Source organism: Ochlerotatus camptorhynchus, unplaced genomic scaffold (assembly GCF_037179485.1).
Source record: "Ochlerotatus camptorhynchus isolate MF236.1 unplaced genomic scaffold, CSIRO-AGI_Acam_v1.1 ptg000096l, whole genome shotgun sequence".
NCBI classification, from domain to species: Eukaryota; Metazoa; Arthropoda; class Insecta; order Diptera; family Culicidae; genus Ochlerotatus; species Ochlerotatus camptorhynchus.
In genome coordinates, this window is record NW_027040586.1 from 2,487,082 (window position 1) to 2,768,678 (window position 281,597).

A 281,597-nucleotide genomic window follows, 5' to 3' on the forward strand; every position below is an offset into this window, starting at 1 on the left:
CTTGAATGAAAGCTGTGAAGAAGAAGAACAAAGCTCCGGAGGGGAAGAAACTACAGATGAAGCATAGACTAACTCATATACTCACTAGTAGCTTATTGAACGATAGTCATGAGAAAGTCGAATCTCTCGTTCCGTTTTTGACAACAACAAAAAGTGAGAGTGGGATGCAAAACTCAAAATTACAAAAAATTAAGTTAAAAAAGCTTAAATTTAGGGTATTTTTTTTCTCTGTGTAGAAAACATATTTGTCATTCTGGTTGCGCTGGTCGTAGCCAACAGCTGATATTAAAAAGGCGGTTTAGGTGTTTAGGTTTTTTAAAATGCTCGATTAGAAGAAATGCGCCAAGTTAAGTAGACCAAATTTTGATTGTAACACCCTTTAAGCAAGCATTTTATGTGTCACATTGTAGAACGACGCACACACTTGCCACGATTCTCTCCAAATCCCGTTCAACAGAAAAAAAACATACGAAATCGAGTATGAGCTTCTTATTCACTTTTGGCTTTTCCATATTCCATAGCATGGAAAAAGCACAGGTTGCAACGTTCGTCGTTCGAATCCAGTCGGCAACCTCTTTTTCTATTTTTTTTCGACATGATTCATTTCACTCACTAATACACTCTATATTTTTCTTTCTCCATTTTCTTGCATCGGACCGCAACTCGGTATATATCATCCTCCGTTCATACGGTCTCCACTAACAACCTGCGATGATGAATCCATCATTATTGAAAGCATGTATAAGAACGTAAACGCGATGATCAATTCTCTTCGTCAATTTTCTCTTTTGTTAATAACTCGTTTGGATTAGTTTCTCGGTGCGGTGCTGTTACACTTGATAGCCAATACAACCTTTTGCAACACTACATTGAACAAATTCCAGAAAATTGTTTCGCTTAGCTGTAGCAATGTAAAGAGAAAATCGATGAAGAGAATCGATCATCGCGTTGACGCCATTATGCATGCTCACTGTCGATATCTTATACCACAGACAGACATACAAATTAGTACAATTGTACTCCTTTAATCTAGTACCTCCAAAAGTACAATTTGTGGTACTAGCTTAAAGCAGTACAACGGTAGTACAACAGTGAACTTTGTATGTCTGTACAAGATATTACATCCTCTAGTTGGGTGTAGAACAATATATCTTGGGTTCACATTGATCGATTATCTTCATCAATTTTCTCTTGCAATAATAACTTAGGGACATAACCGTTTCATGTCGTGTTTGTCGTATCAGAAGCTAGATAATAGCTTCTTTCATCGATCTGTGTGCTGAAAATAGCTGGGAATGTCTGACAATGGCCGTGAGGATGTAAAGACAAAGTCGACGAAGTGAATCTGTCAATGTTAATTAGGAGCCAATGCATTGTTCAGCTTGAATTATGATAAACTGAATCTCATTTGAGTTTGTATTTAATCTGTGTGGTGTGTGTGTGTGTGTGTGTGTGTGTGTGTGTGTGTGTGTGTGTGTGTGTGTGTGTGTGTGTGTGTGTGTGTGTGTGTGTTTACAATCTAACCCCCACTGTCCGGCAGTGTTATTATGGAAGAAAACTGCTTTTTATTACCCTTAAATTAAAGCAGGTTTAGTCCGGGAGTTAGAAGGTGTTAGCTCTATTGCAGCTCCAGTGACCCATTTCAGAATGCCTGGTAATTCACGACCACTCCGAGGTCACTTTTACTTACAATAATAATAATTTACTCTACCTTTATCAAATGGATAATGGTATCCTAAACACACTTCCAGATTCAAAAAATATTATTTCCAAATCTGGCACGTATATAGTTTTGAAATTTGTTCAACTGTATTAAATCGATTTGAATGGACATTTCTTATCAATTTTGTTTCGAATACCTCTTGATTCATCTGCTGGCAGCACTTACTGGCCCTTACCGGCGACCAACGCGTCTGCCCGCTGAAGCAACAACTCCTAAATCTCAAAGCTCTCCGGACGTTCACTCGCAAATGCAATCGAGATATGTATAAGAACAATCTTCAACTGGAACGTACTCATCAAATCAATACATCCGGGAGCACATTCCCGATTGTTATTTTTCTCTCGCAAACCCGTCGTCGTCGAATGACAAAAAAAAGGGAACACGGTGAGCAATTCTGTGATACGGAATTTTCACTGAACATAAACCGCGAATTCACGAATTTTACCACACCCAACTGCGAAACACGTTAAGAAGCACTTTTGGTACACTTTCGTTCAATTTCTTTCGAAAACACAAAAATAAGTTACAAGCGAGCCAACATCAACACCGATTGTGCCGAGCTTATTCAAGCACCTTGCAGCGCGTAAATAATTTCTGGTCCAGGAGAAAATCAAACAACGCAAATTGCGACATCTCTTCTGATGCTTGCAAACATGTTGAATCACGTTTTCTTTCTCTATTCTGAAACGTCCTGGAAAGCGAGAAAACTACCAATCACACACGTATAAACGTCCGGGAGGTAGAGCGCCATCGCTAATCCGGCAAATGTAGCCGAAAACTATGAAAGCGAACGCACGCACAAAACAGAGAAAAATCTTAAAACACAACCGTATCCAAAGGCGCTCGAAACTGCACCGATTTGAGTTTGTATTTAATCTGTGTTCAAATACATTTATCAATTAGTGAAGGCTGTAATTTAATAAATTTAAAGTAAATTTAATTGTTTTTTTAATGATATTATGAACTTATCTATTTCGTTAACACAAGATATAGAGCTATATTTAAATTTATAAGCATTATGGCATCATTTTGATAACTTTTATTTTTTGTCCGCCTTGCTTGCGCTGATGTATGCCATGAAAGTTGTATATCGTATACTGACAAGTCAAGATGTTACAATGACAGTACGGTACATTTATGTAGTCTCCATTTCATGCAGTCCCAAAATGGTAAATGTAATAAAAGTTGAAGACAAACGCAAAATTGCAGTTGTGAGTTATTAAACTTTGAAAAAAATCGAATTAAACAATTATTATTTCATAGGACACTTACATCCCAGATGACCGAATTCTGAACTAAACTTTGCACCATCCATTAGGCCTTCTTCTTCTTCCTCGCATTTCAAGCTTATTGCATATCGCATATTAGCTTATTGCGTGCTCTCAACTTAGTGTTATAGATGCACTTCCACAGTTATTAATTGAGAGCTTTCGATGCCTGTACCATTTTTGCATTGGTATAATTGTGTGGCAAGTACAAACATACTTTATGCCCCAGGGAAGTCGAGAAATTTTCCAACCCGAAAAACTCCTAGACTGGACCGGGAATTGAACCCAGCCACCTCCAGCATGGTCTTGCTTTGTAGCTGCGCCTTTACCGACTGAGCTAAAGGAGGCCTTGTCTATCTGAATAACTTTGCCAAAAGTAGCAATCTTCTATCTAGTTCAGTTATCAAGTTAAAGCAAATAATCACTCCCGCCGTCTGGTGTGAAAATTCTGAACTGAGCTGTCCACTCTACAATAGGTCTTATTAATTTGAACAAACTGAAGACAACTACCTTCTATCTAGCCGGGATGTAAACTTAAGCAAGTCATTAGAATCTAAATTTAAAATTAAACTAATGGCACTAGTGTTGAGTGATGGTGAGGTCTTGTTATTCGGAAAAGCTTTACTGAGGACAGCAAACATCTATTTAGTCATACTGTCGAGTTAAAGCAAGCAATCTCGAAACAAACTTTTGCCAATAACTTTTCGAAAACATCATCAATTTTTGGGAATTTTCGGGGGAAAGTTTTGGCTCTAAAATACCTTCCAAACAAGTGTCAAAACATTGAGTTTTATGTTTCACAGGCTTCGAAAACCTTAAACGGCCTATTGCTTCACCGTACTCTAATATTTGGCTTAGAAAGTGTTTAATAGATAATAGTTGTAGTGCTCTCAAAGTCCTCCAGAAACTGGAGAGTGCAAATGTTATACCGAGTTGGAGCAGTCCTGTTAATTTACAAGTATTGACCATTTCTTTCGAAAATGTGAAACGTATTTCCTATCAAATTCACACCGCTCATTTGGCTATCTATATGTATATTTTCCAGTAGGAATAATAATCCAAGTTCTAATCCATCTGTAAATAGAACTACAATGTAGCTGAGCTGATCTGGTTACTGTTTGACTTGGACATTTGCATTGAAGACGTTTACGTCCTTAACAACCCTGCACTTCATAGATAAGTAACTAACTAAGTAATCATTACCAATGGACCGAAAACATGATCGGGATGCTTTCTGACAATAGGATGAATGCAAAATTTCCAGTCTACTTGCTGCAACTCATTCGCAAACGATAAGTAGAAGTGTTAACTTTGTTAGGACTTGTCATGATAAGAACTGTTCGATAGACATTGCTGGGAATCAATTATTCGATCAGTAACGCATATTTGTTTTGCAATAATAGACACTATAAAATGATGTGTAAATATTGACGCCCTAGTGACCCGAAAAAGTCATGTAATGAATCACTGTAATAGATACGAATCAGAGTATAACTAACAGGATTAATTATTACAGTAATTCAGTGACGTTTGAAGTCATTTCAATTCAAGATTCTGAAAACGACCGGAACAAATTTCGAGCTAAACCAACCGCAAAACATTACTTGCATCATCGAATTTTCGATTGGCTAACATTTATCAAGCCAATTGAAACACGCTTTACTGACCCGTACAAGAAATTCCACCGGTTCTAACAATCTGCTTCTTATCGTCTCACCATTCACAGATTTGAGAATAAATCTCCACACATACATACACTCATAGCGGCGAAGGAAGATTCTACCAAGGAAAGCGCAGTAAAACATAGATAAGAGTCCCCAGCATCATGACAATTAACACAGACGACCAGTATGCCGATAATGAAAGCAAAAGCAACATTACCACCAGAGTAAGTAGCAAGGATGGACTTTTTTTTCTGGTGATAGATTTATACTGCTGTCTCATTCAAAGCGAGAGGATTTGAAGTACACATAGGAAAAAAATAATAATTTCCTTTGATGAACCTATTATCAAACGAATGCCAAAACTTCCGTGAAGATTATATACGGACAGCAGACGAACAAAAAATGCATTTATGATTAGCGAGTTTCAAAGATTGTTTCTAGGTGAATTATTGAAGTGGCTATTATATTAGCAGAACACGCATTTCATTGACGAATTTGATTACATTGTATTTTGAAATACCAGATTTGTTCACAGGAAACCATTATTAGTAAGAGTTGGTTGGAAATGCTATCTAATACCAACATGAAGTTTTAGTGTGATAATTTAATAGCTAGATAAAGTTCTGAAGAGGGTAGGTTGATAGTTCCGTTAGAGTACGGTAGAGTAAAAATAGAATAAAAGTTGAAAATGAGCGTAGGGTCGTTAATGTGACAGTACTACTAAAGCTTCATGTTGATATTAGATAGCATTTGCAACCAACTCTGAAAATCGTAAACTTCAGGTATGAAGTAACAAAAAAACAGTTTGAACTTGATTAGTAATATTTTCCTATACATATATCTATTTAGGGATGTTCAAATTATCTATTTTGTTCCGGATAATCAAGTAACGAATGCGCCTGCTAATCCACCTTTTCAATTTAAAGGGGAGTATATCCACACCAAATAGTGAAAAAAAACGTCGAATCTTAGAATTCCATGAAATTTGCATAATTATTCGCTATGGGCAACCTTGGAGGGAGAAGCAGATAGCACACACGGAATTAATTTAATTGCTGTTCTTATTGTCATATAAATTAGTGCCATTGAAATCAAATCAAAATAAGCGTGCCAAAATAGCCTCTTTTGCCTTGAGTGTGTTTGAGATTATTCAGTGTGCAGAGAGAAAATGTACTTTTCTGTTCTGTATTTTATTATGCAACTAAATATTTTGACAAAAATATTTGTTAATGGTATCTTTCAATATTTGTATATTTAATTAATGAATTTAAAAAGGTGCCCATTAGACTGATGCAAGATTTTACTTTTTCGCTCCACAGTGCTTAAATGGTTTCAAATCGGGTCCTGATCAGCTACCCAAAGTTACAACTCATTTGGTTAGAAACAGACTTCGCACAAGTCATGTAAATTACTATGGGAAATCTCAACTTTTTGTTCATTGCCTTCTAGTTTTTTTCTTCATATTAAGCTGCAAAACAGTTCGATAGCCATTATTATAGAAAATTTTTCTCAGCTACAACTTTGCTGAAGATCGTTTCTGTGTAAAACGAGACAGGAAAAAGTTATTAATTATTTAAGAGATTGGTAAACTTATGACATGATCAAGCAGCTGCTCTGTAGGCAACACTGTATTTTGCAGTGTGGCATAGTAGCCATGATTTTTGTGTCCTATAGACCTTTTTGACGTTCAATCGTCTTTCTCTATCTAGCACACATAAATGAATGGACGGTTTGTTTTCCCACTAATCTGTTTCCCTCTTGCCCGTACTCGTTCGATTTAAATAGTGCAGTAGTGTGCGCCGATTAAACGTCAAAAAGCTCTATTCAACGCCCCAGAAACACCAATGTTGCCTGCTGAGCAGTTGATTGAGCATGATCAGAAGACATCAGCGCATTGAACCATTGATAACTTTCGATCCTTGCATTTAATCAAAAAGTGGTCTTCAGCAAAGTTGTAGCTGGCAAAATTTCCTACAGTTGAAAGCTTTTGAAGCAGACAGATATGGTGAATTATTAGATAGACATGAACAAAAATCTTGGTTTTACCATAGTAATTCCCATACAAACTTCAAATAGTTTGTGCCATCTCAGTTTCTCACCAAATGGGTTCAAATTTTGAGAGGTTAGTCAGGATCCGATTTGGAATCGTTTGAGTATTGTGGAGCGAAAATTTCAAATTTTGCATCACTCTAGTGCCCATTGAATAAGATAGTTTGAAACGACATTTTGTAATACATTACTTTACGCAAGATTTCAATACAGCCTTGTGTATTCGGGTTCAACTGTAAGAAAGGTATCACCAAACTACTTGTTTCCTAATGACAGTCCGTGAAAGCTTAATTCGGGCTCCGTTTGACGTTCATATTTGTCGAGTCTGCTTCTCCCTCCCAGTGGGCTATTTTGATTTGCGCCTAATTTTTCGAAATAGTTTATTCGATATCATAGCACAAAAACGGCTCATCTAATCGCAATAACGTCGGAGACAAAGTTAATTGAATCTGGTTTCAGGAAAAAAATACACACTGTAAACATCTTGGTCAAAAAATTTAAAACAAATTTCTAGGGGGCGACTCTGGTGTAGTGGTTCGAATCCATACCTCTCACGCCAAAGTCACGAGTTCAAATCTCACCCCCAGACAAGTCACGAATAACCCAAGTGACTATATGTTATAATAATAATAAAAAAAATTAACGTATTTAAACTTATGTTTATGTTTATAAGCTTTTTAAAAAAATGCTTAAGTTTCTGATACTGGACACAATGGACACTTTAAAATTTATGGACATCAATTTTAGTAAATGTTTTGAAATTTGTTTCCCTCTATTTTTTTTTCCGGAAACTGAGTAGAATTTTCCTCACTTTTGTTCATTCGAGCAGATTTATGCTCGAATATGAGTGACATTTACATCATCATATTCGAGGAAATTTTTACTAAAACTATGGGAAGATGCACAAAAGCCGTAGTATTTTAGCGAAGACAACATATCAAGAAGACTGGCAACTCTTCCATTTTCTCAAACGACCGGCATGAGACAGGTACAATCGCGTCATCTGCCGCTCAAAGACAAATGCTCCGAACGAATTGACCACTTTGTCATGCAGTTTTGGCGTGACTTTCTACCAGCGATTTCACAAAACTGGACCAACTAATTTCTATTTTTTTATGAAACGCACAAATGTTGGCTACTTTTAGGTTCAAGAAGAAAAAAATCTTAAAATAATGTTTTATTTCAAAGTTCGAGTGGTAGTAAACGTTATTTTAACTGCTCGAATGAAGTGGTTAATTGGATAGCAAAGGTTCCATCCTCAGAAGAAGGGTTTGTGCATTTGCTCATTTTTCTATGCGTTGCTTCCACCTTCGCTCGAGCACAGCGCTAGTCACTAGTCTTCTTTATATGTTGTCTTCGATTTTAGGGTGAACAGCCAAAGGACAGGTCAAAAGTTGGTGCTTCATCAAACTTAAATAAACGTTTATCGTTTGTTTATGTTTCATGAAGCACCAAGTTTGTAACACCGACGAACCGACATGCCACAGGATCATTTCGTTTGTCCGCAATTCGATTTGTCAAATGAGCGATTAGATCTGTCAAACGGGTGATCAGATCTGTCAAACGAGGGGAGACGCAAACCAAGACAATATAAATTTTACATGTGTTCGTGTCCTTGCTCACGATATGACGCGATCGGATGAGTAGATGGCGGTAGTGTTTAATGAATTTTAAATATGGCGTCTTGGGCAAGAATTTGAATGCAGCTTCTATGTAGCTGTCACGTCCGTCGGTGTTTGTATCCCCTTCCGAGACCGTATTTTGCTTCATGTATGGTCACCCTAAAATGCTACGTCTTTTATGCATCTTACTGATGGTGGTTTTTTAGTAAACGGCAATACTCCTGGCAATTCGGCTTTTGTCTGTATGGGGTTGACGGACGGCTATCTTGTTTTCCGTGCTGAGCACCAATGCTACCGACGCAAGGGTGGCAGCTCTCATACCTGGGCCCTACCTATCGACCCATCAACTCATGAACCGGGGACCAACGGCTTTACTTCCTTTCCGAAGAAAGGCGTGATCAGAGATGTTATGCCTCAGAACATCCCGGCGGCACCGACTAGGAGTGAACCCAGGCTGGGGTGTTCTGAAAACTTCTGTTAAGTACTCCATTCTGCATATTTCTCTGAAGACCTTCGGACGTCCCTGAAGTTTTGTTTCTTTTTTTTTCCTTTGGTTTGTTTTTTCCGTCGATCTTGTTTTCCGTGCTGAGCACCAATGCTACCGACGTACCAGGAAGGCAGCTCCCACACCTGGACCCTACCTATCGACCCATCAACTCATGAACCGGGGACTAACGGCTTTACTTCCCACCCGAAGGAAGGCGTGATCAGAGATGTTATGCCTCAGAACATCCCGGTGGCGCCGACTGGGATTGAACCCAGGCGTGCTGGGGTGAGAGGTAATCACGCTTACCACTACACCACCGGCGCCGTTGAGTTTTGTATATGTTCTCTCATAAAATATCTATAAAGATCAACAAACTTTCCTGAAGATCTGCAAATTTTTCGGTAGTTCTGCGGATTTCTTTGAAGTTCTGTGTGTTCTTCAGAAGTCCTGCAAATTTTTCTAAAAATCTACAACGTTCCTGAATCCCTGCAGATTTAAGATCCTTGAAGATCAATAATTATCTCTGATGTTCACTAAATTTCTTCTCAAAAGTTCTGTAATTTTCTCTGTAGATTTTCATGATTCAATGAATGTCTGCAAATATCTCTGATCATCTACACAATTCCCTAAAGTATTAAAAGTTTATCTAGAAATTTTTGAGCTTCCCGGATGTTTGAGGAAGCTCTCATAAGATCTACTAATTTTTCTGAAGTTGTGCAAATATCTTTAAAGATCAGCGATCTTCCCTGAAGTTCTGGAAATTTCTCTTAAAATCCAAGAATCGCAATAAAATTCTGAATACAAAGCGGAACCGGTGGTGTAGTGGTAAGCGTGATTACCTGTCACCCTAACAAGCCTGGGTTCAATCCCAGCCGGCGCCGCCGGGATGTTCTGAGACATAACATCTCTGATCACGGGTTTCTTCTGAAGGGAAGTAAAGCCGTTGGTCCCCGGTTCATGAGTTGATGGGTCGATAGATAGGGTCCAGGTGTGGGAGCTGCCTCCCTGGCGTCGGTAGCATTGGTGCTCAGCACGGAAAACAAATCCTGGAAAAAAAAAACACTAAATTCTAGGATTTTTAATTTATAATTTTCAATATTTCTGTCATATTTCAAGGTAATGTGAACATAGAAAAATACATTTCAAAAATAGGAAAAAGTTCAAAATATATGTTTATGAACAATTCTTAAACTTCAAAAAATCAAATTAATTTTTTTTTTAGATCCCAAGATTTAAGATTTTTTATCTGAAAAATAGATATCTGCATCCTCACGGCGTCACGGTCACGTTATATCAAGCTTCTAATACGACAAACACGTCAAAAAAAGGTTCTGTACCCGAGTTATTAACGAAAGAGAAAGTCGATCCAGAGAATCTATCAATATTACTTAGGACCTAATGCATTGTTCAGCTTAAAACGTAAATAAAAGATCTCGAAATTTGATCAATTCTCACGTAACATTTGAAAAGGGCCTATCAACGTTTGTAAATAAAACTTGATAGGGCCTATATCCACGAACTGAAGTACGCCCATGCAAACCAACAACACCATCGGGTAGCGGAGAATTTCTCCTACCCGATGATGTTGTTGGCTTGCGAGGGCGTACTTCGGTTCGCGCGTATAGGGCCAAGTTTTGTTTACAAACGTTGAAAGGCCCGTTTCAAATGTTACGCGAGAATTACCATAATTTTAAGACTAAGATTAAATTGTAGATCCATAGTTAAATTCTAGTAAAAAAAAATAAGGATTTTAATAATCTATATATAAAAATGAATTTCTGTCTGTCTGTCTGTCTATCTGACCCTTATAGACTCGGAAACTACTGAACCAATCGGCGTGAAAATTTGTATGCAGGGGTTTTTGGGGCAGATAAAGGTTCTTATGGTTCGAGATCTCTCCCCCTCTGTAAAGGGGGGCTCCCATACAAATGAAACAGAAAGTTCTGCATAACTCGAGAACTAATCAAGCAAATGGAACCAAATTTGGCATGTGGAGGTCATAGGGGGTAGCCCCTTAGATAAGAGGAGGAGGGGGGGGGGCTACGTACAATATAGCATGTTTTTTTTTAAATTGGCGCATAAACTCAAGCTTATATTGAATCCCGAGCAAGGCCGGACACACTCAGCTAGTTGTACTATAAATATGCCTGAAAAATATTCAACAATTTTTTTTTTAATATTGAAAAATATCAAATGACCAAAAGTTTCGGGCTCATGGACTAGCTTTGAATCTTCCGGACTTCAAAATAAAATCGTTATTAAAGATCTTGGAAAACTTACCTACATTCTAAGACAGACATAACTTTTCGAGAGTTAAATTCTTCGAGATAAAAATAACAACAAAATTAAGATTTTAAAACTTCGAAAAACCTTCAATCTCAGTTATAAAAAAATCACGAAAAATCAGAAAATAATTTAAAGTTCTTTAGATTTTTAAGATATCTACCGGATTTCAAATGTCCAGATTCTAATGAATTAATAAAAAATTAAAATTACAAAGCATTTATCTAGATTTTTTTTCGATACATCAAACTAAAACGCTGTCCAGACTGGAGAGTTATAACATGTTATAACGGTTGTCAAATAATTGCAACACAGAAAACACCATCAAGATAGCGCTATAACATGTTATAACTCGTAGTCTGAACGTACTATAACAAACTTTCAAGATCACGAAGTAAGATATAAAATTAAGTTTAAAGATACTATTTAAATTTCTTTCATCAATTCGTACGATTCTTTCAATTAAACATTTCCGAAAAGGATCGTTGTTCCATTGCACCACAAGTATCGTTCATTTTTTAAACAGTCCCGACCGAACTCTAATACGTTTTAATGCGAGTTTTCCACAATTTACGAGTTTCAGGCCAACCGAGTACGGTGCTGACTGTGCGGAAGGCTGACTGTTAAATACAGTACCAGATACATCCAATCTAACTTCTGAATCGACGCCATGCTCGACTTGAATCACAGTCAAGAGCGGAACCGCCTTACTATAAATTGAATTCGATTATTCACAGTGCACTGGAGGAAAGCTTCGTCCCAATTCAATGCACTCGTCTTGACGTTGCAGCGGAACCAAAGTTGAAGGGACCGGGTAGTTTTCCTTTCCGAGGGAACGTCAATAATGAAAGATCATATTACCTACTAACTTCTTCGAAATTGATACGAGTTTTCTTCTTGTTTAGTTTACGGCCGATGACGCTCGGTAGTACGGAAAGTTACAAGTAGAATAGTCTGTGCGTGCGTTATGTTGGTATGTTGATGCAATCGACACCGTGGGGGGCTGCCTACCAATATGGATATACGTTTTCGTTATACATGCCTTTTGTCGGCAAGCGCGTGCCTCAATATTAAAAAGTGGTCCTTCCTATCCTTCATTCATATTTACTTCCATTTGGAAGTTGGCCAGTGTCTATAGGTGGATTCACAACAGGAAAGTTTGGAAATCACGACGGTTAGTGAGAAATGTGAATTAGAGCATTTATTATCCATTCCACCTTAAATGGAACATGTTTATAGACTGATGTAAGTTTTTAAAATTTTGCTGCTCAGCCAAATAAAAAATATTGTAGAAATATAGTACAGCTTATTATTACAATCTAATTAAACCAATTGTTCACATTATAAAGCCAATGGTTATTTAAAATATGGTTTTGCACAACATAATTTATGGTAAATAATAATTTTATAATAATAATTTCTATGCATCATTTAGCATATTACGATCTGGCTGATACCATTTGATTTATTGTTTGTGTTTTTTTGTAAAGTAAGGAAGGCTTCAAAAGCCCGGCCTGTCACTGTGTTGCGTGTGTGTTCTCCTTCTGGCACAGTGTGGGACTCTTAACCACTAAAACCTTACTCGCCTCTAGCCACTATCCCCCCTTAACTCCCCTAGGGTATTTCGTCGGGGGGGAGGGGGAGAGAGGGGGGGGGGCTGTTCTTAAGCACAGCTCAGCTAGCCGGCGTTGCTAACTCACTGATCATCTCTCCATTTTCGCTACAACTCAGACAAAATTTGCGTCACTGCCCTGCTGACGACGCTCCACGTCCTCTCATCCCGGCACATTTCACTGACGACATTTCCCGCGCTAAGGGGCGGCATCTCCACTCGCACTGCCTCAAATCTTGGGCAGTCGAAAACTACGTGCTCAGGCGTTTCGTCCACGTTGCCACACTCCGGACAGAGGGGTGACGTTGCGTGTCCGAAACGATGCAGGTACTTCCGTATGAGGCGGAACGTACTGTTCAATTTTTTTTGGTTCTTCTTTGTTTTCAGCGCTATCTGCAGCTTCTCTCCTTGCATCTAGTTGGAACCGTGTCGATCGCCTCGGTTGCCAACATTTCCACCTCTTCCAACGTCTCGCCTACTACCGCCAAGACGACGTCGCCCGCAAATCCTACAATCTCGACTTCTTTGGGCAGCTTCATCGTTAGCACGCCGTTGTACATCGCGTTCCAGAGCGTTGGGCCAAGGATGGAGTCTTGTGGCACACCCACCGTGATCCGGATTGATTTCTCGCCCATGTCCGTCTCGTAGACTAGAACCCGGTTCTGGAAGTAACTCCTTATAATGCTACACAGGCAATCAGGAACCCTCATTCCATGCAGTGCTTTGACGATGGCCTCCCAACTGGCGCTGTTGAATGCGTTCTTCACGTCGATCGTTATCACGGCGCAATATCGATCTCCTCTTCGCTTCTGTTTGGACGCTTTCTCGGCACCCTCGACCACTGTCCGAATTGCATTCACCGTTGATCTCCCTTTCCGGAATCCGAACTGCTTCACCGACAATCCGTGCTCACTTTCCGTGCATTTCGTTAGCCTGTTGAAGATGATCTTCTCCAATAGCTTTCCAACTGTATCCAGCAAGCATATAGGCCTATACGATGCTGGATCCCCCGGCGGTTTTCCGGGCTTCGGTAGCAGCACTAGCTTCTGTATCTTCCATCGGTCCGGGAAGTGACCTTCATCCAGACACTTCTGCAGCACTATCCTGAACAAGTCCGGGAACGCCACGTTGGGGATTCCATCCGGACCGGGAGTTTTCTTCGTCTTCAGCCCTTTCGCCACTGTTACGAGTTCCTCGTTGGAGACTTGTCTACCTTCGGTGTTGTCTGCCTCTACTTTGCCGTACGGTGTAGGTGGCCAGGTCATTTGGTCGTGCTTCGGGAAAAATCCCTCCACGATGACTTTCAGCTTGTCTGGGCACATTTCAACGGGCGTCGTTGGACCTCTAATCTTCGCCATCGCGACTCGGTATGTGTCACCCCAGGGGTTGGCATCAGCGTCTAGGCACAGCTCATTGAAGCAGTTTGACTTGCTCAGCTTTATCTTCCGTTTTTGAGCGGCCCTGGCTGCTCGAAACACCACCCTTCGCTCTGCCTGTCTGCATCAGTTCTTGCTCTCTGAACTCGCCTTCTGGTTCGGAGACAACTAGCGCGAAGGGTGCTAAGTGCCTCGTTCCACCAGTAAGCTGGGCGCCGTCTGTTCCTTGGCTCCGATTTCCTCAGCATGGTTGTGTCGCATGCCCTCGTTAACGATTCGGTCAACTCGTCCGCGCTTTGGTCTGGGACGCTGCTGTCTACCCGGAGAGCTTCTACAAAGAGGTCCTTGTCGAATGCCTTCGTCTTCCACCTCCGCTTGCTTACTTCCGTTTTCCACATTTCCGTAGGTATCCGTTGGCCGAAGCTGTACCTAATCGCCTGATGGTCACTATGAGTGTACTCCTCACACACTCTCCATCCAGTTCATACTTGCCACAAACGACGGACTGCAGAAAGTGACAGTTTTATTATGGAAGAACTCTCTCTACAATGTCGCACTTATGGTCATTGTAAACAGCTTAAGTCCGGGAGTTCGAAGGAGATTTTTTCAAACCTGCCATGTATTTAGTTTAATTTTGATATTTAATTTTTTTTTTATAATTGGAAAGCTCTCACCATATTCTGGTCTTCCGTAGTCGTTAATTGCTTCTTTTGGAATCCCTTGGAATTTTTCTCTAACGCTTCGTATTTCATTCCGGCAATTTCCTTCCGTAGATCGTCTTTGGTTGGTTCTAATATAATTCCGCCTTTTTTTGTCGGTTTCATGTTCACCATTTGTCATTAAATTTTCATGGTGATCTGGGACGAGGCTTACGTTCAAAGTCGCTGGTCCACCGAGCTCCGTGTGCGAAAAGAGAATGAAAGGAAAACGAAAGCAAAGTAAGAATACAGCAAGCTATATTGCGACTATATGGTTACTTGGGTACTCGTATGGCCGCAGAATGGTTCGTCGGTTGCGAAGTGAAGTATTTCTGAAAGTGATGGGTTATATTTCTCAATGTTTTGATTTTATCCTAACGTTACCTCAATATTATATCACAGACAAGCAGACACAACACATTGAACATTTATCATCGTAAACCCTATCGCCATCTGTCGTATATTGATGGGCAATACACTCAACAGATGGTGTGTAAACGTCAAAGCGTGTAAACGTCAAAGGGAATTGATTATGTGCACCACAAGTGGCGGTACTACCAACTAAGAAACATTTAAATTGACCGTTAAAAACGATTTAGATGAACGTTTTACGAGTGTTATGTCTGCTTGTCGGTGATCATACCTTCACTATCGCAACTTCGGGTAATCTGCGAAAGTACTTGCATTTTTCTCAGGCACTTTTGATCTAACTGCAATTACTCTCTCATACTCGAAATGTGCCACGACCAAATTGGCACAACGACGCCCTATACGCTCTCTGACCGAAGCGCATTCGATTGAGTGGAGTGGAGCAAAATTTATATTTTGAACCACCCTTATGGATATCGATTCCAATGATGCAATGATTGGGGCTCGTAGCGCCAATGAAGAATGCGACATAGGATACACCTTCATATGACCTGTGATTTAAAAAAGGATTATTCACCGTTATTTATTGACTCAACTGGAGTGTTGATTCATTTGACACCACCCTAATTCGTACAAAAAGAAGCTTCAGTAGAAATAAGAGATAACTTACTGTAGATACTACCCGTGAATTGACATGCATCAACGATAAGAAAACATGTAAAATGACACACTACCGACTTTTGTGCAAAGTAAATTCCACATCATAACATGTGGGGTGTATTAGGGCTGACGTGCCAATGCGGTTATTGGACACTTTCCCATCCTTCACTTTGTGCGTACGGTTAGTTACGCGTCGGAGACTATGCGATACATAAATATAGGTATGTGTAGTCATATTTCCTTCACACCGCACTCAAATCACTGATTCATTATGCTGCATATTTGCGGTTGCAACGTGACAACGCAAATAGGCCAGTTGGTTAATAATTCAGAACGGATCAAATTTAGAAAAAATTGAAGTTAATTAATGAAATGGCAAATTCAGCGAGGACATTGCTTTGTTACTTTATTTTAAGGAACCTTTCAATCATGATGCGGGTACATTGAATAGATTGATAAAACATATTAATTTAACAAAAAAACCACAACATTTATTTATTCGTAGTTTGTAGCTGTATCGAGAATATTATTTTTCGAACTTCACTAAAGCCCGTATCTCACAAACCATTTGTTTTTCTTCTTCTTTTTTGCACACATTTGAAACATTAGCGAAACACCTATCAGTGTATCTGGCGTTTAAGCTGCGAGTCCAGGAATTATGATTTCCCACCTACTTCATACGTAAATCAAAGCATTTCTAATATTAATCCATTCTTCCTACTTTGCTCTTCTATCTGTCTACTTTCGCTCTGGAAAACCCAACCTATACGCTATTAATCGGAACCATTTGCATTTTCAACCTTGCAGCGCTACAGCACCAGCAGCTACCAGGATGTAGATGACGGTATCAACCATTCGATGAGCAACAATGACAAATCCACGCTGATTCAGGTGTGGAAGCCCAAAAGCTACGGTGCCGTGAAGGGACAGATTCCACAGCACGATCGGCTCACGTACACGTGGAAGGAAATCGATGTGTTTGGCGAGCTGCCAGGAGATGCCAAAAAGGAACCCCTGTGCAGCAGATTGTGTTCGTGTTTTTCAAGTCAGAAGAAAGATATCAATCCACGCAAACACCTGCTCAAGAATGTCACCGGAATGGCAAAAAGCGGAGAACTGTTGGCAGTGATGGGCAGTTCCGGGGCAGGAAAAACGACTTTGCTAAACGCATTGTCATTCAGGTCACCACCGGGGGTGAAAATCGCTCCTACATCGGTTCGTGCATTGAATGGAATACCGGTCAATGCGGAACAGCTGCGTGCTCGTTGTGCCTACGTACAACAGGATGATCTATTCATTGCTGCGCTCACTACTCGGGAACACCTCATCTTCCACGCAATGCTACGTATGGGCAAAGATGTGCCCAAGAGCGTCAAAATGAACCGCGTCAACGAAGTACTTCAGGAGCTTTCGTTGTCCAAGTGCGCGGATACGATCATTGGAGCTCCCGGTCGAATGAAAGGCCTATCCGGTGGCGAAAGGAAACGGTTAGCATTTGCATCGGAAACGCTGACCGATCCTCACTTGTTGCTCTGCGATGAACCCACTTCCGGTTTGGATTCGTTTATGGCCCACAGTGTACTTCAGGTGCTGAAGGGAATGGCTCTAAAAGGAAAGACGATAATATTGACCATACACCAACCGTCATCGGAATTGTACTGCCTGTTCGATAAGGTCCTGCTGGTGGCCGAAGGACGGGTTGCTTTCCTGGGGTCTCCCTACCAAGCGGCGGAGTTCTTTTCACAGTAAGTAAATTCTGTCATTTACATCCAAATTTCGCACTTTGCAGACACTTTGCGTGAAGTTTCCTCACCATCCCTTATCAATGGATGAGTTTGGTAAAGAGAATGCTCTAATCGGATCGAGCATTCTCTTTACCAAACTTATCCGTTGAGAGTCCCAGAAGAGTTTTCCAAACAAATTATGAAGAGAAACCTAAGGAATTAGCGACGAGAAATGCAAACGACTGTGAGTAGAATTCCAAGGGAAGAAGTGAGTTTCAAAAAGAAACCGAAAATGAATTCCATGAATATTCTGAGAATCTTTCCAAAGGGCTTCTCTCTGAGGAGAATCTCAAGGTAATTCCGAGCAAATTCAAAGAAAATTAAATTCGGAGGATAGTTTCAACGAAATTTTGTTGAATATTTCAATGCAATTGCGAGAAGAATTTTAGGTATATTCTGATGATATTTGAAGAGAATTCAGAGAAGCGTTCCAAGCGATTTTCTAGAATAATTCCATGAGTATTTTCTAATTTCTAATTTCTAATATAATATATGTGTTTCGTAGAACATTAGGAAAGATTGATAAAAATGGAGCTGACAAAATCGGGTCATTACTGTATTCTGAGGTTTTCAGAACTACTTGAAAGTTCCCACAATTTCCCTAAATTTAATGAAGTTCTTTTGTAGTTTGAGAAACTAGTCGGATGGTCACAATAGTTCATACTACATCAAATTTTCATAAATAAAGTTTTAACACTTCGCTCAAGTTCTAGAAACTTCTTTAACATATATGTAATTTCTTTAATGTTAACGGAACTGCTCTGAGGATTTCTGTGCTTTCCTGAAGTACTCGAGACTTCTCTTAAGTTTTTGCAGTTCTCATGAATCTCATGAAGCTTTAATTGAACTAACTGCCCTGAACTTTTGAATTTATGTGAAAACCTCAATAGTTTTCTTAACATATGTGAAGTTATCTGAAAATCTGGGAATTTCCTAAAACTTCCCACTCATTTTTTGATCCTAACCAACTCTTCCTGAAATTGCCCCTATTTTTGGAGCTTGCTAAACTTCTTTGATATGCTCCTGCAATTTACTAATGTTCATGAAAGTTCCTGAAGTTCAAGACCAACAATTGAAATGGCCTTAACTCCATTTTGTAAACAAACCTTGTAAGGCCATTTTCTCGCGAACCGAAACCTTCATTCGCAAACCTAAACCACAAACGGGTAGAGGAGAATTTCCCCTACCTGTTCATTATGTTGGTTTGCCTTTGCGGACTTTGGTTCGCGAGAAAATGGCCTTACAAGGTTTGTTTACAAAATGGAGTTAAGGCCATTTCAATTGTTGGTCTTGAGTTCTCGGATCTTTCCTTAATTTTTTAAAATGTTTCTGAGGATCTCAGCACTTCTATGAATTTTCGAGGTTTTTCTGAAGTTTCTGGAACTTTTTTAAGCTGCCGCAATTTTCATAGAATCAAAACAAAATAATAGCTCTATGATTTTCACTGAAATTCTCAGGATATTTCTGACGTTCATGGAATTGCCCTTAAATTATTGACACTAATTCATAACTTCTTCAATAGTCTAGGCTTTCCTTAGATTTTTTAATTTCCTTAAAGATCTCTAGACTGCTCTGAATTTCTCAGTATTCTGTTAAGAACCCGCAATTTTACTGAAGTTAATTGAATTGCCTTGAAGTTTCCACAATTTTTCATATGTTTTATAAACTTTATAAACATTCACGGAACTTTGCCTTAAATAACTCATTTACCTGAACTTATCTGGACATCCCTGAGGTTCGCTAAATTTGTTTAATGTTTCGGATAATTTTCTGCTATAGATATTCATAATTCCCTGACGCTTTTAAAGTGTTCGGGTCAATGATAGATTTCTCGGAATATCCCATAATTCCACAGGACTCCTAGTAAGTCACTGCAAATTTCTTAAAGTTAATGGGATTGTTCTGAAGTTATCTGATCGCCCTCAAAGTACTAGGAACTTCGTTGAATATCGTAAAAGTATCGAAAAATATCTAAATTTTTTAGTACTTCCCTGGAATTTCTTGAAGATATCGGTGGTTGCTAAAAGTACTTGCATTGTTTTTTAATTAATGGAACTTCGTTGATGTTCTCTAATCAACGTAGCTAAATATTTACTTCTTTTGAAGTTCTTGAAATTTGCATGAACCCTTAAAATACTTTCCAGAATTCAAGTTACAGTTGTACTTGTTGGATCGCATTATTTTTCTCTGATATAACAAAACATGCTTCATTGAATCCAACTTGAAAAAAAAACATGGGAATTGCACTTTGTAACTTCAACTGCCATTTTCTCAATGCCTACTTTTTCCATATTTAACTGATATGGGATTATAGACAGTATACCTCACCGTGCAACATTTTGAAATCATCATCACTTTCATAGTCCTTCTATTCTCCACGGGGCCAACTTTGATTTGCCAATAGAAAAAACACAGTCTCAGAAAAAGCAGGATAGAGATAGAGGGAGAGAGAGAGAGAAAGATACTGTATAGCTAAGAAGAAGAGGAGACAATACGGGGGCGAAAATGAACCACTTTTCTGTAAAACGCGAACCAGCTCGTGATTGGCCGATTTGAAGTGCGTAAGATAGAGATAGAAATTAAAGATTAAGAAGCCAGTTGTCTCCACTTCCTCTTAGCGTTACAGTAGAAATACTCAGAGGGAGAGATGGGCGGAGAGAATGTTTTAAGCCAAGTGCCAGTTAGTTAGGATTTCTTATTCTTACTAGATTAAATTTGAGAGTATTGCAATCGAACAGAAATTCAATCACCTTTATGTTCCGTGTGCTTCTCAAATTCAACTAATTTTTGGAATAAAAAGCAATATTCTAACTCTATTGATTAATTAATTAATTATTAGTTAATTAATGGCACCAAGACATGTGCAAAATATTGCGATGCAAACAATTTTTTTTTGCACGTAAATCGAATCAAAAATAAAAGTAATGTGAAATACTAGCTTCTAGCAAGGGTTGCAAGATAATTTAGGTACAAATCCCTGCTGCCGAATTGTATTTTGTTATCTCCGCCCATCTCTCCCTCTGAGTATTTCTACTTTACATCATTGGATTGGTTGCTCTCCAGCAAAAAAAAATGAAATGTACTGCACATTTCAAAATGCTCTTTCACGTTTTGGTTAAAAATGAAAGTGCGGTCTCCTAAGACCCCGTGTTTTGCTCGCAGAAATTTCAGTAGCACCCGATCCCTGAATGTAGGACTCTTCAATGTGATTGAAAACGTTTATGAAGTTATTCAGTTCTTTCCAGAGTGATTCAGTACTTTCTGAAATTATGCAGTACTTTCCGAAATTTTATGAGGCGATTCAGTCCTTTTTAGAAGCGATCCCGAACTTTCCTGAAGTTCAGTATTTTCCTAATTGAGTCATATTCTATCTTTGGTAGACATTTGATATCGCTACCTTCAAACCATACCGTGATATTGAGTTCTATTTGATTCTACTCGAGCAGTGTTGCCATTGGCTGGCTAAATTTCAAACATTCACGGCAAGCCTGGCTGGCTCTTGACTCATACTCTAACTTTGCTGAACATTCGAAGTCACCACCTCGAAAAGATACCGAGATAGTGTGCTTTATCTGGATTTACTCTATTTGTGATGCCATATCAGAATATAGAATCAATGACGGCAACCCTGATTGGCTCTTGACTCGTACTTCAACCATAGAGGTAACTCTAAGACCAGAAGGTCCCGAAGAAACGTGCTCAACTTTTCGACTCAGCTCTGGTACTATCTTCGGTCTCAAGCTAATCGTTGCACCCCTCGAAACATAGGAAAAGCTACGAACCCCTCATTTTATCTGTCAAACTGTTCATAGCGAATCAAAACAAACATAGTATAGTACTAGAATTTCGATTAGAATGAGGTACGTTAATCGATTTGCTTGGGACCAATAGACTAGTCAAGTAGTGAGCCAATTTTAAATCGTTAGTTTCCACCGGTTGCTTTAACTTTACATAACATTCGCAGTCACTATATAGAAAATATACCGAGCTATTGAGCTTCATTAGATACTACCCGAGCTGTGTTGCCATCAAACGGCAGAATTTGTAGCCATTCGAAGTCTCCATTTCGAACGATACCGAGCTAACCCACTGACGATTTATTTTTCAACATCAACAGACTCAAAGATGGACAACTTAAAATTAAAAATCAAGGTCACAAATTAACAACAAAACATAATTTAAACACTGATATACAAAATCATCCACGGTTCACATAGACAGAAAAAATGAAGAGTAACATCTCCGTAGCATCTGTCGTGGTAAATTGAAATCAAATATCGAAGAGGTTCGATTGCCATAGTTTGTGCGAGGAAGTGGCAATATTAGCATACCGTTGTTACGCAGCGCTTGGGGTTGAACGTTGATGTTAACTAGCTCCAAGATTGCAGTGCAATCAATTCTGCCCAGTAATGTGTCCGTGATGAGCAGGGCTCTTGATTTATCTCTTCTAGTTCGTAGAGGCTCCAGACCTCCAGATCGATCAAGTTGCAGCGACTCCAATAGCTAGGCAAGTGAACCGGGTCTCTCCAAGGTAGCTTCCTCAGAGCGAACATTATTCCAGAATGGATCGCACCAGGGAACAGCACAGCACGTTCGATCATTGTGCCCCGAAGATCATAGTCACCGTCACCAGTTCTTTCTTTCGAGTGAAAGTAATCGCTGAACACTTCGTTGGGTTAACCGTCATTCGTCTAAAATTACACCAACTGGCAAAGGCTTCAAACTGACGTTGAAGGCAGTGACAGTCATCAATCAAGCCGATCCGCAAGTAGATTTTACGATCATCTGCATACGATAGTCGGTGACCTTCGATAACCAAATTCACGTCATTGAAGTAGAGTAAGAAGATCATTGGTCCCATGCTATTCCTGACGTGACTAGAAAAATATCAGACCGGCAGGCACTCAAGGGCCACCACTAACTGTCGATCAGTTAGATAAGAGCAAAACCATTTCTAAAGGTTACCGCAAACCGCAAGCCTATGCAACTTGGAAATCGCGATGGCATGATTTAGATTATCGAAGGCTGCTGACAAGTCGGTGTAAATGACATCTGTTCGAGCCCTCTCAATCGTGCTATCCGTGACATATCAAGCTGAACATCCTAAGTAACATTGATCGATTCTCTTCGTCGACTTTCTCTTTCGTTAATAACTTGAGCACATAACCGTTTAATTTTGTGTTTGTCATATTAGCTGCTAGATAAAAGCTTCGTTTATCGATGTGTGTGCTTAAAATACCTGGGTATGGCTTTACATGGCCGTGAGGATGCAAAGCGAAAGTCGACGAAGAGAATCTGTCAATGTTACTTAGGACCTAATGCAATGTTCAGCTTGATAAGATGTCAGACACAACAGATTAGTGGTAGTAGAACGACCGGAAGTGAAACCTTGTTTATCACCGCTTAGGCACTGCTTACAATGGGAGAGTAGAGACTCCATGATGACTGATTCCACGATAATGTATGTGCAAGATGGACATTTGAAATGCATGATGATGCAACGGTATCAGTAAGCTGGCGATATGTTTCTTTAGAAAAACTGAAGGAACATCGTCCGGTTCTGGCTTGAAGGGCGACTTGAGTTTTAGTGCGGGTAACGTGCACGGCGAATGAGAACGACCCAAATTTGAGTTTAGTTCACTCATAATCGCCAAAAGTGCAGGAACTCAGCGATGAGTGAATTTGTTTCATAGTTTCCTGTGGAAAACCTAAAAAATCTGCCGGAAAATGAGGAAATTGACGAAAATTTTATTCAGTCTAGGAGTAGTACCAATAGACTGAGTGAATCCAATCTTTACTTTTCTCAAATTCGGGATTTTTTCCCTGGAAAATCCTGGAAAAACCTGGGAAAACATGAGACAAATTTTACTCATCGCGGAGTTCCTGAACTTTTGGCGATTATGAGTATATAGTACGCCCGACTGTCATTTACGTTCTTCCAGAAAGGCTTCGATTGCGTCTTGAATTTGCTCTGACTCCCTTCTTGATAAAGCAAGTAGCAACGACGACTAACTCGCTTGAACTCATAGTTGAGCATAACGTAGTGATGTTTCAGCGACAGTGTGCGAAATTTAGTGAATTTACTCAATGCTGCATTCTTGGTCGATTTCAGCTTCCTCAATTTGTTCGTCTGCCGAGGAAGGTGTGACATTTTCCGATGAACACTTTTTGGAACGTACCTGTCACTGAAATATGCCAAGACGTGTGAAAAGTTTGTACAGCGGTTTCAACCTTGTCGGGATCGAGGATACTTTCCCAATCTATGCTTGACAGCACGTCAACGATGATCGGCTTTCCGGCTAGTGTGATTTATTTGAATTTACTTTATCTGTGATGCCATATCAGAATAAAGAATTATTGACGACAATCCTGACTGGCTCTTGACTCATACTTCAACTTTAATGAACATTCGAAGTCGCTATCTTGAAACGATACCGAGATATTGAGCTTTAATTGATTCTACCCGTACAGTTTGCCATCAAATTCGAGTTTCGAGTCATTCATGTTAATCCTGGATGACCCTTGGCACATACTCAAACTTTGCTGAGCATTCGAAGTCACTATCTTGAGATGTTGAGCTTTATTTGATTGTATGGAGCAGTGTGGCCATATCACAGCATAATTCAGAGCCATTTATGGAAAACCGTGGATGGCTCTTGACACGTATGTATTCTAACTTTGGTACACTGAGGCAAAAGAACGCACAAATTCCATAAGAACCACTTATGCATTTTAGCCACAAGAAATCGGTATGAATTTAATTGATTTGCCTTGTGAAAATTAATGTTGAAAAACAAATAATACAACGGAGCAAACTGGAACCGAATCATGCACGTTGAGATTACGGAGATCGTGTGATGACCACTCGTCTTTCAACGCTTGGGAAAATGAAATGGTTAAAGACACGTATAAGGGCTACCTCATGTGTGTGTGTATTCCCTCTAACCTCCACTGGCCGGCAGTGTTATTATGGAAGAACTCTCTCATTTCTCGCGCCACTTTTCAAAAGGTCCTAAGTAACAAATGTAAACAAATCGAGTTAAGCGATACAAACCTAGGGCTGTACTCAGAGTTAATATTTTAACAGCGAGTAAATTTGAGTAACTAATATTTACTCAAAAGTGATCAAAGCAGTCTCATATTCATCCATAAATTAAAAATTAAATCAGTATAAACATACATTATCTGTCAGAGTGTCGGAGTGATCCTATCCGTATTTTATTTTGTATTCTTGCATCAAATAGGGGAAAAGTTGGCTTCGGCAATACCTTAACCTATTATCGTCAGGGGGCAAACAACGTCCTTGAGAGCTCAATTTTGGCATGTGGATACATTGTGTTTCAGAGCAACTATTGGCCAAATTTGAGTGCTCTAGGACTTTGTTTACCCCCTGACGATAATAGGTTAAGATATTGCCGAAGCCAACTTTTCCCCTACTCATTAATCCGTGTGTATTTCTTTTCAGTGTGAATTTTTACTCTTACTTACTCGTGGTCTCTACTATGGTGGGACAATAAAGTTGAAAGTCGTAAAAAGATATTTCTGATATGATCTCGAGAAACGAACCCGTTATTTGGCGTGATTTACGATGGGTTGCCAAGGATGTATTATTTCAATTGTTAATTTCAGCATCTTATATATATATATAAGTTAAAATGAGTTGCGAATTCAAGTTTTAATTGTTCTGATAGAGTAGTAAATTTGTATATGTGACTAGACAATGACCTTTCCATCAACCCAGGGAAAATTACAACTCACAGTCGCGAGTAAAACGCAATGCGAAGGAATACAAAAAGTACTACCATCAAAAACTTCGGTTTTAATTCGTGGGCAATACAGTTCTGGAATCACAAAGTCGTAGTCTTTGATGCCACGTGAAGCGAAACTTTTATGGGGCAATGAAACATTTTGAATCTTGTTGGTGGGTATGCAATCTGCCAAAATGTTCACAATTGAATGCCTACCATGTGCATCAAGACGTTTAATTATGGTACAACTCCATGTTCACTTGAAAATCCAATTATAATCGTCAACCAATAATAAGCATTCACAGATTTACCAGTATGTAATGTTGTTGAATCATGGACGTCGATTTTCCTCGTCAAACGTCTTTACTTGACAATCGTGGAATACAAACAAAACAAACAGGTTGCTATGTCACCGTGCATTGAATATTGAGCAACTCGAGTTACTCAGAGTTACTCAAAATTTACTCCAGTATGACTCATTATCAAAAGCTGTCTTACCCCTAGATACAAACTATTGCTCTTCTATCATTGTATGTGATACAAAAACATCCATGCAAATTTACTTTCATTTATTTAAGATAATCATTGATCAAAAATTGTCCAATGTACAGTTTGAAATGATGGGTACATGATTGTTATTTCGGTCATTCGGACTGCCTAACATGATTGGTGCTCATTTTCCAAAGGAGGGGCCAATCTAAAGTTAGGAATTCTACTCTGAAATCTGTGAAAGGGAATCTAGTATCATGTAGACAAAACGTCCAATGTAACACTCATTGATTATGCCATTGAGAAAAAATCGCCAATGTAACATGTCCGATGTACAACTCGACTTGTCAAAACGTCCTATGTGGTTTTTTCTATGTTGAAGTAAAATTGTGATTTTACCGTTTCTTCTGAATTTTCAACATTAGTATACACTGACTTCATTAAAAATAGTATTGCAAAATGTATTGTTTTTAAACAGTTAAATTAATAATCTGTCGAACTTCAACTTCGATTTTCTCAAAATGGTGGATATGTTACATTGGTCTATTTAAAAAGTGACGCGAGATTTATGGTAGTTGAAGACAGCTTTAGTCCGGGAGTTAGAAGGTGATAGCTCTATTGCAGATCCAGCAACCCATTTCAGAATGGCTGGAGAGTCACGCCCATTCCGAGGTTACTTTCACTTACAATAATTCCCGCATGTATGCATTACCTATATCAAATGAATATTAGTATTACAAACACTCACTTCCAGTTTCGAAATGTTCTTTTAAATCCTGGCACGTTTTAGTTCATTTTTTTATTAAATCGTAAAAAAGTATTTGGACAGGTCTCACCATGTCAATTTGATCCTCCAATCCATGGGTTCCATAGTGTTATTTTTCTCTGCGCTTTGCATCTCATTTCGTGATTCACCGGAATGATCTGTAGAAAGCCTGATTTCGCTTGCACTTGCTCATACATATCCTCCTTAGCACACAATGGATCCTCCTCTTCCGGTTATTTAAAAACACTCTCGAAAACACTTTCGCGTATATCTAGATATAGCTGGAATAAGGGTGTAAACGCTTTTGTAAACAATGACTTCTCTCGATGATTTCTAGGAATTCAAGGCACGCCCACGCAAAACAATATTACCGTCGGGTAGGGGAAGTCTTACCCTACCTGATGGTGATTGTTGATTTGCGTGGGCGAGCCTTGACTTTCAAGACATCATCGAAAGAAGTCATTGTTGACAAAAGCTGTCACGCCCTAATTCCAGCTCTATCTTGATATACTACTGAACACAGAATATGGTGGTAGCACACGACATTATTGGAAACTTTTACTTAAATTCAACGCCCCTAAGGGAAAATTCTAACCGAAGCATCGAAAATCAACCACTCTCGAGCAGAGTCTACTGCGATCTCAGTGCGTTTTGTCGTCGATAAATGACACAACAGATATCCATCCCAGGCTGGTGGGTCGATTTGGTCGCATACGTCCGAGTGAATCCGCTCGCTTTTCTCGGGTACGTGTCGCTTTTCTCGGGTACGTGTTCCATCGAATCGAGACCCTGACACTGTATGCCTTGAGCAGAGGCATCGCAGAACCGATCTTGTCTAGGCTTGAAATCCACACCCGTGGCCAGCTGAACGATTTTGGCCATTCTACCTTGGCCAAGATGCCCCAAGTGGCGATGTAAAAGTTCGTTGCAATCCAGCTGGCAAACGATAGCGACTGGATCACATACCTTAATATCGAGCTCGTATAAGTTCCCCTTCATTGGCGCCATCACCATCCTTTTTCAGTACAGCTTTATTCTTGAGAAACAGCACTTCGACACCGACGGCCGCCATTTTCTTTACTGACAACAGGTTTTCGTGGAGATCCGGCACGTAGAGAACTTTCCTCGCTTTCAGAAGCACGTTGGAGTTACTTTAGCCATTGATTTGCTACTACTATGTTTTCACCATCCTTCGCCACATTGATCACCACCGGGGTCGGCAGCCTTTCAGTCGATTCGAAAAACGTGTTTACATTGACCAACTCATTGTTGACTCGCCCCAGAGCCGATTTTGTTGACTCGTCGCGGTTCGCCATAAAACTAATGGCTTTTTAATTGCAGAATACACTTCCTTCTTTGGGTTCAGGTAGTCCATCTTTATGTGGTCCGGTTTGCCCCAGTTGTGGCATTTATTCTTGTATTTGCCACCGCGTCGATTCTGCTGATGTCCTGCGAAAGCCGCTGGTCTGTCCTTAAAGGGCCACCCACATTAGATCCGTTTCCGTTGCGTTGAGGTAAATTTGACAGTTAGACAATAGATTTAGCTGCTACTTTGCCGCAACGCTTCAAATCCGGATCTAATGTGGGTGGGCCGTAACAGTTTCGCCCATCCGATCAGCACGTTTTTGCTCTTCCGCCAGGAGCCGTTGCTTGACCAAATCCACGTTCAAGTCTTCTTCCTTGATGTTTTCTAGCGCTGTGACGAGAGGATCGCACGAGTCCGACAAGCTAAGGAATAGCTGAGACACGAGATCTCCATCCTCCAGTTTCGCACCAACCGTGTTGAGTTGCCTCACGAGATCATCGAACGCCAAAAGGTGAAACCGCATCGAAGCTCCCTCCTTCATCCGTAAGCGTCCATGCTGCTTTCGCAGAAGCGTTCGACTGGCCACAGACTTCTTGGTGAAAACTTCGCTCAAGCTTGACCACATCTCCTTCGCGCTGCTTTTGTCCCGGACTACTTCCAGAACTTCATCTGTCAAGAATCCGACGATGTAGCTCTTCACTTTCCGATCATCTTCTTCAAACTAGCTTGAAACGATAGCATGATATTTGGTTTTGCACCGTCGGGGTTAACCTCAATCTGATGACAGTTCAGTGGTACTGTTTACGTGGAGTTAGTCGATTGTTTCTTGGGTAAATTTTCTCGATAATTTTTCAGACTGCAGTGAGATGTTAACAGCATTTCTGTAATGTTCACGAGCAACATCCTTGCAACGCGCTGTTCCTCGACAATTTTCAAGTTAAAATTCAAAAAATTAAGAAAATTTTTTTCGAAAAAACGACTAAGTGCTTGTAAACAGTACCACTGAACTGTCAAAAAGGTTCAGCCTATTAACACTGAGTTCATTTGTGACGTCACGTTGCAGAACCTAATTGAGTTCAATTTGATTCTACTCGAGCAGTGATGCCATCTACCGGCCGAATTGCAAATTATTCATGGCAACTCTGGATAGCTCTTGACTCATACCCCGAGTTTAATGAACATTCGAAGTCACTACCTAGGATTTGTAGCCATTCATGGTCATCAAGAATAGCCCTTGACTCGACCTACAAATTTGCAGAATTTTTTAAGTGGATATCGTGAAATAATACCGAGACATTGAGCAATTCAATAGTGGATGTTAAAAATGTCGTTAATGTTCAACTACAATTCTTTTAGTTCATACTTAGCTTTAATAGAACCTTCGAATATCAAATAGTTCATAACTATTGCACAGAAGACCCATTTTCAACAAACTTGTTTTCCACAGTAGTTCGTCCAATTAAAATCTTAGGAATGGGCCTTATTGAGCTGGACAAGCAAAATAATGTTTTCTATCCTTTTCCTATAGACTTTCCTTAGTAACTTGACATAATTTAGGGGGCCTCAATACAAATAGAAAGAGCAGTGAGGAGTCGGGTCGGGAGTTATGAAGTTGGCCCATCCTTACTGACTTACCGATTAGTGTCCTTAGTATACCAGCGGACTATTTAGCGAAACATCAATTTAGAGAAAGATAAAAAAGCAATAATGGTTTTAGAAATTAGTGAAAGCGATAACGGAAATGTCAGCTCAGCTAATCAGCTGTTATCGTATTAGCGAAATTGTAGTTTCTGAAATCCGTGCCACTAACTATTCGAAGTGGCAAGGCAAATTTCCCATAACAACGAGCATTTGTGGATTCAATCAACCTAGCTTCACTTAGCTGTGCCTAAAGATGAAAAATTTTGCCGAAGAAAATGACTAAAACGTGATTTTAAATACAAATTAATCCCATTTGACTTTCCAGACTGGGAATACCCTGCCCGCCGAACTACAATCCAGCCGATTTCTACGTCCAAATGTTGGCCATAGCACCAAACAAGGAGACCGAGTGCCGGGACACAATCAAGAAAATTTGCGACTCTTTTGCCGTTAGTCCGATTGCTCGGGAGGTAATGGAAGTGGCCAACACCGGAAAGAACGTCGAAGAACACTATTTCCTGCAGCCCATGGAAGGAGTAAGCCGAACGGGATACCGATCGACTTGGTGGACCCAGTTCTACTATGTTTTGTGGCGTTCATGGTTAACGGTGCTCAAGGATCCGATGCTGGTTAAAGTTCGACTGCTACAAACGGCGGTAGGAATTTGCGTGACTACGATTGGACGTTGGATTCAAGATGAACTAATGTGTATTGTGTGTTTACAGATGGTGGCTTCGCTGATAGGATCGATTTACTTTGGCCAAAGGCTAGACCAGGATGGAGTTATGAACATTAACGGAGCGCTGTTTCTGTTTCTTACGAATATGACATTCCAGAATGTGTTTGCAGTGATTAACGTATTTTCCGCTGAACTACCAGTGTTTCTACGGGAGAAACGGTCACGGCTGTTCCGTGTCGATACATATTTTCTGGGTAAAACAATTGCCGAGGTGCCACTATTTCTTGCCGTTCCGTTTGTGTTTACTTCGATAACCTACCCGATGATTGGTCTTAAAAGCGGCGCGGTGCACTACCTGACGGCTCTTATGATTGTGGTTTTGGTCGCAAACGTGGCGACATCTTTCGGTAAGTGACTTCCCTTGAAACAGACGTTGATAAGGAAATATTATAAAATTGAACTGTTTTAGGCTATCTAATCTCCTGCGCCAGTTCATCAATCTCAATGGCTCTATCCGTCGGTCCACCGGTCATTATTCCGTTCCTGATTTTCGGAGGCTTTTTCCTGAATTCGGCATCGGTTCCATCTTACTTCGAGTACTTATCCTACTTATCATGGTTCCGCTATGCAAACGAGGCACTGCTGATCAACCAATGGAGCACGGTCGAGGAGGGGGATATAGCCTGTACCCGAACGAACGTGACCTGCCCGAGTTCCGGTCAGATCATCCTCGAGACGTTCAATTTTAAGGTGGAAGACTTCGGATTCGATATTACCTGTTTATGTGTATTGATTGTAGTTTTCCGCGTTGGAGCACTGTTTTGTCTGTGGCTGCGCTCACGAAGTAAGGAGTAAAACTCTGGTAGATTTAATCGTATACGTAAAGTGAAAATCAAGGATGTCATCACAAGAATCTAGTTTAGTCATACCTTCCGCGTAGCATTTAGTTCGACCAAACTTCTATGTAATGTGAGATTGTTTGTTTCTGGTAGTAGCGCAATTTGGCTCGAATATTTTTTTATTACATTAAAAAAAATATTCAAATAATACACTTTTTTTAAAATATAAAGCAAATTCAACTAACCTGTTCTATTGATGACCCTGGGTTCGGTTCGCACTTCAAACAGATCGCAGACCAACGATTTGATAAGCAAGTAAACGAATGCGGCAGAAAGCAGCAGCATGAATCCGTAGCTCGGTGCGTTGAACAACAAATATCCGAGCAGAAACGAGCAGAATATCACAAACGACGATTTGTATGAGGCGAGCACCCTCAGACATAACCGGGGGCCAAGATGGTCCTGTTTTAGCATACAAACCCCTTGCGATTTATCGAAGGTTTGGGCAACCATCGGAGGGCTCAGTACTTGACGGCTCAGTTTACCCCACAGGTCGTTTCTATTCCACAGGTCATTCATCTCTCCTCCGAACATTAGGTTCACTTTACTCGACAGTTGGTGGAGGAAGCGAACCAAAAAGGTGAATTCGGTACTAGCTATTGGGAGCAGGGCTGGGTCACCGGTGTAGCGAAGCGTGTTTTTTCGTAGCTTCATTTGTTGAGGTGTCAGCGAAAACGATTGACCGGAGAGAGTGGAATTCATCGACGAGTTCCAGGAGGCGTTGACGGTGTTTTCGGCTATAAAAGATGGATCTATTTGCATACTTTCACCTTCGAAGAACTCCTCGGTAAGGGGGATCTGCAAGTGAAAACGTAGATCGTAGATTGAATTAGATACTTTTGGAAATTGAACAGAAGCTCATTAGGGGATTTTCAGCAAACGCACCATAGACAGTTTTTCTTAAAAAAAAAAATCCCGAGAGGTTTCGAAGATTTCTGTATTTGTTTCGGATGTGAAAACACGTTCTGAAACACATCGTTTTACGTGATACTTGGCGTAGCTTGGACTTCTTTTGAATTTGCCGAATTTTCAGGAACAAAATCCAAACGATCCCATATCTCTATAATATCCGGTTGTTTCTGTTGAAGATCGAAGTAATCAGGAGCTCTACCCTAGGAACATGTTTGTTTGAAGATATCAACAAGTGCAAACTTTATTCATTCGTTATCAAACTCTCGTCCTGTACCGACTCAAAATATAGTTCTTCCTTAATTCAAACCACTGTTATAAATTAATGAGGTTATGGGCGATATACACAGAGAATTGATCAACGAGATCCCGCAGTTCTCCGGTACCGGATTCGAGAATTGGACTCCTGAAGTAGGCGGGATAGCTGGATACGGTAAAGAAAGACGCACCAACAGTAGCGGCTGAAGCAGCGAAGTTTCAAGAGTTAGATGGAAAGACAACGAATGTGATCATCTCCTTCATCGACGATGATTTACTGGATGTGATTCGTTAAAAAGAAACGGCCAAAGAAATTTGGAAATATGCACTATGGAAGGAATCTACGCCAAGAAGTCGGTTTCATCGCAAACGCTTATTCGAAAGCAACTCGCAAAGCTGAGAAAAACCGAAGATACATCAATCAAGGACCATTTGACGACTTTCGACGAGACTTTTTTTTCCTCTGTTCGGGACATAAAACTACTGCGACCAGTAATTTGATCTATTGTAGTATATTCCGTGTCCTTAGTTTAGTGCATGTCGTATTACTTCATCACTATTGAGAAATTATGAAGTATTCGGTTTTGATACAGTTGTCATTCTTGCCTTCATGGCAAGGAATCGATTCTAATTGAAAGGTCCCGCTATTTATACCCTTCGGAGTGTTGAAACACCCTCGAAAGGCGCGCCCCTTTGTTAGTCAAAATTGGGTTCCTTAGCAACTAAATTAAAGAATGACACCGATAGTGACCATGCATCAGAACCCTAGTCTTAACCACTTCAAACTAGGGAACAACGATTAGAAGATTAGGAATCACATAGATGAAGTCTAACTCATTTTGTCCTTGTTTCAAGATCATCCTCGGTCCAGGCAACACGAGGACTTATCACTATCAACAAGGCATATAAAGTAACAAGGACTAAGATGTGTTCCTTTGATTACTGAAAAATCCTGTTCCCCTAGTTTGAAGTAGTCTAGACTAGGAATCGGTGGTAGATCTTACATCCCGTAACGTACCACGAAAAGGTGATCGACGAGATTATTCGGATACTGAAGTTAGCAGGAGCAAAACTAGAAGAAAGTAATCTGATTTCGCAGCTGTTCGTAGCCCTCCCGGAATGCTACGTCACAGCGTTGGAGAACCGTGATGAAGACAAGTTGACCCTTGATGCTGTTCGAGAGAGATTGTTGGCAGAAGAAATGAAGGAATTTGACCAAATGACCGATGAGCACAAAGAGAAGCCATCCCTGTTTGTTGGAACCAAACAGAAACCACGGAAGTTCACAGGTAAATGCAAGCGCTGTCACAATAAAGTACATATGGCTAAGGACTGCAGAAGTAAGATTCATGCGGAAGCGAATGCAGCAAGTGGTGGAAAGGCTGTTGCGTTCATGCGTGGTGAGCTAGTGATCACCTAATGAAGCAGAAGGGATATTACGAATCTCTTGACAGGATGAAGAATCCCGTCATTATATGTGTTGCAAAAGACGACTAGTCAATAACAACTTGGCACAAAGGAAAAATCGTCAAAATCAACAGTCTCGGTATTCAGTGTACCATCATAGACAACGTTTTCTATGCACCGAAATGCGAGCGATTCTTCTATCGACGAAAAAGGTGTCAAGCTGTCGTTTGGAGATAAATCAGCTGAGATGAACCTCAATGGTGAGATTGTAGGATTTCTACAAGCTAGACGTTTTCCTGGAGCATTGTGGCACCGCAGGCTAGGTCACTTCGGGGTACAAAATCGGTGTAAACTAACGGCAATGGTATCATGTATGACAAGGTTAACTTGATTTTTGTGATAATTGTGTTCTCGGGTGGCAGTGCCGAGAACCATTCAACGGCACACGAGTAAGATCTGAAAGACTATTAGAACGCGTGCACTCCGATGTTTGTGGACCGATTACGCCAAAAGCTTGGGATGGTTCTCGGTACATCGTTTCTTTCATTGATGATTTCACACACATCGCAGTAATTTTCACAATACAAAAGAAGTCAGAGGTATTCGAGAAGATTCGAAACGATGGTTTCAGCTGCAACGGGCCACCGAATCTCGAAGTTACCGTGGATCAGGACAGAGAATAATGCTCAAAGGACCAGGCACGATTCTATGCAGCAGCATGGAGTCGCCGAGAGATCCTATCGGACGTTAACCGCGAAAGTTCGTATGATGCTGATCGAATCCAAGGCACCGAAACGTATGTGGAATGAAGCTGCACTAGCTGGGGTCTATCTCATGAACCGAAGTCCGACCAATGCTGTTTCGGAAAGCAAAACTTCTATCGAGATGTGGACGAATCAGAAGCCTGATATGACGAAGCTCAGAGTGTTTGGCTGCAAGGCATACGCATGGGTTCCCACTCAGCTGCGGAAAAAGCTAGATTCGAACAGTCAGTTGTCAGTAATGATCAGCTACGCACCTTAAGGGTACAGGCTGTGGAGTATGAACATAGAGGTAACTCTAAGACCACTGAGTCCCGAAGAAAATCATTATTATTTTTGGCTCACTCAGTACCAGAACAACGGTCCCAAGCAGTCCCAAGCTATTTCACTCACCCCTGCATGTTCTGCATGAATCCACACACCCCTGATGTTATCTGTCAAACTTTCATAGCGAATCAAAACAAACATAGTGTAGTAATAGAATTTCAACTAGAATAGGGTACGTTAATCGTTTGCTTGGGACCAATAGGCTACTAAAGTGGTGAGCCAATTAAAAATCGTTAGTTTCGTATTGATTGTTGGTATGAAGACCCAGAGCTTGTTTGTAGCACGAGACGTAAAATTTGACGAAGACAATTTTCCGTTTATGTCCAAGATGAACGCAGACCCCGAGCCCACCTTTTTTGTGGCTTCTTACGATAACACAGAAGCAGCGGATGCTGGTGTTGCAGCAAATCTATCAGACACTAGAAGATTCGAGCAAGAGGGGGAAGAATCAAATGAAGATGTCGAATCAGATGGTCTAGAGGATGTCGACCCAGATACTGCTTCCAACACACCGGCCGCGCTCCATTCGCATCTAGATCCTGGTCATAACCATGACACGGCGACCACGAGCCACCGCGAACGGAAGCGCAAGCTCCCTGGTAAGTTAAGGGATTTTTAGTTAAAGGATTATTTTCTACGTATACATGCCCTGCAGACCACAAGAAGATGACACTTAGTGAAGCTTCAAAAACTGCGCTCCCTTCGTGCTTTGAATGTAGATCAAGTTCCGTTTAAACTTCTACGAGATCTTGCGAACGGGAGCGCCCGATACGATGTTAGCTGGAACAGAAACGGTTTCTGCTGCCCAATCTCCCTAATAGATGTTCCAACTACGTTCGATGAGATCTCCGGTCGAGCTGACAAGACATTATGTTTGAAAGCTGTGAATGATGAACTGGATTTCTTGCACTACAATAACGTTTGACGACAGTAGACGAATTAGGCAACACTATTCACTACAAAGCTCGCTTGGTCGCTAAAGGATTCCTACTGAAGGCTGGCGTGTACTATGCTGAAACGTATGGTCCAGTAGCAAAGCTGAGCACCACAGCAGGACAGCACTTGCAGTGTCGGTTCAGAAGAAGTTACACGTCCATCAACTTGATGTCAAAACTGCTTTCCTATATGGTGAACTAAGAGAGGATGTGTAGAGCAGTGCTGAGATTTGTCATTGCCATTGACAGACTTTAGCACGATATTGACAAAATTGTTCTTCATATAGTCACTGACAGACTTGATCTTCAAAAAACCTTCGTCAAAATCTCATTCATTTTTTCGTCAATGATAAAGATTCAGCTGGTAAACAAAACGTACATCGTACGGGTTAGGCAAAAATGTGCGTCTATCTTGAAAAACTGTCGCTTTAATGGCCCTTCGCTAATTTTCAACTTCTATTCAATTTTCATACTGCCGTACTCTAACGGAACCATCCACCTACCCTCTTCTAAAGATCATTCTCTAGCTAATAAATCATCACACTAAAGCTTCATGTTAGCATTTCCAACCAACTCTGAAAATCGTTAACTTCGCGTATGAAGTAACATAAAAACACTTTGAATCAAACAAAAAGTGTTATTTCGTGTATTCTGTTGTCCAAGCAGTTCAGGACGTAGATGGTTGTGTGCATTATGACCTTAAGCAAAGTCCTCGATGCTGGAACAAGAAGTTGAACTTCGTCCGTTCCAAGCACGACTACTGTTTGTACACCAGGGTGAGCCGAGACGAAATACTCTACGTGATTGTGTACATGGATGATCTACTCCTTATGGGAGACAACATTGCTATGATGGATCAACTGAAGCAAACATTGTCGCTGAAATTCAAGATGTCAGATTGCGGAGAAGTTAGGCATTTCCTTGGCATTCAAATTGGCTATGATCGAGAAAAAGGATTTATTTGGACGAAATTTGGAATGGAAAAGTGCAACCCTGTGAAAATTCTGATGGAGAAGGGCCTTGCATTTTCCGAATTGAGCTGTGGTACTGATCAACCCTACCGCGAGCTGCTTGGCAGTATGATGTACCTTATGCTACTGGCAAGCTCTGGAAAAGATTGTTAGATACTTAAAGGGAACCAAGTCATCGAGATTGTTGTTTCGCCGCGAGCATGACGCATCAGTGTTGACCGGATATGCAGGTGCAGATTGCAGATTCAATAAGCGGATACCTTTTCAAAGTCTACGGCTGTACCGTCAGTTGGGCAAGCAGAAAACAGCAAACTGTGGCCATGTCATCAAGAGAGGCTGAGTACGTGGCACTAAGCGCTACAACATTCGAAGGAATCTGGCTGAAGGGAGGACTTAGGTGTACTGCAAGCAGAAGAACCATTCACAATATACGAAGACAAGTAATACTGAATGTAAACCTTCTAAGTACATTGATATCAAGCACACCTTTTTTGCGGGACCATGTAAAGGGTGTCCACGATGAAATTGCCACACACAAAATTGATTCGCAAAATTCGAGTTTTCATCCGATTGCCATCAAATTTTCAGGGATTGAGAAATAACTATTAAACTTCATTTTAACATTTTACTCGTATTTTATTTACAGTCCATACGCAAATGCCCGCACCTTGGCCTTAACCCCGGCCATAAGATTCTGCACAACCTGTGAATCAACCGTTTTTTGTATGTAAACCCATACTCTCTTCAGCTCCTCGACTGTCTTCACTACCTTAGGTCGTTTAAGAAGGTGCTGCTTCATAATCGCCCAGTACTTCTCGATGGGGCGGAGCTCCGGAGTGTTGGGAGGGTTGAACATTTTCGGCACGAAATTGACCTTATTGTCCGCATACCACTTCAGCACGTCCTTGGAGTAGTGGCATGAGGCCAAATCCGGCCAGAAGATTGTTGGGACGTTGTGGGCCTTCAGGAGAGGAAGCAGCCGCTTCTGGAGGCACTCTTTTATGTACACCTGTCCGTTCATCGTGTCCTGGGTCACGAAAGGTGCACTCCGCTTCCCGCACGTGCAGATGGCTTGCCAAACCAGGAATTTCTACGCAAATTTGGACATCTTCTGAGTGCGGACATGCTCCGGAACGCTGAACTTATCCTTGGCCGTGAAAAACAGGTTGCCGGGGATCTGTTTGAAGTCGGCCTTCACATATGTTTCGTCGTCCATGATGCAGCATTCAACTTTCGTCAGCATGTTGAGGTACAACTTCCTGGCACGGGTTTTGGCGGACTTGTTCTGCTTCTCGTCGCGATTAGGGGCCTTTTGTACCTTGAACGTTCGAAGCCCAGCCTTAGTTTTGGCCTTCTGGACAAAACTTCTGCTTAGGTGCAGCTTCTTAGCCACATCCCTAACGGAGGCGTTCGGATTTCGGTTGAAGGCCCCAACTACGCGGTTGTGATTTTTGGTGTTGTACGGAATACTTTTTCCTTCACTTCTGGGCTTCCGATCGGTGGTCAACCGTTCCTCGAACCGCTTAATCACTCGCGACACCGTGGAATTCGCGATTCCCAACGTTTTAGCGATGGAACGATGCGAGAGATCCTTGTTCTCGTGATGAATGCGCAAGATTTTATCACGCACGAGCTGTTTTTTCGACTCCATTTCCGCGAGTTTTGATCACAGGACTTTAAAACTTGCAGGATGTAAATAATGCACTATGAACTAAATCCACCCAAATTTTCATTAAATTCTACCCAACGGTTAAAAAGTTAGAGCAATTTCATAGTGTGGCAATTTCATCGTGGACACCCTTTAATGGCTGGAACGTTTCGTGTGGAACCAATTGGAACTAATGGACAGTTAGCAGATACATTCACAAAGGCACTCGAAGCTGGGCGAAATGAGGTCGCTAATGGGCTTGGATGATTAAGAGGGGGTGTTGAGGATCGAAGTAATCAGGATACACTACCCTAGTAACCCGTTTGTTTGAAGATATCAACAAGTGCAAACTTTATTCATTCGTTATCAAACTCTCGTCCTGTACAGTCTCAAAATAAAGTTCTTCCTTAATTCAAACCACTATTATAAATTCAAGCGTTTCCCAGACAGCCAGAATGCATGTATATTCAAAGTTGTTTTCGTGATATACAAACATATATACAAGCAAACAATTCGTATATAATGCAAAGAAATGGCTTATACGTACAAAAGTGGAGGCCATATACGTGCATATTTTAATTTTATTTTAAACGAGTTGATTTAACATCATATACGATTCAATCTGTAATAACAAATTCATTTTGAAAAGTCTTACGATGTAATCCGATTTAATTTGTGATACAGTACGATGGAAAAATGAGTCATCGCATATCGGTCGGAAATTTGCATTCTATACGATTTAACTTATACATAATGCGAGGTATGCCATTCGTATATGCGATTTTGACTAAAACTGTAGCAATTTACGATACTGTCTGTACATTATTATACGACTTCTGGTTGTCTGGGTTCAGATTAAGGTTGTTGATCGATAACCGTCAATAACGTCTGCAATGCAAACCCACCATTACAGACGTTAACGCCGTCGTTATGTACGGTTTTCGATTAACAACACTGTTTCGAATGATCCGAATCGTTGATACTACACGATAGACAAGAACCAGCAAAATAGCACATAGATCCGAATGATGGGGCTTGGGATGAGATTAACATTTTTTGTGTAAATATTCCGTAGGTTCATTACTTTGTATGGTCAATAAATGCTAATGCTGCTCACCACGTCCTTATGGTCATAGGGAAGGGAAAGGATTGTTATTTCGCCATACACTGTTATTTTCGTTTATGTACGTCGTAGGAAGGTCGTAGGAAAAAAAAACACTGTCCATAATGCACCACGGTAGAGATAGAGATTTGAAATCACAAAATAATAACCACAGGGGTCAAATGAATTCTGCTTTAAAATGCCGATAGTAAAGATAATGGGCCTTATTACGGGTGTCACTACACGGTGATAAGCAAGTGATACTCAGAATAAGAGCCGTGATTACCGTACAAATCAAATGGGAATCACTTCACCGTGACGACAAGTGACAACTTTTTACCGTGATGTGACACCCGTAATAAGCCCCAATGTGTATTGTTTACACTCTGTGAGTTGATTTCATCAGGTGCGCAAAAGTTTTCAAAATGGCGACGAAAGAACAGTACGTGCGCGAAAAAGTTTTACACGAGTACTTTGAGAATAAGGATCTGTCGCATCGTGCCATCGGAAAAAAATTGGCGAATTCCACGGTATCTGGTATCATAAAACGGTTTGAAGAACGTTGACTGTTGATTGGAAGCAAAGAGACAAAAAAAGCGTGGTTGGGGCCTGTAAACGGAAACCGAACGCCTCAGTTCGAAATGGCTAAAACGTTGCATGTGAGCAAGACTTTCATGCAGATTACCAAAACTCGAGCTGGACTACGTACGTTTAAGGTTCAGAAGTCCCCAAATCGTAACGAGAAACAGAATACGGTCGCAAAAAGCCGTGCCCGGAAGTTGTACGACCAGAAGTTACCGAAACCACACTGCTGGATGATGAGACATATGTGAAGGAGGACTTCAACCAAATTCCAGGAAACCTGTATGTGACTGCTAAGGATAAGTGTGATGTTCCCGAGAACCTCCGGATACAGACACGCGATTTGTACGTGCGAAAGGCGGAGTACACCTTTCGTTACCGCAAGCACCATGAATGGTGTATTTGGAAGAGTGTCTTCAAAAGCGGCTTCTCCCTCTCCTGAAGGCTCACGACGGTCTGACGAGCTTCTGACCGGATTTGGCATCAGGACGTGCTAGAGCGGTATAAGACGAATGATGTCGATTTCGTGCCGCAAGATCTGAACCCCCCAAACACTCCGGAACTGCGCCCAATAGAAAAATACTGGGCCATTGCACCTTCTAAAACTACCTAAAGTGGTGAAGAATGTAGAAGAAATGAAAAAGCATGGGTTAATATGCAAAAAACTATCGGTTCTGAGGTCGTGCAGAACCTTATGGCTATGGGTTGGTCCTGAATTTGTTTGATATCCTGTTCTAAGTAATTCTATTCCTTCTCCTTAGTCCATTGAAATCACGTTATTTCTTTGAGTTCCAGCTCCATATGATTCGTCATTCATAAAGATAATGGGTTAAAAGGGAATAAAGCATACATAAAGTTAGATTAGTATTGTTGTTGTTGTTGTTGTTTATTGAAGAATTCAACTGACAATTACTGTCTAAATGAATAAAACTTTAACTAAATAGTTACGATCAACGGTACGGAAAAGGCCAAGCTGACGAAACACGTCAGCTGATACATTTAAGTCGAACATATAAAAAAAGTTGTTGATTGGTTCAATTTTTCGGTGATATGAAATAATGTTACATTTTTCTATGCTTAGACTCTCATCAAATTTCTTGAGCACCAGTCAGCAAAAATACCTAACATATTCTGGAGATCCCAGCAGTCCGAGAGGCTTTTAATAATTTTGTAGATTTTCGTATCGTCTGCATAGAAAACGCGGCATCCTGATGGTATCAGCAAGGCGACATCGTTTAAAAAGATCGAAAATAGTAGCGGTCCTAGGTTACTGCCTTGCGGGACTCCCGAGTTGTTTGAGAAAACATCCGATTCCGACGCGCCAATCTTGACATGTACATAGCGATTCACCAAGTAAGATCTGAACCAATCCACAGCAGTTGACGAGATGCCAAGCATTTCCAGCTTGGCCAGCAAGATATTATGGTCCACCGTGTCAAATACAGCTTTTAGATCCATATACGCAGTATCGACTTGCCATCCTGAATCCATGCATCGCAGACAGTTAGAAGCGAACTGCACCAGGTTCGTGGACACGGAGCGCTTCGGGTAGAAACCGTGTTGTTCTGTATCGATATAATTTTTGCAGCGTGCGAACAGAGCACCGTTTATGATAATCTCGAACAGTTTTGAGCAGGCACACAGGTAGGTGATTCCACGATAATTTATGACATTCCGTTTATCTCCTTTTTTGTGCACTGGGAACAGATAAGAAAGTGTCCAGCGGCAGGGGAACTCACATTGCTGTGCCGAGAGATTGAATAGCCTCGCAAGTGGAAGGCAGAGATTGGCTACACAACGTTTTAGAACTGATGACGGAATGCCGTCAGGTCCGGAGGCAAACGATAGCTTCAGTCTTCAGTTGCGGCTATCACCATGTCTTCTGAAATGCGCGGAATAACGAAACTAAACACATCACGAGGCATCCCAACAGCAGCATCCAGCACTTGTGTTGGCGAAGCGGAGAAATCGTTGAACACTTGCTTGAAATGACGAGCAAACAAGTCGCATTTTTCTCTTTCACTATTAGCCGAGAAACATGGAACAAGGCAACCCGGATTCCTTCCGTTTTGAGTTGACAAACGACCAAAAACTTTTCGGATTCGTGCGAAGGTTCGCTTCCGTGCGTCTCACGTGTCGATTATAGAGAAAACGATTGTAATTTCGATAACTACGACTCGCAAAATTGAACAGTCGTTTGTAGTACGGCGAGCGAGAGTTACAATACTTTCGGAGGGCGGCAGAGTGTTGACGTTTTAGCACGCGTAGGCGTGGGTTAGACCATGCAGGCTTTAGCGGTGGTCGTCGAGCTGGGACAATGCGGAAAATAGCATCTTTCAGTGCAGCACTGAAAAAATCCACTGCATCATTCACGCTAGCGGCAGTTTCGATAAATTGCCAATCAATTTCCGCAAGCGCATTGTTCAATGCAACATAATCGGCCCGGCGAAAGTCCAAAGAGTAGCACTCAGATGACGGCGTAAAAAAAATCGGCGCAGGTGAACTAAATGACACGACGAGAGCGGGATGATTGGCATCTAGATCAATCAGTGGCTCGACCGGCAAGGAAACAGAAGTGCCCGGTAGTGCGGAATCATTTGCCAGGACAAGATCTAGCAAACGTCCATTTCGGTTCGGAAAAGTATTCACTTCTGTGAACCCGTAAAAGTTAAAACCGTCCAAAAGAGCACAGCAAGCAACCGGCATATGCGAAAGCAGTGGATCAATTAATGGTGTGCCACTGTCTGTATTAGTTGTACTTGATCCAAACAATAGACAGAAGCATAGATAAATCAGTAGGAAAATAAAACTAATATATAACTACACACAGAGAAATGGTTTTTAAATTCAAATGAATATATTTTTGACTCAGGGCCTAATATATTTGTGATATTGTTTCAAATATGTTATTCGGTTAATTCAACGAAAAATATTTTTGAATCAACAAACCGGTTGTAGAGTCAATAATCTGCTTGTTGATTCTAAAAACTATTTTGTTGAAATAGTGATACAATATTTTTGAATCAATAACAAAATACATTAGGCTCTGAAACAAAAATCCATTTTTCTGCGTGTAAAAGTGCAATGGATCAGTGTTAGTTCCGGGATCATTTTAGTGTTAAGAGTTATGTTAGTTTTGATCCGTATTCAGCTCTGCCGGTCCCTTCAGCACTATTTGCAGCAATTGTGATTAGATTATGCGACACTGTTACTACTACTATGTTAGATGTATGACTTGTCAATTTTCGGTAGAGAAGAATACTGTTTTCTAACGCAACGCAATGTTTCAATTAAGGTGTCTTTCAATAAATCACTCAATCAATTTGATTTTTGAAAATTGGCTCAAAAGGGTTTAGTTGACACATCATACCTTACCGAAAACTAAAGCACAACAATCCTAATTCTTATTTCAAACCTATCAACATATTTAACACATCTTTCCTAGAACTTCACTTATTCGTAAGCGCCTGATTGAAGATATGACTGCTATTGACATTGCCTGTAATTAACAAGTATACTAAATAGAAAGATTTATTATACAACTCTAAAGGCTAGTTGCCTCCCTAAGCGGACCCCCCGCGTCCTACCTCTTATGTTAATTGACTTTCTGAATTCTCTTATTGAAGTTCATTTGATGATTATTTAGTCTTATTTAATAAATAACTGAAATCTCTAATCTACCTACACAATCATAACCCATGCTATTAAACTAAAATTTAACGTGTTTCAAGTACTTCTGGCTTTGACATATACTAATTATATCTTTGTTCGTCCCAGGTGACACCTGCAAGAGACTAAAATGCTTCACTTTGAAGTTAGTTTCCTAGCTAATTTTAAATTGTAAGGGTAAATGTTCCTATTACGCTCTCACGTTTCCACTATGTCGCACCACAAAAATACGTATGGGTATGTCACAATAGAAGCACACCACAGTGGAAATCCCGAGCCATAGTTCAAACGCTTATCCCAAATCAAAATGAAGCACATATAAGATAAGACATATAAGGCACAGTTCCCAGAAAATAATTTCCCCGAATGTACCGTTTCCCCGAATCTGCGCGTCTTCGCTGGTTAACTACTTGTATCGAACAATACCACAATAAACATATTAATGTGCGTCGAATAAAGACAATAGTTTGACTTTCGTTAAAACAAAATGTAAAGGTCAAGCTCCTGAAATCGGTGTAATCCTATTTCACCAGGTTTTGACCTTTCCATGTAGTTTTAACGAAAGTCAAACTTTTGTCTTTATTCAACACATATTGATTTCTTCGTGCTCCATACAATTTTAGATTCACCCTATAAGGAGTCGCCATGTGACTAATATGTATGGCATGGGGACGCATGATATCTTTTCTTTGTTTGTATGGAGTTTTTTTTAACGGTCGTACCTATCAAACAAACACACACATTGTATGCAATTAGCTCCATGGATCATACCATATTATACGTCAAAGAATGAACTATGATTCAAAGAAGGAAAATTTCTTGCGACAAGCAAAATTTTCCCTTCTTTGTATCACAGCTCGTTCTTTAACGTTTTGAAGAATAAATATCTTACTAATTTATCAAAGCGATATCTCATTGTAATAAAATTGAAGAACGAGCCGTGATACAAAGAAAGGAAAATGATATCTCTTTGATAAAACCAATTAGATACCCTAATAAAAAATTACCATAAACGAACGATAACCCAAATGTGTGAACTATTCCACAAATGGTTTGGATGATACCCAGAACATGTCGTTAAGCAAATTAACCATAACATTTTTATTAGGGTAGATATTATGCGATACGTTAAGAAACGAGCTGTGCTACAAAGAAGGAACATTTCTTGAAACAAACAACGATTTTTCTTCTTTGTATAAGGGGTGATGTACAAATTATGTCACGCCCTAAGGAGGGAGGTGTAGAAATCTGTGATTGATTAATTTTGCCTCAATTTCGCGTGACATAATTAATGTATGGCCCCTAACGGCGCGTTTTTTTAATATGATTACGATTAGATATCAGTTTTATAAATTAGTAAGATATTTATTCTTCAAAACGTTAAAGAACGAGCTGTGATACAAAGAAGGGAAAATTTTGTTTGTTGCAAGAATTTTTCCTTCTTTTTATCTTAGTTGATTATTTGACGTATAACTTGGTATGTTCCATGGAGCTAATTGCATACAATGTATGTGTGTGTGTGTTGGATACACGCAGAGAAATGGTTTTTAAATCCAAATGGATATATTTTTGACTCAGGGCCTAATATATTTTTAATATTGTTTCAAATATATTATTCGGTTAATCCTAAGAAAAATATTTTTGAATCAACAAACCGGTTGTAGAGTCAATAATCTGTTTGTTGATTCTAAAAACCATTTTGTTGATTCAAAAATATGTTTTGTTGAAATAGTGATACAATATGTTTGAATCAATAACAAAATACATTAGGCCCTGAAACAAAAATCAATTTTTCTGTGTGTAGGTACAAACGTTAAAAAACTCCATACTAATAAATAAAAGATACCATGCGTCCCCATGCAATACATGCTATAGTCACTTTGCGACTCCTTATAGGCCGAATCCAAAATTGTATGGAGCAAGAAGAAAACACCATACACCGATTTCAGAATATTCGGTAAAAAATTACAGGAAATCTGTGAAAAATCACCGAACTGTTTAACGAACGTTCAGCTGTTGAGATTTCGGTAAAATTTCACAGATTTCGGTGAAATAATCTTAGTGTGTGACCTTTACATGTAGTTTTAACGAAAGTCAAACTATTGTCTTAAGCGAACCCCACACGGTAAGAAATATTGTCAATACTTAAAAGTATTGACAATAATATTGATGATGTGAATACAGATATATTGTCAATACCGATGTATTGACGTCAATAAAAAATGCATTGACAATACGATTATTGTCAATACAAACAGTCGTGTAGAGTCCACTTTAATTCGACACACATTGATATGTGTATTCTCGCGTCACTTTTCAAATAGACCAATGTAACATATCCACCATTTTGAGAAAATCGAAGTTGAAGTTCGACAGATTATTAATTTAACTGTTCAAAAACAATACATTTTGCAATACTATTTTTAATGTAGCCAGTGTATAATAAAGTTGAAAATTCAGAAGAAACGGTAAAATCATAATTTTACTTTGAATTTCATGCTACAACATAGAAAAAACCACATAGGACGTTTTGACAACTAGAGTTGTACATCGGACATGTTACATTGGACGATTTTTCTCAATGACATAATCAATGAGTGTTACATTGGACGTTTTGTCTACATGATACTAGATTCCCTTTCACAGATTTCAGAGTATAGTACCTAACTTTAGATTGGCCCCGCCTTTGAAAAATGAGCACCAATCATGTTAGGCAGTCCGAATGACCGAAGTAACAATCATGTACCCATCATTTCAAACTGTACATAGGACAATTTTTTACCTATGATTATCTTAAATAAATGAAAGTGAATTTGGATGGATGTTTTTGTATGACATACAATGAAAGAAGAGCAACAGTTTGTATCGCTTAACTCGGTTTGTTTACATTTGTTACATTGGTCGATTTGAAAAGTGACGCGAGTATTGTGGTATTGTTCGATACAAGTAGTTAACCAGCGAAAGATTTGATGAAACTGACACAATTTTCCCTTCTTTATATCAAAGCTCAGTCTTTATGCTCATTACAATCAGATATCAATTTGATAAACCGCCAAATGTCATAACAAGTCATAACCACAAACTTTATCTAGGGTGTTGAACGACTTTGTTCTGTTTATCAATATTCAGCAAAGATATTTTTCTCAATTTCATATAGATAAGTTGTAACAAGCCCAAGGATCATGTTTAAATAGATCGCACAGTGTAAATTGTATCTTTCGGGGAACTAGTTCTTTCGGGGAAATAGTTTTCGGGAAAACGTTCCTTTCGGGGAACTGGTTCATTCGGGGAATCGTATTTCGGGGATAAAACTATCGAGGAAAGTGTTTTCGGGGAACTGGTTTTCGGGGAAAAGTCGTACAATCGCAAAAACTAGCCAAGGGAAGGGAAAAGACTAGGAAATGTTCTTAAATACATAATATTGAAAAAATAAAATAAAAACTTGCTAAGCTAGCAAGTTTAATTGGGAACTACCCCTCTAGAGGCGCTTCACTATCATTTTACTTATCACGTGCGCTATATTGGATATAAACCAATCCTCCGGAATCTTCTTTGAACCACTTGCTCGGATTATGATTGAAATTATCGGGAGTTGCTTTGATCAGCGACAAGGTTATGCTTATGTAATGACCCGTATTCCGTTTTTGGCAGGGAATTTCTAACAGTGTGTCTTTGCAACGTTTTTTTTTCATCAGTCCGGTATTAGAAATAATTGATTTTCTTTGCAGAAGCTTGCACTAATTAGCGTACCTACAGGTACATATATCCCCCACAACACAAACAACCCAATAACCTCCCGGAAACTCACCTGGAACATCCTGGCCAGTGACTGCAGGGCAACGTCCAAAATATCGGGGATCTTCTGCCGATCGTTCAGCATGGCGGCGTAAATCGGATCGTGATCAAAGTATCCAATCACCATATACACATACTTGAGCACTCCCTGGTAGCGATTAGCCTTCTCCTGTTGAACCTGGCGCAAGTTTTCCCTTGCAACAGACATGGAAACGTAAATTTTCTTCAGCAACTCTTCGATCGCCAGCGCAAAGAGCTCGCCGAAGATAAACACATAGCTATCGTCTGCCGGCTCCCCGGTTGATCGATTTCCCGGCGTACCAGGTCTACCGGGCGCCCCCGTTGCAACACCACTGGAATTGAAAGAACGATTCAGTCCACCGGTGCTGGCATTTCCTACACTTCGATTGGATGCACCGGAGTGGTTTCCCGGCGAGTTTGAAACATTGAACGTGGAATTGTTTAGCGATACGTTGTTATTGGATGACATGATGGCCTCATTCTGGCAAAGCAGCTCGACCAAATTGTTTTGATTGAATACTTTTAACAGCCGAAACAGCATCAGAACGTTTCTCAGGGTAGTTAGGTCCATCCGCTCGAACCGTGGGATGAGTTGTACAAATATTTGAGTGTACACAATCAAATTCTCAGCTATGAAGCTTTCGTGACGTGGTGTTATGGGCATTTCAGTGCTGTTGCTCAAGTCCCTGTTGAACGTATAACGCCATGGCTGAATGTAGCTCAGCCACAGTTCCAGAACGTCCGAAAATGAACTATCTAGAGGCCAGCGGGCCATCAGCGATTTCAGAAAACCATACATCCGAACGTTCATTAGTGGTTGAGCCGATTGCCTTAAAAGCGCCATGGAGCTATTATCTAGCTCCGCACTGTTTCCAAATGCATGCAACTGTTTAACGAGAATTCTTACACATCGAATAAATTCATTGCTTGGGAGTTCACGGGCATCATCTACGTCCAATCGTAGCCAACAATCGACAAATATATAAAGAACGCTCTCGGACCGCCAGCAATATGCTCGGGAAGCTTCGATCGAGCTGCTATTTGTTGAACGCTGATGTGACGTGGATGCTGCTGCTGGAGGGTGATGATGAATGGCCGAGAGGACCAAATATTTCGGCGACTTGGTTGGCCTAGAACGATGAAGCGAAAAGTATAGATAAGAAGCAACCTCAGTGCCGATACAAGTCGTAATACTCACGTCATCACAGGTATAGTAGCCGGTGAAGCTACCTTTATTGTTCCACCTACAATTTGTGGCAGGATAATGGAGTCTGGATGGCTTGGCAAAAAGGTACACAAATATTCAGCCGTTAAAATAAGGTAAAGCGTTTTAGCCTTCTCGTTTCCCAAAGTCAGCGCTGCCGGATAAAGAAGTTGCAGTGGCACGGTTCCATGCAGGGCAAAATGGAACATAAAGTAATCGAAAGCATCTGTAAGTTGAATTAATAGATAATTTCCCTAAAGCAAATTCAAATTCAAAAACCTTACTCAACGACAGGGACACAGCTTGTCTTCTAAACGGGTCAATGTTAACAATGTCACTATAAAAAGCCGAATATCGTCCGCTTTCAATGACTTGCTGCATTTTTGGCTAAAACCAAAATAGCATGGTTAATTTTCAAGAATCATTAAACCTTTGTCGACCACCTGAGTACTCACCGGTAGATACGAAATTGGAAGCTCGTATTTCAGGGAATCGTTGAGTAAACGATAGCACATCCTAAACATTGGACCCCCAATAGGAATAAAGAAATTATACAGCACATCGAAGTCATGTGGATGGGTGTCACGCGTCATGACCCGTAGTCCCCAACCGGTACCGCCGTTCAGACCGAAAACCGAATTGATTAACGTTGGATAAATGTCCTGCAGCTCTTTCAGACTGAAACGAAACTTACATCTTCTTCTGATTTTCTCGATTGGAGAAATTTCATACTATTTACCTGGCACGATCGATCAGCAGTCCCAATTCCGGACATCGCATCATCGGCGGCAGACTAAGGATTTCCAGGACTCGAGTCTGAACAGGAATAAATGCCTACACATAGGAGAAAACGTAAACAAAATGGGAACAGTGGTTATGATTCTAACTTGAAACATTATGTACTTACGCCGGTGGAATCCATTGTCGTGTGAAATGAACTGTGGTATTCCGGGATAAAATATGATCTTCAAGTATATTTTGCAACTGAATTTCACTGAATTTCATCGAAAATCTCAGGAAAAATTAACATCTGCTGTGTTTTCCGTTTCCCGGCTTGCCGCTTTGCTTTCGTTTTTGACAGTTGTCGTCTAGTGAAAAATAGCAGAGCTGCTGCTGAGGGGTGAGCCGATGTGGAAAATCGAGGGAAAATATCGAGCATCGCTCCCATTTTTTCAGATTTTCTTCTTTTTAATATCTAAATTCGATTTTCAATAACTAAATAATAAAGTATACCTGAAACGACTAAAATCATAAAATTTACATAGAATAATTGATGAATCAAAGCAGAGCCAAAACTGGTCATGATGAGATATTCATTTTTGGTGACTTCAATCTGCCAGCCCTAATAAAAATGTTATGGTTAATTTGCTTAACGACGTGTTCGGGGTATCATCCAAACCATTTTTGGAATAGTTCAAACATTAGGGTTATCGTTCGTGTATGGTCATTTTTTATTAGGGAGGCGTTTCGTGGAGTCCATCTCATAGCGGATTCCTGTATCCAGATCCTGATAGCTCTATACATTTCACGCAGGAGCTATTAGCCTTCTCGACAACTACAGGGCAGCGACGCTTTCTCAAATTAACCATGTAGTTAATGGAAATGGTCGTAGTTTGGAGCTCTGCTTCGTGAGCACATAGGACAGGGCTTCATCAATTTCCTCGGCTCCTTGTGCACTAACTAAGCTAGTTCCACATCACCCTCCTCTAATTGTCACTGTTGAGGACAAACTCGTGCGTGATTTTGGCGACTATACTGCTACGGTTTCTTATGACTTCCGTAAAGCTGGCCACCTTAGCATCATAGATGTATTGTCTAGCATGGTATGGGAGAACATCCTTGATCCAGATGACGTTGAGGCTGCAGCGCAAACCTTTTCACATGTCTTGGCATATGTCATTGACAGACACGTCCCGAAAAGAACTCACCACAAAGTGTCTCACCCTCCCTGGCAGACGAGAGAGCTACGTAGGTTGAAGTCAATCAAGAGAGCAGCATTGAGAAGATTTACGAAGTATCGCACGCTTCCTCTGAAACTACATTATGTGAGGCTGAATCACATGTACCAGCGAGTCAGTCGTGAATGCTTTTCAAATTTCCAACGAGGCATCCAGCGCAAACTTAAGCTACACCCGAATTCCTTTTGGAACTACGTGAACGAGCAACGCAGGGAACCCGGTCTCCCATCGTCTATGGAATTCAACGGAGAAGTTGCTGCCACTGTTCAGGATATATGCCACCTTTTTTCCGAAAAGTTTTCCAGTGTATTCACTAATGAGACACTAACTGACGACCATATTAACCTGGCTGCCAGGAACGTTTCAGTAAACGATCAAACGCTGGGTGCAATTGATGTTAATGCAGAAATGATTTCTAAGGCCGCGACTCTGCTCAAGTCATCCTTCAATCCTGGACCTGATGGAGTTCCATCTGTATTTTTGAAGAGACATATTGCTAGCTTGTTAATTCCGCTTCTTCGCCTGTTCCGAATGTCTCTCTCAGGTGGCATATTTCCATCTTGCTGGAAATTTGCGCACATGTTTCCCGTCCACAAAAAAGGAAGGAAACGAGCTGTGGATAACTATCGATGAATTACATCGTTAAGTGCCGTTTCGAAGCTATTCGAGCTAGTGATTATGGAACCGTTGCTGTCCCATTGCAAGCAGTATTTGAGTGCTGATTAACATGGGTTTACTGTCGGCCGCTCTACAACTACCAATCTGCTGTGTCTCACATCTTATATAACCGGAAGCATGTCGGATCGGGTTCAAACGGACGTTATTTATTCAGACCTATCCGCAGCATTCGACAAGTTGAACCATGCTATTGCGATTGCTAAACTCGGCAGGCTCGGTGTATGCGGTAATCTTCTGAGTTGGTTTCGATCATATCTTACCGGTCGGCAACTAAAAGTTGCCATAGGAGATTGCAGATCAGCTAGCTTCTTCGCCACATCAGGTATACCTCAGGGAAGCCACATGGGACCGTTAATTTTTATACTGTACTTCAACGACGTGCATCTGGTCATCGAAGCTCCTCGGTTATCATATACAGATGACCTCAAAATCTTCCTACGAATCTGCTCCATTGCTGACTGTCACTTTCTTCAACGTCAACTGAATGTATTCGCTAGTTGATGCAGGTTAAACAGAATGGTAGTGAACCCAGCCAAATGCTCCGCTATTACGTTCTCACGAAAACAACAACCGATAATATTTAGCTATGACCTGCTTGGCTCGACAATCGAACGCGTGAATCAGGTGAAAGACTTGGGTGTGATCTTGGATTCGCAGCTTTCATTCAAGCAACACATTGCATATGTTGTTGATAAGGCGTTAAGAACTTTAGGGTTCATTTTTAGGATAGCTAAAAACTTCACTGATATCTACTGTCTAAAATCTCTCTATTGTTCGCTTGTTCGATCGACGCTTGAGTATTGTTCAGTGGTTTGGAACCCAAACTACAACAACGGTGCCGAGAGAATTGAATCTGTTCAACGTCGCTTTCTTCGTTTTGCGTTGCGTAGATTGCCTTGGAACGATCCGTTTCGATTACCAAGTTACGAAAGCCGTTGTCAACTTATCGACCTAGAACTTCTCCGGACTAGAGAGACACAAACAGAGCCCTAACTGTGGCCGATATCCTACAAGGAAGGACAGATTGTGAGGCTATCCTGAGGCAAATTGACCTGAATGTTCAACCCCGACCGCTTCGTAATAACCTTATGCTAAGACTGCCTCTACGTCGCACAAATTATGGAGCGTACGGTGCGATTTGCGCACTGCAGAGAACATTCAACAGAGTTGCATCTGTTTTCGACTTTCATCTCTCCCGTGATGCGCTTCGTCGAAAGTTTTCTTCTGTTTTTCGCCGGCAGGAGTTAAGATATTGACCAAGGTTGCAAAGACTCATTTCAGCTAAAACAATGTTTTTCTAAATTATGAAATAATTAGATGCCATGATCAAATTTTGAATTGGTAGGATACAAGAAGAGGTTGCAAAGAATGTGTTTGACATATTAAACCTGTTTATTTCACTTCATGAGAGTCACAATCAGCGATTTTTCACAAACTCACTCACTCACTCACTCACTCACTCAGCGATCAGTAAATCGCTGATTGTGACTCATAGAAAGCAAAATTTACAGGTTTTATGTTTCCAACGCATACTTTGTAACCTCTTCTTGTAAGTTACAAGTAAAACATGCCCTCATACCATCTTTTGGTTTTATTATTCCGAAAAACATTATTTTAGCTGAAATGAGTCTTTGTAACCTTGATATTGACTATAAGATATACGTTTTTTAAGGTTTTTTTTATGTTATGACCATGCTTGAATGTATTTTTTTTACCATAGTTGATAAGGTTTAAATCATTGGGGCTTCATCCAGCCTGTTGATGTAAAATAACAATAAATAACAATGACACCTATAGGGTAAATACATATTCGTTATCTGCATTAAAAATGGAATCCATACCCAAAATTTCATCAATTTTGGTACACTGGAACTATTTTAAATAAGAACGATTAAATTTGCAAAAATCACCTTATCAGCGCCCCTCGGTGTCACTTTGTATGGGAGCGAGCTGTCAGTTTGTCAGTTTAGTGGCAAACAGTGAAGTTATTATTTTGCTTTAAATCTTGATTTAAAAATCGAGATGAAAGTGTGTGGGTTCGAAAAAAATATTGCTGTGCTCAGAAAACGGAGCTTGTTCAGATGATATATAAAAACAGATATATTTTTCAAAATTAAAGAACCCAATTCAAAAGTTTTCCGGCCATTAATTTTAAGAGTTTAAACTTTCAAAACGAATTATACTACTGTCAAATGAAAAGCCAGACCAACCGGTGAACACTCGTGTTTATTTCAGTTACCGTGGGGACGTAATTTGTGATTAGTCCCGGTCCCTTTCAAATTGTTTCATTATTTATGTACGGTCCTTATATTTGAAATGACGTTTCACATTCATCTAGTGATGGCACAATTAAATAACAGTAAATTACAGGCAACCAATTCGCGATATATTCCACATAAAGTTGATCGATGTTACAAAACCATTCGTGGACCTTACTGACTACCATAACCATTACCATTAATGTTCTCAAACCATAAGTTAAAAGGTTCTAATATAGTTCTCTTTCCGAAAATTTATGGAGAAAACAAGAATTTGGAACGGTAATGGTTCTTAACAACCCATTATTTGTAAGGTCCAGTTCCAAAAAACCATAATACATAAGGTTGAAACTTTATCATTAAACGTTCATGTAAAGTTCCATAACCATTTCAGTTAAAGTTTAGCTGGGATTATAAACAATTTTTAACCATTTTAGGTAAGGTCAATTTATGGTTCGCGTTTATGCGGGAAGCTCTCCCTAATAAAAATTGTATGGTTAATTTGCTTAACGACGTGTTCTGGGTATCATCCAAACCATTTATGGAATAGTTCAATGATTTGGGTTATCGTTCGTTTATGGTTATTTTTTATTAGGGCTATCAGATGATGTAATGTATAAAAATCGGTGTATTCTTCAAAGCCCAGTTTGAGGTAATTTTTGATTACCGATCACCCCTCGTATCTTACAGCTAACAAAAACTTCCATCTCTCACCAACACAAACAAATCGCACCAATTGACTTCTCGACGCAAGATCTCACTAATCCAACCTAGCGAGCGTAGCCGTGTAAAATCGATTTGTTTATTATTTTCAACCACGAAATTAACTGTCAAAGTGTTCGACTTGACAGCGGTTTGTTTTTTATTTTCAACCAGTAAAATGCATGTATAAGTGAAACTTCTCAATAATACTAACGGTGATAGAGAACTCTATATGAACACGTCTGGAGAGGACTATTACACTCAAATATAAATTAAATCAAAAAAGCTTAAAAAGTATGCAGATTCCCCCCGAATAGAAATTTACATTAGCCCAACGTTTGATTTTGATGTCTACATCAGCATCGAAATCAAATGTATGCCTGATGTCAAACATTAGAAAACATTATAATTTAGTTGTATTTAAGCAACGTAACATAGTGTATACATCAGAAATTTTGGAACAAAATTTTGCCATTCTAATGTCGGTCTGACGTCAAAAATTTCAATCTCTTGACATTAGAACCAAACGTTTTAAGGATGTTTTCTGATGTACATTACGTTAGAACTAAACGTTGTTCGGATGTTTTTATATGTAAACGTTTTCTGATGTTTTCTAATGTAGATGTTTCCCGATGTTAGAACTAAACGTTTTCGGATGTTCTCGGATGTAAAAAACGTTACAACTAAACGTTGTTTAAATGTTTTTATATGTAAATGTTTTCTGATGTTTTTTAATGTAGAAGTTTCCTGATGTTAGAACCAAACGTTTTTGGATGTTTTCGGATGTAAAAAACGTTAGAACTAAACGTTGTTCGGATGTTTTTATATGTAAATGTATTCTAATGTTTTCTTATGTAGATGTTTCCCGATGCTAGAACCAAACGTTTTTTGGATGTTTTCGGATGTACACAACGTTAGCACTACCCGTAAAAAAAAGAACGATATAGATACAATGAAATGTATTGTAACAATACAATAGAATTTATTGTACTTAAAATAAATTTTATCGTCCACAACTATAAAATAACCATAGAATTTATTGTTTGCACAATATAATCTATGGTAAATGGGAAATCTACAATAGAACAAGGGGGTTGTTATGTATCTTAACCGTACAAAAAATCACTTTTTCCCGAACAAACTCAAGCCATTTACCATTCATTTTATTGTTTTTCTATTGTTGAAAATTCATACTATGTGGGACGTATTGTACATCTAATGTAATAACAATATGTTAAAATTTCTTGTCCAATATACGCACAATAAGATCGAGTGTTGGCAATAGATTTAGATGTAATTGTATTTTATTTTATGGTAATTGTATGGTTATTTTTTTCCGGGTAAACATTGTTCGGATGTTTTCAATTGTACTTCCTGTTTGTTGTTCTCTGATGTTTTCAGATGTACAAAACGTTTAAAGTAAACGTTGTTTGAATGTTTTCAAATGTAGATGTTTACTTATGTTTTAAGAAGTACAAACACTAGAATCTTACTTTTCAAATGCTTTCAATTATATTTACAACACATTAGAATTAAAAACATGATCGTGTAAACACTACACACGATTGTTGTTAGATTACATCATAAAAATGCGTACATAACAGTCAATGCTGAAGCTCCCGTTTCCCACCAGTCAGTTAACTGACCTTAGCTAACCTAATGTCATTGCGGCAACTCTCTATGCGGCAGGGGAACTATGCCATTAGCGCGCTAAGAGTTATTAGACCACTGACATAGGCGCCAATTTGTAGGTGACGAGGCACTTGGTGACATTACAGCGAGCTTGACGATTGTTGCAGCATTTTTTAATCAAACTAACAGTTAAGGTGTGTAGTGTTTACAAGATCATGTTTCTAGCTCTAATGCTTTGTACAATTGAAAGCATTGGAAAAGTTAATTCTCATGTTTTGCATAACCGAAACCATCAGAAAACATAAAAAAGTACAAAAAAAAATCATCCATTCTGGTAGACTATCTCCTAAATGCATACAGAATAGCCATTGCTTAAGCTCCCGTTTCCCACCAGTCAGTTAACTGACCTTAGCTAACCTAATATCATTGTGGCAACTCTCTATGCGGCAGGGGAACTATGCCATTAGCGCGCTAAGAGTTGTTAGACCACTGACATAGGCGCCTATTCGTGGGTGACGAGGCACTTGGTGACATTACAGCGAGCTTGGCGATTGTTATAGCATTTTTGAGCGAGGGGGACGACTCTATCTACGATGCAGAAAAGATTGTGTTTTGCTGTGGCTAGCTGTACGCACGCTGAGTAGATAGAAGGAAGATTTATGCCGATTTTGAAGATTTCCTGGTTAAAGATGACGCACGATGCAAGTAGATGCGAGAAATGAAAGATGATTCCACAGATGATCCACGGAAAGTTTTGGGCTGCCAGTCTTCTACCTTATTGACGAACTGCAAAAATATAATAAACAAAATTATTGTGCATGAAAAATATGACAATGGACAATGCTCGAGGAGCACTGGGAGTTTTCGAACGACGCGTGCTTAGGACCATCTTTGGCAGGGTATATGAAAATGGTGTATGGAGGAGAAGAACCGCGAACTGGCGTAACTTTATGGTGAGCCCAATATCCAGAAAGTCGCTAAAGGTGGAAGGGTACAATGGGCGGGACACGTTGTAAGAATGCCGGACAACAATCCCGCAAAAATGGTGTTTTCCTCAAATCCGGCCGGTACAAGACGCAGAGAAGCACAGCGTGCTAAGTGGTTAGACCAAGTGGAGCAAGATGTAGGAAGTGTGGGACGCTCGAGAAATTGGAGACAAGCAGCCAGGGACCGAGTTAGTTGGTGCAACTTTGTTAAACAGGTTAGGTTCCGAGGGACGTCGGACCAGCAAAAGTAAAGTAAGTATCTTATACGTTGGTTAAATTGTTATCCAAACTGCCTAAAAGTTCGAAGAAATAGTTATTAGATAGTACAGAATTCTAAATTGGCATTATTTATGAAAAATTTACATTAGAATTCTTAAATCTCAGTCTTTCCCTGATTGCGAACCACACTTTAAATTTTATATAAACTTGTGACCCATCTTGTGTACCATCATAAGGCTTGATGAAACTTATTCCGCCCGCCCTAATAAAAATTGTATGGTTAATTTGCTTAACGACGTGTTCTGGGTATCATCCAAACCATTTATGGAATAGTTCAATGATTTGGGTTATCGTTCGTTTATGGTTATTTTTTATTAGGGCGGAAACATGTTTTTTCGGAATTATGAAGTATTATAGGTTATGATGACATTTTGTATTTTTAAGTTACAAGAGGACGTTGCAAAGGATGAGTTGGACGTATGAAACCTGTGCATTTAGTTTTCAGAGAGTCGCAATCAGCGAATTCATTAAATCACTTATGGCTGTTAGCTCCAATCGGTATTATCCTCGGATTAAATCCCGATCAAGAATATCCGGCTGCTTTGATGTCGACATCAGAGTTATTCAACACGATGCTATGTAAACACATCGCAGATCATCCAAACAGGGACGGTATTAAAAGTTAATCCGAGTTGGAGCTTACAGCCATTATTGCGGCTCTCTGAATCCAATATTAATAGGTTGAAAAAATGGTTTTCAAATGGAACCTAAATCCAAAATTTCATAAATTTTGGTTCACATGAACTATGATAAATCAGTGCGATTACATTTGTAAACATGAAATATTATGTTGTTAATTAATACAGAATATTTATTTATATTAAAAATTAAAAATTATTTAAACATACATATAATTTTTTTTATTTTTACGGCGCTTTAGATTAGCGATGGCGGTTTATTCTGTTGTGGGAGGGCTTGGGTTCAAACCTATGATTTTCTGCTCGGTAAGCCAAAACGATCCCTCCAGGGTCATCGAGCATCTTAAAACCACAACATTCCACGACAATATATGATTATTTTTTAACTTGGCATGTAATGAACAACAGAGATACGCGATAATTCGTATAGTTTCTGCGATTGATGGTTAATTAATTTACGACGTGTTCGGGGTATCATCCAAACCATTTGTGGGATAGTTTACCCATCCGGGATACAGTTCGTTTATGGTATTTGTTTATTAGGGACTGGCAACAGCGACAACAGTGAATTTGGAACTTACCATTTGTCTATGATATAACAGCTTAACTGGATCGTCATGTTCACCATCTGTCACTGTCTGCAAAAATATTTAATAGCAATTACCTGTGTTGTGATACTTCCTCCAATGAAAACAAATTTTCTTGCATTGCCATGGTCATCTGGGATGAGGGTGGTCCACTGATCATTCGGAATGAGCTCTCCGCACATCATTGAATCAATTTAGATATCAATGTACATACATGGTGTCATATACAAAGTGCGAAAAGAGAATGAAGGAAATACATACGAAAAAGATTAGCTTCAAGAAGTGACAGTTTCATCGGATTAGTCACCAAGTCTCCCCCACCACTGCTATCTGCAGCCCTATGTAAGCATGTAAGCTCACACTTAAATTTTTTCGCCGAGATTCCAACAGCCAAGTAGTTCTGTAATTTATTTTGCTGAAATTCAGTAAAACAATTGCCGAGACTCAGCAAACAAATATGATTTTGCTGAGATATCAGCTAACAAACAGATATTTTGCAGAGATGTCAGCAAAAGTAAATGCCGAGGTAATCGGCTGTTGGAGATTTTACCGAGCTATATTAAGTGTGTATGTAAGCATATGTATACTTTCCAAAAATTTCAAAATTTTAATTAATCTTATGAAGTTTTTAAATTTTTTTCTCGATGTTTTCAACCAGTATCTATTCGAAATTAAACAAATTTCCCCCATGCAATGTATGCTTATCGACACAAATAATAATGCAGGGTATATTCTGATATAATCAAACCCAACTCAAGCTGATACCAGTGAGAAGCTATAATATCCCCCTACCAGATACAGATAGTTGCATAACAATCCGAACTCCCACTATACACAATCAAAAAGTTTCTGTTCAGCCTCATCCTATCATTACTTATTGAGTTTTCTTTCTTCCCTAAAATTCACTTGTAAGCAAACATCGAAGATCTGATTTATATCTGTATTAGTTGAAATAACAACTTCCAATATTACCTATAGCTACAAATAAACTAAATGGGGACCTGTATTCGGTTTTCCCATCAGGATACGTATTCGGTTTCCCCATCGGGATCCGTATTCGGTTTCCCCATCAGGATACGTATTCGGTTTCTCCATCGGGATCCGGATTCGGTTTCCCCATCGGGATCCGTATTCTGTTTCCCCATCAGGATACGTATTCGGTTTCCCCATCGGGATCCGTATTCGGTTTCCCCATCAGGATACGTATTCGGTTTCCCCATCGGGATACGTATTCGGTTTCCTCATCGGGATCCGTATTCTGTTTCCCCATCAGGATACGTATTCGGTTTCCCCATCGGGATCCAGATTCGGTTTCCCCATCGGGATCCGTATTCTGTTTCCCCATCGGGATCCGTCTACGGAATCCCCATCGGGATCCGTATTCGGTTTCCCCATTGGGACCCGTATTCGGTTTCCCCATCGGGATCCGTATTCGGTTTCCCCATCAAGACCCGTATTCGGTTTCTCCATCGGGATCCGTATTCGGGTTCCCCATCGGGATTCGTATTCGGTTTCTCCATCGGGAGGATCCGTATTCAGTTTTCCCATCGGGATCCTTTTACGGAATCCCAATCGGGACTCGTATTCGGTTTTCCCATCGGGATCCATGTTCGGTTTCCCCATCGGGATGTCTATGGAACCCGTCATCGGGATCCGTCTACGGAACCCGTTATCGGGATCCGCCTACGGAACCCGTCATCGGGATCCGCCTACGGAACCCGTCATCGGGATCCGTCAATGGAATCCGTCATCGGATTTCCATCGTGGTCACTTCCACTTTATTTTAGCTATTATTAAACGCCGAATAACGCGAGTCATTGACAGGTCAACATCAGTGGTTTGTAATGGAACGTTCATCTGACACGTACACCCTGAATAATTTTAGTATACGCTAATGCAGCAGCGATGTATAGAGCTTTACTTCAAAAATGAGAACGACATTGACCTTTCTGTCGTTCATAACACGCACACTTGCGCAATCCCATTTTCAAGTGCGAAGTTTGTTATCCTCACTTTCGCTTCAGCCAGATATGCTGGTTTGTTATTGTTATCCTCACATTCGCACCATCAATACTCGAGCGCATAGAATGGACTATAACCATATGCATGCAGGGTGGCCAGATGGTTTTCTTCGTTTGCCTTGGAATTAATATTATCGTTTCAAATGAAAACCTCGTTGAAAACGTTCTGTATATACGTTAAACATAACGTCGGACATAGTGTGCTGTATTCGTACACGGATGCGGTATACAGCACACTATGGCCGACGTTATGTTTAACGTACAGAACAAGAGTAAAATCGGTTTTCAATTGAAACGATAATAATCAATTAAAACACTAATTAACTCTTGCACTGTAACGTCACCAGGGCATTGTTTTACATACAAATAAACATTGCCCACAGGGCATACCAAAACTTCTTTCAGTGATTTGAGGCTATGTCAGCCGTGCAAGAGTTAATGGTGGTAAGCTCTACCTTGTAATCGCAATGTGCTATTTTATATGATTGCGTCGAGGATCGCGCATTGGGCACATTTATGAGATTAGGAATGCGGAAACACTAATAAAAGTGCGGTTTTACATTAAATTGTTGTTGTGTCTTCATCGCACTTATTCCTTGGTGAATGAAGAATAAGTGCGCAGAAGGCGTCAAGACGATACAACGTCTAAGTGCACTTTTATTAGCGTTTCCACTCTTCTAAAGAGTTCAATTTTATTTGCAATTGATAATGTCACAAAACTATGCATAGGAGGCATCACTGCACTGCAAGCCACTTTTTATTGTTGTGTCATAGGATGTATTCTAATGTTTTATGCGTGCAACAATTTACATCGTGATGAAGTTTGATTCTAATGTATCGTTTGGTTCTGTTGTCATTGGATGTATTCTGATGTTTTATGCGTGCAACAAATTACATCGTGATGAAGTTTGATTCTAATGTAACGTTAGGTTCTGATGTCATTGGATGTATTCTGATGTTTTATGCGTGCAACAAATTACATCGTGATGAAGTTTGATTCTAATGTAACGTTAGGTTCTGATGTCATTGGATGTATTCTGATGTTTTATGCGTGCAACAAATTACATCGTAATGAAGTTTGATTCTAATGTAACGTTAGGTTCTGTTGTCATTGGATGTATTCTGATGTTTTATGCGTGCAACAAATTACATCGTGATGAAGTTTGATTCTAATGTAACGTTAGGTTCTGTTGTCGTTGGATGTATTCTGATGTCAAATTTTACATCGTCAAGACGTTTGATTCTGATGTAACGTTTGAGGCTAATGTATTTTTATGTACTTGGACGTCACACTGAAGTCTGAATACATTAAGGGTACAGCAATATACGTTAAAATTTAATGTATTGAAGATGTCTGCTGATGTTTCCTACATTACAATTTCTATTCGGCCGCTTCACTTTATTGAGTCCGAGCCATGATTACTTCGGCAGTATATTCATGCATGATTAAATTAAAATTTATTCTTTTTCAATACTGATATATAATCAGAAACGATTTAAATTCAATTTTAAGCAAATTATTAAAATAGAATCAAAAATGATTATAATATATTCAAAAAATATCTTCAATCTAATCAACCATGATTAAACTGGGATTAATATCAGATGGTTAATTTTTAATCTTTCGATTTGAATAAACTGAGTTTAAGCGAGGTTTAATGTCAAATAGATTAAATTTCAAGCAAAATGGGAATAGTTTAATTTATCAGTGTAGATTTTGTTTACATCAACACTGCATATCACCCTGTCACGCTCCGCTGGAGCAGATTGTCTCCATTCATTTTACACTGGGACGTTAAATTTGACATTTTATAATGTTTTGATTTCATTACTCTTTCGCGTTCGCGTGCTTTTTACGGATGCATTCGGGAAATTCGGAATGTTTTTCGTAGAAAATTAATTCTGGAAATCAGGAAAGTGGCAAGATTTAAGTGAAAACGTGAAAGTTCGATGCGAAAATCTGCGACTGAAAAGGATTATTGATTTTTTTGACTGAGATACTCCGGTTGTAAGTAGACATGTTTCTTCCCCGTCTTGATGGTTTATCACGTGTTTTGCTGCTTGCATTTTTGACTTCGATCCTTCAGCGATTAGTTTCAAATTCCTTTTCATCTTAGCGCCATGGCAGTTGAAACTGAAGGTGATGTACAGAATCAGCAGCGTCGTCACAAGATTCCGGTTCCCACTAACTACCGGACGGCGTCGAAAATCCTGCGGCGTGTAGTGGAGGAGCGATGCAACGTCAAATCTCTTATCCTCGAGGATAAGCACCTCCGGAAAGGCAAAGGCCTTGCCATGATGGATTTGATCCTTGTACATTTAAAACCGATCGATGAACTGCTTAAGCGAACCGACCTACTGACAAAGGAGCCCCGCCTGAATCCGTGGCTGGCTAAAGTCTTGATAGCGGAATTGCTATTCGGTCGGGGAGAGTTGAATGGCGAGTCGCTTCCGGTTCAGTGCATCAAGCGATACAAGGATGAACTGCAGCAAGCACTCGGCGAGCTGGATCTAGCTCCGGCTAAACTGTTGGGTTTCAAAGGTAATTGTCGCGTTTCGATTGTCCTAAGGGGAGTCTTTTCTCTTTCGTTTCCAGGGTACGATGGGAAAGAAAAATAAGAGTAAAGCGGCTCTAAACTCGTCGGGAGATGCTGCGGAAGGTGAACAGATAATGACTAAAAAGGGTTTGGATCAATCGACGGAACCTGTCAGCCCGCAGCCAGATGCTTCCACCGACCCTTACGAGATACCTTTCTACTCAAAGCAGTCAGCATTTGCAATGCTGTGGCTGTTGGTGTTCAGTTTCGGGATGTTCACTCTTCCGTTTTGCGCGTTTTACGGAACGAGGTACATTTTGACGCACTACTTCAATATAGAAGGATTTGCCAACACTTGCGGATCGGTTCTGGCGGCGGTGCTGGTGGTGAACGTGATCATCATGCTATACGCACTAAAAGGATTCCAGGAAGCGGAGGAAGACGAGCAGGAGAAGAAACGGCAAGAAGGTGCCTCCGCAGTTAAAGCCAAAGAAGATTTGAAGAAATCGAAATGATTTTCGTGTTTGGGTTTATTGTGAAATTTTTTAGTATTCTTAACCTGTGAGGTAGATTTTTGTTGGACGAATAAAGTAAGCGATAAGACTCCCCTTTTAGAACTTTTAATGATTATGAATTTAATTTATCATGGCTTTGGTAAGGTTATTATATTTTTTTTCAGCGATCAAATAAGAAAATCAATAATAGCTGTTGATTTTATTCCAAACAGAACCTCGCTACGTTCGCATCAATACAAATGTGTTGGCTCAGCCGGGTGCCATTAGACTGCTGCAGGATGAAGGATGGGTGTTGTTGGACGAGGAATTCGAAAAGTATGCCGATTTCCTGGAGCGTGTGAAGAATCTGGGCGAATCGGAATTTCTCGTTGATTTTCACTTCAAAGAAGTGCTGATATTCCCCAACAGTGCCAAGAATTATTGGGCACGTGCCACGGAACTGAAACAGAAGTTCATTCTGCAAAACAAGGTGAGTCATCTAGGTTTGTTCGTTGAGTCAACTTTTGCTAATTCTAATTCTCATTCATTCAGGCTTGTGTCCTTGCAACCTACTTGCTGAACCCACCGAAGAAGAGTGTGGTGCTGGATATGTGCGCAGCACCTGGACTAAAAACCACTCACTTGGCCAATCTGATGAAGAACAAGGGTCGTATTTACGCTGTCGAACGGGACGCCACTCGGTACAAGATTCTGTGCGATTATGCGGCTGATTTCGGTGTTATCAAGACTATCAACGACGATTGTTTGTTGGTGGGTGACGAGCAGGCACCGGGTGTCGAGTACATCTTACTGGATCCCAGCTGTTCCGGTTCGGGAATGGTGAGCCGGTTGAAGCTGAACGAAGAGTATGACAAGCAACGGCTGTACCGGCTAGGCGGCCTGCAGTACAAGTTACTGTGCCACGCGATGAATGCTTTTCCAGCTGCGAAACGTATCGTCTACTCGACGTGTTCCATTTTTCCGGAGGAAAATGAGGTTATCGTACAGGGAGCTCTTAAGCATAACGGCCACTTCAAGCTGATGGATGCCAAGGAATTACTGGGCAAAGAATGGTTGAATTTCGGATCGCCAGATTATCCGGGAATTGGGGAAAAGTGCCTGTATGCAAGATCGGAGACTGATCTAACCATCGGAATGTTTGTTGCCGTTTTCGAACGCTGCGCAGAAGATGAGTACAATGACGTGTACTTGGCTCACGAAAAGCAAAAGGAAAGCTACGATAAGCTCTCTAAGATGGGTCACGGAGATTATGGCCGTGGGAAACAGGAGAAGGGGAAAAAGAGGAAAAAGTATCAGTCTAACGACGAGGAGCAAGATTTGGTTCAGGAAGAAAGTAATGTTCATTCAGATCCCGTTCCGGAGATAGTAACAGAAGTAGCTGGCGACGTGGAAGATCCTCCAAAGAAAAAGAAGAAGAAGTCGAAGCATATCGAAGTTGAACCAGAAGAACAACCTGCTGAACAACCTGCTGAACAACTTGCTGAACAACTTGCTGAACAAGTGGAAGCAATAGAAGTTGTTGACACCGAAGGTACAAAAAAGAAGAAGAAAAAGAAATCAAAGGAAGTGGCAGAGGATAAAGAGCTTACATGTGAGGAAGCTAGTCCGGTGGAAGAAAATGGGCCGAGTAAGAAAAAAAAGAAACGAAAGCATAAAGATGCAGAGGAAGCGACTGCTGCAGAATCGCAAGAGCAGGTAGAGAACGTCGAGCAGGATGTTGTAGAGGTTTCCAAGAAGAAGAAGAAAAAGAAGAAGAGGGAGGAGCAAGCAGAAAAAGAGTAACTGATTTGTTGAATCGATGATAAAATGACTAAAATAAAATCAATCAAACATATATTTTGCATTGTTTCTACACGCGAAAATACTTACCGATCCTGATAGGGTGGAGGCATATGGGACCCAATTCCGTCATACGCGTCAAAAGCAATGAAGATAAACCAGTTACATCCAACATTCATGCATCAAATTCTTTGCTCACGAATGCTTTAAAAACATTGTACGGAGCTGTCGAAAGACTGATTTAAGAGGGATGTGCCGAAGTGAAGTAAGGTATTCCAAAATGGCGTGGAACCCTATTCTATTCTATTCCCTATCTGCCCGTCATTGTTTTTAACCTTTACGTTCACTGGTACCTAGGGGGAGACACCTTGGGTATAGATTTGGATCCACTTTTAGAGCCAGTTGCTGATTGCTTGATTTTCAAGTTTAAGATTGTTTTTTTAACCGTTCATAAGGCAGTGGGAACTATATTGTACTAAACGTATTTTACGTATTATTATATTGAAACCAAATGTTGTGATCGAAGTAGGCAGCGCTGCGAAAATGACGTGTTTTGTTTTGCTGCGTCGTTTTCGTTCTTGTGAAAATGTGGAAAATTTACAATTTCAGTGTTAAAAAGTGTTAATTGAATGTACAGAAGTTGTGTTGAAAAGTGCATAAGTGAAAATCATCAAATCCTTCCCTTTCCATTGCATGAGGTGCCCTCCGTTCCGAATAAAGCGCAGCAACGTTCAGCTAAGTTTATTTGCCTTTTAGTTCCTCTTTCCTCTATAACAGCACTTCCCAGCGTGCGGCCTGCGGCCCGGAAATATTCAAAGATGCAGCCATTTAAAAATACAAGATTAGGAAGATTGGACAGGACTTATCCCTCTAAATTGAGACGATCATTTAAATTACTAAATACCCGTCAATCTTTTATCTAGAGGCTATTTGAGCTACGGTCTAACTCCCGGGTCCAAGCTTCTTGCGTTCATAAGAACTTATTTCATACATAATGCCACTGCCAGACAGTGGGAGTTAGATTGTAAACAAACACACGTGGCATGGCAGCCGTTTGAAATGTCATTGACCAATTCAAACGGGGAAATATTCCGCCAGAATTAAGGAGCGAGCTTTTCCATGATTTCTTGGATTCTCAGGACTATCCCGCACGGCCAATGAGATCAACTTAAATTTGAATTCAGTTTGCTCATAATCGCAAAGAGTGCAGAAACTCAGCGATGAGTAAATTTGCCTCATGTTTTCCGTTGGAAAAACTAAAAAAAAAAATGGCAAAGTTTTTCTTAGTCTATGAAGACTGAGAGAATCCAATCTTTACTTTTCTCATATTCGGGAATTTTTTTTTCCTGGAAATCCTGCAAAAACATGAGCAAATTTATTCATCGCTGAGTTCCTGAACTATTTCCGATTTATGAGTAAACTGCACAACCGTTTAAGCAAACTCAAAATTCGCTTCTTCTCGTATACAGGTAGATTTTATACATAATACCACTGCCAGACCACTGCCAGACACGAGTGTGATTGTAGATACATACAGTACATACAATAAATGAACGAATGAAAAATTGCATCAGTCAAATGTGTCAAAATTAGTCTGTTTTTTTTTTATAAAATCTTTATTCTAATCCTAACATATAAACATGTCTTACAAGCTAAGCTATTCTAAACTAATTACAGGCATTTATTTCTAAGAAGAATTTGAAGCTAGGCAAGGAGATCATATGTCATTCTGTTTCCAAAATATATTGACTAAACTGAACAAATTTTCTTAGAATCATAATTTTGTCATCCCTGCTAAACTCTTCTAAGGTTGGAGCTATCAAACTGGAAAAGGTTAAGAAGCGCATTAAACGAGGATCAAATCTGTTTAGTAAATGTCTAATAAAATAGTTCCATGACTGATTGACCGAAAAACGTTTACAAAATATATGCTCAAGATCTTCGAGGAATCCGCATGATAAGCAATTAGGGTTGTCAGCAATACCTATGTGATACAAATGAGCTCTGTGATCAATTTTCCTATTATAAAGTAAATTAGGAATAGATTTTTCATTTGAGTTCAGGTTCTTTAAGTTAATATTATTCCAGACACGTGGCCAATTGTTTTGTTCTTTAGTTTCAATAGTTGGTCTAGGCAATGATCCAATTTTATCAGAATATAGTTTTGTCATAGAAAAAGGTTGTGTTAGATCATGTTCGTAAAACAAATTCATGAAAGAAGGATACATATGTGGTAATATAGTAACAGGTTTCCTAATGACTACTGACTACTGATATTAGGCAGAATATAATTTTTCAACAAACACGTGTCGGTCGAATTAGGATTTATCCCAGGCTACTATTCTAGAAAAACGTAATTGATAGATATTGGGCGGAACGCGTCGGAATGTTTAGAAAAATAGGGCGCACGCTTGATCCGGTTTAAGATACATTGTTGACTGCTTTCGGGAACATGATTTCATTTTAATAACTTGTTTACTTGTTTAACCAGGGCTTAAGCAATCGTCACGTCGGTCATAGCTTGTTATGATAGCCTGAACAATGCGTAAAGAGCAAACCGCGAAACATTGAACGTCGCGTGAAAGTGGAACTTAATGAAGGCCTAAGTGCTTTTTCGTAACTTTTAGTTTTCGGATTAGAAAAATCATCGGTTGCAGGACAGTGTTACCGATTTATATTGGATAATCCAAAGCTATGTTGATCATTATAACATTAAATTTTGAATAACAAATGATAAGACAATCTTATTCAAATGTCGTAATAATACCTCTGACCAAGGAAAAATGATTTATATAGTTTTCATAAAAGTTGACGATACAAATACTAATGAGGAAAGGAATTCCGCATTTCCTTTTCCCAAGTCCTTTTCCTCTCCTTCCCTTCCCTTCTTCTCTTTTCAGAAAGCGAGTAATGGCGCTATAACCATATGCCATATAGGGCTAGGACAAGAGTTAGTGCTCAGGTCCCAACCGCTAGAAGAAAATGGTAGCGAGCAAGGGCGCTATAACCTAGGCGAATACAGCATTCCCTCCGTATAGGTTACGTTCGCACACCGCTCTCTGTTGTCCTTCGACTGAGGTCGGCTGGATCGATTGAGGGATGGCAGTGGGTTGGCGGTGCCGTCCACGCTTGTACGGAGGGAGGACTGTACGCTCGAACACAAGGGGTAAATACCTGTGTTCCATCCCAGGAGATCGGACAACCAAGGAGTGTACATTAACTTTCTTAGCTCTGTCACTCCCAACGATTTATATAGCCTATTTTCAAATCCTGCATACGGAGCGGTTGGTACGGTATGTCCCCGCTCTTTGATTACCTGTGGATTAATTGTTAACCACTGTCTATACTTATTAAGTAGACATGGTAAACATTCACTTCCACAAAAATTAACTAAACGCTACACAGTAGGCCTGGCCGCTTTATTGTTTGTTTCACATCCTTGATGTGCAGCAGGCATTAATAATGACAAGAAAAATGATAGATGTATCATTTTCCAGGATTCTTTCAAGTACTGGCTGTGTATGTGTGTAGACTAGACTAGACTATTATATTGAAACCAAATGTTGTTCTTAAAAATATAGCAGTTTGAAAAAGGTTCTCAAATATGAAGAGATATGAGTTGGCTGACTGGTCACTTTTCCAGGAGACTATTAGAGTTACTTTTACCAACTCGACACCGGACAATATCCAGGATTTCATCAACTCTGTCTACCAAGTGGCAACCACATCAATCCCGCGGACAAGTCCCAATCCGGAAACCAGGTCGTTACCATGGTGGTCTCCTGAGACAAAAGCTGCTGTTAAGGCCAGAAGGAAGGCTTTAAGGACAGCTAAACGACTGCCCGCGGACCACCCCATTGATGGAAGCGGCTCAAACTGCATACAAAGCTAAACGGAACGAGTGTAGACAGACCATCCGTACCGCCAAAAGCTTGAGCTGGGAGAATTTCCTCGACGGTATTAACGCCGGACAGACGGCTTCTGACCTATGGGGTAAAGTCAATGCGTTGAGCGGTAAGCGAAAGTACCGTGGCATGGCTATTCGAATAGACGGTTTAATAACCAGAGACCCCGACAAAATTGCACATGCTATGGGGGAGTACTTTGCAACTCTTTCGGCTCTTGAAGGATATGATGACCACTTCCGTCGCACAAAAAATGCGACAACGCATTCGCTGGATAATTTCCACATCCCGGAGGACGGTCTACCACTGGAAATTAACCAACCTTTCGGGCCAAGAGAGCTTTACGTAGCCTTGTCCAAGGCTCACGGCAACTCAGCTGGCCCGGATGATACCATCTGTTAAAAAATCTACCACTGGAAAGCAAACGTACCCTTCTCAGCCTCCTCAACAGCGAGTGGCTAGGAAATACTATTCCGGAAGCATGGAGGCACAGTCTAGTTGTCCCAATTCCTAAGCAAGGAGCTGCGAGTCGCGAACCAAAGGATTTCAGACCAATCTCTTTGACATGGTGTGTCAGTAAGCTGCTGGAGCGGATGGTCAATCGTAGACTCGTGTTCTACTTGGAGAGTAACGGCTACATTGACCATCGCCACACTTAATCAGGTACTTCGGGACGCGAGGGATGCCGACCAGCACGTACAGCTAGTCACTTTAGACATCGATAAGGCATACAATCGGTAATGGACGCCTGACATCCTTGTCCAACTTGCGGAATGGGGTCTGTCCGGTCACATTATTCATTTTCTGAAAAATTTTCTCCAACATCGTACTTTTCAAGTATGTATTGGTAACCATAGATCCAGAGGTTTCCCGGAGGAGACTGGCGTCCAACAAGGTTCTGTGATCGCAGTCACGTTGTTTTTAATACGGATGAACGGAGTTTTCAACAATCTTCCCAATCAAGTTGGCAGAACCGTGAAGGCTATCCGCAGAAAATTAAAAGCCGCCACGAACGCTGTCTTACGGTGGACTAAATCCGTTGGATTTCACATTTCGGTGGAAAATGTGCTTATACTCACATCTGTTCGATGAACCACCATGTACTCCGCTCTTCAATCAGCATTGATGAAAGAATCATGCCCTTCAAGAGGTCTATCCGCATCCTCGGCCTACGACTCGATAGACATCTAAACTTTGTTGACCACTTTAATGAGGTGAAAAAGAGCTGCCAAACCAGGATTGATTTACTTCGAACACTGGCCAAAAGACACTTAATCAACCGTGCTATTCGTATGCGTGTAGCAAAAGCAGTAGTTGATTCCAGACTGACCTACGGTTAAGAATTGACTTGCCTGGCTGCTGATAGGTTGATTTCCAAACTGGCTCCAGTGTATTATCAGGCCATTAGGGTCACATCAGGTCTCCTCCCATCCACCCCCAGGTTGGCAGCCTGCGTGGAGAGTGGAAGGCTGCCTTTTGAAAAGAACATAGTTGCATCTGTTTGCAAGAAAGCGATTGGCTTTGCAGAAAAGACTACAGGGACAAGTGACGGAGCGTCCCTCCTCATGGAGGCGAACGATCTCCAGAATAATACCGCCAACCTGGAGCTCCCCCCTGTAGCCAGGGTCCACTGGTGTGGAGCCAGAGGTTGGAACTCACCTGGTCTGTTCATCGATCCGGTGATAAAGAACAGCTTCCGGGCGGGAACCAACTCCCCTGCACTAGTGAGAACAATCATCAAGTACGATACACCGACGGATCCTGAAGTGGCGGTAGAGTTGGTATTGGAAATGCCGATCCGGAGCTGTGCACCTTTTACCGACTACCAGACCCCTGCAGCGTTTTCACTGCTGAAGCAGTCGCCATTATCGTAGCTGCCACCCTACCCTACAACAAACCGATCGTCATATTTTCCGATTCTGCCAGTGTTTTAGCAGCTCTTCCTTGGATCCAGGATATCCAGCAGTTTGCTCCTAAGGAAACAACCTTTATCTGAGCCCCCGGACACTGTGGGATCAGAGGTAATGACGAAGCCGACCACCTGGCGGCATCCGGAAGACAGTTCAACTTTTACACTAGATAGGTCCCGGCCCAGGACATAAAGCGGTGGATCACAATCACTATATGGAACTGCTGGACTAACGAATGGATACGATCTCGAGACTAATTTATCCGGAAGGTAAAAAGGGATACCAGTAAATGGGAGGATCCACTTGAACACCGACTTCAAGTTATTCTATCCCGGTTGAGAACCGGCCATACCAAAGTCTCCCACAACATGGGAAGCGGAGGCAGTTTCAGACTACAGTGCGATAAGTGCAATGCTCCAATTACAGTGGAGCATTTCTTATGCGAATTCCCCCAGTACCGCGGTCCGCGTTCCCTTTACGGGATCTCAGGCAGCATCAGGGATGACCTATCCAGCATCGCTGCACTTTTCTGCTTCCTTCAGGAGGCAGGTCTGATTAACCAAATTTGATCGATGAACACCTAAGCAACGACAACGGACAATGATCCGGACCAATATATGGACTCAAAACTATAGATCAGTGCACGGTCCCTAACCTCACTTTTTGCTCCCTATCATTTTGCTTCTGAGTAAAAGAGATAGCAACGAATGGGAGCCAAAACAAACCACCCAAAACTGTCAAAACTTACGGGTGAGAGAAGAGTGCGGCAAATCTTCGTGAACTGATCAATACCTCGGCAACAAATACTGACTCGGACACGGATGAACACACAGAGTTTAGATTACCGAAGTCGGTAATATTTTACTGGGTTTTTAAACAGCTGAGTTTTCAGTAATCAACTCAGTAGTTTTTTCTTTAACTGAAAACTCGGTAAATGGAAAAATCCCTGAAATGTCAAAAAATACCGTTTTAGTCAGTAAAATAATTGCTGACTTTTTCAGTACATTATTGTTATTTGTTTACTTTTTTTTGCTGAGTTTTTCAGTATTTTATTGAATAAATATTAATGAGTAATAAATAAAATATTTCGGATTTTTTACAATTTAGGGGAGTTTGTTTAGAGGTGGAATAGCAATAATACTGTTTAAACTAATCCTGAGCTATAGTCCAGCTTGAGTGCTGAACGTTTCCTCGTGGTTCGGCCAGCTGGTTGCTTTTTTTAGTGCCAGATTGTCTGCCTTATAGTCTGAGGCTCACAATTGAAAATGTTTGCTTCAAAGTCAATGGAACATCCGGAAGTCGATGCAGGAGTGCAGAAACTGTCCAATTCCGAGGTGGAACGGAGGAGGATGACGTAAAGGAATCCAATTTACTGGTGTGATCAGTAATTTTGGAATTTCATTTGATAACTGTTTCAGTAAAACATAATGAGTACTGAAAACTCGGTTTTCTATTTTACTGAGTTTTAGTAATTTTCCGTAAATCTGTTATTTTACGGTCAATTCAGTACTTACTATTACCAACAATCAATACGAAACTAACGATTTTAAATTGGCTCACCACTTTAGTAGCCTATTGGTCCCAAGCAAACGATTAACGTACCCTATTCTAGTCGAAATTCTAGTACTACGCAATGTTTGTTTTGATTCGCTATGAAAGTTTGACAGATAAAATGAGGGGGTATTGGTTTTTCCTATGTTTCGAGGGGTGATTCGACAAGCTTGGGACCGAAGATAGTACCAGAGGTGAGCCAAAAAGTTGAGCACGTTTCTTCGTGACCTACTTGTCTTAGAGTTACCTCTATGCTATTACCGCATTCAGTAGTTTCTCGCAAAAACTACTGAACATCAGTAGTTTGGTTGAGAATAGCTGAATGTTCAGTAGTTTTTGTGATTTACAGTTATAAACCTGTAAAAAAAATTACCGAACAAGGAATCCGTGATTAAGTGTGAACGAAGATATCGAACCAAGCAAAGCACGTACAAGGACACGGAAATGGATGAATGACGGCACTAAAATTAAACACAGCGACTACAAAGAAACAGGACACGGAACTTGACCACTTGACCACGATTATTCAAAAGGAAAGTAACATCGGTAGCATTAAAGGAAAATTCCCAACTCTGAAATATTAAAACTCTGTTATTATGGGGACTCCCTTCTGGAGCTCCCACCCATCCCCTAACACCGAATCCTCGGGGGGTCTCTTCTGGAACCTCACCTCCCCTTCCTATTAGCTCTGTAATTAGGGGGGCTCCCGTCTGAAGTCCCCACCCCTAGTTTTTAAGAGATGAACCAGCCCAAGGCTAAAAATTTCTCTAATAATGCAAAAAAAGGAAGAGATTTACTAAAATTGCTCAAGCTGCCGACAAACCCAATCGATCAAGCCCAAAATTGTACAGATAAACCTTGAATATTTGTTCAAACAGTAGTCAAAATTTCAGGAATACACTCTCAGAAAAAAATCTGAAATTTTTACCAAATGCGTTCATGCATATTTTAGGGGTCGTCCATTAATTATGTCACACAATTAGGGGGGAAGGGGGTTTTGAAAACTGTGACGATCCATACTAAAAAAAAAATTAAGGTTTATACAAAAAATGTGACAAAGGGGGCAGGGGGGAGAGGGTTGGAAAATGAGCCAAATTTGCATGACATAATTAATGGACCATCCCTTATGAGTTATTTTATTCAAAATTAAATTGTTTTTGATCATTACACCACGTGAACTTTATCTTACGACTTTATCGTACGAGTTGATTGCATGCTTGGTTCGCTCGGCCTTATAAAGCCTTAAATATGTACAAAATTACTGTCAGAACCTAGGGGCATCCCACTCTAAAATATTTATTTCTCACGTCCAGCGATTTGATAAAGTTGGTTATTTCTTCTCACAGGTTTTAGACTGCCGTTTGGATACGAAAAACCCAGTGTTTTTTATTTCGCAAAGATCACTGATCGAGTGGCAAGCAAAGAACAAATCTAGATAAACATTTCAAAAGGTCCTATCTGCATTGATCGATTCTCTTCATCGACTTTCCCTTTCGTCAATAACTCAGCTGCAAAACCTTTCCCTGTTGTATTTGACATTTTGGACGTTAGATAAGAACCACCTTTATCAAACTATGTGGTAGAATTAGCGCGAAATTTCCTTTTTTTTTTTCCTTTGGTTTGTTTTCCGTGCTGAGCACCAATGGTACCGACGTGCCAGGAAGGCAGCTCCCACACCTGGACCCTACCTATCGACCCATCAAACTCATGAACCGGGGACCAACGGCTTTACTTCCCATCCGAAGGAAGGCGTGATCAGAGATGTTATGCCTCAGAACATCCCGGCGGCACCGACTGGGATTGAACCCAGGCCTGCTGGGGTGAGAGGTAATCACGCTTACCACTACACCACCGGCGCCGTTGCGAAATTTGCTTGCATAGCAGCGGTAATCGATCAAAGCAGATAGGACCATTTGTAATGTTCATTGAGAAATGCACCAAACGAATACCGTGATCGAGTAAACAACTGTCGATAAAGCGATCGACACCGAGAGAAACAAGTCGACAGTGAGCATGCCCAGTTTGCTTACTGCTGTGGACTCAGAAACACTTCGACAGGGAGCATGCATAAGGGCGTAAACGCGATGATCGATTCTCTTCGTCGATTTTCTCTTTTGTTAATAACTCGCTCGAATTAACGTTTCTTTGTGCGTTTCTATTGCTTTTGATAGCCAATACAACCAGTTATATCTTTGCATTGAACAAATTCTAGAAAATTGGTTCGTTCTGTTGTAGAAATCCAAAGAGAAAATCGATCATCGCGCATACGCCCTTATGCATGCTCCCTGTCGAAGTATTTCTGAGTCCACAGCAGTAAGCAAACTGGGTTAATTGATTTCGAAGCCGATACCCTTCTGATATGATCAGCAAGGGGGCGACACATCTAAATCTCAATTTTAGATGCTCAAAAAATCTAACACTAGCGAATCAATCTTCGAAAAATCTTCTTGCATTTCTCGCATATACTTGCATCGCGCATCATATTTTTGCAGGAAATCTTCAGAATCATCATCAATCTTCTTTCTATCTACTCAGCGTGCGAGCAGCTAGCCACAGCACAACACAATATTTTCTGCAGCGTAGATAGAGTCGTCCCCCTCGATGATCAGGGCAACACTTGTAATTATGACATAGTAGCCTGTATGTGTTGGCCTATTATTCGTGCCAAGTACACCAATGTTGCCTGCTAAGCAGTTTATGGAGCATGTCAGAAAAGTATCTTCCTAATTAATTAATAACTAATTATCCTGACATTCAATTCGAATGCGGTGTTGAGTAAAGTTTCAGATGAGAAAATTTCACATTAGTACAGATAGCAAAATTTTTCATAGATCATTACAGAACTATGAGAACAAAAGGTTCGTTTTTCCCATATCAACTTCAAAGGGCCAGTGAAGTCTGGGTTCGCATCCAGAGGAGAATTACCAGGACCTGATTTGAAATCGATTAAGCCCTGGTGGAGTAAAATAGATATATTGAACCACTCTAATGATGATATTTAGGTTGCGTACATGTAGGACTACTTCGTGCGATATTATTGGTAGAAGTATACATTTAGGAGGATGCATTTAATACACATTTATAATGTTTTCACTTTCTACACGCTATTTCAAAACTACCCAAATTTGGGTAGGATCTACCCAGATCTGTCAAAACTGAACCTACCCGAAAATGGGTAAACTGTGTTGGGAGTGACAAGTTGACAAATGAACAACATTGACATCAATCCGATCGACGTTGTTCATTTGTCAACTTGTCACTCCCAACACAGTTTACCCATTTTTGGGTAGGTTCAGTTTTGACGGATATGGGTGGATTCTACCCAAATTTGGCAGTCATTCCGTTCAAGCAGTTTCATAAGTTTTGTAATAAATCGAATCATTGATATAACTGCATGTGGGGCAAAAGTACGCAGCAGGCGCGGGGCAAAAGTACGCTCAGGATGTCGCATTGAAATGGTTATGTTTTCGTACAGGAACTACAAGCGCAAAACCAGTCGGCAGAAATGCACTTCCCAGATGCTCGAAACAGCTCAGCAAAGAGTCCGGGATGGCATTACCCGTTTTGCATGGAACCTTAATATGTTTTATATGAACTTTTATGGAAACCAACAAACTACAACTCTCATCACCCTCCCTCCCTCACGCTTCTGCCCCTAAAAAGAAAACGTAGTTTTTGGATGCTCCCTAATCCTGGTTGACCAGAGGGGAGGTACAGTACTTAAGAAACTATTTGTTACAACCATTATTGCCCCCCCCCCCCTACGGGGCAAAAGTACGCATTTGACTATTTTTAAAAACTGTTTCAGTTCTCATATTACACAAATATTTTGGTAATTTCCAATACTACGTTTGAAAGGTAAGACATTAAGGCAATACGTGGTAACTTGGTCGCATGGTATTTGCCTTTCGTTCAATAGTTAACTTACTAAAAAAGTTAAATGCGTACTTTTGTCCCGCATTACTCTAATTGAAAAATGTTTATTGATCCAAATATCTTGAATATACAGAAAATGCTGACTAGAATATGTTTCTTGAACTCCTGGAGTAAAGTGTAGATAACATTAACCAGTTGTTTTATTTAAATGGTGGTGTAAAGTTAAGTGTCATAAATATTAGTAAAAACACGTTTCCAAAAACGTCCACAGGCAACCAAAAGTTTGAACACACTTGTGGATGTGGATAGACGAGGGTTACACGCGATCTTTACCCATACATACCAAGTGATCGTAAACAAGTGCACTCCTAATAGCTACGTTACATTTACATATTTAAAGTATGTTTTGGCTTAATGTCACCCCATAAGGTTTAGTCTTTGTTTTTTAAATTCAATTTTAGTAAAACGAGATTTCAATTTCAATCAACCATTTCCATGACAGTCTTTTTTTTTTTTTAATCCTTTATTTGAGAGATTTTTAGCCATAGGCTAGTTCATCTCTTTTCCATGACAGTCGTATATATGTCATTGATGAATATACAGTCAACTTTCCATGACTCCTCTTCTTCTTCTTCTTCGTCTTCTTCTTCTTCTTTTCCTTTATTATAGAGACTTTCAGCCCTTAGCTGGTTCGTCTCTTTAAAAGGAAGGGATTCCTGAGGGGGTCTCCGGAAAAAAAAATTACATAGTGTTTGTTACAAAGTTTAAGGTATCAGAGTTCTTTGTCGACTGTTGTAAGAGTAAGGTAAGTGAACGAAGTTGTGAAAATTTTTCGATTGAGGGTCAATGTCCGCAGCCAACGGGGTCGTCGTCGTCATTCTTCCGTTTGTCATGTCATTTAGAGAGCTGATGTTGGTCAAGTGCCGTCGTTCGTCCATTGTCGTGTCATTGTTCGTTGCGGGGTTCTAGGGTTGGTAATAGCCGGTGTCTTTAAGGAAGTCGAGAAGTGATCTTTCCCTGTCTGGGTCTTGATATGCAGGAAAATTTATAATAAGATGCTCAACTGACATTTTGGTTAAGTACCCAACACATTGTTTGTGGAATCCATCACGGGATCCGAGATCGTGTGAAAATCTCTCTGGTCTTTCCAGTTTTTGGTGTCAGACCAGCATTTCGTCTTTCGTTTTATTTTGCGTAAGAGAGGGTCTTGGGTATTAGCCCATTCAGTGTCCCATGCCGAAGCGATGATCGTTTTGATCCAGATTTTTAAATCAGCTGCAGGTACTTCCAGTTCCGTTTTCAATCTGCCGGTCGCTGCCAGCTTGTCCGCAGCCTCGTTTCCACTGATACCGCAGTGGCTGGGAACCCAGACATATACGGTGTTACCATAGAGGTAACTCTAAGACCAGAAGGTCCCGAAGAAACGTGCTCAACTTTTCGGCTTAGCTCTGGTACTCTCTTTGGTCCTAAGCTAATCGATGCACCCCTCGAAACATGGTAAAATCCGAGGGGGCGACACATCTAAATCTCAATTATAGATGCTCAACAAATCTCACACTAGCAAACCAATCTTCGAACAAATCTTCTTTCATTTCTCGCATCTACTTGCATCGCGCATCATCTTTTTGCAGGAAATTTTCAGAATCATCATCAATCTTCTGTCTTTCTACTCAGCGTGCGCGCAGCTAATCACAGCAAAACACAATTTTTCCTGCATCGTAGATAGAGTCTCCCCCCTTGGTAAAATCCACGAACCCCTCATTTTATCTGTCAAACTTTCATAACGAATCAAAACAAACATAGTGTAGTATTAGAATTTCGACTAGAATGGGGTAAGTTAATCGATTTGCTTGGGACCAATATGCTAGTCAAGTAGTAAGTCAATTTAAAATCGTTAGTTTCCACCGGTTGGTGTTACTTTTTGAAGCCATTCTAATTGCTTGCACCAACGGGTGTCGGTTCTTCGGACCCTCACGAGCCTTCAGCACACTGGCCGAATCGGTAATGGTGACCTTCCAGGTAAAGCTGGACTCCGTAACGGCCGAGAAGATGGCAGCTGCCTCCTCGGCTGCCTCAGCCGAGAAGATCAATGTAGGCTTAGAAACGCCTCTGCTGGGGCCGAATACACCATAGCCGACTTCGTTTACTGTTTTCGAACCATCCGTATAGATGAGCTCGTAGCCACTCAGTATTGTTCTAATGAGCTCGTTGAAGCGCGTGACCACAGTGTGGGGGTTCAGCTATTTGTTAGGTTTAGTTAATGCCCATATGATCTTAGGTGGAGAGTAGTCCCATAGAGGTAACTCTAAGACCACTGGGTCCCGAAGAAAATCATTATTATTTTTGGCTCACTCAGTACCAGAACAACGGTCCCAAGCAGTCCCAAGCTATTTCACTCACCCCTGCATGTTCTGCATGAATCCACACACCCCTGATGTTATCTGTCAAACTTTCATAGCGAATCAAAACAAACATAGTGTAGTAATAGAATTTCAACTAGAATAGGGTACGTTAATCGTTTGCTTGGGACCAATAGGCTACTAAAGTGGTGAGCCAATTTAAAATCGTTAGTTTCGTATTGATTGTTGGTAGTCCCACGCTTCGTCTCCGACCCAGTGGACTCTGGACACTGGGGGGAGGTTCTGGTGGGTGAAATCTTGAAGGAGCTTGTTTGACTCTTTGAGGAGGAACCATCCCTCGTCGTCTCCAGGAAACTGGTGGCTTTGGAACATACGGCTTTTTTGAATATATATCGGAAGGGTAGAATTCCAGCCTCAACACACGTGACTGCTGCAGGATTGCAAGGGAGAAGCCCGGACACATTGCTGTTGAATCGGTTGAAAGTTGGTGCGAGTTTATCGGTTACAATATCAAAATTTCTACACAGTAGCTCGGCACCGTAGAGCAGTTTGCTACAAATGATTGCCTTCGTGCTCCAACGTCACGGTTGTTGTTGGTGTGCTTGCTGGTGATAATACGTAAGAGTTTCAATAGACTTTCGCATTGCTTTTTTGTCCAGTCACAGTGAAGCTCAAAACTCAGGTGACGGTCTAGAAATATACTCCGAGAACGCGGATCGTGGCCTCGAAAAGTATATCTTCTCCACCGATTTTGGGGGGATTCCTTTTAGCTCGGTGTTTTCCTAAGTCCAGGTGGAAAAATTGACTCTTGGATGGCGATAGTTCGAATCCGATCGATGATGTCCAAGCATGCACTGCCTCGATGGCACTTTGGAGTTTCCTACGGATCAGAGTGCGTCTATGTCCTGTGGTGAACACAAAAATAAAGACTCTTTTTGGTAAGCATTTGAAAGGGAGTTCACTATGTCCAAATTCGGTTGTAATTTTGCAGCAGAATCCTACTACCGATGGGTGGAAGGTGGCGAAGTAATGGATACCCGACGTCATCAAGACCAACTGATTTTCCGTTTCCACTGGCTATTGCGAAGACGCGTGTAATCGTGGCTGTAACCACTCCACTCCGAGCGTTGAGTTTAGCGAAGAAACTTCCAAAGATGTTCGCAATTTCCTTCGGGTCCCTAGTGATGCCACTTCATGTGTTGATAGCAATACCGTTGGTCCTGCGTTTCCCTTGACAAGGCGTTCGGAAGTTGGGCTGTCGCCGCTTATTCTGTTCAGGAAGTCAAACCATGTTTTACGCTTGGCGGAATGGATTGTGTCCCGGTTTTAACCTGTAGTCTGCAGCTACTGCCTCTTCGTCAGGGTTGTTTTTTAGAGTCTCCATAACTCAACATGGTCCCTTCACATCGAGTTATAAAACTGATGCAGTATTACCTAGGAATTCCCCAGAGATATCGCCGAAAACTTCACAAAGGAGTTCTGCTCAGCTTTCACGTTGTATTCCTTTTTAGTTTTGCTCACGACTCTGATAAATTCTTAGAAACGCTCCTCACAATTCTATTGGAACACTCATTTGAATTCCCTAAAAATTAACACCGGAACATGATTATAATCATAGAGGTAACTCTAAGACTAGAAGGTTCTGAAATAACGAGCTCAACTTTTTGGCTCAGCTCTGGTACTCTCTTTGGTCCTAAGCTAATCAATTCACCCCTCGAAAAATAGGAAAAACCAATAACACCTCATTTTACCTGTCCAACTTTCATAGCCAATCAAAACAAACATTGCGTAGTACTAGAATTCCGACTAGAATGGGGTACGTTAATCGTTTGCTTGGGACCAATGGGCTAGTCAAGTAGTGAGCCAATTTAAAATCGTTAGTTTCGTATTGATTGTTGTTATAATTCCTTTGCAATTCAAAGTGTTTTTGTGTTACTTCATACGCGAAGTTAACGATTTTCAGAGTTGGTTGGAAATGCTAACATGAAGCTTTAGTGTGATGATTTATTAGCTAGAGAATGATCTTTAGAAGAGGGCTTCAATTCCCACGGAAGTTTCTCCGAAAATTCTTTGGAATTATTATCATAATTTTCAATGATTTCAGTTCAAACTGCCTTTTGAATTTACTCCTTCCCTTGGAATTCTACTTACTATTAAAATGTCCTTAGAAATTCGCTTGCAGTGAGCGTGCACTTGTTTTATTGCTTTACAATTTAAATTAAGGATACAATTTTGAGTGTTGATCCTAATACTTTATCTTTCAAACGAATCTGTTTAAGGCACTTAAGCCTTGGTGCCCGATTTCGAGTGACTCCGCACCATGTAGATGCATATGTATATTTGTTTAAACTTTATTTTTGAGGTATTTAACCGTAGGCTAGTTCATCTCGATGGTGCAAATGCAAATATAACAGATTTCACATCGTTTCATAAATCAGGATGCTTTAAATTACAGTTCAGTTTCTATTTGATAAAAAAGAAAACTACATTTGCTTACTAACTAGTGCCTAAACTGGCTCGCCTACCCTATTACGAAACCTACAAATACAGGAAAAATAATAATGTGTTATACAATAAATTATAAATTCAATGATTTTCGTTTCGAGCGTGCAGGATCGCATCGCGACATGCTTGCTCCGGTGAAGCCATGATGTAAACAAATGGACTTATCCTGAAAACCAATGCCTACTGTGATTACATACACTCTTAGCTTGATCCAGTGAAATTTTGAAAAATTTTACCCAAGAAATGCCTTAATGGCAGTTTTTTAATGTATCCGGATTTTGTCGTGTTCAACCTTTACTTGGGCCAGTGGGGGAAGAAGGGGTATAGTGAGCTTGCTGTGCTTTAACCTTGGATTTATTATGGTTCGGCAAAAATGAAGTGGTCATGAATCATTGCGATGGTGGTATTTGTCTTTTTAATTAATTTGTTTCGAATAATTAGAGGTTCATGACTAGAGGGCGGCATGCTCATTATGTCCCACCTGTTCACTACGCCCCTCTTACCTCTACTTTTAATTTGAAATTTTAATCACTTGGCGTTGCAGTGCATTAATTGTGTCTCCGGCGACCACATTACAGAATCTGTTCATGTCGCGAAACATTGTAAATTCTGCATAATTTCCATTCAAATCTTTAATAGAATCTTACATTTCTCGGTTAGATGTACCAGTAGTTTTTTTTCCAGTACATAAATGAGAGGGGAAGTGCCGCACTTTTTAGAATAATCAATTCAAATAGCCTAGTCAGTAAAACCAACCGATGGAAACTAACGATTTTAAAGTGACTCTCTACTTGACTAGCCTATTGGTCCCAAGCAAATCGATTAACGTACCCCATTCTAGTTGAATTTCTAGTACTAAATTATGTTTGTTTTGATTCGCTATGAAAGTTTGACAGATAAAATTAGGGGTTCGTGGATTTTCCTATGTTTCGAGGGGTGCAGCGATTAGCTTGGGACCGAAGAGAGTACCAGAGCCGAACCAAAAAGTTGAGCACGTTTCTTCGAGACCTTCTGGTCTTAGAGTTACCTCTATGGTTGAGAGCAGGTGGAAGCTCGTTTAGGAGCGTCAAAGCCATGTAGAAGAATATGGGGTAAATAAATCAACCCGACGGTTGCAATAAATTTAAAACATGACTATTAGATTCATGACGTAAATTGCCTTTAACAGCTAATTCAAACATGGAAAAGTATCCTATCGATCATTCCGTTTCACTCTCTCCGTTGGGACTTTTTCGAATATCTTCTAATCCCATTCCGAATTTTCCACCATATTTCCCTAGCTGTCAATTTTCGTAGCCGTCCTTCCTTATGGGTCCACGGTTATTATGCTCAGTCAGCAAGTGAGTCATTCTCTCGCGGACTACGGAACGGATCGGATCGCAACATTCTTGGCCGGTGTTCGTCTCCTTTCGATTTGAACAGAACGGAAGAGGAAGAGAGTGTGTGTAATTCGGTTAATCTGTCTGTGTAATTTTCCCCCTTGTATTCGCGTTTTCCATTCGTGATGTGATGAATAATCGGGAAACTTTCGATTAAATTTTCGATTCGATTTTTCCAGCGAAAAGCTAGCACCCAAAGTCATACGGGTTTCGGTTTTTCCTTTTCGTGCGATTTTGATTTTGCTTTGATTTTTTCCGTTCTCCCACCCCATGAACTCGAGCAGTGTGACATGCAAAATTTCGTGGTGAAAATTGTGATGAAGTAGAAGAAAAAGCAACGCGCAGAAGACAAAATAAAAGTATTAGAGATTTGTAAGTGGTTACATTATTGGAAGAGGCAAGCAAAGGTGAAAACATGGGAAAATATTGTGTGTGAAAGTTTCGCAATCTGGAAAGCAGTGTAAAAATGAAGAACACCAATTAGGGGTTTTCTTCTTGATGGCCCTCTTCACTTGATTCCCCGTACTTTTGTGCAGTGTGTTACTGAAAGTTGAAAGCAGCAGCAGCACGGGAGAGGGAGGAGGCCAGGATCAGTCGGGTGATGTGATGATGGGAGGGTTGTGAAAAGTACGTAGTAAAAAGGAGCAAACGCAAGAGAATGAGAATCGGATGAAGAGAGTAACTCAAAGCATAGGAGCTCGTGGTGGTGCCGACTGATGTACTCTGTTCGGGAGAGTGAGGGTGGTGGGTGGTTAGCATATATTATGGCCCGTACCTACAGGAGAGGGAGAGAATGACACTTGGGGGCTTATCCGGTGTGAGCGAACAGTGATGCCAGTTGCAAAGTGTTTTATTTTAACTACACATTTAGAAATACCTAATCTTACACGTGACGGAATCCATCTTTGACATAAAGGATGAGACGTAATTCATCGTTTTAAAAAAAATTCAGTTATTTCTATGTCTAGTAGGAGTTGGGACGAATACTCCCGGTTTACCCAAGGTTAGAGGGGTACAATTTCTGCACTGTACTTTTCGATCAATGACAGAAATTTATGAAAAGCTCCCATCTAGAGTTATGTACTTTAGCTATTTTGTTTGTATTACTTCTGCGTGAAGTAAACGATTTACATAGTTGAAGATGCTAATTTCAAATAAAAGGCTAAAGTGGTCATTTTTATATGATAGATGAGGAGATGAAAGTATATAGTTGAGTACGGCAGTGTGGAAATTGTACATAGCATTTGACCTTTAATTCGGTCATTTTGAATTTTGCTAAAAACTACGTATTAAATAACCCTCTTCAGACCTTTCTCTAGCTAAAAAAATATCACACAGTAACATAAAACAGAATGAAATAAATCAATTAAATCAAATGTTGGAAGGCTAATCAGGACCAGATTTGAGACCTTCTGAGCACTGTGGAGCAAAATTTTCAAATTTTGCTTCACTCTACTGCCTAGTCTAATCGTAGCTTTACAGCTAAAAATTTGTTTCAATGTGATAAAATATATTATTTGTACCAAGGGGTCATCCACAAATTATACATAGGAATAAGGGGGAGGGAGGTCTCGTTATTTCTTACAGTTTCTTATGATGAGGGGAAGGGGGTTTCATTGTTTTCTTTTTCATAATATTTAATAGTAGAAAATAATTTGATCTTTACCGTTTTTAAGCCAAATATCAGATAAGCGGTGTAGTGGTAAGCGTGATTACCTCTCACCCCAGCAGGCCCGGGTTCAATCCCAGTCGGCGCCGCCGGGATGATCTGAGGCATAACATCTCTGATCACGCCTTCCTTCGTTGTTCCCTGGTTCATGAGTTGATGGGTCGATAGGTAGGGTCCAGGTGTGGGAGCTGCCTCCCTGGCGTCGGTAGCATAAGATGATCCAAGAGACGTTTCTCAGTGGAACTGACAGCTAGAAATCTAGAGTGTGTGAGTGATCTGGTGTTAATGGTGCTGAATGTAAACATACACAAAGCAGAAATTCATATGAGAATAAACTGCGAGTTCTACTGTGATCGGTCAAAAGATCTTGGCAAACAAAAAAGTCAGCTGATCGCAACTGTCTCGTGGACAGCCTTATAGACTTCTCTGACGTTTGTGAAATGCACAAGTATTAGTGCAGAACTCGGAGTAAGTTATAAGTATTAGTTCAAGAAACCCTTTGAATTTACCCAAAGTTCTGCACTATTACTTGTGCAATTCACAAACGTCAGAGAAGTCTATTGGTGCTTAGCATGGAAAACAACATCGACGGAAATCAAATCAAGAAAAAAAAAGTATTTATGGGAAAAAGATCAGTTTTTATAAACTCAAAATTCAGCGATTTTCTCGAGGGGGGGCGACACATCTAAATCTCAATTTAAGATGCTAAAAAATCTCACACTACCCAACTAGCAATTTTCACAATGTAAACGCTTTACTCATTTCATTTATACAGCCTCAAGCTGTATTCAAACGTTATATGATATGAGGAAACCTTTATTTAACCTCTATACAAGCAAATCTGGCGAAATTAGTCAGCTAATTATGGTTGTTGGGACGGTTGGGACAACCTCTTATTGCATATCCATTAACGCTTCTATACAGCTGTTATCCTGCTGTTTAGTTGTGTGTCAACTTGAAAGGCGCTTATTTAACCTTTTCCCGGTTATTCAATAATCACTACACATCTTTCTCTTGAAGCCGGGTTAAATACTGTTTACGTTTTTTTGTTATGGAGGAATTTATTGAGTTTATTTAGCTGTGAATCAAAAATTAATCGAAATTAGTTACACAAGTCATCACCAAATTATTTACCCTGCACCGGAACCTGGAATCGAACTCGAGACGACCGCATTGGCAAACCTTGACACTACCAACTGTGCTACACCAACACTTTGAACTGATGTAAACAAATCAACATGCCCTTCTACAACAAAATCGCTGAGTAGAGGCTATATAATAGTGCACATGAATCACTTTTCTCGACTAGTTACTTCATTTTTGTAAAGGAGCAGAGCAAAAGCTGTAAAACTGCACACGTCTAAAAATAAACCTAGTTGATTGTGAAAATGCTTCCAAAGTAGCTCTAACACAGTTTATTAGCTGAGTACAGGATGTTAAGTTGTTGAAAAAGCACTTTTGATGTTTATGTTATTCAGCAAGAGTGGTTGGTTGTGTAGAGGCCATCAAATGAGTAATATATTCACTTGATTAGCTTTCTTTTGCAGTAACAAGTTGAAAGTTGATTAGTATGTGTATAAAAGAGACATTAGCGTTTTTTGGCTGTTGTTATTCAGTGCGACTGACATTGGTTGAATAATGGATGTTAAACAGTTGAGTAAACGCTCTCTAAAACTATTTTGCTAGCTTCTGCTTATAGCTGTATCTGCAGCTTGTTTTCAGCTACTTTACAGCACAACGCTGGAAAAGTTGGCTTATAAAGCTGAAAATGTTAGTTGGGATCTTCGAAAAATCTTCTTGCATTTCTCGCATCTACATACATCGCGCATCATCTTTTTGCAGGAAATCTTCAGAATCGTCATCAATCTTCTTTCTATCTACTCAGCGTGCGAACAGCTAGCCACAGCACAACACAATCTTTCCTTCAAAATACTTTCGTAAAGTTTGTAAACTTTTGCCCAAGTCACAGTGGTCCAGAAGGGTAAATTTCAGGAAAAAAAATATATAAAGTGCATGAAGATGAAGTTTCATCAATTTGGTGTCTTGGGAGAAGTTTTCAGTGGAAAGAAGGCGCATCTAATGAATGGATTGTCCATAAATTATACTCATTGGGACACAAATTCATTTTTTTTACTTTAATGATAATGTGCAAGATGATGTATATAGAAAATTGTTTACTTTGACATGTTGCTACTAATTTAATAATTTAATCTAGTTGCACCATATTTAATTTTTTACTATAGAAATACACATGCATTGAAGCGTTTGCCGTTTTAAGTAGATTGTACAATTGATAATAGGTTATTGATTGTTTGAAATATCAGCAATCATTACAGTATTTGAAAATTTTCGTGAGTGTTCATGAAAGCATGCTGCTGAAGACCAATAAAAGCACCAATATATAATGATTAAATTTTTTTGACTAGTGCCCTCCACGATCATCTAACATTATTACTTTGTTTCTAACTGGATGTAATATTTAATTAAAAATGAAAGTGTCCGAAATTTGAATCGTCCGAAATTTGAATCGGAACGGTACCTATGTAGAAATTGAATCAAATGTATTTAAAACAATCTCGAGGCTGAAGAGATTTGAGTGTGTTGATTTATTTCCTCTAAATTCCGTTATAATTGCTTATCTTTTGACAGATACGCGTATTTTTTCTACTACTTGCAGACTTCATCAGTGCCAAGTACTCAACAACACTGAAGAATCCATATTTTATCTACGAGTTATATACTAATCAATAGGTACTAAAAATCAGCAGGTATCCACTGCCATGTCACTTCAAACATACAATGTCTCAAAAAAAAGAGCTCAAATGGATGTGTTACTGAAGAAGTACCGATTTGAAAGATTACCTCAAAGGCAATAATTAATAATTGTCCTTAAAAATTTTTTTAATAGAAATTTTCATCAAAATATGCAGAATCTCAAAACGGGTTTGAAAATATTTAACTCATTTTGACACTCAACTTACATCGTTTACATAATTTTTTGAAGAAATTAACCCATGCATCTTTTAAGGATTACTAGATAACGTATTGATGTTTTTTACAAAAGTTGTGTTTTTTTTAAATAAAAAAAAAAAAACTTTTCTTAAAATAATGTGTCTTGTAAAATTGTTAACATTGTCAAGACATCAAATGGATTAAACTTCATTTTCATGCACTTTTTTTTAAAATTTTTTCTTGAAATTTGCGCTTCCGGACCAGTAGTGGGACATGGCTATTTGCGACGAAACTACAGCGTGTAGCATTTTGATGTCTTGTAGATTGTTTCTTCATTTTTTTAGTACTTTATGTGAGTATTGGACATTTTTGATTAAGGGAGGTACTGTACACCCAGATAAAAAAGTTTTATGTATTGCTAAAATTGATGAAAATCTATGTAAACGTTGTAGCTGAAGTCATTTTCAGAAACAGTGCTCAACTTTTTGACTCAGCTCTAGTACTATCTTCGGTCCCAAGCTAACCGATGCACCCCTCAAAAAATTGGAAAATCCACGAACCCCTCATTTTATCTGTCAAACTTTCATAGCGAATCAAAACAAACATAGTGTAGTACTAGAATTTCGACTAGAATGGAGTACGTTAATCGATTTGATTGGGACCAATAGGCTAGTCAAGTAGTGAGTCAATTTTAAATCGTTAGTTTTACCCGGTTGGTAATACTATATATAAGCTTGGTTTACGTATCTTTATTCCACTCTATTTCTTCACCAAATCCAAATGCCAAAACATTCTTTTTAATTCCACCCATAAGGTTTTGTGTATTTCACCTTAAAAAAAATTAAATCACCAACAGTTGTACACACGACTGTCTTCCACAACAATAGTTTACAGTTGTTGTGGAAGACAGTCATGTGCACAATCTTCGAAAAATCTTCTTTCATTTCTCGCATGTACTTGCATCGCATATCATCTTTTTGCAGGAAATCTTCAGAATCGTCATCAATCTTCTTTCTATCTATTCAGCATGCGTACAGCTAACCACAGCAAAACACAATTTTTACTGCATCGTAGATAGAGTCGCTCCCCTCGACTTTCTGCTCCGTTGTGACAACTTTAGGATGCTTACGAAGTTCGTGCTTCATTATAACCCAGTATCTTTCGATCGACCGCAACTCCGGTGTGTTTGGGGGATTGAGATCCTCAGCACGAAATTGACCCCATTCATTGTGTGATTTGAGAAACGAAAGGCACTCTGAAACATAGAACTTGTCTTTCGCAGTCACATACTGGTTTGAAGTCCGCTTTTACACATGTTTTATCATCCATGATACATGGTTTTGCCAACATTTGTGTGTACAGTTTGGGCACATCCATCGGCATACCTTCGGCATACCTTCGGCATACCTTCGGCATACCTTCGGCATACCTTCGGCATACCTTCGGCATACCTTCGGCACACCTTCGGCATACCTTCGGAACAATCTCGTAGCCGTTGGATTGTTGTAAATACCATGGGAGCACTGCTGGACAACTGTCATTGAAGGTGTTCACAACATTACGTGCTGTTTGACTGTATATTCAGGAACATCCTCTAATTAAATAAAAAGGGTGTACCGTTTAAAATCCATAAAAAAAATTCATTCGCAAAATTCGTTTACCAAATTTTAAGGGAGGAAAAAGAAGTTAGTTTTGGCATCATTCATTAAATTTATTTAGCCTTTATATCCGAATGCGTGAACCTTGGCCTTAACAACAGCCATAAGGCTCTGCACGACCTCAGAATCGACAGTTTTTTGCATATTACCCCTGCTTTCTTCAATTCTTCTACATTCTTCACCAGTTTAGGTCGTTTTAGAAGGTGCTCCTTCATTCATCCAGTATTTTTCTATTGGGCGCAGTTCCGGAGTGTTTGGGGGTTCAGATCTTTCGGCACGAAATCGACATCATTCGCCTAGTACGACTCTAGCACGTCCTTCGTGTAGTGGCATGATGCCGAATCCGGCCAGAAGATCGTTGGATGTTCGTTCGATGAGCCTTCAGGAGAGGGAGAAGGAAGCCGCTTTTGGAGACACTCTTCCAAATACACCTGTCCATTCATGGTGCTTACGGTAACGAAAGGTGTACTCAGCTTTCCGCAAATACAAAGGCGTTTTCACAATTTGTATGTGGTGAGAATCTAAGATTCCGATAGTTCGGGGTTGAGATAATATGGAGCAACCAAGTGCATGGCAACCTACGGAGCATTTCGCAATAATGCAGCTCTTGAATCACGAATCATTGACGTCGGTGAAGATTGTAATCTGCATTGGACTGTTTTCTATAATGTTTACGTTCGGTGAATGTTTGAACTAATGCCGCGGATACACTTGGATGACAAACTATGTGCATTGGCATTATTTGTATAATAATTATCAGCACTATACAACTATACAAAAACTATACAAGTGTGACTAGGGAGGTGGTGATGTTCGTAATTTGTCATACAAGTGTATCAGCGGCATAAGTGTTTGTGTTTTTTTTCCAATGCACTATGACCAACAATCAATACGAAACTAACGATTTTAAATTGGCTCACCACTTTAGTAGCCTATTGGTCCCAAGCAAACGATTAACGTACCCTATTCTAGTCGAAATTCTAGTACTACGCAATGTTTGTTTTGATTCGCTATGAAAGTTTGACAGATAAAATGAGGGGTTATTGGTTTATCCTATGTTTCGAGGGGTGAATCGATTAGCTTGGGACCGAAGAGAGTACCAGAGCTGAGCCAAAAAGTTGAGCACGTTATTTCGGGACCTTCTAGTCTTAGAGTTACCTCTATGCTATGACCATAGAGGTAACTCTAAGACTAGTAGGTCCCGAAGAAACGTTCTCTACTTTTTGGCTCAGCTCTGGTACTATCTTCGGTCCCATGCTAATGGATTCACCCCTCGAAACATAGGAAAATCCACTAACCCCTCATTTTATCTGTCAAACTTTCATAGCGAATCAAAACAAACATTGTGTAGTACTAGAATTTTGACTAGAATGGGGTACGTTAATCGTTTGCTTGGGACCAATGGGCTAGTCTAATAGTGAGCCAATTTAAAATCGATAGTTTCGTATTGATTGTTGCTATGACTATAAAGTCATCTCGTTTGTTATTAGTAGGCTAGAATTGAAAACCAGAAGAAGATGATTTTTACAAACTAATTATTTACATATAGACTGAACCCAAGTAGTATTACAAGTTTTATCAAGGTTTTAAAGCATTCTATATGTCCAAATCATGGACAACAAGGCTGTGATAAAACCAAAATTGCTATTTTTTAGAAATTGGTTTGCCCAAATGAGGTAATAATCATCAGGATATTTATTTCAATGATGATCACTAACTGCTCAAGATAGATTTAAATTAGTGAAAAATAAATTGAGCGATGCTATGAACCAGGTTGCTGATCGTGAAGCAAGGGGTATTCAACTCTGCACACCCTAATCTGTGGTGCAAGATTTAGTTGTGCCGTAAGCTATGCCAAGCGCTGTACCGAACGTGCCGAAATAGGCCGAAGTGTACCAAGGTGTCAATATCCCATGAGTTTGGCAACCCTGAAGTTATGACTTTTGTGATTGTGTTTTCATTAAAAATTTCTTATAGTTTCTGACAAACATTAAGCTGCATTCTAATTTGAACGTGAGCGAAGCGGACAGTGCAAGAGAAACTCGATGCCATCCAACCTATACGGTGTTCCAGCAAATTCGACCCTTCCAAAAGAAATGTGTGCAGAAACGAAGGTGTAACCTGATTGATGGTGGACGAAATTTCCTCCAGATGCCGGTTAAATGCTTCCCGACAAAATCAAGACCAGAACGGGCGAACGTTTAATCCCACTCCAGAAACAACATCCTCGAACCAGGTCATCTGATCGACTCAAAAATACGTTACCTCAAAGATAAGCATATCGTGTCGCTCATTGTCTTCCACAATGTACTACCAATGAAAAACAATGGCCAATGTACCACCGATGAAAACCATCAAATATCCTTCCACTCCAGATCAGTCATACTTCGGAAATGGTTTGTGATCCAGATAAGCTTCGGATCTGCAGTTCTTCTGCACGCAGGACCAGTTCTACTGCAAGCAGGTTGTTGTTGCTCATCTCCATGGGCATGGGCACTTGCCACACAGCAAGTTACATAGTGTCGTTATGCGGGAACCGGTGACCATACCGAAAGCCCCTCTGGCACGAATCAAATTTTAGGATTGAGCAAGGCCTTACTGACCTTACAAGCACTGATCGGTAGGCCACCTCTTGAGACAAACTAGTTCAAAAGAAGGATGATGACAGAGGTCCATCTGCATTATGACCAGATCGTTGATGATGGGAATGTGCCTGATGTCGGACTCAATTGCAATTGCATTGATCTGTTGCTTTTAGCCCTATTCTATTGCACTAAGAGAACTGTACATAGGTCCAGATTTGATGGAATATTTGAGGTTAACGTATCAACATCACCCATAAGTAAAGGGACTTCTATGGACATCCCTATAAAGTCCTGTGGTTTTTCCATCAATACCAACAAACAAAGTAGTCAACCTTAGCAAAGATTGGCAAAACGTCAACATTCGACAGTGATGCCGTTTTATACTATAATTTGTATGTCCTACTTGTCAACGACCAACGTGTGCTCTAGCGTGCCAAACAGTGTCCATGCTGTGTTTCGGCACAGTGTGCAGAGTTGATTACACCTTGTCGTGAATATTGATAACGAAATATTGATGCAAATTGATATCAACACTTCTTGACAAGGGTCTTATTGAACCCTGGGAAATATTGGCCACTTCTCCCAGTCAGATATTACATTTCATAAGGAATTGATTACCTGATTGAGATAATTGCCGACAACAGTAGGGGGCTGTCCATAAACTACGTAGACAGGTTAGGTTAGGGAGGGGGGGGGTAGGAATAATCCACGGCCCATACAAATTGAAAAAAAAATATTTATGGACAATTGTCTACGCAGGGGGGGGGGGGGTCAATAATCCCAAAAAAACTGTCTACGTAGTTAATGAACAGCCCCTAGTGGTGGCTACTCACATAAAGAGTGGCTTACCACTACGGCATGGCATAAACTAAAAAGAGGATACATCACAATAGATCAAAGTAATGGTCACGGTAATAATATGTCCCCAACAAAGAAAAAAATTACAAGTATGAGGAGGCATAAACAGATTTAGTTTATTCAGTTTAATGTGTTAAAATAAAAGAAAGTTTGAAAAAAAAAATTACCAAGAAATGATTGCTGCAATACAAAATTAAATAAAAAAGAATTCAACTCCAGGAGACACATACAAGAAGATATGCCAGATTTTTTAATCAGAAGTCTGCGAAAAATGTCTGTGAATTTCAGAAATGTCTGTAATTGGGCTGTATAAATTTAGCAGAAAATTTGCGTGTGACGAAAGGGGACGGGGGATCATAAAATAGATGCGAAATTTGAAATGTCTGTGAAAGTCATGTTCGAACAAAAATGACCTGCTTTTATCTAATTGAACTTCATTGGAGTTGGGAATGCATCCATTTACGCCGTATACATTAAAAGCAATTAATAAAAAGATAAACTACGATTACAAGACAAATGAGGTCGACTCAAATATGAGATTAGTTCACTCATATTCTTGAAAACGTAGTTAACTCATAGACTGAGAAAAACTTCCCGAGCTTTGACAGGAATTTGTTTTCTAATATGAGCAACATCTCGGTGTAAATATGAAATTAGTACACGGAAAAAAGTTTTCATGTAGTTTCTATTGGGAATGCACATAATATTTTTCCATTAACAAAACCAATGATATCTATCTGAATCTCACATAACATTCATGTGAGTTCTGTATGATAAATCACTTAAATTTTATTTGACACATAAGGTTCATGTGATTTTTTTGATGCAATTCCCAATTATGATATCACACGAAAATGATATGAAATTCTAATGAATATTTTCCATTGGATATGTGATTTATTCTTTGAATGTATACTTCTAAAATGAATAAATTTTTCGTCGATTTTTGTCATAAAGATTTATGAGAGTCTAGAATAAATTAAACTTAAATTTGAGTCGATCTTATATGCTATGTAGTGTGGAAATCCGTTAGTTACTTAGTACTGGTCCTTTTGCACGCCAGCAGTGAAATGCATCGTGTGATACCTCAAATCCCATGGAACTCAACATAATGATTCGTGCAAGTATTTGTATTGATTTTCCTCAACTTATAGCTTACCTGAAAAAGTTCGTTATGAATTTTTCTCTCGGGTTTCCTTTGATTTTTCTCGTTTTTTCCATATTTTTACGACTCTTATTCAGAGGTACAAAACGACGAAAATGGCTGCTTCGTTCAGCACTAAAAGCATAGAGGTATCTCTAAGACTAGAAGGTCCCGAAATAACGTGCTCAACTTTTTGGCTCAGCTCTGGTACTCTCTTTGGCCCCAAGCTAATCGATTCACCCCTCGAAACATAGGAAAAACCAATAACCCCTCATTTTATCTGTCAAACTTTCATAGTGAATCAAAACAAACATTGCGTAGTACTAGAATTTCGACTAGAATAGGGTACGTTAATCATTTGCTTGGGAACAATACACTCAAAAAATTTATCACATATCTAATGGATGAAAACCATGTGAATTTCACATAGCTTTCATGTGATCACATAGCTAGAAATCCCACCACAAAATCACATGAATATTATGAGGCCGATGAAATTCATATAAAAAATCATATAAAATTAACGTGATCGCATAAATGTTATGTGAAATCCAGATGAATTATATTAATTTTGTTTATGGATGAAAATCATTTGCGTTTCCAATGGAAGCTACATGAAAACTATTTTCATGTAAGCTACTAAAGTGGTGAGCCAATTTAAAATCGTTAGTTTCGTATTGATTGTTGCTAAAACTGCATCCGGGGCGAGGGGGGGCGACACATCTAAATCTCAATTCTAGATGCTCGAAAAATCTCACACTAGCGAATCAATCTTCTAAAAATCTTCTTTCATTTCTCGCATCTACTTACATCGCGCATCATCTTTTTGCAGGAAAGCTTCAGAATCGTCATCAATCCTCTTTCTATCTACTCAGCGTACGCGCAGCTAGCCATAGCAAACCACAATCTTTCCTGCATCGTAGATAGAGTTGTCCCCCTCGATCCTGGGTTGGGTGTTCTCGAATAAAAAGATGGAATAGGATGGAAATACACTGTCCGTTTCATTAAAGGGAGACGACAGTAATCTGCTTCACATTTCATACAATGGATTTCTATAAAATATGCTTAAAAATTTCGATTTTTTAAGATAATCTCGAGTCGTAATGAATAATAACAAGTACCTGCCGATATTATCCGATTTCATTCACTATTCATCGATAATCTTGGATGTGGTAGAATTATCGAGCATTATGCTGATGTTGTTTTTACTGTGTTTTGTGATTTGAACTGTCACTTTCTTGAGCACCTGATTTTGTGATTGTTGCATGTTCAAACTCTGGAAGCAACGATATTTGCCCGGAGATTTGACCAAACGTGACCAAACGATAGGTGCCATCGATGCTGATCGTCACCGGATGCCTGATATTGGGGAAGTCTGTTGAGTTAGTGATGGAAATCAGTAATGACCATGGAGATATCGGAGAATTCCCATTCGTGACATATGCGTTTCCGCACTTCCTATAATGCGTGTAATGCGCTAAATTTAACAACCAACAATACTAAAGAGTGGATCAGCAAACTTGTAATGACCTTATCTAGCAAACTAACTATCTGGCACGCTTACGCAAACCAATTCCACAATCGGATAGGAGAGAATTTTCCCTAGCGGACGGTGTTTTTGATATGGTGATTTGCGAAAAAGGATCATTACAAGATTTGATTACAAAAGCTGATCTGCCTTTTTGAATTGTTGGTTGAGATTTCACGACGTTCCTTTCTTATAAACAAACGGCTTTCATCGCTACCTGTCATGATACTCATAGAGATGCGACCCGATATAAGTGATGTATCTGATAAAATGGATTTATCCAACTATAAATCCATAAATCAAACTTTAGAGTAATTTTGGGCGAATTTTGAATAAATCTGGGACTTTCGTCCCCCTCGGTTTTATTCACTTTTTCGGTGACAGTGACTATAGACAGTCAAATTATAGACCGGCCAACGTGAGTTGACGTATCCAAACAAACCATCAAATCGTATGGAAAATGTTCGTTTTGGATACAACATGGCAACAACATTGACAGGTCTATAACTATATGACCGTCTATAACAGTTACATCAACCGGTGAACACTCGTATTTATTTCAGTTACCGTGGGGACGTTATTTGTGATTAGCCCCGGTCCCTTTCAAATTGTATCATTATTTATGAACGGTCCTTATATTTGAAATGACGTTTCACATTCATCTAGTGATGGCCGATTTTCATTCGAATAATCGTTTAATCGATTAACGAACCGAAAAGTAAACTATTTGTAATCGATTATAACATTCCGATATAAGCATTAACATCTCCACAGGATCATCACTGATCGTTTCAAACATGTGCTGCACTCTAATTGGTGAAAAAATGGCAGCACAGCGAACAAAAAAAAAATCGATTAGTTGTTAATCGAGTTACTAAAAAATGGGACATCCTTGATTTTGGTGTGATTGTTTTGATAAAAATGAGCGCAAAACTTCATCTCTTCCGAGGGGGCAGGAAAACCACAAAATTACCTTGAATACGGGGGGTATTCATTGGATGAAAGGGACCGTGAAAGAGGACACTAAAATAGGAAGTTTTTCTTCCGACAGTTTCATCTTAGTATTCATCTTTGGTTACATCTCGTTCGTGTGGTGGATTTGAAAACGCACGAATTTCTAATGCGTGTTGTAAAATGCATCGCACGTGTAATTTGATTAAAGATGTAAAACAGTGTAACCAAATAAGTTTTAAAATTTTCCCTTTGTTATAAAAGTCTGTAAATATCTGTGAAAAAAGGCTGTAAATGTCTGTAACGAAAAAAATATCTGGCATCTCTGCATATAAGTGCTACACTCTAAAGTTTCGTCGTAAATAGCCATGTCTCACTTTTAATAATTTTATTCCACTGTGAAGCAGTAAATGTAACCAGTTCGTTTTTTTGCTAACCTTTGTAGGGGTAAGAGGTGGGACCATCATCATCACCATCATAAAAAAAACCGTTGGGACAAAAGAATGTTTTGATCATTCTTCTGAAAACCCGTTCTTGCTAATGGCAAAGCAAAGCCAAAACTGGTCATGCGACACCTAGTTTTAAGATCCGCAATTAAAAAAATAATGATGTAATAAAAAATCTCATGCAATTTGACAGATATCAAAACGTCACCCACTCGCCATCTGTGAGTCAATCGTCACTTTCATTCTTCAATGAATGAACTGTGTATTAATAAAAAAAAAAAGTTGTTAGTGATTTATAATCCTGCATAGTTGAGGTTACTGTACACTTAGTTTTGTTGGCCGAATGTAGGCCATTTTGACACCAATAATAATTTACTAAACTCTCAGCAAAAGTGACGCTTGGTGGCAGAGTCTGGGAAAATGGTTTCGCAGCAGCATCTCAGCAAGTAAACGTTTATCTTGCTGAGATCATAGCCGGCGGTGTTAATACTACCGAGATTCGGTAATCAAAACTAACTGTATGGTTCGATAAGGTTGGTATTAGAATTGAACCGCTGGATGTTTTTCATTGTGAAATTCCACGAATCTGGCATCGCTGAAGATTTTCATTTGCCACCCACCCCTCGAGTCGAGCACCCTCTTCAATCAACTCTTTTTCTCTCTCTATACTCCTGCTGATTCACTGTTGTAGAGTGTCTCTCGCACTCATGCTCTCTCGCCTCAGCAGTTCTCAGTAGGTACGTACAACATACTCGAGGGCTGCTGATGGCTGGTTGGCATACTCGAGGCCAGGACATACACACGTTATTAGAGGAAGCAGCAGCAGCAGCAGCAGTGTGGAGTAGTATAGGGAAGCATGGTTCCGTCGTTGTTGTCGGCACGGCTTGCATGACGGCTAGTGTGCCCGAGACATCGCCAGTAGTAGTGCGAAAGAGTGAGACCGAGCTAGATCAGCAGCAGCAGTAGCAGCGACTTTCTGCATGTTAAATAAAAAGTTCAAATATCGATTTTTCAGTGCCATATCCTGGATTCTCATTTTTTCGGTCGGTTTCCTGAGTGTTTTGTGCGGACAGTGCTGTTGATTGCGGTTGATTTTTAGTGTGTTTCTTCGGGAAATCTGACCTGTGACCAGATTCTCTCCAGGAAAGAAGTGTGAGAACCAGAAACCATTAGTCAAGTTTTCGTCTGTAGACTCAGCTGGCACAGCTGGAAAAATTAAGAAAAAACTTCATAGTGTCGTCGTTATGAATACCAGCCGGAGGAGAAAGGACACTCGGAAGTTAGTGCCAACACGGGTGCTCGGCAAGGATGTGCAACAGAGGGATTCGATGTTCAATGTGTTGGAAAGATAACTGAGTGAAGGATCTAGACTGCAAAGTGGTTGACTGGAGGACTATTTTTTTTCTGTGCGACAAGAATTTTCGTTCGATAAAAGGCAAGAAGAAAATCCCAGAAAGAAGTGACGGAAAAGTTAATCAAATCGATCAGACCCGTCCTCCTCCCTCATACCGTGTGGTGCTGGTCCTGAGAGGATGGCGAAAGGTGTAATGGTGGACGACGGCGACCAACACTTTTGTATTGAGGGTTTTCGCGTATAGCTGTCGGGGGAAGAAAGAAATATAACGTAAAAACAGTGTAGTGTGAAAGTGTGATGTGAACCGAAGTCGGTCGGAACCCTTGCGGTGAAGGATATACGAGACGTAGCGATGTAGCTCAGGGAAAACCCCAGCCTTTCGGCCTCGTCGCTAGCACCATTTTTCGAAGGGATTGTGAAAAGCTACAATACTAGATATTTCTGCATGTGTATATGGAGAGTGCTAGTAGGAAAAGCACATCGTCAACATACCTAGCTACATATACGTTTGAAACACAAAAAAAAAAGTTTTGCTGCAATATGAATATTTGCTTCTCGCTGTATGATTCACATATGCAGCATTTTTTTTGCTCTCCTCTTTCGTTTATTAATCTGAATCTTAACGAGCCTTGAAGTGAGCTGCTTCAGCTTTAAGCATACTCCTTACTGGGAGGAAAACGTAGCCTGTTCTGATGTAAACTGGAATGCATGGTGCATTGTTTGAATCGAATGCAAATTTTAATTTTTTTAATGAGAAATTTCGCATTGTTAGTTAACGAGCTCAAAATAAACTTTCCTTTGTTGCACAATCCAAAAGAGCTTAAGTTGTTCCAACTAGATGTTATGTTGGTATGGCTTATTTCCAAATAACAGTTATTTTAGCATTTGGTGAGAGTTGTATTTTCGAAAACCTCAATATCCTAATACCCTAGGATTTTGAAGATTTCCGGCAAAAGGAAGGAGCACGATGAGAGCAGACAAGTTTTACCCGTATTCTAGTTTTAATTGTGTGTACATTCCTATATTAATTATGGGTGCTCCTTTAAGAGGGCGCATGGACTTGAGATGAGCGGAGGGATTCATAATATTATGAAAAATTTGTGAAATTTTTCATAATATTATGAGTCCCTCCAGCGACGCCGGTGGCGTAGTGGTAAGCGTGATTACCTCTTACTCCAGCAGGCCTGGGTTCAATCCCAGTAGGCACCGCCGGGATGTTCTGAGGCATAACATCTCGGTTCACGCCTTCCTTCGGAAGGGAAGTAAAGCCGTTGGTCCCCGGTTCATGAGTTGATGGGTCGATAGGTAGGGTCCAGGTGTGGGCACAGCCTCCCTGGCGTCAGTAGCATTGGTGCTCAGCACGGAAAACAAGATCGACGGAAAACAAATCAAGGAGAAATTATGAGTCCCTCCGCTCATCTTAAGTCCATGCACCCTCTTAAAGGAACGCCCATAATTAATATAGGAATGTACACACAATTAAAACTAGAATACGGGTAAAACTTGTCTTTAATGAGCTCGCCATAAAATTTCAAAATACTTATTAATGGAATATTCGCTCTTCAGTTTAGGGTTTTTTCCGTGTTGGGTATTTTGATCACTGCGATCAGTACTTAGATCTATTGTGATAGGGTTAAACACGATACGATGTTTTGAGGCCGATAAAACTAAAACTAGCCCTTATGAAGATCGCAAGCCCTGGATCGAAAGGTTGGTGATGACAAAACTTAAATTAACTCTTTTTCTTGAGTCGAAACCAAATCACTAATTCTACAAGATCTTTAAACTTCCTTAAAAGCCTGTAACTTTCTAAAGTTTCCGGTGCTTCCCTGAACCAATAAGAAATGCCTTAAAGATTTCTAAACTTCAATAAAGTTCTTTAGGCTTCCCTGAACGTCTCAAACATTTTTTTAAAGTTCCTTAACTTTCCCTGATGTTATTTGAACTGCCTTGAAGTTCTTTGATCGATCCTAAACTTTCTGTAATTTCCCTGAAGTTTTCAAAGCTCATGAAACTTTCCTTAAAACCTCTAAACTTCCTTGGACGTAGTTGAAGTTTTTGTTCCTTCATAGACGTCCTCTCAAGCTCACTAAAGTTCCAAAAAATTTCTTGAAATAATCACAATTTTCCTGAAATATTTGGAACATTACTGAAATTATCGAAATTTTACATAATTTCTCTAAAGGTCCGCTTACACAATCTGATTTCTTGGTCTGATTTTGACCGCCGCCATAATGAAAAATCTGCTTGATTTTACTTTCGACACACTTTGTCGGACCCTCTTGTTTGCTGGTGTTGACACTGCTTGCACATGTCGAAAGAATTGCCAATTTAGATTTCAAAACAAAATTGTATCCGGAATCAAAAGTAAATGCTTCCATAATGAATTACCGGAAAATTGCTCTAGCTTTGGCAGGCGTATTTGCTTTTATTATTTTAAATAAAATGAGAAGGAGAAGGTGAACTTTGTGGAGTAGGAAATGGTTGCTCAGGAGGAACATCGGCAGGGATCTGGCTAATTTCGTCCTTCAAAAACTGCGATATTAAGATGAAAAAGAATTTCAAAACTTCGCCAGGATGTCGATATCAATTTTCGACAAGCTAGTGGGAAAATGTCTCTAGAGATCTACATGATTCCTTGAGTTCTAAAAAATTCTGTTAAGATCTCAATTCTGTATATTTCTCTGAAGACCTTCTGATGTCGCAGGAGTTTTATTTCTGTTTTCTGGTAAAATATCTTTGAAGATCAACAAACTTTCCTGAAGATCTGCAAATTTCTCCTCGGAAGGTCTGCAGATTTCTTAGAAGTCCTGTGTGTTATTTAGAAGTTCTGCAAATTTCTCTAAAATGTACATGCTAATTCCTCAATCCATGCAGATTTAAGATCCTTAAATATAAAAAAAATTATTGCTGATGTTCGCTAAATGTCTAATAATCTACGAACTTCTCGAAAGGTATTTAATTTTTTCTGTAGATTATCATGATTCAATTAATATCTGCAATATCTCTGAACATCTACGTAATTCCCTCAAGTATAAAAAAATTATCTAGAAATTTTTGAGCTTCCCGGACATTTAAGGAAGTTCTCTGAAGATCTACTATTTTTTTCTGAAGTTGTGCAAATATCTATAAAGATCAGTGAACATCCCAGAAGTTCTGTAATTTCACTTAAAATCCAAGAACCTCAATAAAATTCTGCAGATTTTTCAGTAGATCTTCTCTAAAGTTCTGTACATTTTATTGTTAAAGTTCTGTAGATTTATCTGAAATTCTTTAAAATTCCTTAAAGCTCTACAAATTATCTGAAATTATTTGAAATTCTCTGAAGTTGTGTTAATACTTCGAAAGATCGGCGAACTTTCCAGAAGTTCTGTGAGTTTTGCTGAAGTTTTGCATTTTTTTTTCTAAAAATGTCCGAACTTCCTGAAGTTCTACAGACTTCTCTTAAGATCTACGGACTTTTATGAAATTCTTCAGATCTATTTCCAACTTTCATGGAGTACTGCAAAATATTGGACTTTTGTACTTCGCTGAGATTTGTTTTTGGAATTGAAGTACTTTTCAGAAACACTGAATCACAGAATGTCTCTGAAGATCTGCAAAATTCCTTGCAGTTCTACAAATTTCTCTAAAAACCTTCTCTCCTGAAGTTCTGCAAATAGGGAAAATGGCTCTAATGTTGGCCTATGGATCTAAGATTGGGCATATCGCTAAAAATCTGCCATTTATCAATTTTATCAATGGATATATTTGTACTAATGGATATTTTTGGTCTTCATTGAAAATTTAGTCGATTGCTGAATTTATGTATGGGCACAAATGAGGGGCATTTAGGCCGACATTACATCCATTTCCCCTACCTGTAAAGTTCTGTAAAGTTGTCTGAAGCTCCGTAGTTTTATTCTCAAGATCTACGAATTACCTTGAGGCTCAATACATTTCTCCGTAGATCTGCAAACTTGTCTGAAGTTTTGTAAATTCCTCTGTAGGCTCTCGGGCTACCCTAAACATCTGAAAATGTCCCTGCAGATCTTCTAAATTACCTAAAGTTCTCAAAATTTATCTGCAAATAGTTGAGGCTCCTTGAAGTTTTAAATGTTTCTCTCAACTTCCTTGAAGTTCTGCAAATTTCACTGAAGATCCATTAAAATTACTGACATTCTAAAAATGCATCAGAAAATCTGCACTCTTTCTTGAAGGTCTAAAAATTTATCTGAAGATCTATGACCATTCTTGTGATTTTTCCAAAGTTCTGTAGCTTTGTTCTGAAAATCTACGAACTTTTCTGATGTCCAATAATTTTTCAGTAGATCTCCAAACTTCTGTGAAGTTCTTTACATTTCACTGTAGATTCTTGGAATTTTCTGAAGGTCTGCGAAGTTCCCTGAATATTTATCAAAATTTCCCTTATACTTTTACAAATTGATCTGAAAATATTCAAGCTTGCTTGTAGTTTTGAAAATTTCTTTGAACATTTTTCTGAAGATCTGCGATCTCGCTTGTGAATTTTTCTGAATTTCTGTAAATTTCTGTAAAATTTTCTGAACTTTTGTAGTTCTGTTCTCAAGATCTACGAACTACCTTGAAGCTCAAAACATTTCCCAGTAGATCTCCAAATCTCTCTGAAGTTCTAAAAAAATCTTAGTAGGCTGTCAGACTTGATGTCTGGCATGCTTATTCTTATTTAATACATACTTCGTATTATATAAACACTATTTTGTTGACGGCCAAACACACTGGAAAATAAAAATCAGTCAAATTATACACATTAAATGGTGAATTCGGTTTACCTTGCTCCTGTATGTCATCTTAACACAAATCAAATCCATGAAATTTTACTTGCGGCTATTTTGCTGAATGAATCGAATGAAAATTAACCACAAACCTATTACGTTCGACAAATCAAACGTTAAATCTAATCATCATGTCGAAAAAGTGTGAACGCATTCGAAAATTGGCATCCGACAAAATTGTCGAGCAGTCCACTCGAATCAGACCAACCAATCCGATAGTCTAAACGTACTAAAGCTAAATGGAACTGCCCTGAAGTTCTCTGATCTTCCTCAAATGTACTGCCTAAAAATCTCTACACTTATCGGAAGTTCACTGGATTTTCCTGATGCTTTCGGAACTTTGCCCAAGTTTTCGAAAACTCCCTTCGAACTTCTGTAAAGGTCCTGCAACTGCCTCATAGGCGTAGCCAGGGAGGGGGGGGGAGGCTGCAGGGAATGTTTAACTGGGGAAATGTTTATCTTCCACATTTGTTTGAGTTTCCAAATCAGATTGAAGTTAGATTCAATATTTCAGTTAACTCGAAAAGAAAGCAATATTTTTTTCTTGAAAATTACACTACGATTAGACTACGAAAATCCTCATGATTCTTAGTTTTTGTTTAAAGGCTGAGATTTATTATTCAGATTTTAAAAATTTTAAAATATTTTTTTTCTTAAATTCAATTTGTAACTTTGATTTTTTTTTCTCTTCCATGAAACTCCAATGATTCTTAAACTTTCCCAAGAATCTGACATATTGAAAAGTTTTCAAAGTTCTTATAATTAGCTTGTTTTTCAACAGTCGGCACTTCAAAGATTGACAATGTTGGCTAGAATTCTAAAGAAATTTTTAGCTCGAGAAATAATTTCGATGGGTTCTTAATAAATATTAGGGAATTTTAAGGAGAACCCTTGCAACATTCTAAGAAGAATTTTAACAAAGTTCTGATGTAATTTTCAAGGGTTTTCTGAGGAAAATTTCAAGAAAATTGTTAGCAAACTTCAATAGCAGGTCGGAGGTGAATTTCAAAAGGTTTCTGAAAAATTCTTATAGGTTAATCTGAAGAAATTACCAAAGGAACTGTTATGAACATTACAAGAATATTTTATACATAGAATAAACTGAAGTGCGAGGTTTGATGAGAATACCAACGATACTGTTGAGTGAATTTCAAAAAAATCAGTGGATCCTAATTAGAATCCAATTTTTTTCTAGTGTGTCAGAAATTTTTACTTGTGAATATTAAATGTTTTAAATCATCACAATTGGGTGGAAATCAAAATAAAATTGACATTTTTTGTGACTCTTGTGAACTTTATTTCAGGATGGTCTAAGTGCATTTTTTTACTTATCTCATACCCATAGTTCTAATCTAATCTAACACCAACACCAACACAGCCAGTTCTTGAAAGCATCCTGGAAAATGATATATACACCTACATCATTTTTCTTGTCTATTTGATACATGTTTCACATCGAAGATGCGTCACACGTATCAAAATAACCAGGCCTACTGTGCAGCATTTAAGGAGCAAGATGATTCAGAAAATAAATGGATGAAACGTGGAAATCTCGTACCGTACGTTCCGATTTTGGTAATTTTATGATTGGTTGGTCGTTGGAAGCATCAGAGCTAGAAAGGTTAAGTGATGCTCCATTTTATTCTGACGGTTCGAGCATGAGCACTAACTCTTGTGCTAGCCTTTTATGATTTATGGCTATAGTGCCATTACTCGCTTTCTGAAAAGAGAAGAGGGAAAGAAAAAGGAGAAGGACAAAGGGAAAAGGATTATGTGAAATCTATGAACCTAAACAATATTTTTTATTTGAAATATACAATATAGAAATGCATAACGGCGGTGGTCACTACCCGAGTCTTGTCACTATTATCAAATCATAAAAAAAGTAACAAGGACTAAAATGTGATCCTTTGATAACTGGAAAAAGTTAAACGTCAAAATTTGTTTATCTTTCGATAGTTTTGTTGTGCGATCATTGCAACGATGTTCTACTCCAGTGTTGGATCAACAAGTTGCGTGACATCCTTGATAAGGGCAATTCATCTATTGGAAGCTGTTACTCAGGAAGTGTATCTACTAGCGAATTCGTTTATCATCGGGGTTAACACCAGTTCCAACCCAGTGCGAAACCGAACTTTTTTGTCAGTGTGAACCTCAACCTAGGAGCAAGGTTTTAAAAACAAACGAGCAAACTGACGTTTGTCAGGAAACAAGCAGACCCAATCTTGATACCCGATCCAGGTTGGAACTGAATAATAAACGAATTCGCTATACGTAACTTGGAACAGGTGGAAGCTCAATCGTTCCCGAAAAGTTTTCCTTCTTCCGGATGATGCGATGAAGTTTATGTGCGCTTGCTTGGATTTTTTGGAAAAGTTAACCCTTTCGCCAAATAAAATCGTTGCTATGGTTCGAAAGGCAGCCAATTTCCAGCTGACGGACAACTTCTGAAGTTTCCTGTTAGCAGTTTTCCACAGTCCCAGTTTGGCACTAATATGGCATCTAATTTGACGACTTCCAGTGATTCTTAAACCGCAGTCACTTCACTCCTCTCAGTCGGCTGCTCTGTTGTTGTTGACCGATTTTGTCGAAGCTGTGGGACCTCCCAGAAAGTTCTAGAATTATTACTCGATTATCCTTTGGCATTTCCTTGTGATTTTGCATTTGAAAGCCCCACTCGATTATGTTTTTCTCTGTCTCTAGGCGGATCCATCTTTTTAGTTTTATTTGTAAACAGTGGGAGGTTTTTGTGATACACTTCATTGACACCAAAACGCATCAATATATGCTTCCTGATCCCGTTTTAAACCAAAGGGGTTTATAATTGCTTTTATAATGATAAAACACCTTTATGGAGTATTTTTTCGTGGCATCAATAAAACACTGAACATTTTTATAAAGGGATAGAATGCTGCATTAAATTCATTTTTAAAACCAGAAACTTTTTGATTTTCTCATTAGGGTTTAAAAGGTTTTTAAAACAGCATAAAGCTGAACTACTAATCAAGAATTTTTTGCACTTTTAAATGCTGTATTTAAACTAAAAAGATGGTTTATTGCCGTTATAAAACCACAATAAATCAGAGTGAAAGCCAAAAGGCTGTTTAATTGTTACTTGGGTAGCGTTGTTATCTCAAAATTGACGAAAATCCATATGGGATTGATTATGATTAAAGGCAGTGAACTTCTTGGTCAGTTTACCTGAGGCTAATGCAACCACCTTGAATTTCTCTAGGGTTCCCTGAAACGCCAGAGATTTCCTTTGATTTGCTATTCCAAAATCCTCGGTATACCATTTCATTCGTAGGGACTCCGTTAAATTTCCTACCATTTGTGTGGACCGTTCAGGAATTCTCGTTACTCTTCTGATGATGTGCCTGAAAGTGCCTTGGAATTAATGAAACTTCCATAAGGATCTTTTAGCACTTCCGTGAAATACTTAGAACATCTGTAAATTTTCCAAAAATCAAAGTTCTCTAAATTTTTTGTAACTTCTTGTAGATTCTCGTTATTTTTATGAATTTAATGTTATTGACCCTTGGTCTTAAAATTTTCCAGATGTTCTCGAAACTTCCCTGAAGTTCCCGAAATTTTCCTGAACTACCGTAAAATTCTCAAAACCGCCTCGAAGCTCATGTAACTTCCCTTAAAAGCTCTAAACTTAGCTGAAGTTTTGGCAAACCCTGTAAAGTTCCTGCAATTTGCATGAAGCTAACAACTCTTTGATTTTTTCTGCAGTCTTCGACGTCTTCCTGAAATCTATGAAACTGCCCTGATTCTATCGCAATTTGATTTGTTATCTTCCATGTAAGAAGGTCAAGATCACAGGTATAAAAAATGAAACTACAATGTGTAGAATCGGAACCTACCTAACTAAAAAACCAAATGTTTAAGTAAAGCAAAGGAGAATTTAGAGAGTTGTGTACCTTACCTAGGGGATGAGTACTTAAGGGGGTTAGATTTTGATAAGTCTTTAGTGGGAATGACACTGATGAAGACTGCATATTGTAGTCGAAATACGTATCTGTTATTAGATACCAAAATTAATTGAGTGGAACTAAATGGATGATAACCTTTTTTGCTGTTTTATTTAAGCATTCCACTAACAACCCAATTTAATTACAGGTATACCTCGATATAACGTAACTGTCCCTTGTGATATCTCGCTAATATTACCAATAAATGGGGGATTATCTCATCTGTCCGATGGTGATATCTTATTTGAATGATAATTTGCGGGAAATCGACGATGGATGTCAAAAGTGACAGTTACGTTATATCGAGGTATACCTGTACTTCAATTTGATGTAATTAATAATTGAAGAACTATATAAATATCTGAACAAGCTCTTATTTAGGATGCAACGTTTGTGGAGCAACCCTAGAAGATCATACAACTTTCACGTAGTTCTGAAGGTTATTTAAGTTTTTTTTCCCTTGATTTGTTTTCCGTCGATCTTGTTTTCCGTGCTGAGCACCAATGGTACTGACTCCAGGGAGGCAGCTTCCACACCTGGACCCTACCTATCGACCGATCAACTCATGAATCGGGGACCAAGGGCTGATATTTTCACCTTGGTCCTTGGAAGATCTATGAACACCTTGAAAGTTCTATGAGCTGTTCATAAGCGCTATGTACTGATGATAAGTTCAATGAACTGCTCGGAAGTTCTATGATCATCTCTGAAGTACTATGATCACCTCTGAAATTCTATGAACTGATAGGAAGTTATGTGAACTTCTCGGAAGTTCTATGAACATCTCGGGAGTTCTAGAAACACCTCGAAAATTCAATGAATTTCTCGAATGTCCTGTGAACTTCTCGGAAGTTCTATGAACTGGTCGGAGTTCTAGGGATATTTCGGCAATTCCATGATCTCGAAAGTTCTATTAACTCGTCGGAAGCTCTATGAACCGCTCGAAAGTTTAAGGAGAGGTTTGGAAATTCTATGAACATCTCGGAAGTTCTATGAACACCTTGGAAGTTCTATGAACTGTTCAGAAGCTCTATGTACTGCTGGGAAATTTTATAAATTGCTCGGAAGTTCTATGATCATCTCGGAAGTTCCATGCTCATCTCGGTAGTTTCATGAGCATCTCGGAAGTTCTATGAGAATCTCTGAAGTTCTATGATCACCTAGAAAATTCTATGACCAGATTGGAAGTTCTATAAACATCTCGAAAATTCTAGGAATTTCTCGAATGTCCTGTGAACTGCTCCGAAGTTCTATGAGCTGGTCGGAAGTTCTAGGCATATTTCGAAAGTACTATGAATATCTTGGAAGTTCTATGAACATTTCAAAAGTTCTATGAACACCTTGGAAGTTCTATGAACTGTTCAGAAGATCTATGTACTGCTGGGAAATTCTATAAACTGCTCGGTAGTTCTATGATCATCTCAGAAATTCCATGCTCATTTCTGAAGTTCTATAAACATCTCGAAAGTTCTATGAACACCTTGGAAGTTCTATGAACTGTTCAGAAGCTCTATGTACTGCTGGGAAATTCTATAAACTGCTCGGAAGTTCTATGATCATCTCGGAAGTTCCATGCTCATTTTGGTAGTTCCATGAACATCTCGGAAGTTCTATGAGAATCTCTGAAGTTCTATGATCACCTAGAAAACTCTATGACCAGATTGGAAGTTCTATAAACATCTCGAAAAATCTAGGAATTTCTCGAATGTCCTGCGAACTGCTCCGAAGTTCTATGAGCTGGTCGGAAGTTCTAGGCATATTTCGGAAGTACTATAAACATCTTGGAAGTTCAATGAGAGATGAGTTTTTTCGTTTTTTGTTTATTAATTTATTTGTTAATGCTCAACCGAATTAACTTTACAGAGCCGAGGATTCAATACATCTTAAAACTATAGTCAAAAAGTACAAAACAATAAACATTTTATCTTCCGCTACCCAATAAGCCTCCTCCACCAGAACGGGAGCCGCTTCCAGTGGTTTCATTGTATGGCAGATTCGCCAACGGGAGTCAAAGCGCTTCCATTGTAGCAATGGACACAAAATGTGGTCAGCTTTCAAACTTTCATCACGAAACGGTTGCTTTCCAAAGTCGACGACGCATGGACCGAAAGAACTACTGATGAAGAACAATGAGAAGGACCACACACGTGACACTCATTTAGAGGGGTCTGCTTCTGTCGACAGTCGAGTGAACACGCGTCCATAGGAAGCTTACCGGCCCGGAAAAAAAAGGTGTGTTTTTATTTTTCTAAAAATGTTGGGAAAACTTATCAAAAATCCAAGAAAATCAGTTTCTTCCTTAGATTTTTGTCAAAAATTACATGTAAAAATATTTTTTCTATCTCATCATGAAAAAATATTGGACTGTCAGTAAAACCAAAAAGTCGATGTTTTGTGGTTTTTTGAGTCCAACTTTATGCCATAATGACAATTGTGTTTTGGCACGTGATTTAAAAAAAAAAATGTGATTTTTTTAGATTTTTGATACCTTTTTCCGATATTTTTAGAAAAATCAAAACGTAATTATTTTTTCGGAGCGGTGAACTTCCCCTTAATAAAGACAATAATAATAATACACCTCGGAAATTCTAAGAACACCTCTGAAGCTCTATCAAAATCTCTGAATTTCTATGAACTTCTCGGAATTGTTCTGAAGATCTTCAAAAGTACATCAATGCAAGTCCCGTCTCTAAGATATTTTTGACGTAGGACTACGTCTTTGATTTCTATATGGGGGTACACTTTGTGAAAACCGAAAATGGAACATGTAACAAATTAAGAAAGATTTTGAACGTTAATAACTCAGCTACCCCTGGTCCAATTTCAATAATTTTATCACCAATCGATCAGAAATATGGCTACGCATTGATAACAATGCTTCCGAATTTTGATTTTCAACAAGAAACTATTGAAAAACTAGTAAATGTCCAAAAGCGTCGAATTAACTAACAAATCCACCAATTACCTACATGCATATGCTGCTTCCCCAGCACAGTCGTCAGAGAGTAGTAAGTAGACGAAACAAGTCGAAGTGGCATTCGCCTCCGATCCTCGGGCGCGTGCGAATAGGGAGGATGGAATTGCGTAATTTTTTGCACACTCATCGCCATGTTCAGAACCAAACGCAAATTCTTCGAGATAACCATCATCCGTCGTCTGGCTCACCGTGGCGGTGTCTGACGTATCTCCGGTTTGATTTACGAGGTGTGCTGAAGGTGTTCCTGAAAAATGAGATCCGTGATGCTGTCACCTACACTAAACACGCCAAGCGTAAGCGGCCATGGATGTCATCTACGTTTTTGAAGTGACAGAGACGCACTCTGTTTGGTTTCGGAGGTTAAATCATCACCAACATTGGAAACAAAACGGCTCTTTTCAGGGCCACCAAGCTTATTACAGTAAAGAGTAGGAATAGAATTCATCTGCCTGTTTGTCCATATTCAGAACCACCGACCACACAAAATGCTCATGTGATCAAACTGGAAGCAGGGATACAAATTGTTTTGATCAACCTTGATCAACTTTGAATCGCCACGGCCGGATATTTTCGATGGAAGAAGCAACAATCTAGCATCTAGTTCGACGAAGACGGCAGGAAACATTTCTGGATCAACAATAGAATAGGGCCCATCAGCATTTGTAAACAAACCGTTCCAAAGCCCTTTACAAATCGAAGGCCGCTCACACAAACCAACACCAACGGAACGGTTTGTTTACAAATGCTGATGGGCTCTTTTCTATTGTTGATCCAGATTTGTGAAGCCGAGTTATTTACGAAAGAGAGTGTCGATGAAGAGAATCGATCAATGTAGATAGGACCTATTGAAAAGTGACGCGAATTTGTTTTCCGTACTGAGCTCCAATGCTACCGACGCCAGGGAGGCAGCTCCCAGAGATGTTATGCCTTAAGCAAACCCCACACGCATCAATATATTGACGCGAAGGGGAATTATTGACAATAATATTGATGATGTGAATTCAGAAATATTGTCAATCTCGATATATTGACGTCAATATAGAATGTATTGACAATACGATTATTGTCAATAAAAGTAATCGTGTAGGGTCCACTTTAGAACATGCCGATGGCGCCGACTGAGATTGGACCCAGGCCTGCTGGGGTGAGAGGTAATTACGCTAACCACCGGCGCCGATATCTATCACGGCGAATGAGAACGACCCAAATTTGAGTTTAGTTATCTCAGAAATAAGTGCAGGAACTCAGCGGTGAGTAAATATTCCTCATGTTTTCCCAGGTTTTTCCTGGATTTTCCAGGGAAAAATTCCCGAATTTGAGAAAAGTAAAGATTGGATTCACTCAGTCTATTGGTACTACTCCGAGACTGAATAAAATTTTCGTCAATTTCCTCATTTTCTGGCACATTTTTAGGTTTTCCACAGGAAATCATGAGACAAATTTACTCATCGCTGAGTTCCTACACTTTTGGCGATTATGAGTGAACTAAACTCAAATTTGGGGCGTTCTCATTCGCCGTGTACGCAAAAAGAAAATAGCCAGTGTCGCTACTTGATAGCAAACTACTCATAATGGGAGGAGTCTTTGTAAATTTTATACCACTTGGTTGCACATCATTCTGCTTTAACCTAAAAAGATATAAAGCAGCGCTGCTGTCTGGTATCAGCTCATCATCACATGTTTTACCGACAGTGCATTCGCTGCCAGACTGTTGAGCAGTTCAGTCGATTTGAATTCTCTCTAGTTTCGTTCGTTCGTTCGCAAGTCGAATTAGCTCCGCGTTGTATAGTGACGCTCTCGCTGACCCAGCCATGGGTAAGAAATCGCGCGGTAACGCGAGTGCCGGCTTACCGGGAAAGCAGACTCTCCCAGGAGACGGCGCGACCACCGAGCCAGCTCAGAAGAAGCAGAAGAAAACCCCATTGCCCGTCCCGACAGGCGTTGCGGACCCGCAGCCGGGGCCTCCCGGAACTAAACGACCCAGACCTGAAGACATCAGCGCCACCGCATCGGCAGCAAAAAAGCTGCTGAGCAACAATCCGTTCTCCGCCCTGCAGAACGGAGCCCAGCCGCAGTCGGACCCTGAGACGGTGCCTAAAAAAGTTAAGTTGCCACCCTTCTATGTGAAGGGCTTCCCTCCCGGGCTATGGGAGCAGCTGGATTTCTACATTAAGCAGGGCCTTCGCTGCATCATTCAACGGTGCACGGAAGGCTACAAACTGATGGTCTCGGCCGAAAATCACTACAACGCAGTCCAGGCCCTCTTGGACAGGATGAAGCTGGAGTACTTCTCCCACGACGTCGAGGCCACCAAGCCGCTGAAAGTGGTGCTGCGCGGGCTCCACGACATGGACACCACCACCTTAATGGACGAGATTAAGGCGAACGGCCTCAAGCCGGTCGAAATCCACAAGATGACCCGCAGCAAGGCCATCAAGTATCGTGACCAGCTCTACTTGGTCCATCTGCAGAAGAACTCCACAACCGTGAAGGATCTCCATACGACACGCACACTGTTCCACATCGTAGTGAAGTGGGAGCGGTATAAGCCAACCCACCGTGGCGTCACTCAGTGCTCGAACTGCCTATTGTTCAGGCACGGCACCAGGAACTGCCGCATGGCCAGCCGCTGCATCAAATGCGGCAAAAATCACAAGATCGACGACTGCGACAGCATCGAGGAAGCCGCTCCCACATGCGCCAACTGCGGTGCTGCCCACAAGGCCACGAGTAAGGCCTGTCCGAAGCGGGCCGAATACGCCGAGATCCGGAAGAAGGCCTCGTCCAACAACCAGCCCGGTCGCAAGAAGGTCCCGGAAAACAACGCGCAGAACTTTCCTCCGTTATCCGGTCCAACCACGGCCAATTCCAGTGTTGGCGCCGCTCCCGCTCAACCAACAGTTGGCTGCTGCCCAGTCGGCTGCCGCTGCAGTACCCAGTCAAGCCTCCGGCCCATCGACGGATCCCCCTGCTCCGGGATTGGCCGGTACAACCGGTGAAGCTACAGACGATTCTCCGCTGTCAACGGATGAGATCGTCACACTGTTGGCCCAGGCCATCATCATCAAGCGCACCTGCGCAACAAGAACACAACAGCTCCAAGCTATCATCTCCTTCGTCGCTAATTATGGACCGTGAACCCATAAAGATCGCCAACTGGAACGCTCGCTCCGTAGGGGCGAAAAACATTGAGCTTGCAGACTTCCTCCGCAAGCACGACATCGACGTGGGCCTTCTCACCGAGACCCACCTCAAGACCGGTGACAGCTTCTGGCTGCCCGACCACAGCATTGTCCGGCTTGATCGCACCAGCTCCAGGGGGGGGCGGTGTCGCGGTCATCATCAAGAAAGGCATCAGGTACTGCACCCTACCCCACTACCGCACTTCCATCATCGAGGCCGTCGGCGTTGAGGTGGAAACATCGGCCGGAAACGTCCGGTTCATCGTTGTCTACTGCCCCCGGCAATGTACCGTTAGCAATGGTACAGCACAGCAGTTCAAGAACGACCTTGCCATCATAACCCGCACCAATGCCCGCTTCGTAATCGGAGGGGACCTGAACGCCCGGCACGAGGCCTGGCGGAACTACCAGCAGAACCAAAACGGCCGCCTGCTATTCGACCATTCCCAGCATGGTCTCTATTCCGTCTGGTTTCCGGACGAACCAACCTTCACATCACCGGCGGGCAACCCATCGACGCTGGACCTGTTCTTGGCAAACACCAGATTAGCCAAGCCGGTTGCCGTCAACGACCTGAGTTCGGACCACCAACCGGTGCTGACCGAGCTGGGCTACAACGTGGCCCCTGCACCGTGCCAGCGGAAGGACTACCATCGAGTCAACTGGGTCCAGTTTCGACGCGTGGTCGACCGCCACATCGACGACAACCCACCACTCGACACAGTGGAGGACATCGACCGGGCTCTGGAGGGTCTCCATCAAGCCATATCCGTGGCTGACGAAGAGTGCGTTCGACGAGTTCCTGTGAGGGGTAAGTTTCAAGCAATTGATTCCCACACCAAACTCTTGATTCGGCTCAGAAATGTTCGTAGACGCCAGTTTCAGCGGACTGGGGATCTGCAGCGTAAATACGAAATGGTCGATCTGAATCGGCAGATCGCTTCCAGAATGGTCTCAATCCGAAACGAGAGTTTCGGGCGGCTCGTTCAGAACCTGGACGACCGTTCCAGACCATTCTGGAAGGTTGCCAAGGTGCTGAAGTCTCACCCCAAGCCCATTCCACCACTTAGAGTCAATGACGAACGGCTTATCACCAACGAAGAGAAGGCCAATGCAATTGGGGAGCACATTGCCCAATCGCATTTGCTTGGCTCTACAATCCCAAGTCCACTCGAGAACCAGGTTGTGCAGTGCGTCCAGACGTTAGATACCTCCCCTTGTACCGTCCCTCCAGAAGAACGGATTACAGAGGAACAAATTTGCTCAGCGCTGAAATATAGCAAAAACATGAAGGCTCCCGGGTTTGACGGAATATTCAACCTAGCGTTGAAAAATCTCAGCCCGAGGGTCCACTCGCTGCTGGCTGCCATCCTCAACAGATGCTTGGAGCTGCACTACTTTCCAAGCATCTGGAAGGTGGCAAAAATCATCCCGATCCGCAAACCTGGGAAAGACCCTTCACTACCGTCAAGCTACAGACCGATTAGCCTGCTCTCAGCGCTGAGCAAGCTGTTCGAAAAATTGATCCTCAGCCGACTAAACAAGTTTGTGGAGGAACATGACATTCTTCTTCCGGAACAGTTCGGGTTCCGCAAGGGGCATTCCACCAATCATCAGCTAGTGCGGGTGATGAATAACATCCGAAGTAACAAAGCTGTATCCAAGTCCACAGCCATGGCCTTGTTAGACGTCGAAAAGGCGTTTGACAATGTCTGGCACGACGGACTTATATACAAGCTTTGTAACTCCAACTTTCCACCATACCTTGTGAAAATCACCCGTAACTATCTCCAGCAAAGGTCGTTCAGGGTGTCGTTGAATAGTTCCCTTTCGGGACAATTTCCGATCCCAGCAGGTGTTCCGCAAGGGAGTCTGCTGGGACCACTGCTTTACAGCATCTACACGTCGGACATCCCTCCTCTAGGAGACGGTTGCGTGTTCTTCCTGTTCGCAGATGACACCGCGATAGCCGTCAAGGGTAGGATGCCTCGTGAAATTACGAACAAGCTCCAACGATGCCTTGACACCTTTACTGATTATGCCACCACGTGGAAAATCAAAATCAACGCCTCGAAAACCCAAGCGATCATGTTCCTTCACAGACAATCACCAAAACTTAAACCGTCTCCCTCCTGTACCGTAATAATGGATGGTACAAGGGTCGAGTGGTCCACTGATGTTACTTATCTCGGGATGTTGTTCGATGAGAAGCTCCTGTTCCGCTCGCACATAGAGAAAACCCTAGTTAAGTGCTCCGCCTTGGTTAGGTGTTTGTATCCGCTCATTTGCCGCAGATCCCGCCTCTCAAGGCAAAACAAACTGGCTGTTTACAAACAGATCATAGCCCCCGCGATCTTATATGCCGCCCCGGTGTGGGAATCGTGCGCTCAGACCCACAGGAACAAAATCCAGGTTGCACAGAATAGAGTGTTGAGGATGATCCTAGATCGTCCATTCGACACAAGAATAGCAGACCTCCATCAAGAGGCAGAAATTCCCAAAGTAGATTCCAAAATTGATGATATGACAACTAAATTTATTCAAAAATGCAATCTTTCTGAACATGCTTTAATAAGCAATTTGTACATAGTAGGTTAAGTGTATATAGTAGAGTAGGTTAGTTTTAAGCTGTAAATAGTAGTATTAAGTAGTTTCTCTTCAAATTCTAAAAACAAAACAAACCAATCCCACCAAGGTGGTCGACCGTGTACTAAGTCTAGGACTAATCCTGTAAAACAAATTTTAAATTTTGCCCATACCTAAAGATGAAGAAAGCAATTAAATCACTTAGTAAAAATTTATATGGTAATCGTCCAAGTTAAACTAAAATAAAGATCATTTAAACATTTAAACTGGTATCAGCTCATTTTCGCTTCGGACGGCGTGGTGAGCAAGTCGTGAGTAGGTCGTGGCAAAGGAGGTGCCAATCGTCATCGCAAAATCTTCGAGATAACCACCATCCGTCGTCTGGCTCGCCTTCGCAGTGTCTGAAGTATCTCCGGTCTGATCTACGAGGTGTGCTGTGTTCTTGGAAAATGAGGTCCGTGATGCTGTCACCTACACTAAACACGCCAAGCGTAAGTGGCCATGGATGTCCTCTTCAATAAAACGGCCCTTTTCAGGGCCATCAAGCTTACATCAGTAAAGAGTTGGAATAGAATTTATCTATGCTTGTTTGTCCATATTCAGAACCACAAGCCCCCAATGACCACACAAACTTGGAAGCAGGGGTGCAAGTGATTTTGATTGATTCAGGGTGGCCAGCAAACCGGGAAATCCGGGAATACCGGGAAATATCCGGAAAATTTGGAAAGTAACCGGGAAAACCCGTGAATTCTGCAAGAGAACCGGAAAAATAAATTAACCATATCATAGGAACAAATTTTTACATCAGAATTTCAGAATAAACCATTAAAACAGAGTGATACTTTAGCAAATGAATGTCTTGCTCTATTTGTTGCATAATTTTCTTCAGTATACCGTCTTATTATTTTTAGAATTTAATCACTCAGCAATATTGCAAATTGATTTTTGTCGTTTCAATTTCAGATGTAAAATGCATGGTCCTCGAAAGAAAATATTGAAGATGCTGGAGTTTGGAAACAAATATTTGTAAAAAACGAAACTGAATTATTCTTTAATTTTAATTTTTCGTTGTTCAAAATTATCATGATGAATTCCAGAATTAACTTGGAATTCTGCTCTGAATTATCGTGAAATTGTTCTGAAATAAACCAGAAAACACTCCGCGTAATAATTACCGTTGAATTCTTTTAGGAATTTTCTTCCAACCCCTTCTAAGAATTTATTGGAATCCTTCATATAATTCCCGTTCCCGCCTATCCGGATACTTTGATTCCTTTAAAAATCTTTCAAACATTTCTTTTAACTCTATTCAAAACAAAAGAAATCTTTCGAAAATTAATTTATAAACCCTTTGGAGTATTTTAAAGAATTTCTTTCTAATTATCAGCAAATTTTTTGGAATCAATTTTGTTTGGGTTATGTGATGAATCATTCGCACTAGGGTTGAAATTATTGCCAGAACATTTTAAGAACTCTGTTTCTTGTTGAATTCCGATCATAATTCTCTTGGAATTCTTCTTAAAATTCATCTGTCATGTTCCTCACGATGCCCATACAAATCTCATCAGAACCACGTAGGAATTTTCTGCAATGTTTTATTTTTATTTTCACAATTCTTTTTTAAATCTACTAAAATTACCTAACAGTTTAATTAAGAACTAACATTCTTCTCCAAAGAAATCCTTCCAAATTCATCTAACAATTTCTATGGATTTCATGTAAGAATAATTCTGGAAATCTGCTCTTCTCCTTCGAAAACTGTGTGGGAATCCTTCTCAATATTTGTTTTTAAGCAACACTTTGAATTCTTTTAAATTTTACTAAAAAATCCAGGGTTTGTTCACCAGATTCTACAGATTGCTATGTAATTTGTTATTACCCTTAAAATGCTTCCAAGTCTCAGAGCGTGACAATTATGACTCCACGAGTCATAAGTATGATGTTTTTTTTTAAACCTGTGATCTTGAAAAAAATTCAAAATTTCACATTTTAATTATTGTTTCTCCAAATCTTGCATCACGAAGCATGTTATTAATCACAAATTTTGAAGAAAAGTTTTAGTTTCAGACTCTACACAAATTTCAAAGCTCCAGAATCTTGGGAATCTTCTTAAATCACATTTGTTTTTATCCTGTCAGTAAATTTTGTTTTTTTTTTGTTGCATATTAACAACCGGGAATTTTTAAGATTTGAACCGGAAAAACCGGGAAAAAACCGGGATTTTCAAAATGAAAATTCACTGGCCACCCTGTTGATTCTCGTAATCAACTTTCTTTTTGAAAAAGATTACTACAAATTTGGATCGCCTACAATTCAAAACCGGAAAGAGTTGAGATAATAGATATTTCAGGCATAACATTTGATAACGGCACAAAAGCATTTGTAAACAAACCTTCTTAGGCCCTTTACACGCGAACCAAAGCACGCCCACGCAAACCAACAACATCATCGCATAGGGGCAACTATCACCTTTCCGTAAGTGGTATTGGTTTGCGTGTAAAGGGCCTTAGAATGTTTGTTTACAAATGCTTTTGTGCCGTTATCAAATGTTATGCCTGATTTGATCAATTAAAAGAACTTAATGCTCTTCACATTTATTCCGTGCACTAGCGGTCCTACGTCAAGCTTCCGTTTGTGCCCCTAAGCACAGACCCTTCTACTTTTTTTTATAGGTATGAGGCTTACCATGAATTATTCCAAAGACCTTCAGTTGATCATAGATCTTCGTAAAGTCTTTGGATACTTTTTGACTATGGTTAATGACTTTTCAGTCAGTATTATATGTTTTGATGGAAAAGCTAGAAGTTACTGAGATATTCTTTCAAGATATCAGGTTCATTAAAAATTATTCCAATGACCTTCAGTTCCTTTGGATATTTTTCATCCATAAAGTCCTTTGGATATTTTTTTCAAGGCTACATTTTGATCAGGTATTATGGTTTAGATCTCCAGCTGTCCAAAACTTCAAAGCATGCCTCCTGGATTTTCTCTTAAGATATTGAGTTCATCAGAACTTATTCCAAAGATCTTCAGTTGTCCAAAGGGTTTCATAAAACACTATGGATATCTTTACAAGTCTTCAGGTTTATAAGGTATTGCTCTGAAGATCTCCAACTGTCCATCAATTCAAATCAGAAGATACCAGAGTGATCAAGAATTATTCAAAAAACTTTAAGTTTATCAGAGACCTTCATAAAATCCATTGGATATTTTTTTAAACTTCAGGCTGACCAGGTAATGTCCAATAATCCATATCATCTCAAGTTGTCAGCTTCATCAGAAATTTTTCTAAAGACCTTCAGTCAAGGTTGCAAATACTCATTTTAGCTAAAATAATGTTTTTCGGAATAATAAACTGTTGTAACTTACAAGAAGAGGTAGAGTATGCGTTTGAAACATAAAACCTGTAAATTTTGCTTTCTATGAGTCACAATCAGCAATTTGCTGATCGCTGAGTGAGTGAGTGAGTGAGTGAGTGAGTGTGTGGAAAATAGCTGATTGTGACTCTCATGAAGTGAAATAATCAGGTTTAATATGTCAAACACATTCTTTGCAACCTCTTCTTGTATCTTACATATTCAAAATGTGATCATAGCATCTAATTATTTCATAATAAAAAAAACATTGTTTTAGCTGAAATGAGTATTTGCAACCTTGCTTTCAGTTAATGAAAAATCTCCATTAAGTCCTTTGAAGAGTTTTGAAGACATCTTGTTGATCAGGTATTATTTTCTCCAACTGTCCAATAATTAGAGTCACGTCTTTAAGATATTCTTGTAAGATTGATCAAGTTGATCAAAAATTATTCCAAAGACCTTTAGGTGATCAGAGCTGGACTACCAATCAAGAAAAAAATAAATTGATCGTTAAATGTGTGATCGATGAACAACAGTGTTCGGTTCCTTAGTGCAAATAATTTAAGGGGCGATAAAAGATCATATTTGAAGTAAAAAATGGTTCTACGCATATGATCAAATATCAAAGATTACTGAGTTATTGAACTTTTTCTGTTTTGGTCTATACTTGCCATAAATTGGCTCTAAAAACTATGCCATTTCGCACAAAACTCATGCCTGCATTGCACAGCTTGGTAAATTTCCTACTTAATAGTGTCATTTCTACTTTAAGTAAGCTTCATTTAGACACATTTTAGGGATAAACGAGTCTAAAACTTGTGTTTTCCTACGGGTTTTCCCTTATTATTTAAAAAAAATACGTAATAAAGCGTATTGTTTTGTCTAATCAAAAGATGCTACTCAATGCGTTCTACAACTCTCTCTTTGTCACCAATTTTCTATCTTGTTTAGTTTTGTCGCAATTTTGTACTAAACACATAATGTTGGGTCGTTAATTAACGGTTGCGTAAAACACGAATTCAACCCCACCGTGCGTTGCTGTTGACGTCTGTTTGCAGCGCGCATAGCACGCTTGATTGCCACGCGGAGTGGTGGTATGAAAAGTGAGAAAAGAAAAACAATGCTGCAGACGGTTCAAAATTGAAAATGTTTTGTTTTTTTCTCGATACTAATGTAGATCAGTTTATTGAACAGATTGGGCATTTTCCAATGATTAATCAAATTGAAACACTGATCTTCGTTTCTTTCATAAATTTATTTCAATAGTTGCTCTATGTGTCCTCCATTTTTTTGGATGCAGTACCTGAACCTTATTCATCTTCTCTTGTATCTTTCGAGCAGCAAGAACAATTTTTTACTTCAAATTCAAATTCGCCCCTTAAATTATTTACACTAAAGAAACCGAACACCCTTTATATCTGTTTGTCTGTGGTCATAGTTACTGTAACACACTTGGGTCAATCGTGACTCAAACCTAATAAAAGATCAAAAGAACCGTCATCAATTCAATGATTACGATTGATCCTACTTATTTAAAGTTTTGTGTTGTTAAAATTTGCTACTTTTTGGTTGAATGCCCAAAAAGTTATCAAACACGTTGATGCTGGATAAAAAAAAGGTCTTAAAGGGTGCAAACATGCAAACTGCTCTCAAAAATAGAACCTTAAACAAACTGTCGCAAGTGTCACCATAACTTAACCTATCGTCTAGACGAAACATTATGGCAACCAGCGATGTCACATTGCCAGATTTTTGTACACGAAAATAGTTAGGACCCCTTGTTTATTTTGAAACCGTCATGTACTGTTTGTTAGCTCAAAAAATAGTTAATTTTGGAACTGTTTTTTTATGTAATGAATTTGATGTGGCATCGCTGGTCGTAGATTACCCCAAAAAATCATTTCTAGATCTATCTATTTGCACTTAAAAATCCTGTAAACTACACAGAAATAACCTGCATGGCAATTTTCAATACAATTCCAGCATCGCAATTCACATTTAGCAATATTTCTATTCCCGGGCAAAGCCGGGCACCTCAGCTAGTACTAAATAAAGAAAGCAACATGTTCAACGTAGGGGTTTCCCGAGCTACATCCATCCATCGTATATCCTTTCACCTTGATCAAATAGCTTAACAATGTGCACTCAATCAATTTTTGCTACGTGCTTTCAGAGAACGCCCACTGAATCTAGACACTGGATAATTGAAGATAAATAATTGGCAAGCGAATTCGGCGAAGTGAATTCTTCTGGCAATTAGTGCTTTTCACAATAAAATATGGTCAGTTCAACCATCACGCTAGATAAGAAATCATCGTCATCATCCTCATCGGCAGCAGCAGCTTCAACGGCACAGGCTTCCGCTGAGCAGAACAGCAACAGCATTATCTCAATACCGCTAAACGCTACCGCAAGCACCAGCAACGGCACCAACTGCAGCGATTCGTCAGCGTCGACGGTGGCTTCAGCTTTAGGTCTAAGTGAGCAAAAGATTTCGGTACTCTTTCCAAAATGCAAACCCAGGGCAGCTGAGCACTATCCAACAAACGCATCAAGTGGCATTCTAAACAGCAACAGCAGCAGCAACAACAACAATAACAATAATAAAAATAGTATGAGCACAATTACGAGCAACAGCAAGTCGGACATCACTGGCACATCGTCGTCACTAACTACGCCCACTTCGCTTACGTCTTCTTCCTACACTTTCAACAGCACAGCTTACGGAATGGAGAACAGTACGTTCCGTGGTAACGGTGGCAATGGTGGCATTTCCGGTACGGGTGCAGGATATGATTTATTAGGAAGTCGGCCAGAACTTAGTTCGAGATTGAATAACAACCAATATGAGAGCAGCCGCATTAACCGGCACACGAACTCGGTAGACAAGTATAGCTTCTACTACAATAGCCAACCACCTCCTCTGTCGACATCTCCAACGGAGAACAATGCCAATGCCGGTGGTAGCAGCCAGTTTCTTCCGTCAGACGATGAAGAAGATGAAAATGATCTGCGAAAGGATAGCTACCCACGGCACAGCTATTACACCAACCGCCAATCGCACTACTACAATCTTCCAAAGCAAGACCCGGGGACACCCAGTAGCTCTCGGTACCACTGGGACCTATCATCTAGCAGTGCTCTTTCCTATTCGACACCCATCTCGTCCACGATAACGTCCACCACCGGTGGAAAGCGTCCTTCGATTAAATCGTCCTACACCAAGGTGCTGCAGTCCCCACTAGAGGACGAAAGTGACATCGAGGACAAGCTGAAGTACTTCAATTATCAAAACGAGATGCACATCAGTAGCACGAATGTGGCCCACATGGTCACCGCCAGTGAAAAGCCTAGTGGAATTTATAGCAATTACAAGACTAACGAAATGATTGTCTTCAACGATATTGACGAAGAACGACGGCGTGTGCAGCAGCAACAGCGCCAGGAAAACGACCATAAACACAGTACTGCCGGTGCCGGTGCGGGATTGCATGTGTCGGCCACTGTCGACGATCCGGACGACGGGATTAGTCTGCATCGTCGGAACCAGCCACTGCAGGATACTATTGGTGGTGGTGGCGGCGAGGGAAGCAACTGTAACGAGACCAGCAGTGCGCACAAAACGGCAACGGCACCGGTGTCCAATTCAGGATCGAATATTATGGGTGAGTGATTTATTACTATTATATATGGGCCTGGTGGGTTTTTCGGTCTGTTGTTTTCCTGCACTATATGCCGTGTATAGCGTGAGGGGCTCACATTACCTGGCTGCTTCCGACGATGCTGGATGCATTGAAATATAAAGTATATTCATGAAGCACGGGTACATTTGGAATGCCATTGTGACATTTATGGTTATTCGAATAGTTCCATTTTTTTTTTCAGTAAATATATTGTATTTTGTGGTTCATTTAGTTTTAATTACTCCGATTTCTAATTATAGAACCATAGAGAATATGTATTTTCCCCGCTGCGTCAACTTGAATATGAATGTTTTAAAAGCGACCTAATTGTTGCCAATGATATAGAAGCTACAATTATGAAAACGACGACTTACTTGGTTTTTGTTGCGTGATTTCAGTGCTTTCTGCCGTGGGAGCCGTAATTAGACACTTTATGACAGAAGTGGCACTACATTGTGAGTGTGCTTTATAAAGATAGACTGGATGTCGGTATTTATGAATTTCTTTGTCACGAAAATAATTGTGCTTTTAAAATCTTGAGAAGATGTGCATATTTAATGGCAAAACTTGAGCCAACAACGTTTTGTTATGTAGGTACCTAGCCTTGGAGCAACAATAACTAGTTTGGTTGTACACAGTGATCTAAAACATGACATGAGGATACACCCAACCGTGAAATGTAAGATTCTTTTACATATTTGCATGAATAGTATACAGAAGCATGTGAACAGATTCTAATGTGTGATTGGCGTAATGGCGTTTGGTTTTTAAAATAATTTTGTAATTTTTATGTTAGCTTATTTTTCGAACAAAGTTTGTTTCCCCAAATGCAGAAAAAATCTCAGAAATGAGAAAATCATCTCGGTAATGTTCTTTACAAAAATATGCATGCTGGAAAACATATGCAGAGGATGTAATAAATCCAACCTTACATTGAATGTAAGAGAAATTTGTTTTGGGTGTAGTTGTGCTTTAGTCAAAGCAGGCTCTTTTTGTGCGGACCTGTAGAAGAATATTTGAAGAAGACACACAGTGTTGCATATTTTTAAAAAGCTTCCCACCCTGCGGTTACCGCAACCTTCAGTTGTATGTAAAAAATAGTGGTATGAGTCCAAAATGGCAATGGACTTGTCGTTAATAAGGCTTGTACTCGAAAAAAATGCACCATTTTTATCCGTGTGTATCTTTTTTAGACGTGGGTAAAAAAAGATGAAAATCTGGGTATAACTAGTTTGGAGTGAATTGTTTACATGTGCAAAATTTCATAACAATCGGTTCAGTGGTTATTGAGGTGTCATCGAAACAAGAAGAAAATCACCGGAGAATTTTACGCGCCGTCATGGAAAATCCGACTGCGACCATGAGATGGATCGGAAGACAACTGGGAATCACCCATACAACTGTGTCTCGGGTGGTAAAATCTTTTAAGGAGTCCCAGATGACCGAGCCGCGGGCTGGAAGTGGAAGAAAATCAAAGACAGCTGACCCTGTGAAGGCCCGGAAGGTGTTGGATTATTTTAAGCGTAATCCGAACCTTTTGATTCGCGATGCGGCTTTGAAGGCAAAGTGTTCCACCTGGTTCGTTCAGCAAACCATGAAACGAGCTGGGCTTCGTGTATTCAAGGTCCGGAAGGCACCGAACCGGCGTGATCAACAAAACACGGCGGCCAAATCCCGTGCAAGGAAGCTGTATCGAGAGTGGTTATCGAAACCGATATGTGTGGTTATGGATGACGAAACCTACATCAAGGCAGACGCAAAGCAGATACCGGGGCTGGAGTTCTACATTGCCAAATCACAGTTTGATGTTCCGGAAGACATAAGGATGAAGAAAGTGGACAAATTCGCCAAAAAATACTTGCTCTGGCAGGCCATATGCCAATGCGGTAAACTGAGTAAACCGTACTTCACAATGGGTACCATCAACAGCGAAATTTACCGCACCGAGTGCCTCCAGCAGCGTCTGTTGCCCTTCCTGCGTTCCCCCGGTGGCGAGACATTATTTTGGCCAGACCTGGCATCATGCCATTACGCGCGATCGACGTTGGATTGGTACAGAGACAATAACGTTGTTTTTGTACCAAAAACCGCCAACCCCCAAATTCACCAGAGATTCGTCTGGTGGAAAGATTTTGGGCCATAAAGAACGCCAAAGTTCGAAAATCGTCCAAGGTGTTTAAGAACGAGCTGGAGTTGAAGAAAGAATGGATGAAAGTGACCAAAAGGTCGGCTCCACCATTGCACAAAATGTAATGAAGGGTCTTAAGGGAAAGGTACGGGCTTTCAGCGATGGAAAGGAAATTGAATAAAGTAATTATGCCGTAATACATAATCCATATGTATTAGTTAATTCCCTGAAAGTTTCAAGAAAATCCGACTTAAAATAAATTTTTGGCGAACACTTTTGTCTGGTGCATTTTGTTCTAGTACAGGCTTTACAGCACAGTAAAGTCGAAATTGATTAAATACTTTTGTGACTCATTTGTCAAAAAAATTCCTCATTTGTAGGTAAAATACCTATTAATTATAAAGTGCAAGTTTTACAAAAATCCGTTGACTTTGAAAAACACGAGAATTTTACTAAAATTGCTCATACTCCATGCAGACTAAGCTCAATAGGGTTAAGATCTTATTTCCATCATACTAAGCACAACCCGCATTTTACCTCTATCTCTTAGGATTTTGAACAAATAATGGAATGTTTCTATCAAAGATAAGTTCTAAATTTATCTATCTTTCCATGCGTACCATTAGATTTGATAAAGGGTGTCAAATTGTAGAGATATTGATACAAATCTAACACCACGTCTGGACTCCAATTCCGTTCAAACACATTGAAACACCATTGAATGCGCTTCGGCATACGAATGAAGGGCGAGAATTGGATTCTCTAGGAGCGTTTTGTCGCTTTTGACCATATTGATTCGTTCACTATAGTTGATGTTTCTGTTAGATATGACGGAGATGGGTGCTTATGTCGAAGTAGGGCTCTACCCTACTATATCTACCGATGTATCAATAAATTGGTATTTGATGAACCAGTAGCCAAGATTTCAGAAATCTGTCTATCTATCCCTTCCTAAAAAGTCTACGTGGTTCATGAACAACCCCTACCAAGGGGTATTCAACTCTGCACACCTTAATCTGTGCCAAGAGTTTTGGCAGTGCCGAAGCTGTACCAAGCGTTGTGCCTATCATTCCGAAGTTGGCCGAAGTGTATCAATCAAGGCATGGGCCGCATCTGCAGTTCAACTGTACCCTGTGGTTGTTGTTGTTCATCTGCACGCCCATGGGATCTTGCCGAACAGCAAATTACTAATGGGGTGTTAACATCTGTGCGGATTTGCTAGCGCTGTGACAGCCAACTAGCACGAATTTCAGTTGCTCCTGAAATCTAATGCTAGTAGACGCTGATGCCCTGTGTACATTATGCTAATGAGCTTTTTTGCTAGCAGCTAGCTCATTAGCGCTAGCATAAGTGTAAACACCCCATAAGTGTCGTCATGCGTCATGCACTGTCGAGATTAAGCAAGGCTTTATAATTGATTGATTGGTAGGCCACCCATCGCACCGGATCCTTTTGAGACGAACTAGAGCAACAGAAGAGTCCAGATTGGATCGTTGATGATGGGGTGTACTGCATTGATCTGTTCCTTAAATTCTATACTGTTTCGCTAAGGCAATCGTCCAGACCTGATGGAATATTTGGGGTTAATACGTATCGACATCACCCAATAAGTACTGGGACTTGTATGGACATCCCTATCCTATGGATTTCCCATCGAAATCAATACCAATTGAAACCAATGACTGGCAAGGATACCTAAGGAAAAACGTAGGAGAAAACGATAAATCTTCATCCCGGAAGACCCTTGGCAAGACCGGGATTCAAACCTGGCCGAAATACAAAACCCATCATCCACACCCCCTATGACGTGGGTTTTTTCTTTATCGTTTGTTCTGCAAACAACCTTGTAAATCAAAACAAAATCCTCCGCTGCTGGCTCAATATTGTCGTCGTTCAGAGGATTTTTGTCCATTCAGTTCGCCGACCGCATTCCGCACGTACCGTGTCGTATTGGACGATCTTACAGGCATTTGACCAACCGTTGCTGGAGGGAACCCCTTTTTGGCCATCTTGACTGTCGTATCGACCCTCTCGACCGACCATGGTGTGGAAGAACTCTGTTGGCGTAAAGCTATTCTGGACGAAACCTCAAGCCGCTGAGACTTTCGCTACGAATCGGATGAGATAAACTTAGTTTCATGGTACAGACAATACTCACAGCATTTTTTCTTGGCATCCGAACCTAATGTGAAGCCCAGGGGAGTAAACAAAGAAGTCAATTCTTAATTAAAATTATCAACGATTGCCTGCAAAAAGCGCTTTCCCTAACACAGATTTCAAAATCTAATTCCATCTGGTCTCGCCGAACTGGTGCTTTTTCAATCACCGTGTGTGGTGGTGTATGGTCAGTTGTCATCAGCAGTAGCAGCAGTGTTTTCGGCGCGTGGCGTTGAACATTGTTCTCCAGTATACAACGGAAGGCTGCCCGCAAGCAGTGAGCTGCACATGAGCGTCGGAGCATGGAAGAAGCCACACCGCTACTGATCGGATTCACACACTTCGAATTAAAGTAAAATTTAATGCTATTCTGTTGAAACTAGCTTCACACCCGTTCGAACCACACCCAAATTCAAAATGCACTTATACCAACAAGTATTGCAAATTAGCAAAATGGGAAGTATTGAAATTTTGACCATATTCGTAAATACAATATTATTGTATAATTATAATTATTCTACTACTGAAATGACAACTTCAATTCCAAGATTCCAAATTCAGGAAAGGCCTGCCGAAGAACATGGAAGTCCTACTAAAGTTCAGGGAAGTCTTGACGTAGTTCAGAGAACGCCTGCCAAAGTTCAGGGTAGTCCTGTCGAAGTTGAGGGAAGTCCTTCCAAAGTTCAGGGAATTCCTGCCATACTTCGGAAAAGTCCTGCCGAAGTTCAGGGAAGTCCTGCCGAAGTTTAGGAAATACCTTCCGAAGTTCAGGGAAGGCCTGCCATACTTCGGGAAAGTCTTGCCGAAGTTCAGAGAAGTCCTGCCATTTCAATTCTAGGAAATCAGGCAAGTCCTGCCGAAGTTCAGAGAAGTTTTTCAGGGAAGTTTTGCCGAAATTCAGAGAAGTGTAACGTTCTCCGGCTGGTTGTAAAAATGTTGATGAATTATTTAAGTTTACTTCTACAGTAGATTAAAAAGAAATATTATCATTATTCATAAATATTTACATTTTTATATATATGCTAAAATTCTATAGCAGTTATTAAATGAGGAAGTTTGTGGTCATCTAAATGTGTTAGCTTCATAGAAAAACCGTTGAGAATCCCCGTAGAATTTCGCTCATGCTTCTAGCAGTTAAGTCGGGTAACCTTATTCAACACGACCAGTGGTCTCTCGTTATCCAGAGTGGCGCATAAGCCACTGTGTTTTTGCAGGAGTTCTGATAGAGGACGTTCTACGACGGTTACAGAAATCTGCCGAAGCTCAGGGAAGTCCTGCCGTAGTTCAGAGAAGACCTGCTGAAGTTCAGGGAAGTCTTTCTGGAGTTCAGGGAGCTCCTGCCGAAGTTCAGGGAGCTCCTGCTGAAATTCAGAGAAGTTTAGTTTAGTTTTCTTTATTAACGAGACTTTCAGCCTTGGGCTGGTTCAGAGAAGTTCTGCCGAAGTTCAGGAAGTCCTGCCATTTCATTTCTTGGGAATCAGAAAAGTCCTGCTGAAGTTCAGGGAAGTCCTGCTGAGATTCAGAGAAGTTCTGCCGTAGTTCAAGGAAAGCCTGCTGAAGTTCAGTGAAGCCTTTCTGGAGTTCAGGAACCTTTTGTTGAAGTTCAGGGAACTCCTGCTGAAATTCAGAGAAGTTTTGCAAAAGTTCAGGGAAGTCTTGCCATTTCAATTCTTGGATATCAGGAAAGTCCTGCTGAAGTTCAGGGTAGTCCTGCCGAAGTTCAGAGAAGTTCTGCCGAAGCTCAGGGAAGTTCTGCCGTAGTTCAGGGAAGGCCTGCTGAAGTTCAGGGAAGTCTTTCTGGAGTTCAGCGAGCTCCTACCGAAGTTCAGGGAACTCCTGATGAAATTCAGAGAAGTTCTGCCGAAGTTCAGGGAAGTCCTGCCATTTCAATTCTTGGAAATCAGGCAAGTCCTGCTGAAGTTCAGGGAAGTTCTGCCGTAGTTCAGGAAAGGCCTGCTGAAGTTCAGGGAAGTCTTTCTGGAGTTCAGGGAGCTTCTGATGAAATTCAGAGAACTCCTGATGAAATTCAGAGAAGTTCTGCCGAAGTTTAGGGAAGTTCTGCCGTACTTCAGGTAAGGCCAGCTGACGTTCAGGGAAGTCTTTCTGGAGTTCAGGGAGCTCCTGCCGAAGTTCAGGGAGCTCCTGCTGAAATTCAGAATCTGCCGAACTTCAGGGAAGTCCTTCCGAAGTTCAGGAAAGCCCTTCCAAAGTTCAGATGATGAAGTGAGTCATTCTGAACCGATTCAGTTTCACCTTAAGGTAGGGTTTTCTCCAGGACGCTAGGAAAAGTAAAAAACTACAAGGAATAGCCCTATGGGGTTGTACGCAATGGCGACGTAGGACTACGTGATCTTATATAATAAATATCATTTGTTAGCTGCAGCAGGAGCTTGTGTTTTGTGTAGAAAAAGGAATTTGAGCGGTTTATACTCTTTTGTATGATGCGCTTGACATAGATGGCCCACAGCGACTCACGAAGAGCTACTGATTCCGATCAATAGCAATGCGGCTTCTTCCTCCTTCTATGGATGCTCATGTGGGATGCAGTCTGCTGCTTGCAGGCAGCCTTTCGTTGTGCACTGAAGAACAATGTCAACGTCACGTGCCGAAGGCACTGCTGCTGCTGATGCCGACGACCGGATACCGACACCACCACACACGGTGATTGAATAAACGCTGTATGGGGAGACCGGATGGAATTCAACTTTGAAATCTGTGTTAGGGACATCACTTTTCGCAGGCAATCTGTGATTTTAATTATCATAGCAACAGTTGCACATTCTTGCAGTTTTCAGTATTGAAGTTTTTAAAAATGAAAAAGTTTTAAATTTAAGATGCGTTGAAATATTTCTGATCGATTGGTGTTAAAATTATTGAAATTGGTCCATGAGCAGCAGAGTTATTAACGCTCAACATCTTTCATAGTTTTGTTACATGTTCCATTTTCGGTTTTCATAAAGTGTACCCCCATATAGAAATCACAGACGTAGTCCTACGTCAAAAATCTCGAATTAATATGAAAGATCGCAAATATCTCGCGATTGGAAAATTTTAGCAAGAAATTCCTCCAATAACTTTTCGCATTTTTTATTATCTATTGAATAATCCAAAAATTCCGCGCGTTTTGTGCACGAAAATGCGTAACTTTATCACCAGAAAACGAGGCGTGATGGGAAAAAGTGGTTTCCCTAACACAGACGCCAAATATTGATACCAAGCACGTATCCTACGTCAAATCTACGGTCGTGTCTTGGATAAAGCTTCTTAATTTTTCATTTTGAAAGGCCTTTAAGGCAATATGAAAAAAAGTGTAAATTATGTTTATCTAGATTAATTTCACTTGTCTAGAGTAGTTTCGATCAAATGTATTTTTTAAATTTTCTAACGATTGATTTCAACATTTTGAACCAAACATGGCTAGTTGAAACTAGAACTCGAGAGAAAATTCAGGCCCAAATTTCAGAACAATCTTTTTAGTCTACATTGGAATTTTCTGTTTGAATTAAATTTTATTTAGTATTTTTATTCAATTTTACTGAAAATCATTGAGCACAATGTAGTAACATAACTTTTAAGAATATATTTGCGATAGATTTATTCCAAACAACTATCTTTTTCTTTGAATTTATTACATTCCGACTGGGACTTTACGCCGGCTCTCGCCGTTTTGAAAATCAAAGTTAAATTTTTCGATATGTAATGCGCATGTACTTAAGGCAAGATTTGGCTTAAATTTCCACGATATTTCATGTAAATTTATGCGCGATATCGTATAAATTAGCTTATCATTGTACTGCAGAAGTCTTCGCTGTTTTCGTTGTGCTTTACATCATCAGCAGCGAGTGTTACGTTTTGCCTGTGAGCAGCCACCATTACTGGTGATTGTTGTTTGCCATGGTTCTACCTCTCACTGCGTGACAAAACGTTCTGTCAGCGATAGTCGGTTGATGCGTTGACGAGTGTCGAGTGAGTGTCATGATATTTTGCATCACTGTATGCTGTATACAAGCCTGTAAGCAATTTCGATATTTACGAAAACTTTAGCTTAAAACTTAGCGAGGGAAGATTGCACATGCATTTTATGAACGATGTGGGGGCTTCTTCCCGTATATTTTTTTTCTTGGTTGACTTGAAATTTTCTTGACTTTCTCGAAAGAGTTCCCGTTGGGACGTAATTCTCAATGAAGATGTGACTTTTCCAGCATGGCCTTTGCATCTGAATGAAATATGAGCACGTTTTTTGGATTATATTTAGCGATAATAATGCGCAGAACCGCTTCAAAAATGTGCACGATATAAGCATTGATCCGACAAGTCCTATTTCATATATCTACACACATGAGTCTGTTTGGTTGTGCAACAAATTGGTCAGCATTTCCTTCAGTAGTAATAACTTCGCAAACAGTTTCTTGGGACATATTTCATCTAACACAGCAAACCAATTAGTTTTATAATTGTGCAAAACTAGATGTATCTCTATCATTGCCTTTGAGTACCCCCCGTCGTCTGCTGTTGCTGTTGTTGTTGCCCCCATTTGTCCGTATGCATGGCCTCCCAGGCCTAGTTTATTATTATGATGGCTGGAGAGTTAATTTATATCCCGAACTCTACGACACAAACACGTGCGTATGTTCGATAGCTTCTGGAACTGGAGCGCATCCTCAAACATTCCGGGTTTCCACGCAGTAAATTGTGCAGATGGCAAAAAAGATGGACCCGAAGCGATGTGTGCGAATACAGTAATCCCTTCATTTATGCGGTGGGTGGTACCATCCACCCACCGTTATTTTACGGCTGTCCTTCAACCAATTGAGTTGATTTTCTGTAGATAACTAGGTAATGGTTGACAATAAACAAATATAACAAATCAGCGTAATTGGTTGCAGGACAGCAGAGAAACAGCGGTGGGTAACGATATCACCCACCGCATAAATGGGAGGGATTACTGTATCTATTGTACATACTTCAAACCCAAACCTTATTGAAACGCTGGGGTGGATTATGGTGGCATTGTAGATTAGAGTGTCTGCGGTTTTTTATTGTGCTTCTACGCCATATCTTTGCCCGCGTCGCCAAACCGTCGTCGGTTGCCGACTCTGGTAGTGTATTTTCCCTTTCCTTGCGCTCCGTTGTGGGGTATATTTTATGCATACACACAAAGCACTCATTTTACAGGGTGCTTTTCTTCGGGTAGACTGATTGGAATGTTTGGAAATTACTTTTTCATACATTCTCATTATACATGCGGCTGCGTCTATCATTTTAATATGCAGCAATACCCCCTTCATTTACATTGAGGATTAAAATTCCTAGAAAACACACCCTGATCTCTTGTTTTCCATTTCACTGTTGTCGAAAAAATATACCACAATGGATTACCAGCATGGTTGATTTTCGCAGCAGATGTCACTAGTAAAACAATATTTGGGACCTTTTTCCGAAAAAAAATTAAATAAAAAAAAAACAATTAGTACAAGTGCTAGGCCTAATACATTTTTTTTTCATTCTGTTGTCGCTTCCCTAATCGATACTGTTGGAAAACTGTTCAAATCTCCTTACATATTTTTTAAAAATAACTTTTTGCCCATAAGTGGCACCATACTGTCAGTAGTGGTGAGATTAAAACTGACAGCTTACATTAATTCATTCCTCACCTTTATCGATGATTCCCAGAGGAACGTTATCTATTACCTTTATAAGGCTGCCACCATCAGTCAGAGGTGGATCAGCTTCTTTTGTTTTATGATGGTCCTAAATAAGCATACTGGAATGTTTTATAAGCTCATGAATTGGGAAAATCGCATTTCAATAGGCAGCGTGTGGGTATGGTGGAGCAATTGCGGTGCAATACACGCATAGACCACCCCCACCCTTCCCTAATCATTCCCACCCCATCCTATGTCGAGAGAAAGAGAGCTAAGAAAAGCGTTGTGTTTAATAACTTTGGGATAGCTTCGTTGTTGTTCCTTGGCTTGAGCTCCGGCTTTGGGCTTTCTTTTCGCTCCTTCTCCTTGGACTCGTTGGCAAAGGGATGAATATTTCAACATTATTATGTTTTCGAAATAGAGTAATACGTTTTATTGCATAGTTTCGGGTTGGATTTATGGCTCCATTCGGGAATGAAACAATATGTGATGGATCACCAATGGCTACCGACGCGACGGTTGTTTCTTATGGATCTCTGTTGGGGTTTTATTCGTGGTGAGGGAAAGTGTTGGTTTTAGTATCGTCCCGGTTGTGATGAAAGTTCTGCTCGATGGTGTTCATTTAAAGCTTTTGAGATAAGCAGGATTTCCTATTTCCACGTTATGCCCGTACTTCCATGATTATATATTTTTGCAAGCTACTGGCAGTTTAGTGCCTTTTTAATAATGTTCATTTCGATGTTTTTAGAATGCGTAAAACTGTCTTGATAATTTGGTTTATCTTGCATTCAACTAATAATCCTGTCAGTGTTACCTCTTTTTAACACGTTTTCTTAATAGCTGTTGCAGCTAATAATGTTCTTCACTAATAATAATTCAGTTCAGTTCAAATCTATATTAGCAGACAAATTTTTTTCTTGGAATCAGCGTTTGTATGTATCAATGTCTGGCATGATGGCCTAGTGTACAAGCTGCATCGATAAAACTTTATCGTTAAGATGATCAAAAACTACATGTCTGGCAGATCATTCCAGGTATTCGTGAACAATTTACTTTCTGATACGTTCAACGTTGATGCTTTGGCTCCCCAGGGTAGCCTTCTTGGTTCTATCCTCTTCAACATCTTCACGGCAGGTGTTTCTCCTCTTTGGATAACACTGGAATACATAGATTTCACTTCCGAATTTTCTGTCACTGCGCGTTCTGTCAGTTTTAATGTCATCTGGTTATTGCTTGAGGACGATCGAAGAGCTTGTTGATTTTCCAGAAAATTAATTATTTTTGCGTTTTTAAGAATATTTCTAAATATTAAATGTCTAATTTAATCATTCAAAATGTTCGGCAACGCCATGCTAGTTAAAATACCGTTTATTACGCACTATACGGACATTAGTTTTTGGGGATGGCTAGAAAAGATATAGCTAAAATTTACGGGAAATCGCCATCTACCATTTGTGAATGGTTTAACAGATGCGAAACAAACGGATTATTCAAAAGGAAGAAACGGGAACAAAATTACAAGAAATCAGCATCCATATGCGGCAATGGCTTGTTGAAATATATTGCAAAGAACCGGTTCTTTTCTTGGACGAAGCCAAGACCAGATTTCAGTCACATTTCCATATCACGAATCCGGACTTTCTTGGAAAATCACCGAACGTCGAGCTATCCAAATTCGAGAGGATGAAATCGTGCTATTCACGAGAGAACCACTCGCCACCCCTTGGGATCTCTTCAATCTCGTATTTTTGGATGAATTAAGCTTCAACAATAAGGATATGCTGTGACGCAAAGGATATGGAGAAGTTGGACAAAAGATCATTTATAGAGGAGAATTTTGCAGGAAGCCGAGGGTTTCATTTTTGTGTTTTTTGGGTATGAATGGAATGGTGGAAAGCTTTTTTACTGAAGGAATCTTCAACCGGAAGACATTTTTCAACTGCTGCAAGAATTTCGCTTTGATGAATTCCCATGTGCAACGGTACCCGGCCGGGATTCAATTCCGTGAGGATAATGGACGGTGCCAGGATTCACTGTGATCCGAACATAATACGACGCTACCTCAGATCAATTGCAGGGCTGGTAGTAAGTAACTTTTTAGTGACTTGGTCACTTTTTTCAAGCCAGTCTCTAAAAAGTCTCCTTTTTGAGGCCTAAGTCACTAAAATCACTTTTTCTTGTAATCATTCACTATTTTCAAATTTTTTAGCGTGAATTTATTTCAAGATTGATCATTCTTTGTTTTATGACGTTAAATAGTCTTTCTCTATCTATGTTCAGAGTGTCTACTCATTTTTCTAAATAAAATTTCCTAAGTTTTTCCAGAACTTTAATGGATAAGAAAGCTATTTTAAAATGCGTTCAAAATATGCTTTTTTGGAAGATCAAAAACAACAGTAATTAACTCAAACGTTTTTAAGACATGGAAATCAGTTTTATATAAACAGCTTTACAATCAAATCCATTGAATGTTGAAGTTAAGCACCTACTTAATTTCTCACTTAAAATAGTTTTTAAAAAAACCCACTTAATTTGAGTAAGTCCAAGATTTAAAAATATTCAATGTCTTGAAGTTTCGTATTCCAAGTGCAAGTTCAAGATATTGAAAAATTTCAAAGTGCTAGAATTAAGGAAAACAAGTAAATGATTTATTTCAAGTTCGTTATTAACTTTATGAAAGATTAGAGATCTTCATTGCAGTCCCATTAACTTCTTCTTCTGAGGAATAAAAGGAAATGCTGAGAATTTCCGTGAAGCTCCATAAACAAACTGCGGGAACATAAGGGAAGTTAACACACTGAAAATATCGGGAACTGACTGGAAGCTTTAAGATCCTCAAATCGGTTCTTTTAACAGCCGAAAAACTTTTATTAAGTCCCTAGAATTTCTGAGCACATAATAGGTGCTAAGCGAACTTGATAAATTAGGGTATTGTGCAAATTTTTAACAAGATCTAAGCACCTCAGAAAAGCTAGATCTAGAGATCTTTGGGGAATTTCCGATCTTAAGAGCATCAATCATAGAACTATATTAATTATTTCATTCGAATTTCATGAAAATTGCGGAATCACGGTTCCAGAAATTTAGAAAAACTTCAAAAACTTCACAGTGGTCTTCAGAAACATTTCGAGAACTTCATAGAAATCCATGGAGCTTAAGGGAAGATCCGCGAACTTCAGGAATTTTTATGAACATTAGCAAAATGCAGTAGCTTTTGAAAGAAGTGAAGTAAGCTCCAAAAATTGGAGAAATTTTGAGAGGAGTTCAGTTCCATTAGTTTCGGAAAATTTGTGGGGAATTTGAAGCAGTTCCCAGATTTTCAGATAACTTCAGAGACGTTAAAAAGTTAATTGAAGTCTTCGCATAAGTTCAGAAGTTTACTGAAGCTTAAACATTTTTAGGACGGTTCAATAAAATGCAGCGCAGTACAACAAGCTTCATGAGAACTGCAAACACTTTAGAGAAGTTTTGAGAATTTCAGAAAAGAACAGAGAACCTCAGAGAAGTTCCGTTAACATTAGAGAAGTCACATAAATTTTAAAGAAGTTTAGAGAACTTCAGCGAATTGTTAATCCATTAGAGGAGATCCAGAAGAAAACATTTAGGAAATTTTAGGAAGTCCTAAAAAGTTCAGGGAAGTTTAAGAATTTGATGAGAAGTATTGTGAGGCTCAGGCTAGTTTTTCAAAGTACAAAAGAACTTCAAGGCAGTTTCATTAACTTCAGGAAAAATTTGGGAACTTATAAGTAGTTCTGAAAACATCGGAATAGTCCATTCCATATTCAACGGAGATTTTCATTGAAATATTCCTCAAAATTTTGATGAAGCTATCCTCCGAATTCAAATTTCTTTTAGTTTTCCTTGGAATTACCTTGACATTCTCCACAACAAGAAACTTTTTGGAAAGATTCTCCGAATTTTAATTGTATTCATTTCAGATTTCCTTTTCAATCACACTCCTTTTCTTGGAATTTTACTCACATTGAAAGCCTCTTAAGAATTCATTGGCTTATTTCCTCACAAATTCCTTAGATTTCTTCTCATAATTTGTTTGGAAAACTCTCCTGAATTGAGTTTCCAAATTCCTTTAAAGATGTTCTGGAGTTATTTTAAGATTTAATTGTTTTCCTTCTTTAAGTATTTAAAAAAAATCCAAGGACTTATGCTCCGGATTCGTTTTCTCCCACAAACTTTATGAAATTATGCTCAGAATGCCCTTAGAATTTTCTTCTGAAGCTCACATGAGTTGTTCTCCTCAGAAATTCCTAAGAGTTTTCATTGAAATTTACTTTTAATTCAACTCAGGGTTTCAGAAAATTCTACTCAAAACTATCAGGCTTCAATTTAAATCTAAAATTCCTCAGAACTAACTTGAAAGCAGATTACACCTGATGATTTTTGTCCAAATTATTTTTTCCCAGAATTTCCTTGGAATGAGGTCCTTAGAAATTATAATAAAATTTCACAAACCAAAATTGACTCCAGATTCTAGAAAATTTCTTGAAGTATCATAGCTTTTAAATCCATAACTAGTTCAAATTTAATTTTTCTATACATATTTATTTAACCACCATCTTTGAAATTTTAGCCATACAGACTGTTTAAAGTGACTTAATCCTATTCTTAAAAACTGGTCTACTTATATTAAAATCAAAAACATCACACACATCATTAAACAGTGTGCAACATCTATCGAAAGGATTGTTATAACCGTAAGCAGTACGATGTCCGGGAGTCCACAGAAAGTAATAGTTGCGGAGATGGTGAGCTGGAGTGTGGATATTGATGTTCCCGAGCAAACAATAGCAGTCAATATGATTACTAATCATGTCAAATATGGCGATTTGTTAGTGTTTGCAGTCCAATAAGCGCACATCTATGCTCGTACGGAGGTAAGCTATCTGGATTTGTCCATGGCAGACGTCGTTATGCAAACTTTATAAACTGTTTCTGGATTCTCTCGATGCGCAGTACATGAACAGCATGATATGGAGCCCAAATTTGTACTCCATATTCAAGAACACTGCGGACTATAGAGCAGTACAGCGCTTTCAGGGCGTACACGTCGTCGAATTGTGCAGTATTGCGGCGCAAAAATCCTAGCATGGAGTTGGCCTTTGCAACTGTCATGGATATGTGCTCGTTAAACCGTAGTTTGCTGTCCACGATGAGCCCAAGATCCTTAGGCATTAACCTTTTCCAGCGGCGATTGATTCATAGAGTAATCAAAAATGATCGGAGAGTGAGAGCGGGTAAGGGTAATCACTTTGCATTTGGCAGCATTGGCTTGCATTCCATTCATCTGACATCAGGATGACAATCGCTCTATATCAGCTTGTAGTGCGCAAAAATCCACGACCGATTTGATCACACGGTACAGCTTAAGATCATCCGCATATAGCAACTTACAGGAACTTAGGATATCACACACGTCGTTAATAAACAGAACGAAAATGAGAGGTCCTAGGTGACTCCCTTGAGGAACCCCCAATGGTATATGGAATACCTCGGATCTGGAATCACGTACCTTAACGAAAGCCTTCCTGGATGATAAGTATGATTTCAACCAACAAACGATCCACGGTGGAAGACCAAGGTGGGTTTGCTTCATAATGGCTAGGTCGTGAGAGACTTTGTCAAAAGCCTTAAAGAAGTCGATGTAAACGGAGTCCACTTGCTGACGCTTCTCGATGCTACCTATAAGAGTGTTCGTGTAAGTCATCAAGTTAGAGACTGTCGAGCGCTTTTTCATGAATCCATGCTGAAACTCTGAGATTATGGGTCGAATAGCTGGATACAACTTCTCATGCAGAAGACTTTCGAGAACTTTGGCCAAGCAGTTCAGGATCGAGATAGGTCGGTAATTTTTCACATTGTGCATGTTACCGGACTTGAAGATTGGTGAATTGAGGCGAGCTTATAGGCATCCGGAAAAACGCCATCCTTAAGCGATCGATTGAAAATAGACATAACGGGAGTAGCCAACGATGCAGCACAGTTCTTGACGAAAGACGGTGGAATAGGGTCAAATTTAATTTTTCTAGAAAATATGCATGTCTCAAAACAAAACAAAAACACATTTCATGTTTTTTTTTAAATTTATTTGTTACTGAAGGTTAATCTACTGTGCATCTATAAAGTTCAAAGTGTGAATGAAAATAACGAGAAATATAAATACTTGAGTTTTAAAATTATTTATTTTCTTTAAATATCCTTTGTAAGAAAATTATTAAATTATCTGAGACTTCCAGGTATTTTAGGAAAAAATAAAATTTCCTGAGAATTTCCTGTTTTCCAGATTTTTGAAGTTAGTAGACACCCTGACTAATACCGTGGGTTTGAACCATAAACTTTCTATTGAATTTTTCCCTTTAAAGGTTCGTTTCATACATAAGTGTTTATGAGATACTAGTTGAATAAGTCTAAATCATCAAACATTTATTTGGTGTGCCATCATAACGACTACTTTTCTTCTCTTATGTCAATTTTTAGTCACTATTTTTACAACTATAAGTCACTATTTGGTCACTTATTTCATCAACATGGTCACTAAAATCACTATTTTTAACGGCAGTGATTGCTACCAGTCCTGCAATTGGAATAATGCAAATTTTCTTTCCGGCTTATTCAGTTGTGGTCGATATCATCACAGTCGGTTACTCCTGCGGATAGATTTCTGCTCAGCTCTGTCTCTTCTGGGCGCATTGTGGTTTCCGAAGCTAAACACATTTCAGATCCGAATAGTCCTCTTGATACCAACGCTTCCACCTTTTGAACAGCACCCTGGATTATCTTACAAGCCCATCCTAAATCGTTCTTGACATCAGCAATACCTCACATCCAACCTTCATTGATTGTATTCGCCACAACCATTCCTCTATGCACTGATTGAAGACGTGCAGCCTAAGAAACTGTTGCCCAGCGGAAATATTTGGCTAACTCCACGGGTGGTGCATTAGCCTGCTTCAACCGGTCGCGTTCATGTGCTGGCGAAGAGTTTATAAAATTGGCCCACAATATACAAGAGCTATAATGTCCCTCAAGGTCACGGTGCTTTTTACGTTATTCATTTGCCAACGCCGTATCAGGAGTTTCTGGAGTTACTAATTTCCGAAGCTAGCTTTGGTACTGTGGTTGGTTTCAACGTTCGTTGAATATGCATAAAGACTGGAACGCGCAAAAATTGATCGACAAAAAAATTGTTTCTTTCAGTTAAAATTCATATCACAAAAATCTTCTTATTTTTCTTTTGGTAGTTCAATTTATATATTTAAAGGAAAAAATGTTCGTTCATTCTTTTGGTTTGTCAAATCCGAACTGCTGTGCCTTCCACCTAACCCCTTCCATTAAATTTTGCACAGTGGTCTGATCGAACGCCAGTTAGATTTAAGCTGCTGCTCGTTTTCCATGGATTTATTAGTTTTTTTTAGATTCCGTTTGACCAAGACCCTGGGTTGTTGGAAGGGTTATGGTCTTTGGGTACCATAACCACGTTGTTCGCATCGTACCACTCGATTGCCTTTTTCCCATAGTGGCAGCTCGCCAAGTCCGGCCAGAACAGCACAGGTCTATTATGTTGCTTTAGGAATGGTAGCAGCCGCTTTTCCAGGCACTCCTGCACGTAGATCTATTGATTGATGGGTCCCGTAGTAATGAAAATGCCGTTTTATAGATCACACGGGGTCTGCCAGACGAGATATTTTTTCGGGAACTTCGATAGTTTGATGATTTTGAAAATTTCAGCCACCTTCCTTTTTCCTGATGCGGTATAAAACTCCTTTAAATCCGCCTTCACATCCGCCTTCACATCCGCCTTCACATTCGCCTTCACATGAGCAGATCCGTATACAGCTTTCGGGACCGCTACTTTGCCGACATGTTCTGTTTGTAATCTCGGTTCGCCACCTACACCTTCTTAAACGTCGACAACCTTGCTCGTTTCTTGGCCCGCTGCACAGTAGTATGGGAGACACTGAGCTTGCCAGCGACGTCCCGGATGGAGAGGTTAGGATTCCGCTTATATTTCACTGCCACCTTCTTCGTTGTCGCTGCCACGTCCGGATTACGATTGCCGCCGCTTCTAGACTTCCTGGCGATCGACAGACGCTCCCCGAACACTTTTAAAACGTTTGTCAAGGTCGATTTGGCCACATCCAGCAATTTTGCCAACTTGGCGAAGGGGGGACCTTGGGTTATCTTGCTGTGCGAGCAAAATTTTGACACGCTGCTTCTCTTGCTTGGACGTCATTTTGAAAACTGGAGAGCAAACGGAGAAAACTCATCATAGCAACCATATACACTCAACTTCCAAATGCAGCATTTTAATTTGTTTAATGCATTTTTAACAGAAATACCTTATGATCCAGCAATTTGGCTGATATTCATAAAACATCCCAGTGTTTGAAACATTCCTGAAATGCACTTTGGAATATCCTATGATTCATCGGAACTTCTTGAAAGCTCTTTCAGTTCCAGAACAACATGTGAAAAGGGCATACAAGCTTTTTGTAAACAAACCTTCTTATGCCCTTTTCTCGCCACCCATATGACACCAACGCAAACCTTTAACAACACCGGATAGGGGACACTTTCCCCTTCCCGATGATATTGCTGGTTTGCGTGGGCGACCCTCGGTTGGTGAGAAAAGGGCCTACAAAGGTTTGTTTACAAAAAGCTTGTATGCCCTTTTCACATGTTGTTCTGGAGTTTTTCTGAAGTTAATGGGGCTTTTTTAAGTTCTCTGATCATCTTCGAAATACTTAGAACTTCCCTGATTATTATGAAACTATAGAAAAGTCACTTATCTTCTTTGAACGTCGCTGAACTGTTATAAGTTATAATGTCTACGTTTTTGATTGACGAATAAATAAATAAATAAACTTTTTTGAAGATTTCATAACTTCTTAAGTGCTCTCACAATGTTCTTGAAATTAGTGGAAAATCAGCATTAAAGTTCTCTGATCTTCCCAATTTTATTAAGTTTTACCAGTTCTCTAAACTGCTATTAAATAGTACACAACTTCCCCAAATGATTTCCCACATTTTTCTAATATTCATGTTACTCCTGTTACGTTTCCGAAATGTTCATGATCCTCTCGAACCGTCACTGAATACTGTTTTGGAATTTCCCCGAGTTTCTCGGAACTACTTTATAGTTTCAGCAGTTTCCTTGAAATAAGTTGATCTGTTCTGATGTTCTCAGAGTTTCCCTACAGTTCTCTCAATTCCACTGAAACAAATGGAATTGTGTGGAATATTTCTGATATTTCCTTAAGTTCATTGGAGTTCTCTGGAGTATTCAGAAATTCCCAGGTTCACGAATCATAATTGTAAGTAATTGAAACTGTCTTTAAATTTTCGAACCATACCCTTACAGATCTTTAAACATACCCAAAAGTCTGGACTTTTCTGAAGTTTCAAAACTTCTTAAAAATTTCCTGCAGTTTTACTGAAGCTAATGGAACTGCAATAGAACTCTGGAAGCATCCCTGAATTTTCGAGGAAGTTGAAAAACCAGGCTTGAGAAGACGGATGGATCTTTCGAGCTAAACCAAAAGAAACTTCCATGGGAAGTTGAAATTACCTTCCTGTAGGAATCAGAAATCAGCTTACGGTAGAAGAAAATTCCAGCGGAAAGTTACAAGAAACTTCAAGAAGTTAAAAAATAACATTTAGTCCCATTTGACATACGTCGTTGAATTTGGTCAGCACCTGGTCATACAGGCTTTGGGCCCGCTTTATGACCGTAATATTTTGCTTTACGGTCCGGTTTGGCTGCTGAATAGCCCGATACTTGAAGAATCCTTCCCTAATGCGTATATTCCGAGCTGTACTGTGAACAGCACAGATTTTGTTGACCACATCTCCGTCCGAAAATCCTGCATTCGCTTTGATAGCCTTCATGATGTTCTGACATAGTTTCCGGTCCACTGTACCGCTTCCACGCCTTGATTGCACCTTCCACAAAACAGACAAACGTTCCTTGAAACGTCTCAGCACTACACATACGGTTGTTTCGGCCATTTTCAACTTATTTGCTATTCGCGAACCCGACCATGTCGCACAGGATTTTAAGAGAAAGACATTGTAAACACATTTCTGTCAAAAGATTCCAGAATCGACCACTAGGAGCGCTGTACCGGACAAAAGAAAGTGTACTGATACTAAATTAGCAGGGCTTTAATCGTTCATTTCAGCTTCTCATCAAATACAGCAAATCGTTCTTCCAAAGTCTCAAAATCTAATTTCACCTAAAACGACAATATTCGGTCGTGCTGCCAATCACTAGGAGCGACGCATTTCGTTTCGTGGAGATTAGGCGCTCATATCTGCTAAGTTACCTTGAGCCTTGCCTGAGAATGGGTTTTATATAGCTAAATGCTAGGGACCATCCATAAAGGACTTAATACATGGTCGGTCACAACTTTCGAACTCCAAATACTACGCCATTTATGCTTGCTCCCTTATGGGGGTGAAACATTACGTTGCCGAATCATGTCACTCAAAGTAGAAGCGTAGAAGGAATAAGCGCCCAAAAATGCTTTCGCTCATGGTTTTGTTGGTTAGCTGCAAGACACGAATAGGGATTTTCTTCTGGGTACAGTTATTGTTGTTGTTGCCGCCGTTGTCGTCGTCATCGTTGGCGTCGGTGCCATATAATATGAAATTTTCTGCTTTATCAAAACGGTGCCCCGGAAGCATCGGCTGCTGCCGTGCCGATAGGGAGATTTGCGGTGGAGTGCAAAAAAGGTGTCTCTAGCTTACTGACTGCCATCGGTTCACATTTTATTGACGCGGAAATAAGGATACCTCCTCCCACCACTCCGTTCCTCCTAGTTGGTGGTGTGATGGTAGAGCGAACGCACCAGAGTTGAGTAGCTGGGAATTTTTCGGCAAAGGTTTTTCAATACACATGAATGAAGATGTTTGCTGGTTCGATATTGAGCCGGTGATGTTTAGGCTGCTTTCTGTGTGTATTTTTGTGCGGATAATATTTATTCAAAAATATATCAATGCCTTTCATATTGTTGTGCCGTATATTAAATCATGAGTTTGAGCAGGGAACTTATGCAACTATATTAATGTTTTAATGCATGCCGGATCTTGATATGGAAATATTAAAAAAACAGAGGTTTAATAAACGGATCTAATACTTACTTGACACTGGATAGACTACGTAGAATCTACGCTGAACGAAACATTCGTATCCAGTGAACACGGTTGGTCCTGAACCAATTTCTTCTAGCCGCCAGGCCCGCTAAGCAACCCGAAATCGATGACATCTTCCGGGTCGTTTTTTGAATATTATCTGCGCTTGTCGCTCATCCAGTATACGTACTACATGTTCAGCTAACAATGCCCATTTAGATGCGTTCATGCGACGCCTGCCAAATGCCATTTCCTGGTTTAACACTGAAGATAGTTCGTAGCACCATACGCTCGAAGTAGCTGAAAGTTTTCAGGTCAGCCTTTTTAAACACCCATGATTGAAACAACGCTCAACTCGTTCAGAATGATATGTACACAAATTTTACACATATTTTAACATATGCGCCAATCACGTACTGATCATAGTGTGCGCAGAATAAACGCAAGCTGAATCAATTCTATCGACATTCAACCTTAAGAAAACATTTCAACATATAATTTTAGTGGCAGGCCACTAAATCCTTTTTGTTCCTGTCCCACCTATGCAACGTCTTTTACAAAGCGTATTTCCACAGACAAACAGACGTAACTCTTTAAATACATTTCCACTAAAAATATTGTCACGGAACTCACTAACGACATCTCGCGAGCTATTCGTGGAAAAAAACTTGCTTGCCAAGCCTCAAACAATGTTGCATACAATATATAATGTATAGAAACGTCAAAGTGATCCTATTCCAGCGCTGTGATGAGGGATTCGCGAAACTAGTAATATTTAAATTGAACGTTACATCCGGGTACGACGGTTGAGGAGAAATACGTCTGTGGTATTTCATTTTCTTCCAAAACCGTTAACCTAAAAGGGATAAAAGCCTAATTAGCAGCTTTATTACGTCTCTTCATCTCGTGAGTAACATCATTATCGTACCTATGCCACTAGTGTTCCAATATAAAAAAAATTCTTCCATTTTTTCAATCTTCCTCTTCTCTTTACGCTATTGTAGCGAGTGTTTTACCGGCTCTCAAGTTAGTCTTCTAGATGCACTTCCATACTGATAAATCGAAAGCTTTCTACACACTTAGATTGTTTTACCGAAATCTGTGAAATTTTATTAAACAGTTTAGTGATTTTTCACAGATATTCGTAAAAAATTACAGGAAAACTGAGATTTCGGTAAAATAAACTTAGTGTGTATATCAACCAATGCATGAATTTGTATATTGGGTGGCTAGCCAGGGAAGCCGAGAAAATTTCCAACCCGAAAGATTTACTCGAACGGTGCGGGAATCGAGCCCACTGCCTCCGGCTTGGTAAAACCGTGCCTTCACAGGCTAGGCTATCCGATGCCTCCAACTTCTATATGATCACCATCCAATACGACATCTCTGCCAACATCACTATTGCTGCCACGCTGTGTACCGACGACCATATAAGATGCCTTATCACTTCGTTTTGGTAGAGTTCATCGTGAGTCCAATCCTCTCTGTCTCTCTCTTAAGATGTGCAAACTCCTCTTTTCAAAACTCTATGGCCAATTCCGATGATATCGATATCGTCTGCAAACCCAAGGAGCAACCGTCTGATGATGATACCGTGCTGTTCCTCTGCACAACAGTTCTCCTTCAAGAGCATCGCCCTGCTTCAATCCGTTTATCGTCACACATGAGGTCGAAATGACATCTGTACTTTTGTCATACCCTATTTTCGATCCATCTAGCTAATTAGTTTCACCGGAAATCCATGCTTTAGCATTCTGTCAAAGGTAATTCCTTTTCACTGAATTTTACGATGCTTTCAAATCAATAAACAAATGTTGAGTCTGCAAGTACTCGTGGATCATTCTTCATGTGCTATTAACACACCGCTGAAAATGGTCCTAAGCAGGGTTGTTAATCGATAACCGCCGATAACTTTGCAGCGTCAGCGTTAAGACGTTATCGAAGGTTACCGATTAATGACCCTGGTCTTAAGCACGCGTCGTTCGATCGAAAACTACTTGTGCTTGCATGTCTTCCTCCACCATTGTCAACGTCTTGTGCCAGTGGAGAATGACAGGTCTTATCCGAGGTTCTAAAATGTCTCTAAGGCCGCAAAAAAAAGTGTTTCAAATCTTGGAAATCTTGTAAATAAAATTTAGTGAAAATCCTAAAAAATACACCAAACTGAAAGGGACTTCTTGATGTCCAAAGCACGACCGCATTAATGACGTAGAACTACGAGATTATTTTGCTGTTCCATTCAATAATATATAAATGACAAATTAAATGGTTTAGACATTTTATTGAAAATTCGAAACCCTTTATATTTTTCACGGATGTTCCTTGGAGCTTTCATTAGAATTCACTTGAAATTATCTTTATAATTCCCTCAGAATTAAATGCTCTTGGAATTTCTTTGAAGTTCTCATAAGAACTCTCTCTACATTCTTCTCGGAATTTATTTAGAATATTCATTAGAAATTAATCTGTAGTCCTCTTCCCTTCGTCATGTAATTTCACACAGAACCACCTAATAATTCTACTTCGAACTTAAACAATTGACTTGGCGTTGTAGTCAAAATTTTATAAAAATGCTTCCAAAAACTTTTTGTGAATTTGTATTTAACATACCATATTATCTCTAGAATTCATTCTAAAATTTCCTTTAAATTCCTTTGGAATTTTCATCAAAATTATCGAATATGTTTTTCAAAGTGAATGTATCCGGAAAATCTAGTAGTTAAGAAGATTATTATTTTCAAAAGAGAGGACGAAGAATTTTTCCCAATTCATCATCGAAACTCACAGACTACTCCCGGTGATTTAGAATTTCCGGCTTTTTCTCGATTTCCCGGTTCACCACCCTGTGTCCAGTATACAATAGGTCTTATACATCTGAATAACAGTACTAGAGATAGCAAGCTTCTATCTAGTCGAAACACAGAAAACGAAACTAGCTCAGTGAGTGAGTAACTTTTGCTCATTCGTAAACATACATTTCTAAAAGCGTTGGTCACTCAGCGCATGAGTAACCTACATACGTAAAAGTGACTTACTCAATGAATAAGATTCGTTTTCAGTGAATGTAGAGTGCTTAAGCAAGCATTTTGAATCATATGTTACTAGCGCTGCATGGTAAGTGAATTCTGAACTAAGAGGCCAATCATGCGATAGGTTTTGTTCATCCGAATAGCTTCAATGAATACAGAAACCTGCGTTCTGGTCGTGCTGTCAAGTTTAAACATGGAATTTTATGCAAATTGCACACTGAGCTTGACTATCCAATATCCAATTTCTAGCCGAGATGGCAAGATAAATACATTTAAAACGAATATTACTCAGAGAATGAGTCTCTTTTACTGATTCGTATGGAGAAGTTTTTAAAATCGTATGTTACTCATGCGTTCAATAACCTACGCTTTAAGAAATTTTTCATGCGAATGAGTAAAAATGACATACAACTAAGTAAAAGGTATTCATTCTCTGAGTTAGTTTCATTTTCAGTGTGCAACGCATCTGTTTATCACTCGGCCGCCAACCGATCACTGTAGTCAAACTTTCTACGTTTAGCTTACTTAAGCATTTGAATCATCATGCTATGCGCCTCTCTTTTTCTATATTTAGCTGATGTAGGTGAATGAATAGATAAAAATGCTGCGGTGTCCACGCTGCAGCGAACAAGTTCGAGATTGATGCAACACTGAATGATTATGTGGCTTCGGCTTCTGTTGTTAGGGACCAACTTTTTGATGGCTGTGTTAGGGGTGAGCAAATTGCGGTCGAACAAAATGTATGAGAAATTTGAATGTTTCCATATTTATTATCTTTAGCTATTTAAATATCTTACATTTTCTAATGTGTGACATACCACACAAATCGATCGACATACAAGTCATCGAAATCCATTGATTATTGGCCAAGTTATTAGCATTTAAATCTGACCAATTTTCGTTGCATTTCCCTGGATTGGCACCCTTCCCGAAAAACGTAGTCCTACGTCAAAAATCGTGGATGTCTAGGTCTAATTTTAGGAATTGCCCTTTTTCACGGTGATTCCGGATATCCAGAGGACCGTTTTCAGATCGATCGGTGGCAGAATCTATTTCTTCTTCTTCTTCTTCTTCTTCGCGTTTCAAGCTTATTGCTTATCGCATATTAGCTTATTGCGTGCCCTCAACTAAGTTTTCTAGATGCGCTTCCACAGTTATTAATTGATAGTTTTAGTTGTATGTACCATTTTTGCATTCGTATAATTGTGCCCAAAGAAGCCGAGAAATTTTCCAACTCGAAAAATTCCTAGACTGGGCCGGGAATCGAACCCAGCCACCTCCAGCATGGTCTTGCTTTGTAGCTGCGCCTTTACAGGCTGAGCTAAGGGAAGCCCCTAAGCAGAATCTATACGGCGATTGCATAGTTCCTCTATGCTCATGATTGTATGCAATTTAGAAATAATCACCGATCTCTAAGTCTACATTCAGGAATTGACCTTGTCGGTGATTCCGGATATCCAGAGGTCCATTTTCTGGACAATCGGTAGTATAATCGATATGGTGATTGCACAATTCCTCATGATTGCTTGCAATTTAGAGAATGTCGTGGGTGTCTAGGTCTACTTTCAGCAATTTACCATTTTCCCGGAGAATCCGAATTTCCACAGAGCCATCTCCCACGGGTTTTCCCGTTCCGACTAAATAGTCAACCATAAGTACAATCGGTTTCCTGTCTGTTCCGTTCGAAACTAGATAGTCATAACTCATAGCTTTGGAATAGAGCTCAATCTTAAAATTTGGTAACCAATTTGCCTAGAACCAGTCATGTCAACATGAATCGACACGCATTTTAGAGGCTCAGTGAACTTCGGATAAGTTCAATGGATTGGAAAGAAGTTGTTCTAGTTGAAGTTCTAGAAATTTTGTGGAAGTACAGGAACCCTCATAGAAGTTCAGGAAAATTCGTAAAATTTTAGAGAACATTGTTGATATTCACGGATTTTCAATAAGATATAACTTAGATTCTCTGAATGTTTTTAGAATTCTTGAAAAATTGAATGGGTGATGAATTATTATTCTGAAGATTTTCAACTGTTCAAACATTGAAATGACGTCCCTACAAATCCTAGTCACGGGGAAAAAATTATCATGGGGATTTCTTGAAAGATCGCTGCTGATCATATATTTTTATAAGTTTAACTACCCCATTCCCGGCATATTAAGCACAACCCACACTTAGTATTTCTTAATCTAGCGTAGTTTAGCACCAAATGAAATTTTATTATTACAGATGGCCTCCAAATTTATGTACCGTTAGTTCTGATAAGAGGTCGCGAAATATTCGTTTATTGTTGAAAATGCAAAACTGCTTCTGGCGGCTCAACTTCCCGAGCAGGAACGAATATCTCTATACCTTAAATTGGTATGGATGAGCCTGACATAAGAGGTAAAATACCAAAAAATAATACCAAAAAAATGTTCCCACAATACAAGTCCAATACCAAATTATGATAATGCAATACCAAAACAATACCACCCAGGTATGTTTTTGGTATTCAAATATTAATTTTTGGTATTTACAAATTATTTTCCATGTAATTTTTTGGTATTATTCTTTGGTATTTTACCTCTTATGTCATGCTGGTCAATACCAAATTTTGGTATCAGATCAGAATTAGGTATTCATTAGTTATTTTCTCCTGCTCGGGTTGGCCTACATGTTTTCTTGGGCCTAGTAGCCATTGAAACGCCATTGGGATTCTCTTGGTCTATCGAACGGAAAGAAAAGTGAATAGTGCGCCTTTTGTACACTTCAAGTGCGACTTTTGTTTTCGAGATCTTATTTTCCATTCTTCAACACTTCGTCTTGCAGCCAGTGCGCAAAACATTCAGGTTCAATGAGTCATTTTCATATGAATATGAACAGCCATCCGCCTTATTATTCACTGCCTTGTGATAGTCTGAATGGTTGGGAAGTAAACGAGTCACTGACAGCAGAACACTCAGTCACTAGCTCAGTCAGCACGTTTATTCTTCGGTGATGGTAGGCCCAATATTTGTTTTGAATGACTGAGCGTACATTTTCTATGGAAAAATGCCTCAATTACATGCTGTGTGAGCGAAGGCAAGCGGTGTACGTCGCCTGTTCGTGAGTGACTGAATGTTTTTGTTGGTTCTTTCATTGCCTCATCCTTTCCCGTTTGGTACATACCTACGGTCTGGATAGAGCAATAAATTTAATAAAGCAGTGATTTCACACTCAGCCTAAGCAGTCAATATTTTACGCTCTGCTTGCCGTTATTGAATAGAAGCATCGTACCAAAGGTTTGTTTGACACATTCACGCCGAAATCATAGATATATTTTATGTTTTGTGCTCGATAGCCGGGAATGGGCAAATAGGCCGAAGTAGATTTTTCCCCTATAGTTTGTTGAATCATTTGTCTAGATTTAGGATGATAAAGTTTATTCTGAAGATTCAAAATTTTTCAAAAGATTAAATGGCGTACTCTGATGTTCGCCCAAGACGGCAGGTTGACCAGGTTGTATTTGCAGCTGATCGAGGATTTTAATCAATTTCTCTGGATATGTTGAAAGGCAGTAGAACTTTTTTATATCTAGTTTGTTTATTTGGAAGACTCAATCGCGTTAGCTTTGCGGGGCCGATAATTCATTGATCATTGATTGTAACAAGATGCACTTATTTCTATGTATACATTCTCCCCCCGAAGAACGCGAACTCGGTCTACACGAATTACATTTACGTTGGTGTTGAATGATTCCGTTTACGCGAGGGAATGGCGTAAATGGAGTACACGTAGCGTATGGGATTTGACCTAATAGGGACCAACATGGAATATCTCACGATCCTTGACATATAGAAGATTTCTGTCTACGGCAAAGATGTTCAGTAGATCAAGACCTAACGGTTGGTGGACATAAGTTTGGAATTTTCTCACTACGCGGCGCTAGTGTGCATATATTAGTGGCTTCCTTTTTTATGTCATATCTTGAAATCCTTGCCACATAGGAAGTTTCTGTCTTCAACAAAATTGTTCAATAAATCAAGACCTAATGGTTAATGGACAGAAGTTAGGAATGTTCTTACTACGCGGCGCTAGTGTGCTTGAATTTGTGATTCCCTAGTTTATGTTATAACTTGAAATCCTTGCCATATAGGAAGTTGCTGCCTTTGGTGAAGTTGGTCATTGGATCAAGACCTATTGATTGGTGGACGTAAATGGAGTACACGTAGCGTATGGGATTTGACCTAATAGGGACCAACATGGAATATCTCGCGATCCTGGACATATAGAAGATTACTGTCAACGGCAAAGTTGTTCAATAGATCAAGACCTAACGGTTGGTGGACAGAAGTTTGGAATTCTCTCAATACGTGGCGCTAGTGTGCTTGAATTTGTGATTCCCTAGTTTATGTTATAACTTGAAATCCTTGCCATCTAGAAAGTTGTTGTCTTCGGGGAAGTTATTCAGTGGTTGGTGCAGTGCTGAGATTTGTCATTGTCATTGACAGACTTTTGCGCGATATTGACAAAATTGTTTTTCACATAGTCAATGATAGACTTGACCCTCAAAAAATCTTTGTCAAAATCTCATTCATTTTTTCGTCAATGACAAAGATTCACCTGGTAACAGAAAGGGTAATTTCTTGCATTCTGAGTCACATTATTGTTATCCAAGCTGTTCAGGCCGTAGATGCTTGTTCATTTTAATGGCTCCATGTAATTGTTTTCCTCAAGCCATTTTATTTCATTTTAAATTTAGCTTATAAACAAATTAGCACATGTTCGTCACTGACAAAAATGCCTCTGACAATTGACATGGTTTGCCTTGACGATGACTGTTAGCTCAAACGAGTGACCAAAGCAGAATTTTGAGTATCACCGTGTATTGTCGAAATTGTGCAGCACTGGGTTGGTGAACAGAAGTTCGGAATTTTCTCACTACACGACGCTAGTGTGCTTGAATTTGTGAATCCCTAGTTTATGATATAACTTGAAATCCTTGCCATCTAGAAAGTTGCTGTCTTGAGGGAAGTTGTTCAGTGGATCAATACCTAATGATTTGTGAACAGAAGTTCGGAATTTTCTCACTACACGACGCTAGTGTGCTTGAATTTGTGATTCCCTAGTTTATGTTATAACTTGAAATCCTTGCCATCTAGAAAGTTGTTGTCTTCGGGGAAGTTATTCAGCGGTTGGTGAACAGAAGTTCGGAATTTTCTCACTACGCGGTGCTAGTGTGCTTGAATTTGTGATTCCCTAGTTTGTTATAACTCGAAAACCTTGCCATCTAGAAAGTTGCTGTCTTCGACGAAGTTGTTCAGTGGATCAATACCTAAGTTGGTGGATAGAAGTTCAGAATTCTCTCACTACGCGGCGCAAGTGTGCTTGAATTTATGATTTCTTAGTTTGTGTTATATCTTGAAATCCTTGCCATCTAGAAAGTTGCTGCCTTTGGTGAAGTTGTTCATTGGATCAAGACCTAATGGTTGGTGGACAGAAGTTTGGAATTCTCTCACTGCGCGGCGCAAGTGTGCTTGAATTTATGATTTCTTAGTTTGTGTTATATCTTGAAATCCTTGCCATCTAGAAAGTTGCTGCCTTTGGTGAAGTTGTTCATTGGATCAAGACCTAATGGTTGGTGGACAGAAGTTCGGAATTTTCTCACTACGCGGCGCTAGTATACTTGAATTTGTGATTTCCTTGTTCATGTGATTTCTTGAAACCCATGCCATCTAGGAAGTTGCTGCCGTCGGTAAAGTCGGTTTTAAAAATAAATTGGTTGATAATTCGGCAACTTTGTCCTGCTGGTGTATATGTGAGATGTATCATATTTGGTATGATTATAAAAAATAATCAGGAAGTAAAACGAAGCACAGAATGGTTTTGGTGGAAATTTGTTATGTTTAGTGTCCAGTGTTGAATTTCCCGTTTAGAAAAAAATTAAATGAGAATTTGGTTTTTGATCAATCAATGTTTACTTCGGTATCTGATAGTGTACTTTTTACATTTGATGTCCAGGGAAAACGGGGTAACATTGATCAGTCCGCATCGTGCTCTCTTGCCGTGCGGATCTATTTGCTTTTTGCTGAAGGAAGTGTTACTACTACCTAAAGGTACAACAAATTTAATTAAAATTCAGTGCTCAACCTGTAAAAAATGTTCTACCTTGTTCAACTCTTATTCCTCTTCGATCCTTGTTTGGACCCTACCCGAGGTAATCCTTCTTGGATATCGATTTGGAAAATTCCTCTTCGATCCTTCAGATTCTTATAGTAATCTGCTTGGAAGTCGATTAGGATAAAAATTTACTGCCGCAAAAGAAAGGGGCAAACTCTTGACCCCCCTTCTGATGAAATTAATTTGAGTAATCAATTTGATTTGCTCACGGATGATGAGAATGATCCATCATCCAAGAAAAATTCTAGTAAACTTTCCCGGCTTAATGCCAAGAAGGAAAAGATTCCCCCTATTGTGATAACCACTTCCGATTTCCATGCTCTTCGCATGGAACTTTTGAATTTCGTGAAAGTTAAGTTTTCACTACAAATTGGACGTCGGGGTGAATGCCGTGTATTGGCTGAAACCTTGGATGGATTTAAATGTCTTCTCAAGTATCTTACTGAGAAGCAGCATAAATTTTTTACTTACGACACCAAAACTGAACGTGTTTTCAAGGTTGTCATGAAAGGACTGCCCAGTGGTGAAACCCTGGATCAGGGTCTAATCTAATCGACTACCTGTTAGAGCAGGAGTTCCTCAGGGTAGCATTCTTGGGCCTATATTGTATAACATTTTCACTTCGGACCTCCCTAATTTGCCTCAGGGTTGCCACAAATCTTTGTTCGCTGATGACACAGGTATTTCCGCTAAAGGAAGAAGTCTTCGTGTTATTTGCAGCAGACTGCAGAAAAGTTTAGATATTTTCTCTTCTTATTTACAAAAATGGAAGATTTCTCCCAACGCTTCCAAAATTCAATTTATAATATTTCCACATAAGCCTAGAGCTTCGTTTTTGAAACCTAGTAGTAGTCACATAGTCACTATGAACGGAGTTCCAATTTCCTGGTCAAACCAAGTGAAATATCTTGGATTAATACTTGACCAAAAATTAACTTTTAAAGATCACATTGAGGGCATTCAAGCCAAATGTAACAAATATATAAAATGTTTGTATCCTCTTATAAACAGGAAATCCAAACTTTGCCTGACAAATAAACTTCTAATATTTAAACAAGTTTTTAGACCGGCCATGCTTTACGCTGTGCCAATATGGTCTTGTTGTTGCACTACCAGGAAAAAAGCACTTCAAAGGATTCAGAACAAAGTTCTGAAACTGATGTTGAAGTTGCCTCCCTGGTACAGTACTACCGAAGTACATAGAATTTCGAATGTTGAGACTTTTGAACAAATATCAAACAAAATAAAGAATAATTTCAGGCAAAAATCGTTGCAATCCTCAATTGCAATGATTAATTCCCTTTATACTTAGATAAGATTTAGTTTTAGTTTTTAGTTTTAAGATATCAATTGTTATACTGACATGCAGGTTTAAAAACCTGTTTAAAATACTGAATTGCCAAGACAGGAACAATGTAAAAACACTTAGATATATATCATAACAATTAAGGCTGGTAAGTTACTGAGTAACTGTAGCACCTAGGTTAAAATGAAATGTAATTTATTTTTAATTTGGAACAAATAAAGAATTAAAAAAAAGGGGAAACATTGATCGTTTTTTTTTAATATATTCTGAATATTTTTTGCAGAAATCAATGTTTTTCCAATTTTATATTTTTAAAACAAGTACTGGGGATCCAAAAGTTGATTAGTTAGTAATATGTTTAACGGAAATTAAAGCATTTGTAATATTTTTTTTTAGTTTTCTGACCGAACTTCAGTATTTTGATTTGGGGTTACTTTGCAGGATGTAGAAAAAATGGGTGCAACTCAAACAATTTAGTTCTTGAAATATGAAACTTTGAATGAGTATATAATCAGAAAACATCATAAGCAATAAGAATACAACATTGAGTTTTGTGATGGCTATATCGGAAATACATTTTATAAGTGATGGTTTGAGTATTTTTCAAACAGGCGAAAAAAACGAAAATTGTTTTTAATATGTTTTTAAAATGTGGAACACATACTATATAAAAACTATATAGATATCAACGGAAATATCCTTAGCTACAACATGGAATCAAAGTTTCAAATTTGGAAAAAGCGCAGTGAGTAAATTTAATCTTTATATTATACCATCAAAGCTACCCGCATAATCAAAGATACCCCGTTTTACGGTATATAAAAAATACAAACGATTACATCTCAGTTTCTTCCTTCCATCCCAAAAGAAGGCTTTCACATTCCGTCAGCAATTCGAAAGCCTTAGTTTGGCGCTCCTCGTTCGTGTCGAGAGTGACAAAGTGCCTCAGCTCGGTTAGTTTTTGGTGTTGGTCTTTAAATTCTTGAGCGCTTGGTGCTGGCATCTCAAGGCTATCGTTCAAATCGCCAGGAGTTTCAAGATCTCCAAGTACTTCTTCAATCGTTGTTTCCTTTTCTGCAATCAGTTCATAAATCTCAGCTTGCGTCATATCAACAACTCCCAGCGCCGGTCCCAGAACTCGAATGTCTTAGGTGACGTCTGCATTGTCGTTGCTGATTTCATTGAAGTTTCCGCTGATTTCAGGTGGCAAAAGAGCATTCCAGCAGTTCTTGAGCGTGGAAGGCTTTATATCACGAACGGCTTTTTGCCAGACTGTCAAAGCTATCTTTGATAGTGAATTTCTTCCACGATTTAATCAAATCGTCCCCTGTTTCATCCATTCGGTCCACAATCTTGCGGTAGCTATGGTGGATGTAACGCAACTTAAAGTTTGCGATTATCCCTTGATCCAACGGCTGTAGTATGGAAATCGTATTAGCAGGGAGGTAGGTCACTGCGATGTTCGGATGAATTAACTCGGGGGGAGACTAGGTGCGTTGTCCAACACCAAAATGTTGTTGTTGTTAAACCAGTTCGAGAAAAGGGATGAGGTCATCCATCCCTTTTTGTTAGCTCGGTAATGTATCGGTAGCTGATCTTTGCTGATGTTCTTGAGCGCTCTTGGGTTCGCCGCTTGACCGATGACGAACGGTTTGACCATATGGGAACCCGATGAATTGGAACAGAAAAGTATAGTGTACCTTTTTTTATCCGCCTTCATTCCTGGAACACTTTTAAGATGTTCAACGACGTAAGATCGCTGAGGGATTTTCCGATAAAAATGTTTGGTCTTGTCGCAATTATAAATTTGCTCTCGAGTTTATCCGCCTTGTTCGATTATTTCTGAAAATGTTCGTGGAAATATGGCAGCTGATACGACATCAGCCGATGCCTTCTCGCCGCGCATACGTACGTTGTGCAACTTGTTTCGTTGTTTATAACGGTCGAACCACCCTTTTCTGGTAGATGCTTACCATCTTCTCCGCTCGTGCACTTGAATTCTTCAGCATAATTTGCGTGAAAAGTCAATGCTTTCTCTTGAATGGAAAGAAAGTCAACAAGCAAATTTTTGCAATTCATATCTTCTATCCACACTACGCTGCGCTGCGTAGTGAGAAAATTTCGAACTTCTGTCCACCAACAATAAGGTCTTGATCCACTGAACAACTTCGCCCAAGAAAGCAACTTTCTATATGGCAAGGATTTCAAGATAACACAAAAACAAGGGCATCATTCATTCATGTACACTAGCGCCGTGTAGTGACTAAATTCCAAATTTCTGTTCAGCAACCTTTAGGTCTTGATCCACCGAACAACTTTGCCCAAGACAGTTACCTTCTAAATGTCCAGGATCGCGAGATATTCCATGTTGGTCCCTATTAGGTCAAATCCTATCTGCTACGTGTACTCCATTTACGCGAATTCGATTTACGCGGTACGTATTACTCGCGCTCTTCGGGGAAAAAGCGTAGTTGGAGTTGGGCTGAATACTCGCGGTTTACTCGAGGTTAGAGGGGTACATTGGATCAGGAGAGGAGTTTGGGGTGGAGTTTCGTTGTCTCATCAGAGCGTTGTAAAGGCTGTAGGTTGATCAGATCTTATTGTGAAAATCTTCAACCGTACAAAGATTCAAATGGCGTCCCTCAGATATTCTTCCAGGATGCCACGTCGGTCATGAAGAATTAGGTAATATTATACATAATAAGCATGATTAAGACAGAGCTTAAAAAATATGTATGTAACGCAAAAATAGAATACTCCAGTTTCAACAATTGTCTGACCAACCCTAGCTCTGGGTTGGAAAAGGATCATACGTCCCCCCATATTTACCCTGATGGACGTCAACTTAAGAAGCATGCCAAAAGTTTTGTGAGGCTTATCAACAGGATTCATATTCTCAACTAAAAAAAATGCCTGTAGATCAATTTTAAATGACATTTCGTGAAATTTCTTATACCAACGTGCTACAATTTTTGAAGGATATTCTCACCATACAGAATATCAAAACTGTTCTTCCCGAGACAGTTTACTCGGTCTCTAGTAACAACGGACAGGGTGCCAACGGATGTTAAACTATGAATCCTTCCCCTTTCCGATTACCGTAAGTACGTGGCGGGCAGCGTTATAAATCTTGAATGTACTGATTCATCGAAGTGTGTGTGTGTGCCAACACTGAAAATGGATTGCTAATCCTTAGCCAAACAATCTGGAAAATGGTGAGCACATTCGCTTGCAGTGTAGACTCTAGAAATACTTATGAGCGCTAACCGCTCAGTAGAACTGAACAGTCTTCGAAAAGTCTTTCTGCCTTGAAACTAATTTAAATTTAGCCATTCAAAACCGAAGGAACATGGCATTTCATGGAAATCGATACCCTTTTCGAAGCATGGTGCACGCTTTAGGGTAGCATAAATTCAAACTGCTTCATTTCCATCCAACTGCTACTGCCCATACAAGCATAACTGTCCCATATGAATAGGAAATCAAGCAGCGATGGGACAGTTATGCTTTTATGGGCAGTGCACGCCTCCTCGATTTAGCTGATCCCATAGGTCCAACATTATTGAAATTGCGGTTACCTTTTGATTATGCATTCCATCTTTTTGTGTGCCTTCCAACAAGTCGATAGCGTCGCGTTTTTTCTCCATTACTTGCGGTTCCCCCTTGAGCACGATATGTGGTGTTCTGATCCTATGTAGCAGCTACCGTCGCCGCCTCCTCGGTTCGCTCTATTCGCACGTAACGGATGTATTTATTTCGATGCGAAATTGTGTCTCTTTTTTGTGTGTCACTGTTTCACCGACCGCTATCATACATTCTAGCCGATGTGGTGAGGGGGCATGCTGGCTATGTCGGGGACTATGGAAAACGAAATAAATTAAATAAAAACCAACCAAATGAAATGTATCATGGTTTTATGACAGAAGCGAAACTTGGGTAAGAGGAGGGAAAAGAGGATATTTATGGAAGCAAAATGGAAGGAAGGAAGGAAGGAAACGGCGAAAAGGAAAACATGTGGAAAATGATACTTTTTCAACGGGTGGAGGGATGTAGTTGGCGCGTGGAATTGAAAAGAGAAATTGTTTCATGTGAGGGATTTCGTAGTATAATTTGCCATATTGGCGTGGATTAATTCGTTTTAATTTTTTGTGATCGATTTAAAATTAATTTTTCATTCCTAATATTGAGGTAGGAAAAAAATGCTGAAGTGCTTTGTTTTCATTGATTTTTAACTCATATGACGGAAATGAACTCCAAACGACAAAGTAGCGTAAACAAATAACTTTTTTGACCTGATGGAGGTTTCCTATCGCAGTTTGATTAATTTCCAAACATTAAAGCTCCTCGGTTGCGCTGAACTGAATGAAACGAAATTTCTGATTTTGGAATTGCCCTTATGTGATTATATTATATTAAGCAGGGCATCTTCTCAAGCTTTTAAAAAACAATATGTAATGCAATAACAGAGAATCAAACTACCCACAAAAAAAAAGACACGACGCTTCTGCGAAACGAAACGAAAGTAACCACCACTCTCCGAATTGTCAACTCAAGATTGATTGAGTGTCTTGTCAGAAGTGGAATAAATTTTCGTAATGGATCCGAATTTAATCTCGCTGATGGATATAATTGCCGAAATGAAGGAAAATTGACAAATAACTTTTAAAGTGAGGTGGAATCGTTTTTCCCATCAGTTTTTTTGATTGTTGGCTATCCTAATTTGATTGCGATCTTTTTTTTTTTTGGAGCTAGGGCTGTCTTTCTCAGGGTCGATCGACCGACTGAGAGTTGAAAATCACACAAGGAAGACGAAGAATTGAAAAGAAGCAGTAGCGCAGCACTTGCCTCGTACCATGATGTGGGCTCGGACGTTGATTGGCAAGTGCTAAACTGGCCCCCGAATCTGCCTGATAATTTTCATGCTTCGATCGAGGTGCTATCGAACGAACTAGCTAGCCGTCGGAAGGTTTCCTTCGGTTGAGTTTGAAAGGACGTGCGAAAATACAAACCGGCGATTACGTATTTGCTCTAGACATCAATCAAGCTGAACAATACCGGAAGCTATGAGGAATGAGGAATTAACAATAATGTGCAAAGGGTGTGGCAGTGAGGAGTCAGTTTCAAGGAGGTGATTTAGATATTGCTAAGTTTTGAAATGCTTAGAAGGTATACATATGTGCCGTTTCGAAAGGTTAGTCTGGAGTTGAAATGGTCTCTTGACTTGTGGAAAATACATTATCCCCTATTACTCAAGACATGACAAAGTTTTCATTCGAATCTGGGTTCAATCCCAGCCGAGGTCGGTGGGATTTTCCTGAGGCATAAAAATCTCTAGTCACGTCTTCCTTCGGAAGGGAAGTAAAGCCGTTGGTCCCGGAACATGTGTGTTGAATGGGTGCGATATCCTACGCAGGTGTGGAAGCTGCCTTTCTGCACATTCGATTGCCTTTAATGGATGGTAATCGATGTCCGTCGGTGATTGGCACTAGATTGCGGAACAGAGAAATAAAAATAAATAAATAAAAGAATGATGACGAAGAAGAAGAAGAAGAATAAGAAGAAAAGAAGAAGAGAAGAAAAAGAAAAAGAAGAGAAGAAGAAGAAGAAGAAGAAGAAGAAGAAGAAGAAGAAGAAGAAGAAGAAGAAGAAGAAAAAAAAGAAGCAAAAAGATTGCGTAAAATGTTTGGCTCTTACCTAAAAATTTAGCCTGGAATTGCTCATTCCTGATTTTGGAGTGAAGATAGAAAGGCACAGAATGTTGCAGACAATGCCAAATGCAGATGTCAAATCTAAAAAATCTGTCAGTGCTACAATTCAAACTATTAGTTTTTACTTAGTTTTTATAAGGATCGAAGCAATTGGTGAAGAGAATATAGTGTGATAATTTATTAGCTAGAGAATGGTCTTAGATGAGGGTAGGTAGATAGTTCCGTTAGAGTGCGCCAGTATGGAAATTGAATAGAAGTTGAAAATGAGCGAAGGGCCATTAATACGACAGTGCAGGTCAAAAGTTTGCGCCTGACTTTGCTCAAATACTGCCTGCGGCTGTGGAATAGTTCTAGCGACGTTTCATCACTACCTAAAGTCCCACGTTGCCGAAAGCATTTCCAGTCGATGGTTTGTTATAATGCAATTCTTCTTTACCCAACTATTGTGTTGCTCCTCTAGTCATGACCAACGTAGTATTCTCAGAGAGAAAGCAGTAGGGTGGTTTGACGGTTACTCCCGCCTTGAGTTGTTATATTCAAAGTGTTTTATGTTACTTCATACGCAAAGAGGGTGCGTTTGAATTGCACTGTTGCATTAATGGCCCTTCGCTCATTTTCAACTTCTATTCAATTTTAATACTGCCGTACTCTAACGGAACTATCTACCTACCTTTTTCTAAGACCATTATGTAGCTAATAAATTATTACACTAAACCCAGACAACCAGAATGCACGTATATTCAAAGTTGTTTTCGTGATATACAAGCATATATACAAACAAACAAATCGTATAGAATGCAAAGAAATGGGTTATACGTACAAAAGTGGAGGCCCTATACGTGCAAATTTTAATTTAATTTTAAACGAGTTGATTTAACATCATATAAGATTTAATCTGTAATAACAAATTCAATTTGAAAAGTCATACGATGTAATCCGATTTGATTTGTGATACAGTACGACGAAAAAAATAATCATCGCATATAGGTAGGAAATTTGCATTCTATACGATTTAACTTAAACATAATGCGATGCATGCCATTCTTATATGCGATTTTGACTTAAACTGTAGCAATTTACGATACTGTCTGCACATTGTTATACGACTTCTGGTTGTCTGGGAAGCTTCATTTTAGATAGCATTTCCAACCAGCTCAGATATAGAAGCCAGAGCATTGGTCAACCGTGACCCACTATTTCCTTTTAGTGCACTACTCTCACTTGTTTCGATAAAGCCACGACCCTCACCGTCCACTGATCATAAACGGGTCTCAAGTTCTTCAACGAATGAACTTTTCACTGCTGGTCGGCGTGTGTCGAATCGCATCCGAGTCTCTCCTGTCACCGCTGGAACCACCTTGCCGAGGATCACCTTCTGATCAGACGTGATGTTGACTTCGACTCCGCGTCAGGACCAACGCTGAAGACTTTTCCAAACCTACACACCAAAACATTATGAATTTTAATGTTGATGGTAATATCCATGCATGCTAAAATTGAAGCACGTAAACTTCCTTTTCACGTAAAATAGCAGCTTGCAAGAAATGTTGCAAACAAAAGTGGACAGTTGCAAACAATATATAGAATATTTCATTAAATGACTCATAAATTTATACCATCTGTAATGTGAATTTGTATGATATGTGACGCTCCATTTATGTGCATCATAATGAGAGAAATTTACTCTACTTTTTCGAATTGTGTAGGCCAGTCGTTCGAAATATGAAGATACAGCAGAATGTATAGACACTAGAGATGGGCGATCCGCTCCCGAGCTGTTCTATAAAACCAAATCTCTAAAGTGAGCTGATGACCCGCGGTTCATTTTTTAGGAACCGCAGCTCATCAGCTTACTGATATCACAAGTCTAAACCATTCAATCCATCATTCATAGCGGAACTTTTCAAAAAAGGACTCATTACTCCATTTACGCATTGAATAGTTGCCGCGTAAACCAAGACGCAAGCGTAATACACCATGTGCCTACTGATCGACAGCACCAATGGTAAAAGCAAACTTCCAAGCGGCTGTTTGGGAGAGAGAGACATACCCAAGTAACAATTTGATGCTTAACAAGTGTTGTTCAATCGATTTTAGTTCAGCCTTAGTTTGAATAATTGTTGTACATAGACCACGTTAACCTTTGTTCAGCTTTTAAACATCTAAATCTGGTGATTTTAATCAGCCGAAAGCTTAACAGTTATATAAATTATAAGCTTTTTAAGGCATTACATAACAGTCTTTTCCAACCCTTGTTCAGCCTTCTAGTTCTATTTAGAAAAAAATAATAATGGAAGACCGCTTCATATCTTATATATTTTTATGGGACTGCAGCAAGGTGCTGATTTAATGGATGTACATATTTGTATTGTTATTATAAGTCTAAAAATTACCTTTACATTTCGGGATTCGAACCGGCAGTCGTTGATTCACAGGCATCAATCATACCTACTGGACCACTCAAGCATATGTGTGGCAAAAGGTATGATCATTAACTTGAAACACGTCAAATTTAAGTTGAATTACAGCAACTGGAAGAGTATTATACAGCAATGCAGAATTGTAAACAACAATTGGCGACAGTATAATATTCCTCTGATTTTCAAGTGTAGTGAACACAATGTGGACACAAGTGCCCGATTTATTTCGATGTTCATGTGGAAGCTATATAAGTGCCATAATTGAGTTATATATTTGGAAAGCAGTTTGAAAATTCAGTGCAATATAGCAAGAAATACAAATGTTAATACTTCCTACGTCGTCGCAGCCCACTTCTACCAGCAGCTATTCCTAAAAAGCTCCTCTACCTTGTATCTACTTCTGCAACTGCTTGGGATTAGAAAGGTAGGCAGTGAATTTAGAAGAGCTTAAATGCCGGAAATGCAACGAGCTAACAACATATTTGTAGTGCATTGCTGATTTGTGGAGTAGTGATAAGCTAAATTAAGGCTTGTTCAATCCTTAGATCAGCTAACTTATTGAGGTTAAATTATGGGGATACAATTAGCTTCATACACTACTAATCAACTATATATTCAGCTTGCTGTTAATAAGCTTTGTACACCTTAATTCAGCTTTAATTGTTCCTTGGGTAGTATGCACATGTGCTACGCGATGTTAATTTTCTACTGGTATTATCCAATTTATTTTTGTACCCAGCTCTTATTGCTGATGTTATTCCTCCAGTATATGAGCTCTCACCTCTCTTCCCATCATTCTCTGGGAGAGCGGAAGATCCGCACAAAACAAATAACCGAAGAGCAAAATGCAGCTCAGTTCCGGATCCGAATCATCTATTCGAATAATTCACTGGGAGCTGTTGACAACTCTTGGACCCGTCCAGCTCTTCGGATCTTTTTCTCTCTCTCGATTCTTCACGATTCAGCTCCGGATCCGGATCTGAGCTGAGGAGCTGTAGCTGAAGCCTATAATAGTGAGAGAAATTCTGCTGGAGAATTAACATCAGAAATAAAATCTGTATGTAGACTGGATTGCATAGCTTGAAAAAAGGCGTAACATCGTGTTCCATATACCAAGTGGTAGATTTTGACTTCTTTTAAGAAGGTTACTAGTGCTGTCGAGGCCGGAGTTTCATTCCCGAGCAGATCTCTGATGCTGGAAGTTAGGCAGAGTGGCTCCCGAAGAATTTGGAACTCCGGGCAGTTGCACAGGATGTGTTCGACGGTGTAGAATACCCCGCAGATAATGCAGCTTCTGTGGAACGGCAGGCCACTGTTGCGGAACCACTCGGTCTACCATGCCGCTCGAATGGTCCGCATGGTCCACCGTCTGACGTCCAGTAGGGGTACCTTGTCGGTGAGTCTGGGACCCGATGTCCCGGCTCCGACAAGGTGATCAGCAGATTCGTTACCTGGCACTCCGCAGTGTCCGGGAAACCATGTGTACACGGTGTTCGGTGGGGCGTACTTGATAATCGCCTGGATCCATGGGTATTTTGGTGCTTCCGAGGTGATCGCTTGAACGGCGCTGTGTGAGTCGGTTAAGATAAGTAGTTTGGACAGCTAAAATCGCAATTTAGATTCTATTAAACTGGCAACCTTACAGAAGTAAGGTAAAAAAATGCAATCAATGTTTTTCAAGGAGCGAACTCGGCGAATGGCTAGAATCCATACCTCTCACGCTAAAGTCACGAGTTCAAATCTCACCCCCAGACATGTCACGAATGACCCAAGAGCGTTAAAATGACTATAGGTTTAAAAAAAAAAAAAAAATTTGAAAAAAAAATCAAGTTTTTGGATCACCCTAACATGGAAATGGGTACCCTAATGACAAAATAAAAATTATGGATCTAATATTTTGCGATAAGAAACAAAACTATCAATTTTTACGAAATTCTGTGATCCGCTATATCGTTTGGCTATGGAATAGCTGTATATTTTTTTTAATATCTTTTGAAAAATCCAAACGCAGGATCTTTAAGCTTCTCATTAAATCAGCGAAATTCCGGGAATCATAGTTTTCAAAATTTCATGATAATTCTGAGAATTTCACGGAACTTCTGACAGCTTCAGGATAGTTCTGAGAACTTCAAAACCGTCCAGAACTACGGGAAAATTCTAAGATCCTTGAAATTAGATTCCAAAGGTCTCAGAAAATCTTTCAACTCAATTGAAGTCTTTTAAAATCTTTAAACTTTTGATAAGCTCCTGCAATTTTCCTGAACTTAATGAAACAATTCTTGAAACTTTCGTGAAATGTATGGAAACGATTTCACGCAAATTTCAAGAACTTTTTCATTAAGTTCAGGAAAATTGCAGGAGCTTATCAGAAGTTTTAAGATTTTAAAAGACTTCAATTAAGTTCAAAGATTTTAAGGGAAGTTATGTGAACTTTGTGGCTGTTCTGAGAACTTAAAATAGTTTCATGAATACCAAATTGCGGAAACATCAGGAAAGTTCTGAGTGCTTCAAATTTTCTTTCGAGAATTTTAGAGCAGCTAAAATTAAAAAAAAAATAACGAGAAATTTCCAAAATCTTCAGAGGAGTCCTGATAACTTTAAAGAAGTTGTTAGATTTTTAGGCATTTTCATTTTTTTTTTGAGTGTTCAGAGTATTTGATCTTCAAAGCAGTTTCCTCGATTAATTACTGGAACATTAAAACATTTCCGAGAAATTATAGATAGTTAAAAAAAAAATCTCAGGAATGTTTCAAACAATTCTGAAATATTGCGGGGTGTTGAGGGACATTCCATCAATATCAGGAAAATTATTCAAAAGTTTAGGAGCTTCTGAGAACTTCTTGATAATTTAAGGTACATCGTCATGGAGGAACGAAAACTTCTTGTAAGTTCAGAAAAGTTAAGGGAAGTTTAGGGATTTTAAGGGATGTTCCATGACCTTGAGTTTTGAAAACTTTAGGAACTTTTGGATCGATCACCCATTCTGGTCGAAATTCTAGTACTAACGGGTGTTCAATAAAAAATGAGAATGATTTCAGTGCCGTCCAGCGCTCTTGTGAGAGCATCGCGACTCAATTGCGTCGTACGGCTGACCAGGGCCCCTTCTCCTATATTCATTGGCGTTTTTTTTGAAGAATAAACATTATGTTTTTAATAAAAAAAAACTGAATTCGCCGATTTTTTTTTTACTAGCTATATGACTGAAAAAATTCTCATTTTTTATTGAACACCCGTTACACTATGTTTGTTTTGATTTGCTGGGGTTCGTGGAGTTTCCTATGTTTCGAGGGGTGCATCGATTAGCTTGGGACTGAAGAGAGTACCAGAGCTGAGCCAAAAAGCTGAGCGCGTTTCTTCGGGATCCTCTGGTCTTAGAGTTACCACTATGGTATTACTGTTGCGTCTTTTCAGAAACATATGGGATTTCGGGAAGTGAACCACATTGTTAATTTATAATATTTGCTAAGATACTGAGAAATCGTCACGCTGCTGAATCGTGATTCTGAGTCATTAAATTTCATGATTCCGGAAGTTCTTAGGATTAGTCCTAATATTTTCCTTTCCTTATACCACGTGGACAATTTAGGGGAGGTTGGGAGTTGATAAATTTATAAGGATGATGTCCACCTCTCAAAAATTGTCCAGTGTCCAAGTGGAATGTGTTGTTCATTGGACAACAATATATTGTAATGCAAAGAAAACCAAACGGACCGTTGCTCCGGACCAGGCATGGCAAAACATTTACATTCCTTACGTGCATTCATTTACATTCATTTGCTTCTAACTTTTTTCATCAACAGAATTCCATGAAATAGTGTATGCAGTTTTTGTAGGTTTTGATATTAGCTACAACTTTTGTCGATAACTCAAATCTGTACCTCTTATGCACGATGAACTGGGGCGAACAGGACTTACCTATGTTTTTCAGTGAAATTACATTCACTGAAAAATAATAACAAGTTCTGCTCGCTTTAGTTCGTCATGCATAAGAGGTACAGATTTGAGTTATCGCCAAAAGTTGTAGTTAATATCAAAACCTACAAAAGTTTCATACATCATTTAACGGAATTCTGTTGATGGAAAAAGTTAGAGGCAAATGAATGTAAATGAATGCACGAAATGAATGTAAATGATTTGCCATGCCTGCTTCGGACATTTAATTTTCTATTAAATATTACATCTACTTTACAATATAATCAATATGTGTGATGATTTAGAACGATTCTATGATAAAATTTAAGTTAGGTGCTCCAAGACTGAAGAGTTGGTTACTCGACGAAAAGTACGTTTGATTCAGCAGAATTACGCGTCTGTTATGACTTAATGTTATGTCATAATTGACACCCACAATTGACGTCATAATTAACAAGAATATTTCTAAGTGTGTATTTTATAAATCCGGACACTTTTAAAAGTTGATTATCAGTGCCTACACACTTTGAAAAATTTATGTAAATTTAGGTGCTCTGTGACTGACATATACGAACGTCAATTTTGACATAAAATTGTGTCACAATAGACGCGAAATTCACCTCAATCAAACGTACTTTTCGTCGAGTACCGAACTTTTCAGTCTCGGAGTACTGAATTTTACATGACATGTTTGTTTACGTCTCATCCTTTATGTCAAAGATGGATTCCGTCACGTGTAAGATTAGGTGTTGCTAAGTGTGTACTATCGAATTCCCCAAGATTTAGTCATCCCAGCATATGTTCTAAATGTTCACACATGCTGCTACTAACGAGTGCTAAACATTCATTCCTGTATATAGACAAGCGTGCAAGTTGATGAAGGGTTGGGTAAATCGTTCGATTGGGCCGAGATTTTTTTTTATATTCGGCACTGCGCGTTCCAACGATAGCTTTCGTTCAGTCTCATGCATTTCATGTTGGATTCTTTTCGAGGCTGGGGTGGAATGCCAATGGCGAGTGCCCGCCGCAACGGAAGCCATCGGCGCCGGATATAAAAAAAATCGCTTCGATGAGGGTGGAGAAGGTCAAACCATGAGCTGTTCGATATATACCTACATATGTACTGGATGAGAGATGTGTGATCCGAAGTTTGGAGCTGAAATGAATGAGCGAAAAAACGATCAGACGAGGCCAATTTTCCGGTACCTATCTACTTATTTTGTGTGTGAGTTTTTTAGTGTCTGCATCGATTGAAACTACCCCAGAAGCTTCTCTTTTTTGGCTAATTAAATCTCGCTGATTAGATTTTTTCGGTTCATTTGGTGTATATTTTTTGGTAAAGATTCAAACAGCTATCCGTGGTGTTTCAGTCTGGTTCGTTATCTTTATCTAATGAATGAGGGTTGGGGATGATGAATAAATATTTTTTTGACTAAGCAATGCTATTAGCAAAGTAGTCAATATTACTGTGCTGCACTTTTTGTGCAAAAAGGAAATTTACTATCTACCTTCGCATATTCCTCAGAACTCAATTCCAGAGCTTGTTCTTAATAAAAAGCAATTATCATCTATTTTCCACGGTGGTCTCTGGATTGTTGCTTTCGTGGTAGTTAATTTCGACGGTAAATCACCGAGGTCAATATTTTACCGTATTCCCACCCTGAACGTCAACTCCACATCTCGCAGGAGAAAATACTTGTTCACACAAACAAAAATTTGCCATTATTTCGAGCGTATACATATGCATACAAATTTCAACAATCCCAGGATGGAATTCAGGATTTAGCACTGAAGTAACCGTTCGTCGACGAAACTTTCGACAGATTTAATTAGAGCTTCTTTGGTGTGGTCACCACCTGGTTTTCGTCCTTTGTAAGGTCACATACATAGCTTAATTGAGCCTTTTACATCAAATGGAAACATAGGACGATGATGACGATGGACGGTTATGGAGTGGCGTTTGCAAATAAAAGATTGCTAAGAAAGTCGAGACGAGAAATTTTTGAAGATTATACGCATAGTAGGGTCTTTGATCTAATTTCCGTCTTACTAAGCACAACCCACGCTTTACCTCTCTTTCTTGAAATATTTCTATCCAAGATGATTTCTAAACTTACTCCCCTTTCCATAAGTACCGTTGAATTTGATAAAGAGTCACATATTGTTGAGATATTGTTAAAAATCTTACACTGCTTCTTGATTCCAAATTCGTCCTACGAGTTTCAATTCCGTCCAAACGCATTGAAAAGCCATTGGATTTTCATCGTCCTACGGATAAAGGTAGAAAAAGCGAGTTTGTTAGGAGCGCTTCTTTTGTTTTGAGAACAATGAGTGTAAATATTCACCCAATACGCTCTAATAGGCTTTGTGTTGTAGCTTGTGAACTAACGCATCAGTACAAACGTATAACTGATTTGTACACGGTTAAATCATTGATTATACTGATGTTTTATGCTCGATAGAACGGAAATGGACGATTACGACAAAGTAGCGCTCTGCCCTAATGTGAAAAGGGCATCCATGGAAATGTAATATTAACTCGATTAAATGCTCCCTAATGTGGTGTATACATCTGTGCTGATTTGCTAGCGCTAGTGTACTAGAGCTGTACTAAAAAGTAGCCTGCATAATGCAAACAGGGCATCAGCATGAGATTTCAGGAACAACTGAAATTCGTGCTAGTTGGTTGAGCTGGTTGAACAAGTGAACTAGCATAAGTGTATACAGCCCATAATCCTTGGAAAAATGCTCTTTTACTGCGTAGCTACTCAGATTTACTGACCTGCCCGTGTTTTTTTGTATCAGAGGAGCGGAGCGATGGGCAAGCATCTAGCTTCTTCAGGATCTTCTTAACAAGCTTCTTTTAGGATAGTTGAAGATGCTAATTTCAATATAATTTCATATAGTCAAAGTTCTTTTAGGAGTTTCTTTTAGAATCTTCTTTAGAAGTATCTTGTAGAATCTTCGTTAGCAGCTTATTTTAGAAGCTTTTTCTTTAGAATCTTCTTATATATGTCAAAAGTGGTGATAGTCCGTTGAGACTTAATGTTAGTGATAGTAATAGTATAGTATATTTTCATTTCGGCGCTGATAGTTGAGTACTAGGCGAGACTGTCTCTTATCCCAGCGGGTTGTTTTCGGTGAGCAGTTAAAATGTATTATGTTTAAGTATTTTTCCTGCTGTCAATCATGAGCAGTTCTTTCGAGTTTTACTGATTTTGTTTCTTTGGCATACAACGGGACCTGGAGTATAATTAATATTAACAAGAAAAATGATTAAGTATAATCTAACCTGATTATTGTCCAGGATGGTTTCTCTTGCTGTCTGTGTTTGTATTAGATTGAATTAAGTTCAATAAAAATGTGAAAATTTGTAAATTCAAAAATTTTAGCTGAGAATAATATAGAAATTTGCAGCTACGTAAGTGCAATAGCTATGTATGTATTTATGAGGTAGGTAGGAGATGAAGTTTAAGATGTTCATATTTACTTTCAAAAGAAGGAGGACTTTCCAAAAATGTAGTAAGTTAGATAGAAGAAATCAGATATAACATTACAGGCGGAACATTTGATAACGGCACAAAAACTTTTGTAAACAAAAGTTGTAATGCCCTTTACACCCGTACCGAAGCACGCCCACGCTAACCAAAACAATTAACGGAAAGGGGAAAATTTCTCCCACCCGAAGATGTTGTTGGTTTAGGTGGGCATTCTTCGATTCGCGTGTAAGGGGCCTTACAACTTTTGTTTACAAAAGCTTTTGTGTCGTTATCAAATGTTACGCCTGATATGCAATACAGTGCTTTCTGGATTTAGATAGCCCTATTCAGTGTTGTGAAAATCACTTGTATCACAAATATCACGCCAACCAAATATCAGCTCTGATTAAAACTTATTTGATATTTTTAAGTACGCCACTCATTTGAGTTATTGGCAACCCAAGCAATGCAACATTACAACTCAGCACTCATTTATTCTTGTTTCACTCTCAAAGGATTATACCCATGTACTTTCCATTCAATGAAACGAAATAGGCTGTTTCTATGCACCACCAATGCAGATTGCGCAAGGCGATTATGAGAGGAAACGTCAACCAAACCGTTTGTTTATATTCAAATTATCCACTAATCTGTTTCCCTCTTGCTTGCACTTCTTCGATTTACATGGTGCAGTAGAGTAATGTGCGCTGATTAATCGTCAAAAGGCTCCATACACACCAAATATCAGATTTGAAAACCAGCAAAACGGATTACTGGAACAAGATCAGCAAACCATGAGTGTTGCCGAAAATCAGCTAACAATTGTTTTTTACTGAATACTATAGCAAACATGATTGATCTGCTGGAAATCAATGAAGAGCTGTCAAAGTGTTAGCGTCACAAGCAATCAAGTAACTTTGCACAAAAGTTAAAATGGGTGTCTAGAGGTTGCTGCGAATTTATATTTCAAATTCTTCGGTGATTTAAAATGGTAAGTTGCCCAGTAATTCATGTATAAATATTGCTAATATACTTTAATACATGCCGAACTTATGTGTTTACTAGGTTAATCTCAACAACTATCAAGACAAATTATCCCAGCTTAATGAGAATAATTCTTTCTAAAGAACCTACCCAATACCTCGTCTAATTCGATGGAGGTAGAGGTATCAGCTTATAAAAAATAAATCGAAGTGAAAACTGACAGCACCAAATTAATTAATCATGGAAAAGTGCATGCTATATTTTTTTTAAATAATAAAGAAAATATTCAAGAGCACCCATCAAGCTAATAATGAAAAAAAAAAGTTTTTCTGATATTTTCAGCAAAATCCTCGCAAATGTCAGATTTTTGGAATGCTGAAAAAATCAGTAAAAAAATTATTGCTGAAATGTTTACTGATTTTCAGTAAAATGTTGGCATTTTGACAGAAGTTGAAATTGCTGGTAGATTCAGCAGCATTATTTTGCTGGAAAGTTTGCTGACTGTTCATCAAGTCCAAAATCAGCAAAACTTAGCTGATTTTCAGCGATTTAAATTTGGTGTGTAAACGGAACCTAGCGTCTATGATCAGATAAACAGATCGTGCGTTCTAAATTTTTTCGTCTCTTTCTCCTAAGTTGTTCTTATGGAACGTTTGCGTGACATCACAACAACATTCCATTAGAGTTACAAGGAAAAAATACATTTCAAATTCATGTTGCACCTCCTATTGTTTCCGCTCTTCCTGGAAAGATGACACTCATTTTCCTCTAAGCCGATTAGATTTTGGATCTCTGCGTTGCGCGTTGCTCCATTTTCATTTTTTTTCTTCAAGTTAACACACACCCGTAGCACACCAATAGATAAAGACATTTGAGAACACTGAAAATATCTTAATGACAGAAAGTATAGCCAAAGAATGCACGGTTGATTCAAAGGCCGTGCGGGTGTGAGTCTTATAAGTAGAATGACAGAAAATCTCACGCGAGTTTTTCTGTCATTTGAGATTGTAACGATTGATGTGTGGAGTGAGTTACCATTACATATCACAAGTGATAGTGGATCTATTGAGAGTGCAAATTTATATTTTTTTATCATGAGTGGAACAACACTGGCCCTATTTGTGTAGTATACCCCATTAGGCATAAATATGTTAGGCATACGTACGTTAGACATAAAGCTCATGCTGTTAACTATGTTTTTCATATACGTTCTGCATCTTAAAACATGGATCTTGCAACTTATCAGGTTGGTTCTAAAATTGCTGGTTATTTGGGTGTATATAGGTAGCATCTGACAAGCCAGGACCCCCCCTCCAAAACATTAATAGATTAATAATTAAGAAATCCATTGTTAGTAGAATGGGGTTGTCTACAAACTAAGCAGACAGCCGTTTTAACGATTTTGTTTATCAATTGTAGAAACTTTAAAAAAAAAACCAAAAACACCTTCCCCGATATTTAATTACAACGGCGCCGCACAGTGGTCCAAACGGCGAAAAACGTGATCGTGTGAGATTACACAAAATCCTTTGACTTTAGGGATATAGTGTCTACAGAGAAGTTTTAAGGCATAATTGGCGCCATCTTTTGACGGTAGCCATTTTGTGATCAATCCCCCTAAAAGTGGGATCCAACATTTATTTATTTTTAAGTTGAGATAGAAGGTTTGTGTATTGAGCAAAGTTGTACATTATGTAAATACAAACAACTTTGCTCAAGACATGAACCTTCTATCTTTTTGCTCAATTGATCTATAAAGAATTTTTTGTGGACGTGCCTATTAAATCATATTTTTTACCATAACTTTTTCTATGTAATTTTTACAGGTTTGCAATGTTCTAAGGACTTCTTTGTATTGTTGAAATACATGTTTTTGTAGAACATTGTTTCTCGCTATTCCCTATATACTTGGAGATATTTGGGATTTTTCAATAAAATTGGCCTATTTTTGAACTCAAATATTTCATAAGGTGGCAAATGGTGGCAGATCAAACAACTTACATTTAAAAGTACAACAAAAATGCTGCAAAATCATGCCAGAGTTGTCTACATCGGACTACATCCGGAAAAGTTACAGCTGTTTGAAGAAGGGATCAAAATCAAATGTCTCCTATTAAATATTTGATCTCATTCAAAAGGCGACAATCGAGATACTGTGACTATCTGTCTGGTATCTTTATAAAGATCTTAATTCTTTGTTCGATCATTTTCCAAAGCTTTATGAACATTCTTGTATTAATATGTTGCGTTAATGACACTCTCTTTTGAATTAAAATAAAAAATAAAACCCGCTTTTTATTTTGCTTTATTCGCTATCAGTATCGTCAGAATCAGACCCAGTACTTGAGTCGTTCATATCTAGTAGGAATCGAACATCATTAGAAAATAACATATTTGGCTTGCACGTACTAATCCTATTCATTGTAATGAATGGATCAGACAACTCAAGCAATCGATGCAGCAGATCGGTATTCGTTGCCACCCGAGAAATTTTTCTTGAATGGAACGCTCGTGTCTGTCGGATGACTTTATTCATCGATTCTTGTGCCTCCTCGGAAAGTTGACCAATGGGCACCATAAATTGGTTGATGATTCTCGAACCATGTAACAGGATTTTGTGCACAGAGGCAGACAAGTAGAACCACGGATACAGGTGAACTAGTTTTCGTGCCGTTTCTATACAGTAAATATCGATTTTTTTTTTCACATTTACTGTACGACCAGAAGCCAGAACTTGCAAAATTGTACCATCATGTAAGTCTAGACATGGATGATGAAAAATGCGTGCTGGAATAAAGAAAAGTATAAACTGATATATATATTTACCTAAGATTTCTGCTGACTTTTCTGCATCTCTGAAAAATCGACGAGCTGTGTTACCGTCGTTTGACGTTCCTGCCCCAGTCGAACGCGGTTTGTCGATTATTAATCCAAGTTCCCTTTTGAACCGATTCTGTTTTGTCTTCTTCCGTTCTTTCATCCTTTCAATTTCAACTCCTTGAATTCGCCATTTTTCTATATCAAGCCTATACGAAACATGTAGAAAAAATTCCATAAATCGAATCCAGGCGTGAAGAGTCGATAGTCCGAATTGGAACGTTGTTTCATCAGCAACGCGTTTTTGAACATCTTCAATTTGGTTCATCTGTTTCGGAGTTGCACCACAAACGTAACATCTTTGAGAGGATGCTGTAGATGTGATAGCATTACAAACTTTCCCGTCAATCATTTTTAAAACCATGATGTATTCCACAATCACAGTTTTCCCATTTATGCTCGTTTTGAATGGAACGAGATCTGCTATTTCACGATCAACAATTTGTTTTTCGGTTACCGATACTTCTGTTGTTTCTTTGATCAACTGAATTCTTAATGGCCGACAGAACCGAGTTGATGATGGGGTGGGATTTTGAAAAAAAAAATTCCGTTAGTTTCCGCCTTTATCGGGACAATTGACGTTAAAACATGTGCGAATCTGATGCATCTTCGTCCGTTGTAAACCGTTGTTTATATTGGCTGTGATCGCTGCTTCCGTCAAACCCCCATTTCACAATCATTTTCACTTTTAAAAGCTCATCGGCGGAAAGCTCTTTCACTATATCTGCAGAAGATTGCAAAATCCGTAAAGTAGTGTGATCCAAGAGTTGTTGCGGTTGTACTTCAATTAAAGTTTCGCTAACATGAATATATTCCTGATCAGGGTAACATTGTTGTTTTGCTGCTAAAACCTTATGATACGAAGGATATAATTGCGCATTTCTCAATCTTGCACCCTTTCGAATGTTGATGTATTGAGATTTCGTCAGATCCTGTTCAATAACAAAGCTAACGCTTCCGAGTCAGAGAATGGAACTATTTCCGGAAGTTTCGATGATCTCCAGGATTTTAATTTTTTTTTCGCACGAGTTGGAGAAGTTTGTGTGGCTTCTTTGACAATAGAAGCAGCATCATTTTGCCCAGTTGAACGCAATGACATTTGTGCAGCATAGGTCAACTCATCAGCATTATGAGCTGAGTGAAGCACCGCTGTTATAAGTCTTTTCACACAGTCTGAGGTTTCAACAAACGCTTTAATTATTTTGTGAGTAACATTGGACGTTGATGGAATGTTTTTAAGGATATGTTGCGGTAAACAAAATGGTTTGTCAAAATAAGCAACGTTATTTTCCAGAACTCTAGCCATTGTCCGGTTATGCCTCTGCAACAGCTGGCTGAAATATTTGCAAATGTTATCCAAGTAATTTTCAATCTCTGACATAACATCAACAAGTTCTGCATCTATTTCAAGACATCGTGTTATTTCTTTAAGCAAAAAACCCAATTTGGTTTTTTTGTCACCTTCCGCATTTTTCCAAAGCAGAAACACCTGACGATAATCCATTTCTCCTGCAGATACTGATAGAACATTTTAGTATAATATAAGTAAATAATGTGTTACCATATTAATGTTATTGGAAAGCATTCAAATTATGCTGAACGCCAAAATAGAAGAAAATATCTGAAGAATCAGTATAATACATTTACCGGATAGTTAAGAAGTTATTTCGGCTGAATTTAAGAAAACTTAGAGCACTTCACAAAAACACTTCCGAGCACTACGGATGAAAGCTCCTTCCAAAGTGTTGAAGGTCACCGTGGTTTTACAAAGAGCATTGTACTATCGGAGATAATTGAACAAGTGTGCGTGAGATGCTTTTTATACACATCAAACTAAACCAATAAAAATCTAAACAAAAGAGATTGCTGACAGCTCTCTTACCACCACAAACGTAGCCGACACGTGGTTTGTGATCATGGCAATCCTTACGTATTCATGGCAATCCTTACGGGAAAGAAAATTGAATAGCTGAATGTTGCCATTCGAATGAGATCAAATATTTAACAGGAGACATTTGATTTTGATCCCTTCTTAAAACAGCTGTAACTTTTCCGGATGTAGTCCGATGTAGACAACTCTGGCATGATTTTGCAGCATTTTTGTTGTAATTTTAAATGTAAGTTGTTTGATCTGCCACCATTTGCCACCTTATGAAATATTTGAGTTCAAAAATAGGCCAATTTTATTGAAAAATCCCAAATATCTCCAAGTATATAGGGAATAGCGAGAAACAATGTTCTACAAAAACATGTATTTTAACAATACAAAGAAGTCCTTAGAACATTGCAAACCTGTAAAAATTACATAGAAAAAGTTATGGTAAAAAATATGATTTAATAGGCACGTCCACAAAAAACGCTTTATAGATCAATTGAGCAAAAAGATAGAAGGTTCATGTCTTGAGCAAAGTTGTTTGTATTTACATAATGTACAACTTTGCTGAATACACAAACCTTCTATCTCAACTTTATAAAAAAATGAGTGTTGGATCCCACTTTTAGGGGGATTGATCACAAAATGGCTACCGTCAAAAGATGGCGCCAATTATGCCCTAAAACTTCTCTCAAGACACTATATACCTAAAGTCAAAGGATTTTGTGTAATCTTACACGATCACGTTTTTCGCCGTTTGGACCACTGTGCGCCGGTGGTGTAGTGGTAAGCGTGATTACCTCTCACCCCAGCAGGCCTGGGTTCAATCCCAGTCGGCGCCGCCGGGATGTTCTGAGGCATAACATCTCTGATCACGCCTTCCTTCGGATGGGAAGTAAAGCCGTTGGTCCCCGGTTCATGAGTTGATGGGTCGATAGGTAGGGTCCAGGTGTGGGAGCTGCCTTCCTGGCGTGTCGGTAGCATTGGTGCTCAGCACGGAAAACAAGATCGACGGAAAAAACAAACCAAAGGAAAAAAAAATATTTAATTATATACGTAGTTCATGGATAGAATCATTCTACAAATATTCGCAAATCTAAAAGTTTTGATACCTTTTTAACTCCAAGACCTCCAAAGCTCTTCAAAGCTCAGGTATTATATTTTTAAGATTTACCGAATCAAACATTTAGCTAGAAAATTTAGCCCTTGAATCCTTGAATCGTGATTTTTAACTTGGAAAATTGATTACTTTATTCAGGATTCATGAATTTTCAAGATCCCAGACATAATGACATTTTCGACATTTTCGACATTTTCGACATTCCGGACACAGAAAAAATCATAACTCAAAGTTTGATGATTTGAAGATGCTCAGACCAATCTTCTTGAACACGTAGTCGTATTAGTAGTCATCGTAGTTGATACCCGGTCGCTTCGAGCATCCTTTGACCACCAAGCGGGCTTTGTACCGCTCGATCTTGCCGTCACGTTCCCGTTCGGTCTTGAAGATCCATTTGCTCTTGATGGCTTTGCCTCCGTCTGGTAGATCTCCCACCATTCACATCTCGCTCTCCAGCGCAGTAATCTCTGCACGCATTGCTGCCATCCACAACTCTTGTTCAGGTCTATTCAGTGCCTGAATCACGCATCTGGTCTAGCGTACTTGGCTCAGTACCGCATGTAGTATTCACATTCGACTGTGGGGTTAGGGAAACAAGTTTGCCAGTATACGTACTCCTACCTCCTGACCGCCGCAACGATGTTATAAGTATTCAGGACCATGTGAACTCTATCGGTGCTATTGTTTCCAATTGGGTTCTTTAATTTTGAATAATGTATCATTTTTTATACATCATCTGAAAGAGCTTCGTTTTCTGAGCACAGCGATATTTTTTTCGAACCCACACACTTTCATCTCGATTTTAAATCAAGATTTAAAGCAAAATAACAACTTCACTCTTTGACACTAAACTAACAAACTGACAGCTCGCTCTTATACAAAGTGACACCGAGGGGCGCTAATGAGGTGATTTTTACAAATGTAATCGTACTTATTTAAAATAGTTCCAGTGTACCAAAATTGATGAAATGTTGGGTTTGGGTTTCATTTTTAATGCAGATTACGAATATGCATTTACATCAATACCCTTAAAGAACCCAATTTGGAATTCAATGACTATGCTCTGCAGCTCAGAGATTAGAACCAGCCTTTGCTCCGGTGGAGTCTTTCCATGTTGAGCCTCAATCGGTTCTAGTTCAATGCTCATCATGCTCATCAACCAACGGTTTCGCTTTACATGGCCTCACGCAGATCAATGGTGTATCGAATAGGAACGCTCACTTTCTAGACCTTGTTCTGTCTAACGAAGCTGCAACTCTGGCATGCACCGTTTCGGAAGCCATAGAACCTCTGATCTTTCTTGATGCAGTCCACCCTGCTTTAGACGTCCTGATGAACCTCCCAGCGCCAATCGTTTTTGAGGATTGTTCCGAAAATAATCGTACTCTGGATTTCCGTCGAGCCGACTATGTGCAATTAGTGCTGCTATTTCCGGTATCGATTGGCAACCATTAGAATTAGCTGGATGTATTGACGATGTCGTTGAATATTTAAATCAAATGATTTGGGATATCATGGTTAAATTTGTCCCTATTGTTCGCCCCGCACCAAAGCCACCGTGGTCTAACGGTCACTTGCGTCGACTGAAACGGTATAGGGCTAAATCGCTACGAAGATACTGCCAAAATCGTTCGTAAAGGGCGAACACGAAATTATTGCGACACATTCAACAGGGCATAACTTTTTTACCATTGGGTAAAAATCAACGAAATTTTGCACACTTTCCCATTGATGTGTATTGTGTACATGCTGTCAAACTCAAAGTCGTGTTTTTCGATTCAACGAAAATGGAGGTGAACCAACGCGAGTTGAGAGAACAAATTCTTTCCAAACACCTGGAATTTCCTGACCTGTAGCACCGGCAGTTGGGAAAAATGTTGAACATTCACCATTCAACCGTCTCCAGAGTGTTGAAGCGGTTCCAGGAGCGGTTGACGTTCGACCAGGGCAAAGGAGCTGGAAGAAAACCGGGACCGGAGAACAAAAAGACGGAGGGAAAGGTGAAGCGGATGATTAAAGCAAATCCCAACGTCTCAAGCCGTGATTTGGCTAAAAAGATCGGCATGTCGCAGAGCTACGTCCAGAATGCAAAGAAGAGAGCTGGACTACATACATACAAGGTACAGAACTTCCCAAACCGCGATGAGCGGCAACAATCGACGGCTAAAAACTAAACATTATAAGAAAATTGGCATGACAATTTCGTGTTCGCCCTTTACATCCCTCCTTTTTTTTTATAATTCAATTAACATACAAAATTTTCTGTTGAATGAATATTTTATGAGTCTTGTATAACTTCACTTACCAGTTTACAGTACATAATCTTCATATTTAGCTGGAGCCGTTCGCTGTCTTTCCAACATCATACGACTGTTTGTTGTCGAAGCGTCTCTGTTGTCGGTCAACAACTCTCCATCTTCTTCATTTGTCATTGTCCCCGTATGTGTTGATCGTGGTATCGCGTTGTCTGGCTTTTCCGGCAACTCTGATCGCTTATCCATCTTCTTAAGATGCGTGCTATTTCGGATGTAACTTTTACCTGTCTCGTTGGATTTTATCTGAACAGTACTTCCTTCGATGTCCACGACTTCAAACTCTTGTTCTGAGAAATTTGGCTGTAATGCTCCTTTCTTTAGGTTCCGTTGCAATACTGTATCTCCCCTTTCCAACTTATGATGTTTAGCCTGGCGCTGCTCATCTGCCTTCTGCTTGTGATACTCCTTCAACGCCATATCCTTGTCTTTGCTAGGTTCCAAAAATAATGCCGGAGGCTGATGAATTGATGGTGTTCCGTTGTAAATTTCTCTTCCGAGCATCATTCTACTCGGTGAAATTCCAGTAGTCTCTTGAGGAGTTGAGTGATATAGGATCAAGTATTCGTACAAGTCAGTTTTCCAGTCAGTGTTCTGAATGGAACTGATCTTTACCCGTTTCCCTATGTTGTGCATCTGCCTTTCTACGGCACCATTTTGTTCAGGCCAATATGGAGTAGAAAGGTTAAGATGTATCCCATAACTGAGACAGAAGTTCTTGAATTGAAGTGCCTTGAATTCCAAACGAGCTAAACATTTTCAAAAGTGCTCCTCTAACTCGTTGAGTAGTCGCTGGCTTCATTGGATTGGACCGATTTGGATGAACCGAGAAATATAACAAACTACAACAAGCAGAGATATATCTCCGGGAAGGCCTTCTTTAAAATCTATAGCAAGGTCTTGCCATGGCTGTGTAGGAACTCTCCGGGACATAGGATTAGGTTTATCGGGAAGGGATGTCATTTTGCAGGGTTTGCAATTTTGTAGAAAGGAATCTATCATCTTGTCCATTTCTGGGAACCAAACTTTAGCCCTTAGTTGCGCTTTCATGGAGGTGTCCTGATGTCCACGGTGTGCAAGATTTATGACATGTTCTCTTAAACCCTTAGGTACACCAATTCTGTCACCCCGAAGGATCAATTCCCTATACAGTGATAAATCATCTTTAATAGTGGCAGTTTTATAACCCACTGGAACATCATCCCAGTTTCCTGAATACATGGCATTTTTCACTTTCTGAAGCTCATCATCCTCGAGAGACGCTTTTTCAATATCGTTTATACTTAAAGCGGTTAGTCGTACTTGCTCCAACAGCCACGCAATAACATCAGGTTCGCCTTGAGGACATTGTAATCCTTGTGACAATCTAGACAATGAGTCTGCTAAATTTCGTTCTCCTGGTTCGTATTTAACGGTAAAATCGAAACTCAATAACCGCAAAATCCAACGTTCAATTCCAGCTGATGGTTTAGACTGCGATTTGTTAAACAAATATTCCAGTGGTTTACAATCCGTCACCAACGTGAAATGAATTCCGTAGAGATAAATGTAAAGCTTTTCCATTGCCCATATTATAGCGAGGCACTCTTTTTCTGTTTGACAGTACTTTTTTTCATGGTCTGCCAAACTCTTCGAAATGCAAGATATTGTTCTTAGAATACCATCTTTAATTTGAACTAAAATGGCAATAGTGTTTCGTCATTAGGATCGAAATATCCTAGAGATTCAACCTTTCCTAGTATTGCTTTGATAGCTCCAGTGAATTGCTCTTCACTCCAAGTAAATGAACTCTTCTTCACTAGCAATGATCGCACGTGACGTGTCATAGCAGCAAGATTGGGAATGAATTTTCCGACAAAGTTTATCAATCCAAGAAGAGATCTTAATTCCGTTGTTGAACTGGGAGGTTGTAAATCCAAAATAGCTCTGATTTTGTCGTCAGTAGGTCTTATCCCTTCGGTTGTAACGCAATGACCCAGGAAAATAACTTTTGTTCGTTAATTCTCATGTTTCTCTTATGAATACGATCCAAAACCTCCCTCAAAATTTGATCATGTTCCTCATCTGTTGACCCATGAACTAGCAAATCATCCATGTATACTATCAATCCCCGAATCCCTCTGAAGAGATTCTCCATTTCCCTTTGAAATAGTTCAGGTGCTGATTTGATACCGAACATGAGTCTACAAAATCGGTATACTCCACTACGAGCGACAAACGTGGTAATATTTCGACTGTCACCTTCTAGCTCAAAATGGTAATACGCTGCCTCAAGATCAATTTTCGACAACTTCGATACCTATTAAATTTGTAAACATTTAAAATTCACATTTATTTATTTATATTTTTTTATATAGCGCAACTCCGCTTCAATCATTGCCTTTAACGAAGCAAATCTCGCACGAAGCATAACCTTACACGAAGCATAACTCGCACGAAGCATAACAATGCACGAAGTATAACTCTGCACGAAGCATAACTGCACGAAGCAAGCCCAACCTTGCACGTAGCATAACTCTGTGTGAAGCACAACTTTGCTCAAAACATAACCTTGCACGAAGCAAATCTCTAGTCTGCACAAAGCAGAATTCTGCACGAAGCATAACTCTGCATGAAGCATAACTCTGTACGAAACAAGCATTCTATCAAGCATTGCACGAAGCAACACTTAAAAAAAAAAAAAATCCGCGCTGAAGCTCTCACACCTTCAACTGCTAGCATAACATTCTAAACTCGATGGTTTTTTTTTGCTGTGTAATTTTTCTTTGCCGTATGCATTTTTTTTCACTAAATTTGTTTCCAAAAAAAAAAGAACATGAAAATACGATGACATTTCTTGCATTTTCATGGTCCTTCATCTCAAACCCGTTACTGAAAACATTGGGGAATCCGTCTCCATAATCAATGCGTGTTGCTACCTGTATCGATACAAACCGTTACATCCACCTTTCACAAGTACAAATCGCTTGCTAAATTAAGAACTTCTTGGCAAACTTCGACATCTTCTGTGTCCGGAGGTTCTCGGGAACATCACACTTATCCTTGGCAGTCACATATAGGTATCCTGGAATCTGGTTGAAGTCCGTCTTCACATATGTCTCGTCATCCATTATGCAGCAGTGTGGTTTCGAAAACTTCTGGTCGTACAACTTCCGGACATAGCTTTTTGCGACCGTATTCGGTTTCTCGTCACGGTTTGGGGACTACTGAACGTTAAACGTACGTAGTCCAGCTCGAGTTTTGGTATTCTGCACGAAAGTCTTGCTCACACGTTCTTCGAACCATTTTATGATACCAGACACCGTGGAATTCGCGATTCCCAACATTTTCCGATGGCACGATGCGATGAGATCCTTATTCTCGAAGTACTCGTACAAAACTTTATCGCGTACGCACTGTTCTTTCGTCGCCATTTTGAAAACTTTTGCGCACCTGATGAAATCAACCCACATAGTGTAAGCAATACACAACAAACTATGTCTACGCAAAATTTCAATTGATTTTACCCAACGGATCAAAAGTTAGAGCAATTTGAGTGTGTGCGGATTTTAAACGGTTCACCCTTTATTGTCGGCAATCTATTTTTATTCTGCAATATTTCAATTTGAACTGCGTGTTTGACAGCTCGTATATTATCATCAACTCAAAATCATCACCATGAAGTGCGTGTTCCATAAAAAAAAAACTGGGAAAATGCGTTTTGCTCTGTCGTTAAGCTGATTGACTAAAGAATCGTTGGAATACTTTCAGCGAAGTGTTTTGGACAGGAAATTCAGTGACATTAACGTTGCTATTTCGGTTTCCGAAAACGGTCACTGCCTGCCGAAGCCGTCATTCGCCCTATTACCTTCTTTTTACTACGAGAGATGGAAATTGAATCAAATTATGGATACTTTTATCGTGAAAATTGTACAACAACCAACCATACAACCAACAAGCTTTATGCACTGCATATTGGATCAACAATTTTCCTTCTAATTTAGTTTGCGAATACAGCAGTACTCCTAGAATTTGCATGAACCCGAACAATATTCATATTATGGCCTTTCGCTCATGTTGGCTATAATAATTCAAGCTGCTTTATAGACAAAAAAGTCATTTGAAAAGAAATGACGATAATAATAAGTCGCCACACTGTTTTTTTCCCCTTGTATTCACAGTTGAAAAGGAATACTAAAATTGTATAGTACCACGCGACCAACAATAGACCGGGACTAGCTCTCGGCAGCAATCGACAAGGGGGAGAGAGGTTGAAGGCGAAAAAAGTTAATCGAGTCTGAAATGTTAATTTGCTTGGAGCCGCGTTCGATGGATGGCTGGCTGGCTGGATGCATGGTAGGAGAGGAACAACCGGTATAATATCCGTCTGGAATACTCGATTTTTTCCCCCCTGGCGGATGCCGGACCGGTAATCCTTCCCTCTTTCTCTCGTGATGATGTTTGACAGTTTGCACTGCTCGGTTGTACTAGGTCAAGCGGAGTCACCTATAAATGGCTGAATAGAGCAATGGTGTGGAAATTGTGAGACTTCACTCAACTCCAGCCCCGGTGAGGATATATGCAACCGAATGACCGACGCGGACAGTGTGGCGGAATATACGTGTGCTGGTGAAGTGAGCATGTGGTAATTTGCTTAGTGACAACGAGGCGCCGTAACGATCGTTTGCACTGATTTGATTGGTTTCTGCGATATTGGGTTGGCCTCGTGATCCTGATTGAAAATTTTATCATTTAAAAACACAGCTGCGAAAACGCAATTTCTGCTCGCCGGAGCAGTTATTTACCCAAGGCAGGTTGCCAACCAAGAGTTTTACCGTTTTTAACTGATGGATGATTGTTTAAAATTTATCAATAAAGTGAGTAGACATATTTTTTTTCATCGCGTCATGTCACTAGCACTTCAGAAAATATCGCACAGGAAGTTATTTGTCATGCTGACACGGTTCAGCTGACTTGTCAAACTGCTCTAACTAATTTAACTTTTTCCCCCGGTACTACCGGATGAAACGAAAGTGCCAATCACTGAAATGAAATAGCGCCGCAGAATCTGCCATCATCAGCTGTGTACAGATTTACGGTTGCATCGAACTGCTGCATACTCTCGTTTTCAGTTGTTGGGGAGAAACTTTCCAACTAGGTCAGCAATTAGGGCCTGGGACAATCGTCCGGCTTTGGTCTGTTTTTGGGTCTCCCATGTTCGAACTGCATGCGGCTTCCGTTTGGTCCTCGTTCTATTAGTTTGAGCACGGGGCACAGCGTTCCATTTATAAAGTGTTGTGGTGTGCAATGTCCCAGGAACACATAGTGGGTTCTTTGCATGTTTTCTAATCGCGAATGAAAAATGTGGATTTCTGTTCTAAGCATTGAAGTTTTCGGTTTCTGTTACTATCGGAACATTTTCCCACCGTGCACAGTTTTTCCCTTTCTCAATTCATTTTTTCATGGCGTGTTGGTCAGCTCAACTGCCGTGTCCGGTTATTTTGGATCTGGGACGAACGAAAAAGTTTACAGGTCTAACTGAGTGAGCACGAGAGGCGGTCTGTTAGATGGAGCGAGTGCCTGATGTTTTCTCCGTTTTGCACTCAGCGGCGCGCGAGCAAGGATAATTTATTCAATATCCAGACAAATTGGCGGCCTTTTATTCATATAGTCACAACGCTGCGGGGGCTAAGCTGTAGTGAAAAGAAGGTTTTGTTGCTATTATAGCGTGCTGCTGGGCACATCTCTGCTCGTGGTTTGGAAGTAACGAGGGGCTAGGCAATGGCTTAAGGAATGTTTTTTTTTACCGATTGCATAATCATCGTGCAACATTTTCCGAACACAGATTTTTACTCTCAACCAACTTAGAAGATTGGCGCTTTTGGTTAATAAATACAATGATTGTGAATGTCGAACTTCACGGGATGTTGTCTTTGTCGTATGCTTGTATTTATTATTTATATTTATGGATATTAGTATGTGAAAAGGGTTCTGAATATATTCTTTGATTAGACTCGAAGCGGAATGCATACTGCTTATGCTTAGGGTAATATTTATAATTGTGTTGCAAATCGGACTGATTAAAAACATCTTTGTCAAACTCTTCTCTTTGTGCTTGTTGAACTGAAAGAATCATCTCGCAACACACTACAGCTAACATTTACTAGTTAGGGACTATAACGTTCAAAATGCTTTCAAACTGTTAACAAAGTTCTAAACTCGACAATTGGGCTATAGTTATGAGCATTAACAATTGTAGCCTATAGCCACATAAATGCTTTAATTACATGTTAAGCCTTGTTACGTTTGAGTGGGTTGGTTTATTTCCTTTATATTCCGTTATAATTGCTTATCATTTGACAGATACGTGTATTTCGTCTACTACTTGCAGACTTCATCAGTGTCAAGTACTCAACACCACTGAGTACTGGTGTTGAGTACTTGGCACTGATGAAGTCTGCAAGTAGTAGATGAAATACGCGTATCTGTCAAAAGATAAGCAATTATAACGGAATATAAAGGAAATAAACCAACGCACTCAAAGCTCTTCATAAAGGCATTCCGTTAAGAGGTTCGACAAATTTAAAGGATTGACTTATTACGTTGTTTTTCCTTTTAATTCTACTATTTATAGTGGAATACAATTATTCTACTAAAACGCTCATCAATCAATTTGGACATTTTAAGGCCCAATAATTTCTAGTGCTTATAAGTAGGGACAGGGCCACCAGATTTCAAAACATACCTTCATTTGGAAGGTACTTTAAAGTTTGGGTTTCTAACTGCAGATATTATTTTGAAGGCTTTAAAAATTTCGAGCAAGGAAAGATTTTTTTAAATTTCTAGTGATAAAAGTATATTTAATAGAATAAATTGGATCAATTTGCATGCGGTTAAAATATGTGGCCGTATGCAGACTTTTACACTGCACTATGGGCGAGGAATACAATCAAGCGGGACAAAATTGATAACTCCAAAACAAAGCATTGCCGTGACTAAGTCTCGCGCAGTGTTCCGAAAAGCCTCAAAAACTGAAATCGCATGAGTGGTTCCATACTAATTTGCTAATTTATTTATTCTTGTATTTATTTATTTGGATGCAAATTTGCAGAAATGTTTCCAAAAGCACAATTTTACATCTTATTTATTTTGTCAATTTGATGTTCTTACATTATATTAAGTTGAATGAAAAATTGGACCTTGTTTTGGATATTTTTCCAAAAACTTCAGTTTAAAAAAAAAATCATAACCAATAGTGCAATAGATGGCAGTTTTCATTCTCTAAAACATATCACAAAATTTAAAAAAAATATAAAAAATCATTTTTTTTAAGAAAAATATGTTTAAGCATTTATTTTTATATGCTGCAATTTTTTTAGAGTTTACATTTTCTTTCAAATAGTCCTAGCCATTACCTATAACAAGGTTCACTCGGCTGTCGACAGAAGCAGACCACTCTCAATGTGTGTCACGCGATCGTCTGTTTACTCGGCAGCAATCATTGTGTGGTCCTCCTCATTGTTCTTCATCAGCAGTTCTTTCAGTCGATGCATCATCGACTTTGGAAAGCAACCGTTTCGTGATGAGTGTGTGAGTGATGACAACGTTTTGCGTCCATTGCTGCAATGGAAGCGCTCTGACCCTCGTTGGCGAATCTGCCATAGAATGAAACCACTGGAAGCGGCTCCCGTTCTGGTGGAGGAGGCTTATTGGATAGGCTTATTGTGTTGTACCATTTGACTATAGTTTTAAGATGTATTGTATAGTGAACAAGAATCCTCGGCTCTGTAAAGTTAATTCGGTTGAGCCTTATCAAATAAATTATTAAAAAAAAAAAACCTATAACATTGCCCACGGCTCCAAACCACAAAGCATTGTCGAACTCCAGACGAATCTAAGACCAAACTACCGTTCATACTGGCGACATCGCTCTGATGAGACAACGAAACCCTACCCCCAAGCTCCTCCCCTTTTCCTATACTTCAACAATGTACCCCTCTGACCTTGGGTAAGCCGCGAGTATTCGACCCAACTCCTACTAGACATAGAATTAAGTGAATTTTGTTACAAACAAAGAACAATGAATTATCGGCTCCGTAAAGCTAACGCGATTGAGCCTTACAAATAAACGAACTAGGTAAAAAATGGATTAGTATGGAACCGCTCTCAAGCATGAGTATGTATCTACCTCCAGACCGGAAATCTGATTCGAGCAGCATTGCAAACCACATCAGTTCGATCTCTCGACTAGAACAAAACGACCTAGCTCTGATATTTGGTGACTACAATCAGTCTGGGCTCTCATGGAACGTTCCTGCAAACGATCTTCCTAGCATTGATGTTCTTCGCTCGAACATGCCCGCATCATGCTGTGCTCTCCTTGATGGTTTCAACCTGCATGGCTTAACGCAAATCAACTCGATACTGAATAGCAACTCTCGGCTGCTTGATCTCGTTCTGGCGAACGAAGCTGCAGGACTGGAATGTTCTATCCTAGAAGCCCCAGAGCCTTTGATTGGCATCGACACCAATCATCCTGCGTTGGATGTTTCCACCAACCTATCTGTTCCTGTTCGCTACGATAACCCCCCTGTTGATGTACATGAGCTCGACTTTCGTAGAGCAGATTTCGTCGCGCTGAGTCACTCGCTTGCCCAGGCAGATTGGCAGTTCCTTGACACGTGTTCATCTATTGATGAAGCCGTCAACTACTTCGCTGAGGTCGTCGGCCGGGCAATAACTTATTCTGTCCCATCGAGGAGACCCTCTCCCAAACTCGTATGATCCAATGCTCGACTACGGAATTTGAATCGTCTGAGATCGAAGGCCCTCCGTAAATACTGTTGTACTCATAACCCATTCACCAAACGATTATTTTCAACAGCGAGCAACGAATATCGCACATATAACCGCATTCTTTACAAGAGCTACACAAGGCGTGTGCAGGCTAATTTACGGCTTAATCCAAAGCAGTTCTGGTCATTCGTGAATACCAAACGAAACGAGGAGGGGCTACCAGTCGAAATTCACCTGGGTGATAGAATCGCCAGCACTTCCCTTGAGAAATGCAATCTTCTGGCAGAACATTCCAAAAGCATTTTCAATGACACTACGGCTTCGTTGTCCCAAGTTGCTGATGCGTTGAGGGACACTCCCAGTGATGCTTTCAATTTTTCGATTACCTTGGTTACAGTAGACCTCGTCGAATCCGCCATCAAGAAGCTGAAATTTTCTAATGCTGCTGGCCCTGACGGGATCCCCTCAAGCATCCTGAAGCGTTTACAACACCGCTTTCGAAGCTGTTCAATATTTCATTACAGCAGGGGGAGTTCCCTACGCGTTGGAAATCGTCATTCATGTTCCCGATCTACAAGAAAGGAGACAAGAGAAACGTCGAAAATTACCGAAATCATCATCAACGACGCATTATTCTCTAGCTGCAGAAATTACATTTCTCCTGACCAACACGGTTTTTATCCCAAGAGATCAGTTTCAACAAATCTAGCTCCGTTCATTTCTTTATGTCTTCGGAGTATGGAAGCTGCAGCGCAGGTGGACGTTGTATATACAGATCTCAAGGCTGCATTCGATCGGGTTGACCACTCCATACTGCTAGCTAAACTTGAAAAACTCGGTGTATCCTCGGGTTCAACTCGTTGGTTCAAGTCCTATCTGACCAATCGGGAACTTTGTGTTAGAATCGGATCAGAGAAATCGGACTATTTTACAAACAGCTCCGGTGTTCCTCAAGGTAGCAACTTGGGACCATTGCTATTCTCGATTTTTGTGAATGAGGCCGAACTGATCCTCCCAACTGGTTGCCGATCGTTCTACGCGGATGATGTGAAGATCTATGTGATTGTTCGTAGCTTCGCCGATTGCTTGCGGCTTCAGCACCTAATCGATACTTTCGAAGAGTGGTGCTCAAGAAACTATCTCACGTTGAATGTACAAAAATGTAATATTATCTCATTTCATCGCAAGCTGAAACCAGTGGCATTCAACTATACGATAAATCACCAACTTCTGCAACGTGTGGACAATGTTCGTGACCTAGGAATCACGCTGGACTGCGCCTTAACATTCAAGCTTCATTACTCGGGCATCGTTGCGAAAGCTAACAGGCAACTCGGGTTCATTTTCAAGATCGCTGACGAGTTTCGCGATCCTGCCTGTCTAAAAGCTCTATACTGCTCTCTAGTGCGATCGATCTTGAAATTCAGCTCGGTAGTATGGTGCCCGTATCAAGCAGTTTGGATAGCGAGGATTGAATCTGTTCAAAGGAAATTTGTTCGGTATGCCTTTCGTCACCTTCTTTGGAATGACCCTGTGGACCTTCCGCCGTACGAAGATCGTTGTCAACTCCTGGGTCTTAAAACACTAGAACATAGGCGGACGATTAGTCAGGCCGTGTTCGCAGCGAAAGTACTTATTGGTGATATCGACTCTCCAGGAATCTTGGCTGAATTCGAAATCTACGCACCCGAACGAGTTCTTCGGTCTAGGAGTTTCCTGCATCTTGGGCCTCGTGCTGCGAATACAGCTTGCATGACCCAATACGGTCAATGACGAGGACTTCTACCTGATTCACGAACAACTCTATGCCATAGTAGGATAACTTTTTTATGCTATGGACTTGATTAATGTTCGTTGTAATTGTATTGTATTATTGTGATTCATGTATTTCGAAAAGATATGGGGTTTTTACGCCTTTTCTAGGCTTTTCCCCATCAGGCTTCATTAAGTCTGTCTGATGAAGAAAAACAAAATAAATAAATAAATAAATTCCCCTACGAGTTTTGCCTTGCGAAATTCAACTGCCCAATAATCACCGATCAAAAATTCATTGTTTTAAATTTTGACATTTAGCATTTTTGCGATGGAAAACTAAAAAAAAACATACATGTACATTTTATCAATTGACGTTCGAGCAGTTCCTATAAGTATAATCATTGAATTGAATATTGCGTAACATTTGAAAAGAGTGTATCAGCTTTTGTAAACAAAACTGGTAAGGCCCTTTTAGCTCGAATCAAAGTACGGCCACGCAAACCAACAGCACCATATGATAGGGGGAATTCTCTCTTTTCCGATAGTGGTATAGGTTTGCGTGGGCGTACTTCGGTTCGCGTGAAAAGGGTCTTACAGGATTTATGTATAATAGCAGATAGGCGCTTTTCAAATGTCATTCGAGAAGTGTCAGCGAAATAGCTTATTATAATGAGGTCCGTCTTTTGGTGATAGTTCAAAACTCATCCGCATAGGATTATAGCGTCTTGACGTCTTGTACAAAGTTGTTTATCTCATGATAATACATCGACTTGGAAAATTCCTTTTCGATCCTTCTTATAGTATTCTGCGTTGACATCGATTTGGAGAAACGTTTTACCAACCGGTGGAAACTAATGATTTAAATTGGCTCACTACTTGACTAGCCTATTGGCCAAGCAAATCGATTAACGCACCGCATTCTAGTCGAAATTCTAGTACTACACAATGTTTGTTTTGATTCGCTATGACAGTTAGACAGACAAAATGAAGGGTTCGTTAATTTTCCTATGTTTCGAGGGTTGCATCGATTAGCTTGGGACCGAAGATAGTACCAGAGCTGAGCCAAAAAGTTGAAACCTTTCTTCGGGACCTTCTGGTCTTAGAGTTACCTCTATGGTTTTACTGTCACCATGGCGCCTAAATGCAAAAGAAAAGGGCAATCTCTTGATCCCTCTTCGGATGAAATGTATTTGCGCAATCAGTTTGATATGCTCACCGGTGATGAGAATGATCCATCATCCAGGAAAGATTCCATTAAATTTTCCCGGCTTAATGCTAAGAAGGAAAAGGTCCCCCCTATTGTGATAACCACTTCCGATTTCCATGCTCTTCACACGGAACTTTTGAACTTCGTTTAATTCAAGTTTTCACTTCAAATTGGCCATCGGTCGTGCCAATAAATGCATGAATTTTGGTGATTCCTATTACGATATATACATGCAACCATGCAATTATTTTTTCGTCATGTAAATATTCAAATCACCGAGCATTTGCACATGAATAATCTGGTTTCAAAAACAACTACAAAAATGAAAAACAAAATCTCAAAAACACCAAAATATACACCACTGAATATTTGACATTTTGTTCTTTAAGTAATGTTTAGTTTCCTTAAAAATCTCAAGTTGCAATTTTTTGCGCTTTCTGAGATATTCAAATTTGAAAATTCCTAGTAAATTTTCACATGTTTGTCAGCGTTTCCCCCGAAATGTATAGGGTACGTGTACCAGTTTTGGTCACAGTTCACTATTTTGTCCATACCTAAGAAAAACGGCTTAGTAAATAAGTGTGCGTTTGACTAGTACTGTCGCAATAATGGCCCTTCGCTCAATTTCAACTTCTATTAAATTTTCACACTGCCGTACTCTAGCGGAACTATTACCATATCCTCTTCAGTACTTTCTCTAGCTAATAAATTATCGCACTAAAGCTTCATGTTGATATTTGTCTACCATGTCCAACTAACACTACAATTTTTACACTACTCAACATCTAAAATTTGTAAACAACGTGAAACATCGTTAAAACATGGCGAAAATAGAAGCAAGACCAAAATAGGTGAGTTTCCTGCCTAACGTCTAAGTTTGCATAGATTTCAAAATTCAATTAGCTCTTAAAACATTATTTATTAATCTTTTTCTGCACAACAAGTTGCTTTTTATCGGGAATTTGTTCATGTTTTTTTAATCCATCAGGGAAAAATTTGGATCAATTCATGGTTCCAGAGTTATTCCGGTTTCCGTTGGGGTCACTCTGGGATGGCATCCAGTTTTACACATTTAAATCTCAATTGTACATGGTCGAAAAATCTCACGCTAGCGAATCAATCTGTGTTAATTATACACACGGTGAAAATAATATTTTCTCACAATGTTGTAATTGGACAGTCCACAGTCACACTTTAGCCTTTCCGAGCATGTTCCGGTAAACCCGAAGAAGTGGCCAATTCTCAACAAGAACCAAAACCCGTCGTGCGACGAATCAAACTACATGATTGTACTAAACTTGGGCGGTAATGATAATAAAATAAAACAATTTAATTGCCTTTTTGAGGGACCACGGTCACATTAGCCGTCCCGGGCATGTTTTGATGGGAAGAAGCGGCCTATTTTCGACAAGAATCAAAACCCGTCGTGCGTTATATCAAACTTCGTGGTTTTTCAAAACTCGTCTGAAAATGGTATTGAAGTTCATATTGGGTCCCCGGGCATGTTTTTATTTTCCTTGATTTGTTTCCGTCGATCTTGCTGCCGATGCTACCGGCGCCAGCGAGGCAGCTCCAACACCTGGACCCTTCATATCGACATCTACATTGTTGTAGAATAGGGCGAAACAGGGCCCTTGTCGTATCTCTTTGACTCCATAAAGGATCCAGGTGAATTAACTGGCACCGACTTTCGTAGCTTGGAAGGCGATGAGGATCACTCCATGGCAATCGTCGAAGGGCAAACCAGATGAATCGTCGTTGAATAGACTCTACTCTTTGTACACTGTTTTGGTAATTGGGATTCCATACAGGGCAGCAGTATTCTAACACCAACCGGACGAGGGAGCAGTAAAGCGACTTCAAACAGTAGATGTCCGTGAAACTCTTAGCTGTCCTGAAAATGAAGCCGAGCGTTCTGGATGCCTTGTCGATCACGTACGAGATATGCTGGCTGTATGTGAGTTGACAATCTAAGATGACTCCCAGATCCTTAATGTGATTCACACGATGTACGTCAACGCCTTCTAGGATATAACTGAATGAAATTGGATGTTTCTTCCGTGAGAACGTGATTACTGAACATTTTGTTGGATTTACAACCATGCGGTTCAGTTGGCACCAATTAGCAAAAGCGTTGAGTTGGAGTTGGAGAAGGTGGCAGTCAGCGATGGCTCGGATTCAGTCGTGGACCGTCGAGGACGAAATTGACTTCGTTGAAATACACAAGGAATATCAACAGGCCAAGGTGGTTACCTTGCGGTATACCCGAAGTGGCAGGGAACGAAGGAGATCGGCAGTCGTCGATTGCAACTTCCAATCGACGATCAGATAGATAGGATGCGAACCATCGTAGGAGACTGCCGTTTATACCGAGCCTATCCAGTTTGGCGATCGCTATGGTTCAACTTGTCGAAGGCGGCTGATAGGTCAGTGTTGATGACATCTGTTTGCATATGGTCTGTCATACTCTCCGTAATGTACGAGGTGAGAAACAGAAGGTTGGAAATAGTCGACCGCCCTGCCATGAAACCATGCTGGTCTTCGCTCAAGTGCTGCTTGAAGTGAGAGACTAATGGTTCCATAACGACCAACTCGAACAGTTTAGATATGGTACACAACGATGTGATGCCGCGATAGTTTTCGATGTTTCTTTTGCATCCCTTCTTATGCTCTGGAAACATCTCAGCTGATTTCCAGCAGGAAGGCAACACCCCACTGGAGAGGGACATTTCGAATAGAAGGCAGAGCGGAGCCACCAGGCTATCGATGTGTTACTTGAGGAACTCCGTCAGGTACAGGCTTAAATGAAGACTTCAGTTACGAAGCCACCCTAGTTATCATAGCGAGGTCGATGACGGCAAATGTACTGAGGGGATGAAGCTTCTTCGCCGTTCAGTACCATAGTCGATGGAAGGCCAGACTCCTTTCGTTGCTCATTCACATAATTCCAAAAAGTTTTCGGGTGCGATCGAAGCTTCCGTTGAACATCTCGTTGATAAGGCCGATAACATTGGCGACTGGTTCGTTGATACGCATGATTGATCCTTGCAAGATGGTCCTTGAGTTGTAGGCTGTGGTACTTGGTGTATTTTCTTAGCGTGGCTCTTTTGGAAGACTTTAACATACGGAATTCACTTGTTTGCCAAGGATGATGATTACCTTGTTTAGGAACCAAATTCGAAAGAAGTTCCCCGATACTGTCGTAGTCAGCATTTCGGAAATCGTAGGAGACCTCTAGGGAGGGGTGGAATGACCTCAGGAATTTGGTTGCCTTCAAGTGCAATAACTAAAGGAGGATGGTGTGGAACAGTCTTTATCAACGGAGAAACAGCCATAGACAAATGCGGAGCAGTATCCTGGGCGGTGACGAAGCAAAGGTCTAAGCTACGATTGTTCTCACGTGGTGCTGATTTGCTTCAGAGTGGCGATACTGTAATGATCCAAAAGGCTTACAGCTCCAGAGTGAAATGTAGAACGCTCGTGGTTCGGATACAGGAATCCACCGTAAAACGATCGCCAAGAAATTGCCGGTAGATTGAAGTCGCGAATAATTATCATCTCGTTAGCAGCTGTGGCGATCTCCATTATAGCTCGAATAGACTGACTGTGGGATTCAATTAGCGTAGAGTCGCGAGTTCGATCCGAAGGAAAGTAAACTACACACAAAAACAAAGTGCGGTCAGCGAGCTTAATGGCAATCCAAACTTGTTCCACACAATTCCATGAATCGTTTTCGATAACTTTTGCCTTCAACCCAGAGCCGACCGCTATGAGAACGTCTTCACCAGTAGATTTGCGGCTGTTGTGCGGATTCCGGTCGCATCGAAAAACCTCGTATTCGGAACCAATCACTTGATTTGACAATGTGCAAGTATCGAGCCAAGTCTCAGTGAGAGCGATGACGTCGAAGCAACGATCCGAAACCGCTAAGCGGTAATCATCGATGTTGTAATTCATCCCACCAGCGTTCTGGTAATACATCGAAATTGCTTATCATTTCATCATTGAAAAAATTTGTTCTACGATGCTTAAATCATGAGTTATTATTTTTAAAAGTGATGTCCGAGAAGCTCTGAAAACTATACTACAGTTTTCCGGGAACACTGGCCACCTCATATTTTTTCAGTATTATGAAAACTTTTGGCCTATTTTAAAATAAAACCCCAACAGTTAGAAGTAAAAGTATAATAAATTTACGAGTATTCAACTTTTCACGTAGGATTACGTCTTTCAGCAGCATATTGGGGGTGAAAAAAAAAAAACAAAATCGACAACGTTACGAAAAGTGGTCAGCTTTTGACCACTTATAACTCTGTCAATAGCGGATGGATTTTAATTATAAACAAGCCAATCGAATGGAAATTCTTCTACGAATCTGCTATAATGAACACTTTGCATGAAAAACTATTGCAATGGTGATCAAAATTATCACCGATTGCCTGAAAAAAGCGCTTTCCCTAACACAGATTTTAAAAATTGCATTTCATCCGGTCTCGCCGAACAGTGCTTATTCAATTACCGTGTGTGGGGGTGCTTTTGGCGCATGGCGTGGAACATTGTTCTCCAGTACACAACGAAAGCAGCTAGCTATCAAGGCTGCTCTTGAGAGCCCTTGATTCACCGAAGAAAGAGGACGAAGCCACACCACTAAACCGATCATCAGTAGCTCGTCGTGATCTGTTGTGGACCATCTAATACCCCAATACCCAACCATCACGACAAAACGGTTCTTTTCAGGACCACAATAAATTATTGTTGTTTAAGAGTTCATTTTTATTGAACGTTCACGCGCCTTGCTGCCACCCACATAGCCCCCAAAGCTCTTCGACAATGTACCCAGCAACCAAACGTTTGTGGTCAAATGCGTAACAGGATTGAAGTGGTACATACAAATTCTAGCAATGACCGAATACCTTGTCAATTAACCAGAAACACTTCGAATAAAGGCAAGGTTTCTCGAATTTATATGATTGATCGCGAATATCCTGCGAATGGAAAATGTTAACCAGAAATTTCACCCAATGTTCGCTTGTTTTTATTGTCTTTTGAATAAACCAAAAATATCGTGCGTTTTGTGCACGAAAATGAATAATTTTATCATCGGAACACGAGGCGTTTCCGTGATGGGAAAAACTCTTTTCCCTAACACAGTCGTCAAATTTTGAGACCGAGCACGTTATCCTCGCCAAATTTACGGTCGTGTCTTGGATAGAGGCTGTTATTTTTTCTTCGATTGAAAACACGCGCTTTAATAAATAAATCACTTGAGAAGTCCCTCGTTCCATAATTTTCCGTTTTCCGTCAGTTACACACAATTCCTGCTATACACAGTTAGTTGACCGACTGGTTCGTTAGCTGATGATGGCTGGCTAGCTGGCTGTTTGGCGATGGCGATGATACGTACAGTGTATCTCAAACTTAAGCGTACGCCCGAGAAGGGGGAAATCTTTTGCAACACTGTGAATAGATAGATTTTTGAAATCTTGGCTGGTGGTTGAACAACTATTTATTGATTTATCGGTATAGTTTTGGAATCTATTGGCAGAAGTGAAGTTTAAGTAATTTCTGTGAAAAGCTTGATTTTCAACCTTTTTAGTGAAATTTGTGGCTTATGAAAGGTCTTTATAACGAGACGTTTTCTTTTTTCCAATACTATACGAAAAATTGATAGATGGTTGATGAGCCAGTAGCCAAAAAATCAGAAATCAATCACTTAAAATGGTGCTCGTTTTACTAAATTCTTAGGACAACTGTAGGCTCAATTTTGAGGTACACTGTAGGTATCCAAGTCTGCCACCTCATTTCGCTGGTGGCGGATGGAGTTTGCTCTGCTTCTTTCATTCGCTGCCTACAATGTTTTTGTCAGCGACTTTTCCGAGCGCTGCAATCTGTTTTCCTTCATCTGTATTTTATGCCTTTTTTTTGTATGTTCCTTGTGTGCCCACCACATAGCTCGAGGAGGTCTTCTCGTGTACAATTACCAACTGGTTATGACTGACTGGCGGGACGCACTCGGTCTGCTTGAAATTTTCGCTTTTGTTACATACCGTATTGTTACAGATGATGAAATGTGGGTTTGATGAATGAAATTTGTTTTGTGATCAAATACCAAAAGTCATGTGTGTCTCTCTAACCTTTGAATAAATTCTATTCAATATTGTTTATTCGCTTCAGTCGCATTAATGATGTAGCATTCTTTTTTCACTCGTGCAATAAAGCAGGCAGCCATACTTGACTGCTTTCAAAGTTCAAATCCTCTGAAAGCTCAGCAGAAATTATCATAAAATGCAGTTCGTCTCACGGAAAATGCCGACTTTGTTGGAAAATAAACCCTTAGCAGCGGGAAAAATCTCATTTGCATTCAGCTTTTTTTTTTGTCGGGCCTCACTACAAACTACAATGTGACGACCGACGACGACGGTTGAATGATATTTCAATGCCTCAATGTAACACCGTATAGGAGAAACAGGTCAAAGCGCTTACCTATTCATGCTTTCTTGTTGGTTGGAGGGAAAAGTTTTCCCGTTGTTGCAAAGCCGTATAAGCCAAGTTCTGCAGTGACAGAAATCAATCCCTGGCATGCAGGAATGTCGATTCCGGTTGGAGCAGAATATTCTTTACATTTGCTATTCTCTGTCCGCTCGAGTAGAGTAGAGATTCACCCGGCAATGTGTGTTAAGGGCTCCCCGCTGGCTGACTGAGTTACATTGTTTGCTCTTGCCTTATAAATTGGATTTTGATATCATTTCTCAAACCCAAAGCAGTTCTAGTGAAGGACACACATGTGTGCCGAAAGAACGGGATGCCGAGGGTTTGGAAATCCGATAGCTCTCACCAAAAGTGGCAACCACTCTTGAATGTATGTTCTATGTAGGTACGTGGTGCCGGCTGCAGAGTATAGGATTTCCGCATCTGTTGTGTCAGATATGAGTTGGCGTGGTGAATGGAAGTGAATAGGAATGGCGGTACTACGTATCCCGATTGGCAGGGTTGCGCCCGGAATGGTTCAATTTTCATCGAAATTGGTCATCTGTGATGTCGTACGGTAATATAACCAGCAAGTATATTCGATGCCTGCATTGTGGAAGTGGAATTATAACGATTTGTAAAATTCATTTGGTTGCATTCCAGATTCTATTTGCCCAAATATCAAATAGTGCATACTTGATAGAAGCCCTAGGTGGACAGATATGGATATAAGTAAATTAATTTACAGCGACGTTTATTCGATGGATTCAATTATAATCAATTATGATAATGATGGATTTATTCTCAATATCAACTTTTATTTGTTTTGTTATATGTTGGCAACGCATCATTCTAATTGGTCGGTAATGTGAGCTCAGTCTTTTGTAATAAATATATCAAAGAAAAGGTACAGAGAATGATCCCATAGACAGCGAAGAAGCAATTTCAAAGGGATTATATGCTTTGTAACAACTATCTATAGTAAAGAAAGTTTTGTTACAAGAAATCAAAGGAAACACGAACCTTCCATCTCCATTACCACATATACTAACCTACAATCTTGTCTGTTCTCGTCCATTTCTTTGAAATAGAGTACGATGGATCCCCTCGGCGGTTCGGGCTAAGTTTGAATGAGGACAACTCGTCCTACTACATGTCGTCCAACTACAAGCTAAACCTGACATCCCCATCGCTACTGACACCGCCACGTCCAGGCTTCCCGCAGCGTGTGATACCGCAGCCAGCGAATACGAGTAATACGAGTGCTGCCACGACTCCTACCCCGACCAGCAATAGCAATAGTCACTATCCGTACCACCCGACGCGGTCTCCCACGTTACTGGAGCAGGTCAGTTCGGGGCTGAACAGTTCGGTCACGTTCGATGCCAATGCTTTGCTGAGCGAATTTGATGCCAAACGGGCTGCCGTCAATGCCAGTACGATCAGCATCAACAGCACACCGGTGGCGATGGATTCGACATCGGAGACGAACAAGCTCAACGTGATACGGTTGGACAGTGACTACCGCAGTGAGGACCCGGGACATCAGGAGGAGATCCCCACGAAACGGTCCACGCCGGACATTAAACCATCGCTGGGACTGACTTCGACTACGGCCGACGATAATCCAACGTTCGGTGCGGGCTCTTTCACGACGCCCATCACTGCCTCGTCGACGTTCGACTATCTGTACGAGTTTTCTGAAACGCGAAAGGTGCTGGAGGAGTTCTTCAAGTGTCCTACCACCGAGGATGTGGAGAAGGCGTTCGAGAAGTTTAGCGACTATAACGAAAGCGGAGATGACGTCGAGAGTTTGGTAAGTTTGAATTAGTTTGGTAGGTATGGTTCGATTGTGCTCTCATCAGGATTTGAAACCATTGCTTTAAATTATATACAGGGTGAGTCAATTGATCTGCCACCACTTCAATGAGTTGTATTTTCGCAAAATCGCTATATTTTTTCATGCAACTTTTTTTTGCTTTGTTATTCTTGAAACTTATTCATAAATATATTACATGAAAAAAATGTAGTCGACGCAAAAAAATCATGTCAATCATGATACACTTATTCCAGCGATTTTCCAACTTCATGATCCCGTCCGAAAAGTAATTTTCCGGAAGGTCTGCAAAATACTCCTCCGCGGCGTCGATGATTTCCTCACGTGAGCTGAATATTTTATTGATGAGCCTTCTTTTGAGGCTTGAGAAGAGATAATAGTCTGAGGGAGCCAAATCGAGCGAATAAAGTGGATGCGGAAGCAATTGGAGCCGTAAGTCATTGAATTTAGCCGTGGTTGAGATGCTCTTGTGAGCCGGCGCATTGTCTTGCAAAAACATTTTTTTTCGCTTCATGCGAAGCCTTTTTGCAGCGATTTCGACCTTCAATCGCTCAAATAATGCACAGTAATACTCGCTGTTGATGGTTTTTCATTTTTCGAGGAAGGCCACGAAGAGTATGCCATGACAATCCCAGAAAACCGCCGCCATAACCTTTCCGACCCATCGAGCCTCCCTCGGCCGCGTTTGGGTGATGGGTTTTGTATTTCAGCCAGGTTTGAATCCCGGTCTTACCAAGGGTCTTCCGGGATGAAAGTTTTATCGTTTTCTCCTACGTTTTTCCTTAGGTATAGTTGCCAGTCATTGGTTTCAATTGGTGGACTTCGATGGGAAATCCACAGGATGTCCTTAGGGATGTCCATACAAGTCCCAGTGCTTATTGGGGGATGTCAATACGTATTAACCCCAAATATTCCATCAGGTCTGGACGATTGCTGTGCGATGGGTGGCCTACCAATCAATCAATTATAAGGCCTTGCTCAATCTCGAAAGTAACATGACGAAAGTAACTTGCTGTGCAGATGAACAACAACAACCACAGGGTACTGCAGAGTTGAAGAGTTGAACTGCAGATGCGAAGTTTATCTGGATCGTGCACCATTTCCGAGGTATGACAGATATGAAGTGGCGGGACATGTGATGGTTTTCACTGGTGGTACATTGGCCATTGGTTTTGATTGGTGGTACCTTTTGGAAGGTATCACATCTGCAAAGGATCGTGAATTTGATACACGGGAAAAAATCCGATTCCATTTTCATGAATAAAAAATCATGAAATAAAAAAACTTGCCATCCCATGAAATCGTAACAATGATTCATGATTTCGTCATGGAAATTCATGATTTCATAATGCAGTGGAATCAAGACCGCTACAAGCGTTACACGTACTTGGCAAACCGTCTTCATAAACCGCACTACATAGGTATCTGTTATACGCCTTTTGTCTTACAACTTATACAAGTACTGATAGTCTAGTGGTGAAAGTATCGGTTTAGTGATCTCAAGGTTCTTGGTTCGAATCCAGTCTGATGCTTTATTTTATTCTTTTTGCATTTTTTTGGTTAAAATTAAACCCATGAATTTAGCTCATGATTTCAACTCGGATGATTCATGATTTTGGGAATATTTGCTGCGTTACGCAAAAGTTGCTCATGATATCATGAATATTATTCATGGTGTATTTTCATAACATGAAAATACGCTGTGTTCATGAAATCATGAGTCATTTTTCTCATTTCGGAGATCGGATTTTTTCCCGTGTAGGCTTGAACGTGTGTAACTAGGTGATGGTAGGAGACATCAAAATGTTTTCGAGGATGCGTAGTTCTGAGTCGATCAGAACTGTTTCGAGGATGTTGTTTCTAGGATGGAAGTGAACTTTCGTCCTTTCGAGCTCTGGGTTTGATTTTGTCAGGGAGCATTTTACTGGCTGCTGGTGAAAATTTCGTCTATCGTCTGTTTCTTGTGGACGGGTAGTATAGGTTGTATTGCTTTCTCTTCCACTGCCTAATCCACTCTCATTCTAATGAGAATGAAGCCTAATATTTGCCATGAACCATGGTAATGCATTAGATAAATTGAAAATGTAAACACAATCACAAAAGTCTGACTTCAGGGTTGCCAGCCTCATGTGATATTGACACTTTGATTGATACAATTCGGCCTACTTCGGAATGATCGATACAACGCTTGGCAAAGCTTTCGGCACTTCCAAAACTCTTGGCACAGGTTAAGGTGTGCAGAGTTGAATACCCCTTGGAATTTTGACGCCCACACGCAGGCAAAAGAACGTAAGAATTCCATAAGAAACACTTTTGAATCTTAGCCATAAGAAATGAGTGTGCATTTCATTGATTTGCCTTATGAAAAATAATGTTGACAACAAAATAATAAATCGGAGCAGACTGAAACCGGAAAATGGACGTTGAGGTTAGGGGGGCCGTATGTTGAGCACTCGTCTTTCAACGCTTGGGAAAATGAAATGGTTAAAGGCGTATAAAGCAAACCCCACACGCATCAATATATTGACGCGTGTAATATATTGACAATAATATTGATGATGTGAATTCAGAAATATTGTCAATCTCGATGTATTGACGTCAATATAGAATGTATTGACAATACGATTATTGTCAATAAAAGCAATCGTGTAGGGTCCACTTAAGAGCTACCTCATGTTACCCGAGAATTATTCATAAGTCACGCTTATGAAATTCACATATGTTGTTCATAAGTCGAGCCTTATGAAATTCTTAGGTCTATTTGCCTCAGTGCAGTATAGAAATTAAAGACGTAGTCATGCGGCAAAAGGTATTGCAATATTGTAAAATGACATGGCATTACTGCTAAAACAACTTAACTTTAATAACTCTAGACCATACCAAATTCATTGCTGTTAGCGGGCTGTGGAGTCGGTTGAAAATCGATGGACTCCGGCTTCTCCGATTTGAAGTTAACGGACTCCGAATCTGACTCTTCGACTCCAATTTTAGATATAGCTGGAATTAGGGCGTAACAGCTTTTGTAATCAATGGCTTATATCGATGATTTCTAGAAAGCCAAAGCTCGCCCACGCATATCAAAATTCTCACAAAACACTTTGTGGAATGTTTTCAAAGGATTCCTTAGACCTACAGCTTCAATCTGATAAGGTTTTTATAGCTGAGTAAACACATTTTTCTATGAAGTAATGAAATTGGGTTGTTAGCGGAATGCTTAAATAAAACAGCAAAAAAAGGGTTATCTTCCATTAAATTCCACTTAAATAATTTTGGTAAACATGACAGATACGTATTTCGACTACAATGTGCAGTCTTCATCAGTGTCATTCCCACTAAAGAACTTATCAAAATCTATCCCACTTAAGTACTCATCCCCTAGGTATAAAAGTCAATATCACAGGTATAAAAATTAAACTACAATGTGTTGAAACGGGACCTACCTAACTAATAAAAACCAAAGATTTAAGTAAACTAAAGGAGAAAAATCTATTCAACTCTCTAATAAGGAAAATCCCAAAGGCTTGGTAGCCATCATAATGAAGTAATGAAAATGGGGTTGTTAGCGAGCGAGGAGAAATTTCATTCAAATTTGATTAAATTGGTTTTGGAATTGGTCTCCACTTATAACGAAATTGGTCACAATTTTCAAGTCATATTTTCCAATCAAATGGTAAAACGTTTTAACAAAGTTCTTGCAATAAAAATGATAATAAATTTTATAAGAAATTGACAAGAAATATTTAACAATTTTTTAACGAAATTGATCACAGTTTTTCACCAGTTTTAGCAAAATGGACACAGCTTTAGTGAGCACCAATCATAATTTTCAAATAAATTGATCATGTCTTTTACCGAGAAATTGGCCATAACTGTTAATCAGATTGATACAACAATTTACAATTTGCAGACGGTTTGCAATGGAATGCCGAACTTTGCAAAAAATGGTCACAATTGCAAAAGAAATTGGTCGCAATTTTGAATGAAATTGATCACGTTGTTTAACGAAATCCACAGCTTTCTTCAAAATTTATCACAACTTCCAACATAATTCTGCAAGTTTGAAGGAAATTTTCACAAGTTTTGGTCATTTTTAGCTGGAATTAAAAGCATATGCTATCCTTAACTAACAAATACCATAAACGAACGGTAGCCTGGACGCTAGAACTATCATTCAAATGGTTTGGATGATACCCCGAATACGTGGTTAAGTCATAGAGGTAACTCTAAGACCAGCAGGTCCCGAAGAAACGTGCTCAACTTTTTGCCTCAGCTATAGTACTATCTTCGGTTCCAAGCTAACCGATGCACCCCTCGAAACATTGAAAAATCCACGAACCCCTCATTTTATCTGTCAAACTTTCATAGCGAATCAAAACAAACATAGAGTAGTACTAGAATTTCGACTAGAATGGGATACGTTAATCGATTTACTTGGGACCAATAGACTAGTCAAGTAGTGAGCCAATTTTAAATCGTTAGTTTCTACCGGTTGGTTAAGCTCTTTCTCATGGTTATTTTTAATAGGGATGTTTTTAAATTTCAAATAAAAACAGTGTAAACATAATTGATCTCAACTAAAGTCTGTTCCATTAAGAATTTGGCCGTACAAAATAGGTCATTTCTTCAAAGCGAAATAAAGTACAAAAACGCTAAGGGTATCATTTTGTAGGATTTTCATTTAGCTTTAAGGGAAACATACAACAAATATTATTCGTCAGTTTTTCGGATCAATTTACGAGCTTTTCGCGGAATACCTCTCATCATGTCTTGCACATTAGTACTGTCAACCTCATCTACCATTCTTTTCCACCACTTCTCCAAATCAGATGGTGTTTTGATCGTTTTGTCACATTTCTCCAATTTGCGCTTGATAATTGCCCAAAATTTTTCAATGGGACGAAAATCCGGACAATTTGGTGGATTGATACTTTTCTCAATAAATTCGACATTATTCTGATTATACCATTCTATGACATCGCGGCTGTAATGGCAACTGGTTAAGTCAGGCCTGAACTTTACGGGACCTTCGTGTGATTGAATGAACGGCAAAATTATGTTCTAGAGACACTTCTCCTTGTACAGTTGTCCATTCATAGTCTGTTGAAGAGTACGGCCCCCCGAAGCGTCAACCCTGAGCTGGACCACTCTCGCTCTCATCCACTCATGATCATCACACCATCACCGAAACAAGGACTGGAACGAAAGAGAAGACATTAGGTACGATATCACGATCGCTCTTATCAACCGTTGTGGCGTGATAAGAAGGAAAGCTGATCGTGGGATATTCTCGCACGGGAGAGGAAAACATCGCAGGATTGTCGGCTGTTGAAGGCCTTCGGATGAACTGCCTGGATGTAGGTCGGATCAGTATCGCCTAGGTCACGGTGAAGAACGGGTGCTCGACCCGCACGTCGGAAACCAATTTTTAATGTGTTTAGTTTAAGTTCATTTAAGTTAAGAATAAACCCATGTAGTGTCCGTAGAATTAAATGTCGTTGTTGCGTGTAATAAAGTGTAGAGTTTTTTTATAAGTGCCCTTTGCTTCGCATTTTTAAGAGTGGCCGTTCGGTGAAGAAATTCGATGGCGTTTAAGTTCTGCTACCACGATTGAATGTGGACTATGCATGCCTACTTCCCCTTGTTCGTCGGAAGTCACCTCTACTGCTCGATGTTGGTTTGGCTGCCTCGCTCAACGCCGCTATTGAAGGATAAGGCGAACCGGTAAGCAAGCAGGAACCACACATTTTGGTCCTTCGAGCCGGATGGTGGACCATCTGCGTGCTCTGGAATACTCCGTCGGCACTGGGTCGACGCTGGTTTCGGCCATCGCTTTCGAACGCCATTGCATCACCACACACTACACCATCAGAGGTCACCGCACTCTGCAACAATTGCATGGGAGCCATCGCACTTTGCACAAAGCCTGATCGCTTGGGATTTAGCGTCGCATGGACTGGAGCGCCATCGCGGTTTCTTAGGCTCGATTTGGCTTGGGACAGCCATTTGGAATTGAATTACTGGAAACGAGTTTTGCATGCAACGAAATTGATAGGCCACTGCATGATAGTCAAAGCACGGACGGTCTGTGCTGACGAATACCCGGAATTGGAAATCGTTTTTTGGATCGCTGGACTGGCGCAACGCCTTCTTGCTCAGGTAAGCTAAGATAGTGCAGTATATGTCCAGTCGAATCGGACCCTACAACATACTAACGCAATTTTTCGACGTGTTTTCTGGACCTGCGATCATCAACCGACGGCAAGGGAAGCCGTCCTCCCAACCACACATCGGAGCCTACGAAGTACTGGTTTTTCGTCTACCGATTACCTGGAACGGCAAGTTTCACCAGTAGCCACTGTGGTATCAGTGGGGTTGCATCCATTCATCAAGCCATCACGATAGGACTCGCATAGCAACTCAACTGCGTCGGCATTTTGGAACGAAGAGGCGGTATCATCTTTAGTTTTCTCGGGTGAGTGAACTTTTTTAGTGTACTGCCGAAGCTAGAAATAGATAAATACACAATTTTGAATGGAACCTATCCTCTTCGCTTTTCCATCCACTTGCTGAGCCCTGAAAGATCGTTGAACGATCTATTTGCGAATCATTTACGTTCTGGTTTTGGATATTCGGACTTAACCGGGATTGTACTGCTGTTGGTTATACGAGTAAGTTGCCTCAGTATATGCCCGGCCGAAGCCGACTTATTCGGTTACTACACCATATTCTCTCTCCTCGCTTGCATCTCCGCTTCGCCACCTGAGTTATTGCTGCATTTCGGTGAATTGTGTGACGTCATACGACTTGTTTGGGTTGATCATCTTTACTCGATTGAACTGGAGCACCACTATTCGTTTTCTCGGGTAAATTAATGCAGTATATGCCTAGCGAAGCTAGGTCAACTCGCAGCATACTACACAACGCTTCTCTCTTTGGTTCCCGATTATCGTGACATATTACCATGCTACCTACCGCTACCAAGAAGCCACCGTCGATGAGGGCATTGACGGCTCGTTTGAAGGAAATCAACCTGTCCTTCAACGATATTTTGCGGTTTGTGCAAGCGTTTAGAGAAACCAACACCGCTACTGAGGTTGAGGTACGCCTGGGTAAGTTGGATCAACTTTGGGAAAGTTACAGTGAGGTCTTAGTGGAAATCTTCGCCCACGATGACTACAAACCGGAAAGTGCCACGCTAGAGAAGGAGCGTACGGAGTTCAGCGATCGCTACTATGAAGCGAAGTCGTTTTTAATGGACAAAGCCAAGGATTTCCAGGGAGCACAGGCATTGGAACAGTCCATGCGAACAAGTGATGCTTCGGTGCACGGATCCGTTGATCACGTTCGTCTTCCACAGATCAAACTGCAAACTTTCAACGGTGACATCGATGAATGGCTTAGCTTCCGTGATTTATACACGTCACTCATCCATTGGAAGGTGGATCTACCAGATGTGGAAAAGTTCCACTACCTTAAAGGGTGTCTGCAAGGGGAACCAAGGAACCTGATCGATTCTCTACCGATCACGAAGGCCAACTACCAGGTGGCCTGGGAATCATTATTGCGCCGGTACAATAACAGCAAGCACTTGAAAAAGCGGCAGGTACAGTCGTTGTTTAAGCTGCCTACGCTCTCCAAGGAATCTGGAACTGAACTGCACACTCTTGTGGAAGGCTTTGAGAGGATAGTGCAGACTCTCGATCAGATTATCCAGCCAGCCGATTATAAGGATCTTCTGCTGCTGAATATCCTCACTGCTCGACTGGACCCTGTTACACGAAGGGGGTGGGAGGAGCTATCTGCAACGAAGGAGCAAGATTTGCTAGCGGATCTGACTGAATTTCTGCATCGTAGAATCCAGGTATTGGACTGTCTACCATCGAGGTCTGTTGACACTAGGGGTGTTCAGCAGACACAATCACAACAGAAGCAGAAATCATCATCGGTGAAGGCCAGCTATGGTTCAACCCAAACGTCTGGGGGACGCTGCGTGGTCTGCTCAACAAATCATCCGATTTATCAGTGCAACGCTTTCCAACGGCTGGAGGTTTCAGACAGAGATGCTCTTCTGAAGACACACTCGCTCTGCCGGAATTGTTTCAAGGCCGGACACTTGGCTAGGGAATGCCAATCCAAATATTCTTGTCGGCACTGTAAGGGTCGCCACCACTCACTGGTGTGTTTCAACCCAAAAGGAGATGGTGATAAACGGGTATCGGCTGCTGCTGGATGCAACAAACCTTTTCCTCCTGAAGATCCATCGAAATCTCGTTCCAGCCAAGTAGCTAGCATGACAGCTACGAATGCATTGGTGTCTGGTACGGTCCACCAGCATGCATCACAGGTACTGTTGGCAACGGCTGCCGTTATAATTGAGGATGACAATGGCTGTCGCCATCACGCTCGCGCTCTTCTGGACTCAGGGTCGGAGAGCAATTTTATCACTGAGCGATTGAGTCAGCTGATGAAGGTAACTCGCGACCGAGTGGATATATCGGTGCTCGGGATCGGACAAGCGACCATCAAGGTCAAACAAAGGGTACACGCATTGGTGCGCTCACGAGTGTCTCAGTTCTCACGTGAACTAGACTTTCTGGTTCTCCCGAAGGTGACGGTGAACCTGCCAACAATCAGAGTGGATACGAATGGATGGTCGCTTCCAAGCGGAATTAAACTGGCTGATCCCGCATTTTTCGAACCGAACGCAGTGGATCTCGTTCTCGGTATCGAACACTTTTTCGATTTCTTCGAAACTGGTCGAAGAATGTCCCTGGGAGAAGGTAATCCAGCTCTCCATGAGTCCGTATTTGGATGGATAGTAAGCGGTGGTGTCTCTGTTCCATCTCGCTCTCTCCAAATCACATGCAATGTATCGACGCTGGATGAGTTGGATGCATTGATCTCTCGTTTCTGGTCCTGTGAGGAGGTTGAGTCAGGCAAGGCTCACTCGCCGGAGGAAACACGGTGTGAAGACATCTTTGTCAGCACAGTACAACGAGGTTCGGACGGTCGGTACACCGTCTCACTACCGATGAATGAAGACGCCGTCTCACGGTTGGGCGAGTCAAGGGACATCGCATACCGGCGTCTCCAAGGAACGGAACGCAGACTGGCTAAGGATTCATCGCTTCGGGAACAATACAATGCGTTTATGGAGGACTACATCAAGCTCGGTCACATGCGTGAGGTGGTTGAAACGGATACGGAGTTGGATAAACGGTGCTTCCTCCCACACCATCCAGTCATCAAGGAGGCAAGTACCACCACCAAGGTGAGGGTGGTTTTCGACGCGTCGTGCAAGACATCCAACGGAGTATCACTCAACGACGTGCTAATGACAGGGGCAGTCATTCAGGAGGACCTTCGATCCATTACACTCCGCAGTCGGACAAAACAAATCATGCTTGTGTCGGACGTTGAGAAAATGTTCCGACAAATTCTTGTTCACCTACTGGAACGTGCATTGCAGTGCATTCTGTGGCGCTTTTCACCTGCGGAATGTGTTCATCTGTACGAGCTCAACACCGTGACATATGGTACTAAATCGGCACCTTTCCTGGCGACAAGAACGCTCAAACAGCTAGCCTTGGATGAAGAGGCACAATATCCACTCGCAGCGAGAGCGGTTCTCGATGACACCTACATGGACGATGTCATTACAGGGGCGGACGACGAAGAAACAGCAACCACATTGCGGGTACAGCTAAACACAATGATGTCAAGTGGTGGATTCAAGCTGCGGAAATGGGCTTCGAATTGCCCAGCGGTGCTGGAAGGCATTCCGGAGGAAGACCTGGCGATTCGGTCGTCAGAAGGGATTGTTTTGGATCCAGATCCCTCAATCAAAACACTGGGGCTAACTTGGATGCCAGTCTCCGATACTCTCAAGTACCAGTTTTCAGTTCCTAGTCTGAACCCTGATACACCACTCACTAAACGATACGTGCTGTCAGTAATTGCCACACTGTTTGACCCTCTGGGGCTGTTGGGAGCTGCCATAACATCGGCCAAGATATTTATGCAACAGTTATGGGCATTACGTGACGGACAAGGTCAAGGGCTTGATTGGGACCAGTCGCTACCATCGACGGTGGGTGAGCCCTGGAGAAAATTCCACGAACAGCTACCACTGTTTAATGAAATACGCATTGACCGTTGTGTCATCACTTCGAATGCTGTCTCGACGGAGATCCACTGTTTCTCGGATGCCTCGGAGAAGGCGTATGGAGCATGTCTGTACATGAGGAGCCAGAATGTCAACGGAGAAGTGAAAATTCGTCTTCTTACCTCCAAATCAAGGGTAGCGCCGTTGAAATGTCAAACAATTCCCCGACTGGAATTGTGCGGGGCGCTCCTTGCGTCAGAGCTCTTTGAAAAGGTTGCACAATCGATTCGGTTCAAGGGAAAGTCGTTTTTCTGGACAGATTCCACCTGCGTTCTGCGTTGGATAGAAGCTCCTCCAATGACCTGGACCACCTTCGTTGCAAACAGAGTTTCAAAAATACAGTCCATTACCCAGGAATCTCAATGGCGACACGTTCCAGGAATTCAAAATCCCGCAGATCTTATCTCCAGAGGGATTTCACCGGAAGATATCGTGAACAATTCGTTCTGGTGGCAAGGACCGAGCTGGCTAGAGGAAGAAGAAGGTCAATGGCCAAGCCTGCCACATAATTCACCAACTGGAGAAAGAGATGAAGAAAAAAGGCGGACTGTAGTTGCTGCACCAGCTTCTGTATTCGCCGAATTCAACCAAACGTACTTCAGCAAGTTCTCGTCCTACACAGATCTTGCTCGTTGTACAGCATATTGGCTGCGTTATATGAAGCTTCTACGAACACCGCGAATGGAGAGGAATTACCCAGCGTACCTGTCGTCGGCAGAGCTGAAGGAGGCGGAAAACACCCTGGTCCGCTTGGTACAGAAGGAAGTTTTCGAGACAGAATGGAAGGCGTTGTCCAAAGGGGAGGCAGTTGCGAGAGGATCGGCGTTGCGGTGGTTCAGTCCATTCATATCGACGAATCAACTAATTCGGCTTGGCGGCCGTTTGAAGCATTCCATGGAAACGGAAGAAACCAAGCATCCGGTTGTACTGCCAGCACGGCATCTATTCACTCACATGCTGCTACGACACTACCACGAGCGACTGCTACACGCTGGACCACAACTGCTGTTGAGTGTTGTAAGACTTCGCTTCTGGCCATTAGGAGGAAGGAGTGTGGTGAGGAACATAATCCACAGATGTCAGACGTGCTTCCGCTCGAAACCATCGTCAGTCCAACAACAGATGGGGGATCTACCATCGTCACGAGTCACGGTATCTCGACCCTTTTCACGGACGGGTGTGGACTACTTTGGTCCAATCTATGTAAGGCTCGCTCCAAGGCGTCCGGCAGTCAAAGCCTATGTAGCGATTTTCATTTGTATGTGTACCAAGGCTGTGCACATGGAATTTGTCTCGGATTTGTCAACCGACAGATTTCTTCAGGCTCTGAGACGGTTTATCGCCAGGCGAGGGCGGTGTACCGATATTTTCTCCGACAATGGCACCAACTTTGTCGGTGCACGGAATAAGTTGCAGGACTTCCTCAAGTTGCTCAAGAACAATGAACACCGTGAAGTTGTCACCAGGGAATTAGCCAAGGAAGGAATACAGTGGCACTTCAACCCTCCGAGCGCGCCACACTTCGGTGGCCTATGGGAGGCTGCAGTTCGGTCGGCTAAAACCCATTTACTGAAAGTCGTAGGAGAAGCACCAGTATCCCCGGAAGATATGAGTACACTGCTCACTCAAGTTGAAGCATGCCTCAACTCTCGCCCTCTCACTCCCATGTCAGATGACCCGAATGATCTACAGCCATTAACGCCTGCTCACTTTCTGGTTGGAGAATCACTGCAAGCGTTTCCCGAGCCAGACTTTACGGACGTACCTCTCAATCGACTCAATCAATGGCAGCTGACCCAGCGAAGGCTGCAAGACTTCTGGAAGCGCTGGCGAAGAGAGTACTTGTGCCAGCTTCAAGGACGAACAAAACGATGGAAACCAGCTGTTCCCATCGATGTCGGAACGCTAGTCATCATTAGGGATGAGAATCAACCTCCTATGCACTGGAAGATGGGGCGGATAGTCAAGGTACACCCCGGTGAAGACGGAATCGTAAGAGTGGTCACCTTGAAAACCGCTACAGGACTACTAATTCGTCCGGTGGAGAAAATTTGTCTTCTACCGATCCAGGACGACAACGATGATCCGGAGTCAACAATCCGGAGTCAACAATCCGGAACAAATAAACATCCTTCCTATCCCTATCCCGCGAAGAGGTTTTTTTCTTTTTATTTGCAGAAATTTCAGAACTTTCTGGGTGGGTGAGGATGTTGAAGAGTACGGCCCCCCGAAGCGTCAACCCTGAGCTGGACCACTCTCGCTCTCATCCACTCATGATCATCACACCATCACCGAAACAAGGACTGGAACGAAAGAGAAGACATTAGGTACGATATCACGATCGCTCTTATCAACCGTTGTGGCGTGATAAGAAGGAAAGCTGATCGTGGGATATTCTCGCACGGGAGAGGAAAACATCGCAGGATTGTCGGCTGTTGAAGGCCTTCGGATGAACTGCCTGGATGTAGGTCGGATCAGTATCGCCTAGGTCACGGTGAAGAACGGGTGCTCGACCCGCACGTCGGAAACCAATTTTTAATGTGTTTAGTTTAAGTTCATTTAAGTTAAGAATAAACCCATGTAGTGTCCGTAGAATTAAATGTCGTTGTTGCGTGTAATAAAGTGTAGAGTTTTTTTATAAGTGCCCTTTGCTTCGCATTTTTAAGAGTGGCCGTTCGGTGAAGAAATTCGATGGCGTTTAAGTTCTGCTACCACGATTGAATGTGGACTATGCATGCCTACTTCCCCTTGTTCGTCGGAAGTCACCTCTACTGCTCGATGTTGGTTTGGCTGCCTCGCTCAACGCCGCTATTGAAGGATAAGGCGAACCGGTAAGCAAGCAGGAACCACACATAGTCACTCCAGTGATGAAAACCTTTGTTTTCTTTCCGCAACTGCAGATGCCTCGCCAAATCATCAACTTGCGAGCGAATTTATCTGCAAAGACAAATTTGAATTTATCCGGAGCATCCCCCTTACGTTTTTTTTTTTTCCTTTGGTTTGTTTTTTCCGTCGATCTTGTTTTCCGTGCTGAGCACCAATGCTACCGACGTGCCAGGAAGGCAGCTCCCACACCTGGACCCTACCTATCGACCCATCAACTCATGAACCGGGGACCAACGGCTTTACTTCCCATCCGAAGGAAGGCGTGATCAGAGATGTTCCCAACAAACAATTTTAGCTGGAACAGACTTAAAGCATTTTGATTTTTTTCAAAACCGAACCAATCTTTTTCTAAAATTTGCTAAAAACAACCAAATTTTCGCAATATTTGTATATTGTACGGATTAACAAAGGTGCTTTTGAATAATTTTGTAAGATTTTTAGACAACTTTTTCTTACTCGATCTCTCCCTAACTCTATTGAAATCCAGGCTACTGCGACCTCTTTGTCCATACAAATTTCCTGAATTTACCACCCTAACTCAACATCCTCCCTTTTGCCAAGCGCAATGACAGCGAAAGCGAAAAAAATCGATCTGAGTAAGCCGACTTGTTGGATTGAAAACTAGTTAGAACCTAGGACAGGACGTGTCAGCTCAGAGATAGATTTCCTGATGTAATTTTTGTTTGAGATCACATTCATTTCTTGTCACTCATCGTCCAACGAAGCGACGTCAATTTGAATGATACAGGTTCCAATTGGATTCGTCTTGCCATTCAGGAAATGAACCTACTATTATCAATCATAAAAGTTGATAACTGGAAACTCAGTTAGTTAAATTTACGATTTGCTCTTACGCAGCACATTCTGCCGTGGGGAGAAATCTTAAAAAAATAATGTCTTCCTTGTTTTCGTTTCTCAAGCAGACTTTAATCCACTCCTGGCGAACAATTGGATCCTTCGAGAACTGATAAACGTGATGCCCTGGGTTTGATACGTCACTGTGACCACATTTAATAACTATGCACTGTACTTCGTTTTCCCAGTAAAAAAAAAACAAAGCAAAAGATTGTTTGCGGTCAACAAAATGAAAAATAGAAAAATTACCGATTGCTAGCAGCACGGCCATGCCAACAACAAGTACCCCTCATAAACAGTGTGATAGCCTGTGTTGCCGATAAGCTTTTTCAGAATACCGATTTTTGAGATTTTCAAAATGATTATTGTCTGCCCGCTGAACTGTCAGACGAAACTATTGTGAAAGATTGTTATCTTTTTGAATATCTAAAAACTTTTTAGTCTGCTCAAAAAATTATTCATCAATCGAGAAATAGCTGATGGCTCATCCCAGTAATTTCTGGAAATCAGGAAATACTTTTATTCAGTGAAATCCATGTTAATTTTATAACTTCCTGAAGTTTATTTATTTTTCCCTTGGAAGTTTGTTCCATATTTCCCCTGGAATTTTCTTCCCCTTACCCCGTAGGTTATTTCCCGAGTCCTACCGGGAAGTTGTTTCGACTTCCCTTGGAAGCTTCTTCTGGCTTCTCTAGAAAGGTTCTCCCGTTTTCTACTGCCAGTTTTGTTTTCAGCTTCCCCGAAACTTCAGGGATGCTTCCAGAGTTTTATTGCTTTTCTAAGTATTAGCTTCAGTTCTGCATCTTCAGAAAACTTCAGAGTTTTGGGTAAGTTAGGGTAGGTTCCGATAAATTAAAGACGGGTTCATTTACTTTTGTTAAAATTCGAAAACCTGCAAAGTTCAGAAAAGTATAGAAAACTCCAATGAACTTAAGAAAACATCAGACATATTTTGGATTTCCAAAGTACTTCAGGGAAATTTTATGGTATTCAGGACAGTTTAATTTGTTTCATGTTAATTGAACAGATCAATTAATTTCTATTAAAGTACTGAACCCTGAATGGAGCTCCGAGAAACTTAAGGGATGTCCAAAAACTTCAGTTAAATTCCAAGAGGTTCACGAACATTTTGGAAACGTAAAGGAAGTAACATGAACATTAGGAAAATGTGCGAATATTTTAAGGGAGGTTCGTGCATTTTAATGGCAGTTTCGAGAACTTTTAAAAATGGAAATTAAATCCGGTAGATCAGAGAACTTCAATGCTGATGTTAAATTAATTTCAATTAATTGTGAGAGTACTTAAGAAGTTTCGAATTATTCCAGAACTTCCAGAATTGAAGGCTTAGAAGATTAGAAATTTTTTGGTAGTTTCTGTATAATCAGGGAAGTTCCAAATACTTCTAGGATGATCAGAAGAGAACTACAAAACAGCACAAATAACTTCAGGAAAATTGTAAGAACTTTCGGGATATTCCGAAGTGTATTTCAGGAATATTCCGAAAACTTAAGGTACATTGCGGGATCGTCAGGTATGTTTTATAAATATCAGGTAATTTTATGAATCATTAGAACATGTAAGGAACTCCAGGGAATGTTGTTCGAACTCCCCCAAGAAATCTCTTTCTTCCGGCATTTATTCTCAACTTGACTTCTCCTTGAATTTTCTTTCGACTGTCCCTCTGACTTCCGACTTTCTCCAAAAGTTTATTCCAATCTTCCATACGACGTTTCTTCCAGCGTTTCTAGGAAGCTTCATTCGTCTACTCAAGAAGGTTCAATCAAACTTCTACCGAATGTATCTGTAGACATTTCTTTTGCCTTCTTCTGGGAGTTTCTCCATAAGCGATAAGAGTTCCATGAGTTTTTTTTTACTTCTAATAGAAAGTTTTTCTGGGCTTCTTCTGAGCTTCTACTTCTGGAATTTGTTTCCGAATTCCAAATATTTTCTGGCATCCTATGGATGTGTCATCCAATATTTTTTCCGATAGCTTGTTTAAATGTTCGTCAAAAGTTTCCCAATATTTGTCTCGGAAGTTCCCCGGAGGTTTTTTCCGACCTTTCGTAGAACTTCTTCAAACTTCCTCCAGAAGAGCTTCTTTATTCTTTCTCTGGAATTTTGTTCGGCTTCCTTCTGAAACTAATTTAAACACTCTCCGCAAATTTCTGCCGACTTCCAAGCAAAATGTTCGTTCTTGGTCCAAAAGTTTGAATTTTCGCCTTCAATAACGGCAAAAATATAAAATTAATTAAAAAAATAAAATACCGATAAATATCGATTTTTTTAAACCTTTGATACCGATAATCTTGAAAACAATCCGGCAGCGCTGGTGATAGCAGGCGTTTGTCAATTCCTAAGAGGAAGAGAAGACAATACGGGGGCGAAAACGAACAACTTTTTTGTCAAACGTGAACCAGCTCGTGATTGGCCGATTTGAAGTGCGTAAGATAGAGATAGATATAGATACAGATAGAGATAAAATAATAAGAAGCCACTTGTCTCCTCTTCCTCTTAGGCCAATTCGACCAATCTAAAGTGGCCTTTTCTGGCAGGCAAATGATCTTATTTTTTCACTAGCAGCTGGCGGGTCCTGTCCTTGATGTAATTTATGACAACTGTCAAACTTTCCGTTTCCGTTCCGCTTCCGCCCACATTGCGTTTGGGCCTTAACTCGATGGTCCCTTAAATATTGAGTTTGGTAGCAGAGTTAACCATCCCTTGACGTTGTCCGCTTTAAATAATGCAAATTATTTAAATAATTTGAATATTTATATTTCCATTCATTGAGATTTTATATTTTTGTCTCACTTGCATGTTTCACCAAAAATAGCTTTATAAACCGTGTTCATTTGGAAAATAATAATACTTTTACATCATGCTCTCGTGAAACTTGAAATTTAATAGCAAATACGAACATTGAAAGCATTACGTTTATAACTGTGGTATGAGGAGGTTCATTATATCAAAATCAGCTTAGACAGCTGGCCTTAGACGGTTCATGTTGGGCATTCAAATTCAATCGAATCGTTCATGATCCAAAACATTTGCACGTGAACCAAATTAGGATGTAGTTTCACATTATTTTTTCATAACAGTCGGAGTCGGTACTTTTTCTTCGAGCTGCTCAAAAATGCGTCCGACTCCGTCTCCAACTTCGTGGCTATTTCTCAATTGTAGAACACCTTTGACGTTAATGGGTTAACAACGCAGTAGAGCTATAACACAGAACAGAAGTGGAACTTCGTATCAGACAGTAGCTCCACTAGCGCACCTAGCGCAGTAGATGCCTACTGCCTACAGTTAAGATAGGCAGCATGCTATGATGGTGTTAGTGCATATAGAAGCCCGTGTGGAATGCTACCACAACGCATCGCTTGTTGAGCAGAAAAACGAACCACTTTTTGATTCACCGATTTGTTAGCAATTCCCCTTCTGTTCTACGACTATAGATAATAAATCATTTTCATTTAATGCTTGAAAGTTTGACCATGTTTGCTTTTTGATACGTGATAGAGCAATTAATCAATTGATCCCTTGATTCAAACATAAACCGGCAAAAATCATGTACACTGCGTTTTAATGCCGAAACCATGTCTGGAACTTGCTGATCCCAGAGCTGCTTGCACTACTTGTAAGATAAAATGGAAAAAGCTTTCCATCAATTCTGACCGCAAGCCTGCGACATGACGCGATGACAGCGAAAACACGTAACAACACTTACGGTGTGCGGTGTACGTTATTCCGCCAGGGCAATTCATTCTATCCCAATTTCATCAGACGGTCATACCGACTGAGGCATATATTTCAATCAAACAAAATGAGCCATGTCCATGTCCCAAAAATGTTAACCCATTTTCTGGTTTTCTCTTCTCATTTCTACCGCACACACAGGACATCCATTATGAGTATCCGGTTGAGCTGGATGGAAAAGCACTGGAGACGACCTACATCGGTGCGGCTACCGTCACGGAGCAGCAGAAACCAATGACGACACTGACCGGTACCGGCGGCAGTATCAGACAGCAGCAGGACATCAGTGCGGCAATTGCATCTCGCAAATCACCAACCAATAACAATAATAGCGACGCCGATGGGGATGGCGATGATGACGATGTTTGTGAGGAATTGGAAGAAGGCGAAGAAGAAGGTGAGGAGGATGACGAAGACGACGACGACGATGACGCCGAAGGTGGGATTGGTAGTAATCTGAAGTACATGATCAACGTCAAGAGCAAACCAAGAATCAAAAACGGTTACACCAGCTTCCGGAAGAAGAAACAGGAAAAGAAACTCGCGGGCGTTGGTTCGAACGTTCTAGCCGGAATAGTTACCGTTAGTGGCGAAAATGATGACGATAACGATGGAGAGGATGAAGAAGAAATAGATATTTATAGTGCGAATCATCATCATCATAGTTTCCTCCACCACCAACAGCAGCAACAACGACTACAGCAACAATCTCAGGAACAGCAGCAGCAGCAACAACATCTGAGCAATGTGCGGCAGCACGTGATGCTACAGCATCAACAGCAACCGCAGCAGTATCAGGAACACGAAAGACATTTTAGCCTGTACTTGGATCCCGGAAGCCGTGCCAGCAGTTGTGATGTGATTAATGAAAGTAATCTCGACTCGACGCAGTTCATTGCGAACGGAAACGGGATGAAAATGAAGAGCAACGGCGGCGGTGGTGGGGGTTCTGGAAACGGCAAAAAGCCGTTGACTCGTCGTCATAGTAAAAACTTCAACTATTCCCCGGATACTACCGATTACGAGAGCAACTGCGGCGATTACGATAGCGAGATCTCTCTCAAGTACGGCAGCGAGTATGGTATGATGGCTAACGGTGGTAGTGATATGATGTGTGACGATCTGAATAATGGTGTCATAAGTGCATCCACTGGGATCAACTCTTCCACGATGATTGATAATGGAGTAAATACGGCAGCGGTTGGCAACGCCAGTAACTATGCACGCTATTACACTAGCATGCCGGTTCTCGAGGATGGGCTTTCGAGTGGCCACGTTTCTGATACGGAAAATAATAATCCCGGCATTTTACCAACACCGGATTTGATCAACAGCAGCCATAAACTGCAACAGGCCACCAATTCGTACAACTTGCTAACGTCTCCTACGAGTCACTCGTTGAAACCGATGAGCTCGTCGCCTGTGATAGGAAATCATAATAATAATCTGGATGGGCTGTACGGTAGCAACGGGTTCCGCATGAACGGTACTCCCGGAGGGCTTAATTCGAGCACCTTGCAGAACAATAAGATCTTCAAAAATCGTGATCCGGAACTGGAGTCTTTGTATACTATCAGTAAGTTACATAGTAGGCTTTTTGCTTTTCACAGTTTGTTTTAGTTAACTAGCTTTATTTAGATTTTTTTTTCGCGTTTATGAAATTTGAAAACATTTCAGAGTTTTAGTATATGTTGTATTGCTGTGGATGAGGGTAGTCGACGACTACTTAGCACCAAACCAATATAAAATCAATTTTTAATATTTTCACCAGGACAAGCGCAATTGAATTTGGATTACGAAGCCAAATTTTACTTGGGAAAGCGCAATCGAATTTGGAAACAAATGTAATGTTGCAAACTCTTGGGTTATTTGGTTTTTCAGTCTATTGTTAATCAAAGCAAAGACAACATATCAAGAAGACTGGCCACTCATTAATTTACTAATACAACCTGAAACAGGCACAATCGCGTGATCTGCCGTTCAAAGGTAAATGCTTCGAACGAATTTGATAGCAAAGATAACAACCTCAGAAGAAAGATTTGTATATTTGCTCATATTTCCATGCGCTGCTTCCATCTTCACCCAAGTGCAGCGCTGCTGTATCTGTCGCTTGGAAACTGGCAAAGTTGCCATTCTTCTTGATATGATGTCTTCGATCAAAGCCACTATGCTGCTCATATAAGCAATACCCAAGTAACTGAAAATCTCGCATTCAACGATAAAACTCACTTCCAAGTTCTATAAAGTGCAAATAAAATTCCGACAGAACTTTCTAGTTACATTAAGTTCAAATAAAGTTCCGACAGAACTTTCTGCCCAAGCAACCAAAAGTTCTGCATTCATCGATAAAACCCACTTTCAAGTTCCATAAAGATAGATCCGATGCGTACTCCTAATAACTTGAAGTTATAAAAAAAGTTCCAAAAACTGAACTTCTTAGGAACTTCATGCAATACTGAAAACATGGCCTCAACAGGGGAGGGACACCCCTCACCATCCATCTTCAAAGGGGGAGTTTGGTAAAGAGAGATGATAAAACTGATTTGTACCTTCCTAAAAGTTGGCTAGCTCGCTTTCTACTCTCTGTATCCAATTTTCACACTACCGTACTCTAAACGGAACTATCAATTCTATACTTTCATCTCCTCATCTATCGTATAAAAAATACCACTTCCGTCTGTTATTTGAAATTAGCATCTTCAACTATGTAAATCGTTGACTTCACGCAGAAGTAATACTAAACATATAGTGAAAGTTGTTAGCATTGCTAAATCATCCAAAAGTTGAAAAGTATTGACACAGTGTGGCCAAAAAGTTTAAATATCAATTACGCAGCAGTTCAAAAATTGAATTAAATGATAGTAAAAAAGTGTAGAAAATATTTTTAGAATTGTTTTTTAAAATACAACTTTTTTTTTAAAGAATGAGAAGCAAAGAATTAAGCAAATTTGATGGGATGGATTTTTTTAAAGTCGATGTAGTCCTTACGATTTGATGCAGTGCCAGAATATAAAGATTTTAATTAGTTCTAAATAATTCTAATATTACCCTGGGGTTGATCAGATTCACAATTTAATTCAATACAACACACAACACCCAATAGGCAATTTTATTTTGGAGCAAAATTCACCTGGCTTAAGTTTACCTAACCTACAGGTAACTGTACCATTCGTGCATAAACATTACGAATAATGTTATGCCAAAGAATAATTTTATTATATTACTAAAATGAAAGTCTGATAGCGTCATTTTTGAAGTCTCAGGATCTTGAAATGATCATAAATTCCGGAATGTATATTTTTCCTGGGTTCCAGATCATGAAAATTTTTGTTAGTCTGAATTTACTTGGAACTCTTCACAAGATATCTTCGCCCTTTTTTTGAGTTCCATTTGAATGATCCTAAATTTTCTGGATTCCCCTAAAATAATCTTTTCCAGTAACATTCATAGCAGAATGCATAGCATTACCTTTTTTAATATCTTATACATTACTCTACAATTCCACAATTTCCTGGACTCCCTGTGTCCAGTTTTCCTTATGAAATTCTTAAAATATTCTTAATAATTTATTTGATGCACTTTTCAGAATGACCGTCACACTCTTCTCAGACCTATCCGATAATTCCCTTTGAACTGCTTTGTAGGTAAGGTCAGAATTATTTTGAAATCCTCTTCAGTATTTCCTGAGTACTCAAGTACTTTGCCAAAATGGCCTTGAAAGTCTCCCAAAAATTGCGCATAATTCCGTTAAAATGTCTTAAAATATTATTGAAATGAATCTTCATAGAAACATTGGACAGAAAATTCATTGAAATTATTCCTACGATTCGTATCAGCTTTTTGACCTAATTTCCGCCCTACTAAGCACAACCCACGCTTTATCTCTCTTTTCCGAACGAGTTTAAACAAAAAATGGAATACTGTCAAAGATGTCTTCTAAATTTATTCATTTTTCCATACGTACCGGTGGATTTGATAAAGAATCACAAATTGTTGAGATATTGTTTAAAATCTAATACTGCTTCTTGATTCTAAATTCGTTCTACGAGTTTCAATTCCGTCCTAACGCATTGAAACGCATTTAGATTTTCTTCGTCCTACGGATAAACGTAGGAAAATGGGATTAGCTAGGAGCGCTTCTTTTATTTTGAGAACAATGAGCGTAAATATTCATACAATGCGCTCTAACAGCGTTTATGTTGTAGCTAATGAACTAACGCATCGGAACCAACCTATCATTGATCTACCCTACTCCTCAAGTTTCATCTTAAGAATTTTCTATGATTTCTCTTCCGGATTGTATTTCCTATATTCACAAAATCTCCATGCAATTGTCAACAGAGTTGAGAAGCCAATTGAAACCGCCTTCAACCAGAGGTTGTACAGACTGAGTATTTAACACCAAACAACGGACAACACATCACACCCTGTAGATCAGTAGGGAAATTTTCAGGTTGTCAAATTTTGCACCCGCTGGAGCGGGAATCGAACCCTTACTTCGTGGCACACACAATACGCCTGAACGACGGGTGACGCCGCACGACCACGAAGGCCAAAAAGATCTACTCAGAATTAGCTTGAAGTTCTCCTTTGATTACACAAGGAATTCGCCTCACCCTTCACTGTGAACTATTTTCAGAATGACCTTAAAATTCCAATAATGTCCAACGTTGATGGCCTTTAATAATTAAAGCAGCAAGTTTTAATTTTTTTTTATTAGAGGGTAGATCAATTGCAGTGATATTTTAAAGCAACATGTTTAAAAAGTCTGGGAAAATCTGGAAAATATTTTAAAAATCTGGAAACATCGTTGTCTGTCTGTGTATCTGGCAAGACTACTAAAAATCGGGAAAATCCAGATAAATCTGGAATACTGGCAACGCTGCAGCTCACTTTAAAAATGACGTAGTGGTTCGTGCTGGGGCTATCACGCAGAAGGACTGGGTGTAATTCTTCAAACAGCTCCAATACTACTACTAATGTTGATTAAATCAATACTCGTTCATACCTGACTTTAAAATTAACTTTCATAAACTGCGAACTAAATATAAAATTGGTGTAGAGGACAAAAACCTTTTTGTAACTTATTTTCTAAAAGTTCCGTTCAAGTTCCGCCAGAAGCTGCTTAGAATGCTCTTCAATTATGGTACCGGAACTTTCAAGTTCTTATAACGACTTAAAAATGAGGCTGCTTAGAATTCTATAGACCACCTACAACCAAGCTGCTTAAGCCACAAATAGCCTTTTATCAGAACTTTTGGTTACTTGGGTATTGTCCCATATATATAGGAAATCAAGCAAATATGGGGACTGATATGCGATTATGCGCAACTTGATCCTATGTTTCCATCCATATTGGATCGTCGGATCAAGAAAATATATAGTTACTACACACAAAATCACGGCCTCCCTGTTCGGTAATTTTTTACTGGGTTAATGAACAGCTGAAAAAGTCAGTAAACTTAAAAAAATTGTAAAAAATTGTATAAAAGTGATTTTTTCTTGAAATTTATACAGATTGTGTTCTTATTACATTTATTTGATGATAAAAATAAAATATGTTAAAATTGTTCGTTGCATTACGTGTGACCGTTATTTTCAGTTTACTGACTTTTTCAGCTGTTTGAAAACCCAGTAAAAAATTACTGACCCCAGTAAAATAATCTCTGTGTGTACACTGTCCGCAAAAGCATAACAGTGTTGATTTTTGTCAGAAATGAGTTATCGATTAGAATCAATTTAAAAATTCCAGTATTATTCACTGTGCACTAAAAGTTACATGCTTTGTTCAGAAAATATCGTAAAAATTACCAAATCAAGGTTGTCCCATCCATATATGGATGGGAGATATATGGAGAAATTAAATTTCAACAGCGTTTTTCACGGCTTGCTGTTTTTTTTTTTCAATCGGAACTGATATGCTTTGTAGACTGAAAAACCACGATCATAATTAAAACTAGCAGAAACAAATTTAAGCATCATAAATGTTCTTGTTTGCCGACTGGGGTTGAACCCAGGCCCTTTGGGATGAGTGGCAATGATGCTTACCACTATACCACCGGTGCCACTACCTCTATGGAATTACTGTATAGTTATTAAAAAAAAAAAAAAAAACGATGAGAGAGCTATTGGAAGCCATGCCGTTGTGATTTTTTTCATATCAGACCATTATTTATTTATATAGTATGGCATACTAGTCATTTCGATTATTTGATAGGGTCATGGATTGATATCATACCAACTACGCGATGCAGTTTTAGGTGATTTGACATGGGTGGAATATAAAACGGATTTTCATATATTGGCAGTCTAAACGTTGCTCCTGTTTCGTAAATACATTCCAAAACGGCATCAATCATCGATTTCTCTTCGGTCCCAAGCTGATCGATGCACCCCTCGAAACAGAGGAAAATCCGAACCCCTCATTTTATCTGTCAAAATTTCATAGCAAATCAAAACAAACATAGTGTAGTACTAGAATTTGTACTAGAATGGGATACGTTAATCGATTTGCTTAGGACCAATAGGCTAGTCAAGTAGTAAGCCAATTTAAAATCGTTAGCTTCCACCGATGTGCGGTAAAAGAGGTGAGGAGAAAGGAAACTAGTGGACTCTTTCATTCTGACGGTGTTCTTATGCAACAGCAGACGTGACGTCACGTCTGTTGCTGCATAAGAAGACGCGAGTACGAAAGGGTCTACTAGTTTCCTTTCTCCTCACCTCTTATACCGCACATCGAGCTTCCACTGGTTGGTATTTGTCAGTTTTTCGCTAACTGGAAGCCGCCATCTTGGATTTTAAAATGGGGTCGACCTCTGCACGTCATTTCCGTTCCAAAATTACTCATATTGTAGGGAATTTGGTAGATTTTCACAAATCGGAGCTACCAAATTGGATTCTAAAATGAAGTCAAGCAGCGATTTCCGGCCTCTGCACGTTATTTTCGTTCAAAAAATACCCATATTGTAGGGTATTAAAGGATTTCATTGCAATATGAAGCTTTCAGGAAAATGCACTAGGGAGGTTAAACCGGAAGCCACCATCCTGTAAACTAAAATGGCGTCATTTTTTTTTAAACATTATTAAAATGATTTTTAGCCTAGGGTTAGTTCATCACGGGCATCATTCGTCGATTTTCGAGCTCTACACGTCAATTTCGTTCCAAATATACCCATAGTGCGGGGTATTTGTCAGTTTTTCCCATACCGGAAGCCATCATCTTAGCCTATACACGATTTCATCGTTACTAACGTTTTCCGGCCTCTACACGACTTCATCGTCACTAACATTACAATAACATTACATTAAAGTACACTACAGTACTCTAAAGTACATTACATTAAGTTGTCCCGATTGCAAGGCATTGGAAAGCATGGACAGCGCTTGTTGGAATTGCGGTGAGCATAGGGTTTCCTTGAGTTGTTATTTATTGTTTTCATCGCCTTCGATGTTGGGTAAATGTTCCACAAGGGCGTCAACCTTGTCCGGATCGGCGACAACCGACGAAAGGGATTCTTAATTGATCGCCGTAGAGAGATCAACAAGGCGTCGCTGCCCGGTACCCGCAGTAGTTGGGTTAATGCCTGCCAGATAGTTCTCCAGATCCGAAATGAGGAAACGGTTACTGATGCCGCCGCTGGTGCTGCTGCCTCCGTTTCCTCCATTGGTGCCTTCTCCTGTGGTTGAATCAGTCACAGGTGTAGCCGCTGCGGTTCCACTGGATCTTGCTGAATCGGAAGTCTTTTTTTGCGAAGTTGAGAGGTCGAAGGTGCATTGATTGACGACCAAGTGCTACGGCTCAACGGTGTTGTGGCACTGGTACGGCTGCTAGAATTACCCAAAGATGAGCGACTCATCGACCCGAGTAAGCTGCTTAGTCCTCCCATCTGGCCAACCGCCTGCTAAAATCATCCATTCGTTTCAAAAACTCACAGAAAAATCCTATGACAGTTCAAAGCGCATTGGCATGTATTGAGGTCTCGACTGAGGTATTACAAAAGCATTACTGATTTATTGAAGCATTGACATATTAATGGTGTATTTGCATTGAAATTTAAGTATTTTTGATTCAGCACACCACATTTGCCCTTCGGCAGGAACTAAGTTTGTGTTGAAATTCGACCATTTTGACTCGAACTTATTTTTTTAAACGGTGTATTCGGTAAAATTCACAGCAGAATGCGCAGACCCTCCAGTACTTGGAGTACATCTGATCACCAACACCAACATAGAACGATTAGAAAACCCACCACCTCCGACGCAGGCATCGATCGCTTCACTATTGGAGTGTTTACACTTATGCTATTTCACTAGCGCTAATGAGCCGGCTGCTAACAGAAAAGCTCACCAGCATTATGTAAACAGGGCATCAGCGTCCACCAACATGAGATTTCAGGAGCAACTGAAATTCGTGCTAATTGGCTAGTACACTAGCGCCAACAATCAATACGAAACTAACGATTTTAAATTGGCTCACTACTTGACTAGCCTATTGGTCCCAAAGAAATCGACTAACGTACCCCATTCTAGTATAAATTTCAGTACTACACTATGTTTGTTTTGATTCGCTACGAAAGTTTGACAGATAAAATGAGGGGTTAGTGGATTTTCCTATGTTTCGAGGGGTGAATCGATTAGCTTGGGACCGAAGATAGTACCAGAGTTGAGCCAAAGAGTTGAGCTCGTTCTTCGGGACCTTCTTGTCTTAGAGTTACCTCTATGCTAGCGCTACTAAATCAAAAAAAAGGAGTAAACACCCCATATGCCACAAATTTCTGGTCTGGGAGCACACGCGAAGAAAATAAAACAAGTGCGCAGTTAGCGACATCTCTTCTGATGCTTGCAAACACGATGAATCACGTTTCCTTCTCGATTCGAAAACATCCCAGAAAGCAAGAAAACCACCACAATCACACACGTATAACCGTCCGGAAGGCAGAGTGGCAGCGACAATCAGCCAAATGCAGCCGAAAACGATCAAAGCGAACGCACGCACAAAACAGAGAGCATACTTAAAACAAAACTGTATCCAACGGGTTTCGAGTCTCGAATCTATTTTTAAATAAATCATAGCACGAAAATGGCATATCTAAGAGCAGTTCCACGCCAAATAACGAATCGAAAAAACTTGACCTTCTCCGATCGGCATACAACTTTGCATAATTGTGTATTATCGGCAATCATTCATATACCTATTTTACAAAAGTTAGACCATTTAGGATCCTGTTTTTTTTCTTTTCAAAATAATGTTTTTGTAATTTTTTCAATAAATTGTATCACAAATACTTCACTTCTGATTGAAATGATGTCTGAAGCGCCCATTACACATGTCAATATATTAACAATAAATTGACATACTGACAATATTATTGAAAAGGTGATATTGATGATGATGATTGATGACAAGTATTGACGAAAAGCTGATTTTCATTTCACTTTGTCAATACTCAGAATATATTGACAAAAAAAAAAAACAGTCAATTCTATCAATATCATCAATATACGAATGTTGACAACATCAATGGCAATACGTTTGAAGCCTTTTAACCTCAATGTATTAAAGTCAATATTACTTGTCTTAATTTCCCCACACAAGAAACATGGATCAGCGGGCCAAAAGAGAAACGTCGTTACTGGACCTATGCACTGAAAAAAGTTTTCATGTAGTTTCCATTGGGAACGCACATGATATTTTTCCAATAACAAAATTAATGATTTTTATCTGAAATTCAAATAACGTTCATACGATCACATGAATTGTATATGACAAAACACATAAACTACTTCATTGGACACATAAGGTGCATGTGATTTTGTGATGCGATTCCCAATTATGAGATCACATGAAAGTTAAGTGAAATTCTAATGGATATTTTCCATTGGAAATGTGATTTATTTTTTGAGTGTGGAAAATACTAACTACTCACTGAATTCGGATAACCTGAGTCGGTAAAATTTTACCCGGTTTTTGAACTACTAAAAAGTCGGTAAAATTTCAAATTACCATCACTCGTAAGAAATCAATAAAATCGACACATTATCATTGAACGGTTTTAAATAGGTCCGTACAATTTCGTAATAAATTTCAAAATTGTTGAATTGATTGGTACTAGAAACACTCAGAGGACCAGTACGGTGGACAATTCGCTTCCCGTATGTCACAGTGCGATGAAGATTTAATCCACGGAGAGAACAGCAAATATCACACGCTGGTGAGGAACATCGGGAAGGGCGCGTACGGGTATGTGAAGCTGAGCTGCCGGAACTCGGATAGGTTGCTGGTGATATCGAAGTTCATACTGAAGAAGCTCGTGCTGCTGAGGAGAAGCGGGAAATTCCAATGGAAGTGTACCTGTTGACTAGAAATACTCAGAGGGAGAGATGGGCGGAGAGAATGTTTTGAGCCAAATGAACTGTCAAAATCTGAGCCAATCGAACATTCCTATTAGAGTTTTTCCGAGGATTTCTTATTCTTTCTAGAATAAATTTGAAAGTATTGCAATCGAACAGAAATTCAATCCCCTTTATGTTTTGTGTGCTTCTCAAATTCAACTAGGTTTTGGAACCAAAAACAATACAAAATAATCTTCGTTGGTTAATGAATGGCACCAAGAAATGTGCAAAATATTGCGATGCAATCAATTATTATTTTGCATGTAAATCGAATCAAAAATAAAAGTCATTTGAAATGCTAGCTTCTAGCAAGGGTTGCAAGATAATTTAGGAACAAATCCTTGCTGCCGTATTGTATTTTGTTTTCTCCGCCTATCACACCCTCTGAGTATTTCTAGTTGGTACTATCCTTTCACTCCACTGAAAGTTCCAATTTCATGTCAATGTTTGTTAGAAGAGATGATTTCTCGATGGTTCCGTCAACGCCAATATCAAATGTTGTAACTTTTTGACAGGACACAGAAAATACACAGGACAACATGATAACAAATTAATGAAATTGAATCAAATCGATTGTCGACTGCATCGAATTACCACTCGTGTTGAATAATCCACGTTCATGGTATGCAGTTTCCCATAAATAAACTATTATGCTGATGTTTTGGTAAACATTCCCAAAGGAAAAACTTGCATATATTATTGAATTTGCGTTACGTGTAGGCATGGGAAACGCAGATAGTATTTATTTTATTTTAAAGTAAAAAAAAAACAAAATTACATGATTATGCTTGTGATTTTGTAGAAAATGAACATCGATATAGACGAAGCCTGGGTAGTGATTGGCGACTGTAAAAGGATAGGGGAGAACAGTACATAACGCACCCCCGGGGTAAGACGCACTTTTTCATTTTATTTTGAGTTTTTCTTGGAATTTTAAATCCAGTTCTAGGATTTATCATGCAGGATTTTGAGTTCAGATGCTATGCTAGAAGTGCTGCTTGATAAGACAACAAAAAAGTTACGTAAAAGCCATGAAAAACACAAATGAAAGTCAGCTGGTGCGTTCTGCCCAGGGGGTGCGTTGTAAACCATTCTCCCCTACTTTTTTATTTAGTTTGATAAAATGGATATCAAACTAAATAAAAAATATCACACACGAAGATTTAAACAAAATGCCAACACTGCATGCGTGAAGGTGCATTGTGAGTCAGTCGGTCTAAATGACGTACGTTCTCCCTCCTCTTGGGTAGGGGAAGAATATTGAGAAAGTGAAATGAAAATCAGTTTTCAACAATACTCGTCATCAAACCATCGTCATCAATATTATCTTTCAATAATATTGTCAGTATGTCAATTTATTGTCAATATATTGACCTGTGTAACAAACGCTTTAGTGTATTGTCATTAATGTTGTCAATATTTATATATTGATTATATTGTAAGGAAAATTGACAATACGATGTTTGTCAATATATTGACATATGTAATGGGCGCTTGAGACAAAGTTGTAGAGAAAAATATAGTCTTTCTGGGAAAAATATGCCTGGTTTTTTTTTGTAATGTTGAATAAAAATTAAAAAAAAATTGTTATAAATTTGAATTTTTTTGATTGGGTCATAGGGGCTGTTCATAAACTACGTAGACTCTTTAGGGGGCAGGGGCTGCCAAATATCTACGGTCCATACAAATTTCTAAAACATTGTATGGGCGATTGTCTACGCGGGGATGGGGGTCGTCAAAAACCTCTTAAAATCGGTCTACGCAGATTATGAACAGCCCCATACATCATTGCGACCAACCCATTGATCTTTTGTGATATGTCAGTGTCCTTTGTATAGTGACTGTCGTAGTACTTTCGTCATGACTATGGAACAGTAATGAGGAATTCGTTTTCGATACAGTTCATACTTGCTCTTCTCACAAGAATCCAAATTCAATTGTGATGTTCCGTATCATTTGAAGAGTTCTGGAAGTTTTTGGTCAAAAGTACAAAAGGTCGAAAAAATAAAAGGTCGAAGGGACAAATGGTCGAAGGGACAAATGGTCGAAGGGACAAAAGGTCGAAGGGACAAAAGGTCGAATGGACAAAAGGTCAAAGAGACAAAAGGTTGAAGTGATAAAATGTTGATATGACAAAAGGTCGAAAATACAAACAAAACGCAAAATACTGAATAAAGCAAGCAGACATACCAACATGGTGAGCAATTGTACCGAAATTTTCAGGCAATTTATCACTTTTAAAGTTGATTACTTCTTTACAACATGAGCAGTTCTTTGGAAAATCGAACAATCCAGCTTAAAAAACTCGAATGACTTTTCTTACACTTGGAGATGTCTACACTGAAAATATTTTTTCGTTAATTCTATTATAATCGTTTCGTAAAAATGGGTTTCGTATTTTTTTGTTTAATTATTTATTTGATAAGGCTCAATCGAATTAACTTTACAGAGCCAAGGATTCTTGGTCACTATACAATACATCTTTAAACTATAGTCAAAAGGTACAACATAATAAACACTTTATCTTCCGCTATTCAAAAAGCCTCCTCAATCAGAACGGGAGCCGCTTCCAGGTTTCATTGTATGACAGTATCACCAACGGGGATCAGAGCGCTTCCATTGCAGCAATTGTGGTCAGCACTCACACACTCATCACGAAGCGGTTGCTTTCCAAAGTCGACGACGCATCGACCGAAAGAACTACTGATGAAGAACAATGAGGAGGACCACACAATGGTTGCTGCCGAGAAAAGAGATGATCGCGTGGCATACATCGAGAGTGGCCTGCTTTTGTCGACAACCGAGTGAACACTGAGTTTCGTATATAAAACACACTTTTCGTCAATTGTACGAATCATTCGTATGGCCTACCATCTGACAAAATGCTAATACTACGCCTTATTCGTATAATACATGAACTGAATTTCGTAAACTGCAGCTCTTCTTGTCTTCTAAGGTGTCTGTCCTTATTTTTGTTGTTCATGTTGCTGATGGCGGTGATGGGCTAAGTTTTGTGTGTTGAAAAACTGTTGCTGCTTTTGTGCTCACATTTGTTGTTGCTGCGAGTGATCCTGATGTGAATGCAGGTGGCCAAGAAGGAGCAATACTGCGGCTGAAAATCTCCTAAATAAGAGAACAAAAAAAAAATATTTTTATTATTATTATTATTATATTTGAGAAAAAAATTAAATCCTGACGTCTATAATTATCTTTAAAATCAGTTCATAATTATATTTTGTAGTCCACAATTATATTTTAAATCAAAAACGTGCAAAGTATACATAGTTTATATTACTACAAAGTTTGATTCCGCATGACTAACATAAATTTCCCTTCTTACAGACACCATCCAATCTACTCCCCCGCCGCCAGCACCGGCTCCTCATAGGAAATCCTCCATCGATTGTGACGCGCAGACAACACTGCAGCAGTTGCACAATCAACAACAGGCTACTTCCGATGTCCAGGCGGCTCTCAAAGATATACGAACCTGCCTGCAACGCAACAAAACGCTTGCATCATCTCCCACACAACCCCAACCGGGATGCCTGTCATCTCAACAACAACAACCTCATCAGCAGAAAAACTACGACAAACATTCGATGTTACCATCGGACAAGCTGGACTCTCCAGTTCCGTCCATATCTCCGGTGTGGATACCACGCTCGAGGGATAGCAAGCTGGTAGCCATATCACCCACTACCGTGATCAATTCTTCACCCGGACTGTTGCTACCGACGACACCGACTACGGGTGGACCAACTGAACGGTCGACCAACTTGTCCACTGAGAAGGACTCGCTACTGCATGGAAACAGTGCAAAGAATTTAAGTGCTCTTGACGATGACGAAGATCCGGATACGGACTTGGAGACTGATCGATTGCTAGGTCATCAGAGGTTGGATGACCAGGGCTTCTACGACGACAACAGCAAGAGTTGGACTGACCGAAAGACTCGCTCTTTATTGCACAAATTATCTCCTAAGCAGCAGATAGGTTCCGTAGGAGCCAATGGTGGAACTTCCCTATACGGAAGCAAACCCAACAACCAGGGATCTTTGCTACGGCAAGGTCTCTCGACGTTACTGTCACCGGCCAGTGTGGTAACGGTTGCTCAACCAGCCAGCTCACTACCGGAAATTGTCACATCCAGTAAGGCCTCCCCAGGACTATTGGGCAGTGTACAGAATCAGAACTGTAGTAATATGAATAGTAGTGTGAATAGTGGAAATTTGATCAATCTCAATGGTCCGAACGAGACGAGTCCGGTTTCGCCGGATCACAGCCTTCAGACGTCACCAATCAAAATGGAAAACAAGACCACTGAGAGCGCGAGTCCCGGTGGATCTAACAACTCTAAATCCGACACGGACAAGAAGAAGAAGGGCAAGAATAAGGAAGGTGAGTGTAAGTGCTTGCATTTTTATTAAGTTATATATTCCGAGGTGTAATTCAATGTTTCTCAAACTAATGCTTTCATGGATTTAAAATTAATTATATTTCACTTAACGTAAGTAAAACACTATTTTCAATCGATAAGCAATGAAAATAAAGCTGTTATTTAATTCTGCAGGTCTGCCATAGTCCTTATCGAGGGAGTTCTCTTCCGAGCCAGATACCTGGGGTCTACCCAATTGGTGTGCGAAGGTCAGCCGACCAAATCTACACGAATGATGCAAGCCGAAGAAGCAGTATCTAGAATCAAGGTATGACTTCGGAACAAAATTACTAAAAATAAAAACCTCACACAGTAAACTTTCCACTTTTCCCATCTTTCTATGTCTCTTTCCTGATTGCACATTTTCAACCAACATGTATCGCTATAATCGTTCGTATAGGCCTTGGTAAGTGTACATTGTGCACGTGTGTAATATTAGCGTCCAATTTCAACATGTCAAACTTTTTTTTCCAGTCTCCCGATGGCGAACCACAGCCCAGTACCGAGGTGGATCTTTTCATATCAACGGAAAAAATCATGGTGCTGAACACGGATTTGAAGGAGATTATGATGGATCATGCCCTGCGAACGATCTCGTACATAGCGGATATCGGCGATCTGGTGGTGCTGATGGCTCGAAGACGATTTGTGCCTCAGGATGTTGATTCCGGGGATTCCGGAGGGGGTGGTAATGCAAATGGAACGAACCAGTCCGGTACAAACCAGACCGGCTCGACTCCAACGCAGAAGACTGCCGGTGGACCGAAGGGTAACCGGACACCGAAGATGATTTGCCATGTATTCGAAAGCGAAGAAGCGCAGTTCATAGCTCAATCGATTGGACAAGCATTCCAGGTGGCCTATATGGAGTTCTTGAAGGCAAACGGAATTGAAGATCACAGCTTTATGAAGGAGATGGATTATCAGGAAGTGCTCAACAGTCAGGAAATATTCGGCGACGAGTTGGAGATCTTTGCCAAGAAAGAACTGCAGAAGGAAGTGGTTGTTCCGAAGGCAAAGGGTGAGATATTGGGAGTGGTGATTGTTGAATCCGGCTGGGGTTCTATGCTACCGACGGTAGTGATTGCCAATTTGGCATCGTCCGGCGCCGCTGCCCGGTGCGGTCAGTTGAACATTGGCGATCAGATCATTGCCATCAATGGGCTGAGTTTGGTTGGGTTGCCACTGTCCACTTGTCAGAGTTACATTAAAAATACGAAAAATCAGACTGTGGTCAAATTTACCGTAGTTCCTTGTGCCCCGGTCGTGGAGGTGAAGATCAAACGACCCAACACCAAGTATCAGCTGGGATTTAGCGTGCAAAATGGAGTGGTATGTTGTTGATGAATGTGGTGATGGTGGTGGAGTAGTTAGTAATATAATTCAATATTTTGCAACAGATTTGCAGTTTACTGCGCGGTGGAATTGCCGAACGAGGAGGAGTTCGTGTTGGGCATAGGATCATCGAGATCAACAACCAAAGCGTGGTAGCTGTTCCACATGAAAAAATTGTGAACCTTTTGGCTACTTCCGTTGGGGAGGTAAGTAGCATCGGGATTGAATTCAAAATATGAATATTCACAAGCTCTACAATATTACTCAAACTGCTACAGTAGCTTTGTATAATGAGCGTTCAAAACAGATCGCAACAACTTGTGATCTCCTTTTTGGCGTTCATTTAGTCGAACCAACCTACTTCAAGTTGCTTTTGAATGTGTTCATTCAGCCAAAACACAACCGAATGCGGTATGGTCGAATCAGGTCACACTATTTAGTGCGAGTAAGTTTTAGCAGGTTGAACTCGGTCGAGATTTGGACCTACGACCACGAGGATTTTAGAGAAGATTAAGAGAAATGAATCGACATCTAATTGGCAAAAATAAAAATAAAATGCATTGCATTGAGACATGCAGTTCGGGCTATAGATACTATAGATTTCATAGATAAGCGGAAGCTCAAAAAGTTGCTTTGGCAACCATGACAAATGAATGCTCTTACTGGCATCCGTGAAAAATGTTCATGCCATTCAAGAGCTTTTCGTTTTGCAGTTTTGTTTTGTTCCTGACTTTCCTCAAATATTACAATACTTCCCGAAAAAAAAAAACGCCATGATTGTTTGGCTACACTAACTGACAGTTCGTTTGGCTACATTTTACTTCGCTTCCGCTTATCTATGAAATCCATTGGCGTGCACAGGGTGGGGCAAGGTGGGGGTAGTTGCCCCCCGTTTTAAAAATAAGATTTCTATATCCACATTTACAAAATTATGATTTAAAATAATTTGATATCTGGATAACTTGATTTGAAGCTAAAATAACATGATTTCATTATATAAGGGCACTGAAAACCAATTCCTTTGAAATTGTTCCTGAAAATTGCATGAAAGGTGCATGAAAGGACAAACTTCAATGAAATTTGTTGGTCAAAAAATTGCACCACAGTGGTGCATACAAAACATTTCTGGGGCAATTTTTTGGAGGATTAATTTAAGATTGAAAAATTCACCGCGTGGTACATCGAAGAAAACGCTTTTTATTGAAAATTTCTGGTGTAAAAATATAATCAAGGCGGTGATTGGAAAGACTATTCAAAATGAATAGCTCTAGTGGAAAAATTGAACCACGGAGGTGCACATTTAACTGAAAATTTCTGGTGGAAAGTTCGCAACGCTGTGGTGAATGTAGATGCAAGGTTTATTAATTTTTCTGGTGCATAATTTGCATCGTTCTGATGAATGCAAGCTTCATAGAAAATTTATAGTGGAAAATTTGCACCATTCTGCATGAAGAGACAAAGTTTGAAAATTGCACCATAAAGGTGCACTTCACTGACAATTTTAGGTGCACCATTGTGGTGAATGGAGGAGCAAGGTTTATAGAAAATTTGTGGTGCAAAATTTGTATCGCATTGATAAATGAAATGAACAGAAAGTTTCTGGTGGAAATCTTGCACTGGTCTGGTAAATGAAGACACAAGCTTTATTAAAAATTAAGGTACATTGAAAATTTCTGGTGGAAAATCTGTATTCTTCTGTTGAATAGAGAAACAAACTGTAAATAATTTCTGGTGTAAAATTTGCACCGTTTTGATGATTGGAAGGAATAGCTTACTGAAAATTTATGGTGAAAAACCTGAAAATAGGGGCAAGCTTTAATGCTAATATTTGGTGGAAAACCTGCAACATTTTGATAATAGGAGAAGCAAGCTATATTGAAAATGTCTGGTGGAAAATGAAAAATGGAACCTTCAATGAAAATTAGTGGTGGTAAATTTACACGCTTCTGGTGATGGATGGGGCAAGCTTAATTGCAGAAAATTGGTGTAAATAACTAAGTGTTGGTGAATGGAAGGGCAAGCTGTATTGAAAACATGGGTGGAAAATTTGCACCGTTTTTGTAAATGGAGAATTGTGCAAGCTTTATTGAAAATTTATAGTACAAATTAAGCTCCAAGCTGGTGTATAGGGGAAGGGAAAAGAAACCGTAATGGTTCATCTTCGCCTACGACTTTTTGTGATTTGATTTATTAAAAAATAAATCAATGATGTCTGGAACTCTGTCCATCGCTGGAGTAATTCACCTTCCATAGGTTCATCCCATCCAAGGGTGGTAGCCCACAGGCACTGCATGATCATCTTTGCTTCGACGATCACTGGTGACACTAATCCCAATGGATCAAATAACTTCGCTATTTGGGACAGGATACGCCGCTTCGTTGGTTTGTCTTCGTTATCCGTTGGTTCAGACGACTTGAAGAACAGGACCAGGTCTTTCTTTGGATCCCACAGAAGTCCCAAAGCCTTGATTACTTCATTTGCGCTGGAGTCCTGGATGGGCACTAGGGTCTCTCGATTTCCTTCAGGAATTCCTTCAAGCACATCTTCTGAGTTGGAACACCACTTTCGAATTGGAAATCCTCCTTTCAGCATCAACTCCTCCAAATCGCGACGTAACTTTTTGGTTGACTCAATTGAATCCGAACCAGACAGAATGTCGTCCATATAGGAATCATTCAGGATAACTTCGGCCGCTTCTGGATAATCCTCACTCTCGTCACGGGCTAGCTGGATAAGTGATCTCACAGCGAGAAACGACGCCGCTGATGTACCGTAGGTAACGGTCAATAACTCCAAGATCTTCAGTGCTTCCGACAGGTGTCCTCGCCAGAAGATTCTCTGGTACCGAGTTTGGGAGGGATCAACGAAAATTTGTCGGTACATTTTGGATACGTCTACGGTGAAAAAGTAGGTATGGGTTCGAAAACGTACTACGATGCTGAACAGGTCACTTTGGCTGCTGGTTCCACTGGTAGAGTACGTCATTCAGGGACAGTTCACTCGCTTTGGCTTTTGCGTCAAACACAACACGAGACTTTGTGCTGCTACTGGATGGCTTGAAGACATAGTGATGCGGTAGATAGTACGATTGTAGACCAGTGTTCTTCGAAACGTTCTTCTTCACTCGTCATCATTGCTGGTTCAGCGATTTCCTCTTGGTCGAAAAACCGCTGCAAGCATGATTCCAATCCATCGGTCACAGCAAGGTTGACACATACTGAAGAATCTTCTTGCATTTCCTCCTACGAGCCAGCCACGACCCATCCGAACTGCGTTTCGTACAAGGTAGGTAGGTGATCGGCAAGTTTGATTTGGCCTTGCTTCAGAATGTTGAAGAAATGTTCGGCACTAATCAGCATTTCCACTTCTCGTGGACGGTTGAATGAAGCATCGGCCAACAGTACACTGGATGGAATATGCCAGGAATCCACTCTAACATTTGCCGACGGAATGGTGCCAGTCACCTTCGGTGTGACGAGACAATCTACATTGGCAGTGAAGTTGCTGTAGTTGGATGTCATTCTTACCACCGTTCGATGGCGTATCTGGGAACGCGTACCTCCTACGCCGACTAGAGGAACATTAGCTGGGAATTTCGGCAGGTTTAATTTCTTCACCACAGACTCCGACAACAAATTGATCTGTGATCCAGAATCCAGCAGTAATCAATCGCTGGTTTCCAAATCGTTCTTCCAGGATCTCTCATGCTCGTGCATAATTGTTGTTTTGCAGTGTCTCCAAGTCGATCACACCTGCAGCATCTGCCTTCAGCGAATTTTCCAAATGGTAAAGCTTTACAGCGTCGGAATCGTTTGATCGCTGCATCATGTCCTGAAACATGGCCTTGAAGCGTGGCCATGCTTCATAACGACCGTCGAAGGTTGGTAGAGGAGTACGGTAAGACTGGGTGTGAATGATGACAGGTTGACTTGAAGGCTGGTTCGCTCTTGCTGATGTTGAAGGCACTGACACGGGCAGGGTTGCTCTGTTCTCCATCTCAATCATCTCGATCATCGTCTCTATCATGACCAAGGTTTCATTGTAGAGGGCTTCGAATGCAATATACTTTTCCTCCTGAGCATCGACGTCCTCGTGAATCTCGTTGTATTCTTGATAAATCAGGTTCTTGGAGTAAACCCGCAATAAGGGAAGCGGTAGCCTCTTGTTCGCAGTTTCTGCTGCAGTCAGGGAATTGAAGATCCGTGTGACCTTCGCCTTTACTTGGCCACGCACCTTCAAATCTTCCGAATTTTCCATTTTCCGGGGGTGAGGTGTGAGGTAACATCTCCTCATACGCGAAGGTTTACGGTTACTCGGAAGGAATACTTCACACTTCGCAGGTTTTCTTGGCACGGTTCACGTTCGGACTACAATCGCAACGGTGGAACACACACTCACGAAATATCCGCTCGATTTAGTACGACACGTGGATAACGTTTCTATGGTAACCGTGACGGAAGGGCGAAAAACACTCACGGACGTCGCGACAAGGAATATCAACACGCACTAGGGCGTCGCGACGACGGAATAAAAGCCACGCGAACGCTTTTTCACGTTGTCAAGCCACGCGAACGCTTTTTCACGTTGTCAAGCCACGCAAAACGCTTTTCTCACCTAGCAGCAACACGCCAGTCCAGTATCCGGTTCGAAGGACCAATGTTTTGTATTCGGCCGTGAACACAACGACGATATAGGCGGAACGGTGGACTGGGAGTTACGGACAGCACAAGGTTCACCACCGGGTACCAATTCCAGGGCAGGGTAGGCAGGGATAATCCAAACAATTCACGTACTGCTGCTATTAACTAGTTATTATTTATTCCATTCTTTAATTCTTTGTTTTTCACTGGTTGACTTCCAATTTTATTCTGATCATCCTCGGTTTAGGGGTCCCATATTTATACCAAGTTTGGCTTACTTCGAGAACATTCGAAACAAGCCTGTTACTAACGACGTTGTTACTGTTGCTAACCTAACAACGTTGTTTGCTTGTTGTTCCTAAAGACGTTGCTGACTTGGATCGTTTTAGGAAGTGTTCGTCTCTCACAATATTCATTCTGACAATGGAAAAATTTTCATTGGAGCTAAGAACGAGCTTCATGCTCTATACAAAATATTACACTCAAAGAACGAGGAACAAAATATCGGACATGCGTTGGCCCACGAAGGGATCAAATGGCATCTAATTCCACCCCGCGCACCTAATTTTGGATGACTATGGGAAGCCGCAGTAAAGGTAGCGAAGACTCACATGCTGCACCAAATCGGCAATACATCATTATTGCATGAGGATATCATTACGCTTCTTGCGCAAATAGAAGCTTGCATGAATTCGAGACCCTTGCTGCCAATGACTGAGGAGAGCAGCGACTTAGAGGCTTTAACGCCTGGACATTTTCTGATCGGTTCATCATTACACGCCATTCCTGAACCAGACTTAAGGAATGTAAAACTCAATCGACTTAACATGGCCTCAAATGCGCGTGCCCAGTGAAAAATCAATGGATCGTTATAGCATCAACACACTGGGCACATGTACACTGTAATAAAACAGGATCATAAGTTGATTTAGTTGTACGACTTCAATTCCTTGCGATAACATATAAAATTAAATGAATTTGATTGATTTTCTCATTGCACTGTTTACTAATCTTTTTCATTTCAGATCCTGATGAAAACCATGCCAACGTCCATGTTCCGTCTGCTTACCGGCCAGGAGAATCCGGTCTATATTTAAAAATGCCCGAAAGAGGTCATCGCACTTGGTTCCAGCTTGTGTTTTCTTTTGTGCAACTTAACGTAAACCCGTTCGCTGACTGTAGCTCTCATAATACACATAAGCAAGCACAACAGGAAGAAAATAATAAGAGTTATGAAACAAAACACTATCACTATTTAATCTAATGCAAACACATCTCATCAGAATCACCTTACCAAAACTCTGCTGTGAGAATCTAGATAAACAAGAAATGGAAGTTCTCTGCTAAATAAAAAAAAATGAAATAATTAAGCAAGAGGATAATTGTATCGGAATTTATTCACGCCTTGGCCTTGCAGTTATAATTGAATAATAGAGAAGAATTACTTGACAGTCGAACCATACAAGGAAGAATCGCATTTACTAATTATCATATTGCCGCTGGACAGCAAGCCACCTCAGCTACACTGCAATAGAGGTATTCAGAATAAGAAAAAGGGAACGTCACAGCTTTTTGTATTGATATCACACACAAAATACACACTCGTATGTGGAATAAGCGATAAGATAGCTTAACAAACAGTAACGCGATGTAACGCTAACCAAAGAGGATGATAAAGACGAAGCAGACAGGACAAATTGAAAACATGAGGAAAGCAAATGTTGAAAATGAAATATATTTTTTGAAATTGTTTAACAATAAGCTTAACTTAGCTAAACACGAGAGGATGCGGTGAGTCTTGATTATGGTATAAAATGAAGCATTTGGAGAAAATTTGGAAACACTGAAATCTCAAACACCTGAACGATTTGTCCATCATTTATTGACTTACTAATATTCTTACAAAAGGAAGTATAAGGTGTGCCGGCTCATTGGCATTGGTTTGGAAAGTGTACGTATCATTGCCGTATGGAGAGGATAATTGGCAACAGAGGTTCTAATCTAGAAAGCAGCTGCTTAGTGGCACCCGTGTTAACCAGTTCTGATCTTTAAGTATTAAACAGACTCATTCGCTGTACTCGGTATTCTCTATCCAGAGGTCACAGAGACTTCATTATATTTGTACCGGTTCCTTATTTTCCTACTAGCGTGGACGAACAAAAATAAATAGCTGAGATGTAGACTTGCAAAGAGCTAACAGTGCAAGTAGAGTCCGTGTGAATATTGTCTTTATGCCGTTACAAGATGAACAGCTTTTTTATATATAGTTTATACATATATGTACATGTAGATAGGTTTTGCTGAATCCGGATAGTAAACACAAATGAGATTGGGCCGTCCCTTGACAAAAAATAGAGCAACAAAAATATAAGAGCCATCTTTTTCTTATTGTAGGAATCGAGCTAGAATCAAAAGAAGAGGTATTATTTCCACCCAAACACTGCTGAATTTCCGTATAGTATACAATTCTTGCTTCGACGTAAACATATCACCATGTTCCGTTCCGAGTCTGATTTGTTCTTCGAAGCTGATTTAACCTACTGATAATTTGAGCACATCAGTTTGCCAACAGGATAAAGCGTAATACCGTGAATTGAGAAAAAAGCTGTCTAGAAGCGAAACAATAAATCCCACTAGCTTTGCCTAACCATAAACCAAATATACATGACTGTTGTTCGTGCTTACATATATCGCTGACAAATTGACGCTTGACTTTCATTTCCACGCATACATGTGATCGTAAAAGTGTACCTTTTTTCGGTCATCCATTTACCGTCTAAATGTCCTACCCTTAAGTGTTTTGATTTATTCTGGAATAAGATAAGGAAGTAAATAAAACAAAATTGAACAAGGCAGTGAAAAGCTAAAACAATCGGAACAAAAAGTTTACGCAAGCTTAAGACGAAAGAAATGATACTTTTGTAATTGAAATTATTAATAACAAAAAAAAAATGTCATAAGTAATTATTAACAAACATGCAAAAGTCGTCCCTCACTTAGGAGAAAAAGAAAATCAATACAAAAATCCCTAACAAAAAATGCACTTTTTATGCGCCACTCACCCGCCCGCCATAGGATCAATGAAAAAACAAAAATAATACTCTAAAAATAGTCTATGAAAGTCATAGTTTATCAATTATTTAACCGGTAACGAAAAAAAAAGGAAAAACAGAAACAAAATAAACGTAAACAAATAAACCTAGTCTGCTAAATTAAAACAAACAAAATATTTACAAGTACCCTTGAGATTCGTTAGGAAGAAGATGATTGGAAGAAACAAAAAAAAAAATACATGGTTAAACTGCAGCAAAACATCTATAACTGTGTCTGAATTTAGGATCGACAACATAAAACCAAAACAAGGGTCGAGAAACGACAACAACAACAACAACCGCTAAATATATTGCAGTTGGTGGTGGTACCGTAAGCTATGTGTAGACAAGGTATAATGGAAATGGATCACGCAAAATAGTTGCAAGCGAAGGTCACATACATGATTGTGAACACGGAAGGACGTAGGAAACAAACTTGCTGGCATGGAAAAGAAAGAAACAATGAAAAACAAGAACAACTCTAATGTAATTATGGCTAAACAAACTAAACAACACCTATAATGGGAAATGTATATTTATTCTAACAAAGAAAAACAAATATATAAAAATTTTGTGATGTAACATTCTCAAATTGTAGTTTCATTACGCTAATAGGATCATTTTGAGTTGAACTTTTTCCCGATTTTCTACGGCGTAAAGCATCATTGTGCTTGGAATATGGTCGAGTGATTGCTTTCGGTATGCGAAATAAAGTAATACATTTCACTAGATTTTTACGCCACATTTTTCACTATTTATGGATTCAATTCCCTTGATAGGTCTACTTGTTTTTAGTTTATGAGCTGCTTGGCCTCCGCTTCTTCTCCGCATGGTGTACAATTCCAATTTTGTAAAAAATAATACACATCATTCCAAAGCTTCAAAACAGACGGTTGCTGTTTTATGAGCACCGTTTGCTTGCTTTTCACTGTTTACACATTTAAACCATTTACACCATTACACCAATAACATTATACACACACTCATACATTTTGAATCCATCCGAATAATGGAAAATTAATCCATCACTGTTGTTACTTAATGCACAAAGCACAGAGATCTGCGATTTGAACTTAATGAAAATCACTTACTTCTCCGAAATCCGGTAAGTTACTTCCATCTCATCAGCATTCACAGCCAACGAATTGACGAAATTAGCAATTTCGCCCAAAGTCGGTCTAGCATTTCCATTTTTGAAATCAAAACCATAGCATTTCCATTTTTGAAATCAAAACCAAAGGGTGGTCACTGTACACACTTATTTTGCACCAACTTTTTTTCTCAGTGTGCCTCAGTGTGCTTCAGTGTGCCGCAGCTGTGCTGGCAGTGCCGGTATTTTAACAGCTCTTGTTATTTGTTGACGGAAAAATTCGACAGTTGCAGATGTCCAGATGTTGGATGTCACTCAAGACTCAGGAGGGTACAGGAGCTGATTAATGACAGTATGAGTTACATTCGAGGAATTACTTGCCATTGAAATTATTTTTCACATTTTCAGCAACCGAACATTCACGAGTACTACAAACCACGGCACCAAATAGAGACGGCCTTTTCTGGGGCCTCCCGTCACATTTAGTTTGAAATATAACGCAGCTGCAAGGAGCTGCGCATCGTCCAGGAGGACATTGTCGATTTTCGATTTCTCAATTAGATCCTTCAAATATGGCAAGGAGACCATATATGTCTGGAAGGCCCGGTTGAAGGAAGAAATACATCCCTGTTAGAGGTTTTCTTCACGCTTATTCTGGTCATCTCAAAATTGAGTCGAATGTACTCATCTCAGTGGCAAGTAGGGCTACTAAAAATTGAGTAGCCTTATGTTGACTCACTTTTGAGTAAACGACGTTCTCACGTAGACTGAGTCAAATCCACTTGGTGGTATTTTTAGTTGCGGGGAGGGTTTTTGTTTTGTTTTTTATTCAAGGAAATGGAAATTGCCTGCTCCGGATTCATTCTACCGTAGCAGAAAATGGTTCAACACCGTTTCCCTAAGCAATTCGTACTTACCTGAAGGCATTTCAAGCGGTTTTGAGTAACATTTCCTATGAGGTTTCCTGCGACATGACTGACATTTTTCCAAGTCCAGAATTTTGCAGTGGCTTTTACTCAGTTTGACATTTCTCGTGCACTCAATTTTTGACATCTCGATACGTCGGACGAAAGTGAGTACGATCGAGTGAGTAAGCAGAAGTTAGCGTGTTGGCTAATTTCACATGCACCATTGCACTTGGTGGAAATTTGGGTACGTTGCTCAGACCCCGTAGCTGCAGAGGGGAACGATCCGGGAGAATATCCTATGGGGAGAAATGTATGACGATCCCAGATAGCTTTATTGCCATCGTTTCCGAATACATCACTCGTTCGGTGGCCGAATCTTATGATAACGAGGACCACTACTGCATGTACTCGAATGTGTGGTTCGTGATGGGACTGCCCAGCCTCGGGACGGGAATTCACTTCGATCCGCTGGGCACCAGCGCTTAGAATTCTCTGGAGAGTGGTCACAGAGAGACGAAGTAATCTCGTGGTTCAACCTTATATACCGCTGGAAATGGTGCAAAAACTGGTGGATGGTGAAACTGTTTTCATTCTGAAATTTTGACACATGAACACTGCCACACTGAACACAGTGTTACCAGTAACGTTAAAGATCAGAAAAAATGTACCCATGGGTGCCAAACAGTGCCAATTATTGTGCCCAGGTGTGCCCAAACTAGTTTTTGAAACACTATGCGGAGTGACCAACCCCTTGGTCAAAACAAAAGAAACGATGTTCTTGACCAATTCAAGGCATCATCAAATTTGATATGCTTCCAACACAATAGCCTCTACCAGCTATATGAACACGTGATTCACACCGAGAAAACAACTACTGTTTTTTTTTTGTATTGACCACAGTTAAAACAGACATTCAATATTTTGTAAAGACTTTTGACGACACGTGATGGTGTTTGCGAATCAAGGAGAGGTTCTCATTCAAATGTCCAAAAAGTGAGCAAAGTTTGGCATTAGGAGACATACACACTAAGATTTTGGTTCCGTGTTCGGTAAATTTTACCGAAATCAGAACAGCTGAATGTTCGGTAAAACTTTGACCTTCATTTTAAAGGCTATTGAATTTGAAAATAAGTTTTTAAAACATGTTCAACCTTGTTTAAATGATCAAATCTAGTCATTTTAGTGGAGATTTAGTTTCAAAGTAGCTGAAAAGCATTTGAACTGAATTGCATAAATTTTTCCGAACAGTTCAGCTGTTCAGATTTCGGTAAAAATTACCGAAGTCGGCGATAATTTCTAAATGTGTAGAAGGACGCGGTTTTGAAATTCGTCTTTAATTTTTACAAGGAAAAAAAAAACAAAATGGCGCCCGTGGTCACGTTTTTGGAATTGTCAAACTGCGTACAGCCTGGTACCAACAATCAATACGAAACTAACGATTTTAAATTGGCTCACTACTTGACTAGCCTATTGGTCCCAAGCAAATCGACTAACGTACCCCATGCCCCGTAACGTGGGTAGATCACCTTATCGTGGTACGTTACGATCCACCACCGATTCCTAGTCTTGTCTACTTCAGACTAGAGGAACAGGATTTTTCAGTAATCAAAGGAACACATCTTAGTCCTTGTTACTTTTTATGCCTTGTTGATAGTGACAAGTAAACGGCGCCGGTGGTGTAGTGGTAAGCGTGATTACCTCTCACCCCAGCAGGCCTGGGTTCAATCCCAGTCGGCGCCGCCGGGATGTTCTGAGGCATAACATCTCTGATCACGCCTTCCTTCGGATGGGAAGTAAAGCCGTTGGTCCCCGGTTCATGAGTTGATGGGTCGATAGGTAGGGTCCAGGTGTGGGAGCTGCCTTCCTGGCACGTTGGTAGCATTGGTGCTTGTCGTGACCGGACCGAGGTTTCCAGCCTTGGTCACGGCTACACGAATTAGCGATGCAGCTCCCACGGGTCATTTGTTTATGCTGCTGCTGCTGTTTCTGTTGCTGCTTTTTCTTTTGCTGCTGTTTTTGCTGCTGCTGCTGTTTCTGTTGCTGCTGTTTCTGCTGCTGGTGGTGGTCCGCCACCTCCAAAATTTCTTTTGCTGCTGTTTCTGTTGCAGCTGTTTCTGTTGCTGCTGTTTCTGTTGCTGCTGTTTCTGCTGCTGGTGGTGGTCCGTCACCTCCAAAATTCGTTACAAGAATGACTTCAACGAGTTTAGTTAGTTTAAATGATCTTTATTTTAGTTTAACTTGGACGATTACCATATAAATTTTTACTAAGTGATTTAATTGCTTTCTTCATCTTTAGGTATGGGCAAAATTTAAAATTTGTTTTACAGGATTAGTCCTAGACTTAGTACACGGTCGACCACCTTGGTGGGATTGGTTTGTTTTGTTTTTAGAATTTGAAGAGAAACTACTTAATACTACTATTTACAGCTTAAAACTAACCTACTCTACTATATACACTTAACCTACTATGTACAAATTGCTTATTAAAGCATGTTCAGAAAGATTGCATTTTTGAATAAATTTAGTTGTCATATCATCAATTTTGGAATCTACTTTGGGAATTTCTGCCTCTTGATGGAGGTCTGCTATTCTTGTGTCGAATGGACGATCTAGGATCATCCTCAACACTCTATTCTGTGCAACCTGGATTTTGTTCCTGTGGGTCTGAGCGCACGATTCCCACACTGGGGCGGCATAGAAGATCGCGGGGGCTATGATCTGTTTGTAAACAGCCAGTTTGTTTTGCCTTGAGAGGCGGGATCTGCGGCAAATGAGCGGATACAAACACCTAACCAAGGCGGAGCACTTAACTAGGGTTTTCTCTATGTGCGAGCGGAACAGGAGCTTCTCATCGAACAACATCCCGAGATAAGTAACATCAGTGGACCACTCGACCCTTGTACCATCCATTATTACGGTACAGGAGGGAGACGGTTTAAGTTTTAATGATTGTCTGTGAAGGAACATGATCGCTTGGGTTTTCGAGGCGTTGATTTTGATTTTCCACGTGGTGGCATAATCAGTAAAGGTGTCAAGGCATCGTTGGAGCTTGTTCGTAATTTCACGAGGCATCCTACCCTTGACGGCTATCGCGGTGTCATCTGCAAACAGAAAGAACACGCAACCGTCTCCTAGAGGAGGGATGTCCGACGTGTAGATGCTGTAAAGCAGTGGTCCCAGCAGACTCCCTTGCGGAACACCTGCTGGGATCGGAAATTGTCCCGAAAGGGAACTATTCAACGACACCCTGAACGACCTTTGCTGGAGATAGTTACGGGTGATTTTCACAAGGTATGGTGGAAAGTTGGAGTTACAAAGCTTGTATGTAAGTCCGTCGTGCCAGACATTGTCAAACGCCTTTTCGACGTCTAACAAGGCCATGGCTGTGGACTTGGATACAGCTTTGTTACTCCGGATGTTATTCATCACCCGCACTAGCTGATGATTGGTGGAATGCCCCTTACGGAACCCGAACTGTTCCGGAAGAAGAATGTCATGTTCCTCCACAAACTTGTTTAGTCGGCTGAGGATCAATTTTTCGAACAGCTTGCTCAGCGCTGAGAGCAGGCTAATCGGTCTGTAGCTTGACGGTAGTGAAGGGTCTTTCCCAGGTTTGCGGATCGGGATGATTTTTGCCACCTTCCAGATGCTTGGAAAGTAGTGCAGCTCCAAGCATCTGTTGAAGGTGGCAGCTAGCAGCGAGTGCACCCTCGGGCTGAGATTTTTCAACGGTAGGTTGAATATTCCGTCAAACCCGGGAGCCTTCATGTTCTTACTGTATTTCAGCGCTGAGCAAATTTGTTCCTCTGTAATCCGTTCTTCTGGAGGGACGGCACAAGGGGAGGCATCTAACGTCAGGACGCACTGCGCAACCTGGTTCTCGAGTGGACTTGGGATTTTAGAGCCAAGCAAATGCGACTGGGCAATGTGCTCCCCAATCGCATTGGCCTTCTCTTCGTTGGTGATAAGCCGTTCGTCATTGACTCTAAGTGGTGGAATGGGCTTGGGGTGAGACTTCAGCACCTTGGCAACCTTACAGAATGGTCTGGAACGGTCGTCCAGGTTGTGAACGAGCCGCCCGAAACTCTCGTTCCGGATTGAGACCATTCTGGAAGCGATCTGCCGATTCAGATCGACCATTTCGTATTTACGCTGCAGATCCCCAGTCCGCTGAAACTGGCGTCTACGAACATTTCTGAGCCGAATCAAGAGTTTGGTGTGGGAATCAATTGCTTGAAACTTACCCCTCACAGGAACTCGTCGAACGCACTCTTCGTCAGCCACGGATATGGCTTGATGGAGACCCTCCAGGGCCCGGTCGATGTCCTCCACTGTGTCGAGCGGTGGGTTGTCGTCGATGTGGCGGTCGACCACGCGTCGAAACTGGACGCAGTTGACTCGATGGTAGTCCTTCCGCTGGCACGGTGCAGGGGCCACGTTGTAGCCCAGCTCGGTCAGCACCGGTTGGTGGTCCGAACTCAGGTCGTTGACGGCAACCGGCTTGGCTAATCTGGTGTTTGCCAAGAACAGGTCCAGCGTCGATGGGTTGCCCGTCGGTGATGTGAAGGTTGGTTCGTCCGGAAACCAGACGGAATAGAGACCATGCTGGGAATGGTCGAATAGCAGGCGGCCGTTCTGGTTCTGCTGGTAGTTCCGCCAGGCCTCGTGCCGGGCGTTCAGGTCCCCTCCGATTACGAAGCGGGCATTGGTGCGGGTTATGATGGCAAGGTCGTTCTTGAACTGCTGTGCTGTACCATTGCTAACGGTACATTGCCGGGGACAGTAGGCGGCGATGAACCGGATGTTTCCGGTCGATGTTTCCACCTCTACGCCGACGGCCTCGATGATGGAAGTGCGGTAGTGGGGTAGGGTGCAGTACTTGATGCCTTTCTTGATGATGACCGCGACACCGCCCCCCCTGGAGCTGGTGCGATCAAGCCGGACAATGCTGGGTCGGGCAGCCAGAAGCTGTCACCGGTCTTGAGGTGGGTCTCGGTGAGAAGGCCCACGTCGATGTCGTGCTTGCGGAGGAAGTCTGCAAGCTCAATGTTTTTCGCCCCTACGGAGCGAGCGTTCCAGTTGGCGATCTTTATGGGTTCACGGTCCATAATTAGCGACGAAGGAGATGATAGCTTGGAGCTGTTGTGTTCTTGTTGCGCAGGTGCGCTTGATGATGATGGCCTGGGCCAACAGTGTGACGATCTCATCTGTTGACAGCGGAGAATCGTCTGTAGCTTCACCGGTTGTACCGGCCAATCCCGGAGCAGGGGGATCCGTCGATGGGCCGGAGGCTTGACTGGGTACTGCAGCGGCAGCCGACTGGGCAGAAGCCAACTGTTGGTTGAGCGGGAGCGGCGCCAACACTGGAATTGGCCGTGGTTGGACCGGTGATAACGGAGGAAAGTTCTGCGCGTTGTTTTCCGGGACCTTCTTGCGACCGGGCTGGTTGTTGGACGAGGCCTTCTTCCGGATCTCGGCGTATTCGGCCCGCTTCGGACAGGCCTTACTCGTGGCCTTGTGGGCAGCACCGCAGTTGGCGCATGTGGGAGCGGCTTCCTCGATGCTGTCGCAGTCGTCGATCTTGTGGTTTTTGCCGCATTTGATGCAGCGGCTGGCCATGCGGCAGTTCCTGGTGCCGTGCCCGAACAATAGGCAGTTCGAGCACTGAGTGACGCCACGGTGGGTTGGCTTATACCGCTCCCACTTCACTACGATGTGGAACAGTGTGCGTGTCGTATGGAGATCCTTCACGGTTGTGGAGTTCTTCTGCAGATGGACCAAGTAGAGCTGGTCACGATACTTGATGGCCTTGCTGCGGGTCATCTTGTGGATTTCGACCGGCTTGAGGCCGTTCGCCTTAATCTCGTCCATTAAGGTGGTGGTGTCCATGTCGTGGAGCCCGCGCAGCACCACTTTCAGCGGCTTGGTGGCCTCGACGTCGTGGGAGAAGTACTCCAGCTTCATCCTGTCCAAGAGGGCCTGGACTGCGTTGTAGTGATTTTCGGCCGAGACCATCAGTTTGTAGCCTTCCGTGCACCGTTGAATGGTGCAGCGAAGGCCCTGCTTAATGTAGAAATCCAGCTGCTCCCATAGCCCGGGAGGGAAGCCCTTCACATAGAAGGGTGGCAACTTAACTTTTTTAGGCACCGTCTCAGGGTCCGACTGCGGCTGGGCTCCGTTCTGCAGGGCGGAGAACGGATTGTTGCTCAGCAGCTTTTTTGCTGCCGATGCGGTGATGACTTCAACGAGCTTAGGTACTTCATATTTATACCTGCTAACCTATCAAAATTCTCTAACCAATGAGATTCCGTTTACATACGGACTATCATGCTTCACGCTCACTCGATTCTACTCATTATTTGTTCAACTCTAACTCTATCTACTACATTCTTCCCCTCTTCTACTCTCCTTAATTGAGGACAGGGTGATAATTATTTTCAAACTTGCCACACTGATATTTATTTCAAAATTATCAATATCTGTTATCATTATTCATCAAAATGACTACCTATTTCAATATAATCATTGAAATCAGTGTCACCAATTTCAACCGCGTACATGAATATTACCGTTCTATTCAAGTTTCAGATGAACTAATTATCCATTAGGTCATGGCTATTTATCCATTACGTCATGGTAAATTTCTTCAATTTACTTTTCCATCCATCATGTTGTATCAATTCTTATCTACCATGAATCAGGTCATGGTAATACTTATTAACCATCCACTATACTATCTATTTTGCCTTGAAGTTTTCTAGCTTCGTGAAATAATACATATTTTGCCTCGGAGACCTTTCACTCCGGAAATTTTCAAGAATACTTATTATTATTATTTTTAGCATAGTTTACCATCCTTCATGTCATGGTAAATTTCTTCAGTTCACATTTCCATCTATCATGTCGTATCAATTCTTATTTACCATCTATCAGGTCATGGTAATTCTTATTTACCATCCATCATGTCATGGTAATTCTTATTTACCATCCATCAGGTCATGGTAGTTCTTATTTACCATCCATCAGGTCATGGTAATTCTTATTTACCATCCATCAGGTCATGGTAATTCTTATTAACCATCCATCAGGTCATGGTAATTCTTATTTACCATCCATCAGGCCATGGTAATTCTTATTTACCATCCATCAGGTCATGGTAATTCTTATTTACCATCCATCGGGTCATGGTAATTCTTATTTACCATCCATCAGGTCATGGTAAGTATGCTGCGAAAATTTTCTAAGTTTTTTCTTTTTACTATCTCACTATACTCACTTTTACACTATATGCTGCTACCAGCTGCGCCATTGTCGTGACCGGACCGAGGTTTCCAGCCTTGGTCACGGCTACACGAATTAGCGAGGCAGCTCCCACGGGTCATTTGTTTATGCTGCTGCTGCTGTTTCTGTTGCTGCTTTTTCTTTTGCTGCTGTTTTTGCTGCTGCTGCTGTTTCTGTTGCTGCTTTTTCTGCTGCTGGTGGTGGTCCGCCACCTCCAAAATTTCTTTTGCTGCTGTTTCTGTTGCAGCTGTTTCTGTTGCTGCTGTTTCTGTTGCTGCTGTTTCTGCTGCTGGTGGTGGTCCGTCACCTCCAAAATTCGTTACAAGAATGACTTCAACGAGCTTAGGTACTTCATATTTATACCTGCTAACCTATCAAAATTCTCTAACCAATGAGATTCCGTTTACATACGGACTATCATGCTTCACGCTCACTCGATTCTACTCATTATTTGTTCAACTCTAACTCTATCTACTACAGTGCTCAGCACGGAAAACAAGATCGACGGAAAAAACAAACCAAAGGAAAAAAAAAGATAGTGACAAGTCCCCGGGTTGCCTTGACCGAGGATGATCTTGAAACAAGGAAGAAATGAGTTAGTCTTCACCTATGTGATTCTAAATCTTCTATTCATTATTCCCTAGTTTGAAGTGGTTAAGACTAGGGTTCTGATGCATGGTCATTATCGGTGTCATTGCTTGTTTTTGTTGCTAAGAGATCCAATTTTGATTGACAAAGGAGCGCGCCTTTGGAGGGTGTTCCAACACTCCGAAGGGTATAAATAGCGGGACCTTTCAATTAGAGTCTGATCCTTGCGATAAATGCGAGAATGACAACTATAAAAAAAAAAATCGAATGCTTCATCATTTCTCAATAGTGATGGAGTAATACCAACAATCAATACGAAACTAACGATTTTAAATTGGCTCATCACTTTAGTAGCCTATTGGTCCCAAGCAAACGATTAACGTACCCTATTCTAGTTGAAATTATATTACTACACTATGTTTGTTTTGATTCGCTATGAAAGTTTGACAGATAACATCAGGGGTGTGTGGATTCATGCAGAACATGCAGGGGTGAGTGAAATAGCTTGGGACTGCTTGGGACCGTTGTTCTGGTACTGAGTGAGCCAAAAATAATAATGATTTTCTTCGGGACCCAGTGGTCTTAGAGTTACCTCTATGGTAATACGGCATGCACTAAACTAAGGACACGAGACATACTACAATAGATCAAATTACTGGTCGCAGTGGTTTTATGTCCCGAACAGAGGAAAAAAAAAACGTACCCCATTCTAGTCAAAATTCTAGTACTACACAATGTTTGTTTTGATTCGCTATGAAAGTTTGACAGATTAAATAAGGGGTTATTGGATTTTCCTACGTTTCGAGGGGTGAATCGATTAGCTTGGGACCGAAGAGAGTACCAGAGCTGAGCCAAAAAGTTGAGCACGTTATTTCTGCACCTTCTAGTCTTAGAGTTACCTCTATGCTGGTACCTGGTATCGATCTGAAACACAACACGATTAATGCGGCTTTAAAGTGAACTAAGTTTAATGGAGAAATGAACTAAGAACTTAAAATTTGACAAAATTGTGCGATGTCAAACTGTTTGGTCGATTTTCACTCCTTTTTTCCTCTTTAAGGCTTCAGTGAATACAAAGAATTTGTAAATTTTAGAGATCATTCCTCCACTGAAAAAAGTTTTCTTTCGAATGGTCAAAGGCAGAAGTTGTTAAATTGAACCGTTTTCAAATAAGATTGAATGCAAAAAATCATGTGTCGAGACAAATGGAAGATTGCCGTAAAAGCTCAACGCAGATGTCGCCACTGCATGATGATGATAATGTTGACAGACTGCATATAAAATTCGTGAAAATTAGCGTTAAATCATAATTTTCATCAAGCCTGTGTAAAATCCTTTCAATATAACATTCCAATTGAAGAAGAAAACGTGTTTACGATCAGACTGATGTGCATCTTTGACTTTCCAGTTGAACTTTCATATGATATATTCATTTCATTTGCTGCATCGTAAATATGATGTAAACAGAAGTAAATTGCTCAATTACTCAAAATAAATCATCTTGTTATCACTTTGAAGACCATCTAGCACCATTTTATAGAATGGTGCGTGTTGAGTAAATCAAGTTCCGGTGCGTTTTCCGTCGAAAATTGTGAGTATCAATATGTTTGCTTATAAAAGGCCAAAATGAACATTTATTGAATATTGGCGTACTATAAAACCAATTCTCCATTACCACCAGCATGATACAACCTTTCCTAAGTAAATTAAATTAATTTCCACTTTCATTTTAGTGGAAATCGCACATATTCACCATTTTCCGAAAAATGCTGCTGCGCAGGAGGTAACCTCTCGCTGTGGGTGCAAACGGTGCAAACTTGTTATGCATTATTTTCCATGAAAACCTCTCCGATCCATACCGAAATAATAACAATTAGTTTTCAAACATGTTTTCTTACACGATTCAAGTTAAAGTTTCCACGGGAAATTATTAGTTTTTCTTTATGGACCGATTTGCCCCAAAAATCGTCTGTTTTACTTGGAAAATTTGGAAACTATCCTCCTTCTAGTAGTTCTCACTTCGAAATGTAGGAGGCGAAAGCTTGGAAAAGTTTCACTGCAAGACGTCAAACGCGTTTAAAGTTTTGGCAACAGTTTCGATCGAATATTAGTGCCGGAACGCCGCTTCGAAAAATGGCCTGTAGAAACTTTTCTTGTGCGCGGATCGAAAAGTCCTTTCAACACAGTATAGTGGAGCAACGGTCATCAGAAGCCACCATCCTAGGGAAGATCTATTAATTATGTCACGCATATTTGGCCCATTTTCAATCCCCCCTCCCCCTCCTTTGTCACATTTTTTGTATGGACCTTAAATTTGTTTTGCTTGGCTCGTCACAGTTTCTAAAACCCCCTTCCCCTAAAAGTGTGACATAATTAATGGACGATCCCCTACAGCTATATCAAAGTCGAGTTAAAAATAAACGCCAGCTAAAACTGGCCTAGCCCTTCTAGCCAATTTCAAACTATGAAAACTATAGTATCTATAGTTACAAGTTGTAACTTACAACTAGTAGAGTTCTATAAGAGGAACAGGGTAAATAGGACATTCTCATGGTTATCACTCGCGAGATTATTGGTTTCTCTAGAAGGATCACATCTGCTTGGAAGTCATGCCTTGCTACCAAGCTGTTGTCGTATACGGGGGCTGCCAAACGCAGATTCAATTGGAGAAAAAAAGAAGGTATTCTGAACAGGCTTGCTTTCACTCACTTGCTATAAAACAATGCTTTTCGGAATTAAGGAATCATTAGATGTTATAATGATAATCAGTAGTTGTAACCTACAAGAAGAGGTTTTAAAGTATGTGTTCGACACATACAACCTTTCAATATTGCTTCCAGAGCCTCACAAGTGAACGCCACGAATCATAAAAACGCTGATTGTGACGGTGTGAGGTGTCGACGATGATTTTCAGTGCAGCTGCGATGTGTCTCGTGTGGAATGCTGTTCTGCTTCGGACAGGCATTAGAATGTACGCTGATTGTGTTTCGGGAAATCGAATTCAGTATTTGGGGAATCCATGGCAGGACTATGCGAAAATAAACGGGTGTGGTTTCCAAAAGTTGTGTTGTTTTATAAACAATCAAATTTTGACGCATGCTCACTGCGCAGACGCAGAGATAGTGCAGTGTTGCCTTAAAAATCATATCAAATCTAAGAATGGGTGCCAAACAGTGTCAATGAATGAGCCCGGGTGTGCCCAAATCTGTTTTTGGCACACTGTGCGGAGTGACCAACCACTGGTAGTCTTCAACCAGTTGGCTTACGGTTGTGTCTAAAGTTTGCTCTCTGTTTTGTGCGTGCGTTCGCTTTCATAGTTTTCGGCTGTATTTGCCGCATTAGCGCTGGCACTCTGACTGCCGGACGGTTATACGTGTGTGATTGGTGGTTTTCTCGCTTTCCGAGAAGTTTTGGAATCGAGAAAAAAAAACATGATTCATCATGTTTGCAAGCATCAGAGGATTTGGCGCTATCTTCGGTGTTTGATTTTTTCTCCCGGACCAGAAATTTGTGGCATCGCGAGTGATAATTTTAATTTCAGCTTATTTACGCGGTGATTATGTTGGGGTTTTGTTTTTGCTGGCACTGATTATATGTGTTTCCGCATATTTTTGAATTGTAACAAGTCAAAAACTATAAGTTTTCGCGTGTGGATAAGTGTAAATTAAGATCTATCACGTGTTAAGAAGTTTTTTTTAGTGATATTGTAATTAACGTGAAAAGAGTTTTGAATAGTTTTGTGTCAGCGAGTGCGAATTAATTTCCACGACATTCGACAGTCCTCAGAAGTGGCCCTCCAAAGGGCATCAGTGTTTTTATCACACATGGCTGGAGTAAATTGGATCATTCGGGTGAGACGGTTCCTTTTTGTTTGTTTAATTTTATTTTAAACAGGATTAGAATTTAAATTTAGGAGCTCGGCTGGCTTGGCGGCTGCCGCTTTTGCTTACTGAGTAGAAGATCGTGGGTTTACTCCAAAGAGGGACTTCAGGTGAAATTCTCTGTACTTCAGGTGAAATTCTCTGAAATTCTGGAAAAATTTTCTGAACTTCAGGCAAAATTCTTTGAACTTCAAGCGAAGTTCTCTGAACTTCAACCGAAGATCTCTGATATTTCAGGCGGAATTCTCAGAACTTTTCTTCAAACTTCAGGGAAAATTGATTGTGAAATATAGGGAAGTTCTGCAAACCTTAGGTATTTTTTAAAAGTACTATGAGAATTTCCGACGAGAGGTTCAGAGAACTTCTTATGAAAAGTTTAGAGATCTTCCGACGAGCAGTTCAGATAGCTTCTGATGCGAAATACAAAGATCTTCTGACGAGAAGCTCAGGGAACTACCGACGAGAAGCTCAGAGATCTTCCGAAGAGAAGTTCAAAGATTTTCCAAAGAGAAGTTGCGAGAAGTTCACAGAACTTCATTTAAGTTCTCTGAAGTTCCAACGAGCAGTTCAGAGAGCATCCGACGAGAAGTTTAGAGAATTTCCGACAAGACGTTCAGATGTTCAGAAGAGTAGTACCAACAATCAATACGAAAGTAACGATTTTAAATTGGCTCACTACTTGACTAGCCTATTGGTCCCAAGCAAACGATTAACGTACCCCATTCAAGTCGAAATTCTAGTACTACGCAATGTTTGTTTTGATTCGCTATGAAAGTTTGACAGATAAAATAAGGGGTTATTGGTTTTTCCTATGTTTCGAGGGGTGAATCGATTAGCTTGGGACCGAAGAGAGTACCAGAGCTGAGACAAAAAGTTGAGTACGTTATTTCGGGACCTTCTAGTCTTAGAATTACCTCTATGGTAGTACGACCGACGAGCAGTTCAGACAACTTCCGAGAAGAAGTTCAGAGAACTTCCGATGAGAAGTTCACTAAACTTCTGAGGAGAACTTCACAGCACTTTTGACAAGAAGTCCAGAAGACTTCAGAGAAATGTCAAAGAAAGGTTCAGCAAACTTCCAGTAGAAGATCAGAGAAATTCCGGCAAGAAGTTCAAAGATCTTCCGTGGAGAAGTTCAAAGCTTCCGAGTAGAAATTCAACGAACATCCTAGGAGAAGTTTAGAGATGTTCCGGGGAGAAATTCAGAGAAGTTCCGAAAAGTTCCAAGGAGAAGTTCTGAGAGCATCCGACGAAAAATTCAGAGAAATTCAGATGAAAACTTTACCAAATTTTCGACGAGAAGTTCAGAAAGCTTCCTAGGAGAAATTCACAGAATCTCCAACGAGAAATCTTCAGGACTTCCGAGGAGAAGTACAGAAAACTTCCGTCAAGAAATTCTTAGAAATACTGTCGATAAATTCCGAGAACTTCCTTCAAGAAATTCACAGTACTTCCGACGAGACGTTCACCCAGAAGAGCAGCCGTAATTAGAAGCAGTTTCTTGGCAAACATAGAACTTGAAATAAAAGATGTTGCGGTCCGTTGTGGGATTTCATATCCTTGCCGAAACTTTCAATTACTTGCTGCTTCCTTCCGAATAAGATGCGTATAAATTTTCCATATTTATTTACTACAACCGGTCGGATGGTCCACGAAGATGAGGAAGATGATAAAAAATAAGGCAGTCGTAACAAACTTTCTGATAGCTGTAATCGGACCAGCTGCAGCGAGTCACATTTTAACAAACATAAACTGAAAAGTGACATGTGATGCTTGGACATATGTGTGTGTGAGAGCAGTGAGAGTAGATATTGTTATCGCTGCGTTTTTTTTTGAAAATTCGAGATTTCCTCTAATACGCCGAAAGGCGTATTAAAGTTATATTCAATATTAAAATTGAGGATAATAATGGAAACTAAAGATTTTAAATTGGTTTACACTGGACTAGCCTATCGGTCCCAAGTAAATTGATTAACGTACCCTATTCTAGTACTACACTATGTTTGTTTTGATTCGCTATTAAAGTTTGACGGATAAAATGAGGGGTTTGTGGATTGTCAAAAAAAAAAACGTAAAAAGATACATTTCTTATCTCACTTTTATTTAGGTGGGTTAATCACCAAGAAATGCTTTTACATATGTAGAATCTTCTCCGAACAAACTGTATCTCTAAAATCAATGGTTGAGATGTGTAACATGTGCATCCCTCATGTCATGGTGTACATGGTGACTCCAGGAATCTCCAGTAGGAAATTATTGTGAAGTAATAATTTGAATAAAGCAACAGTCTTAATTGAACATCCAACTTGACTAGTCATTAGTCATTTCGAAAGAACTCCACGTAAATGTAAACCTTTTTCAGATGGTATTCGAAAGGCGATCGGAAACGGCAAAAAGAAACACTGTGCTATGTAACAATTCTTAACGTGTTATGTAATTTATGGACGCCGCCTATCATATAACTAAAAAATTGTCATTTAATATTCAACGCAACTGTATCATAAGTCTGTCGAGTATTCTTTCTACTCTTTGCCATCTGGCCAAGTCTTCACAAAAAATATACCACCATTCGACCTTTCGTTTCTCTTTTAATTCATTCGACATTTTGTCCATTCATTCTTTTGTCCATTCGACATTTTGTATTTTAGACCTTTTGTCATTCGACGTTTTATCCATTCGATAATTTTATTTCGTCCCTCTTTGAATCGTTCGCCTTTTGTCTCTCTTTGAATCATTCGACCTATTGTCTCCCTTCGTATCATTCGTCCTTTTGTCCATTCGATCTTTTGTCTCTCTTCTCATTATTTGACCTTTCGACCACCTCCTCATCATTCAACCTTTTGACCATTCGATATTTTGTATCTTTGACCTTTTGTCATTCGTCGTTTGTCATTTTATCAATTCAACAAATCAAGCATAACTTGTCAAAAGGACGCCTGTCGCAAAAATAAACAGATCGATGTTTTGCTTCTAACCGATTATAAAATACATGATTTTCCTACGAGCTAATGAAAAACCAAGGTTTGAAACGTAAATCAATTATGGAAAATATATTTAATGAGCACCCTTCTTTGATTGTTTTCAAAATGGTTTTGATACACCCTTTTATTGTCAATATGACTTAACTGTCCGAATTTGCAGATACGCTAACAGTGAAACCATAGAGGTACTAGAATTTCAACTAGAATGGGGTAAGTTAATCGTTTGCTTGGGACCAATAGGCTAGTCAAGTAGTGAGCCAATTTAAAATCGTTAGTTTCGTATTGATTGTTGGTGAAACGTCGTATGTGAAAAAATAAAACAATCATTTTCAAGCAGCAGATGCCTTAAGGTGCTTCTAAGAAGATTCAAAATGGATTTAAACGGGATTCAGCTACTGCTAGGTATGTTATGTATATTTTTTAAGATGCAGCTGTCCACATTTTGTTTCTGCACATATTACCAGCGCAACAGACAGTATCCTCAATTCTTTCCGAGTTACTGACGTATCTTCACTGCAAAACAAAAACTACAAGGGACAGCCCTATGGGGTTGTACGCAATGGTGACGTAGGACTACGTGGTCTGATATAATAAATATTATTTGTTAACTGCAGTAGGAGCTTGTGGTTTGTGTAGGAATAGGAATTTGAGTGGGGGTTTCTTTGTTTATACTAAAGAGACGCGCTTGACATAGATGGCCCACGGCGACTCACGAAGAGCTACTGATTGCGATCAATAGCGGTGCGGCTTCTTCCTCCTTCTATGGATGCTCATGTGGGCTGCAGCTCACGGCTTGCAGGTAGCATTTCGTTGTGTACTGGAGAACACCACCACTCACTACGCGGTGATTGAATAAACACCGTTTGATGAGACCCAACTTTGAAATCTGTGATAGGGAATTAGCTTTTCGCAGGCAATCGGTGATAATTTTAACTATCATACCAACAAAAGTGACATTTTGAAAAATAATAAAATCGTAATTTTTACAGATTTGTAGAAAAAAATCCTATCGATTGAGGTATTAAAAATAAAAACCCATCATCTCTGGATCGAAACCAGACCACTCTCATGCCGCGACCGACTTTGGTTTTTGAAATTGCACCCCCAATGTTGCCTTCAAGAACATCGTATGTTAGATATAACCATATCTTGATAGAACTGGAATTAGGATTTTGTAAACAATGACTTCTCCAGATGATTTTTAGGAATTCAAGGCACGAACACGCAAACCAACATTACCGTTGGATAGGAGAAGTCTTACCCTACCTGATGGTGGTGTTGATTTGCGTGGGCAAGCCTTGACTTTCAAGACATCATCGAAAGAACTCAATGTTTAAAAAAGCTGTTACGCCCCAATTCCAGCTCTATCTTGATATGGGAACTGACATTCGATTGATGACCTTTATAAATGCCCAAAAAATACTCGTTTACCGTTTTGTCGTTATGGTTGAGTATGCTTGGTTAGGATGTTGTACACAGATGAGGCTGGTAAGCTGTATGTTGTTTGGATTGAGGGTGACGTGGTTGACTCGCGAAGAGCTAGTGATTCCGATCAATAGCGGTGCGGCTTCTTCCTCCTTCTATGGATGCTCATGTGGGCTGTAGCTCGCTGCTTGCAGGTAGCCTTTCGTTGTGTACTGGAGAACAATGTCCAACGCACGTGCCGAAAGCACTGCTGCTGATGCCGACGACTGGACACCACCACACACGGTGATTGGAACTGAATCCGATCAGTGGTTGAGGCCAGCCTTGATAACTAGCTGTTTTTGGGGAGCTTTTCGTTGTGTACGGAAGAACACCACCACTTAATTTCAAAAAGGATTAACTTTTAAATAGGATTTAAAAATCTCATATGGACATTGCAATCCAATGTTTCTAATTTCCTATCAAATTAAATAGTTTGTTTTGAAAATTTATGCTTGAAATACTCATTTGAAATTTGAACCATCTGCTTGATAAGAACCAAGATTGAAATCATCCAAAAATTAGCAAAAGAGTGATGTTTTTTTAAACGTTCGAGCCATTAGTTAACGAGGGGGGGTTCATCGATTCAACATTCTGCAGAATGATTTTTCAGTGTACATAACTAGAGCTATCGAATAAGTACGGACAATTAACGGATTTTTAGAACCTCGAAAAAAGTGGCCGGTTTCTGCGTGAATTGGAAGATAAGCCTACTGGTTCTTTTCTCTCTCTCTCTCAGTCAGTTGTCAGACATTTCGCGATGACCACACCATCCTTCAAACTTCTTTGTGCCGTAAGTGGAGGCTTTCTTGTGTGCATCAGTTACCTGAAAGCACGAAATCCATACGATGCGTATCGAGCGACTGTGCTCAACTCTGCCGAAGAAAAACTTGCCAAACTGACGAAACGGGAGCGGCGGTTTGTCGAATTTGCTTCCGCGGAGTACGCTGGACAGATCTACATGACACCGAGAGATTTTCTGGAATCCGTTCTGGAGCGCGAACCCAAACCTTGTCTTAGAAGGAAGATCCTAACCAACGACGAAATTTCCCACTTTCATGCCAGGGTTCCTTCTGTGCAGCACAACACATGTATGATGTTTCGAAAGCTGTCGAATTCGGGAATTATTTCCTTCGCCGACTATTTGTTTCTACTGTCGGTGCTGACCAGACCGGAAGGAGGTTTTCGCATCGCTTTCGAAATGTTCGACACGGATGGCAATCAGCAAATTGAGCACGACGAATTTATCGTAATTCGTCAAATCTTGGGTCGCTCATTGAAAGAAAGGAAGACGGATGACGATACGAGGAAAACGCTGATTCGATTGATGCCCAAGAATGATCAGTCAAAACTGAAGGACTACAATGATGTTAACAAGAACCAAGTTGATGCCATGACCACACTGCAGATTCATTTTTTCGGCGCAAATGGGGCGGATGCTTTGAGTTATGCACATTTTTATCAATTTATGAAACATTTGCAGCAAGAAGTATTGCAAATTGAGTTTGAGCGGTATGCAAAGGGTAGAGATTATATTTCCGATGAAGAGTTTGCCTTCATCCTTTTAAACTACACGCACTTGAAACCACATCAGTACGGCGAATATCTGAAGCGCATCGAAAATCTGGAAGAACGGCATCCTGTAACGTACGAGCAATTTGAGGGCTTTTGTCAGGTGCTTCACAACCTGGACGATTTCTCTGTGGCCATGCGATTTTTCTATTCGGTCAAAAAGACAATCTCGAAGGATGAATTTGCACAAGCCGTAAGGATCTGTTCCGGCTCGAAGCTTGATGGTCACATTATCGATGTGGTATTTGCGTTGTTCGACGAAGACTGCGATGGATTGGTTTCGTACAGTGACTTTTTTGTCATGATGAAAAATAAGTCAAGATTCCGATGTGGTTACCATCCAGTGGGAGCGGGAGCATTCAAAAGATGTTTGCGGCGGGAGATGAAGCGTCACACACGTTGATATGTTCTGTTTTTTGCCGTATGTTGTAGATGAAGATAAATATATTTTAAATAAATGCTAAAAACTTTCAGTATTTTTCACAAATTTGGAAATCGACATCATGTTATGTTATGTTATGTTGTTCTGTGTACCGCTGGCATGACTACGAAAAATTTATTTTTTGGTTTGTAATCGATTGAGTAGGGTGGAACGAAATCTATATTTTGAACCACCCTAATATACATGTCCTATCGAATCGAGTGTGTCTATTCCCTCGATTCGCTTGAAGATTCATAAACCCCCTATTGATATATTCCCGCACATCGTCCTCCACCCACTCGCTCACCGAACGTGGTCTCACTCGCAGACAGTGTGAAGTTATGTTTGACAATCGAACGCTCACTACAACACCCGCACGCAGCAGTTCGTGAAAAGGACGAACCGCGCACGACAGGCAAAGCAAGGGGGTGGGTAAAGGTTGCCGTATCGAGTCAGCCCTTCTGGCTGGCTGGCTGGCCAACCGAATGCATGCGTGAAAATGGTTGACGACTTTCCGGAGAATATTTATGATGAAAATACACGGCGCGAGAGATCAAGGATGTGTTCGACCCGAACCGAAAGGACGAATGCTATACAAACAGTAGGGAGTTTTGACTGCACACATACACCCTGCGAGAGAGGAAAATGCTGCTCTCCCTCTCTCCATCTTGCTTGTGGTGGGCTCCCGCCTGTGTCCAGAAGTTCGTCTCCTGGAATTGAGAGCGAGAGTTCGAGGTGGGAAAAGTGAAAAAATAGAATTAAAGATGAAAAGTTTCATCTTGACGAGTTTTTCGCCGTTTTAAAGTTGCAATTTTTACTGGGAAAAGTTTGACTTTAATGGTTGAAAAGTTTTCCAAAACAGAATGCAACCGGGCCCGAATCGGCATTAGGTGAATTCGAGCGTGGTCGAGCGTTTGCAGCAGTGAAAAAAGGCTAAGGCGGACAGTGATTTCCGTGCATGGGTTAGGATTTTTCCTCCCAAAAATTGCAAGAGTGGGCTCCATCGTCATCATCATCGGGCAGCCGTCGACATCGCGGGGCTGGCATTCAGCCTCCAGGATTTTTTTTGTAGCTCGGGCCCTCGCTCGCAGTGGTGATAAAAGTTAGACATTTTATTTGATTGCAATGTGAAAGTGAATGTGAGAGTGAAATAATGGAACTCCGAAAAAAGGATAACTTGCAGTCTGGCAGAATGGCAAACCGGGCGCCTTCATAGGCGTTGGAAAGTGAAAATTTTTCGATCCCAGCGTGGAAAAAATGGTGTGCGAATCTATCGAACAAAATTAGGAAGGGATGCGTGATACGATGCCAAAAGTGTTGGACAGTGATACGGAATCGGAGATACCAGCCAGTATTCATAGTAACAACAATAGCGAGCCGAATACGGATAATGAGGAGAAACCGGAAACGGACGCCCTTCCTGTTGCGGGGACGTCACTCCCAGCCGTTGAAAATGGAAACGTCAGCGATACGGATAGCATTTGCAGTAACCGAAGTAATGGGCGAATGCTATCCAACGGGACTGACCAAACCCCCGGACCGAGTCTTCCATCAGTCAGAGCACCAACCCCACCAGCAGCTACTGCCAATGGTAATAGCTCTTCCAGCTGTGCATCAAATCCGAACAACAACGGCAATAGCAGCTCCAGCAACGGTAGCACCTCCAATCCCACTCGAGCATCGACGGCGACGCCTGTGGCCGCAGGTGATCGGATAAGGAAGTATCGCCATCAAAACTTCAGCAAGAATATCTACATCGGCACGAAGAATGCGGAAAAGTGGGACACCTTGCGGAATCTGTTGCTGTTCAAAAATGATGTGGAATTTGTATCATTTCTGCTTCGGCTGGCAGAGGTGGACGATCGGAAGAGGAAAAATCGAATTGCGAACGGGTGAGTGATCCAGTCTTTCCTATTTTTCGTTTTGGTGGGTGTGTTTTGCCCACTTGAGGCAATGACAATATTCGAGCGAAGGCATGCTCTTCCTTAAGACGAGAAGACGGAGATATTAACAATACGCATTTGTATACTTAGACGTCGTATTCCGTTTCGTCGTCTGACTCGCTGGGTTGGACGTGTGAATATATATTTTTGGTGGTGGGTGGTCGGAGGTTTGGGGCCGAAAGATGAATTGTGATGTACGACGTCCCAGAATAGAGCAAACGGACACAATTCGGAAAGGACTAGCAAAACGGAAAAGTGTGTGAGTGTGTATGTGTGTACGAGTCAGAGAGCAGCACGGTCGATTTGGGAAAGCGGAAATCAACAAAAAAAAAACGCCTTGAAATGTATGGATGTGAAGTAGGGATGATAATTTCATTTTTATCTTCTACTGGATACGCATATTCTTTCCGAGTAGAGCTGACTGGCGTTCCCGGTTTTGCTTCACGTCTTGTTATTCTGTAATACTAAGATTTTTTCCTTGAATCGGATTTGTAATGAAATTTGCTTTCAAACATGTATAGTAAATTACAATTCTCGGAAGATTTATTCGCGTTAACAAATTATTAAATGGCATATATTTGATTGACGATCCTCCTTTTCAATCGAAAAATTTACAAGCAAGGTGGATTAATTTGAGTTGAGAAAATAGCGGTTTATCAAAGTAAACAATGATGGTGGTACTGCGCAGACAATAGCATGAAGTAATAGCTTCTTAGTATCAGCCTACTGTTCAAAAAAACTGGGATAAATCCTCCGACCAGTGCCTTCTCGAATGAAATTTTGCAACATTATTATTTGCTTCTTGTCATATTTTGCCTTCTATTCAAAAAAAATAGCCCATGGCTGCCTGAGGGCCCAAAAATTTCCGTGTGTGGCAAATGTGGTCCTTATGGTCTAAAAGAACGTCATATCTACTATATGTAATGATTTTTAATATCGCAGGGCTGGTAGCGAGTCACTTTTTTCAAGCCAGTCACTAAAAAGTCTCTTTTTTAAGGCCAAGTCACTAAAGTCACTTTTTCTTCTAATCAGTCCACTATTTTCAACTTTTTTAGCGTGAATTTATTTCAAGATTGATCATTCTTTGCTTTGGGCGTTTAATCGTCTTTCTTTATCTTCAGGCTGTCTATTCATTTTTCTAAATTAAATTATCTGGCTTTTCCAGGTTTTTTTCATTATTTTAACGGATAAAATCCAGGTTTATAAAAAAAAACTAAATTTTTAAATGCGTTAAAAAATTTTTTTTTGTGGTTCAAAAACAACAGCAATTTACCCAAATGTTTTTAAGACATGTCAATCAGTTTTAAAGAAACAGCATAACTATCAAATCCATTGAATGTTGAAGTTTATCACTTGCTTAATTTCTCACTGAATAAAGTTAAAAAAATAAACTTACCCAATTTGAGTAAGTCCAAGATCTAAAATTATTCAATATCTTGAAGTTTCGTATTACCATGTACAAGTTCAAGATATTGAAAATTTTCGAACTGCCAGAATCAAGGAAAAAATAAATGATTTATTTCAAGTTCGTATGAACTTTGGCGAAGTTCTGAGTAATGAAAAGAAATGCTGATAATTTCAGTGAAGCTCCATAAACAAACTGCGGCAACATAAGGGAGGTTAATACGCTGAAAATATGGGGAACTTACTGGAAGCTTGAAGAACCTCAAAGCGGTTCTTTTAGCATCCGAAAATTTTCGGGAACTTTTATGAAGTTCCTAGAATTTCAGAAAACTTCACAGGTGTCAAGCGAACTTGAGAAATATAGAAAACATGAGGGGCATTGTGCAAATTTTTAAGAAGTTCTAACTACCTTAGAAAAGCTAGATCTAGAGATTTTGGGGGGAATTCCAGCCCATATGAGCAGTTTTCGTAGCTTTAGTCCAGACTGTTTAAGCAGTTTAAATATCTTTAATCGTAAATTTAGAAAAAATCAGGATAGTTCCATGATGTGCTGAAAAAAAAATCGAGAACACTTAAGATGTTTCGAGAGTTTCAGGGAAGTACATAGTCCTTCAGAGAATTTATGAAAACTTCAGATATATTTCAGAAACTTCACAGAAGTCCAGAGAATTTCAGAGAAATTTAAAGGTTTTTACGGGAATTCCATTTATTTCCGAGCAGCAGAACCGAGATCTTCAAACGAATTGAAAGCTATAGGGAAGCTTCGAGAACATCAAGACAGATTATAGAATCAAAGGGCAGTTCAAGCAATTTCAAGGAAATTGTAGAAAGCTTAAAGAAGCCTATCTAATCTAATCTAATCTAACACCAACACAGCCAGTTCTTGAAAGCATCCTGGAAAATAATGGATGTACCTCCATAATTTTTCATGTATATTTGATATATGTTTCACATCGAAGATGCACCACACATATCAAAACGGCCAGGCCTACTGTGCAGCATTTAAGGGGCAAGATGATTCCCTTAGCTCAGTCGGTAAAGGCGCAGCTACAAAGCAAGACCATGCTGGAGCCGGTTGGGTTCGATTCCCGGTCTGGTCTAGGAATTTTTCGCGTTGGAAAATTTCTCGACTTCCCTGAGCATAGAAGTATGATTGGACTTGCCACACAATTATATCAATGCAAAAATGGTACAGGCATCGAAAGCTCTCAATTAATAACTGTGGAAGTGCATCTAGAACACTTAGTTAAGAGCACGCAATAAGCTTATATGCGATATGCAATAAGCTTGAAATGCGAAGAAGAATAAGAAGAAGAAGAAGAAGAATGATTCAGAAAACATCGGACCTGTTTAAATCGAAGATTTAAACACGATGCTTCAGAATCCAATAAATGGATGAAACGTGGACATCTCGTACCGTACGTTCCGATTTTAGTAATTATATAATTGGTTGGTTGTTGAAAGGTTAAGTGATGCTCCATTTTCTTCTGACGGTTGGGGCATGAGCACTAACTCTTGTCCTAGCCAGGCATGGAAAATCATTTGCATTCATTTCTTACATTAATTTATATTTATTTGCCTCTAACTTTTTTCATCAACAGCATTCCGCAAAATGATGTATAGAGCTTTTGTAGGTTTGTTACAAGTTTTGCTCATAACTCAAATCTGTATCTCTTATGCATCACGAACTGGAGTGGGCAGAACTTGTTACTGTTTTTCAGTGAATGTAAAATACATTCACTGAAAAACAGTAGTGGCTTCTGTTTGCTCTGCTTCGTCATGCATAAGAGATACGGATTTGACTTGTTAACAAAAATTGTTACCAATAAGAAAACCTACAAAAGCTCTTTACACCATTTTGCGGAATGCTGTTGAAGAAAAAAGTTAGAGGTAAATGAATGTAAATGAATGCACAAAATGAATGTAAATGATTTTCCATGCCTGGTCCTAGCCTTTTCTGGCTATAGCGCCATTACTCGCTTTCTGAAAAGAGAAGACGGAAAGGAAAAGGAGAAGGACAAAGGGAAAAGGATTATGTAAACTCTATGAACATAAACAATGTTTTGATTTGAAATATACAATATAGAAATGCATAACGGCAGTGGTCACTACCCGAGTCTTGTCACTATTATCAAGTCATAAAATGTAACAACCACTAAAATGTAATCCTTTGATAACTGGAAAATTCTGATTCCCTAGTTTGAAGTTGTCACAACTAGGGTTCGGTGGTAGATCTTATACCAGTAACGCACCACAAAAAGGTGATCACCCAACGTTACTGGAACTATTTTAAATAAGTACGATTATATTTGCAAAAATCACCTTATTTGCGCCCCTCGGTGTCACTTTGCATGGGAGCGAGCTGTCAGTTTGTTAGTTTCGTGTCAAGTGAAGCGATTATTTTGCTTTAAATCTTTATTTGAAAATCAAGATGAAAGTGTGTGGGTTCGAAAAAAATATCGCTGTGCTCAGAAAACGAAGCTCTTTCAGATGATGTATAAAAACCGATACATTTTTCAAAATTAAAGAACCCAATTGTAGACGAAGCTTGACGAAGATGTGATGTTTTGTGATGTGAATAGAACCCACCATCGGTACAAGGATTACCTATGACTGCCGATACTTCACTGGTTGTAAAGATCTGTAGACGAAGCTTGACGAAGATCAACACGAACTAGTCCGGTTTATGGTAGTTGCGCGGAATGTCTTCCGTCGATTTGAGATAACCAAATGTTCGGATGTATGTAGTCGATTTTTGATGTGCAATGGCAAGCCTTTTCGTGGCCAATAGTCAGGTTCAACACTGCGACTCAACGAATGATGGAATTAATCATGGGACGAATAATGGGACGCCTCATGGAGGTTCTTTGGAACAACTTCTCAGCGGCAAATAATAGGGGCTGAGGAACTAGAAATTGTCTCCTGGGCCTGATTTTGGCCAGATCAGTAACGGATTAAAGATAAAAAAAATCCACGGAAAAAAACAAACGTTAGGTTCGATGACACGCACAGCCTACCATAGAAACATTAAAGAAGTTGCGAGAAACTCAGGGAATTCAGAAGCGTCAGAGAATTATGAATAGATATATCAAAAAATTGCCGGATTATTAAAAAACTACAAGGGACAGCCTTGTGGGGTTGTACGCAATGGTGATGTAGAACTACGTGGTCTTATATAATAAATCTTATTTCTTAACTGCAGCAGGAGCTTGTGTTTTGTGTAGGAATAGGCATTTGAGCGGGGTTCTCTCTGTTTATACTCTTTAGTATGACGCGCTTGACATAGTTGGCCCACAGCAACTCACGAAGAGCTACTTATTCCGATCAATAGCGGTGCGGCTACTTCTTCTTTCTTTGGATGCTCATGTGGGCTGCAGCTCGTTGCTTCCAGATAGCCATTCGTTGTATACTGGAGAACACCACCACTCACCACGCTGTGATTGAATAAACACCGTTTGGTGAGACCGGATGGAATTAAACTTTGAAATCTGTGTTAGGGAAATCGCTTTTCACAGGCAATCGGTGCTCAAAGCAACAGTTGCACATTCGTGAAATTTTCAATAGTGACATTTTGAAAAATGATTACGTCTTAAATTTGACAGATGCGTAGAAATATATCTGATCGATTCGTGATTAAATTATTGAAATTGGTCCAAGGGCAGTTGAGTTATTAGCGTTCAAAATCTTTCATAATTTTGTAACATGTTCCATTTTTGGTTTTCACAAAGTGTACCCCCATATAGAAATCACAGACGTAGTCCTACGTCAAAAATTAAGAGAATTTCAGGTAACCACTGATAAGTTCAGGGAAAATTAGGGACCTTGTCGAAACTTCAAAGCAAATCATTTTATTTCAGTAAAGTTGCGGGTTCTTTAATAAATACTGAAAATTCAGGGCATTCTAGAGAACTTTAAGGAAATTCGATAATCATTTAGGCAGTTTAAATACCCCAGGAAAGTCTAGACTACTGAAGAAGTTTTAAATAAGTGTCGAGGTGATGAAGTTTTAAATTTAAGGGAAGTTTCATGAACTTCAAAAAATCTTGAGAAATTCAATGAAAATCACAGAACTACAATAATTATTGCGTTCTAATTCCATAAAAATTGCGGTAGAACAAAAGTTCTAGAAATTTAGAAAAACTTCGAAAACTTCACAGAAGGACAGTGATCTTCACAAACATTTCGAGAAATTCATAGAAATCTATGGAGCTTAAGTAGAGATCCACGAACTCCAGGATTTTTATGAACATTGGGGAGGCCTTTAGTTTCAGAAAATTAGTGGGCAGTTTAAAGCAGTTCCCAGATTTTCAGATAACTTCAGAGACGTTAAAAAGTTAGTTGAGGTCTTTGCATACGTTCAGAAGCTCAGTGAAGCTTAAACATTTTTAGGATGGTTCAATTAAATTCAGCGCAATACAACAAGATTCATGAGAACTGCTAAAACTTTAGATAGGTTTTGAGAATTTCAGAAAAGAACAAAGATCCTCAGATCAGTTCCGTTAACATTAGAGAAGTCACATAAATTTTAAAGAAGTTTAAAGAACTTCAGTGAATTGTTGAACCTTTAGAGGAGATCTATGATCGATAGAAATATTGAGCAAACTTTAGGAAGTCCTATAAAGTTCAGGGAAGTTCATCAAGAGCTTCAAGGCAGTTTCAATAACTTCAGGAAATTTTTTTGAACTTTCAAATAGTTCTGAAGACCTCAGAATAGTCCATTCTGATTATCATTGAAATATTCCCCAACATTTCAATAAAGCTATCCTCCGAATTCAATTTTCGTTTAGTTTTCCTCGGAATTACCTTGAAATTCTCCACAATATGAAATCGTTTGGAAAAATTTCCGAATATTCATTAAATTCATTTCAGATTTCCTTTTGAGTCTCACTCATTGCCTTGGAATTCTACTCACACTGAAAGTCTCCTAAGAATTCATTGGCATTTTTTCTCACAAATTCCTTAGATTTCTTCTCATAATTTGTTTGGCGAACCCTCCTGAATTTATTTTCCGAAGTCTTTTGAAGATGTTCTGGAGTTATTCTCAGATTTATTTGTAATCCTCCTTTTAGTATTTTCAACAAGATTCCAAGGAGATTCGTTTTCTCCCACAAACACAAAATGATCCTCAGAATTTTGCTCTAAAAGAGTCGTGCTCGTCGAGTTTTCATTAAAATTTGCTTTTAATTCAACTCAGGGTTTCTTTAAATTCTCAAGACTAAATATCAGACTTCACAAGAAATCTAAAATTCATCAGAACTTCCTTAAGGGAAAGTTTACCGGCCCGAAAATAAACAAAATATTTTTTGTACATTTTAATTTTTCTAAAAATATTGGGAAAAATTATCAAAAATCCAAGAAAATCAGTTTCTTCCTCAGATTCTTGTCAAAAATTACATGTAAAAATATTTTTTCTATCTCATCATGAAAAAATGGACTCTCAGAAAAACCGAAAAGTCGATGTTTTGTGGTTTTTTGAGTCCAAATATATACCATAATGACTTATAAAAATTGTTTTTGCACGGGAATTTTCTTTGAAAAGTTAGAAAAAACGTGCTTTTTTTTAGATTTTTAATATCTTTTTACAATAGAAAAATCAAAACGTTTTTTTTTTCGGAGCGTTGAACTTCCCCTTAAAAGCAGATTGCATTTGCATTTGCGGGGCCTCCCTTAGCTCAGTCGGTAAAGGCGCAGCCACAAAGCAAGACCATGCTGGAGGTGGCTGGGTTCGATTCCCGGTCTGGTCTAGGAATTTTTCGGGTTGGAAAATTTCTCGACTTCCCTGGGCATAGAAGTATGATTGGACTTGCCACACAATTATACCAATGCAAAAATGGTACAGGCATCGAAAGCTCGCAATTAATAACTGTGGAAGTGCATCTAGAACACTAAGTTGAGAGCACGCAATAAGCTAATATGCGATATGCAATCAGCTTGAAATGCGAAGAAGAAGAAGAAGATTTGATATTTTTCTGAAAGAATTTTTTACCAAAACTTCCTTGAAATGAGATCCTTAGAAATTAAAATAAAATTTCACGAGCTTTTAAAACTGTACATGGATTTTGACTTCAGATTCTTGAAAATTTATTGAAGTATTTTAGCTGTTAAATCCAGAAATAGCAGTGATCGCTACCAGCCCTGATATCGGCATCCTTGTCAGCGTTGCCAGATATACCGATTTATCGGTATTTGTACCGATTTTCAACCTTGATGCCGATATACAGATAAGGCTCCTCACGATACCGTTCTGAATATGCTCAAAAAATAATTCACCTAAAAAATGTCTTAGAGAGCATCCATTAAGTCCGTCGCGCTCTAAGCGGGGAGGGGATTTATAAATGTGTTACAAGCAATGTACTAGGTATAGGAAAATCGTTACAAAAGTTCGAAGGGGAGGGGTTGAGTTTCCCTAAAATGACGTGACGTACTAAATGCATGCTTGCTTATGCTTGGTACTCTTTCGACTAGTGTTTCCATTTCCTCGCTGTGTTTGGATACGAAAAAAATCGAGAATAACTAATATCGGTAGTTCCTGGGAATCGGGAAGTATTTTTGTTTTTTTTTGTCACCAAAAAAGTTCATCAGAATGTAATTTTTTTTTAACTTTTTGAAGTTTCTCGAAACTTTCCCCTTGGAAAGTTGTTTTCCAATTCCTCCCGGTAAGTTATTTCGATTTTCCAAGGGAGCTTCATCTGGCTTTGCTGGAAAGGTTCTTTCGTCTTCTTCCGCTAGTTTTTTGTTAACTTCCGCCAGAATATTGCGCTTACTTTCCCTTGAAGATTCTACCGATTTTAACCGGAATTTTTTTTCGACATCTCCCAAAAATCTCTTTCTTCCTGAATTTTTATCCCAACTTCTCTTAGAAGTTTCTTTAGACTACTCCGAAAACCTTCTAGCTTTCGCCGGAATGAGCTTATTTAAAACTATCTCAAGGATTTTTTTCCTGCGTCTCCAGGAAGTTTCTTCAAACTTCTCCCAAATCCCTTCAAACTTCTCCCAGAAGATTATTTCATCTTCCATTTCTCCACATAAGCTTCTTCCGGAGGTTTTTTACTACTTCTGTTGGAAGGTTTTTCCAAGCTTCTTCAAGCTTTACCTGGAAATGGCCACTCCTAGAATTTTGTTTCCGATTTCCGAAAACTTTCTGGCTTCCTCTAGATATATCATCCGATTTTTTCCGAAAGTGTCTTTGATTTTTCCCTAGAAGTTTCGCTTTATTTGTCTTGGAAGTTCCCCGGATATTTTTCCGATTTTTCTTAGAACTTCCTTTAAAATTCATCCAGAAGAGTTTTTTTCTTCTTTCTCTGGAAGTTTTTTTCGGCCAGTTCAAACATTACCCGGAATTTTTTTCCGACTTTTCAGGCAGGTTGGTCTTATATAGGGGTATATAGATTTTCCAAGCTAAATTAAAAAAAAAACAGTCCAAGCGCCACCCTAATACGAAATATCCCTTTACAAAGACTTACAAAGACTTGTGAGCGATTGAGAGGGATGTGTATGCTTGGCAGTGTTGGAAAAGTTCGCTTTATTTCACGAAGTTCACCAAGTGAAAAGTTCGTGAGTCATAGTGAGTTTTCACGAACTTTTCCATCACTGATGCTTGGAAAATGAATATTTCCTCTTGGATTGGTTTGGACTGGATTTGAGCCCGGAGTTGATTACTGCCGACACACAGTGGGCAACGATCGCGATTGCGTGGCCAAAACCTTTAGAACCGTGGGTATGCAATTTACTGCGGTCTTCGTCAAAGTTGTTTAGTTTGCACAGTTGTTGGGGACCTCAATGTACATTGAAAAAAACAGTGGGGAGCCTGAGGTTGAAATGTTGACCCACTGTTGAGAAATAAAGTACGGAGTGTTCCTTGGTAATTGCCGCACCAAATTGAACACAACATGAACCAAATAAAAAGTTTCATTGACTCATTTGACGTTATTGACTACTTTTCTAATCGATCATTTAGTTCCTGAGGTATGGCTGGATCATTTCCATTGGGGTGGATCACCGTTGTATGAAAAATCGCAAACTTCACCTTATCAAGTGAGAACAACCTTTTTTTGGTTCCATTTGAGGTCTCAGATAACTGTACAACATTTGGGGACGATAGGTTGTAACCCGACTTTCCATATTGCGTTTCAAATTTGTATGAGATAGGAAACTCGAAATTATTTCAGTCTGTAACTTTACTTTCATTGATATAAGTGTGAAGCGTAGGGGACTTAGGAAACTCCCCTCCCCTCTCCAACTACGCCCATTAGATTGAGCAAATATTTTTGAATAACACACCTGAACATGCCAGCTCGACAAGATGAGATACACCGAAGTTATTTCAGTTTGAAGCTTTACTCCATTGAATTAGCGGGCGTAGGGTAGGAGTGTAGTATGCCCCCTCGATAAACTTCGCTTATGATATTAAGCAATTGTTTTTTGTATAATTCATCTGTGCATACCAAATCAATAAGATAAGAAATTCCGAAGTTATTTCAGTTTGAAACTTTACTTCCTTAGATATTAGTGAGGAAGCGGAGAGAGAGGGTGTACTAAGCCGCCATCTCAAACTATGCATATGAGATAGAGCTATTGTTTTGACGTAGGACTACGTCTGTGATTTTTATATGGGGGTACACTTTGTGAAAACCGAAAATGGAACATGTAACGAAATTTGGAAAGATTTTGATCGTTAATAATTCATATATCACCATTCGATCAGAAATATTTCCATGCATTGATAGCAATTTCAACTGTTGATTTTGAACAAGAAACTATTGAAAAAGTGTTTAAGTGCATTGTCCAAAAGCGTCGAAATAACTAACAAATCCACCAATTATGAACATGCATATGCTGCATCCCCAACACAGTCATCAGAGAATCGTTTCTATACGAAACAAGGGAGGATGCAATTGCGTAACATTTGCCCACTCATCGACATATTCAGAACCACACGCCCCCAACGACCTCACAAAATGCTCTCCAGAGTTGTAATCTTGTAACCAAACTTGAAAGCAAGTGCACTCTACGAAGCACCCGTGTCCAGCAGCAGCCGGGCCGAGACTCTTCCAAGTGCCCATTCGTCGTAGCATGTTCACAACCAACAAGCCGTGCCCTATTTTCTGCAATTATTTTTATTTAATCATCAAGTAATCATAGGTAAACACTAAACCTCAATGACATTTTCGAAAATCTCTGGTGTATTTTTCATTTTCACTCATCTAGTCACATAACCAATAAAGCAACTACCCCTGTGTAGAAGTAGAACCATCGTGACGATCAGCAAAAGGAACCAGCAAAACGATAGCAACCAAGTTTCTAATCTCTTTTGAGTGCCCATTTCTCGTAGCGAAGTTGAGGTATCCTTTGCTGCACCTTTCCCGCCACCGGATTAACCCGTGTCCAGCAGTAGCCGGGCCGAGATTCTTTTAAGTGCCCATTCATCGTAGCAAGGTTGAGGTTTCCCTCGCTGCGGCCTTCCAATCTGTCGCAGACACCAGTTAAACCCCTGTCCAGCTGCAGACGGGCCGAGAATCTTACGAGTGCCCAATCGTTGAACCGAAGAATACGGGATTGTCCGGTCCGATTTGCTGATCCAGTTGCCTACACGTCATCATCATCTTCCAAAGGCTTTAAGTCTGTACCACCATCGGCCCTTTTCAGGGCCACCAAAATTTCTCAAAAGAGTTAAATTTCTGAACATGTCCCAACTAAAATTCGTATCAAAAGGTTCTTGCAGTCATACTAAAGAGTATAAACAGAGAGAACCCCGCTTAAATTTCTATTCCTACACAAAACACAAGCTCCTGCTGCAGTTAAGAATTAACATATATTATATATGATTTTTATATGATAAGAAGCTCCGAAATTATTTCAGCATGCAATCTTACTTTCATTGCACAGTGGTCCAGAATGCAGATTTAGGTGGAATGATATGTTTTGAGCCTGAAATTGAAACTTTAGACTAAAAGTCTCTTCTACAAAGCTGTTCCTCATAGTTAGGCCCTCATTTTTATGTCAATGAATTCTAGGGTGGTTCCTATTATATTAAAATCAAAAATCTAACTATTTGTTTGAATAAATTAAGGTACACATTTTTCGGCAAATTTCAAGCAACTTTGTTTGAAGATAACTTTTTTGTATCTCTTAAATTGGCCGATTTAGAGCTATTTTCTTGAATTGAGTTAGGGTGGCTCTTGAAAAAACAGTTTTTTTGCTCTAGTTTTCTTATTTCAAATTTCTCAGCAAAGATGTCGTGAGATAACTTTTAGATCTTCAAAAGGCGCAAGTTTTTGCTGCACAAAGCTTGTCAATATCTTTCGCCGATCAAGAGTTATTGACGTTTTTATACTAAAAATATGCACTTTTCAAATGTTAATATCTCTGGTTGGGGCAAACACTTTTTTATTTGAAATTTCTCATGAAAGTTATCTAGTAGAGAATTTTAAAACTCTTTTAGACGAATGTTTTATACCTGAATTGGTTGCCTGTATCTCTTCTAATAAAAAAGATATACCCAAATATAGTAAAAAATATGACTAAATTCAAATTGATTTTATACGAGTTTAAAAAATAAAATACCTCCAATTTTGTCATAATATTGAGAATTACATACGCCCTTTCAAATGCCGTAAAAAACCCTTTTTTTTGTTTGCCCTAACCAGAAATATTAACAGTTTAAAAGTGCATACTTTTAGTATAAAAACGTCAATAACTCTTGATCGGCGAAAGATATTGACAAGCTTTGTGCAGCAAAAACTTGCGCCTTTTAAGATCTATTTTTTTTTTGAAAAAATCTGTTTTTTCAAGAGCCACCCTAACTCAATTCAAGAAAATAGCTCTAAATCGGCCAATTTAAGAGATACAAAAAAGTTATCTCCAACAATGTTGCTTGAAATTTGCTCAACTATAACTTTGCCCAAGAATGTATACCTTAATTTATTCAAACAAAAAAGTTAGATTTTTGATTTTAATGATAATAGGAACCACCCTAGAATACATTGTCATAAAAATGAGGGGCTAACTATAAGGAATAACTTTGTAGAAGAAACTTTTAGTCTAAAGTTTCAGTTTCAGGCTCAAAACATATCATTCCACCTAAATCTGCATTCTGGACCACTGTGCATTGGTACACCGATTTTTGGCATTTAATTCGATACATCGATATTTGAACAGTTTCAACGTTTTTTGAGAGACATTCTAGCACCATACATCCTTCGGTAAAGTTGTTGGTCACTATTTTTTTTTTTACATGACTTGTAACATGTTTCAAGCAAAATTGTGGTCCTTGGGAATGTAAATGCTTAAAAGTATGTTTTTCCATATTAATTTTCATACAAACTTCAAACGCAATGCGGAAAGCCGCGTTATAACCAATCGTCCCCAAATTTTGCACAGTTGAGGCATAACATCTCTGATCACGCCTTCCTTCGGGAGGGAAATAAAGCTGCACCCGGTTCATGGGTTGATGGGTCAAAAGGTAGATTCCAGGTGTTGGAGCTGCCTCCCTGGTGTCGGTAGCATTGGTGCTCAGCACGGAAAACAAGATCGGCGGAAAACAAATCAAGGAAAAAAATTCCTCAAATTTTTTCACTGGAATCACTTGACATAATCTAATCAATGAAACTTCCCGGAAAGCGAGAAACTACTAATCACACACGTATGACCGTCCGGGAGGCAGAGCGCCAGCGCTAATCCGGCAAATGCAGCCGAAAACGATGAAAGCGAACGCACGCACAAAACAGAGACCAAACGTAAAACACAACCGTATCCAAAGGCGTTCGAAACTCGAATCCATTTCGAATTTTTAAGCATTCTCCCAAAATTCTCTGAAGTTTCCTTTCAATTCCCAATTTAAATTTAAAATTCACATTAAACTTCCTTTTTGTCTTTTTTTCGTGTTGGGTATTTTGATCACTGCAACCAGTACTTAGATCTATTGTGATATATTCCCCGTTTTAATATTGCTTTATCAGCATGTCGTAACACCATTTTTATGAAGCGACCGACATAGACTGACCGAAAGCATTTTCCCAGTCAGGTATTACATTTCGAATGAATTGCACTACTTGGCTGGGAACTGAATTCCAAATATCAAAAAGTTCTGTCAGCCCCTTATCCAGAAAAATACGTCTCTTATTGAAGATTGCTGTACAAGAGCATAGCAGGTGTTCAGAGTCTTCTTTTTCTATGCCACATAATCTTCACATGTCATCTTGAAGTTTTCCTATTAGCTTCAAGTGATATTTACATGGACAGTGTCCTGTTATTGAACCAGTGTACATACTGAGATCTTAAAAGAATTTTGCTAGTCATTGAAATGCTCGGATTAATAAACCGTTTCGACTGCCTAGCAATGAGAGTGTTGTTCCAATTGGTCTCCACTTTCATTTTTTTCCCATTTATTGAACTCCATTCTAAGAGAGCAAGCAGAAACTCCACAGAATGGTTCTGGTCCTATAAATTGTTGAGATGATCCAAGCCTAGCTAGTGTGTCGGCTTTCTCATTCCCTTTAATTCCACAGTGACCAGGAACCCAAAATAGGTTCATTTGGTTTTGGCAGGCCAATTTTTGGAGTGACATTGCACATTCCCATACAATTTTAGAATTACATGTTGCTGATTTCAAAGCATTTAGTGCTGCTTGGCTATCAGACATAATGCAGATATTCGAATGTCTATAATTTCTACGCAAGCAAATTTGAGAACATTCAAGAATTGCTTGGACTTCTGCTTGGAACACGGTAGGCCAGTAGCCCATAGATATTGAGATATTTATACCTGGACCTGTTACCCCTGCTCCTACACGATTATCCAATTTAGAGCAGTCTGTATAAAAGACAATTGATCCTGGACGAATGTTTGGTCCCCCATTGTCCCACAAATCGCGATCCGTATCTGCTACATTGTAAAGACGATCGAAGTGATATTTTTCTTCATCCAATCCTCATTTTGTAACACAATAGAATCAATATTGAACGTTTTTAGGATGCTCATATGTCCTCACAGATCACCTTCAATGAAGTGCTGTGACCGTCGGATCCTTAATGCACTCATTTCGGCTTCTAATTGAATAAATGAAGCTTCCTTAGAATTCCTATGCAATTCACCACAGAAATGTATTAAAATTCTTATTTTTAAACTTTATTAGCGTGATTTTTAGCTCATTGGCTAGTTCATCTCGTAAATTATTATGTAGCTTCCCTATGAAATATTCTGAAAAACACTAGGAATTCTCTTCAGAATCTTCTAGAAATGCTACAATTTAAGTAGCAGTATTTTTTTTCGGAATTCTCTATGAAGTCTCTTGAGAAATCACTGAGCAGTTCCAACGCAAAACGAAAAAAAAAAATACAGTGTTGTCTCGACATTTTCTATTTTCTTCTTATCTTACGGTGCTAGCACTTTGGTTCACGTGCAAATGACCTTAACAAGTTTGTTTACAAAAGCTTTTGTGCCGTTATCAAATGTTAGCGGACTGGAAATTTATATTATTTAGGTTAGCGAACATTAATTAATTTGATTCATTGTGCGAATATCGCTGGGTGTGGTCAATCACGGAGTAGTAGCTGTGAATTGTACGGTCATTATGGATATGCTCATATACGACGTAATCTGTAATGACAAATTCAATTTGACAAGTCTTTTGAGATTATTCGATATAATTTGTACTCTGTAATTTGCAAAAATGATAGATCGTATGTATAAAGGTGAAAAGATTGCATTGTATATTGTATGAATTTTAAAAATCATACGATTAAATTCATTCTTATATGCGATTGGATTAAATCTGTAGTATTTTAGGATTTCCTAATTCATATAGTCTATAACACCCTGTTGGTTGAACCTTTCATCAGGTCAAGGAAAACGGATTCGGAAATTTTCTGTAGTTCAGGAGAAAGGAAATTGTGCATTTAGCAAAATAGCAATGTAGTAAATTTTCGTAAATTCAGTTAACGTATAAGTGAATACATATTTGAATGCATTTTATCGATAAACATAAATTGAATATGTCCAAAGCATGATCATAACGCCCACTAACCATGTTCTAACTGTACCATTTCAGCTTAAACGGTGATTCGGATTCGCTGCAGGATGTTCTGCCGGGTGTATTGGCCAGCTCTAAGAACGACCAACCGAACGGAAAACCTAGCACTAAGAAAACCAAAAGAGTACAATTCCAGGAAAATGTAAATATAATCAACGACAACAATAGCAGTTGTAGCTTGCGCACTTCCGGCGGCGGAGGTGGTATATTCGACTTCCACGAAGATGAGGACGATAACGAAAATGGGCCTGGGTTTGAGTTTCGACGGCGACGTCCGCGGACTCAGCAGCCGCTGAGATCTCCCTTGCCTCCCGGTGAGGACGGCCATAGGGATGAAGATGATGCTGCCGATGGTGGCGATGAAGACGAGGAACAGTTTATCGTTCAAAATATTATAAAAAAGATTCCGGGCAGAGTTGGACAAGGAAATGAAGTGCAGCAGGATTCCATCAGTAGTACCATGGGATCGGTGTCTGAGGATTCGTTACATACTGAAGCGGAAGTGTTGGATTATCGTATTGCTGAGAAAATTAAGACAGAACTGGAGGAGAAGCAGAAACTTGAGAGGAAATCGTTTGGAGAAGATATGCCAACGACTTCGAACTTCTCTGAACACTCCGATCGGCCGTCGGACGATGAAGCATATGATAATAAGCTTGACATTAAGAAGGTAGACATCCGGAAGGTACCCTTCGATCCGAAGCTAGGTACGAGTAGAAAATTGAAAAGAGAAACTGGATCAGTTGATCTTCGCATAGAATACGAAGAACAGGAATATAGTCCGTTGGCTACGGATGAACGCAAGCCACTGTTACCACCACCGAAGAAGCCTAGAAAAGCACCTACAACGAAAAACAAAGCCTGTACGGGTTGCGGTTTGAAGCACGGAACTGATCCGTGTCCGTTGAGCACTCCATTGGCAGTGATCAATAACAAAATCGAGCTTAAAGAATGGATAGAGCAGAATGAGGATCTGATTAAGAAACACAAAATTGTGCTCAAGCCAGAAAATCCAGAAGAAATGGATGATGAAAACGAAGATAACTACGACGACGATGAGGATGACGACGAAGGTGATGAAAACGAGGAAAATCAATACGATGAAAAACTCGATATCATACCTTCATTCTCGGAGACTTCATTGCCACCGGAGTTTGAATTGCGTTTGGCCCCGTTGGCAACGACTATTAGTACAGTTGCAACTGCAGGCAGCAGTAGTACCAGCATTAGTCAACAAATGCAGATCGATGCCAGTGAGTCATCGTGCTCGTTAGCAGCGCCACCAGGTAGTGAACAACAACAACAACAGCCACAACTTCCCCCTCCAACGGCAACGGTTACCAATACGATCAACCACGGACTGAGTGTCTACACGAAGATCTTCATTCCGAAATATACTCAACTTGGACCCGTCATAGGCCTAGTAGCCAAAGAAACGGAAATCCAGGATGATTGCAACATGCGATACATCTTTGAGACGTTCGATGGAACGAAGTCTACCTACCTAAACATGGAGAACAAGAATCAGGCCAATTGGTTGCGATACCTGAGACCGGCTCGGCATCGTGATCAGAAGAATTGCGTGCTCAAAGTTCGCGACGAAGAGATAGTTTTCGTGACCTGTGCGGATCTGGAAGTGGGCAGTGAGCTGCTTTATTGGAGCGAAGAAAGCAATTCAGCGTGGGGCAAGAAGAAGATGGAGAAAACAAGTAGGATAACTGGGATAGGTTGATAATGGACGGAGACATTAATGAAAGGAATTGTATTTTCCAGATTGTGGTGGGTGCAACTTGAAGTTCGATCATCCCTTGTACTATCGCACACATTGCTCGGTGTTTCATGATCCGGCGTTTAGCTTGACGATTCGGAAATATCACTGCAAGGTGTGCGGAATTGCTGTTTTGGGAAAGGAGAACATAATGAAACATGCCGAGAAGATGCACGACGGCAAAGGTGCCTACCAGTGTCAGTTTTGTCAGAAGGTAAGGATCGTGCTTAGGCTATCATGTAACAACCATGCCAAATTTCCTAAAAGCAGGGGCGTAGCGTGACTCGGTGACATAAATGCTACTTATCATTTATACGATGGTATTTAAACACTTTATTCATTTATCGTAACTTTCAACCCCTCCTTAATTAGTAAATGTTAAATATTGTACACCTACGGTACCCAGCCTGAGGTACGGATACTCTTTCCTTACATTCGCAGAATTGAAATTGCTGAATCATAGTTTTCATAAATTTTCAATTCAGCTAAAGATACCACAATTATTACAAAATTCTCAAAAACTTATTGGCTTAAATGTTCTACAAATTTTATTTTACTATAAATTATTTACATTTTGATCACAATAGAATTGAAGTGTACATAGTTTATCAAACTTTTAAACGATTGTTTCAAATTCTGTTGTAACGATTCAAAGGCAATTTTAGGTATCCATTTTATAAAATTAATCATATTATTTTATGTATTTTTTGTTTGTTAAATTGTGAAATTGATTCATTATTTAATGGGTAAATTATGACGCAGTGGCGAAAGTCCCTTCCCTTAAACTAATTAACAAAATTCAATTGTCCTGATTAAAGACTTACGGTATTTTTCATTAGAATTCATTTGATTAGAATTCGAAAGTTTTGCAAGCCTCAGATTTATAAATTAATTTAAAAAAAATCAAATATATTTATGCTGAAGCCTAGTGGGCTGAATTACGATAAGTAAAAGATTGATCTAATTGTGTAAGAAATCTTGATCTTGAAATAATAACTGATCACATTTATAAGATCTAGAGACTTCTGGCAATTTTTAAAATTCTGAGACTTGATAAAATAAGCGTACAATTTGTTCGACTTTTTTCAACAAATTTGAAGTCTTAGAAAACCTCCCAATATATGAAAATAGAAGCAAATTACAAAATTATCAGTATTTGTATTAATTTATTCTGCAACTGAGAAGAATGTTTAAGATACCAGAATTTGAAAAAATCAACTAGATTTGTAAAAATTAAATTATGGTTGAAATTCTCGTAGCTCATGGACTTGGACAAATATTTTTACTTAAACTAATCATGTTTGTATTACCCCATGCGTGAAGTTAACGATTAACATAGTTGGAGATGCTCAACGTCAAACATCAGACTTAAAGTGGTCATTTTATACGATAGATGAGGAGATGAAAGTATAGAGTTGATAGTTCCGCTAGAGTATGGCAGTGTGAAAATTGTATATAGAGAGTAGAAAGCGAGCAAAGGTTTATTTTTTAAGAAAGGCACGAATCGGGTTGATCATCTCTTCTACCGAACTCCCCTGTTTGAAGAATTTAAGTTGAAATATCAGCGGTGCTCATATTCCCCCGAATGGACTTAAGCAATATTTTGCTAAGAAAATCTTTAATGTTTATTAAAAACTAGCAAAACATCGTGTCATATAAGAAACCACTGACCATTTATTAAACCTTCTGAAGGAATATCAACGATAAGTTATAAGAAATTACTGATAGACCTTATTTTCTGATTCAGATATCTTATAACAGTTTTGATATTCTGAGTTAGGCTTACATTTTTTGAATATTACTCTACTTTAGAAAATGATAGCTTAGCTTGTTGAAAATTTTCTCAGCTACAACTTTGTTGGAGACCACTTTTCGATCAAACGTAAGGAACAAAAATTATCAATTATTCAAGTCACTTATGTCTTATGATGATTATTATTCAAGTCACTTATGTCTTATGATTA

The 281,597-nt window shown here is 40.0% G+C and overlaps 7 protein-coding genes across 11 annotated transcripts; 6 read left to right on the forward strand and 1 right to left on the reverse strand.

Annotated features, from left to right (window-relative positions):
• The first annotated feature begins 4,788 nt into the window (after positions 1-4,788).
• w (eye pigment precursor family transporter white) lies at positions 4,789-31,287 on the forward strand. 2 transcript variants are annotated; one of them, XM_065218991.1, is made up of 6 exons: positions 4,792-4,879; positions 16,421-16,492; positions 16,619-17,556; positions 29,871-30,201; positions 30,271-30,631; positions 30,694-31,287. In XM_065218991.1, the coding sequence occupies exons 1-6, from the start codon at positions 4,817-4,819 to the stop codon at positions 31,077-31,079; spliced, it is 2,151 nt and encodes a 716-aa protein (XP_065075063.1). In that variant the 5' UTR covers positions 4,792-4,816; the 3' UTR covers positions 31,080-31,287. The 2 variants fall into 2 exon arrangements, with proteins under 2 accessions (XP_065075064.1, XP_065075063.1); XM_065218992.1 differs by lacking the exon at positions 16,421-16,492 and having other exon boundaries at positions 4,789-4,879.
• Positions 31,288-31,299: 12 nt separating this feature from the next.
• On the reverse strand, positions 31,300-49,719 carry LOC135698841 (sphingomyelin phosphodiesterase 4). The gene is made up of 7 exons (XM_065218983.1): positions 49,620-49,719; positions 49,452-49,546; positions 49,168-49,390; positions 48,997-49,099; positions 48,707-48,938; positions 47,501-48,638; positions 31,300-31,921 (listed from the first exon to the last, which is right to left on the reverse strand). The coding sequence occupies exons 1-7, from the start codon at positions 49,632-49,634 to the stop codon at positions 31,304-31,306; spliced, it is 2,424 nt and encodes an 807-aa protein (XP_065075055.1). The 5' UTR covers positions 49,635-49,719; the 3' UTR covers positions 31,300-31,303.
• Positions 49,720-62,273: 12,554 nt separating this feature from the next.
• Positions 62,274-65,285, forward strand: Nsun5 (Nop2/Sun-like domain containing protein 5). Its single transcript, XM_065219004.1, has 4 exons — positions 62,274-62,459; positions 62,539-62,993; positions 63,716-63,972; positions 64,035-65,285. Exons 2-4 carry the CDS (start codon positions 62,573-62,575, stop codon positions 65,283-65,285), a joined length of 1,929 nt encoding a protein of 642 aa, XP_065075076.1. The 5' UTR covers positions 62,274-62,459; positions 62,539-62,572.
• A 17,474-nt stretch (positions 65,286-82,759) lies between these two features.
• Positions 82,760-240,869, forward strand: LOC135698835 (serine-rich adhesin for platelets-like). 4 transcript variants are annotated; one of them, XM_065218968.1, is made up of 10 exons: positions 83,340-83,395; positions 97,287-97,994; positions 120,958-122,449; positions 198,004-198,728; positions 216,547-217,981; positions 230,140-231,204; positions 231,382-231,503; positions 231,710-232,567; positions 232,636-232,776; positions 238,237-240,869. In XM_065218968.1, the coding sequence occupies exons 3-10, from the start codon at positions 121,063-121,065 to the stop codon at positions 238,306-238,308; spliced, it is 5,805 nt and encodes a 1,934-aa protein (XP_065075040.1). In that variant the 5' UTR covers positions 83,340-83,395; positions 97,287-97,994; positions 120,958-121,062; the 3' UTR covers positions 238,309-240,869. The 4 variants fall into 4 exon arrangements, with proteins under 4 accessions (XP_065075041.1, XP_065075042.1, XP_065075040.1 ...); XM_065218971.1 differs by having other exon boundaries at positions 230,140-231,198; XM_065218969.1 differs by lacking the exons at positions 83,340-83,395; positions 97,287-97,994 and adding an exon at positions 82,760-83,175.
• Positions 204,261-211,736, forward strand: LOC135698858 (uncharacterized). Its single transcript, XM_065219005.1, has 3 exons — positions 204,261-205,221; positions 205,330-210,906; positions 211,677-211,736. Exons 2-3 carry the CDS (start codon positions 205,711-205,713, stop codon positions 211,734-211,736), a joined length of 5,256 nt encoding a protein of 1,751 aa, XP_065075077.1. The 5' UTR covers positions 204,261-205,221; positions 205,330-205,710.
• Positions 240,870-259,256: 18,387 nt separating the features above from the next.
• LOC135698870 (calcium uptake protein 3, mitochondrial-like) lies at positions 259,257-260,471 on the forward strand. The gene has a single exon (XM_065219016.1). The coding sequence runs from the start codon at positions 259,257-259,259 to the stop codon at positions 260,469-260,471; it is 1,215 nt and encodes a 404-aa protein (XP_065075088.1).
• A 770-nt stretch (positions 260,472-261,241) lies between these two features.
• LOC135698871 (uncharacterized) lies at positions 261,242-279,847 on the forward strand (the record flags this gene model as incomplete). The annotated part of the gene is made up of 3 exons (XM_065219017.1): positions 261,242-262,381; positions 277,884-279,574; positions 279,639-279,847. Coding segments are annotated over exons 1-3 (2,499 nt in total), but the record flags the coding sequence as incomplete, so codon positions are not given.
• Positions 279,848-281,597: the final 1,750 nt, after the last annotated feature.

Bases quoted from the DNA above. Each gene is read 5' to 3' on its own strand.
- w (XM_065218991.1), top strand. From the start codon at position 4,817: ATGACAATTAACACAGACGACCAGTATGCCGATAATGAAAGCAAAAGC. The intron at 4,880-16,420 runs GTAAGTAGCAAG...TTGAAACATTAG, and splicing joins AAAGCAACATTACCACCAGA to CGAAACACCTATCAGTGTAT. The intron at 30,202-30,270 runs GTAGGAATTTGC...GTGTGTTTACAG, and splicing joins TTCGACTGCTACAAACGGCG to ATGGTGGCTTCGCTGATAGG.
- LOC135698841 (XM_065218983.1), bottom strand. The intron at 49,100-49,167 runs GTGAGTACTCAG...TTTTGGTTTTAG, and splicing joins TTCCAATTTCGTATCTACCG to CCAAAAATGCAGCAAGTCAT. The intron at 48,639-48,706 runs GTGAGTATTACG...TCATCGTTCTAG, and splicing joins GCTACTATACCTGTGATGAC to GCCAACCAAGTCGCCGAAAT.
- Nsun5 (XM_065219004.1), top strand. From the start codon at position 62,573: ATGGCAGTTGAAACTGAAGGTGATGTACAGAATCAGCAGCGTCGTCAC. The intron at 62,994-63,715 runs GTAATTGTCGCG...TATTCCAAACAG, and splicing joins TAAACTGTTGGGTTTCAAAG to AACCTCGCTACGTTCGCATC. The intron at 63,973-64,034 runs GTGAGTCATCTA...TCATTCATTCAG, and splicing joins AGTTCATTCTGCAAAACAAG to GCTTGTGTCCTTGCAACCTA.
- LOC135698835 (XM_065218969.1), top strand. From the start codon at position 121,063: ATGGTCAGTTCAACCATCACGCTAGATAAGAAATCATCGTCATCATCC. The intron at 122,450-198,003 runs GTGAGTGATTTA...TCTTTGAAATAG, and splicing joins TTCAGGATCGAATATTATGG to AGTACGATGGATCCCCTCGG. The intron at 231,205-231,381 runs GTAAGTGCTTGC...GGTCTGCCATAG, and splicing joins CAAGAATAAGGAAGGTGAGT to TCCTTATCGAGGGAGTTCTC.
- LOC135698858 (XM_065219005.1), top strand. From the start codon at position 205,711: ATGCTACCTACCGCTACCAAGAAGCCACCGTCGATGAGGGCATTGACG. The intron at 210,907-211,676 runs GTAAGAGTGGTC...GTTCGTCGGAAG, and splicing joins ACCCCGGTGAAGACGGAATC to TCACCTCTACTGCTCGATGT.
- LOC135698870 (XM_065219016.1), top strand. From the start codon at position 259,257: ATGACCACACCATCCTTCAAACTTCTTTGTGCCGTAAGTGGAGGCTTT.